This window comes from Erithacus rubecula (genome assembly GCF_903797595.1).
Source record: "Erithacus rubecula genome assembly, chromosome: 8".
Lineage (NCBI taxonomy): Eukaryota > Metazoa > Chordata > Aves > Passeriformes > Muscicapidae > Erithacus > Erithacus rubecula.
This window is the reverse complement of record NC_136659.1, coordinates 23,446,458-23,734,815: the sequence shown is the minus strand read 5'-3', so window position 1 is coordinate 23,734,815 and position 288,358 is coordinate 23,446,458. Positions and strand designations below refer to the sequence as shown.

The 288,358-nt window shown below is 41.1% G+C and overlaps 6 protein-coding genes and 1 long non-coding RNA gene across 25 annotated transcripts; 2 read left to right on the top strand and 5 right to left on the bottom strand.

The window, feature by feature from the left end:
- Nucleotides 1–50,272: 50,272 nt before the first annotated feature.
- On the bottom strand, nt 50,273–141,743 carry BIN1 (bridging integrator 1). Of its 14 annotated transcripts, none has more exons than XM_079311617.1 (19): nt 141,535–141,743; nt 103,054–103,134; nt 97,344–97,398; nt 96,797–96,891; nt 94,909–95,004; nt 90,178–90,285; nt 82,939–83,024; nt 81,552–81,627; nt 79,877–79,959; nt 77,144–77,194; nt 72,379–72,529; nt 69,129–69,257; nt 66,208–66,315; nt 64,569–64,592; nt 60,599–60,691; nt 59,722–59,832; nt 58,823–58,924; nt 57,540–57,590; nt 50,273–55,833 (listed from the first exon to the last, which is right to left on the bottom strand). In XM_079311617.1, the coding sequence occupies exons 1-19, from the start codon at nt 141,616–141,618 to the stop codon at nt 55,726–55,728; spliced, it is 1,692 nt and encodes a 563-aa protein (XP_079167743.1). In that variant the 5' UTR covers nt 141,619–141,743; the 3' UTR covers nt 50,273–55,725. The 14 variants fall into 14 exon arrangements, with proteins under 14 accessions (XP_079167743.1, XP_079167749.1, XP_079167744.1 ...); XM_079311623.1 differs by having other exon boundaries at nt 77,150–77,194; nt 141,535–141,740; XM_079311618.1 differs by lacking the exon at nt 141,535–141,743 and adding an exon at nt 135,769–135,910.
- Nucleotides 141,744–154,877: 13,134 nt separating this feature from the next.
- CYP27C1 (cytochrome P450 family 27 subfamily C member 1) lies at nt 154,878–174,865 on the bottom strand. Its single transcript, XM_079311305.1, has 9 exons — nt 173,788–174,865; nt 169,136–169,326; nt 167,300–167,499; nt 165,361–165,570; nt 163,938–164,101; nt 161,313–161,479; nt 160,462–160,540; nt 159,575–159,778; nt 154,878–157,207 (listed from the first exon to the last, which is right to left on the bottom strand). The coding sequence occupies exons 1-9, from the start codon at nt 174,112–174,114 to the stop codon at nt 157,091–157,093; spliced, it is 1,659 nt and encodes a 552-aa protein (XP_079167431.1). The 5' UTR covers nt 174,115–174,865; the 3' UTR covers nt 154,878–157,090.
- A 6,128-nt stretch (nt 174,866–180,993) lies between these two features.
- ERCC3 (ERCC excision repair 3, TFIIH core complex helicase subunit) lies at nt 180,994–200,664 on the bottom strand. 2 transcript variants are annotated; one of them, XM_079311009.1, is made up of 15 exons: nt 200,586–200,664; nt 200,295–200,500; nt 199,248–199,484; nt 198,578–198,627; nt 197,545–197,680; nt 197,174–197,338; nt 195,960–196,164; nt 194,661–194,975; nt 193,332–193,516; nt 190,720–190,922; nt 187,289–187,385; nt 186,998–187,115; nt 185,681–185,799; nt 182,302–182,454; nt 180,994–181,954 (listed from the first exon to the last, which is right to left on the bottom strand). In XM_079311009.1, the coding sequence occupies exons 1-15, from the start codon at nt 200,602–200,604 to the stop codon at nt 181,820–181,822; spliced, it is 2,343 nt and encodes a 780-aa protein (XP_079167135.1). In that variant the 5' UTR covers nt 200,605–200,664; the 3' UTR covers nt 180,994–181,819. The 2 variants fall into 2 exon arrangements, with proteins under 2 accessions (XP_079167135.1, XP_079167136.1); XM_079311010.1 differs by lacking the exon at nt 180,994–181,954 and having other exon boundaries at nt 182,316–182,454; nt 185,681–185,801; nt 186,999–187,115.
- A 949-nt stretch (nt 200,665–201,613) lies between these two features.
- Nucleotides 201,614–248,612, bottom strand: MAP3K2 (mitogen-activated protein kinase kinase kinase 2). 5 transcript variants are annotated; one of them, XM_079311614.1, is made up of 18 exons: nt 248,248–248,612; nt 237,170–237,316; nt 231,878–231,947; nt 229,466–229,584; nt 227,859–227,899; nt 225,267–225,366; nt 224,340–224,453; nt 223,633–223,732; nt 222,591–222,721; nt 220,461–220,540; nt 218,520–218,587; nt 217,052–217,147; nt 214,330–214,536; nt 213,474–213,622; nt 211,515–211,646; nt 210,243–210,372; nt 209,030–209,207; nt 201,614–207,681 (listed from the first exon to the last, which is right to left on the bottom strand). In XM_079311614.1, the coding sequence occupies exons 3-18, from the start codon at nt 231,879–231,881 to the stop codon at nt 207,456–207,458; spliced, it is 1,875 nt and encodes a 624-aa protein (XP_079167740.1). In that variant the 5' UTR covers nt 231,882–231,947; nt 237,170–237,316; nt 248,248–248,612; the 3' UTR covers nt 201,614–207,455. The 5 variants fall into 5 exon arrangements, with proteins under 5 accessions (XP_079167740.1, XP_079167739.1, XP_079167738.1 ...); XM_079311613.1 differs by having other exon boundaries at nt 237,174–237,316; XM_079311612.1 differs by lacking the exon at nt 237,170–237,316.
- A 540-nt stretch (nt 248,613–249,152) lies between these two features.
- On the top strand, nt 249,153–252,781 carry LOC306804692. Its single transcript, XR_013774967.1, has 2 exons — nt 249,153–249,236; nt 249,770–252,781. It is a non-coding gene; the product is annotated as an uncharacterized lncRNA (long non-coding RNA).
- Nucleotides 252,782–254,089: 1,308 nt separating this feature from the next.
- On the bottom strand, nt 254,090–271,276 carry PECR (peroxisomal trans-2-enoyl-CoA reductase). The gene is made up of 8 exons (XM_079311642.1): nt 271,123–271,276; nt 268,005–268,138; nt 260,625–260,790; nt 259,868–259,949; nt 258,260–258,356; nt 256,080–256,190; nt 255,370–255,481; nt 254,090–255,247 (listed from the first exon to the last, which is right to left on the bottom strand). Exons 1-8 carry the CDS (start codon nt 271,238–271,240, stop codon nt 255,159–255,161), a joined length of 909 nt encoding a protein of 302 aa, XP_079167768.1. The 5' UTR covers nt 271,241–271,276; the 3' UTR covers nt 254,090–255,158.
- Nucleotides 271,277–271,285: 9 nt separating this feature from the next.
- Nucleotides 271,286–286,517, top strand: TMEM169 (transmembrane protein 169). The gene is made up of 7 exons (XM_079311641.1): nt 271,286–271,384; nt 271,934–272,034; nt 277,384–277,604; nt 282,040–282,464; nt 283,932–284,501; nt 285,964–286,030; nt 286,181–286,517. The coding sequence occupies exons 4-7, from the start codon at nt 282,161–282,163 to the stop codon at nt 286,200–286,202; spliced, it is 963 nt and encodes a 320-aa protein (XP_079167767.1). The 5' UTR covers nt 271,286–271,384; nt 271,934–272,034; nt 277,384–277,604; nt 282,040–282,160; the 3' UTR covers nt 286,203–286,517.
- The last annotated feature ends 1,841 nt before the right edge of the window (nt 286,518–288,358 follow it).

The following is a 288,358-nucleotide window of genomic DNA, read 5'->3' as shown; positions in this document are numbered from 1 at the left end:
GATCACTTTCTAATAAGATGACAAGTAAAATAAAAGTAAAAATACCTGTCCAACAAGACATAACAATACTAGCCCACATACTATTGGCATTGTAACTGTGCATGTGTACATGTACATATGTCTGAGCTTTAACTGTGACAAATATAATCTTTACAAAGCAGCTACTAGAATCTGCTAAATTTAGGGCAGCTACTATACCTTCCTTCCTTGAGTCCTTCTTACAACAGTCCTGTGCATTGGAGCTCCTCAAAACTATGTAAACATAAGTAGCTTTCACTGCTTTGCAAGATTTATATCTTCATTGTATTAAGTTCACATGTATCATTCTATTATAATTTTTGTATGCTTAGTCTGTAATCACTGAACTCCCTTCTCTGTGTTTCTCCAGCCCTTGACACAATGAAGCCTGATCTGTATCTGGATTTCTTCCACACTACCAACATGCAAATGTTAAAATGATGTTATCTCCTTTAGAAGTAGTTGCATTGTGGGCCACGAGCTCAAACAGATAAGGTGACTCCTGGATAAATAAACCAGCACTGCAGTTCTTTGCACTTGCTTCTTTGTCCTGAGTTTTCAGAGCTATATTCAGACTGTGGGCCAATTCTCCTGTCCATCAAGATATCTGAACAACCAAGGATGCTGAAGAGCTGGGTGAGATAGCAGGTTAAAACCACACTGGTGGTCAAAGTCACAGCAATGCCAACCAGACAAGCCTCTCTGAAAAGAGACTTGTGAGATTCTTCCCTTCACCAGGGCCTGCTGAAATGGTTAAAACCAAGCACAGCTCTGTTGCCATATCAATAACTGTGCTGCATCTGTCATACCACAAGATACAATTGTTTGTAATGTCTGGATTTTGCCCTTAATGTTTCATTGCATTTCACATTGCACAACTCAGCCTGCTACTCCCAGCTCACAGAATTAAGTTCACTTTACTGAATCATTTTGCCAAGGAAAGACTTGTGATTGTCTTCATCTACTCATCAAAATTATCTGTCTATGGGTGCATGCACATATCTATGACAACACCCCTCAGACTCACAGTTGTGACTAATAACACAGAAAAGACCAGTAAACACAAACTAAGAAATGTGACCTATGAAGAATATTCAAACTGCTTAGAGGACAGGGGAGAAGATTTAGTAATGGTATTCAAATAAGTTAGCAGTTGTCACCCAGGGAGAGCAAGCCTCTTGCTTTGACTTTAGAACTAGCTTTGCTTTGAAAAGGAGACTGTTCACCCAGCAGCTGCCCAACACTGTGTTAAAACATCCCCTTGAACCCATTAGAGCAAAAACAGTGAGTGTAAACTGCAGCAACTGAGATTTAAATTAAGTATCAGGAGAATTAGGAACTAGGTAGCTCAGGCAAGTGTGATGACTCTTGCAGAAGGGTTTTATGAACCATGTGAAAAAAACATCATCCTGGAACAGCCTCTGGGGTGGAGGGAGAGGATGAGATGATCTATTGAGTCTCTGCTATACATCTGATATGTGTGATTTGGCACATTTCCTAACAAAAGCTGGACAAGTAAGATCTGCATGAAAAGAGTATGTTGCTTCACAGCAGAGCAGACTTCCCTTCCAATCAATGAGGCTCCCAGAGTGCAAAGTGCTGAAATAAACTCGAGATATTTTAATTGGCAACTTCCTTTGTTTAAACAATAAAGAAGTAATATGGGTCACTTCTGTTGTGGAGCAGCACAGACTGACTGTCAGGCACAGACAAGACTTGTATAACAATGAGATGGAAAATGCTGGCTTTGTGTTCTCTTCTACTGTACTGGTGACCTGGACTTCTCTCTATTCTTCATGTGTTTTTTTTTCTCTCTCCCTCTCTTGCTTTTTTCCTTCTAATGCCAAGCCCTGAAAACATCCCAACTTGCCAAGTTCTCTTCCTACAGACAGCTGAAGCTGCTAATTACAATCCCATCAGTAAAATGCAGACCTGCCCCTCATCTCTCCTGTACCATTCCTGTCTTTCCCTTGCAGTTAATGAAGTGTCTCACACTGTGGAGGGAGCAAGGAATTAGAGCCAAAGCTCTCTAAAAATCAAAGGAAGAAAGAGCTACCCACTGCTTTGTACCCTGGGCAGGCAGTGGGCTGCAAATACAAAGTGACTGGGGCTGGCTCTGTTGCATGGATTGCTTTGGACATACAGCAATGTGTCCCCTGAGACAGACTGTTTGTTTGCCTAGTCCCTGATGCAGCACAGCAAGTCCATGCTCCAAGATTCATCTCTTTGCTTTTTGTCAAAAGGTCAAGAACACTCTGTGGATACAGCATGGCTTTCACTTGAGAGGCAGAAGAAATGTGCTTCCTGGGAAGAGCAAAATGCTTCAGCATGGGAGTGTTGTTGAACGGGGAGCTGACCTGCCTTTCTGCTCTGTTGCTGGAGGCTGGGGACAGAAGCTGCTCTTGTGGCATCCAGCAAAGTGAGTGAGCTCCCTGACATGGCACAACAGTCTGATGCCACTCTTTGCTTCCCCAGAGTTCAAGGTCCTATAGTTTGGGGGTACAAATGTTATTTTTTTTCTCCAGGGTGTTAAGTTGGTTTAGAAGTCTATCCTTTCCTATTAAAATTGAAGTGAATTAATCTTAGAACAGTGACCTGAATTAAACTGACTTGGGGCAGTCTTTAAAATTCCCCTCAAAAGTGGTCATCAATATTTAAGGGGAACAGCTGCTCATAGCCTGTCTTGAAAATCCAGTGGTGATGGAGGATGGACATCTCACAGCAGCATTAGTTTTATCTACAAGGAACCAGAATTGCTTCCAGACTCTTTTGCCCACTCAGTGTCCAACAGAGAGTCACCTAGGAGAGGAGGAGGAGGGATAATCCCTAGGAATTAATAAATTTTGGATATGCCATGACAGCTCCCTATTTTTACACTCAGTACTGGCTCCCAGGATCCTTGACTGTCTCTGTTGATCCTGTCTGCCTCTGCACCTTCTACACAAGTTCAGACTTGGTACAATATTTGGGCTTCCCTCCAATCAGAGTATTTATTTAAATACATAACTGATTAAACTAAAAGAAACCAAATACTGAGGCCCCAGGTGCTCTGGAGATTAATACATAGCTATATTTATGTTAGCACCTGATTTCTCCAGAGATAGAAAACTGGCTCTCATTCCTATCACAGCTGCCTCTGATTTCTGTATGGAGGATTGAGAGGGCCAAACCTCAAACAGGATTTCTAGATCCAGGCTTACAAACAAAGAAAAACCAACAAACATTTAAGGGGTGAAAAATAAAATTAAAATAAAATAAAATAAAATAAAATAAAATAAAATAAAATAAAATAAAATAAAATAAAATAAAATAAAATAAAATAAAATAAAATAAAATAAAATAGCCATTTGCATGCTATTGTGAAGGGTTCATTTCTAAGTCTCATCTCCAGCTATGAAAGCTGAAAGTTATTCACAGTCACCTCAAAGTTCACAGTTTAGCTACTTCCTAAGCACCTGTGTAAAGAGGCAAAGTAAAAGGTCATGTGTGCTGTACAGTAACCACACATGCAGAATTTCTAAGCACCTCTTCAGTCTCCATGGGAAATGCTTAGAAGTCAACAAATTGCAACTGCTTGGAAATGCTTTTGCTTTATAAAGCTGTGAGCACCTAATCCATCCTTGTGTTCTTATATCCATCTATGTGCATGTTTCTGACAAACCCTTCTCAGGCTGAAAGTTTTAAAATCTAACTGAAGGTAACAGAACTTTTTGCCAAAAGTGGTCCCTGCCATGGAAAGAAAGAGGCAGAATTCTTAGATGCAGCCAGGTTGGTGGGGAAAGTATCAATGTTTGCCATGCTTGATCACCAGGTGCTAAATGCAGTATAAGAAAAGTGCTCCCAGACCCAAAAAAGCTTTTAATTCTCACTTACTTCTGTTGGTGTGAATGAGATGTGCACCTCACCTGCCTTAGGCTGGCCCTCAGTGCTAAATGTGGGCAGATATTTCCCCAGAATATTTCTGTTGATATCTCAGCCAGGGCTCATCTGCTGCCCATGTGGCTCAGCTGCATCTGCTGCTTCACACAGCTCTGTTCTCCAGAGGTGAACAACTGTTGATATATCCCATTGCTGCTAAAGATACTAATAACAACACACACATGCAAACAACTCAAGGAATTCGTCAAATTAATGGACAGCCCCTGAAGCACTGTAAATTCAAGCATATGAATTTCAACATCTTCAGGGGTTTTAATGACATTTTCCCCTTCTGGTATCTAACTGTTATAAAACTCTGGGCAAGTCAGTGACCCAGGGAATGAAACTGATTTGAAATAAAAGCAAAATGACTCAGGGGTTTAATTGTCCAGGCTGGGCAAAGTGAAAAAAAAGTAAATAAGTACTTTGTTATACATGATGGAAAACAAATTGGAGCAAGTTCAATGCTGCAAACTTTCTTCAGGCAAAATTTTCATCAGTTTCACTGGCAGAGGCAGGTATGAGTTCCCAGAGTGGGACTCAGTGGCTGGAAATCATCAAGAGTTTCCAGAGCCACAGGGCATTTCTGAACATCAAACTGGAAACAGCCAGAAGGTGGGTGGTTTTCAAAGTATTTCGCCTGTATAAATCTAGTTTTTTAAAAATATGTCCACCAGGACAATAAAAAGACTGATGTTGAAGTTGTGCTCTTTCAAATAACATGTAGGGTGATGTGAGATGTGAAGAATACTGAATTTACCACCCTACAGTAGGTTAAATTATTTTCATAAAGTACTTCCTTTATGAAAGAAAAGAGCCTGCTTTTTTCTTTTAATTACAGGTGATATTTTTCACAGGAAAACTTTGTTTCAACTTGATGATCTATTTTTTTAGTCAAGAAGAGTCAAATAAGAAGATTTTAGCTTTGCACTGACATTTCAAAAATGCCAAGAACATCAACATTTGTTTAGATCACAGGTGTCACCATTCATCAATCTGATAGTTCAGAACTGGGATTTTCCAGAGCAAAAGCATTCAACTAAACTGATTTTTTTATCACAGCCCAAAAACACCTTTTTAGAGACTTCTCCCACTCTCCAGATGAAATGACTGCATCCACCACTGTCCCTGTGTCTCAGAGGTGCCAGAGTGCCCGGGAGGGGGGCACACTGTGCCACAGCCCCACTGCCAGGCACCTGCCCAGGGCAGCACCCCCCAGTCACCCTGTCTGGAGCAGCACAGCACCTTCTCAAGGGCTCACCTCCCATCTAGGAGCTCTAGATCTACTGAGATCAAGAGACTCACTTTGAGGATCCAGAGATGTGCAACATCCCCTGCATCTCCTTACTGTAGATGGAAAGGATAGCACAGCCCAAGCCATGAGGTTCCCCAGCTGTCTCCTTCTCCCTGGCACCACCAGGCTGCCACCTCTGCTAGCTCACCATTCAGGTGAGCACTGCTGCCTGCTGCCCACCCACACTAAGGGAGAGAGCCAGGAAAAGGCTCCCTCCTTGCCTGGCAGTGCCCATCCACCTTTCCAAGCTGTGGGTGTGACAGCAGAGCAGGGACACTGTGCAACAGCCCATAGCACTCTGCCTGGCACAAAGCTCCCCAAAACCACAGGGAAACTGCAGGAAGAACAAGGAACCAATTCCCAGTGTTGAACTGGGCAGGCAGAGGAGCTGGAAACTCATCTGGTTTTCCCACCCAGCAGTTTCTTTCCCTTCTCTAGGTGAAGGCACTGAGGACCAGGTTCATGATTTCCCCCAAGCCCATTCAGGAGGTTTAAAGCTCCTCTGGAATTGGCAGCACTGCTAAAATCTAATCAGGTGCTTCTGTGCAACAGACCCAGAAGCAATTGCAATCAAGCCAATTGCTGCATCTGATTACACATGAAAACCCTTGTGCTGCTAAGTGTTTTGCAGTGCTTAATAAAATGTGCCGGTCTTGCCTCAAATTGCATCAGGCAGGGCTGGCTTGGGTTTTTTTTTAATATTAAAAGTTATGTGAAAGGAAAGAAAGAGGAAGAATAGGATGGAATTTGAAAAAGCAACTAGCGAAAACAAGGTAAAAGAGCCTGAAAATACATTCATTCCCTTATACACCTTCATCATAGTGAAATGAGATCTTCAGGGTCCCACCTGAAATCCCAGCAATGCCAGGAGAGAATTTGGCCAGGTGCCCATAGCTCCTTTGCAGATAGTCACACTAGTTAATCAAAGGCAGTGGTCTAATTCCCCAGAGAACAGTAGATTTTGGGTTTAACACACAGTGTGTTTGGGGACACACATAAAAATCCCCAAAGGCACTGCACAAAGCCAAAATAAACAAAACCCACATTGTTTGTACTGCTTCTGGCTGAGTTTCTGGTTTTCCTAATTTTCTAGCAGTTCTCACAAAGACAGGATGAAAAATCTTAACTCTGAATTTTCCTTATTAACCCCTCACTTGAAAGTCATGGATTTTGCAACTGGTACACCAGCAGAGCCCATACCATGTCCCTAAAGTCTTGATTTAAAGTGGGCCAACTGGAGAACAGAAACTGCATGCCTGTGATAACACAAGAAATCTTGCCTGCACTATGCTTAGTCTAAGCAGAAATTCACCTTTTCACAGGCCCTGTGAGTCACACATCCCCTCCTCCAGCCAGTCCCACCATGTCCCCATCTCCCACGTGTGCAGTGCAGCACCACCATCATCCCAGCCAGTATCCTCAGACCTGTTGTGACCATCACAGTGCCATCCCTTGGCTCTCTGGGCACCCACTTCCACATCTGTGCAGCTCAGACTTGCTGCCTGGGCCAAGCACCTCCAGCACTTAATGATTTCTCCTGAGCTCAGAGGAATGTATCTGCCAGACACACAGAGCTTCAGCCATTTTCAGAAAGTTCCAGAGTGAGGAAAGCCCCTAAAAGCTTATTTGAACATTTGAGAGAAACAAAGAGTGATGGAGAAGGGGGATTAATGAGCACAATGACAACCACATGCATTTTCTTTTATAAAATAAATTGTCCCACTGCCAATTAAGGTCTAGCCATGGCAGAAGAATTTATATTTCTACAATAATGAGTAAAAGCTCAAAGCTACTACAAATCCTGGAGCAAGAGGCCACTCATCCCTGCTGCAGTAATTTTCAGTTATGAAATCCAAAAGTGCATAAAGAAGAGATATTCCCACTCTGACAAAGGCAAAAAGGAGCGAGGAATTGCAGTGGGAGAAGAAAGCACCAGGTCAAGAGCGTTTCCCACACACACCCAACCTCTGCCAGTACAGCAGAGACTTGGTTCTGCTCCCTGGTTTTCAGTAAGGGGGCCTTGGAACAGATAAACTAAGAACCTCTGAAAGTCAAACTCATTTATTGGGATTGCTGGTCAGGGTTTGGCAGAAGTGCTGCAGAAATCTCTGTCTTGAAAGGAAACTGTAAATGCAAGCTGGGACTTAGAGACATCTTCCCTTGAGGAAAGACTGAGCTCAGCAGCCAAAAAACTTTCCAGGGCAGAAATTTGTATCCTAGTACAATTAAAGAAATTAAAGTCATAAAAAGTTTCATTATACAACAAAAATACTGACAACTGGGAATCATTAAAACCATTATTATTTTAACACAAGGCCAAGACAATCAATAGTCAGAAGCCCTATCTTCCCCTTAAAATAACTTGGCCTCCAGGAGTGTGAGGAAATCTGGATGCTCTTGCTCTTCCATGAAGTTCCACAGGTCCACCACCTCCAGCTTGTCCCTTTGGGTCCATTGGAAAGGTCCCTGTGTCCTCCTTCAAAGTTCACCAAGATAATGAAGGCTGTTTGGCCTTCATGGTTTTGGAGCTGCTATTAAGTCCATTCTGAACCCCACAGCAAAGGCACCAGGAGGGTTAATGCATCCTGAGTGCTGGAAAAAGCACTGTTTAAAGCATTCAGCAGATGGATGAGGCTGTGCAAGCCTGCTCAGAGACTCACATCAGGAATTAAGCCTGCAGTGCTCATTAATAATAATGGGAACTAAATGCTGTATTGCATGCGTCGTGATGGGAACAGACTCCTTCTGGTACAGCATGGGGCTGTCCTAAACAGATGATTTAATTAGTATGTTACAAGTATTGATTCTGGGAATAAACATGAATTCAACAAATATTGCTAATGAGCTTCTCAACCCAGCAGTATGTCCTCCACACAAACCAGAAGCAGTTGCTAATTTAATAAATGTCATATCCCAATCCTGACAGGAAATCTTAAAACCACTTTTAATGGCAAGACCAAAAATAATCTCTGCTTCCCTCAAATCTCTATTTCAAGTCAGCATTTACAACTGGCCTTTCCATATTCTCACTTTACTGTGTAGGTCTCTCTTTTAAAAGATGTTACTTTTTTTAGCAAGCAGAATATCCATATGAAGACTGGCAACAGGCTTCCAGAGAGGGGTCCAAGAGGTGTGTCTCTGCTAATCATTGGACTAAAACAAATACCTACATAACATTGGTTTTGGTCTGGTCTTTTCCTGCATAGAGATGCTGTGAACTTGCACAGACTCCTCTGCTAGATATGAGGACCAGTTCAGACCCTACATTAAAATAATGTGTTCAGAGAAGTCCTTCTGCAGCTCCTCCATTTCATGCTTATAATTTCCTTTCTTTCTGTGCATTCTGCTTCTCATTTAAAGTCTTTGGGGGGCTGAACTCTACTTTTGCTGATGCAGCACTAGAGGGATCAGCAATATTTTAGCCATCTTTTTCCAAAATCTGGCAATGAACCTAACTGAATTAACCTAATCCCAATAGGATTCCCAGTTGGCCCACAGAATACAATCAGTACCAGGTCCAACTGCAAGTCATCCCCTGCAAATCATCACCAGGAAGCCAGACCTGCCTCAGATAACCCTACGTCTCTTGATTCACATTTCTTCCTTCTGATGACTCATTGCTCCACCAGATTTTTGCATCCATCATGACTCAGCTGTTTGAGCAGTTCCAAATTGGGAAGGGAAGGATTCTGTCCAATGAATTTAACCTTCACTTAATAGTTACTCATAAGTATATAGACAAAATTCTCACCTGAATTATTTGCATTTTTGCAAAAGAGAGAATCCCAAGCTGTATATGTGGTCATTAACTGATGCTTTCCCATATGCACTTTGCAGGGCATATGCAGGTTTGTTGATAATATTAGCTGTGGTAGTCAAGGGAAAAATCTCTGACTGTTGTGCATTAGCTCAGCTTTTCTCTGTTCTGGCAAGTTTGACTTATCATTAAACATCCCAGAAATGCCAGCTCTAAAAATCATTTCTACTTTGATGTTATTTTCCACCTCTGAGAAATTGCTGCTCTCTTTTGGGGATTTGATTTTTATTAGAAACTTTTTTAAAGGCCAAAAAAGCAAGAAATACATCAACAAAATCAAATGACTCCATCTCCAACTCAAGAAGAGAGCCAAAACCCTTCCACGTTTCGGACATTTTTTGGATGCACATTTTACAATCCATCTCACTCTCTCCCCTCTTTATTACACAAATGTGTGAAAGGAAATTAGAATTTTTTTCCTAGTCAAAGTTATTATCAGCTATGCTATATGAGAACCTAAGAACAGTCAGTCTAGGTGTTAAAAACTGTCCAGCCCAATATCCTTCCACAGCACAGGAGGTCAAGTGAGCTTACACAAACTTTCCCCCAGGCACTCCTTTCCTCCATGAGTCATTAGCAGTCATTAGCATTTTCTTTGTGTTCATTAACACTTGCATGCAATAACCAATTACATGTAGTTCATGAGGCTCCAATTCAGTGTTACTTTATTATTAGCACCAGTTGGTGCTAATCTATACTGGTGTTGAAAGAGCCAAGTGTCCTCTTCCCTGTTTCCATTTAACTAAATGCCAATCCATATGCACTTAAACAGAGATCCTGAGCAGATAACATTTCTCACCATTTCCAACCTCCCCAGAGAAGTGTTTTCACTGCAAATGTTCCCAGTCTTGTGTAACACTGAGTTGTTCTTGTCCAGTCATGTCTCCAGAGTGAGCTGCTCACTATCAGCTGTGTGCATCTGTAGGCCAGAATCACTCTCATGAATAAATAAGAAGGCATGATCAGTTATCAGGAGCATCAACATGCTGGAGAAGAAAGCACACTAGGGGAGGGAAAAAAAGCTTTTATTACTTTCAGATGCCCTTTCAGTCTTATTAGAATGGAAACAGTGGAACTAGAATGTGAAGGGAGATAAAGAAGGGCTGGCAATGGTGGATTTTATTTTAAAAAACAAATAAATAGATATATAGATAGATATAGATATAGATGTAGATATAGATTAGATATAGATATAGATACAGATATAGACACAGATATAGACACAGATATAAATACATTGTCAAGTGCCTGTTCCCACTGGGAAATCCTGTGTGCCCTTTAAGCCCTGCTCACAGCATGCAGGGGCAGTTCCAGGAGGGGCTCTTAGCACAGGAGGGTGCTCCCAGCTTGGTTTGTTGAGGACCTGGAGTACCTCCAAGCCTGGGTTTGGGTCCCAGGACTTCAGTCAGTTTGCTTCCCCATAGCCAGTCCATTACAGAACTGCTCTGTCCCTCCTGCCTAAGCAGTGACTGATTCCACTGCACTCAGCTGGACTCCAGACTGAGAACCTGCTAAATAAGAACCTGCAAAGGATGTAGAGCCTGTATTTGTTATTCCTACCCATAGGCTGGACAAGCCTTTAAATTTTCCTATTGATTCAGGTATTCCAATGCAAGGACTCCAGGTTTGGCTGTTCTCTGCAATCCTTTCCTATAGCCCTAAATAAAGAATTGAACTATACAGCAGTTATGGTGTGGAAACTCTGCAGAGACTAATCCTGGATCATTGCTAAGAGTGCTTAATGGTCCTTGGATTCATGAGGAAGAGGACCTCACTTCTCCCAAAAGTCCATTTTTGATCCATTTGGATCAGGTCCAAAGAAAAAGATGGCAATTTTCTTTCAGGGAAATTCTTGCAGGTTTGATTCTTCAGAAAAATACTGAGATAAAAGGTAGTTACATGAGTTGTTTGGTTGGCTTTCTCTTTGGCTGAATTTTCTGATGTCTAATAAGATTGTGAGTTCTGAAGTCTTTTCCCAAGTCTGGACAATAATAGCAGTGTACACTTACGTGGACTCTACTGTCTTGCAGAAGCTGTGATCATGCACTAACACAGAACAATTCTCCTTTGCCTCTTTTCTGTATCCTCTTTTTACAAAATACATAGAAACTGGTTATGTTTGAGATTTCAACCCCCTGCCAAATTTGGTGACAATTCAACCCTGTAAAATATTCATGCAGGTAAAAGATGAACACACATGCCTAAGTAGACACAGGAAACATCGTCACACGAAAGTCAAGGACAGCACAATAGAGGATTAGTTGATCCAAGATTTTCCTGCAATGCTGATCAATGCCAGCAATTTGAGGAAACAAAACATGGCAAGCATTCAATGATATTTCAAGTATTTTTCCAGCCTCCAGGAAATCCTGTTAAAGGTTTTCCCAAACCAAAGGGGATACCCATCAAAGGATTTCTTTTTTTTCCCAATGAATTTGTCCACTTATGTTTTATATGCATGGTAACTTCTTGCATCTACAGCAACTGCAGCAAGGAACTCCACAGCCTAAGGATACATTTTGTGAAGATGACTTCCTTTTGTTTTCTCTAAGACTGCACCATGACAGTTTCATGCCCCCATATTGAAAAAGGCATGGTGTTGTATTTCATTAGCTTAGAAAAAAAAAAATCAAACAAATAACCCCAGTCTGTACAAGAAAGTATCTGGCCTGCAGGCTGCTCCAGAGACCAACATCAGAATCTCACTAGTCACGTTAGATGTTCAAACACACACAAATCTGAAGGCTACTATATTTGGTTTACCCATCCCTCGTGTTTTTTCTGGAAAAAAACCCTGAAACTCAGAAAATAAAAAGTATAGGAATAAAAGTTCTCAGTCCGAGCTCTCTTTCTACAAGCTATCCATCACTCTGTGAAACATCAAAGATATTTGATTTTGGCTTTGGAGACTTTTGTAAGCTCTTTTCCTATATAAGTACATGGGCCATCTTCTCTATGTACAATATATTTAATATCCAGTGACTACTGCAATCAATGGAAGCCCTCCAGTTCAGCTCAAAATGGTTAATCAGGCTCCAAAAGCTGATCTTTGTTAATCTGCTTTGAAAACCTAAAAAATCAAGACCTATTTTCTCTTTTGAGGCCTCTCAATATCTTGAAAAACTACTCAATCAGACCCTCAGACTACATTATTTATTAATCTGCTCTGCAAACCTAAAATAGAGGAAAAAAATAAGATTATCAATGTCTCAAAGAATGATGAATGTTATTTTCACTGAATCTCTATGTAAGAAAACCTAGGGCTGCAAACACTGAATATAGGTCAATAAATCATCCTAGTAAGAGTGACCTAATTAACTCTCAAGCACTGATTTGAATGTATGAATCTCGTTATCTTCACTCAAAGTTCACTCTCATAATAAAGAAAGAAAATTAAAACTAAAAAACTCATGGAAAACTTTGTGGAAGCAAAGTTTCTGGACAAGATTAAAGGCAAATATTGCTTCTGGTTCCCAATCTTAGATTCCTCCAGAACAAGAGGAAACAATAGGAAACACTTTCAGTTAGTCTGGTGCAGCACAACTGATGATGACTCTGCTTGTAAAAGCCTTCATTGCCTGTTTGAAAGGACCCCCAGAGCTCAAAGGATATAAAAGCACAGAGTTTGTTGCAGTACCCAAACAGCAGCTCTGCAGAAACCTATCCCCATGGAGCACACAATGCAGGCAGCCCTGCAGCTCTCAGGGACTTTGTCTGGAGGAATCAAATCCATTGCTTGCCTACTCAGGGAAGATGAAGGCCAAACAAATTTGTATGATCACCCAGTACCTAAACCCCAAAATTCTTCCCTGATTTACTCTAATGTCCCAAGACTAAACCTACATAGTTTCCCCTTCCAGCCCCTTCCTCCCCATCTCCAATCAGCTGGAATCAGAATTTTCTCATTGCTTTTGTACTAAAAGCGGAACAGTGAACCAGGGAATATACTCTGGCAGATGAACAGAGTTTTTCTTAGTATCACATGTAAATTGAGAAAGATTTGGACCAGAAAGTGACCAAAGCCTGCTCTTTGACAGACACAGTGGATTCTCTCTGTGACACAAATGCTCACCACTGCATCCCCAACTCTGCATCAGACACAAATGAAGATAACCCAATCACAGACACTCTGCTTTTGGAAAGAACTGAATAATTCAGTATGAATTAAGTACAAGATAGTTCAGACACAGTTAATCTGAAAATCAGAAATTATTTCTAGTAAATGAAGGAGACAATTTCTAGATAGATGAACAAGACAAATAGGGATTACTGGTTTTGAAGCTGAATTTTGATGTATGACAGGGATTACACAGTATAAAAACTTAAGTTTCTGCAATGGACCAGAGCTCTTCTGTGACCTATAGTCCTGCCTTCACAATGTACAGCTGTGTATAAACACATGTACTCTTATTCAGTATTTGGGAAAGGTGTATGAAATTGGGAAATTGAATCCATTTATCTCATTAACTGGAAAAAACCCCCAAAGTGGAATCCTGTTCCATACATCTCACTTGACTTAGTTAATTAAAGTCTAAATCAGTGCTTGTTTCCAAATACTGTCATTCTAAATCAGGAGCCAGAACCAGCAATTGTTCCTTTTCTATTAGAGTAATTGAGGAGGGTGCCATTTGATTAGCCCATGGTTTCATTGATTAATTTATCATTTCTTTGTTTGGTATAGATTTTGATTGATCTTCTGTGCTCTTTGCAAATGAGTAGGTTGTCATGAATACCAAAGCACTACACACACAAGCACCACCACAGCTCACCCATCTGCTGTTTTCCTGGTGCTCTTGTCACTGAAACTGCCCATTTCTGCTGTCCACCAGTTCTCACTCACAACTGCTCCCTGAATTAGTGACTGCACCTGGGCTGCAACTTCCAAAAAGTATAGGGTCCTTACAGGACAGAAGAGCAGGCAGTCACAGTGCCACTTTAGCATGAGATTAAAGTCTATTTAGACCTAAATCTCATTGTAGCATGACACCAGATTGCTGCAGACCTATGACATTTTTAGAAATTTCTGCTGATAAGCAATAGTTAATATTTTAGGAAGAAAACAAAGATATTATGGTATTACAGGGCAAGACAATATCCATGTGGTTGCACTAGCTTGTCCTGTTTGATTTTGGAATGGTAGAAACTCACATTGGTTTGCAAAGTGAGGCTTGCCCCATGAGTGAATTACCTGAGATTGTGTTACACCCTCTCCATGCATTACTGTCTTCCTTCCCATCACCATCCATGGTCATGGACCCATTTGTAAGCTTCTTTAGGGCACAGCTAAATGTTTTAATAATCAACCAGCAGCATGGCTTGGAACTGTGCTGAGCTGGGGACTCACAGCCCTGTGCTGCAGATCAGCTGGGCAGTGACAGTGTTGAGCTGTGGTAGGTCTGGCACTGCTTTCACCTCCACCTGATTTCTTGCCTCGAGACCGAGAACACGTTCTTCATGCACTGTCACTTTGTCACAAAGAAAGTGGTGGAAAGAAGATGTCTTTCCAGAAAACCAGTATCAGAAATCTCAACATCTGTGAATGCTGGTAATTTGTAATATGAGAAGGAAAAGAAGTGGAAAGGGAAATGCTCCAGACAATCAGTTCACCACGGAGTTTGGGTTTGTTTGTTTTCTAGTAAGACAGTGATGAATTGCAGCTTGATGAAGGGCACATGGTCTTTGGGACCTGAAATCAGCACCCCTGAAAGCTTAGAGTTTTCAGTGAATGGAATAGCTTCAAATTTAAAGCAGTATAAAAACATTATCCAAACATCCATGTTCTGTATTCTGCTTGGAGACTGAGATTTGCAAGCAGAGCTGCTCACTTCTCCACTTTGTTTTTTAGATCTCTGGAAAATTGTTTCATGTCTTTTTGCCTTTTTCACATAAAATGGGTTGTCTTATTGTCTCACTCTAGCTGGGACTTGCAAGGAAGAAGCATCCATGTGTTCAGTGACTGGGCTTGAATGAGGGAAAGACTGAGGAGAGAGTAAAACAGAGTAGCAACAATCATACTGCATGACATTAGTTAGAATTTAATTAACACTTGTTATTTTAGTTAGGTTTGATTCTGCCAATTCCTTGTAGAAAGTCCCAGTCCCAAACTTATCAGGGCCATCTTAGTGGTCCTTTTTTTAAAAACAAATAATATTTTTTAAATAATTATCTGATAAAACAAAAAGCTTGCAAGCAGCTTATTAGTCTTTTCATATCAGGAGATTTCTTAGGTTAGGAGACAAGCTGCTGTTATTAATCTAATACTAAAGAAAACCCCAAAGAACCTCTTCTTACACATGCCCATTTTGAACTTAGACCAAGTAGTTCTCATAAAGCACTAGTTCATTGTATTTTTAGATGTATATGAAGGTTCTTCATGAACCCATTAAAAATTAATCTACATCAGCAGCAGATAATTTTAGTATCATTAAGGTCACAATGTTTTTTTAACTGTTTTCCCAAACTTTTTATAGCTCCTTGATCTATTCATATCTTACAGAGACCTTGACTGTCTAAACAACTATGCCTCAACTATCTCAACAAGGTCTTCTCATCCTATTGCCATCCTCTAAACATATTCCAATTGAGCAAATTAACAGAATGTGTAAGCCCAAAGCCTTGGACAAAAGATATAATTTGTATTTTGGGGGAAAAGCACTTGACTAAAAGTAGCTAATTCCTATTTCTGTAATGCCAAACAACAAAATTTCTAAACAGGTAGAACCTTTTGGAGTTGAGATTCCTTCTCTTTACTGATATCAAAAGATGTTACTCCAAAATTGTGGCCAGCAGAATCAGATGGACACACAAACAGAAATTAGAGGACCTGATAAATTTGAATATAGAATACATGAGCTATTACAGGAATACATGAAAGGAATTTAATCTTACTGATAAAGATTCAGCAGCTAGGGGACCTAGGTTTAGTTTGTGACTCTTCCTCCTGTGTCTTTAAGAAGTCAGTTAATCATTTGGTGCATACATTCATCAGCAAAAACAGGTATTGCACTCTCACCTCCTGGAAGACATTGTCTTGAAATAAACACCTTAATGCAGTTTAGGCACTGCATGGACCCATTGTCCAGGTCCTTTGTGTTTAATTTTCTAAATTAGCAAGTGTTGTTTAATTGCTGCTCTATCCAAAAGAAATCAAATCCCAACTGAGAAAAGCTACTCCTTTGTTATCTCCTGCTACACTACCAGAAAAATTAGAGGAGCTGTGCTAACAAAAAATGAAACTGACTGCTGACAAGAAACAAACTTGAATTACTACGACTAATTAGGAAACAAGAACCAAAAAAAAATTTAAAAATTAAAAAAAAATTAAAAAAAAATATAAAAAAAATTAAAATCAGGGCTATGGGTAAAACTGCAGAAATAACCACTGTGCTTCTAATTATTAGGAAGGAATTGAATTTGGGAATTAGGAATTGAAAATGGGAATTCTGATTTTGTATATACGTGCCTGTATGTACCTACATATATGTATTCATGTATTTATTCACATTTGTACATTAGTATCTCTTCAACTGACAGTCAGAAGTTCTTTATCTGTCTCTGAAACACTGTTCACTGAAACAGAACATACTATAAGACTATTTCTTACTAGTAATGGTTTGAAAATATGGAACAACAGACAGCTTGAATAGGACCCGATTAATCTGTGATGAAAAGCAGAACAAAGACAATATTTCCAGGGTGCATAGAGAGAAGGTATAAATGTAGTGCAGATCAAGTGTCTGAACCTTTTTCCTTTTACCCCCATAAAAGTTCCATATTAAATTGAAAGGGTCACATTGCATTTTAACAGCAGGGCATAGCCCTGTTCTATTGTTACTTCACTCAAACCTAATAGTAAGCAAACCACAGAGAAACACAGAGGCACAACTCAGGGTTTCTTCCCTGATTAAAAGACTTTGGAGTGTGATAGAAGGCACAAAAGGTACTGGGAAGTTGGGTATCCAGATACCATCTTCTAATGTTTGTCACCTGACAGATTTTGGATGTACCCAGGATGATCCTTAGAAGCCAGGTGAGTAACCCTTCTAGCCCTTTTCAATAAAAGACTATACAGCAATGAATGTAAGGTACTGGAGAAACAGAGAAAGTGGGATACTCTCCTTTTCACCCCATGAAATAAACTATAATGATAACAATCCTGAAACATCCATTTGTGCTGCCTTGCATTATAGAAACCTCATCAAAAACTAATTAAGAGCCAAATACCATGCTATCTACTTCTAGATATATTTCTAAAAGCATTTCATGCTCCTCTTGTGCTCATTCTGTGATCTCATGAAAATAAAGCACTCATCATTACTCCCAGACACACAAAGGCACAGGTAGGACCTAAGCAGCCCTTTTTGCCTGACTACTAAAATAGCACTTTGCTTCCAGGTTTAGATTCTGATTCACAACAGAAAAAGTCGGAAGGTCAACAAACACAATTAGATTCAAAGCACAGACAAGCAGATCTTCACTTCAGGCCACATCTCCAAGCAGCAGCCAGTTGGCAGAGGGAAGCTCAGCAGGTTAGCCTTGTCCTCTCTGCCCACTTGCCAGAACAAATGGTGCTATTTCAGTCTGCGTGGCTGCAGGCGAACGATTAACTCTCAGGCTGATGAATTGAGAGCAGGACTAAATGGAGCAACCCAATTTTTCCGTGGGGTTCTCTAATCACAATTCACCACCTAGTAAGAAGAAGTGTAATCTTAGATTTTTGCAGCCTTTCTGCTGGGTAACATGATTATATTGTAAAGCCATAATACAGTATAATGCTGTATACCTTTATGGAGCCTGAGATGGCTGCAGCATTTTAGCAGCATTGTAATACAAAACCCAACCCACATTACACAAAGTATATTTAGCCCCTGTTACAGAGAAGTGGAGAAGATAAGACTAAGCTGATCAATAAAGAGTCTACAAAACCAGAAAGATGAACTCAGGATGTGACAGAATCCAAAAGTGAAGGAGAGAAATCCTAAAATTAAAGAGAAATAAGGAGTCATCATCTGTGAGGTGAAAAAAACTATTTAGGTGGGCTTAAGGTTGATCAGGACACAGGCAAAGTGAAAAAGGATTTCCAACAGACCAAACTGAAACTAGAAAAGGGAAGTTTTGGGGATGAGAGGAGAAGGAAGGTATTCGAAGAAAGGGCAAGGGACAAGAATGGTTGAAGTGCAGAGTCAGTAGAGAAAGCCTGAGAAAGCCAATATGGGGCAAGAGAAGAAGGATTGAGGAATCTGAAAAGAGACAGAGGAAGTGAATTCCAGTAGAAAGACAGAGAAGAGCTGAAAGAAACAAAGGAATGGGTGCAAAGAAAATAAATTCCTTACATCCCAGGAGATGTGATCCTTTGGGAAAACTAAAGGAGCATGTTGAGGCATTCACACCTCAGATCGTTTTTGGTTCTGGCTTTCAACAAGAGATTCTGCCTTTGTTTGATCCATAACCATAGAGAAAAGTCAAAACTTTTTCTTGGACAGAGCTGGGACAGAAGCATTGCTCCTAGGATGGAGCCTCTGACTGCCCAAGTCCTCTTGACTCAGAGGTACCTCCTCCTTCCAAGAAGTCCAAACCCACAGCCCTGGCAGGATGTATGACAGGATGCACAGAGCTGGGTAAACCCACAACTCCTCAGATCTCCTGGTTTCATTCTCTGTGGTTATATCACTTTGCCTGGCTCAGAGCAGCTGTCAGGAACAAGCCTGGTGGATATGTTCACACTGCTCAACTTACACCTCACACCAAACCAAGCTCCTCGCACCCATCCATCAACACCCTGGCCTGGAGAGAGGGCAGAGATTCTTCTGTCTTGCTGTTTGGCTGTTAATAGCAAACAGCACTGGATGGGAAACCTGCAGATTCCCTGATGTTTAAAGGAAAGAATTCTCTCTGGCCTGTCTGGCCACCTTTCTGTAGGTTTGTTTTCCATCGACTTTTTGGCTGCCCTGCTGCACAGTGCTCACAGAATGGATAAGCCTGTTCTTGCACACAGGTCTTTCATCTCTGTCTGGGCAAGCTGGAAATTAAAGACTGGGTCACAGCATTCAATGAAGGTTTCTAAAGCAATTGGCTTCCCATTCCCCATGGATAGACTGAGATTACACATAGAAATAGTAATTGCCACGAGTTTGTTGTGATCAAGCCAAGGGATTACTGATACATATTCTCCAGCCTCAGCTATGTGTGCAGAATGTGTCTAAAGGCAAACTGCAACCAAATTTAAACTAAGGTCCCCAGACCACACAGCTAAAAGCCTTGTGTGGTTTTCTCATTTATATTTCATACAGAAGCTCCTGAGGGAACAGAGCTGGTTTAATCTCTCCCACCAGCAGCTCTCCCTAAAGCATGATTGACCCCTTGGAAGTACCTCTCTCTGTCTCACTGCTAAGGAAGGACAAACAGACAGGCTGATGTAGATAGCTGCAGTCTGCATGGCTAAATGAGCTCCAGTAACTGCAAAATGAGCAAGGAAAACAAACAAAACACCAGCAACTAAACCAACCAACCAAACAAACAAAAAACCTCCACAAACCTCTCTGGAATTGACTTTTACTATCATTATAGTGCTGATTCTACTGGTCTTTACTGCAAGACTTTATTACAAGCCATTTTGTAAAGAGGGGGTTGGAGTAAAAGGATTATTTTTGCTTTAATTTCCTCACCCAGGTGATCAGCTCTTTGAGGTAAATGTTGAAGGGAGGGAATGTATATACTCCAAAGGGAATCTTCCACCTTGAGGACTAATCAAACCTCTGTAGAAGTTCAGAAACTTTCCAAAAGCCTTTTCCAGATTTTTGATCACTCCAGAGATCTTGTTTGCAGAAATACACTGCAAGTCTGATCTTTAGAGTGGATTGTTATACAAGCTTTTCACTGCCTCTAAACAAAGAAAGATACAATCCTGTAGCAGTCTGCAATGTACTCATGTGAAATGTCTGAGCATTAGCAGAACTTGTTCTGCAAAGGCAGATCTTTTGGGAGCTCATGGGACCACCTGAACTGTCAGTAATCTGGAGCAGTCTGGCAAAACACATATTCACAATGCTACTAAGATGGTTTATCATTGTTTTCTATTGAAAGTTTTATAAGCTCAACATACCCATTAGTATGAAAATTGGACTCACTCACATCTGCTCAAAAGCAGGCTGAGGCCAAGTTGAAAAGGCATCCTGTGCATTACACCTCTGTTTAGAAACCAAGGCTTATTGGTAAAGTCAATTTTGCAATACTAAAGAAATAAAGAGAAAAATTCCCTCCTCAAAGTCCCTACACAGCCTCTGCCAGTTACACACACAGTAACCCCTTCAGAGAACAAAAAAGTTCATACCTTTTCCTAAGCTAATGCTCAAGAAATGTCAGCTTTAGTTCACATTTGCTTTTTCACCCACTTTTTTTTTACAGTTAACATATTAAAATCAGAACTGGAAGTGCAGCAAACATTTCTTATCAAACAGAGAAGAGATTTGAGAATATTGTCAGCCAGTTCATAAATTCAAACAAGTGCCTTAAACTTCACTAGGATTATTTGTGTGCATCTATATCATCACACTTGAGACACAGGGCCTCACACCTGATTGTAACACTTTTAACATGATTTGTCATTTGACCTGGCAGCAAAAAATTCTTAGTTATAATAATTTAAACATCCTTTCACCTGCAGTATTCCTTTATTCCTTACTTCCTACTAAACAGACAACATAGCACAGAGATGTTATTTTTATGCCAAGACATGGGAGCTTCCAATGCCTCTGAAGTGGCCACGGGAAACTGGGAAAGGACTCAAGAGAAAGCGGGCAGATATTCATTCTTCTCTGTTAAAAGTCTCAAGGCTTTGAGTCTCAGTCTCAAGGCCTGGCACACAGCATGCTCAGATCCTCTGAGATGGGATGCAGTGCTACCAGGGCTTTAGGGGAAGGGGAGGGCTTTGAAATACACAGGAAAGAAGCCCCCCTGCATTACCAGCGTCAAGAAGAGCACTGTTCTCAGCAGGCAGGTAATGAGATCAGACCACATTGAAAGTCAATGAAGACTTTGAAGTCCTGGCTTTAGAAAGACAAACTGATTCTTACATTTATCCCTTTCCCAAGCTAGCAGTTCTGGCAGACACCTTAAAAGAAATGGTAACTAGACGTAGAGTAAATATAAACAATTACTGTGTTTTACCCCTGTGTTATCCCAGTGGTACTTGGCATTTTAAGAGTTTAAAGTTTAATTACATTTTTGCTTTTGGTACATTGGATAACCATTCACCTATGAAGAAAAGCATCTGAGAGGGTTTCAAGCTCATTTAAAACACTCAGAAGCAAAAACTGCTGAAGCGTGTGAGGCTGGCTCCGTGTTTTGATGTGCTATAGAATAATGTATGGAATTATTTATACATTCCCTAAGTGGTGCATTTTCATTGTGCTTTCAGCTAACTTGTAAACTCCAGTGGTCCCATCTTGGGAAAGCTCTCTCTCCACACTTGTTAATTCTCCAAGTAATATGCTGAATTTTTCCTTGCCCCATAGCACTACCGTGTGAAAGGAGGTATTTGAAAATCTGCTCAGATTGCAGTGCTACAAGAAAGGGGGAAAGAGATGATAGAGAACATTTCAGTCACTTCATTGCTCACAGAATTTCTTATTTATTCAGACTGCCCACTCCCAGCTTCCTCTGATCACCCCAGTTTCTGATGCCTTTCATGCCCTTACCTCACGAGACAGGAGCTGGGCACCCTTCATCTTGAATATCCTTGATTGCATTCATCAGCAAGGAACCCCCCTAAGGACATTAGCTCCAAAGGCCATGTCCACAAGGCCATAATGTGCTCCCCACAAAAAGCCTGTCTGGGCAGGCTGTTCTGAGGGACAGAAATGGCCACGTAGAAGACAGTTTTTGATCTTCATCAGGTGGGCAAGGAGCCAGGGCCATGAATCACTGCAGAAGTTTCCTAGTTGCCTGGTCACACCCTGAGTTCACCACCCTCATGTGTTTGCCTCCTCCATCCCTCCCACACTGTCCTGAGCATCCGCCTGCAGCCGGGGGCAGGGAGCCCCTGCTGTGCTCACCAGCCTGGCTCTGGGCTGGGGAATTGATTCTGCTAACACACAGCTGAAAACACAGCTTCCTCTGCTGTGGAGAATCAACACAGCGCCACGGGATCCGCGCAATGAAACACGCAGCAAGCTGGGGGTCTGTTTCCTCTGCCTGAAGGGTGCTCCATCACACCAGCTGTGATCACTACAGCCCACACCAGCAATCTCCTCCATTGCTAGGTCCAGCCTCAGCAGTTTGGTATAGGAGTGCAGAGTTGTTTGTTTAATCTGATCATTACTTACTCTCAGTTATCCAGGAAAAGGAGAAAATCTTTCTCAATACACAAAGCCCTGTGTTTCTTTACCTTTGGCTCTGAGTGCTGGTTCCAGAAAGACAGGACACAGCCACACAGGCTCTGATTTGGGGAAAAGATGAAAAAGGTGTCAGTGGGCAACAAAAAGCATTAAAAACCAGCACAAAGAAGCACAGGGACATATATATGATCATAAAGAATCTGCCAAATAGATGGTCTAAAATTTTTTATACATGCATGTGTATATATATGACTTTATATATATAGTCGCTGTGTACTTAATAAAAAAATGCATGTATGTATAGAAAATGCCTCCCTCACCACATGTGGGCTTCACTGGATAACCCATTATTTTCATTCTAATCTGTGAGGGAAGTACATAGCCTGGTGTGATTTTTCAAAGAAGGGGGAGCATTTGATGATGCTGACTCATACCCTGCTTCCTGCCACTTTCAGTGAGGCTTTTTTCACCATTCGAAGCTGTCCAAAGGATTCACACATGCACACATACACATCTGCTTCTGTCTTTGCCCACATGCTTGAATGATTGTTCTGGCCAGCAGTTACCCTCTCAGTCACAGGGAAAGCTCGTCTTTCACCAGCAAGCTTTGTGAGAAGCCTCTGGATTTCCTCACTATTGTTTCAGGTTTTGTTACTTTTTCTTATTTAGCAGCAGAAAATTGTTAAAGAGAAGTCCAGCTCCCCACAGTGCCTTTCAAAACCATTTCAAATGTACCTTACTGGGCAGAAACAGCTGTTTTTCTCTCGTTAGGAAAAAAAAAAAAAAAAAAAAAAAGAGAGTCCCTTTGCTCCCTTTTTTTCCACCCTACAGACTCCCTTTTAAAAGGCACATGTGTTTCCACTTCTGACCAAGGTTTCACAGCAGGAAGACAACATCTGTCCTACCACCAGCAGCCTCCAAGCATCACTCTGCAGCTTTTCCCTTCCACATGGAAAGGCTGCAGAGCTTAAGGCCTTTCCTCTGTTTCCTTCTGCAGTAGCTGGTGACAAATCCCAGGGTGGCATCACACCATGCTGCTCCTTGTCACAGAAGAAGAGAGATTACAATGGCACTTTAATTTCAAGGCCACTAAGTCCAGTGCACCATGCACCAGGACCAGTTGTTGATTCTTTGGAAACCTCTCTGGGAAGTCATGGTGCCTGGGCTCCTAATCCATACATCCTAAACCATACCATGATTCCACATGCTCCTTCAGAACAGGGGAACACCCAGGTTAGGGGAGCACAGTGACTACCTGCACTCCTGAGATGGACAGTCCTACAGGTCCTGCCTCAGGGACCCATGAGGTACCAACAAAAAGTTTCTCACAGGTTTGCAGAAGGAATCAGGCTGTCTGCAGGATGGACTTGTGTGCACTGGACAGGGCTGGATTCAGGCTGCTGAACCCCTGAAAATATTTACAGAACCAGAAATCTACCACCTCACACAGGGCTACCAGGTCGATGGGTAAGCTATCTCCCTGCTGTCCAGCTTCCTTTTCTTTTCACTTAACACCAGTATAGGATGTCCCCAACTCACACCAGGGACAAGAAACTCAATAATTATGGTTTAGTCAATTAACCTTTTGGACTCCAGCTCTAATGGGGTTACTGATGACATCTAGGAAAGGGATAAGGGGTGTTATGGGACTGAAGCTTGCTAAACCAAGGACCAGATGAGCAGAATTTTAAGGCATTGGAAAATTATATAAAATATGATTTATAATCATAGCTGTTACAGAGCAGATCCAATGAAAAAACCCAAAACAATTCCTTTGACAAAAATAAAGGCAGCTACAAAATAGCCTTTCTGAGGCACCAGCATTCCCATGTAAGAGTCTGAAATCAAATCTATACTGCAATGAAATAGTTTTCTGCAAAACCATGCTGCAGTCCATTGGTTAGGTCATGCACATGAGCTGAACTGTGACTCTGGCATCTAAAGGCATCAGTCACTTCTGTCAGAGCAGTGTTAGTAGTTGTGAAGCAGGAACCAGGATCTGATCTCTGCAAAGGGACACAGACAAGTTCAGTCAATATATTATTTGCTATGTCTACAGTGACAGCTGGACTGGATCCAAGCCCCCTGGCCACCCTCTGATTTACTGGAGCCTCTTAGTAACTGCATTTCTGCTTTAGCTCAGTGGTGAGCCAGAATTAACATGTCCTGCTGAGATCCCCAGAGAAGGGTTGTGGTAGGTCAGAGCAGCTGTAGCCATAGGGAGAAAAAGGCAAGGTCCTGTCAGTGTCCAGTGTCCAGTCAGGGATTGTGGCAGCTCTGTGGGAACATTTTCCTAAGACAAACTAGGTAAACCTAGATAAAGAGTCATTAAGACCCTTTCCTCTTGACCATCAGTGAATACTCACTTTCTCATCCTCTCAGAGAAGCTCCTATACTGGATTGCCATAGGACCAACATCAAGTTCAGCTACATCATTCCTGCTGAGACCTGTCTTGGTTCATCTTGTCAAAGTCAGTGTGGCTCTCCTGTGGGCTCTCACATCCCAGTTTGGAAAAAGACAGCACAGAGTCAGGGCAGCAAGAAAACAGATATGTCTTAGAAAGTCCTTCCCAAGCTTAAGTAAAATACAGCACGCTGTGAACCCACCCAGGGGACACTCAGACTGAATCACACTCAAAGCTCAGGCTCAAAATCCAGCTGGAGCAGAACATCATGCTGATGATCAGTACATTATTACACAGCAGCTGGGCTACAATAATTGTACTCCCCCTTAGCCTTGGTAACATCCCAGATAATACAGTGTGGCTTATCCCCAGGAAAAAGAAAGGTTACACCATGTTGCTCCAGTCTCAGATTAAAACCATGTGAACAGAGGGGCAGTCAGCTATGCCCAGTTGCCTCCCAGTGACAGACTGAGCCACTTTAATTTGGAAAATTGTCTAAGCCCCATATTTCATGGTATTTCTTTTAATGTGAGTGCTGGAGGCTGTTTGTCATGTTAGGCTGTGTAGCTTAGGGCTGTTTTGTTGTCTCTAACAGAGCACAATTTGTTAAGGTTCCTGTGCAGGTGCTGGGGAAGATCACAAGCATTACCCTCCATGACAGGGACACATGCACCACTCCTCTCAGCCCATCTCACCAGCCTCTCCAATTGTACAGGAGTGATCCCTGTGCTGTTTTATACATTTTAAAGTCCATTAAGGCTGGCACTTATGCAAATGTAAGTGTCTCATCCTTATTAAAAGGGATGTTTAACTCTGAGCTCCTTTAAGAATACATGTGTGCTGTAGCCACCCAGGAGCCTCTCACACCTTCTGCCTATTGAGACAAATGGGTCATTTCAATCAGCCACCCATCTTCTTCCCTGGGAGACCATGAGCTCTTGGCACAAGGGACTGAGGAAAGCCAGAGCCATACTGACACCAACAGACTTGCTCTGTGCCTGCACCAAGGAAGGTCAGACAGACATTTCAATCTTCATTAGCACAAAGCCCTGCAACTGAAAAGGAAAAATCAAGCACAAGGAAAGGGCAGAAGAAGCCTGAAAAAATTAACACAGGGCCACCTTCTCACCCCTGTCTTTTCATATGAGGAAAGGATATTCTATCAGGACTGTAAATGGAGCCCCCAGTTGTGAGAGGTGCTGAGACGTGCAATTTTCCTTCATGCTCTGCTTCTCACAGATGCCACTAAATGATAGTCATGGAAAGCTAAGCTGTCATCCCTTTCCTGGAGTGATTTCCACTTACTGTGCCTACATGTGGCACTTAGGGAAATGGCCGTCAGTGTTAGGCTAATAACTGGAATTCCAACCTAAACTGTTCTATAAATGGATTTGGTCACATTGCACTGTTTGTGAAGTGATCTCAAAAACCTTTTTGAAAGGTGGCCCCTGGCACTGACATCCTTGCAGAGAGGGCAAATTGAAGTATTTCGTGGTGAGGGACCTTGCCTGTGGTCCCAGGTATTAGGAGTATTTGAGATGGTTTTAAAGCCTCAGATTCATTCAGGCTGCATAATCCAGGCTGGTACTAGGTAGCTGCTGGCACTATGGGCTCTTGTTCCTGCAAGAAAATAATTATTTGATCATGAGATTTCTCATACACATATATCTGGCATGTACACGTGGAATTAGTTATAACTGCCTCAATTCTAAGCCACATGAACTCATTAAAATTCATTCCAATTAATGGCAATGAGCTGAAAACAAACCCAACACCTGCAAGCCAGTGAGAAACCAGCAGTTACAATACTTTACATATGTCACCCTACCTTGGAAATTTTGCTGGAGCTTTAATGTGCAGGCTGTGAACTGAAAATTAGAATTTCTCTGCTTAGACAGATCTTTCCAGCTGAGAAGTTGAGAAGGGTAGGGAACACAGTGCACAACTGACCTTGTTGTGGAACTCTGCATGCAGCTGGTCCAGAACTACCTGCTTACACAGGTTTGGAAATCTTTCCCTCATCTTACAGCCAAGGAGAGTGAAGCACAGAAGGAAAGGAACAATGGCACTAGAATTGGTCTCTTCTTAGTCCAGCCTCTGAGAAGAACATGCACAGAGGTTTTCACCTGATCAGGGTTGAAGAGGCAGAGTCTGCATTTCCACTGGCCCATGCTGCTTCACCAGGGAGCTGGGAAGCAGGAGTGTCCTAGAAAGTTGTGTGCCAAAAGCAGGAACATGCTGGTGGTGAGAACAGCCTGACAAGATGCTGAGTCCAGCTGCAGCTGCCAGCCTCTGCCAGAGACCTCCATCAATTAATTACAGCCCTCTGGGTAGGGAAGAGAGCTTGAAAGCACAAGAGCTTTCAGGTTATTTTCAACAGCCCAAAACATCTCAACCTCTCTCAGCTCTGCCTCTAAGCTAGAGGAGATAGAGCTGAGTCTCCTCCTCAAAACCAAGGGTGCTCCACAGCTCTAGAAAGGTTTAGCCATGGGGACTTCATTTTAGTCCCATGCACAGGAATATGCAAATTGCAGTGATAGTGCCATTTCTTTGTGTTACACATAATCTGGGCTGATGAAGCCTCTAGGGCAAGAAACAAGAAAAAAAGAAGAAAATATAGGAGCTTCTGAAATTCATGTGAACTATTTTCTATGCTTTTGTAATGCAGCAGCACTTCAGAGACAGAGCACACATTGCATTTGTTCCTTCTCCTATCTGCAGTGTTGATATTTGCTTTAATGATTTTTTTTCCATTTCTTCTCTAGGTGTTCAGTGGGAATTGTTAGCATCTCATTTTCCCTACCAAGAGTGAATGAACCACAAGTGCATTTTGTATTCAGCTTAACAGACTGATTGACTTTAGACTAAGTTTCACTATTTCCCATCTGACTTTCATTACCTAGAATAAGATGGTAAGTCAACCTGAACTGAAAGTAATTAAGGGAGTTTTGGAAGAGGAGGGTAAAAAATAAAAGAAGAAAAAAAAATCATTCTCTCTTCAAACACATAATTGTACAAAAAAACCACCAAATGCAAATTACTTATAGATGTGCCTATCTGGCTCATTTATGGTCACTTTGAAGGCAGTAACTACAAAGGGCTAATATTTGTAATCTACTGACACAGTCCTCCTACTAAAGTGTGATATTTAGCATCTCCCAAAAACACCTCCTGGGTTTGTCTAAAAGTATCTGAAGGAAGCTTAGAAGTCACTTCTCATTCAGACATTCCCCAAAATACCAAATCAGACAGGATATGGGATAGACTCACGTGAGTTAACATTCCAGCTCTTGGATTTCACACAAAGTCAAGCACACCCCCCTTAGTGTCATGCAGCATGACTGGCTGCAAGCTCAAGGGTATATGGTTTTAAGAGTTCTGTTCAAGGCCAAAATATTTCAAAAGTATCTTGTCCAAACTTGGATCTGCACATGAAAGGCAGGGTTTCTTGTGTAGCCATGACCAGTATTAGGAGCTTTCAGCATTGGAAGATAAAAAGAGGTGAAATCCCAGAGAGCTATAAGGGACATCACAGAATCATGTTGGCAATTATCTAAATGTATTCCAATATGCTTTGGAAAAAAAACCAAACATAGTCATAGGGACAACCCGAATCTATTTGTAGTTCTAACTATTTCATCCAATAAAATTTGTCTCTTCAACAAGTGCCACTAAAACTCTGGTATTTGATGGCAAAACAGGAATTATTTTGGATCAGGAGCAGGGAGAGGGCAGACCAGCAGGGCATGGTACTTTTTGCCTCTAACCCAATATAAATTACATTCCTTCAAAAAAATCACTTAATGGTGATTTCAGCCTAGATCTTATGCTGCTTAAACCACAGGAAGAGATAACAGGCTCCATATCCAGCCCATCAGTCACATTAACAGTGAGAGGAAGCAGAAAAGACAAGTAGTAATGACAGCAAATCCCCAAGAATGAGGCAAGGACCAGCAGTGCAGGAGGAGGGATACACAGCACCAGCTGGTTTGAGTCCTTCCCCTAACAGCTGATAACACCTGCCATGGAATCACCTTTGGGTGATTCCCCTAAATAATGCTTCCCACAGAGCAGAAGTCCTCAGTGAAACAAGAACTAATCTCTGACATGGAAGACTTTCTTCACCTCAGTAGCACAACAAATGAATTAAAGACAAAAATTGGGCCAAGGCTTTAGTTTGAGGCAGGTCAAAAGCACAAAGCACAGAGGTTCTCCTGTCCCCAAAACTTATTGGATGAACAACAGCTGTGGCTGCTGTGAGATGTCCATGAAAGCAATTGTCTTCTGGCCACTGTTTTTTACTCATGGTGCATGGACTGGAACCACATTGGATATGTGGCCATAGCCTTTGGGAATTTTCAGATGAATGACCATGAAAAAATATTTTCTCTCATTTCCAGATAACTGCAGGGGATTTATCCTCTAAACAAGAGATTTATCCTCTGAATAAACTTCTATGTCACATTAAGAATAGTGAAACCTCTTGAATAAAGAAGAATACAGGTTTGAGTAGTGTGTTTAAGCATCTAACATCATGAAAGGGGATAATTTATGCATCAAATAAGGCACTGTCACTTTGTTATATGATGGTGAAAAGTGTGAAATTCATCACTGATGCTTCCTCCAGCAGGAAATGTAGGGAATATGGATAGTGAGTAGAGTGCCCTGGGGTAGCTGGAGTCTACAACTAGCATCCTCTACCAGTTTTCTGTCAGGCTGTGAGACTCCAGCATGTCACTTGGAAATTTACAACCAAGAATTTCCATTGATGAGAAACAGGCAGGGGATAGAGGTGCAGAGCTGTCTGCTCACCTGGCTTGTTTATAAGCTCTGAGTCTGTGTTTGCTGCTGCTACCCACATGCCTTCCTGTCAGGTGAGAAATAGCCTGAACCCCTCCCATGCTGGACCTTTCATCAGGGCTTAAGAAGGAAACTTATCCAATGTCTTGCTTCATCAGAAATGTGTTTTCTTCTGAGTTTTAGCAGAAGAGCAAGATCTGGTTTATCAAAGCTGCTGCAGTATGTTAAGAGCCTGTTATCCTCATAGCACATCTGGCCTCCAGTGATATCAAAATCATTTATTAAAATTTAATCTCCCACAATTATGTGGGGGCCATTATTCTTCAATTCTGAAAAACCAAATAGTAACAGTCTATCCTAAACCCTACCCACACATACCAAATATATCTATTTTTCTACCATCCATCATTAAAAGTCCTCCTGTCTTCAGATTCTTTCTAGGGCACAGCTAAAGTCCCAGCTCACATGACAAGCAGCCTTTGGACAGCAGGCCACAACACTGTGTGTCCTGTGTGCATTGGTAGTGGCCAGACAACCCTTTCCCACTATCTGCTAATTTCTAGTGATGCCAGGTCCAGCTGAGCCAAATAGGCATCAGCTGCTCATAGCAGTAATTCTGGAAGCAATGGGGGCATGGGTTGAAATTTTTAGCAGACTGTCCTTTCCTACCACCTCTACAGATGTCCTGTGACCTAAAGGAAAAAAAAAAGCTTAATTCTTTTTTCATTAATTGTTTTTTAATTCACTTGTTCTCTGATCCTGTTCCAGCACCTTTGCACAGACAGTGCTGTCTGTGCAGCAAAGGTAAGACCAGGAACAGCAAGAGGAAGGAAAGGTTTGAATGCCTGACTCAGTGTCATCATGAATGCTTGACTTGGGAAATCAAATCTAAATGTTCCCACCTGTTTCTGAGATTTTAGCAACCCTTTTTGCTCTAATTGTTTCACTGATTGCTATAATTAAATCAAAGTACAACAATTGTCCCCAGAATTTATTTACCTGGATGTTGGCTGCTTGTGCTTTAGGCCTAAAGAAAGGCTGTTTTGCCCACCAGTTCCTTCAGTTTTTAATTTTTTTTTCCTAGATATGGATCTTGATCTAATAAGAAAATATATTCTCCCCGTCTGCCAATTTTATCTCAAATATTTATGGTGATTATGTTACTAGGGGCTGTAGAGTTACTTATATGTCAATATGTGCTCACTAATTTATATGTTCATAATTTTTTTTTCGTTTACCTGCAAGGCTGATTTTTCCTTCTTCTTTTAAGATCTATTTAGCAATAGATCTTTTATGACAATGTTTCTAAGAACCAGAAACAAGAAAGAAAGCTCACATCATAAAAGCCGTGGTTTTTGGCTGCCTTCATGATGTAAGGGCAGAAGATGGGGGAAATATTTATTTTGCCTTTTCTGGTACAGTAGTTTTTGTGGGTCTGTGCCTCGCTTTCCCTTGCATCCCTGTTGTGTTCACTGACTGCTGCAACCACCCACATCTCTCACTGGGCACTCTCCTACGGAAAAATGTGATTTCCTCGGGATTTCAGCTTACAACACTTACCAGAGGCTGGATTAAACTTAATTAAATCTAGAGAAGCCAGATTTGGTGCAGAAGCAGAGATCCCTCCTCCTCCTCATATTCCCTCTAAACTATGTAAGTGTAAACACATAACAGCTGCAGAACCACATTTATACAGCTGGTTTTGTACACCAGTTGGTGGCTCCTACCTTCAGAGAGCTGACCCCAGGTCCAGTGGTGGGGAGAAACCCACTGCAGATCTGATCCTGCACTTCTGAGCAGGGCAGGCACAGCTGGCAACCACAGTGGTCTCCTCACAGAGAGTTATCATCACAAAAGACAGCTTCAAAGTTAAATTCCAGGCTAAATAATTAAAAAAAAAAAAAAAAAAAAAAAGTCAGGCTGAAAGCACAGCTGGGGTTAAAGGCAAGAAAATAATTCTATGATAATCTGGTAAGGATAAACATAAAGCCCTTGGGATAATAATGGAGGATCTTCTATCAAATCTACCAGGAATCACTTATTTGACATTATGCAAATATTATAAAGTAAAATCCAGAAAGATTAGGTTTATCAAGGTGTAGTCAAAGGGCTTTCCCTTTTTTTACCCTTTATTGCTGTTTCTGTTACACGAGCAACTCATGCAATCATAGGCCCTATAGAGGCTTGGGCAGAACCTCTAGTAGGAGTTTTACAGATTAGAAAATGTGTAAGGAAGAGGGAAATCACCTTTAAGGTTGCCTGAATTGTGCTCATGAAGGGGGACAGCTCTTGGCTTCTGAGAGTTTTATCTTCCCTTCACCTCCTTCATACTCCCGGGGTGCTGGTCACCCTTTTCCCCCTTGTTCTATTTCCCAGTCTGATGGCCAGTTTGGTCATTTGGGGGATGTTTCAGCATCCTTTAAGGTTTTTCCAGCTGAGGTAGAGAGAGACTTTTAGGGGAAAAAAATGCTCAACAAAACCACTGTCCTGTTTATTTTTGTAAACACAAAAGCTCCCCAAACCTTTGATTCGGATTTGCTTTTAGAGGACACTTGCATGTCTGCAAAGCACTGCTGGAACACCAGAGCTGAGCAGAGTGGACCCACATGCTGGGCAATTACCCAGCTGCTAATTCCCACAAACAGAGCAACCCCTGATCTGGAATGTGCTGGAAGGACAGGAGCTGCCAACCACTTTGGGCACTGTGGGGTCTCTGCTCCTGTAACTTCAGAGGAGCCATTTCATCTGGGCACCCCAGCAGCGAGCGACTGGGGGAGCCCTGTCAAATGCAAAATAGAAATGAGCAATGCCTATAAAAGAGAGATATCATGAGAACCTGCCACTTGGGAATAATGAAAGGCTCGGGCAGGTTGCTCTGATTGTGCAACCTACCCGGGGCTGTCAGCCCTGATAACAATGGAGCCATCAATTCCTGCAGAAATGGCAACAGCGTGAATTGGGAATCGTGAGGAACCATTTAGGGTCAAAATGAGATTTTCTTCAGAATGCATTTGTCAGTGTGCTCCCATTCACTTGAAAAGTTCTGGACAGATCAGAAGGAACGTGAAGTAGCCAGGGTTTGGAGCTTTTTTATTATTATTATTATTATTCCTCCTCCTCCATACAAAGCAGTTTTAAATGCCAAGAGCTTTCACAAAACAACAGTGGTTTCAAAGCTGCCAAAGGGCAATTTGAAAGTGAAAGGTATTCTCTTCAAATTACCTTGGAAAATGATACATGTTATGAAAGGGGTTTACTTTTTGGAGTGTTAAAGAGATACCAAAAATGCAATTTTATTGTCAGATTATGGAGGTAGGCAGTAGGGGACTGTGTAAAATTGCCAGAGCTCCTCTTTAGATTCCACAGATTCTATTTGCCTTTCACGGACACCTACAATGAGGTATCAGACAGGAATGAAAAGGGACAAAAGAGTTGTGATTGTTTGGAAAATCTGTTTTGTTAGAATATTAACAGAAATAGTCAAAGCTTACACAACTGTTACCTATTAATAGTGAGGAAAGCACAGCTTGAAACAATGCTGGTCAAACTCCCTGGAGAGACGGAAGCTACAAGAAATTTTTGTATTGGTTAAAGGAAGGTTCAGCCTGAAGAAGAAAATAAGTCTGTGACCCTCTGACAGCTTTAGATAACAGTATTTGGAATGCAGGATTTTAATAGGGTTTTCTCCCCACACCCTTTGGTGCATTGAAAGGGGTTTTTCTGCTTTTCATTTTTCCAAACAGCATGACATCTATTATTCCTCAAGGGAAAGAGCAAATCAAGTCAGCCTCTAAAATGTACGTTTTCTAACTGTAAGAATGGGTGGATGGAAAATAACAGCATAGGCCTTTGAAAAAGGAAAATTGAGTCTGAAATCTGAATAGGATGAACATAATCGCTGTGTTCAGTGCAGAGGAGAAGGCAAACCTCAAGATTGAATTTTGGCCCAAGATGAGCAGGGAAATGTAAACCTGAGGATGGGTTCAGTCCTGCTATACAATAGACTCCTTTTGCTTATAAGTCCTAGCTCTATTTTCCTTCTTTCTTGTTCTTGAATTGGTTTTTATCCTTTAGAGAAAGATGAATCAGTAAAAAAACCCCTACTTTTTGAAGAGCCTAGCACACCTAGTTTCTAAAGATATTTCTTGCTCTGAAATCACTGAAGATTTCATTTCTCTTCAGGTCCAGGCTGACCAGTGACAGCTTTGTCCCTGTGGGCAGAGATGATGCTCATCGATCCAAACCCAAACATGACAGTAATGGATGATCCCCTCTGAGAGTTTCTTGGAGACAAATTCTAACTCAGCTAAGTCAGAGCAGTCAAATCCAGCTCCCACTGGAGTCAGGTGCTCCACATTGTGGTTTAAGGCCCTCAACAAGCACCTAGCAGCCAGACACAGAGGTGAGACTGATGAGACCTGGGAAGCCTTTTCCATCTCTGTGTTTCTTGAAAACAGAAGGTGACAAGTTGCTTCCTCTTCCCAGAGAGTCTCCTTTAGCTGGAACCAAACCTGGTGGACCCTTCCCAAAGGATTGTCCTCCTAGTTCCCCCATCTGTGACCTTTTTCCTGTGGTAAATCACAAGCCCTATTGGGAGCTTTCTAAAGCTGGAGTCTGCGACTGCACTGAGTTTAAGATGCACCAATATTTGCATTGCATAACAGGCAAGGAGCCACAGCCTGGGTTGGTGCTTGCTGTGAATCCAGTGGAAGCAGGGCTGACAGCAAACTTATCTCTAACTTTCTGCTCCATGTGTGACCCTTAATGGCACATCTGCAATACAAGAGCAGAGCTGGATTTGTGATTTCTTTGAGCTCCAACACTCACCTTTGAAGGAGAAAGATTACAGTGTGAGCCTGTGAGAAACACACTGTGTTGATACAATCCAGGATACTGCAAAGAATCATCAGGAATAGAAATAAGCTTCCAATAGCAACTCACTGCATTACTTCTAACTTGTCATTTTCTTGCCAACTAAGCTTCTACAAATTCAAGAGCATTCACTGGAGAATTTCTTTATGAATCAGAAAGGCCAAATAGACTTAAGCAGAAAAATTGTTTCATATTTCCCATTGTTTGCTTTGTTATTCAGGATTCAAAGCAGGCATCCAAGCAGGTGGCAGACCTGTGTTTTCTGAGGCTGAAATGTACATGGGTGCACACACACATTCACAAAATATCAATCTCTATCTGTCAGCTCCAATGGGTTCTTTCCTCCTGTGTCTTCTAGAGAAGGCTGAAAACATGTTCTTCAGCCCATGCTGAAGTGCACTGTTATGCAGCTGAGATAACAGTCAGATTAAGGGGGATTGAAAGCTTTTTGGGAGAATTTGCTACCTTAGAAAGACTTGTTAAGTTTACAAAACCAAACACCCCAAAATCAGGAGCTAAGTCCTTTTGGAAAAGCCCTAATTCTTTTGTAAATAACATCTGTGCATATATGCATTCACATGGACATCCTCCCACCACAGAAGCTCTGATTGTACCTGTCTTTGAAAGCCAAAATTTGTTGCTTCATAATTGTTTCATGAAGTTTCTAAGGAGAAACACAGCTCGCTTTGGGAAAATAGGATTCATGATTCCCATTAGTGGCCAAATTATTGCAGCTTTAGGGGCTGGGGTATAGAGGGGCTATTTCTTTGGGTGGAGTACTAAAAAGCAAGGCAGTTATCATATGTGGCAAGCTTGGTTTGCCAGGGACTTTACCCAGAGAGAGCCTGAGAGCTGCTGTTCCTCTGGCTGGTTCTCAGCCTCCCTGACTACATGCTGTTCCCACTGGCAGCTGCAACTGCAGCAATTTTTCCCCTTCCTGTTTTATCCTCAGACACTGGTTTTTCAGTCTTACCATGTGTAGACAACAGATGCCTTGTTTTACAGTGAATAACATGTTTTGCAGGTAGAGAAGATGGCCTGGAAGAAAGAGCAGCTGCTTTTCCAACCAGAGCCTTTGTGGAGCGTTTGTTTGGAGTCGGGTACCCACCTCACAGGAAAGCCCAGACACTCCCACAGAAGAGCTGGATCTTGGTGACACCTGGGAGTGGCACTGGGCTGCCAGTGCAGCAGTTGTGGCAGGAGCCAGGGTCCCCTGCTCATGCCTCTCTGGTGGTACTTGCACACAGCAGCTCCCTTCCAAGACAAGCCTGGGTGTCCTGTGCCATTCTCTGGTTGTCCCCTCCAGGCCATGGAGTGATGCAAACTCTGCTTCCTTCCTCTACCAGGGGATTTCTGTTCATTTTCATCAATATCATAACCCATCTTTCAGTGATTCATCCAAAAGATTTAACCCTTCCTCCTGCCCTTGCTTCCCCATCTGTCACCTGGGGTGGTACAGTGATTAAGAATGCACTAGAGCCTGGGAGATGCTCACAAACTAGCAGGATGCAGAAAAGGCTGGCACATCTTATTTTGGCCAGCTGGAAAAGGAAAGCCTTAAAAACGGCTTGGGGCTTAGCATGAGCTTCCAGAAGAGCAAGAGCATATGCTACACTATTCACCCATCTTTGATATTCCACTTCAATTACCATCACAAAGAAGTAATCGATTAAAAATTAATATCCCAGCTCTGAGATAGCAGTATTATTTCCCAATAAGTTTCTTGCCGGCCACTGCAAGGCAATAAATCTGGTGTGGCATGGTCATAAGAGGAAACATATAATATTTCACCCTCTTTAAATATCGACTCAGAATTCATCTCCATGCCTGTAGAAGTTTCCAGGTATAGGGAACATTGTCCTTCCTTCTTAAGCAATGTAAGGAGCAGTAGTTAACAACAGTTAATTGTGATATTTGTCTTGATGAAACATTTGCAGTTTGACATCATCATCATTACAGACCTCTCTTCCCCCTAGGGTGTTTAAGCAGCACCATCTACTCACTGTCCAACAATTATTTTTGTGTCAACTCCTGGCAGTCTTAGAAGACTTGAGAGTGAGAAAGGTCTCAAACTTTGAGTTACTAGTAATAGAACCTCCATTCTACCACTTTTCTTTGAAATTTCTTGTCTGGAACATTCATAACCCATAACACAGAATTTCATGCCCTAATTTATCCTCTCTAAGGTCTTATCTTTGTCACAACAAAAAGATGCTGAGAGTTGATGCATTCCTGCCCCAAATCCTCATGCTAAGAGCTAGAGCAGGGTATTATCTCTCATTAACCCAATACCTTCCCAAATCTAACCTCTGCAGTGCTTAGACTGAGTCATGTGCCCCACAGACTCAATGCTCAGTGTTCTCAGGCCATTTGCTAAATACAAGCAGACTCTGTTCAAAGCAGGGTATTTCTAGGCAGAGAGGGTATTTAACAATCCCCCTCTTAAAGGAGGAAACAGCAGTAGTCAAAAGAAAAAATATTGACTTGTCCATTGTGAGCTGAAAAGTCTAATAATAACCAATAAAGTTCTTCTCCTTTCCTCTACTCCCCAGCCTAAAAAAAGTCTGCTTTTCAGATTAACTCATTGCTACTCAGGCTCCCTGCCTTCAATCCTTTAATGTTTAACACAATATATTAAAGCAGAAAACAATGCCCTCAGCTCCATTTCAGGAAGCACTATGAAGTAAAGTACATCATAATCTGCCTCTTGATCTTTTCTCCGAGGGAATCTTTGCTCTTCTTCCCTCATAAACTTTCCTGGTAAACTGGTACTGCTGATTATCTCCTGCTCTCTGTTGGACTGGCTCTGCCATTTTCTTCCATTTAATTTTTTTTTTTTCTTTGACCTTTTTGCTCTGAGGTTCAGCCCCCAAAGTCCCAATAACCAATAAATAAACACAGGAGCACTTGGGGTTTGGACTGGGCACACTGTGTGAAATCTCTGAAGACAAGTGCTGGAGACCTTCACTCACCTCCAGATTCTGGACAGAGACTGAGATGGGAGAGGAGGAACCACACATGGGAACAGACCTGTCCCTTGCACAATGTGTGCAATGGTGAAATCCTTCATCCAGCAGCATGGGCTCCTGCAGGTGTCTGACAGTCCCACGAGGAACTGGATTCCATTTGATACTGCAAAGAGGCAAAGCTGAAAGCAAAGATGGCCAAGGGCAGAGGATTGAGCCTCCCAGGTGATAGCCAGGCTGCAGCACAGCAGCACACAGAGCCCAGACCCCGTCTCTCAGCCCTCTGCCTAAACCACAGGGCTATTAAGCTAATAGGCATTAGTGTATGATTTTTCCCACAGGAGCATTTATTTCCTTGTGTGGTTAACTGCTTTGTCTTGTGTTTCTCACTGTCATTGCTGTGTTGGCATTCTGCAAACCTCCTTATTTGCTGTTCTTTTGTCCTTCTCTCTTGGGTTTCTGTCTGCACTGGAATTGAGGTAGACTGAGGCATATTTCATCTCAGCTGCTGAAGTAATGATGTTTGCCATGAGAGAAAGGGTTTGATCAGTAAGAAGGAGGGGAGGATTTAGAAGGAGAAGAAAAGGTGAAAGGAACACGAAGGAAAAGCAACTCAGGCAGAGAGAAGAGATTGAAAATGTTGATTTGACATCTGATGCTGTGGAAAAATTCTTGGCCATATGTACTAAGCAGGAGCCTTTGTGCTCCCTTTCTAGTAGCAGCAGGAGAGACACAGCAGCAGAGTCCTGTGCTGCACACAGTCAACAGAATATCTCATCCTCCAAGAAAGCAACTGCTGCCCCTGTTCTTAAGGATAAAATGCCCTGCCTGGATTTTGTGGGGTATGTAAATCCTGGAAACTTATTTGGCTCCATTTTACATATTGCTACCTATCTTTATTTTTTGTGCTTTGCCTTTTCCTAGTTCTAGCCAAAGAGTCTCTATAGCCTCAGTAAAATACCCCTGTTGTTTATGCTTAAGGGAAGTGAACATGGGAACAGAAAGCAAATCTTCTTTGTGATGGAGCTGTTTCCCCTTAGGCAACTCGGGATTTGGTTCCCCATAGCCACAGATACAGAACCCAGATCTGGGAACAAGTGGAAATGTCATTGTGCCTGCTCTGCCCAAGCACTGCTGACACTGAGCTGGTCCTGCTGATACAGCAGAGCTACTTCTTCACTGAAAAGGAGCAGAGCCAAAGCACAGCAAGGGAAAAGGAGCTGGTGAGGAAAGCCTCCAGCTGGATGAGGAGAGAAATCATGATTCAAAACCCAGCTAGCTGCCCTGGGCAATACCAAAGCTCAGGGGAAGCCCTGGTGCTGTCTAGAACAAGTGGAGATGCTTTGCTTCCCAAATCACCAAAGCTTCAAGGGTATTTCAGGCCTTAAATCTGCCACTTCACCAGGATGGGGTGTTACCTCTGAGGCTGGGATAACCCTGAGTGATGCATTACAGAGAAGAATCATGGAGATATACACACCTACTCACCTGTATGCTGTGCCACCCAGCAGGATGCCTGTGGCAGGACACCTCCCTGCCAGGGCTCCTGAAATTCTCCCCTGCAAAGCTGACAGAGACACAGAGAATAGCAGTGGGTGGATTTATGATTCATATATTGACACACAAATGTATTTCTGTATCTCTTTATACATCATGAGGGTTGCCTTATTTCTGTCTGGGAGCCCCTGGACAGATATACATGCTTTTAAGCACATGGGCCACAGGTTTCATGCGAAAAACACAGAGCATCCACACAGCAGATGTGTTGTCAGGGAGAAGGTAACAGTACAGCCTAGGTAACTTATGTCAGACTACACTGGAAATCCAGGAAAAACAAGGAAAATTCTTATGCCTAGGAGAAAAATTAATGTTCCGTTGCCTTTATATTTATTTATACAACTGTGTCTAATTAGCTAAGTACACAGGTTATATGGGATAAATAGATTTGACAGATAACAAATTGCACAGGAAAACACATGAAACCTATTTAGCAGGCAGATTTTACACCCATATATCAACTGCTTGAAGTTTCTCAAACCCATGAAATTCTGTCAGTCATCCCCAGGAGACAGGTCAGTGCTGAGAGCAGAAATGAAACAGCAACCAGCTCATCATGAGGCCGTGTCTGTTGCAGATTCATGTGCCACTGCTCCCTCTCAGCCAGATGATGTCGGGATGAAGAGCTGTCACTCAGAGGTGACACTTTCCTTTGGGACCAAACAGTGCTAGTGATCAGTGGTGTGGTACAGAGCCCCTTCTGGGGCCTCCTACACAGGTTACTGCCTTGCCTTTCTACCACCTACAGCAGAAATGTGTGCTTGGTATACATGGTCACTTGAAATGCAAAAAACCCCAGAGAAATTAGAAATAACCTTCCCTTTCTACATGGCAGTGATTTAATATTGCCAGATGTGAACCCAAACTCAGTCTTGCTATAAAGCCACTTGAATTCCAGCACAGTGTGACTGGAGAGAGAGAGAGATGTTACCAAACAGGGACTTTTCCAGAGTGCCCTTAATTAAACCCAGCATGGCAGGACACAGATTTCTGCAGTTTGCATCTGTGGACTATTTTGTACGAAACCCCCGATGCTCCCTCTGGGGATACAACTCCCCATGTGTCAGCAAGAAAATGGAATGAGCAGAGGGAACAGTGCAAATCACAGGGCAACACTGCCACCCTGAGCTGCTCCTGCAGAGCTGCACAACAGCAAGGCAGTGGAGGCTCAGCTGCATAAGGCAACAGGATCCTTGTGTTGCCTGGTTTAGGCAGGAGCTCCCATAGCCGTGAGGGAAACTCTCAAACTGCTTTTGGCTTCAACCAGACAAGTTACCAAAGTGGAATAGATGCATCTCACTCCTAAAGCCCGAGTAATGTGTTAAGCTGGCATGGCACTCGTGGATGTGCTGTCTGGCTAAAGGTCTGTAAAAGTCTGTCAGGTGTCAGCTGTGACACCAACCCATCAGTCCAGAACAGATTCCCTGAGACAGAGCCATTGCTCTCTCCCAGCCTTCCTCACTGGGAGAAATCCTGCAGTTAAAAAGAAAAGAAAATAAAAAAGGAACATGAAATGATTGAAGGACAGAAGGACAGAGACTTTGCTTGGCATCATGATATAAAGTCCCATACCTGGACATTTATCTGCAAATTGTGGCAGTGTTTCAACCCTGACTGTAGCATCTCCTCTCTCCACACAGTGTACCAATCCTGTTCTGCCAGGAACACCCTTCAAGCATCCTTCCTTGCTCACAACCTGCCTCCTGAAACTTCCCAGTGCCTGAGGGGTTGTCCTGCTCCCAGGGGACCTGGCCACCTCACAGGGACTCTTTTACTTCCTCACAGGAGCTGAGCCACCTTGAAGGAAGAAATGTGCCCTTGCACAAGCACCTCAGTAACACACAGAAGTGTTCATGGAGATACCCTGTCTACAACACTCAGTACACTGACTCCTTAACATTAGGCTGAATTTAGGAGCAAAAAAGTATGCTCTTTTTTATAATGCACAGGTCAGTGCTATAAATCTGGCTTTTATAAGTGCCTGGTGTGATCAGTGCTTTCACAATCTTTCAGTGTGGGTATAACCAGTCCTGTGGCTTTCACTCACCGCAGGGTGTTGCAAATGGAGCACTTTGGTCCAGCAGCCCAGGCACTTCTACATCACCAAAATTTGCTTTGTCACAGAGTCCATTAAGGGGAAATGGTGCTGTGCTGCAAAGCAACTCTTCTGTACCCTTGTAAAATCATATAAATCTACCAGTCTCACTGCTGGGAGTGACTGCAAACAGGCTTAGGGAGTTCTGCAGAGAGCCAGGGCTATTAACTGCTATTCACTGGACTTTAAAAAAACACAGGGAGTTGCTGGTTCTTTTAAAGTCCATGTTAATAACTATAATACACACCCCAGCTCCTCTTCAGAGAAGTTGGCATTGTCTTCTACTTGCTGCTGAAAAATCTGTCCAGCTGCCATTATGCTCTGCCCTTCTCCTGGGTGTGATCCATCCTCAGACAACAGAACTCTGCAGAGTGGGTGATACAACTTGCTCCCAGTAGTAAGAAAACAGAAAAGAAATAACAACTCTGGCAGCTGTAGGGCCTTATTCTAATTACAAAACTCTTTTCCCCAGCTGAGATGGGGCCTGTCAGCTTTCTTCCATCCCATCCCATGGACCAGTGACACCTGCAAGTCAATTTCCAGTCACAGCATGAGACAGAAAGCAAGGAGTGTGCCTCTTGCTGGGGCTCCATAGCCTCCATCCCACTCCAATTTTTTTCCCCTAAACTCAGAGTCAGACTGGAACACTGCAGGGCTGAGGTCTTTGTGAGCTGTTTCTGCTGAAGAAAAGCAATGCTTTTTTTCAGCAGAAACAGCTGCGTGGTGGCAGGATCATAGCAAAGCCCCAAAAGCCACAGCAGCAAGTCCTACAAGAGCTGTAAAGGAATGGTTTGCAAGCAAGGACTCACCCCTGTCAAAGCCAGCTCCTGAGCCAGCCAGGACCCTGCCTGTAGCAGGAAAGCAAGATCTGAATGTCCTAAGGAAGAATTGAGTCTGAAAGAAGCTATAAGAGGAGGGCATTACTTGTTCTGATATCAAACAGCTGATGGCCTGCTGCCATGTAGTCTTGAATCTGAAGAAGTAAAGTCATATAGTGCTGTCCCTAGTAACACTGGAAAACACTTTGTCCCTTCTGCAATGGCTGTTACAAGAGAGACATGTTCCTTCCAGGCCATCCCAAAAGGAAAATCAACCCTAGGACACATATCATGCTATCCTACCATGATACTGACTCTTGTGACAGGTTTCCTGCTGAGAAAACATAAATAATATGACTTCTGGAGATGATAAGTCCATCTCATTCCACAGAATGCCAAATATAGTAGTGATTTCTGACAGAAACTGGACACAGTGGCCATCAAAACCTGTTCAGAGACTAAACAGGATGTGGGGTCAGAGACCTATAAACCAGCCCCAGCTGCTGTGTTCTAAAGAGCCTGGAACTCCATGACATCCTGTGATTATGCAGCAAGTCTGGGGCAGGGCAAGGACTGAAGCCAGCCCTCCTGAAGCCTACTGCAGCTGAGCTTCCTTTCCTGACCCACCTACCCTTATTTAGAGATGATCTTCAATGTTTCAGAGGCAATCCTTTATCAATAGCAAGGACACAAAATTATACATTTATCTTGTTTACTCTGCCTTGGCATTGGGTATTTCTGTAGCTGCCAGCTCTCCATGACACATGACCAGCATTTTTTCTTGAAAACGGGACTTCTCAGAAGTGTCTTGGCAGCTCTGGCAGCAAAGCACCCATGATTTCAGTAGGATGTAGGCACGGACGCTTCTCAGTCAGTCCCCACAAGTATTTATCTGAATGCTCCAGCACCTAAACACTGTAGAAAATCCAGCCTAAACATCACACTGTAGCCTCCCACTAGGATGTCTGAATAGTTGCATAATTGACATGAAAACCCAGCAGCCTCTGTGCAATTTCCCAGCTGACAGCTGCTTCCACTACAGCAGTGCCTACGTTTGTGTGAGTGAGTATCAAAGGGGGACAGCTTTTGTACATCACCACATTTGGCCAGAAGATAACTAAGCAGCTATCAAAGCTGAGACATGTAACAACACAGATAACAGAAGATGGTTTCAAAGTACAACACAAATTACTCTTTCCCCCCTCATTTTCTTTGCTTTTTTTCCCTTTTTTTCCCCACTCAAGCAACTGCCTAGTGGGTACCTCACACCTGAAGACAGGTGAAGCAGAGGTGCTTTAGGAGTGCTGCTGCTGTGAGACATTCTGTGTGTCACAAAGGCTTGGCCTGGCTACCTGTCCTTCAGAGAAGGACTGCTGGAACACTGCTCTCTTTGCCACTGTTGTGCCAATGTGTCCCTCCACCTACAGCCATGGGAAGCCCAGTTCTGTTTTCTGGAAGGTTGACATGGTCTGTTGAAGCATCCATGTCCCCAAGACGTGCAAACTGCTTGGATGGACATTGCTGTGCACAGGGAGGGGAGGTGCAGGAATGACTTCAGTGCTGTGCACACACAGTCTGTTACACACACACTCACAGGCTGCAGCTCAATTGCTACAGACTCCCCAAAGAATGGTGCAGCCACAACAGCAAACACTTTAGGAGGTTAGGTCTTCTTCAAGCTACATTTAATCCCTTCAGTGGCAGCATCACTTGTAAACCTACACATTATAAAAAACGGGGTATTGGGAGAACCATTTATCTCCCAGTGCAAGTGTTTTAACAGAGCATAAATGAGGCCTTGCAGGAGTTAAAGAGCACCAGAACAGCAGAAAGTTCAAGTGGAAATGAAAAAAACTCATTACAGATTAAACCGGCTGTGTAAAACCCCCAAAGCTTAGAATTAAAAGCTTTTAAAGAGCTTTGCATGGACTCACTGACTCATCAAAATTTCAAGGCAGAATTATTCCAAAGGAGATGCTAACAGACCTTTAGCTGAATGATGGAGAAAGAAGTGGAGCAGGAAAGGATTTTTAAAAATAAAAAAAAAAATCCTTTAAAGCCCTGATAGACTTGAGCTGGTCAAGCTACTGATAGCAGCACTGCTGTAAATGTGGCTGTAAATCCCATCTTCTCTGTGGAGCAGGAGGCAAATGCTCAACTGGAAACTGCATGGAAGCTGCTGAAAAGGGTTGAGCACACTGGATCCCTCATGCTGCCTTCTTCCAGCAGCTCACCTCCCCAGGGCCTGCAGCCACAGTGCCTGAGGCAGAGGTCCCTGAAGGTCTTTCATCCAAAGGTGCTCGTGCTGTGCCCTGTTCTGGATCCACAGCTGCATCCAGGAGTCACAGCAACAGGACTGCTGCTGGTTATTACTCTGAACATTGGCTTTCATCAGTTTCCCTGTCTTTTCATGCTCTTTGGCCTCATAACTATAAGGACTGATGCATTTCAGGCCTGGATACATATTTCTTGGGATTCAGAAACAGACCTCAGAGGGAAACAGAGGTACAGACAACCCAACTTTAACACCTGAGAAACCTCTGTAGGAAATTTTCTTTTGGGCATCTTGATTCCTACTGAAAAGCTTGGGATTTAGCTCTTTATTTTTCTGGATATGTTAAGATCACAGCAGTTGCACTTTCTTTCCCCTTGAATTTCTTAACACACAATAAGATCTACAGGATTCCCTCCTGCTGCTGGAGATAAAAATGGTGAAAACCAAGGACTCTGCTTGGGAGCGCTCTCTATATGAAGCTAAACAAAGCTGTTCAACAGCTGGATCACCTTACATTAAAAAAAATTTAAAAAAAAAAGCTTAATTAACAAAATTGTAAAATTTGTAGAATAGTTGAAGTAGAAATATTATGTTCGAGTATTTTTGATTTTCTACTTTTCACTTCCACAATAGCATTGTGTAATTAAAAGCAGGGAATAGATGTTTATAATAAAAATGGAAAAGTTGAAATATGAAAATACAGAAAATAGGAGTTCTGTGTTTGGTAGACTGATGCTATGCATCAGCTCACTGAAACTGAGTTTTAACTTTTAATCTCAATTTGTTTTTAAGGTAGATTTGGAAGTCTCAGACTAGCCCAGAAACAGAAAATCAAATTTTTGTTTTAATTTCAATCCACATTCATTCCTGCACCACCTTCATCACACTCAGAACTTCTTCCCAGAGGAAGACCCCATTCTCAGCTTCTGCCCAAATTTCCAGAATTAACAGGCAGTTCTTGAGAAAGCTGCAATTTCTACAAAGGGTCTTAGAAAATACACAGCCCTTCAACACTGCTGCTATGGCACCTTCATGTCCAGGTCCTTTGAGTTGTACCTAACCCTGGTGCAGGTCCCACAAGATGCCCACATAAGATAATCTTGCTTACAAAGAGCTTGAGTATCAAAATGAACCACAATCAAGCAACAGGCCACAAGAATGACACCTGGAAGGAGGAAGTCAAAAACACAGTCTGATTTCAGGCAGAGAAGACTTTCCTATCTGTCTCATACACTCATCAGGAAGCCATTTGTTTGTTCATTATTATTATTATTTATGATAAATGAAGTGTGCTGTAAACCCAAGGCCAGAAGAAGCTGTGCAGCTGGAATAAGATGCTCCTCAGATGGCTGCTCTGGGGAGTCTGAAATGTTTTTGCAGAGCTAATTGCCTCATAAATTGGTTTTATTCTCCTGGCTGAGGCTAATGTCTTCTTTTAAAGTTAATAAAAAGAACTCAATTTGCTGATTGTTCTGGACTGGTACTAGCAAAAAGAGCTGCTCAGGGACTCTGGAAGGGCCCAGACAATTCCTCAAAGCCATTGCAGCTGGGATGCTAAGTGGTGACAAGCAAGCTGTTCCCTGTCTGCTATTTAATCTGTTTCCAGTGATGCTGTCACGTTGCATGCCTTGGGTATCCCCAAAAACGTCTGAGGGGGAGAGTTTATAATTGACAGCCTCCTGCAGCAGAATCCAGGGCATGGGGGTTGAGAGCACAGAGCAGGGTTTATGTTAGAGGAGGGTGTTATCAGCTGGCATGGTGTGAGCCCAGGTCCCAGCAGTGCTCCAGCACACAGCAGCCTCAGACAAACTCGTGCAGCATCACACCCACACATCTCATGGTCAGGGCCACAAACACACCACTCACAAGGGCAGATCAAAATCTAAGCAGTTCTGCAAAGGTCTGTCAAATGGGGTTACATCTAGGACTGGTGGGTGCACTGTGGCAAACCCCACTCACAGGCAGGCACTGTGTCCTGACCCACCATCCCAGAACCCGGGGCACGTGCAACAGCACCAGCAGGTACATTTTTGCCCTGGTCAGGTAAGAAATTAGCTATTCCTAGCTGCTGATCCTTACTTACCTCAGCATCCAGAGTGAAGTGTGAGCCCCTCACAACACAAACTCCCTGCCTTTCCAGTCAGGAAGCAAAGGAAACCCCCATCCATGACTGTGTCAGTGCAGTGCCTGGATGCTGCATGCAATCATTGCACACACACCACTGCAGCCACCACACCTACAGGATCTCTTTGATAATCTGAGATAACTGGGAAGGTCACAAACCTACAGCTTCTTGCACACACACAGATTTCTCAGGAGTTAAGCAGGGACTGACTCTGGGAAGAAAACTTTAGCAGATATCCAAGGAGGCTGCTTAAAACGTGGTGCCTCTCATGCATTGAAAGCATCAAATCCTCTACTAGTGCTGAGCACAGGGAATTCAGCTCTGATGCTGAGTTTAATTAAATAGAAATATGAACTAAGAAAGAAGGGCTAATTAGATAGAAATGCAGAGTTAGAGGATGTGAATACTGATTAACCTAATAATAGACAATAATGCTGATAAAGGGAGTTAAATTGATTGTTTAATGGATGGAATGATCTATAGTATATAATATATAAAGTACTTAACAGTAAACATTTAATTACCTCTTCAGTTGCATTTTTCTTTACTGTGTGCTAAAGTGCTTCATAAAAGAGTTATTGGATGGGAGTAATTTACAGTCCTGCAAAAACATCTGTATTTTACGGGAAAGAGCAACAATTTATCAGAGCCACAGCAGAAAGCCTGAGACACAGTGAGCAATGCTGGGAGCTGCCAGATAGGGCAGAGCAAGGCAAATTAAATACCTGTCCTCCTGGTATGGTACACCACAGCCTCTGTGGGGCAAGAGGCACAGCCTTCCCTGATGTGCTTCCCACAGGAAGGAGGGCTTAGGAAGCAGAAGATGGACATGACACTTCATGAGATGAAGGGAAACTTGTTGAGGATTTAGGGGGTCACTTGTCACAGAGGAGCAAAGCCAGCTTCTGCCATGTGTTATGGGGAAAGTTCTTAGAGGGCTGGAAGCATCTCTGGTTATTGTGATCATCAAGTGCAATGCCATGGCCCAGCCACTAAAACCCTGTGACTGCTCCCAGCGCAGATGCTCTCAGTTTGAGCTTTCCTCACATTTCCCCAGGGGAGCCAGCCAGAAGTCTGGCATACAGAAGGTGTTTTTCAGCCCCTCAGGATGTTTGGTACTGAGACAGGGAGCTCATGGATGGCACAAGTGCCTCCATGTGGCCAGCTCACTCCTACAGCAGCATCGCCCTCAGCAGCAAATGCAGCACTTTGTGCAAAATCAATAGTCAGGTCTCTCTTGGAGGCCTCTAATAGAGATGTACAGAGGCAATCCTGGACATTAAAAAGAGGAAGTCACTCCAGGAGGCTCTCACAAGTCCCGGATTTGGAGATAGGAGAAATTGCATCTGTGGCACAGGGCTTTCTGAACATGCCTCCCTTCTGCTGTAATAGGCATGATTGTGCCCATCACAGAACATGTCCTAAAGGGGCACATGATCATGTCCCTTTGGGACACAGAACAGGCTTGCACCCCTTACTGGCACAGTCACTCCTGACTGAGCAGCAGTCTCAGTCCTATCACATTCATTTCACACCTTGGGCTGTGTCACGTTGCTCAAACAATGAAAACATGTGCAATTTAATTTTTATACCTTGCACTCCTGCTAGAACTTTTCTTTCTCCTACTTCATTGCTAAGCAGCTGGGATAAAGGTGATCACTGGCACTTGATGGAGTTCAGCCTTCTCACTGGCAGGGTCACTGGTGGAGCGGATTTGCTTCCTCATCACTTGGATTTCAAACAACAGCCTTGCTTTCATGTCCTCGTTACTGCATGGCTCTGTCATCTCCCGTGCCTGTGCAGCATAGGTGGCAGCTGAATTTCTACATGTTAATTCATGAGGAAGTGCTGAGACAAGCAGAGCACCTGTGAAGAAGTCAGCTTCAGTAACAGGGAGCACAAGCAAGACATGAGATAACACCAGTGCCAGGAAAAGGAAAGCTGATACTAGATTGGGGCTGTGCCAGAGTTGCCTACCCAATTTTGATAACTAACAAGTTCCCTTACACATCTATTCATTCCCCCAGCATCCAAAGAAACAGTCTCACCAAAACCTCTCAGCAGCACATCAGAACAGCTCACAGAGTCCTGGCAGGGGCCTATGCCTCGTCCAGTGAGAAGTGATGCCTATTCCATTACCTGCACCACAGGGCCAAGGAGAGCAGCCTGGCCATTAACTGCCTGTGATGAGCTAATTAATCACAGGCACTTGCTGAATTCCTGTTCCCACACTGTTATTAATGGCTCGGTGGATTGGGCTGCACAGCAGAGGCTCCTGCACCTGCTGAAGCAGCAGCTCTGCTCTGCACAGGGCACAGCTTCACCCAGCCAGCAAACAGGAGAAACTGCTGACTGCTGGCCCAAACTCCCATCGTCTCCTCAGCACTGCAGACTGACTCCTAGCTCCACGCTGGGGCTCAAGCTTCCTGTCAGTGTATTCCCAGGTGGCATGGGCTCCTACTGAAGGGCAGCCCTGGTACCAACTTGTCCCTTCAGGTGGGCATGTCATGGATGACTGACACCAGTCACTGCCAGTCCACTGCAGCACAGAATGCCCTGGCTTTCACCCTGCCCACCACTCCAGCCTTACCTGTGCCACGTGTCTCCTCCATGTCAGAGGCTTCCTTGTCCAGCTGTGTTCCCAAAGGAAGCCCATCTTCCCTCAGTGTGATGAGGTCCACTGAGGTTGGACCAGGGCCCCTTGAGCCTGATCCTGCTCCAGATGTGCTGCCTGAGTTTATGTGCCCACAGCCTGCATGTGGCAAATGACACCAACCGTTTCTTGTTTGGATAACAGAACATCAGAACATCACTGGGAATGAATTACACAGATGAGAAGAGACTATGACAATGATTTACTGACTGTTCCCACTTGTCTGTCTTTGCCCCTTCCATTTCCTTTGTATTTTTTGATGATGGGAATGAAAGGGTGTGAGGCAGGACAAGCAGAAGTCTTGCACAGGGTGCCACTGGGTCTTGCTCCTGCCCTGTGAGCTTCCATCTGCTGCAGAGCTGGCCCAGCTCAGCCTCACAGGAGCCACCACACCAAGGCAGAGCCTGAGTCACCAACTGCAGCGATGGTTCCAGGGGCACAGCCTGACTCCTGCTCTCCCTCTACCCAAAGTGTGACTCAGGTCCATCCCAAAGCCATAGAGGTGAAAGGCTAAAAGGCACTAAACCCTCCAGGCTATCTGGAAGCCAAGGAATGGTGCCAGCACAGCCTAGCCAGCTCCCTGAGCTAGCTTTGGGGCCTGTGAAGCTGTAGCCTAGAGCAGTGGGCTCTGGCAGTCCATCCATCAAGGTGCTAACTGGCACCAATTTACATCAGACCCCAGCCTGGGTTTTGGCCAGAGCTCATTACTTACACATTGAATCCCACGTGTAGCTGTTCCAGGCCTGTCTGGGATCAGGCATCCAAGGGAATGGCCCCAAAAGCAGTCAGCTATGAACTGTGAATCCCTCTAATCCTGTCCCTCAACCCTTGTGGCTGATGGGCACAAACACCCCCTTCCTACCTACAACAAAAACATCCAATTTAAAGAGAAGAACCCAGAGCCAGCCTGGGAACTGAGCTCACACAGGTGTGGCAGCAGGCCAGAAGGAGCTGAGAAAAGCTTGGCCAGGAGCTGCAGAGTGCCCTTGTGGTGTCATAGTCCCACTAACAGACTTGCCTTAAGGAATGAAGGTCACATCACTTTGGGGTCAGTAGCCAATAAAAAGCACAAATCTCAAATCCTTCTTTAACTACATTAATTTGGCATCACCATGAACTGGAACAGAGATGGCTGCTCTAAGAGCTTACTCTGCTGCAGTAAGGACCAGCATCATCCTCTCCATCCCATGTGATTGTTAAAGGTGCCTGGACACCAAACATCTATGAAGCTACTCACCTCTGTGGGAAGAAAAATGTCCTGAACTGTTTCAACTTCTTTATATAAAGGTAGGAAAAAAAAAATACAGAGAGAAACTGACACAGGATTTAGGATGACACAAATTATATTTCTGAACATCACCAAGAAACAAGATGGAACAAATTCATCTAGTACTTGTGGAACTGGGCATCACAGCTCTAAATACAATGGGAATTGTTCAGCTTTGTTTAAACAAAACAAAAATTAATTAAAAAACCACTCAACCCCCAAACATGTTTCAGGTCATTGTGATTAAACTCAGAGACTGAATTAACAGAAGGAAAAGAGATTGCTAATACACTGCCAAAGTCGTTCCCACTTAATTCACCTAAAGAGAAGCAATAAGCCCAGGACTGCATCTGGCAAGTTTCAAGTAGGGACCTTCTACATGAAATGCAGACTAGGGTCACAATTAGCAGAATAAGCTGCAAAAGGAGGTGAAGGAATTACAGCCACAGGTCACATCAAAGTACAAGCTTATACAGACCAGTCTTCACAGCTGCAGTTTCTCCATTTAGTTTCATAAGCGAAATTTCCAAAAGAGCCTTTTAATTCTCAGCTCCCATGTGTCAACTAGACCCAATGCTTTGTGAGTGCTGGTGACACAATTCAGCTCTGGGCACCACCCAGGACTCCTTTCCACCAGGAGTTATGCAAAAAGGTGTAAACCAGAGTGTGCAAGCAGAGAGGTACCAGGTGTGATGGTATCTGTGTGGCAAGGAGTAGCTTCCCTTTGGCAGCCCAGACAACTGCTGTTGCTTGTTTTCCTGTTATCAGCACTATCAAGCTGCTTTGTGTAGGATTTGCTTTGTTTGTGCATCTGCTAGCTTTGCACTTTTTAGCTGGTGAGACATGCCCAATGCTGCCATCATCCTCAAAGAGCATGGAGAGGCTGGGGAGTGAGAGGAGCTGGAGAATGGGGACAGTGCTGAAAGACACACAGGCTACTGAAATCAGAGGTGACTGTGTTAGATACACACAGGCCTTGTCTGTGGGAAATCCACAGGTCTTCCTAGAAAGGGCTGAGAGACACCTCTGCATCCTTCAGACAAGGATTTTGGGGCACTGACTGCACAACATCCAAAAATATCTGTGGCAGAGCATTGCACCTGTCCTGCACAGAGCAGGAAACAGGCAGATCTGAACTCACTGGCAGGCAAGAAACACCTGTGACTGACTGAACATACACATCCTGCCATTCATATTTTGTTCTCAGCCCTACATAGTTTCTCCCTGGAACTTAGAGGTGAGGGAGTCAGTGCATCAATCCAGAATGAAAAAGATAATGGATAATCCCTCCATCCTCCCCCATCTCCTTGGCCTTGGGCCTTTTCCCTCCAAGAGGCCACTGCAAAGCCTCATTGAGCTGACATCCCAGCTCCAGGTAGAACAGGAAGCCCTCACTCCTGCTCCAGGTCCCCTTTGACTTGGGGCAGTCTGCCTTGGCCACGTTCTTAGGATAGCAGGACAGGAAAGGGTTCTGCAACAATGAACAAAGCTGCAAGGATTGTGGCACAATTCACACAAAGCAGCACCACCTTTGGGGAGCTGGAAATAAAACTGCACAACCCCATTTACTGTGTCAACCCAACAGCCAAGCAAAACAAAGATGATAAAAGCAGACAGCTGAGGAATGCCCATGGAAATGGTAGAGTATGTGGGAGTCTCACCTGGAACACCACACTCTTCTTCACCCTTGGACTTAATTCATTAATTCTATCACATAGATATTTTACTGACACAGCTAAGGTAGAAAAATAGGGGAAAGCAATGCCTTATTTCTTTCTTATCAGTTGGGTAAATATTTTTTCCCATTTCATACTATGATTAGGCTCAAACTGGAGTAGTTTCGTAAATCTGTAACCAAACTGAAGCCAACAGAGCAAGAATGTCTTTCTGCAGGACCAGTCAATGGCATGGGATGAGAGATGCTTTTATTTTTCACCCAGTAGAACAACCAAGTTTTTCTAGATTATTGTTCTTGAATATTATTGAATGGGGAAAACCGCAGCTTTGATGGGCCATATACCAAGTAATTCCTGAAATGTGTCCAGTGTATCTGTCAGTGGAGCAGAACTGGGCTTCTTTGGATTCTCTTCAGTGGATAATGTATTTGCAAAAAAATACAGTTTAGAGTTAACTGAAACCAGTCATCAGATTAAGAAAAAAGGCAAAGGCAAAAAGACTATTAAAACATTTTCTTTCAGCATTTTCAAAACAGAAGGTTTCACATTTTTGCTTCAATGCAAGTTGTTACAGCCCAAGACATAAGTTTGTTAAAAAGTTAAAATGCAACCCTAGAAATTAACATTTCATTTTGATATGAAAGGATTTGTTTGTTTCAATTTTTCCCTTTTTCATTTCACTGAGAAAATGGAAGAAAAAAATTGTCTCAGGTCACCCTTACATTTTTTCTCAGATTTTTCAGTTCAGCCTGCAAACTGAAAAACCAGGTGGGCACAGCCTACTTGGGAGCTTACTGTCTCTATTTGAATCAATCTAAACCAAAGAAAAGGGGGAAGTTCGTTTCACCAGGTAATACCAACCAGAATCAAGGTATTTAGGAGATGTAAAAACACTGAAAATGGGAGGAGCCATGGCTGTTTACAAGGGGCTGAATGACCCAGGAGACAGATCTCCTGGCTCTAAAGAACACTGCCATCTCTAAGTTTCCTGCTATGCCATCCTACTTTCACATAAGGCAATTTATAAACTGTGGGTCTGATCCTGCATTTTCAGAACCTGACTGAGATGTGCTGACACCACTTATCTGTGAGCAATGCAAGATGCAGGTAACCCACCCTAACCTGCTCTAAGCAAGGGGGCCTGGGGGTTTTGGGGTTGGGGGAGGCAAATGGAGAGAGACACAACACTCTCCCCACCAGCAACACTGGAGCATCACTCACGTGACCTGAAAACAACATCCCTATTTTGCAGAGTGCTGCCACTTCTGCAGGGACAATACAGTACTGGATAGTTGCTCTGCAAGCTCAATAAAATGAAAAGGCCTTACAAGGATCTTTGTTGGGACAGTCATCTGGTTCAAGCACAGCAGAGGACAACAACAGCAAAAAAAAAAAAAAAACCCACAATAAATTAGGTATCAGCACAGCTTTCTAAATGGTCTAGAACAGTTACTACAAGACAAAAATCACAGCTCTGGTAACTTAGAATCTTGTCCTTTTTTTAAAAAAACAAAGCTATTATCCACAGGTTTTGCATAAAAATAAACATTTTAAGCTGACTGCATTATGTTAATTGGATCAACCCGCTTTTTAATATATATATATTTCTATGTATATTTAAATGTATATTTTTATATGAATAATCTTTAAAGGAGTAATGGGAGTCACAAATGCATAAAAATAGATATTTTGAAAAACAAAAAAGAGTAATAATAAAGACAACCCTGATGAAAAAGGAAAAAAAAAGTCAAACAGGGCAGTATTCTAAAGCAACAGCTCACCATACTATAATTTGTGGAGTCCAGTCCTGTATTGTGAGCAGTTACTCCTAAATACTATTGGGGTTTCTAACAGTGATGCAAAATAAATTCCTGCACATTTTTTTTTCTTTTAAAAAGGAGAAGGGATTTGGATATATAGGACAGATTTAATGCCTGTTACATTGCTGTAAATAACTAGCATGGATCATCTCCCAAGCTGAAAGCAGGAGGAACTCCAACAATGCTTGCATCTATAAGAATATATTTTCTAACCAAAACCAGATCTATTCCTCCAAACTAAGTTGTTGGTTTTTTTAAAGAAAACACACATTTTTGCCCTACAGTGTTTTTCTTGTTTTCTACAAATAATCCAAACAGATTGGAAAAGGTGAGATCTTCAGTATTCTGTCAGCATTTTGTGCAGCTTTAACAAAAGCCAACTCCTACTAGTTTGGAAGATTATTTCAGAGTGATCCTGAGCACAGTGTAACCTCACTGTTAAAAATCCCTTCAGGGCAAAACAATCATGGGGGAGAAGGAGAAGCTGTAAAAAATTAAAATAGCCTGACTTGCTTGCCAGCTACATCAGTATTCAAGTAAAGTTTGTAAAGTACCTTTGTGGGACTTTAGAGTCTTGGAGAGCCAGACCGACTTATATTAACAAGTGTAATATGCACTTAGAAACAGCCTTGTCATCTGCTTGTCTAAACTAAAAAAAAACAAAATTCAAAAACAAACAGAAGCAAAGGAAAGGTAAAGGAAAGGACTCAGCATCAGTATTAGACTGCAGAGTGTCTTCTTGACACTGACTTTGATATTCTTGCCTTCCTTTCTAATACATTACAATAGCATGAAGTCACACAGCCATTTTAAACGAGCATTTCAAGAGTCCAGTTTTTGTAGAGGTTAACTTGATCGTCAGCACAGCACTGGAGAAAGCTGATCTAACCATATTTCACTTAAAAAACTCTTCAAAGGAAAATAAGAAATACAATTCCACAAAAAAACAATGCCAATGAAAAGCACAGAAAGTAGGTTTTTGTTTTTATATCAGTGTTTTCTCTTTGATATTCTTACAGAAAAAAAAAAAAAATTCTTCCCTTATCTCTGTCTTTAAAAGCAAATTTTCTAACCAGTAGATTTTATAGCTATTTTCCATCTACACGAATCTAAACTTTCCTGAAACCACCAATAGGTTTGGGTTTTTTGGGGGGATAGGGGATGGGGATGTGTGTGGTAGATGATTCCCTCTCCTAAATTTCAGAGACATCCAAATGGCATCTATTTGTTTTTGTCCTGTTTCTCCTCCTGAATTTGTCCATTCCCCTTAGGATTTCACAGGCCAACACTACTGTGAGAATTTAGGTGTCTGCATTTGAAAGAACTTTGGACTGAGCAGAGCTTCACACATTTCACCTTCTTCATGCCCTTTCCATGTAGTTTCTTCTATCTTTACATGTATAAAATCACAGTTTATGTAACATTGTTTTAAAGGAAGAAAATAAAATACACACACACACACACACACATACTTTGTAGTGGTGAACTCTATACACTAAATCTTTTTTTCAACAGCATAACAGAAAGTTTGGCCTATTGTAGGTTGAAGATGTAGGGGAGGCTGAATTTTAATGGTTGCCATGCAAGCCACCTTCAAGACAAAACAGATTAACCCACCCAAGAACAAATGCAGCTTCTACACTCAAGCCATTCAACAAATACTGCCTTTCCAGGAATCAGACTGACATATGACAATTCAGTCAATGCAGTACTTGAAGAACTTCACTGAGTTGCTTCTGCATCAGTCCTTTGAATCCAAATGCTGTTTAAACCATTGGGGAAGAGGGTATCTGAATTGCCTTATTATTATTAATATGTATATATTTCAATAACACTTTGAATTTCAATTAACTTCTGAAACCTTGCCCTTTGAGAAGAACACACCCTTTAGGTTGACTTTTTTTCAGGCTTCTATTCCTTCAAAATTCTCTCTTCTTTTCCTGTTGTTCTTTTTCAATTATCTACCAGAAAACTTGCTTTCTTCCAGCAGAAATGTAGCTGGTGGGCTTGGACTTTCACTGCACCCGTTCTGTGAAATTCTCAGGGAAAACCCCTCGGCATTGGTCCAGTTCCTTATGCTGGATCCAGTCAGACTCCTTCACACCCATCAGCCATCCTTCATCCTGGAGGAGAAGACAGATCAAATGAGGGAAAGATGTGAGAAGAGATTTTTCTTACACATTGCAGGCCAAGGAGGTGTCAAGGCATTACCAAAGCCATGCTCTTATTTGGTTTGGAGACAATCCATGAGGAGGAGAGGGGAGAAGGAAAAAAAAATGCTTTTGTTTATTTTTAAATAGAGAAAAGGCTACATCCCACCAGAGTTCATACCAAAGCTCCCATATGATCCAGACTGTACAGACACAGTACAAAATAAGCAAGTGTAACAGAAACATGTCATAATTTACACCCACTGAAGCAGGAGAAATTCTGCCAAAAGAGACTCCAGAGCTACAGGATGGGAATCACCTATCTCACCCTTCACAAGGCAAACATGAGGAGTCTAGCATTCTCCACAGCCATAAAAGAGAAAGGCACCTCCAGTGTAATTCACCCCATTCATTTCAGGTACAAGTCTTTGGAAAGGAGGAATCAGCCCCAGGAGGTGCTCAACCCTGCCCCAGTCAGAACACCAAGATGACTGGCATTTTAGAGGTGGTACAGGCAAAATGAGTCTTGTTTGCTATGCTGAAATCCTGACCTAGGGGAACTGGGAGCTGAGGAACCCAACCCATTTTCCCAAAACTCAGCAGTCTGTTTGGCATGATGCAAGGTGAGGTTAGCAAAACTCCCAAGTTTTGGCTACATGTGATTTGGGTCCCTCAATAAGGTCTTCCCTAGCCTCCAAACTATACATCTATGAACACAGAAGAATTTTCACTCAGGCAAAAGGAACCCTGCCTAGTAAAACCTGCTCATGAGCAGAACCAGACTTCCCACCCTCTACCTGCAGGCTGTCTGGCATTGAGATTTCTGCTCCATCCTAGGCACAAGAGGGAGAGATTTGAGGTATTCAGAATATTCAAGGTGGGAGGGCTGCACTGAGCTAGCAGCTTAGGTGTACAACCACTCTCTGCATGCCTTGGAGCTCCCCTTCAGCATGCACACACCCCACTCATCTGCAGTGGGAAGCCTATGGGTTTAGAGTGCAGCATGAGGCACGAGAGCTGCACAGCTGCCTGAGCCTGCAGGCTCACTCAGCCCTGACTGCTGCCTTAGACTGGAACATCCAGGAGATGTCGTGGGGAAGACACGAGATGGGAGCCCAGCTGCAGCAGCCAGCTGCAGGGGCTGTGGAAGGATTGACATGCCATAAATCAGAAGACAAACAACGAGGCAGAAGACACAGGGCTCAAATGTCTAGAAGGCAGCTTCCAGCTCACAGCACATCAGGCACAAAAGCTCATCCATTTGCACACAGGGTTGTGCCATACAGCATGCATGCATCACTCCCACCACATCCTGCTCTGAAGGGTCTCCTCAGCTGTAGGGATTAGACACAAGGACTCAGATGGGGCCCTGACAATTTTAAACCACATCATTTAAAGAGCCAGCTTAGAAGTGTTGCTGCCTTCAACTTTTTCTTCTATCAAGAGAGGTGAATCCAGGCCAACAAACTGACACCTAGCTGTAAGGTAGGGATGTGAATCAGTCCAGTATCCTAAGCTCCCTCCACTCACGTGCACTGTTCATGCACATGTTAACAGCCAGCAATTCCTGGCTGGGTATGGTTGAGGTTAGGAAAATGAGCTGTAGCACAGGATACACTGTAGAGGGGTTAGAGGGCTTCAGTGCAGCTACAGTCGTGTTAGCAACACTCAGAGCTCACCCTCTGCAGCTTGGAGAGTCTCGAGTTCATGGCTGCTGCACCCACATCCAGCTAAAGTGCAAACACAGCGCGTTGAAAAACTCTGGTCCAAAAACGCCACCTGCTCCACAAACGCCATCTCCTACCACTGAAACTGGGGCAGCTGACACTCACTTCCCATCCAGAAAGCTTGCTGAGAAAGAAATGCTCACAAATCCTTGTGCAGGGCAGTCCCACCCAGTGGGGAGTCTGAGTCTTAGCTTCAGAAGGAATCAGTTCCTGTTCCCCAAAAACCTTTTCTCCCCTAGCTGTGTGGGAACTGTTGGCATTTTATAGCTCCATTTCACAAGCATCACCATGATCCCTGATCTGCCTCCATAATTCACAAAGCCAACAGCTGGCCACAAAGAAGATCCACATTTTCTGAGTTAATGAACTATGTCACCTCTTTACCTGTTGTGGAATCTAGATTTTATCTGAAGTTGGCCAAACCCAAAGAGGTGATGACTGCTCAATCAATTTGGAGAATTCTCTTTCTTTTCCAAACAGAAACCTAGAGATGTGAGCACTACTTTTATAAACTCACCACCTCTCTCAGTCAAAGTAATAAAACTGCTGCAGATTGCCAGCTGGGTGCCCTCAAACACAGAAAGTGAAGAGGACTTACTCAAGGCTTCTAGAAATAGCTCAAATTAAAGACAAACATGACCAAGTAAACTCAGGTTAAAGATGAGCAGCAAGACTTATTCTCTGGAGCTGAGACCTGCTCTAGCCTTTGATTCTGCTGCCATCTCCTGACCAAACACAGTCATTTGGAAACAGCCACTGCTGAGCTGAAGTGCAAGATATCATCCACTACCAACTGCTTTCTCAGAGCTTCAGCATTTCTCAAAAGAGAAGAAAGCACCATAAGGTACGAGTCACTTTTTTCAATGCCACAGTCTGTGCAGTAGTGGTCAGAGGGAATGTCCATCAAGTTAAGGGGCAATGAGGAAGCTAAATATAGCTCTGTTGGGCTCCCTGATCACTGTATTGGCTCAAATGTTCTGACAGGAACAAGAATCCATGGCTACTCCACATGCTTTATGCAGCAGAACATCTCCACTGTCCAATAACAAGCAAAGTCCTCCCCTCTGTTGCAGGAAGCCAATCTCAAGCTCAAGGACAACCGGCTCTCTTGCCAGCTCCCAGCCACAAACTAATGGCTCAGCATCCAGCCAGCCAACTGTTAGTGAAGAAAGAAGCAGCTCAGGAAACCCCCTGGGCTCCACCTGGCCCAGGCTGACACTGCCTCCCCCACTCACCTGCTCCTCAGGGTTCTCAAATGGAATCACCAGCACCACGTCCCCAGCCTTCAGCTGCAGCTCGTCAGTGTCGGTGGCCGTGTAATCGTGCATGGCCTGGACCTGCAGGGACAGCACAGGAGCACTTTGAGCACCACAGCCTGTAATGCCACCTGAAACCAGACTTCATGTCATGAGCCTCCTGTAATTCCTCAGGGCTTTGCCATTCTTCCACTTTCAGAAGAACTCGCGGAAAAAAAATGGGAATGACTACAGCAATGTTCCTACAGTAAGATGCTGTCAATTCTCACTTTTAGGCCATGATACATTTGTGCTTTCTCCCTACCACACTCCCTTATGCACATTGAATCTGTGGCTTATCCTCACCCAAAATCACTCCTTCCTCCACATCATTGCTGCAAGTCATCTTTGGCACATTCAGAATACCCACCCAAATTCCCTGTCTAGTCCTATACCTTTCTCTGTTAATCCTGGCTTTCTAACTCTGTCAAACAGAGTCCTCCATTCCTGCTGGTGTTCTCAACTCTTCTCAATTTGCCACTTGCACTGAAGTTTAATTTTTCCTGTCAGGAGCACAAATTTTATCCACTATCCAGAGTCTGTGACTGACATCACCATACCACCAAGACAGAAACCACTGCAGCAGAGAGAACAGATTTGCTGCACAGTACAGCAAAGATACAATACCATTAGGTGCTGATGCTCTTACATAATCCTTTGAAACATCTGGAGCTGCATGAAGCTACACTGCTGGAGAGGAAAGTTTATCTCTCCTTCAATATCCATTCTGCCTTTCAATATGGACTAGCCCATGGCCATGCTGAGTGAAAGCTGTTAATGCTTTAGAGGGGAGAAAAAACCCTCACCAGGAACTCGATGTCACACAACCACACACTCACCTTGAACAGAAATCCTGGGGGCATGTCAGCTCTCTCAGATGAAGCAGCTCCTTCCACTGTGCCATTGATGGTTGCAGGGAAAGTTTCCACAACAACAGCAGGCAGAGAGCCCTGGTAGGCAGTGGCAGACAAGGAAGGGAAAAAAAAGCCATTGAGAAAAGAGAATCCAAAACTGAAGCTCCAAGTCTACCCTGGAGGATCCAGACCCCCAACCATCCAGTGGTTTACTGGGTTTTCCCAACACACCAGTCAGCAACAAAAACACCCCAAGGGATAGCAGAGGCAGCAGCAAGAAGGCAGGATTGGTGACTGCTGTCTTTCTCTGCCTAAGGCTGCAGAAAAGCAGGGATGAGTTAGAAGTTTCCTGAGACCATAATGCCTGGCATTTCCCAATGGCTGTGGTCACAATGCAATCTCACAGACTGGAACAGACAACTCAAATGTGAGCAAGCTGCCATGAGACAGGACCTACCCCTGTCCCCTAAAAGGACAGCAGTGTCACTAAAAGGAGGAAGCCTGGATATTCAGGAGACACAGCCAGAGCCCAGAGGACAGGGTAGGTAAAGTAAATGGCAAGCAAGGGGGAATCCAGCTGACAACACAGCTTAGGACACAGCACTGGCTGTGGCCTGACTTAATAACATGGGTGAAAGGACAATTCTTTTACTGAATTTTCCAGCAGAACTTCCTCCCTAAGCATTACAGAGATAAAATGCAACAACTAAGTCTGATCCATGAATAAGAGCATTGCAATTTCTCTGGTGGCAGGGATGTGTTTTTCCAAGCAGCTACACAGCTCTTTTCCCAGCCCAGCTCCCACATGTGCTGTATAACAAAGTGATGGAGAAAAGGGATTGCTGTCCCTTGAGGTGTTTACCGGTCCTGAGTCAGCTTCAGTTTTAGATGCTTCAGCTCCAGCTGCTGCTTCAGATCCAGCTGCTTCAGCTCCTGCACGAGCTGCTTCTGCAGGCTGCAATACAAAAGTCATCCCAGTGGGAAGTTATTCTCATTCCAGCTACACGTGTGTGCAAGTGCAGCCCAGCCTGCCCAAGTGCTCTGTGCCACTGCCTGAGCCATCTGCTGAGTAACAGGTGAGACACTGTAGGGTCTGCCTACATATGTCTCCCCCTTTTTCTGCAACTGGAAATCCCAGCAAAGCCAGAATACCTCAACCCCAGCCACAAGGTAGGCAAAAATTCAGAGGCAATCAATGAAACACCAAAAATCTGTGTGCCTCTTCATGATTTAAACTGCAGACCTACTTTACACACATAGTACTTCTTATTAGATCTAGACTGCCACTAGTAAGAGAATACAAGTTCTCTTGCATGCCAAAGAACAAGGATCTCACCATACTCTACTTCCAAGGATCAACAGTCACAGAATATTCAAGTACTCGCCCACTCCCAGAAAAAAAACAAACATGGTAATAATGTGTCCAGACATGGAATTTAGTCCAGGCCCATCATCATGCCATTAGCCCTGAATCAAACAGGACACTGTGCTACTTTCACTCCCTTCAATTTCAGACAGACCCAAAGAGTTGTGAATTTGGATTCTGTTGTGAATATTCTATTACTAAGAAGTTCCTATGGATATTCCAGATGGGGTGTGTAACACATTTGTGTTGATGGGAAGTTTTAACTGCACAAAACCTGCTACCACCAAGGAGATTCAGTATCACCCACAAATCACTGCCTGGCAAAGACTGCTCTAAAATGCCTGGAGACAGGAGTTTCTGTGCACAACAAAAGACCAACCAAACACCTATGGCTTCCAGCTGTTCAAGTTTTTATTCTCTTCTGTCTGGCGTCATGTTAACTCTTTTCACACAAAATACAGATGTTCATTTTCCCCTCCCAGAAATTGCAACAATGCAGGAAGTATGTTGGATCTGGTAACACCAACGCTGCAAATCAGCCCCTTGGGAGACTGGCTGGGAAGCATCTGGGAAAACTCCCAAGATTTGCCATTTTTAATACATGGGAATACCAGCTTTAGTATGCCTCATACATTTGATAAAACATATGTTGTCCTGCTTCAGCTGCTACAGGGCTGTGTTTAGGATTTAGGATGAGAATAATATTGCCAACACCGATGATCTAGGTGTTGTTCAGCAGTGCTTACACCAAGTCAAGGACTTTTCAGCTACTCATGCTACCCTGCCAGCAAGGAGGCTGGGGGTACAAGGAGCTGGAAGGGAACATAGCCAGGACAGCAGACCCCAAGTGACCACAGTGATATGCCAAATGTATAAACTAGGGGAAAATCTGAGCAGGCACCACTGCTCAGGAATGAGCTGGGGCATCAGTCAGCTGGTGTTGAGCAATTGTTTTTCATTTGCCTCACTTGGGTTTTTTTTGGGATTAATTTATCCTTGTTATTTTCCTTTACATTATGATTATTATTTTGTTTTAATTAAATTGGTCTCATCTCAATCCACAAGTTTTCTTACTTTTACCCTTCCAACTTTCTCCTCCATCCCACCAATAGGAGGGAAATTGAGTGAGTGGTTGTGTGGTGCTCAGCTGCCAGTTTAAGTTAAACCAAGTCACATGTACCCCTGAATACATATCCAAAACAAGGCCTTGTCCAGGTTCCTTAATGTTGTAGTTCTCATAGTCCTACCTTACAAAAGCCCAGAGCAAAGCAATCACCATGGCAAACCTCAAATGTACACCCATATGGATACCAGCCATGCACTAGCAAAATGCTCCAAGCAGCATTCTAATAACAGCAGCAATAACAAAGAAATAAATCCTTGATTTAATAAAAATCCATTACTTTACCTTCAGCTGCTCCAGTGGTGTCATCTAACACACGCTTTCCTCCCCTATCACATCCTTCCTCATGTCTCCCCATCACCATGTCCACAGGCCTTTACTGCCAGAAGATACTACAAAGAGCAGAGCTGTTCCCATCCTACAGGATTCCCTCAGCAGCTTTGGTAAATATATGCATATGAAATGCTACAAAGGATTCTCCTGTTTAATTGGATTCACTCCCAGGTTTTCATTTGGGTTCAGTGAAACTGGAACTGGGACAGATGCCAGGCCAGCTCTATCTGACCAAGCATGGGTTTTATAAGGACAAGTGCAAAGGAGCACAATATGAGGGTTTGGGTTTGGTTTTCTTTTTAAGCAGCTAATTTGCAAAAATAGTATTTAGTAATCAGAGAAACTGAATCTAAATTAATCTCCTGTATTTCAAAAAGGGCATTTTTATGTCAGCTACTAAGATTTTTATTTTATATACCTGTCAAACCTATAAAAGCATTTACAGTCATGGAAAGATAGTACAGGGAGAGGAAGAATTGCTCACTGCTGTTACCAGGTTTGAAAGCTTTGATTATTCCAATAACAGCATCATGCACATCAAATGCACATTTCCCAGTCTGCAGAACTAAGCCAGCACTGCTGCACTCAAGCTTCTATGCAGTTGCTAACCTTGTGGCCTTTGGGACTAAGGAACCACAAAAAAAGTCTCCTCTCATCAACAGCTAAGAACATTTGTAACAAAAACACTGCCGAAGACTTGCAGAGGAGGATTCCCCAGCTTTAGGAAGCTCTGCTCTTTGTGTCTGGTATACCAAGGTGAGAAATGGTACAGTGAGAACACCTTGACTAGTAGTATTTCCTGGTTAAACAAATTCTCCTTTGGGTAAAATCAGTTTGCAGGATGAGAGAAGTGGCCCAAGAAACTTTTCACAGCCAAGACTGTAAGCACAGCTCGATCAGATACAGTCATACCTCACCCCTGCCTATTCACCTGAAAAGAATGAGATTTTTCCTAGCTAAACCAGTCTCTTCTTCCCTACAAAGATGGATTGACAATGCACATACAGAGGAATGACAGATGTTAGACACTGGTGGCTGATAAAAGACACAGGGGAAATCTTCTTCCTTGACATCACCTAAGCTTATGCGAAGGAAAGCAGGGGCCACAGTGAGTCCTTAGGCCAGGGCTAAGGACTCAGTCTAGGGGGTGATCTGGCCCTCAGGAATGGAAAGGTTGGCAGGACTCAATTCCTCAGCATGAGCTTACACAGTGGATACACCCAGCTCCAGCCTGAGTACCCAGATCAAGCATTTTCTGTCCACACTGCTGGTTGTCAGCCCAGAGGGACTCAAAAGTAGTAGTGCTTGAAGAATCTCTCACAGGGCTAATGTGCAGCAACCTGAGACCTGTCCAGGCCAGATATACAGAGAGGGCATAAATGAGGGTCAGGTTTTTGTTCAGATGCTGGGCATGTGCAGGGTCTCCCTCTCAGCAGCTCCAAAGCTGAGGCTGAGACAGATGCCAGGCAGGTCCTGGGCCTGCAGTTAACTTCCAGTGTAGACACAGGGTGAACTAACTCACATCAGCCTGTCTGACAACAATGAACAGCAAACACCACAGACAATTCCACATGTGTGTACATCTAATGGTACAGGCAGCATAATGATGAGGGGCAGCTGAGATATTTATACATTGCACACAAGACCAACAGGATGTAGAGAGTTTAGGAAACACTGTGCTGTGGAGAGTGAGGATGATGCCACAGTGGTATTAAGTATGAAGTGAAAGTCACACCATTATGCCAAGGGAAAGATGAGTAGGTTAGCAGGGAAAGGCAACGGGCTTGTGCACCGGTTAAGTCTTAGAGTGCCAGACTGACTTGCAAATGTGGTTGGCTCTGAGGCTTCATTCAATATGCATAAGTGGGTCCAGCAGCATACAAAGCAACTTTGGTCTGGGGTGTGCAGGAAGGAGAAGCAGGGAAGGAAAGGAAACAGGTATGTGAACAGAGATGGCACTAGCATGTGAACAGCACATGATGAGAGACAAAAGCTGTATGAATTTCTTACCTCCCATAAATCCCAAGGTAAAGACTAAGCATGTCAAAGAGCAACAAAAATAAAACATGTTTATACATGATTATTTCAGTGAGTACAAACATTACAGAGACTGATCAGACTGAAGCAGACATACACATTCAACAGCACTTATCTCTGCATGTTTTAAAAATATATGTAAGTAAATGAATTTATACATCCCTGGGAATAAAAGATCCTTAAGGTCCCTTCCAACATTCTATGATTCTGTGGTGTCTTTGGATCAGTAGTAAAATACCTTAACCACTTTGCCACACTGCCCACCCCACAGGAAATAAATATGACTGTTTTGATAACTAGGTGGTTTTCACTATGTTTTGTACCTTGGTTACCAACAGAAATTATTGATCTTTGACTCTCTTTTAATGACTTCTGAAGCTAATAATAATTAGGTTAGAACACTAAATATGGTATTGCTGAGCACTTTTGAAATATCCACTTAGTGTAATATTTGTTGCTTCCTGGAAGGATAGCAATTCCATTTGAAGTCAAATTTACACTTGTGTCCTATGTCAGTATAACAATTATCTGAGTTCTAACTGGTGATTCAGGGGAAAAAAAAAAAAAAAAAAAAAAAAAGGAAAGTAGGTTGTTGTTTTGTTTTTTTTTAAAAAGCTTATCCTGATATGCAACTTGTCCTGGAAGGCAAGTAAACACAAAATGCCCTTGTGCCCACATAAAGTTCCAAAAAAGGACAGCTTTGTCATATTGGTGTGCATCAAATTGACAGTAACTAGTATCTTGCAGATACAGTATTTTATTTTAGAAGAATCAAATGCCTAATGTTTGATCTAACAAAGCAAGTCTTATTCCTACAAAAATCTGTGCCATACAGACCTACTTAACATGATACTGGAGATGCACTATAAATAACCCAATTATGTTTATTACAAATTTTAGTGGCATCCAGAGGCAAAAAATAACCAGTTCATGCATATAAAATGAAAAGTCTCAGTGAGGACAACAAGCATATTCAGGATGCACTTCAAAGCCTCCAGCCATTTAGACATAAAATGAGGCACAGTCCACCTGCCTCTGACAAAGGACAGGATCAGGTACAGGCCAGAAGAGAATTAGGCATCTTCCTTTTTGATACCACACTGTGATGGGCAGGAAGCTGCTTCTCAGCTGTGGATGCAGGCTGTGTCATACACAGAAAAAGAAGGGCTTCACATCACTTGAATATCCATTTACAGCCTTATTCACCCTAAGTAACTGAGGATTATCAAAGCGTCTGTTAATTCAGAATTCATTTGAGAGCAATTTATAGCAGGAGCACAGAGCTCAGGCTGAATGCTCATCCAAAGACTAACAAATGCATAGAGCATACAGGGGATGCTGCTCTAGGGAGGGACATACATTAAGTGTATCACCAGAGCAAAACTCAAGCACCCACAAACTCCTAGTGCCTGACTGGCCAGGCCAGCAGCCACCTGATTCTTCCTGGACTTGCACACCCCAGCAAGACCAAGGTCCCCATTCCTGGGCACCCACACCCAAGGCCCAGCCCACCCACAGCTCAGGTCCATGTGATCATTCAGGTGGGCTCAAGTCACACCACAGGTGGCAAAAAGTGAGTTATGAAGGAGAAGGAACGGCGATATGAACCAACCTGGGAGGCGGGTGTGGGGGTCTTCCCCACAGTGGCATCTGGTTTAATGGGATCAAAATCCAGATCCAACAGGCTGGCTCCCTCCTGGAAGGGCCCAGGGGCATCAAACTTGGCAGCAGTGAGGGAGAAAAGTAGTATGAGCATTAGACACACGCGCGTGCACGGTGGGGGGAGCGTGTGCGTATCCCGGAGCTGAGGCTGTAAGCGCAGGAGAAATGGTGGCAGTGCAAACACTGGAGCTGACCCCTGGCTGCCTGGGGCCCACAGCCACTGCCAGCTCATGTGGGGGCCCTGTAAACCACACCTGAGCCTTTTCCACAGCACTCCTTCACCTTCCCACCTGGCCAAATGAGCTGACAGGTGTGAGCTCCTGATCTGCTGTGGTCCAGAGGATCACTGCCACTGCAGCAGGGCTGCTCTTCTACAAGTATCTGCTCCCCACAGCTCATCCAGCTGCCTTTATACTGACAGACCAACTTCCTCAGATGCACATAAAAGAGCTGCCATCCATACAACCTATCTCAGGAGCACAAATCCAGGCAGAAAACAAACTACTGAAAGTGAAGTCTAAGAGACCTGAGAGCAAACTCCCAAAGCTTCTAATTTCCTCCTGCCTTCTGAGTCAGAAACACAAAATATGGCAGCTCACCCTTGCTAAGAGATTCTAATCCCTCCCCAGTTAAAAAAATGCTGTTTTCAATAATTTTCATTTCTGGGCATCCCAAGTGTAAGGCATCCCTTTCACATATAAGTCTTCTAAAAAGCATAAATTCGAGAAGCTTTGCTACTTTCTTCCAAGTCATTAGAGTAACTCCCTTTGAGTGATTAATGCTTAGGCTAAAGACAATGATCTCACATTTGCCAATTACCATTAATAAGAAATCACTGAAAAGGACACAGGTTATTAGCATTTAAAATTAAACTATTACTTTGGTGGTTTAGATTTAATCTAACCTCAAGATACTGCTTTCTACTCAGCTTCAGAGGAAGCTGCTGTCTCTGGGAAGTCAGGAAGATTTGCCCTGTTTCCTATGATCTCCCAGCTCTCCAGCCCTACTGCTTCAGCTACCTTTTCATAACACAAAATTTGGCAGGTTGGTCTCCACAGTTATATCAAAATCCCACAATGGAAAAGCTTCTGGAAAGTAGCAAGTGACACCATTTAAGGTAAGTCCTCTGAATACCACTGACATCACCATCATTTTCCCCTCTTCTAATTTTCCCCCACACCAATTTTCTTACAGATTTTTCTCTGCCTCATGAACATGTCTTTTTGAGATCCACAAGGATGAGGACAAGGAACTAAGCTCTATCATCTTACAATAATGAGCCTGAGCAGTATAGGCAAACCAACTGGTGTTCTAGTAACTCTAGTATGCTCTTCCAGCACATCCAGGCCACCCATCAGAGAAGTTACAACCCCAATCTTTAGATTTGTTTAGTAGTGAGGCATCAAAGACTGCAGCCATGGAATAGTCTTACCTGTCATTCAAGACTTGAATGCAAGGGCTAACACCCCTTGCCTTTACCTAAATCTCCCACAAGACAGCTCTCTGGAACTAAGGAATCTGATAGGAACAGCCCTGGGCAGCACACTTAGTGCCAAGGACTTTTGGGCCTTTCAGTGAAGATTGTTCTGGAAACCACACTCCTCCCTCAGAGCTCCCATTTGGTCAAAAGTCACAGCAGATCCCATCCTGGCTCAGAGCACTGATCAGGTGCAGAAGGATATGTCTAAGGGCTGGCATTCACATGGAAAGACATGATACAGACCATGGGGCAGACAGAGCTGTCCATTACAGTACAGGAGAAGGAAGCACAGATAATAAAGAGTTGCTCAGCTGCCTGCAGTCCCCGCCTTCCAACACTGATGTCAAATCCACTCTGCAAGTTTCATCTATTGCAATGCCAAATCTAACATGGACTTCCTTCCCTCCCCACTTCACCTCTGCCCCTCAGCAGCTGGGTGGAAGGTGGAAAACCAGAGGCAATGGAGCAGCGTGAAGCAAGGAGAAATAAGGGAATGAGTCACAGATGAGCACTGATAGAAATATGATTTGTGCTTTAACAAGCATTTAGGGAAAATATATATACACATGTATATGTATGTGCATACATATTTTTAAATAAAGTAGATGCAGGTATTTAATGATACAGCCAGAAATCTGGTCAGGCTCCTATACACATAAGGATTTCCATTCTCCAAGACTGAACTGAGAACTACCCACATGGACAGCCTTTCTGGCAGTGACATAAATGAAAGGTAAAGTGAAGATGAAAATCTAAAACTGTAAAATGTTTTTCCTTTTTCAGGGCTTCAGAAGGTGCCCCTTGACAATACTGACAGACTGTGCCAGCAGTCTTAACTGCAGGCACAGTTCTGCCCATCTAACTGCATCAGCTACTCTTTGCAAAGAGAACTCTGGCAATTCCATTTGGCCTTTTCTGTGCAGACCTAGGCTTTAAACCAAAAAGCCCACGGGTGAAGGCACAGGGAGCACAAAACTGTCTTCCCCCAGAACTGGCAGAGGTGCCAAGGTCAGCAGTTAGGGATGCTCATGAGCAGAAAAAAAAACATGTTTCATCCACACTCAGGATCAGTGTGGATAGGAAGAGAGTCATAATCCATGTGCACTGCTGCTCAACACATGCAGTGATTACTTTCTGGTATCTTAACCAGGTGCATTTCTCCTGTTTCTTCTATAAATTAAAGCTCTCTAAGGGGAACCTGTTACTGTCTTTTAGGTCCTCTCCCCTTTAAGTCATTGCCTAAATAATCCTTTGCCTTCTGAGGTCCAATGCTGAGCTTGCTTTCCTCCTTCACCTGACCAGGTTTCATGGCTTGACACCTCCAAAGAGAAGAAAGGTCTGAAGGAAGAGTTCAGAGGCAGAGAGAAATTAGGCAGGGCATAGCAGCTAACCTGCGAAGGGGTTGTCACACTTATCTCGGGGACAAAATTGTCATCAAACAGACTGATGATGTTCTCCTGCTTGATCTCCTTGGAGGGGGTGACTTTTGGAGGCGGAGGCACCGGAGGCCCTTTCCTCAACTGCATGCAAGTGAGCACATGGCCACAGCGCACACGGCGACACCCAAAAAAACCAAAGACAGGAAACAGGTTAGTCACAAAAACTGAAGGTGAGGGAAATCACAACCACTGGCACAGAGCAGGGTCCAACCAAGTTCATCTGAAGAGAGAGGGAAGGGGTGAAGGGCTGAACTGAAACAAAACAAATTAAATAACCACAAGCCTCCAGAGAAGGTTTGGCATCATTAGTTACACTTCAGCCATGGGCAAGTTTCCCTCTGCAGAGGAGAAGCGTAACACAATTAATATGCATTGACAGGACATGCATACATAATTAAAGCATGTGCAACCTTCAAAAGAACCACTGGGAAGGGAGCAGATCAATTACTGAGAACATGATCCAAGAGAACAGGCCAGCAGTGTCTCCCTTTGCCATACTTACCGTACCTAAGGGAATGAGAGAACAGACTCCATTTGTCCTACAATGGGCAGGTGGCCACAAGGACAGACTGACCTGCCCAGCACTGGCTCCCTGGTGCACTGGCTTTCAGTGTGCTGGAGGAAAGGTCTGCAGGAGCTCTTGTGGCATCTCAGCTTTAGGCAAGAACAACTCAAACTCCTGGAAGCCATGATTGCTGTGAGCCCAGCCCTGCTCTCAGTTTCACCAGTGAGTATTGACAGTAATGAAATCATGTTTCCTTTCCTGAAAACCCTCTGCCTGCCAGTTGCAAGATGGGACCAGAAATTTCAGGGAAGTGCTGTTCTCAGAACAGAACCACCCTCTGCAGAAATGGAAGGCTCCAATTACTAACTCTCGAGTCAAAAATATCACAACTCTTCTACTATTCATTTCTCTAATATAGTCAGTCTCCTTCATTTCAATGCAATAGTATCTTGGAAATCATCACTTCCACACTATCCAGCATGACTTCCAAGAGCAGTCTAAACATTTCAAAGACAAGATGATTGCATATTGTTATATATGGCTATACCCATAAATCCATCATGCATTAACAACTTTGTTGCCTAGAATAAAACAAAACCTCTATAACTCTTCTGCTGACTTGGATCTCACAGAGCTTTATCTGCCCAAATTTAGCACAGCTGCACTCATTTCAGAAGTCTCATTACAGAGTTTCAGTGGTGTAACTGAGAGCAGAGGTCTGACCTTTTAATTTTCACGGATCCTCTGAAGTCGTGTGTCATGATCAAATTATTCTGCAGAGAGCTGAGAGCATTCACTTCTTCCAAAAGACAGGAATAAACTGATTTTAAAAATTAAATGACAGCAAAAGAGTTTGGGGTTGCTTTGGGTTGCATAAGGAACAGTTCAAAATTTATTTAGCATTTATTTGATCACTCCTGGTCTTGTCTTTCTCTCCAAAGCCTTGGTTTACACTCTGTGTTGATATTTCAGATGCAAAGAGGCCAGAGAAAATTAAGAACTGTTCTTGCTTGTTCAGAGAATTGTTCTTGCTTGTTGCTTTATGCTCCATCCTCCCAAAGAGGGTGAGGCCCCTGAGCCTCCCTTGGAGGATCACTGAACAAATCACTTACCCATAGTTCAAAGTCATGACACCTGTGACGATTTCAGTGTTAGTCAGGCACTGTTGAGAGAGCAGACACTTGTGCTCCCAGCTGCCTGGCAAGCTGACACACTTGGGTTCTAGGTTTTATCCATACAGCCACCAGGTTTGACTCTGAGTGTGAAACTCCTGCCCCTGGAGGCAGCTCCATCTCTCAGCACTACTGTGAATAGGGAGTGGAGCTCCTGCTCTTCAGCAGATGCTGGAGGGATGAATTAAACACAGACTGGGCAGAGCTGCCAGGCGGTGGCAGCATTCACTGCAAGTGACATTTCAGCCTTGCCTGTGGCCCATCCAAGCCAGGGCTGTGCTGGAATATCCTGCTTGCTCCTCAAGGGGTGCCTCCAGCCCCATTCCTGCGGGCAGGCAGGCAGCAAGTGAAGGAGAAAACTGGCAAAAACAAGGGTTATGTGTGCTATTTAAAGGAAAGGAAAGAAACCAAAACTCAGCAAGACGAGTCCACAGACAGGGTGAGTGAAGTCTGTTGTGAACAGATTAATAAATTTCTATGATTTCTTGTTCCAAGTTTATTCAAGTTCTGGAAATCTCTGGGGGAAAAAAATAAAAACAAAAAACAAAGAAACCTGCAACAGAAGGGCAATTCTGGATATCCTATCTTCCCTCTCCCACACACACAGCCTACTCCAAAGGTCCTAACAAGGTTGGTGGTAAAGCTACTGTTAGGCTCTTAACTGCTGAGCTTTCAGAGACCCTGCAGAAGTCCTGAAAAGACACTGCCAGGCATCCACACATCTCACAGGGCTGGAAATGAAATTTTGCCATACCCCTACTTCCTGTGTTTCAATAATCCTCAAGTCAAACATGCAGTGGAGAGAAAAATATCACAAGAGTCTATCTAGAAAAACTATTCTACAGGCTTGGATTTGGAATCGCACTGCTATGCATGAGAACAGCAAGGAAGTTCTGGCTTGCAACCATCTCTTTTCAGAGCAGTGGGTTTTCTTACCAGTATGGCTAGAACCCCTCTTAGCTTTAATTTTTCCTGGAAGACTACTCCTAGTGTCCCACTTACTGAGGTAAGAACCCAACATAAATTTGGCCTGGTTACTACTTTTTCCTTTTTAGCATAATATTGCATCTTGATAGTAAAGTGAAACATCATCCAAAGTACAGATGTTCTCCATATAATATTAAGCTTTTTTATTTTAATCTTTCCCAACTACAGGAGTTCTTGAGAACAAACTGGACCACTGAAGTCCACAGGTTAAATTCAAATGTAAAGAACAAAATTCCTTATCTAGTTACAACTCCATCCTCCCTGGATTTTCTTGGCATCCTATCAGACAGCAAAATACATTACTGGCCTTCCCCCTGTGAAGTCATTCAAAGACACTCAGTCCTTACAATATTAAAATGGCAAATAAGCAAACATCATGCTTAGGAACTTTCTCAGGAACCAGTGGAAGAGAACAACCATCATGTCATATTCCATGTGCTCAGTAGCAGGATGAGGTCTAAAAAACAACTGATGGGTGTGTTTGAGTCACAGAGCTTGTGCCATCAGCAGAGACACGGTCAATGTCTGGGGACACTACCTGAGACGGTGACTTTGGGATGCTTGCCCCAGGTGCTTCCAAAGTGGATGGTTCCAGCTCATGGTTGACAGTCTTGGTCTCAGGGCTGGTGATGGGAGATCCATCTGGTGGAGGCGAGGGGCTTTTATTTGCTTTCGCTGGGGTGCTGTCACTGAAGGAAGTGGAGAGACAAAGGGGGAGACAGGGGGGGAGAGAGGGGAAGAAAAAGAGAGAGAAGTCTGAGCCAGGCCTAGGAGGAGTTGTGCTAACCAGCACAGATCAGTGGCCATTATCTCTTTGCCTCACTGCCCAGATACACAATAAAGACTTTGGAGCTTCTGAGAAGCATCTTTGCTGAGTCACTCATCGTCCAACACACTGCAGCAGCGTTACTTTGCAGCAGGCTACTCACTAAATGCCTACAGAGTTGATATACTTGCCTCAAACACACAAAAACAAAACAAGCAGGCATCCTTAATTTTCCTAGATTTTAATGTAAGTGCCTGACATTAAGTTACAGCCTTTAATACTGGGAAAGCAGATGGGGAAAGGAGCTCAGTGCTGCTCATTTAGTTTCAAATTCCACAAATTCAAATTTTTCTGCGGGGTGGTCTATGGACATCTGCATGGGTTATGACCAATAGATTCACAACACCTGAACTAAGGCTGTAATCACACAGTATCTTATTCTTTGATGTGGTATGAACTGGCAGCTAGTAGAGAGGCAGAGTAGCCAGAGGTTTCACAGATCATTCCAGACAGCAAAGGAACAGTGAGATTCTGGTTACTAATAGAGATTTCTCTATTATGAAAAGTCTCCGTAGTTGGTCTTTATTCCAAGACTGTTTCTGACAGACAGTCAAGAGGGATTCTTCCGGAAATTAAGATGCAAGAAACATATGCCAGTGGCATTTGTTGGTTCACAGCCTGGACAGTTTTGGGCAGATTTTTCAAAGGAATGGCAAGAGGCACATGCCCTTCTCTACAGGCGTGCCCTGGCTGGGTGTCAAGTCTCTGCTTCAAAATACAGAATCATGAGAGATTTAACAAAAAGTTGGTTACCAGAGAATTTCAACAGGAAAAATTCACTGCTGGGGGATATTTTAGCAGAAGTGGTTACAGTTTGGCAAAACCATACACAGATGAAAATATAGTATCACAGCATATTGCAAAAGGGCTGTGCAACTTCATCTACAGGGAGTGATATTTGACTCCACTTATAAAGCCACAGTCCTGTTAAAATGAAAGCCTTGAGAGAAGCTGAAAAAATCAGATCCTTTCCTATAACTTGAGACACTGAATCCTGGCATAGAGCCAGCACTAAAGCAAGGCAGAGCTGATTCTGCAGGGAGATCAAGTAATTTATTACTTTGCTCTGTCCCAAAAGAGCCCAGAGCCTCAGACATGTACATTCACTCACACTTGGATGCCTGAATTGTGGTGGTCACTGGCCAACATGCATGATGGCCTCATTCCTAAACATTTGTTTACAAGTGGGGAATAGCAAGAGAAAGAAGGGACAGCAAGGCATTTCAACAAACCTCCTCTTACAAGCAAGCATCTCACCCTGCTCAGCATTCCAGCTTTCAAGCTCCCCATCCCATTCCCTCCTCATTCACTTCACCCTCACCCATTCCCCCAACTTTCTCCCCCCATATCCACACCCCACACACACATTTCCCCACAAAGCACTTTTTCTCAGGTCCACATGCAGGTTGGATATTTCTATGATGCTGATGCCAACAGCACACCAACATGATGCAACAAACATAATGACATTCTCTGCCAGCAGCTCTCAACCAGGGGCACACACACCAAGGGAGAAAGAGGGACATGAGGAAGGAAAAGAGAGAAGGAGAGACTAAAGAACATGTATGCCAACCCCTGCAGCTCTTCAGTCTGACTGAACAGTATCCTTCCTCAGCAGTTCCCAGAAATCACTTCAATACATGGGTTCTGTAAAGAATTCTGCAAAATTTACAAAGCTGTGCTACAGATTAAAAACAGTAATGGCTGGAGGGTGAAGGTAAAGTCCTGATCTAAATAGAAGTCACCAGGAAATGTCAAAAAACATCCTCTGAAGTTAGAATTTGGAGACAGGAAAAAAAGGTACACATTACTTCCCCTGGAGTTGAAAGCAATTTGGAGAAGATGGGGAGGACAGTAATCTCCACATAGAATGCCAGGACTTCCCAAATGCCCAGACTGCACTGGGAATACTGGGACTACTGCCTTTCAGCTGGCCTACCAAAACAAGGGTAGACTTTTCCTTCTAGGGACTTGAAAACACCAGTTCTCCCAGTGAGAAAGGAGTTCAGGCTTATTTTCTAAAGGCCATGGACCAGTTTTGCAGTGACTTATTTTCAGTGCCTGGCAGTGACTTCATTTGGAGATATATTGGTAAAAGACTCCCAAGTGAGTCAGCCCTGTAGGATGAGGGGAAGAACTGGGCTCTGAGGGCCCCACACTAAAGCCTTCATTAAGTCACTACTATTTACAGCTTGTTTGATGTGTTGACCCATCCCCCTAGGAAAATGCCAGTGCTAATTTTGGCTGAGCCTTTTTCAGCCCCCTGAGTGGCACCTTCACTCCTGCACTTGTTGCTTTGTAACTTTGCTGAATTTAGCCAGTGCAACCAGCGTCAAGTGGGATGGTCACCAGGATCCTCTGTCCTTCACATGTCCCCAAGGGAGCACACACTGCCCACACAGAGCAAAGTCTTGCCTCCAGCTAACTGCCTGCTCCAGGAAACACAGGAAAAGCAAGAGTGCAGGGACTATACCCACTGACCAAGCACGAGCACCACAGTAAAAGCAAGGCAAAACAACAAGGTCACTGCTCTTTTTCCTTCCCACAAGCAAATGGGAAGTGATGCCAATTCCAGGAATATCAGACAAGGAAGGGAAAGGGGTGTCAACTTTCTTCTGCAAACAGAGCTGGAAAGAGAGCTGGGTCTAATACAGCTGAAGGGAAAGTCAAAAATCCCCCAACCTCTTTTAGTTCTGCTGAGCTCCCAGATACTCCATGGTGCTGCCTCATTTGTTCTGGAAATGCAGAGTAACATCTGCAGACGAGTTTCCCCTGCACTTGTAACAATCCTACATCAGACGATAAAACCTACTTTCCAATATGATAAAAACAGATCAGTTATGTCCTGCCAAGTTCTCAAGTTAAAAAAAGAAAAAAAGATAGGCATCTCATTTAAGGCTCACACTGGGCCTTTTAGCAAAGGTAATTAACTTTTTACCACCAGAGCATGCTGGAGTATTATTGAGAAATAAAAATAAAAATAAAAAAATTAAAGGAGTGTGTGGGAGCAAGAAGATGATGGCACAAATGTACATTTTTGCTGCAGATCAAAGACTGACCAAGTTCCAGATCCTCCTTTTCTGCACTAGGGATTGCACATTTCTCTGTGACCCCAGCAGCTGCTCTGACAGCAGAAACCTCAGCAGAGCCAGGTCAGGCACCTTAACTGCTGGGGCAGTTGGACTTTACCAGGGCAGAGCAGGAGCACACTGTGAGTAGAGCTCATCAAGGGGAGATTTACTGGCTCTCCTTCTGTTGTATAATCCATCCACTCTCAGTGACTGGAAATATTAGACCTCCTGCCTGGTATAGATACAACACTAGTCCAACCAAGACCAGAGACAGACATCCAGAGAAATACTCTGTAAATCCTCCTTTTCCTACAGCAGAAAATCTCAGAATAGTAACAACACAATATATTGCTTTCCTACTTGCATTTGAAAATATAAATACCTAAGTTGGCCCATCAGCTGCCTTATGAAATTACCACTCTTCACTCTCCAAACTCCCACTTTACAAAGTATGCGTAGCAAAACAAAGAGAAGGGCTGCATGAATTGCCCTAGTCAGTGGGAAACTAGATCAGAAAAAAAAGGATCCCAATCCACCAGCACTTTCTTTTATTGCTGGCAGGACACCATCTTGATGATTATAAATTTTTTTTCCTTCCTGTAAGGATTCCATGAAGGAAGTACCAACACAAAAAGTAAAAAAAAACTACAATAATTAGAGGAATTTTCCATGCCATTATGCAGCAGTTCCCACTTTGCTCCAGACCATGTTCTTGTCAGAGTCCTTGACCTACGGTAAATCCAGGCATTGTAACAATCCAGTTAAATCAATGCCATCACTGTTTTGAAGGCAAGATGCAGACATTAGTCTTTATACAAGATAAGAGGCTTCCTTTTCCTCCAGCCCTGCACAAAATTCTAAATGGATGGAGCAAGATAGTGAGAATCCTCAAAAACAGAACAAGTAAGGATTCTGATCATTCTCCCAGTTGCAATAGGTAGATAGGGTAGGACTTCTGAGTGTGAAGGACTTGCCTACTGGTATTCCCTGGCTAGGCAGGGGATGAGAATGCAGCATTTCAGACCTGTTCAAAAGGACAAACCCACTAGGTAAAACTAGAAGCTGTTATATACCAAAATTGGTTACATTACCCATGGAAAACCCAGCACCACATTTTCTATCACACAAAAACAACAGGGCAGACAGTCTCTGAGTTTTCACGCTGCCTTCTTAGATAGGAAAAGAAGCAAGGATTCAAACCAGGCACACAAGCAGTTAATGGGATTATCCAGACACAGAGAGATCTCAGCAGGACCCAGCAGGCCACAAACACATCCACATCATGTCATGCAAAGGACCCCTCTCCCACCACAGGGTTAACACGTGCCAGGCTGTTAGAGTCCAGCAACAGCCTCTCCAGTTTTAGGAACTAAATCAAACACGCATCGAAATGCTGCTCTCCATACCGGTACCTGCTCATCTTTTTCCTCAGCCTGGCGAACAGTTTAGTTTTCTTTCTGTTGAGGATGGCACGCAAATCATTTCAGTTACAGGATGGCACAGTCAAACCAGGGGGGAAAAGTTAAGTTTCCAAGTACCCATTTAGCTGGTGCCACAAAACTCGCTGCAATGAAGATGACAGGATCTCCCCTCTCTCTCACACATGTGAATACACACATACACAATTCCCTTCATTACCAGAAAGCTATGGCAAGGTTTGGAGAAAGTAGAAGAAGGTTCTTTATGCCTGTCAAAGATATATGACTAGAACTTTCCCTGCACGTTAGAATATGGGGCCAGGGTGCAAATGGAGAAGAAGAAAAAGGAAACTGCATAGACCACCAGAGTACTGTAAATGTCCTTTCACAGCTCCTCACTCTCCCCCGTGAATATTGCTGCAAAAGAAACAAGCTCCCCTTTCTTCCTTTTTTATGCAATCTGTGCAGTCCTATACATGGAACCTAACCAGCAGCTTTTCTACCATGTCTTTTTCCAGTTTGCCCAATCACACTAGAATAATTCCACAGATCTCCCCAGTCTTCCAGGCATCTGAGCCCTGAGCGTTCAAACTCTTTCAGCAGCAAATCCCAGACACACATTTGAGGTTCCCAGAAATACACCAGCTGCTCTGTGCTACTCTGCCAGCACCAGACACATCAGCCATAGCAGTATTTCTGTAGGGCCTCACATGAATGCATAATGATGTGCACAGATAATTGCCTCTCGTCTCACACCTCCTCATTCACTTCCTGCCATTGTATCAATCCCCAATCCCCTTCCCAGCAGAAAAGGTTAGGGAAGCATCTGCTCCTACTGCAGACCACAATGAGCCATTGATGAGTGAGGGCTATTTCCTCCTGCACACTGTCACCCCAGCCCTGCGCCGCAGTGAGGGGCCAGATGTGCAGCAGACACACAAGTGCCTCACAGCATTTCCTGGGCACTGCAAAACTACCCTGGCAAATCTTTGCTATACCCTCCTACAACACCCTGCTCCACTGTGCTCAGGAGGAAGAGTTGCTCTGGGACAGGTCTGGCACTCCAGCTGAGATGCAGCAAGTAGGTGATGAAGCAGCAGCACTCAGACTGCTGCCCACACACACAGACCCCTGTGCATGCACTCAGCTTTGGTTTTAGGGCCATGTGGTCTCCTAGATAGCCAAAGGGCACAGAACTGCAGCTGAGACACCTGTTACAGCCCCTGTGGAAGTTAGCAGTTTGGGGATGGGGGCAGAAATTGTGCAGAGATGGGGCAGGAATTGTAAAAATAGGTAATTTGCTCACTGAAAGCTCTCTAAGGCCAGAAACTTTCTGCCACAACAGCAATTAACATCTCTGAGCTAGGTTGTCACTACTGCCTATAATCAGTACCTTGAGGAATAGAGAGAGGAGCAAAAAGGACCTGAGCAAAGTAATAGCTATAGCCTTCACCTGTGCTATTACCTCATCCTCCTCCAAGGACCCTGGAGGATGCTGCTAACAGAGACAACACAGCCCATGGCAGCAAAAGGATGGGCACCACAGCCTCCTCACAAGGATTCAGCCTGGTTGGGCTGTGATGATCAACAGACACCACATGCTATCTTGGGAAGAAGATGTTATTTTCACAAGCAGCATTCCAACTAGCATCACTGATATCTGCTGTCAGCAGTCCAGAATTCAGGGGCCAAATTCAACTCAAACTTCCTCTTTCTTCAGAGCTGGCAAACACTACACTGGAAGAATTGCTGGGAGAAGACATGCAAGTCATCTATGTATGACTGCAACAGGTTAAACTGGGAGGAGACACAAGGGAGCAAAGAAGTCTCAACAGCTGATCTACCCCTTCTAAACCAATGCACTCAAACCACAGCTTGCCCTTACTTCATGCTGACTTCACCACCTCCCTCCATCAACACACCAGCTGAGGCTGTGCTCCTGCTCACCCAGCACGTGGGATTAGCAGCAGCTGGAAGCCAGAGCCCAACACTATTTCATCACTCGTGCACTTGGATGGGAGCCAGCCAGCCTAATCCAGAGCCCAACCTCTCCCTCCCTTCTCAGTCCTAGGGAATGTGCAGACTTGCACTTAAACATACAGGACAGGACCCAGCTGAGGAAAGAAAACTGAAGTCCCAGAGGTCATCAGTCCTTGCACACTTGGATTGAAAGTGCTCTGAGTTCAGGAGGCCTCGTATCAGTGATGCTACAACTACTTCCACAACACACAGGAACAAAAAACACACTTCAGCTGGGTACACAGGATGGGCACAAGGCTTTGACAAAATGGTGATTCCAAGTTTGGAGGGTCAAAGAAGAGGCTGGGGAAATGGGCTCTTGGTGCTCAAGCTGACAAGCTGCAGGTACATGGTGGGAGCTTCTCTAAGGGAAAGAACAGGACAGATGCTGGGCAGCTGGACCAAGAAGAAAGAGCAGCTCAGTAGCTGGAACTAGACTTTAAAAGCAGAGCTGAGAGTCAGTCACCTGAACACCAGCACCTAGTGAAAGTTTGGGCCTCCAGATGCTATCCTAGAAAGGTAAGAGGTGATTGCATCACCCACTGCCAAGTGCAATCTTGGGCATGGCTCTAGAAGTCTCAGGATGGTACTGCCAGCTGGGAAAAGCCCTTGCAACTGACAGCTTGGAGGTTTCAATGTGTGTAGAGATATCCCTGCCCCATCTCCCCTGCTGAGGGAAAGACACTACCCACAGTTACTGACCTGGGCTGTGCTTTGACAGGGAAGGCATTGCCTGAGTACTGCTTGTCTAGACCCAGCAGGACATCATGAAGATTTTGGTTCAACTGCAAAACACAAAAACAAAAGAAAAAGAATGAGAAAAGAGCTCAGATGCCAGAAAAGAGCCTGGGCTGGCCTGCCCAGACTGACCAAACACAGGCTTGTGGCAGGACAAGCCCATTTCCTCAGCTATCCCAAGAGAGGATAACCCTAAATCTGTTTCCACTTCTCTGTGGGGTATGCAGTGCTTGAGCCATTAAAGAGCTGCTGGCATCCCTGGGAATGCTCTGTCTTCCTTAAATATCATCCTCTTTCCTTCAAAATCACCTGTGTGCTGCCAGGTACCACTGCAGAAGCAGGCTGATTGTTTAGCTCAGATCTGTGTGCTACAGCTGGAGCTTCACCCTGGATTTGTAGCCAAAAGCTCTTTTCTCAGGCCTGTTACCAAAGCTTGGGATATTGCCATTTCAGCTGTGGAGGCAGCTGGCCTTCAGGTCAACAACCCTTAACTTCACCTGGGTCTGGGCCATCTAGGCTTGGGCAGAACCTGGATGTCTTTGCAGAAATGCAATTCCAGGGGTTAAACTCTCCCAAGGCTGCATGTCACTGCAGACACTCCTATTCTGGAACAGCCAATCCATAAACAAGACAAGACCCCGGATTTATCACTGGTGGGAGCAGGGATCCCATTAAATCAAGGTTGGAGGCACTGTGCAGGCAACACCAGCAATTAATTGGATGCTGTAGCAGTAATAAGAAACAGATGGTTCTTATGGAACAAAGCAAAAGCCCTGCCCTCATATGAAATTCCTCAAGAAAGAAAAAATCCTCGCAAGAAAAATCATCCAAAAAGAGAATTCCTGTCTAACAACCATCTTTCCCATGTTTTGTTGAATGCAAGTTAACAGCAACAAACTAGTAATTATAACAATCCTCCATATTCTTAACACTTAGTTCATCTCTCAGTGGAGAAGAGCAGGCTATCAACTGGAAAAGACCCCATAAAATGTCAGCAGGGTTCAAAATGGATGTGTTACACCAAGGCAGAGGGCCCCTGACTGCTGGGAATTACTGTAGGACTATAATGTTTCCTGTTGCTTAGTGGCGGTTTTGTTGTCAGGATGACATTAGGGAGCAGAGGGAATACAAGGCTTTTCCAGCTGGGCTTGAGTCCCACCTCAAGATTAGTGCAACATTTACATTTTCAAGCAGCACACAGACCCAAGGAATTCAGGATTTCTCTAGTTCTTAACTGAAAGAACAAGAACACATTTGTAAATGACAGTGGCAATGGGGGCCTGCCCACGGACTGGTCCTGAGGTCTCCTCTGGGTGCTGCCACACAGCAGGATCTGGCTTGCCAACAGTGCTTTTTGTAGTGATTCTGTGCTCTCTTCTCTGTGCTCCATCACTTTACATTACACTGTCAGACTGCCTTTGTCCCAAGTGGCTCAAGAAAAAAAAATAAGTGTTTGTATTATGCTCTAAGATAGGGCCATTTTCTCCAGCTGTTTTTGAGATTGAGGTTTTGAGCTGTTTTTGTTTGGGTTGTTTTGTTTGTTTTTTTGGGCTTTCTTTGTTTACTGGATCTTGGGATTTGTTTTTCTTTAATTAACAGTGAAGAGACAGTAAGTAGGATAAGCTGTTAGCTGCCTTACCTTGCTCATTTCTTTGTGGAAGTTCTCTTCTAGGCCAGCTATACTCTGGAATGTGTTGACATAGAAACCAACACGACTGCCAAATGAAAAACAAGACAGAAGAACTTAATGGACACAATACTCTCTCAAAACCTTTCAATCCTGCCCCTTCTCCTACCTCCCACCCACCATTCCCATGCAAACTCAACTCTGTCAGGAATGGTACATGTGAGAGAGAGGATGGCAAAGAAATGGAATGATGGAGCAAAGGCCAGGCACAAACATGTCCAAGGGGAAGAGGAGACCAAGTAAGATAGGATCTGAATTTATGCTGGCTAAAGGGAGAGGGAGGTGTAGAGTGGGGAGGGGGAAAAAAAATGAAAGAAAAATTACAAAATGTTTTAAAAAAAAAAGCACCAGCAGTAGGAGGATGGAAAGAAAAAGGTATAGAGGCTGTGATGCAGAAATGCTGGCAGAGCTGGGGGAATTAGCAGGGGGACAGATATTAATTCATCCAGAAGTCCCTTAGCACCAGGGAATCAAAAAAGCATGAACAGTTTGCTTCAGGGGCAGAAAGAATAAGAAAGCAAAGGATTGCACAGGGAGCAACAGAAAAGCAGAAGGATCAGCTGGATAGCAGGAGCCTGTGAAAAACCTGTGGCCCCTTAAAATCCCAGCAGCTGCCTGTCACCAGCCTGCCAGCTGCCAACAGAGAGTGCTCTACCAGCACCCAGCCAAACGAGCAGCAGCAGGAGGGAGAAGCTGCCCAAGCAGCAGTGTCATGGCTCTGCACAGAGCCTGTGTCCCTTCCAGCTCCTTCCTGCATGCTGCTGTGAGCAAGGAGTCCTGACTCTGGCTGAGTGGAAAGGGGAGTGAAGGCAGACATCAGCACTTTGCTTTCCCACCCTGCTGCTGCTCACTTTCTCAATCCTGACAGACCAGCACTGTCAACCTGGACACGACCACTGCATCTAAAAATAAGAAACTAGGACACTGCTAGGAAGATTTTGCCAGTTTTCCACTGTGTCATTCCCATAAATCAGCTTCTGCTGCCCTCCAGTTCATCCCCCAAGCTAAATGCTGGTCTTTGTTTCACCTCCCTTTTCATCACCACAATCATTGGTATGGCAAACCCACGGTTTCTCAAGTCTTTCAAGAAAGTTGAGCAGCATTGGTAGGGCAAAGGGATTAAGCAGACAAAGCAGAGAAATACAATTGCTCTTCATTTTTCAGGAAAATCATAAAGTAAAGCACAAGGCTGTAGGGAATCCTAGGACAGATGGAGACGACCCAGAAAAAAAAAAAAAAAAAGAGCAGACATCCAGTCCAAGCTAAGAAGAATTGTGATCCAGGAGCTTGGATATTCATTTCCTTCCAACCAACCCTTGGGAAAACTTCCAGCACTCACCTATTCCATAGCGAAGGCAGTTCCTCCTGCAGATCAACATTCATCTCTTCAAACACCTTCTGAGCCTTTACTAACTCTTCTTCAGCCTTAGTAACAGAGAAGGGAGATTGTCAGCTCCAGCACAGACAAGTACCCAGCAGGGCTGCAACAACTGTCACTCTTCTGATTTCTTTGGATGACCAGGCAAAATTCTGGCATGAGGTAACCAGCATCCCAAGTGAGTCTCCCAGGAACCAGGGTTGCACCACAGGTGACCCATCAGGTTGAATGTGTTCTCTTGATGGATTTCCCCATTTATACACTCAGCAAGTGATTCAAACAACCACTAATGTGTTTCAAGCCCTTTAAATTTCCCTGACTTCAAAAACTGAATGGAGTTGGCCAGGCAGTTCAGCCTCCAGCTGGGATAAAATGAAGGTTATAGGGGTCTCTGTCCCTTGTCAGAGCTCAGAAAATTTAAATCCATCACAAATTGCATTAGAGAAGAATCCTCCCTCTTGAGGACTCTGCTGAGGTAAGGTCATGCCAAAGCCCCATCTCTTATGAGGAAGAGAGGAGGCCTGCATCCTTGGTGGATACAGCTCTCCCACAAAGCTGACTGGAGAAGCAAGGAAGGGTATGCAAAGCATGATCTGTGCCAGCAGGAGGCCAGGCTGCAGGGCTTCAGCAGCACGTCTTGGTTTCAGTGCTCTCACACAAGTGCAACCCCCAGCTGGCTGTCGGCCCCAGCTCCTTCTCCCAGGTGAGAGTTCAAATTTGATCTGTTCATTGGACCTGGACACTGACAGATCCCAGCACTGATGGACAAACTCTGTCAGGTTTCAGTGACAAAATGGATGCTCCTGGTTTCTGCTGCTGACAGCAGACACCAGCAACAAGCACATGCCCTTTCCTAAACCTGTCCTAGGTGACCTCTTTCTCTTTCAGTGCACTGACCTAAAGTTCTCTAATTAATATGTCTCTATCCTGTAATCTATAGCAGCACAGCATTCCTCCTTGAAGTGGGATGCAGAATGGAAAAATCCCTGCATGAGGAACTTGGAAAGTCAGCACAAGTGCCTATATATGTAACACCAGCAGGAATTTCACAACAGCACAGGTTTCTGCAAAGAGCCCACAAGCTATGGAAGCTGGATCTCCCTACCAGCCTGCAGTCAGATTCCTACACCTTCTATGAAATCAAATTGTATCTTCTTTGTGTCAGCTTAATTAAAAAAGCCCAGCTTACTGCTCCTTAGTGAGTTATTTACAACGACAGGAATGATGGGAGAAAGGGCTTAAAAATACTTTGCAGTTCAGAATGCTGTTCCTCACAGGAATCACTCTCCATCATATGGGATAGGATCCTTTCACTCTCCATTACTCTCCTGACTCAAAAGCAAACCACAGGAGCTCCTACTTTACAGCTAGCTTCACCTGTCAAAGGGTTGCAAGGCTAAAGGCTCTGTACTCAAGACCAGAGGCTAAAAGTTTCCCCCTAAAGAAGACACATCTGGGAGGTATTCAGAAATTAAGATGACCTGGTGAGGAACAGGCAAGGGGAAAAGGGGTCATGATGCTTCCACCCAGAAACCCCTGTTTCGCTGCTACACTCACTGAAAAACTCAACATTTCAAGAGGGTTTGCACAAAACAAACAAAAAGTCTTTTAAACAGAGACACCGTTTATGCTGAATGAGAGACAATGATCACAAAGACTCACTCTGCCTAAAACACCTTTATGAATGAATGTTTCTAATGCAACCATTTTAAAGGGAGTAAAATAAACAAAACCCCCAACAAGTTCATCCTCTGGCTTTATCTTATTCTAACCTCCAAACTATACTATAACCAGAATCAACCCAGGAGATGTGAAAGCTGGGAGATGAGGCCTCATTGAATGCTGTTAGTTTTTCAGACGTGGTGAATATCATTAACATTCTTTCCCTCTCTCCTTTACCTGTTTATAAGGTCAAAGAACCTAGAAAGCAATGTGTGAATAGTGTGATATCCCGAGGCAAAGGCAAAATCAGCAACAGGCAACGTTCACTCTAGAGTAGTTGTAGGAATCAGGGATCCATCCAGAGCCTGTGGCTCAGCCAGTGCTCTCATCCCCAGGTAGAGCACTGAATTAATTCCTCAGTCCTTAGTCAGCCCAGGAATCTTCTCACCAGTGGGATTTATTTTGCTTGGAAGCCAGAATCCTGGCACTTGATAGCCCTGACTGCTTCCAGCCAGACATCAGCCTGGCCACAAGCCCTCCTAGAGAAAAAGCCAGCTCAGGGAGTGAGGTGGGGAAAGGCAGGGACAGGTTCCAGGGCAGAGCCCTGTGCATCTGTGCACTTTCTGTTTCAGCTGCCATCCTTGCCACCCTGAGGGGAGACAGAGGCAGAAGGACTTAATGCCTACACCCATGAAATGTGATCTCAGAAAATCTTTATTCCCTCTCCCAGCCTCAAAGGGGGAAGGTTTGAGAAGGAAATAGACAACAAATGCTTTCCTGACCTTCCACCTAGCCAAAGCTCAGGGTGCCAAGCACAACCAGTTCAGTTGTGGCCAGTTCAATTTTGCCTCACTGCTCCTGCTACTTCCACACATCTCAGCCCTCCTGAGTGTCTGGTTATGTCCAGCCTGGCGCTTTCAGGACTCTGGTGACCATTTCACTTCAAAGACTGTGTTGTGAACTGTGATAATTAGGCACTGCTCAGTAAATAGCTTGGATACTCAAGAGGCAGTGATAAGGAAGAGAGCAGGAAGACTCCCTCCAGTCCCAACCAGACCTGCCTCTCAGGACTCAGCCTGCTGATTTTCTCTTACAGACAGAGATATTGTTCTGTTATCACTGCAGCACCATGGATGTTGCTCTTTAGTCTGCATTAAACATGTCAGCAGAGCTTAGCCAAAAGGCAAGAATTTGCTGTTCTAAGCCATTTTCCTCTTTGTTTCAAAAAGCACAGTCACTGACATTTCTATCTGGGAGTGTGCAATAGCAACTCCCACAGCAGACTTCACAAAAAAAATCCCCACTGTATTGTTTTTGTTATTCTCTGCTAAAGGCCTAGAGAGCCAGCAGTTCAAGCATTGAAGGGAGGGACTTTGCTTTACTGCAGAAACACCGTATCTCACTGACCCCATTTTTGCATGAAGTTGTAAAATTATCAGGCAAGAAGAGACAGCAACACAGCTGCTGGTAAAAGGAGACTTTTTTTAGGCTTAACATTCTGAAGCTTCTCAATAAATCAAACATCATCAGAGGGAAAATGCCCAGGAGCTGATAGATTTATATATTTATTTGTGACTTGAGAAACTTCCCATACCTGTTTTCTAGTCCTCCAGAAATACCACCAGTCAAACAGACCAGTCAAGAACCACAACTGTGCAGGTAGTTCCCAGCTGGGCCAGCAGAGGCACAGGAAAAGCCCCAGGCAGCCTGTCATGAGTCCTTCTCCCTTCCATCAAGAATGAGTTTGTATTTTCTCCCTTTGCTCTGCACCTTCAGCAGGGCTGCTAGCAGCTGTTCTTTCCCCAAGCTTTACTGAATGGTAATGAGTCTTTTCCCTGATTCAAAGTCATGAAGTGACTGTGAAAAACCAGGGGCTTCATAAGGTGACAGGCATTTCTAAACTGCAATTCATTCGAGGGACAAAGAATGTGAAGACACAGGAGCATTTGAATGAGAACACATGAGCTCACCAGGAACTTGTGAGCAGGTAACTGGTGCTCTCCCAGTCTGGGTAAGGATTATCCCTTATTATCCCTTGCTCACTGAACGTATTTCCTTCTCACTGACTGTCTTCTGACAACTCCCTCTTACCCCTTAAGGTGTTCCAATGGAAACACTGATCGAGATTTCATCAGAAAGTCACACTGCTGTGCAAGTAAGATTGAAATTTTTATTCCTTGCAGTTCCTCTGAGCTGCTCATGTCCCTCAAGATGCTATAACCTAAATTCTGCCAGATGACACCACCTTGACCTCAGCTTGGAACTGTTCAAATACGTCACACAGGGTGCAAATTATCTGATCTGGGCCCATCTCTTCTGTGCAGATCGAAATTGTATCTAAAAAAAAACCATGACAGCCAGGAAAATGATCATTTGGGAAACGTGGACTTTACCACAGGAGAATGTTGCAAGCTAACTCAGCAGCCACAGAAATCACAATATGTTTTGTGGCTTGACTCAATGACATAAATCCATAGGTAAATTTTTCAGCATTTCTTTTTTTTCTTTTTTTCAAAACAGCATCAATAAAAATCGACTGCTTCTCTTAGAGCAAAATGGAAGCAGCAATCAGAGGAACTGTGTGCTACACCACCCTTTGCTTCAGAGTTATTCCACAGCCTTTCTTCATTTGCATTTTATTTCAGGGGAGAAAACAACAGTTTAATATTAACACACCTGACCAGAAATCAGTGGGGCAGGCACAGATTCATTCACTGCTTCACAGTGCCCACGGTGGCTAAGGAGTGTCAAGGACACACATATCAGAGGACTAGAGTGAACGTTGCCTTGAGATGACTGGCATGGTGCAGCCTAGAGCCCAGAAGAGCGCATGCAGGGTTAGAGGCAGGTAGATCAGAGTCACCTGATTTCGGAGCAGATTAGTTTGTGCAACGAGGTGAGCTTGTAGCTTCCCTTGACACCACTGAGGCGCAGCTTTCTCAAGCAGCGAAACAGGCTGGGGGAGGGAGCATGTTTGAGTGGAAAAAAAAAAAAAAAGAAAAGAAAAAAATAAACAGAGAACAAGAGAGACACAAACATTTATCTTTTAGGATAAAAAAATTAAAATCACAACAGAGAGTGTATTTAGAGGCTGGGCCAAACCAGTATCACCACGGCAAGAGAAAAAAACAAACATCCTGAGACTGATCAGTTATGAATTCTTTGAAGCATGCCAAGTTTAGCAGTAATTAATGTTCCCATGTGGGCTGGATACTGCAGACCAGCCAGGCAGCTGTAAGAGCAACAGATACAGTTGTTAGTGACCTAGCACACAGACAACCCTACTCCAAAGGATGGCTGTGAAGTTTGGAGCTCCTTAAAGAGAGGTCAGGATTAATTAACCACCATAATTATTTGCATGCAACAGCTGAAAGTCCACAGTGATTTATTTTAATAGTAAGATGTAAGTTTAGCAGTAAGTGGCAGGGGTCCTGGATGGGAAAAAACATCCATATATTAGAGAAGAATAAAAAAGACCATGTAGTGCCAAAAAGTATTTGCACTGCTGTTTCTGCTACTATACCATGAAACCTTAATCAAGCCAGTTCCCACTTGTATCCTGTGTCAGAAACATGATTTCTCTTTCCTAGGGGTCTGTCATCACATTCTAAAGTAACTTACACTAGAACAATCCTACCTCAAAGGTCACAGGAGCAAAATTCCAAGCACAAAACAGAGAGGTGAACTACCTACAGCAGCTGAGCCATGGCTGCTGCCCACAGCCCTGCAGGGCTGCACGACTGCACATGCCAGATCACAGGCTGGGCAGTGAAACCTGCCCTCTTGGAAAGGCCATAGGTACAGAACTCCCTGGGATTTGCTGCTCTCATCTCAGCAGGATCAGGACAGAGCAACGTGTCACGTATTATCCTGTGCATGAGCTCATGGCCTAAATTACAGAGGGAGAGATCTGGCCCGGTGTACATTTTGGTTAATGAGAAGAGTTTCATCAGGTACTGAGAGACCCTTTCACAGGCTAAATATATGTACAGCACCAATAGAGCATCAACTCCTGACTCTCAACATTTCACTCTCTGAACTGCACTTTTTCCCATACCTGTTGTATCACCTCAGCTGAGCACTTGGGGCAACAATGAGTGCAGCAGTGATAAAGGCAGCCAACCTCTGCTGCAGAGCACCAAACCTGAGCAAATCAATTCCTACAAAAAACATTTCCACTGCAGCAAAGATCCCACTGGCATGCACCAATAAAATAACATGCCCCAGGGAAATTCTGCTCTTACCCCAAACACAAAGAATTACTGCTCTGAACTGAAGGCACAACCAGCTGGGCCTCGTGCCTTGCATACAGAATCAAGACACAAGTGATGCAATGACACTTGGGCCATCAATCTCTCTCCCCTTTTGTCTGTCAAGGTTAATCACAGTCCATGCAGTGCAGTGAAGATGACTGATTACTTGCAGCTTAACAATAAAAGTACTGTGGCCACTAAAAACAATCTTTCACTCAGGGCAGAGATGAATCTTAATTTCTTCTATGCAGGAAAAACACCAGCATCTCTTACATAGCTCATATTCCCCCCTACCAGAAATAACCCTGAGCAAAGGATGACAACTCTTGTCAGCCTGGTTGAAAGACACAGATTCTGGGTCTTTCTTTCCTGTACTGCTTCTACCCTGAACAGTCACAATTCACCATGGCCCATGTTGAAGAGAATTAAAGATGTCTCCCCAGCCCTGGACTATTCTGCTGTGTCAAGAAGTGCCCTGTGAAGGGAAGCACATGGGTTCAAATACACTCAGGGTACAAGAGAAATCATACCTCATTTTAAAAGCAGTATTCAATCCATGCACCTACTCTAGAACAAAATTAGCACTATTATCCTTCTTCTCCTACATTAAAAAACCGCAAACTTTATTTTTAATTAAAATAAATCTTATTAAAAATGAAATCCTTCACTTGAATATTGGACAAGCTCTGGATCAAGCTATTCATAGGCAGGAAAGAAACCTAAACAAGAGAAAAATCTTATTTTTCTGCTTTCAGCCATATTTATTATCCAGTAACTGTGACCAAGAGACAAAAGAATACATTCATCAAGTGTGCATAAAGTGCATTTCCATGGATGTACTTGACATTTGGACTTCCCTAAGGGTCTCCCTCCTATCAGAAGACTTCACAAACACAACCAACCTCAAGTAACACTCAAACATTCTTACCACTGCTCTAGAATGGGGACACAGAGTCCCAAGAAGCAAACTAACATTTGTCTGGAGCACTGCAAAATCCATGCCCAAGCATTTGGCCACTGAGACTGCATGCAGACTGATGATGGTGGGTCTGAACCAACCCAGAGGCCATCCTGCCTTCCAGGAAAACTAAACGAATGAGAAGGAAACGCCTAGCAAAACCTCACCAGGTGACAACACCTCAATCATCTTAAAGGTCCTTTCCAATACAAATGAATTCTATGAAAACACAATGAAGAGGTACAGGTGAACTTAAAAGCTGCTCAGCAGGCAAATGCAGACCTTCCAAAAAGAAAGGAAGGCTGCATATCCTCCTGATTGCTTTACCTTTGCAATTTTGGTTTCATCCTTCTTCTTTGCAGTTTGCAGGGCTTCAAAGTGGTGTCTGGCACTGTCGTAATCCACGAGCTTCCTTCCTCGCTTTGCAATACGAGACTGGAAGGACAGAGAAAAGAGTCACACCAATCTTCCCCAGCAGCCAAACTGCAAAACCTCCCAGAAGAAAAACCCTCTTCACCCAGCTTCCAGAACACCCCACACTGCCCAGACAAGGGCTCTCCCTGGATCCTGCACAGGCTGCCCAGAGGAGGCCCAGGGAGCCACCTGTGCAAGCACCATTCTGAGGGACAGAGCCTCAGGAGGAGACAGGATCCACCAAGGGAAGGCAGTGGGGTCCAGACAACAGGCCCCACCTCGGGGTGACATGCATGTTTGCAGAACTGCAGCTCCACTGCTTCCTAAGCCCCACCATGTGCCTGCATCCTGCAGGTAATGCTTCATTATTGTCAGGGCTTCCTGAGGGCTGCAGCCAGCCTCTAACTAACTTTTGGAGCCTGTGACAGAAGATGCAGACAGTAGTGACTGCAGCCACAGACACAGGTCTGCTGTCACCAGCATTTAAGCAAGGGAAGAGCAAAGGAAAACCTGCAGCACTGGGTCACCAACACACAACACTGAAGCCAAAGCAAACACAAGGAGGGAGCTGACTGTGTACCAGACTTGGAGTCCTGACAAATCCATGGCTGAGAATCCAGGACAGACAGGCCTATGGCCTGATCCTGTGTTACCCTTCCTGAGCTGAGGAGCCTCAGGCTCTCTCCCAGCAGAGTTGCACTTTATTGAGGCTCTGGCCCACTGGGCCTTCCTGTTGTAGGAACTATCATCCCCTCAGCCCCCTGCCTCCCACACTGTTGCAAGCACCCCAGACTACCTGGGTTGGAGCACACATCTTCCCAGCCTGGCCACACACTGCCCCTCTAGATCAGAGAGCCTGGGCCAGCACCAGTAACCAGCAGTCCAGACACAGGCTGGATAAGAGAGTGAAAAGACATGGCAAGGAGCCAGGAGGATTTCTAATTAACCACAAAACCCAGGCACATACAAAGTGAAGAATGAGGAATCAGCGCTGGGATTTACTCGCAGAAGCAGAATCCCCTTCTCTCCTGTGCTTGGCAGGAGCTGTGGTTCCCTCTCCCCAGGCTCCTGCAGATATGCTGCAAAACCACACTAGGGGCTGATCTCCAGCAGAGCAGCTGGGAGCAGCTCACACATCTCCCACACGCTCCTCTGCACTTCCAGAAACGCTCCTCAGCAGGGGTGAGTCACAGCAATCTGCAGGATCTCAGCCTCATGCACACACCAACTCTTCTAAAAGCTCAGCTCACTCCAAGACAGGAGGCACGAAGAAGCTGAGCCACCCCACAGCCGAGGTCACTGGAAGGAAGGCACGTCCCAAACATCACACTGCCAGCCAGGAGACGAGGCACTGGAGGGGCACAGCAACCTGAGACCCAAGTTAATGCATCTTACAAACACAGCAGAGGAAATACGGCTCCATCTGGGATTTGAGAGATAACCTTTTGTCCCCAGGTCAGCCTGGTAGGGACAGCTGGCGTTTTCCCCACTTCTGACATCGTGAACAGCCACCAGGAAGTTTGATTCAATGTCACCCATCTTTCAAACAAACTAAATCCTCCATGTTTATGCATTCCCAAACTTCCATCACTCATCCCCACGTTTCTAGGAATCTAGGGAACTGCTGCAAGGTACAGACACACAGGGTGTGAGTATCCCTGATCACAGGGCTGCCTGTGCTGGCACTAACAGCATTTAGCCCAGTCCTGGAAGGCTGCAGGGCTCCCTTCTATGGCTCCAGGACAACCTCAGGTACCTCCACCACCCAAATGTAACAGCTGAACTCCAACAGACTTCACTACTTTGCAACAAATCCATCTTAATTTGAGCCTCCATAAAAAAAAACAAAAACAAACAAACAAAAAACAAAGCCAAGCCATCACAAAAAACTTCTGGCCTCCACACCTTTCTTTACTGATACTTGGTTTTACAGTTAGTTAAGTACCAATTTTTAGTGCAAGACAGAAAATCCCCAATTCCACAGCTATTCATCTTCTAATTTATCTTCTCTGGTCTCACTGCAGAGACCAGTACTCTTACTGCATATTGTGCAAAACCAACCAAAACTCACTCAAAAATATTAAAGAATTATGCAAGAAGAGTTCTACTCCAAGAAGTGCAGATGCTGACCTGCAAAGAAAGTTTAAAGCACTTTCTGCATTCCCATGAGTCAAGTTAGAGAAGATGGAGAGGCCTTGTTCAGGGGTGAACATCCAACACTGGATAAATTATTTTCTTTAACACACAGAAAATTCCTTACTAAAGCCATGCTCTGTTTTCACATTCCTGCTGTGGATCCCTTTTCAAGTCCAAAAATTCCAGTGGAATTTTTACAGCCACTCAAGTAGAGATGGATTCAGAACATAATTGAATGTAAGAAAAAAACAATGCATGCATGATCTAACTCATCATACATTTTAATTACTGGGCCATTAATAAAACCAGGTCTTTTCACAACTAATTAACATCTTATTCTCTTCATAAATCAACTTATTACCCAAGTAATGCCAGAATTCCAGCAAAAGCAGAAAATTTCATTTTGTGGAAAACAAAAACCAGAAAAGTATTACCACAACAACAAAAAACAACTCAAATATTCTGTAAATTACATAAGATTAGAGCTTTTTTTGCCTGCCAATCTCAAGAACTCTAATTTATGTGAGGCCTAACTATACTTCTGTACAGACATAATAACGTTCAACAACTGCATTTCTAGGAGTTTCTACCACTTGACAGAAACACTTGATTTGAGCACTTCTCACTGCTCTGGGTAAGGAGGATGATGCATCCAGCTGAATTACCCATAAAAACATTCTGACCTTTTAGGTTCATACAACTGAAAGTCCATTTTAAAGGAATAGCCAACTCTAGCAAAACACATCCATATCTTACTGCAAGAACCAACATAAAACCACTAGTTTTAGGAAGGGAAGCAGAAGTGAGTTGTGCTCTCTGAAACATTACTTGAATTGCACATGAAATTGCTTTTATGCAATAATATAAAATTTGCCTTTTCTAGGGTGTCATCTGACAACTGAAAAAGAACATTAGTAATAAACACTTTAGTGACCCATTCAGAGTCAGCTGCCTCTAGAAGTATTTTAGTATTTATTCATCTTTGCCTATTTGTTCCCATACTTTCCAGACCTATGGGTGAAATTCAAGCTACTGAGGCCAACTGTGGTGATGTCAACAGAGTACAACCATCAGTGTCAGAAAATGGTGTAGTAAGAATCTTAGTTTGCAGACATAATCACAACTTCAGTACAAAGATCATAACTTTTCCTTCTAATATAAACAAGCATTGTTTAATTCAGAGGGAAAAGGCCAGCATTTTCAGGCATGTGTGATGGTTTTCACTGCACACCTTTTAATTCATGCACAAAGGCTTTGTGATAGTAATGCCAACAGAAACCCATGATCCTTTCTTACTGCATTTAAAGATGCTCAGTACACTTTAAGTTTTGGTGGAATTTGGGTGCTCCCACTCTTGCGCTCCTTTTAAAATCCCACTGTAAAACCTCAGCAGGATTCCAGCAGAATTTAAAAATGCTAAAGATACTCAACTTAGAAAAAAGTGACACTCTGAGGTGACCCAGTGCACAGCCAGACTAGTAAAATGTGACTTGGACCAAAGCAATGCCAAAGCCTGTGTTCACTGCAAGCCCAAAGTAAGCTATCCTGCTGAGGAAGCAGCACAGGTTGCACTTCTGACTGAGGCACTTGGCATCACACCCCAGAGAGATCAGCCCTACAGCCTTCAGTGGCTGGAAAGCCACAGCCCTTCCCCACTCCAGACCTCCAGGGGCAGAAGAGGTTGGAAAAATGAAGCAAAACCAGGGAGTCCCAGGAGACAAGGACACTGCTGTTCAGGGCTCATTTTACAAGCCTGTGACCTGCCCCCATTTGATACAGCACAACCTTCCTGAAGCAATAAATATTGACAAACGTTTTAAGAGACATGTGGTGGGGAAAGGGTTGTTTGCACTGGAAAGGAGCCAAGCTGATACTTCCCACATGGTGATATCATTACTAGTGCTTCCATATGGTGAAGACATTTCCTGCACAACCTCAAAATGAATAGAGATAACTGTGGGGGAAGGGAAGGTCACAGGACACCATTCAAACCCAGTCCCTGGATACCATTTCTCCCAAGGAGACACCTATCCAGCATTGTCCCTTCCCTGAAAAAAGCTGGTTACACACACAGCAGGACTACAAGGACTCACAGAAATCTGCCTTCCACACCAGTCTCCACTTGTAATCTACATTTGCCACTAACTGCTTCCTCAATGTTTTCTGCTTACAAGGAAGTTAAAAGACAAAAGGACCAAAGAGATTGAGACCTTCTGAGCTCTTGCTGACACTGCCCCCCTGCACTCCAATGCAATAAGGATCCTCTTGTTTCACCCTTATATTTTCTCTCCAGCATCTTTCCACTGGATTCTTCACTTTTGTTTTAAGCAAAAAAAATAGAACAAAACATTTTCAATTAACTCAGAACTGCAGAGATCTTGGCCACTTTCAAAGACCTTGGAGCAGCACAGGACATATTTTCCTAAAGAGGATGGGGATGTAAGAAATGGATCTCCAGAGCTTTTATCTGCTGCAACTCTCTAGATTAGAGTTTAAAGAGAATCTCACTTTAATATCTGGAAATTGGCCAAGGTATGTATCCATGGTCAGAAGTGCTTGATCCACCAACTTCTGATGGAAATCTGTCCACAGGAGATCATTGTTCTGAAAAACAAAAATAAGAGTTAACCATTAAGAACATAGGGCTCCACATTTCTGTTTTTCTCTGTGAGTGGTACAGCCAACAATCCTGTGGCCTCAGAGCTCTTAAGAAACAGTAATTTCTTTGGAAAACTATTGATAAAAGGTATCTTGGCAAAAATTAGAAAACCTGATGCTGCTAATTCAGGTGACCTCTCCAAAGACAAAATGCCTTTGAAGCCCTGTCTTACAATGCAATGTTAAACTCCAGTCTGTACAATGGAAGATGACTGTCAGGCTGGTTTTGCCTCCTTCTCCCAGCAGCTACAAAAAAAAGGGATACCTGACACCCCAAGGCAGCATTTTCTGCTTTTCCTTACAATATGGCTTTCTGAAGAATCATTAATAACAGAAAGCTACATCAGCACTCTTCAGCCCTCACACCACCTGCCTCCATAGCCCAATGGGGGCCACAGCCAAGGCTTGAACTTGAGCTGTGCCCACTTTATCCTTGACCTTAGCTCAGGCACAGTAATTTCCTTGTATTAGCTGAAAATTACCCCTCTCTCCTGATTTTCTACTTGAACGAAGGGTTTTGTCTACAACATTCAGGAAAAATTCCCCCTTTATGCTTTTTGTTTTACAGGAATAACTCTTCTCTATCACCTGTCTCTTCACAAGCAAAATATAAACAAGGAATTAAAGGGGGAGGTGGAAAGCTGGAAATATTCTTGCAGATCCAAAGGGCAGCTACAATTATTTCTCAGGATTCATGTCCCCTTTGACCTCTCTGCCTCAGATTTTCTGAAGGGTCAGTCTCTCAGGAGGGATCACAGTGGTTCAGGAAAACAAGGCCAACAGAAACTGTGAAATACAGAAACAGCTGAAATACAGCTCCATTATTTACTGCAACAGCACTTCCTAATGCAAAGTTTCCATATTAATGAAAAAATTAACCTGGAAATTGTCAGGTTTTGTTTGAATCTGCTTTGAAGTCATTATTTCCTGGGCAAGACAAGATGTTATTTCAGGTGACATTTTCTGTAGGGGAAAAAAGGGGAAGGAAAGAATCCCCCTCCTGCCCTCTTGTCCACTCCTTCGCCACTTCTCCAATGCCACAACAGCTGCAGATAAGCCCAGTCCTGCAGCCTCATGGCAAATGAGTCCAGAGAGCTGAACTGCCACAGCTGCTGCTCAGCAGAACAGCTGAGAGAGAGCAGAGGGTGCTGCCTCCAGCTGGACCCACCACAGGCACATGCCAAGGGGGATCAACATGCCAAATGACAGGCTGTGCCCTAAACTCCAAGAAAGCATCGGGGCAAGTTGGACAGGAATCACCTCGCCAAGGGATGAGAACAGCAGCAGTTTGAGGTGACACATGGCTCAGCCAAACAAGGGAGCAGCTGAAACAAGGCAGCTGGTGGCACTGCCATGAGGGACTGTGGCAGCTACACAACTGCTCTGACTACTTCAGCCATAGTTTTATCTGTCCCTTTCTCTGACACAGAACATAAGCAGTGCACCCAGTTGACCCTATTGAGTTTCTTTTGGAATCCTCTCAAATTTGGCCACACTGGGGTGAACAAACAGCTTCTGGGCATAAGTGTGTGATTCTGTGCAGTGTACAAGCACGTGGCAAGAATCTAATACAAAAATACAGGCCACATCCTTTCAGCCTTCACAGTACTGAGTTTGTCTCCAATTCTTCTGCAAAGTCATATGCCTGAAGAAATGTGGTGCACAGACAGAGCTTCCATAACTGATCTCTGCTGACAGAGCAGGTCTGGACATCCCCACATCCTGGACAAAGTCTTACCTCTGCTATTTTATTTGTGTCATCTCTCCCAGGCCAATCTGGCTCATAAACTTCCTGCAAACACTCTGTCAGCTTCTTGGAGGCCTCGTGCATAGCTAGGAAAGAAGAGGGAACTGTTCAGACAAAGAAGAAAATAATGTGTTCCTCACAGTTTAACCCTTATTCTGAGGAATGGAGGCACAGGAGCATTACAGCAGATGCTGAACTCTTTCTTACTAAATATCTGACCCTTGATGACACAGAGATGGAAGGTTAGCAGAGGGAAAAAGGAACCAAGGGTGCAGTTGCATCAAGCCCTTTGCCTGCCCTCCCCTAGAAGAACATCTGCTAAGGTTCATCTGCTAAGACAGCACCACGTGTTTGGCATCAAAGCACGGCCCCATTCCATCCCAGCTGGTCCCTAAGGATCCTGAAGATTCCCCCCCAACAAAGCTGACCTGTCCTGCAGCTCATGCCTGGGCAAACACCAGGGAGGGGAAGGCTGCAGAAACCTCACTGCAGAGGGAGGCATTAGAGGGGAACAAACCTCTGCTCGTGCACACCTTACCTTTGACAGAAGCCAAGTAAGTTCGGAGGTCCTTCTGCAGCCTTGTGCCTTCAGACTGTGAACATAAGGAGATCATCAGTTATTCTCTCAGCTAAGCAGAATATAAGAAGCACTCAAGCATTTCTAATTAAAGAAAACTGGTCTTGCAGACAGGCTACACACCAGTCCTATGTTCACATAAAACATCAAGCTATCACATTTTTTGCATTTTTTTTTTCTCTGTGTTCTAGGAACTTCTAGGACTTTTGCAGCAAATGTAATCATAACTCCTCTCCTCTTGTACTCTCTTTGGGTCAGTTCCCAATGCTTCCCCAGGCTAGGAGACTTTGTAGAACTGGCCAGCTCTTTCCAATCCTTCATTTCCTTTGCCGATGGCAGCAGGAAAAGAACAAATGTGAACTCATCCAGAACTTTCGAGGCATGGAAAACAATTTGGGCCATGCTGTTGGAAGCAGATGGATTTCTCACAAAGCTATGCTATCACTGCCACTTCAACAGCTGGGCAGATTTAGCCTCTGCTTAGAGAGCACAGCTGCACTGGGAGCACAAAGGATCTCAGCATGAGCTCAGTTGAGACAAGAGGTGCCTGAGTGGTGGGGAGAGCTGATGGGAAACATCTGCTTTTGAAGGCAGTAGCTCTGAGGCAGCTGTTGAAAATGTCCTGTGAGCTCCCTGTCCCTGGAGCTGGCTTCAGCTGTTGAAATTGCTTATGCTGGGGTGCCCCCTCAATGGGGCACAAACTGGGAAGGAGGAAGAATGACAGCAGGCTGTGAGGTGCAGTGGTCTCTTTTCTGCATTCTTGTTTTGCAGAAGATATGCAAAGTCCCACAGTGGCTATATCATCATCCTGCAGTTTTATCAGTTTTAAGAATAACTACATTTGAACTCACAACTTGGAGCTTATCAGAAACAATCAGCAGGGAAGGTCCTGCAGAACTTGTCCACTACACACTTGGGCACTGCAATGTCTAGAGCAGTAACATACAAAACTGTAGCATCTAAAGTCAGAAGCCATCTCTAAAACTGTGTCCATGCTCACCCTAATCCTGCCACAGAAGCCAATGACAAGCCAAACTGAGAACTCCCCAAGTCTCAGTACCCATTTCCAAAGTGGGTACTGTCTCCAAAACTATGGAGACAAAAGTGTCCTCTGAATAGAAAACCAGCACCACAATTAAATCAATAATCAATATTTTTAGACAGATCACCTGAAAAACCTACAAGTCAGGGCTGAAAACTGGAACATGCAATTGCAGCAATGCAGAACCAGCCTTCAGTGTTCTCCAGGCACCCTCACCAGCATCTGGTGCTGCATCCTGCAGCTGGAGTGGTCTCAGTCACCTCTTGCTGATGTTTAAACTCAGTTACTCTCTGTCATTATGGAGTTACCTAAATCTCTTAAAAGTACTGAGCCTGACAGAGAGAGTGAAGCCTGTAAGTTCTGCAAGCAGATTTTTGATGAGAGACCCACGTCCAGAGTCTTTCCCTGAATTCTGTTTTCCCAGTTCCCCTGGGTATCTGTGGTTCCTGTCCAGTTCCCTCACTGGCATTTCTGTTGATTTTATCTTGTTCCACCAGTAAAGCAGCTCCCTTGCCACAAAGGCTTTTTTAAACTATTTTAAGCATTAATGCTTTCCCATAAAACTTCAGGGTAACTTTAAGACCATTGCTTTCTCTATATGCATGCAGCATCTGCTCTCTTTGAGCAGCCTATAGTGAGCTGGAAAGTACTGCCACAATTCTGCATAAACCATAGAATCATTAAGGCTGGAAAAGACCTCCAAGATCACAAAGTCCAAACTTCAAATATCACCATGCCCACTAAACCAATGCCACATCTATGTGTTTTCTGAACACTTCCAGGGATGGGTTCTCTGGGGAGCCTGTTCCATGCTTTCTTCAAAAGACCTCTCAAAATGCAGTTAGACACTGTCAAATACTATACAACACAGAAACTTTCAACACTCTTGAGTGCACATTTAAAAGAGTTTCTTAAACCAAACAGTAAATAAAGCAGGGAAGAGTCAAACTGGAATTACAGAAACAAATCCACTTCCCAGTTATCAAAGAGTTGAAGGTGTGCAGAGGGAATTTACAGAGGTATGGCTCAGTATGAATATGTTTAAACACACAAGGGTCATCTTGTTTGAGCAGATATTGCCATACTTGCAATCACAGTGTAATTCAAGCCCATGAGCCTATAACACAGCCAGGTATAACATGAAGGACAGTGTACAAATGGATATTTAAAAATAAAAGTGCTATGCTTGGAAGGCTGGAAGACCTTGCTCTCCTCCCAAAGACCTAACCAACCACCTATTACTTAACAGCTCTGTGAAAGAAAAACACAAAAATGGTTTGATATCTTTCTGTGCTTTCTTATCTTGAAACCAAGCCCTAGCTAAGCATGTGATTTTCTGTAGAGCTGCTTCTTGGTAGTAGACAGGTTTCCTAAAACCCTTTTTCCCCAATCTTAAAAAGGAATTATTTCATCCTAATATTAGACTGCAACCCCTTTACATAACCTCTCGGTTTTGCAATTCTGTGAAAAGGATTTTATTATCAGCAGGGATTTTCACCATCTGAGGGGGCAGGAGGTAATGTCCTGTTCCAGATTAGATTAATGTAGGGCTGCAAGAGCAGACTGTGTAATTAGAGGGAGGGGAAGCATTGAAACAACAGCTCCAGGTAAGCCCCCACTCAGCAAAACTTTACAACTGTTAAAACACACAGCATGAACAACTGGTGAGAAGCTCCACCCTGGGGTACCACAGGGAGGCTGTTAAGCTTGTTTTGCCACATAGGGCTGGAATGAAAACTGCTGGGTGTGAAGGGTTCTTGTCTGGGAAGAAACTCGCTGAGTTACTGACTGTAATGGAAAACCTCTCTGCAAGAGGGAAGATGCAGTCCCCACTGCCTGCCCTGCAGCAGGGGCTGTGCAGAGGTGGATACAGCCTGTACCAGCAGCAGCTACCCTCTCATGTGTTGGTGTGAAAGGCTGTAAACCAGCCCAGAGCTTCCAAACAAGTGGCAGCTCATGAAGGGTATCAAAACCCAGCTGCTCTGTCCCTCCAGTGAGTACTTAAGCACAGGGTAAGAGAAGCCAAAACATGGAACACCTCAGGCAGGGACTGAGTTGCACCTTTACAGCAGGACTCTTGCTCCCAGCTCAGCAAGGACAACATGTGGGACACATCCTTGTGCCAGTGACTGAACACAAGTGACACTGGAAAAGGGAAGGAGGAGGGATCCTTCAAATGGACATTTGGGTAGGGTAGTAGCCAAACAATCTCCATGAGGGAGTAATGAGGGGCAGTTCTGCAGCTTGTCAAGCCTTCAGAAGACACAGCCCTTCACCTGCATGGCTGTGTCCAGCTCCTTTATCACAAAACAAACCCCTCTGAGCTAAAAAGTTCCATTCAGGGACCGCAGAGTAATGGTATTATATGAACCTGATGGACAGAGAGTTAGGAAGTGCAATGCCCTCCCTTATGTCCATTCAACCACTATTTGAGGGACCCACAAATAGCTTGGTTGAAAATGATTGATTTTTAGACCTGCACTCCATTACTCAACAGACCACACACAGAAACGTGTCCAAGTGGTCCAACACAGTCATTAGAGTCAGAGCAGCCTCTAATCAGCCAGTGAACAAGGTCACTGCCTGCTCACCCCCCAGCCAGTTCCACAAGCGAGCAGCACTGTTCTGTCACCTGCCTGCAGCAAAAGGTCAGCTCTCCTCCACACCTCCAATCCCCACTGGAGCAGACTTTGTAATGAAAGGTCATGGAAATCTCAAAGATAACTATCCTACACACACCTCATTCATATAAAAACATAAACAAGTGGGTATATATGTACATATAGCTGATTTTTTTATTCCCCTAGTCTTCAGTTCTAGGTATCCTAAGAATCCAGCTAACTCACACTCATGGTCTGTCCTGTAAAACAGGAATTATCTGCATTTATTTTAGTAACAAGGAAACTCAGGGCCTGTGTAAAAGCAGCAGACCCCAAGAAGCAAATGCAGAGCAGCCTCCAGCTTCTTTGATTAATTATTTAGGGAATTTAGTTCATGGTCTGCTCTGCAAAACAGAAAAAAAAATCAGATGTAAGGGATAAAAGATGCAGGGCTACTTTAACCATTGGAACTCATGGCTTTGGAAATTGAAAAATCCATCCCAGACAGTCACATCTAGAAATGTGGATTTGAGCTTTTTGTATTTCTCCTTTAAAAAGATTATTTCTTAATTGCTTAAAAATTATACCAAAAAAGTCACATCTGGTAATGTCATGTTGTCAGAAAGCAGTTAAAATGTATTCTGCTGTGCACGAGAGAATATCATTGCTGGACATGCTACAGACATGCTGCATGAATTCTGGAGCAATAGCTACTATTGCTGCCAAGAGAACGAGCATTAGTGTCCAGGAATCTGCAATCAGCTCTGGTTACACGTAAGCCAAAGCCAGACTGGAGGATTTTCATTACATTCAGCTGTGGCAAATCCCTACTCAGCTGGTTTCGTGACACATAACCACATCTGCTGAGTCTCAACAGACATGATGCAGCTGCCACTAACAGCTCTAGAAAAAGGCCCTAAATGTGTCAGGCCACAACAGGGGAACAGATTTCTTCAGCACTACCTGAGCTACGCTGTGGCACACATTTCCTGGCACAAAACAGAAGCAATTCTTCCCCTAACAACAAGCACCAGCAAAACCCACAAGGTAACTGGTGTTTTCCTTTCTGGGAGGCTGAAGGCTCTATATAAAAAATAAAACACACCCAGTTGAAGATCTAAACCTGCTGCTGTGGAAGTAGGAGGGTGGGGAAAATTGCTACACCATTAAAATATTTCTGTGCACTAAAATACTGGGGATGAGGCAGACAGGCAGAAGAATAATGACTCAGGCCTGACACAGTGATTGTGCAAGCATGGGGAAGAAGTCAGATTTAGGTTTTAGCCATGGAAGGATGTTCCCTTTTCACTGTTTGCTTTCTTAGTCTCTTCTAAGAATGTGCTTAGGAAACTGAAACTTCTTTGTTCCATTTTATTTTTTTTATTTCTAATCTGTTTCCCATCCTATCCATCTTTCAGGGACACGATGTTGTTCTCATATCTCCATTTCCAGCAGAGCAGCAAAAATTCATTACAAAGCAGCTGCTAAATGAGGAAAGTGTTCTGGTTGAGCTATTTCTTTTTCTAAAATTGGGTCTAGAACAAGTATTATTTTATTGACCTCTTCACTCTCGTGACCAGTGACAGTACTGAGGAAACAGAATAAAGCTGAGGCAGGGGAGATTTAGGTTGGGTATCGAGTAAAATGTTCACCCAGAGGGTGGTTGGGCACTGGGACAGGCTCCCCAGGGCAGTGGTCACAGTACCAAGCCTGGAAGAGCTCAGGAAGCATCTGGACAATGCTCTTGGGAACAGGGTGTGACTATTGGGGTGTCCTGTACAGGGCCAGGACTTGGACCTATGATCCTGATGGGCCCCTTCCAACTCAGCATCCTCTTTGATTCTCTCACTGATTCCATGAAAGGGACCCTGGAAGTCACAATGTCATTTCTTGTAAGTTATGAGTTATGGGTTACTTCCATAGGCCTATGTCATTTTAAATTTAATGGCCTTTAATTACACATTGCAGCAGATGACTGGAAGCTAATACTGAAGCCCAGGGTACAATAACATATTACAAATTATCTTACCAGCTGTTTGTTGAAGTTCTGCACACACTGTTCAAACTGCTCATCTTTTGTTTCATCTGCTTTACCAAGCTTCTGAAGGACCTGCAGAGTGAGAGAAGAAAAGATACCTCAAACACAGATACAGCAAAGCAGAGACAAAGGAACAGCTGCATAGTTTAGGTCCTTAGGCTGAGAGAAGAAAAGTTGGAAAGTCATCCTTATTCTTGTCCTCAAAGTTTTCAGAATATTTTTCCACACAGTCATAGTTTGAAAACAGATTTACAGATGAGTCCAGAAGAACTCAGACCTCTTACATTCTGCTGTACTGAAGGGCATGACTGAGGCTTGTCTTTCACTGATCTAATCTGATCTTGTCTGCTTTTTGCAGACAAGGCAATAGCAATCCAGTTATCTCTGGAACCAGCAAGACACAAACCACATCCCTAATTTGCCTTGTGTTGTGCAGTTACACTTACCCTGATTTAACACTAGTCTCTAGTCCAGACAGGGTGGGGTTCTGGGATCAGAACAGCTGGATGGTCCTGAAACACAGCTGTGCAGAGATCTCAGGGAGTGAGGGTGGCTGCAGCAGTGAAAGTCCCACCTTCTTTCCACCTTCTCTCACTATGCACGTTCTTGGCAAGAGCTGGCTGCTGAGAGCCACTGGGGGCCTCACACCATTAATCTGTGTGACACTCAGTCCAAGTGTCACTTCTGAGAGTGTAAGCAGCCACCTCCCTGCACAGCACAGCTCCCCACAGCCTGTAAAAAAAATCCTTATCAGACTACTTCTCTTATCACCCTTCTCTCTTAGCTCCCTATCTCCATGCAGTTAAGTGGATTGCTCCCAGGCTTGGAACAAAACAGCATTTCATGTTCTGGGCTGGCAGGTACATTCATCACAAGAAGTCTGGGCAAACCTGTGGGGGAGGGCAGCAGCTGTTTGCTCTCTGAATCAAAACTGAAGCCTCACCATGCCAAAGAAAAAAAAAAAAAAAAAAGAAAAAAAAAAAAAGGGAAAGCCAGCCTTGTCTCACAGGAACAATGAAACCAGAGAAAAGCCCATCCAGCCCTCAGCCACAGAGGAGGTGGACAGGGAGCTGAGGGAGCACCTCAACAAGTGAGGCAGCTCTGTCTGGAAAGGGCATGACTGCCAAGGAGGCAGAAAGCTCTGGAAAGGTGGAGGAGTGTCCCTTGCTATGCTGAGCACAGCAGAACAGCCCTTCACCCACAGGCCCCAGCTATCATGTCCAGCCCCTTTTGGGGAGAAGGGGATTAAGGGGAAAAAAGCAGGTCCCTGCTTCTGACATCAGGTCTTCAAAGTAAACCATCAGTAACTGTTCCCAGATTCTAAAAAGTGTCAGGGAGCCATGACAGTCACCTAAACCAGTTTCCTCCAGCTGCCTTTGCTACCCATGGATCTTCTCAGAGAACATAAAGAGAATTTTTCCTGATCATGCAACAGGATGTAGAATAGAATATTTTTAATTGGAAGTGACCTACAACAATAATTTAGTCCAACTGGCCATGCACCTACTGGCCCAATCAGTTTTTTTTTTTTACACTGTTGAGGTGGAGGACACCTCTTATACCTGTTTGGCTAATCACAGTTCTTCTCTCCCCCATACATGAATGGATATTCCCATCTCATCCCTGACTACAGTAACTGGCTGAAGTGGAAGATGTGATAAATCAGTGCAGTCATTCAGCATCCAGCTCCTAAATCCCCTTATTTCAGCTGGGATTAAATGTCTAGGAGGGAATCACTTTTTCATTCTCCCTCTGTTCAACAGCTTCTCTTCACCTGCAGAAATTGCTGAGGTATTCCAGTGTCAGCAAAAGGAGGGGAAAGGGGACACAGACAAAGAGTGCCCTCTTTGTCACCAAGAGTTGAATCAAGAACTGCCAGAATTTTAATTACAGCCTTCTACAGCTCAAATACCAACAATAAACATTGCAGCTACAAATGCCTAATGTACTTGGTAAATCTGTCTATACAGCAGGACATAGACAGCATGAATATTCCCTTCTTCCTCACAAACCCTTGGCACATAAGACCTTGCTGGAGAGAGAAGAGGCAACGTTGTTTGTACTGGCAGAGTCCTGTATACCAGACACTGGTGTCTCCTGTGCCCACCCACCCTAGAAAAGGGGAGAACATCTCACAGTAACACTGCTGCCGAGGTTACACATTCCTCTGCCATGCCAGCAAGAGAGAAGGATACAGAATGGCCTCATTTTTCCCATCATTCGGTATGAGTAACCTCCTCCAGATATTGTTCAGCTGCACTCCCCCAGGCTGTCAGATCTATGGAGCAGGGATTTCCCATCTGCTCGGTGAATTTCATGGTGTTCAAAGAGCAGGCACACCAACAGCACCCATCACTGATAACAATAACAGTATGCAAGCTGTAAATTTCAAAGCAGAATTATGTTCTCAATGTGCAGATCAACAGAATTACTGCAGAAACAAAGGAGATTTTTACAGGACAATGCATCTGTGTGACTATTCAAAATATGTGATGCTTTCAGGCCTGGAGGGGAGGAGAGCATTTAACTGGGAGGAATCTGGAATATGTCACCAGGATCAAAGGTTTAGAGCAGCCTCAGTGCTTCCTGGTCTCAAACACTGAGCATCACTCACAGACTATTCATTACAGATCCCATTCCTGCTTCCATCATATCCAAGGAGTTAATTTCCTGCTCTACTGCCCCTTGGGGAAAATGCACACTTAGCCTGGGATGATATGGCCAGCTGGGAAAATCTTGTTCCACTGTGCTGAGGTGCTCTGCACAACTCCTGCAAAACACTGGGCACTGCAAAGGGCTCCAACTCCCAGCCTATCTCTAAGGAAAAAGCTCCTGCTAGAACAGGAGAGCTCAGATGAGAAGCAGCTCTGAATGAGGAGAGAGGGAGTAAGAGGATTCCACAGAGGTGACAAGGGGTAGGTGAAACAGATGACTTGGGGATGCCTCCAGAGAAATAAAGCAAGGAAAACAAAACCAGGTACAAGAGGGAGGCTGAGAGAAGTGAATCCCTGGCTTCACAAAAAAAACCTTACTTCCTACACTACTCCCCATGTGGTAGATGAAGGCTTGTGCCCCATGTCTTCTAGCCCTATAGGCAAGCCCCAGCCATACAATTATCCGCTTTTTTACCAGCTATGATGCAGCAGGGACAAGAGCCCTGGGCTGCAGCAGGATAGTGGTTATGCTCTCCCTCATATCCAGATCTGCCTCACATGAACAGCCCAGAGGTCAAACCCCAAGTCATCCAAGCAGCACAGGACAGCACCACAATGCTGGCCCTCCAGCCTGCTCCCAGCTCCTCCACCAGAGAGCTGGCAAGCTGTACTAGCAAATCCCTCTGGAGTCCCTGGTCAGGCAGGGATGGAGCAGCTGCCTGGGTGTGCTGCAGACATGTCTGTGTTCACTGCTAATAACCCGTGAGCTCACAGGACAACTCCCTCCCCAGGCTGGTACTGCCGTCATAGGTCAGGCTATTCCGGGGAGCCACGGCTGCTCCCTCCCTTCCCCTGCCACAGGTTTTAATCCTCCAGCTCACTGCAAAGCCAGATAAAGTTCGGATGGAAACTTCAGGCTCTTTGATAGCTATTAATGGAGCAGATTTACCAGGGCAGGAGACAGGACTCCACCGCAGCTCCCAGATCTCGGGGCAGATCAGAGATGGTGTGATGTGTCAGCTGCTGCCTGGCAGCAAACCACACCACAAGAGGGCATGGAGCTGGCATTTAAAAGATTTTGCAGCAGCCATGGTTAGGCTCCTTGGTCTGCCCTTGACCTCAGGAGTCCTGGCCCTGCATAAGGAGAGGGACCATCTCATGATGGTGGCAAGACAGGATGAAGGAGGGAATACTTTGTATGAATCCCACAAAACACCTTGTGAAACAGATTTCAGCTCTAGTGTGGCTGTGGGTTTCAGTCTTGATTTACTACGGCAGCAGTAAAATTATTTACTAGGATTTACTGATTTACAATGACAGGATGGGACTGTCATCCCAGCAAGTGTTTTAGGCCACAAGCACCAGGTATCTTTTCCAGTGTTTCCCAGAAACCAGGTCTCTTCTAATAACTGTAGCTAGACCTGCAAATGATCTACACTTAGACCAACAGGCACAGACCAGCTACTGTAGCATCTCCAAATTGCACCCACGGAGCCTCAGTTTTTCCTGCATTTAAATAAAAGCAACAAACAAAACAAGGAGACTCAGAGTTCGATTGAAATTTTAAAAGCACTTCAAGAACCTTGAAGGCAAGATGTTATTAACAAATCAGTAAATAACTCATTCCTCTCCTATCACAGATGTGTTTGTAATCTGCTGTTGTGAGAAGAACCATCTGCAGTAAACTTGGAATTGCTACATTTCGAGAAGTGAGGTCACACAGAAGAAGTGAAAGGGAAATACGAAAATCCTCATACCAGAGATGTGGCATTTGCTAGCAACGGTCAGAGAAGTAAAGATATCAAACAGCCTTTAAAACCAGCAGCTGTTCCTAGCAAATCTGAAAATTTGCTTTGGACTGTCCAAGTTGCAGGTCCTCCTCAAAGACCATTAGATTCACACAATGACCATGACATAAATACCACAACTTTGTACAACTCAAAAGCAATCACCTTACCTGGCTGCAGTTTACCCTTTCTTCCCAGGTTTGTACAGATGGAAACATTCCTGAAGGGCAAGCCCCCACACTGATTAGCATAGGGTCTCCAGTGCTCTGCTTCAAGAATTGGGCAGGAAAGGAATGGATATCTGGACATCAGCCCTGTGACCACCAAATTCTGACACAGAGCAGCAATCCCCAGTGAGGACAACACTTGCTGGCAGTGTAGCAGCTTGTCAGCATCAAGAAGTAGTATCAGACCAACAAAATGCAGTTCTGCTTTGCTCAAAAAAGCAACTGCAACCACATTTATGCTTTCTAATAAAGAAATATATGCCAGCTGCTTAACGCAGACACAGTTCTCAGTCAGCACCTTCCCTTGCTCCCTTTTGAAATATTAATGCCACAACACAACCAATGCCCTGAAACCCTGAATATTCTCAACAAACCCCACGTAAACTCATTATGTGAGCCAATAACCTAGTAAAACTCCACTTTCTATGGCATATGGATCACCCAGGCCAAAGATCAGTTTAGGGAATGCAAGTGATGAGCAGGAAGGCGATAAAATAAATGCATTTATTTTGTGGATCTCAAACAAAGCTAAATCTGGCTCTGAAACATCTGAATTTAGAGTGGTCCAGACCTGATGAAGGGGAAGTCATTAGCCCATAGCCAGGGAACTTCAGCCCTACAAATGCACATCTTACTCCCCACAGTATCAGAGGGGGGCTGCACTTGCATATTAGTGACATGGGCCCACTGACCCTAAATCTCTCCATCTCCTGACCTCTCCACCCTTTACCAACAACACCTCTGACTGTTGCAGTGCCTGCCAACTCCAGTGCATAACCTCCAAGTACCAAATGGGCACTGAGCCAGTAACTACTGTGACTAATTTTGAATTGCAATAAATTGGCATGTGTCAGTGGGTCAACTAGCAACAGAACAAACAGGTCTTTGATCTCAGCCTGCTGCCTGTTATTCCATGGAAGACATTCTACTCGGAAGAGGAGGAGAAGAAAATAGTGTCCAAGTCAGATGGAAAGCACAAAGCCATGTAACTTAATAAGGTACAAACAAAGGAAGTTTCATAAGCTTTTTTAAGCCTCATTTCTTCTGTGCCCAGATGCAATGTGACTTGTTCAATGAAGTAGATTTGTGCTCATGGAAAACTTTGGTTATTGCATTCAGATTTGGGGAGAAAAGCATGGGCAGCAGTGGGAATCTACTCCCCCTTCAGCCCTCCCCAGAAGAAGGGCACGTCCTCCTGCCCTCAATGCCTGGTTTTGGGGGCAGCCTGGCTTTCCTCATGCAAGCCTGACACAATTAAGTCTTTCTTTCAAACAACTGGACAAAGGAAGATGGGGGTGGAGAGGAAGAAACTCCAAACACATTAATGCTTCATTTTAAACTGAGGAAATTATTCCCATAGCTGAGCAATCACCAAGACCCCTGGATCACCGGAAGATGGGAAAGGGCAATGTCAAACTTGGCACAGACAGAGCAGCTCTTGTTTGCTTCTTACTTGCTAACAAGGTTCAATAGACCCCACAAAGGCAGGGCATTGCCTCTGCTACAGAACTAAGTGCTGGGAAATGAGGGTCCAATGCTGCATTTTTTTAGAGACTTCCTGAATGACCTGGAAAAGCCATGTCTAATGTCACATCCATCCAGCTGTAAGGAGGAGTGTTTGGTCAGCATGTCACAGTCACCAAATTTATCCCTGGCATTTCCAGCTGGCAAATGGGAAAGAGGAACAGAAAGATGAGATGACCAGTTTTCAGTGCTCAGCTCAAGGCACACTGAGTTTGATTTTCACAGGTGTCCCCAGAGTTAGAGTTAAACTGTGTGAGAATTTGCATGCTTAGAACCACATTCTAAAACACAAACAACTAAATAGACAATCTTCTGTACACATCCCCAAAAGAAATATGTTAGTGGTGAGGAATTTAAACAATTACAATAGATTGCATGAAAGTCCTTTGCTAATGAAAGATTTTAAGACAAGCATCTCAAGTGTAATTTAAGCCAGATTTATCCCACTCTACAAAGGGGTCAGCCCTTCCAAAGCTATTCTTTACCAAATCCAGAAGATGACAGCTTCAATGAAAGTCAATCTCTTCATCTGCGAACAAATATCCTACTCAAAAAGATGTCATTCCTTCCTCCATACAACACAAACCCAAGTGTGACTCAATAGTAACAGTGTGCACAGCCAAAGAAACAGCATGTATGTGTCAAAGAACCATCACCTTCCCTAAATAGTACTACATCAAAACATTTTTAGGAGCCAGTCATGCTGCATTGCCTTGAAGGCTCATCTCTGACAGCTGTTGAACATCAGCCTCACCATCACCTGCACCTTCAGGACACACCTCTCAGGTTTAACACAACTCACTGTGGTCATATTGTGATGCCTTTCATGCTTCATCATTCTCTCTCACTCTGTAGTCAATACAAAAAAAATAACGTTCTAGTTTTCTCACTCAGAATTATTTCCTGGAAATCCTGCTTCCCCATAACAAGGTCAAGAGAGAGTTCATGGCAATGAGTTTCACCAGGCTGAAGTCAGAATCTTAAAATACACAGGACATTGAGTGTCCTAAGACCATAGGTGACCACAATGAGAAGAATCAGATATAACCCCAGTTTTTAGACATTCCTCCCACAACTACCTCCATGTGTTTAGGGGATCTCAGGCTGTTCCTGCACCTGGAGCTCAAGACAATGTTGTTCCATGCTGTTGTTGGAGAACTCCTGTCCTGCCTGGCTGGTAAAAATTGCTTTACCCATAGGTAGGACCCTATGCCCAAGATAAAAAGCCCTCTTGGATGTGGGGCCAGAAACCCAGTCAATCTTCTGCCCTAGGAAAAAGGCCAGGATGATTTTAATTTCCCTGATCACCTTTTCTTCTCTTTCTATTGCTCTCATAATCTGCAATATCACCTGTTGACCCTGCTCTCTGTCTCAGCAAAACCAATGTCCCTGAGGACCCACATTAAAAGCATCTTTGTTTTTGGAGTAGAACTTGGACAGTTTCTCCCCAGTCCATTCCCACCCTACTGACAATACCCAATTCTTCCTGAAGAAAGTAGCAAACACTTTGCCTTCAGCTTCCACACTGTGATCAAAACACTTATCTAAAATGGGCTTTGACATTTCCCTGCCTTAATGCCACTTCCACTCTGGGAAGCCTTCACTATCTGCTAACACTGTCTCTAACTGCAGTATATTGCCACCAAGTAATGCTTTAAAAAAGGGTTCAAAGTCCTATACATTATTGTAAAGCTCACTGCTACTTCCCACAGAGCTGGGCCACAGTATCTAAATGGGATGGGTTTATTCTTGGCTTCCTAGAACACAGCAGTGGGACTGGCTGTGCAGGTCAAATTCTAAACCAAAAGGCACAGTAAGTACTGTGCAGCTAATCTGTGCTGATTCTAGTCTCATACAGACTCATTAAGGAAAAAGATAAAGATGACATTCAAGTGTACACAAAGCCCAGGGGCTCAGTTAATTTTTTGTGGCATCAGCTTTGGCAAAAAGCCTATAAATAACAAGTTCTTTGAAGAAATGGGCAAGTTCTATATGCATTCCATTACTTTAACTACAGATAAGCACCTTCACTTGGAAAAAAATTGTTCATATTACTCATGAATGGCTCCAGTTGAATTCTAAAGAAAAAAAACAACAATAAAACAAACACAAAAAAAAATACAAACTTAAAACCAAAACCTCAGACTCAAGAGCTCTACAATATCACTGGGATATATTTAAAAGCCACACCCCAAACTCATTGTTCCATCTAAAATATTACTTGAAGTAATAAAAAAAAAAAAAGAAAAGAAAAAAGTCACAAATAGAATTGCTCCCTTAACAACAGTACATACAGTATTTTTATTAGCTGTCCTAGGAAAAGCTTAGAACATGCTTGCAAGGATTTTTAAAACTGACAGTGTAAGACCCTTTTATTCAAGATCCTAAAGTAACACTGTCTCGGTGTCAAGAGTGAAAAGACATTTCTGAACAAATCAGCAGGTTTTTTAAGCCTTATGACCAGCCCCCAGATTTTCTTACATCTAAGAACAGGTTGCCAAGCACAAGCTCTCTCCTTCCAACGAGAACTCCTGTGAAAATATCTGCATCAAGCAGATTTGCTCTGTTAGAGACCAGCAAGATGGACCCTGAACTGGGGGATTTTTAGCAGGAAGATGCCATGAAGAGACTAAGTCAAGACCACCTGGTTACCTGGCAGCAAAGGCTTTCACCTCTGCAAAGGTGAGATCCAGAATGCTTCACTGTTTTCTCCCAAAAGAACAAATCAATGTGAAGGATGCTCACCACACCTGTATCAGGTACATCACAAATGACTTTTCTTGATGGCACCATTTGGGGAGAAGAGAGCCCTCCCACATTTCACTGCCTGCATCAGGCAGGGATTTCCCAGCAGTGTGAAAGGAGATGCTGTCCCCATGCTGCCAGTCACGTATGTTCCAAGGCAATGACATGGAGTTCAGCTGCCCCTCTTCCCAAAGGATCACAACTATATCCTCAACACAGAGCTGTGCAGACTTCTCAAGTGTCTTTTTCTGTCGTGGAAGAAGATGCCAAGAGCTGCTGAGAGAGCCCAGCTCAGCTGACATTAGCACAGGGCAGCAAGGGTGCTGTGCCCTGTCTGAGGCTCTGCCACACCTGCACCAGACTGCAGGGACTGCTGAGTGTCTGCATCCTGTCAGATGAAGCCAGAGTGGGAGAGGCACCTCAGGGTGCTTTTGCTGGTTTTGTTTTGCTATTTTAAAGAAAGAGAGCTCCTTCATATGCTAAAGCAGCAGCAATTGTTTGCTAAATCCCTAAACATGGTACATGGCAAAGCATGTCATGCTCTGAGTTATCAACTCAGTCACTTCTGTCCTTCACAGTTTCCAGTTCTCAGATATCCAGATCTGGTTCAAGCTCAGCAGCTTTTATTTTTGACAGCAGTCTCAGAGCTCAGTTACCAGCCACAGTTACCAAGATGGCTCTGCTCAGCTTCATGCTGGAAGGGTGTCGACAGATACTGAATATATGACAAACAAGTGGACATGAGCTGTCACTCCCTAAGGAGAAGAAAAAGGCACAATGAGGAAATGTGGTCACTATAAATCAGTTGGAAGGGGGTCTGTTAAAAAATCTTTAGATTGTTTTTATTCCTGCTGTGCACCATACATTCATCAACATTAAAACAGGTCCATGAAACAACACAAGAACAAGTTAAAACTGCTGCAAAGTATTTCCAGGAGAGCATTATGCAGTTAGAAATGGCTCAAAGCATTTCTTCATTTGATGAAGCAACAAAGGCAGTATCAATCATAGATATTTTTATAGAGAGATATCGTAGATACCTGTACCTATAGATATCTTTGCACTCCTATCTTTTTAGATGCCACATGGAATGCCTAGGGATGTTGGTACTGTCCCATACATAGTTACTGAAATAGCAAGATTCCTCAATCAGCAGAACTCAGTACCGTTCATTCACAGGAGTGCTGATGGACCAACTCTTCTCTCTCATCCTGGTACTCCATGCCTCAGAAAATCCCAAATCCAGGCACCCAGGATTGCTGATTACAGCATCAGTGCAGCTGCAAAAGCCTGGTCTGCTTAGTATCATCATTCATCATATGTGACCTCAAGGCAAAAGGCCTTTCTTGCACCAGATTTGTTTCCGTGGGATCCCAACCCTGGAGTTTTACTTTTCAGAAGTCCTGCAGTACTAAAGCACTATTACACTAACAAGAATGAAATTGGACCCTGCAAAGCACACATAACTGAAAATCCTTGTCTCCTACAGACAAAAGATGCAGCTCATTCCACAAATATCAAGTGACAATGGGTAACACTGCTAGCACTGCTTATGTAAGTGTAGTTTTGCAAACTTGAAGAGCAAGAAAGAAGTGGAAACAGAGGGGAAAAGGAATTATAAGAAACCCTTTCCAGCAAATTTCTCCCACCTGTCATAAGCACCCAGATGTTTCTGACCAGGAATACAGAAGCAACTTAAGGTAGATACAAAGATGTGGACTGTTAACATGACAGAGCAGTTCTGAGGGGGTTGATGCAACCCAGTCCCCTACCCTGATTGTATATTTGCATCTTCATTTTAAACAAAAAAGAGCCAAAAGAGCTTCACTGTCTTATAAAGAATGGACTAAACCATTTCTCTAGATGCTGGTGCTGTTCTCAGTCCATGTGGTTTATACATACAGCTTCTCTGGACACCACTTGAAGCCACACCTTTCTGCCCAGGTGTGACTGCTAGAACTGTCTGAAGTGACAGGTCAGCTCTCCAGAAACATCAGTGCAGTAAGTTGTTCATGATGTTCACAAAGAGTTGAGGAGTTCCACCAGCTTTTATAATGCATTTTTCACCACAATGTCAGGTGAAGTTGGTGCAAATCCTTCAGGCATCTAGTGGAAGATATGGAGCCTAGTTGAAGAGACAGATATTTCTATTTGGGTCAAACATCTGCTACCACACCAGGCCTTGGAGAAGACAGCATCAGAAGAAAGTCATGTTCCTGAAAGAATGAAAGCTTACCAAAGGTCTGTAATAGAAACAAAACCACTCCTCTTTGGGTCATTCATCTGACACAGCCTTCTAAGTGATAGTGAATAAAGGGTGCTCTCACTCAAGCACCATTTAACAGTGTCAAGTTATGCATAAACTCAGGACATTTCTGGCTCAGCCATCATCTGCTCCTCTCTCACTGTGCTTCAGCATCATTTGCTTGAAGATTCAAATAGAACAGGCTTCCCCTAATAGTCCTGATTACTTCAGGGCTAGCTCTGTTCTTTTGGTCTAGCCTGCCGTGGGAGGCAGGAGAATTTTTGTTTTGCAACAAGTTCATTAACAGGAGACTCTTCTGAAAGAGTAACAGGGATGCAAGGCAAGAAATGAAATCTCAGCAGCCAGATAAGACCACATGCTATTTCCAGATGGCTTATGGACATACACCCACAAAACATGTCATTAGCTGTGCACATGTGGGGCTAAGGCTACCAGCCAATTCTAATTCAGCTTGCCCAGAAAACCCAAAACCACCCAGTCATACTGACAGCCCCACAGCTACGAGATTTACCACACATTTAATGAGAGCAAACCCAAAGTGCCAAAATAGGTAATAACCTTTCAACACTCTAAATCTTAAATGAGAATCTACGGCAACTAGTCCATGAAAATCCATGAAGGTTTAACACCTCCCTCTTTCACATTCAGCCATGGTTTGAAATTCCTGTTACATTTTCATTTGCAGAAAGCCTCCCCTGTTTTTGTATCTTATTAAGCACACACATGCAGACAGACACAAAATCACCATCTAAACTTAGACCAGAGAAGTTAACTCTGCTGTAAATGTCACCAGGTTTAAGCCATGGCTGGGAGGAGAAAACTTTGTGTTACTGTCAATCAAAAGCCAGGCAGAGGCACATTGCTGTGTCAAACACCGTTGTCAGCTGTCTCCCCCAAAGCAAACGCAGGCTCTGTTCTCAGAATCTGAGAGCCCTGGCTGTGGCCATTAATAACCAGGGAACTGTCAACAACCTGCAGCTCTCCCAAAGCCCAGCTCCACATGCCACCAATTGATGACACAGCCTCGCTTGGAAAGGCCTGAAATTTCAGCTGGATTCATAGAATACAGGAATGTTTAATACATGAATCAATGCAGCTGGCCCTGGTGGGCAGAGCAGCACACACGAGTGGACTGAGCCAAGCAGGGGCTCCCATCACCTGCATCATCACCCAGGGTGTCACAAAGAACCAGCATGGGCTCTGCACCATCCCAGTCACACCCTACTGCAGAGTGACACACAGGCAGCCTGGCACTTGCAATCTCTCATCTCCCAAAAAGGGCTCACTCACAATGATTCTATGGGAAACTGGTGGATACCCAGCAATCTGGGAGCAAACCCCCTTGTTTTTGTTTGATTCCAGCTTTGTGGCAGTGCTTATGGACAAAAACAGATCCACTCATTTTGTTTTGCATCTAGGATATGGAAGGCTGTAAAGAAGGGGATGTCTTGTTATACACTATAGACTTTAAATTTCCAATACAGACCTTTTAAAGTAGAGACAGTACCTATAGAAAAAGCAGAGTAACCAGAAGGAAGATATTATTTGTGCCTTTTTGCGTGGAGCAAGGCTGGGCAGTACCTAAAGGAGGGGAGTTACACCCCTCACCTTGGTCCCTAGGCATGTATATCACTGGAACTACATCCACCAGTGCCTGAGCACTCCCTGCCCACCACATTACTTATCTTTCTGTTTATCCACTAAAAAGCACCTGTATGTCTACAAACATCATCACCATTCCTTCAATCCTCTGCCATAATTAAAATAATATTAATAATTGTATATTATATTGTAATATAATATAATAGTTTATCTAATATATATTATAATAATTAATATTATATATTAATAGTCAGAATCATAGAAGTTTCTAAGACACCCATGTGCACAGTGACACCTCCCTGACACTCTGTCCTTGCCTCCCTCTTGCTTGTGTTCTCCTGTCATTTTCACATGCTTTTAGCATATATCTGGTACATCTGGAGCCACAGATGTACACCAACTCCTGTACACCAACACAGATCTACACCAACTCCTGTAAGAAGAGTCAAGAACACAGCTCCCAGCCTTGCTGCACAGCTGAGTTCACCCTCAGCACACTTTCAAAAGGTATTTAAGGGGCCTCTGGAAATTCAGGGATCAGAGTCTGGGTTTCTCTGTTTACTCCCACAAAAGTTGTGCAAGTCCAAGTCCTTTGTAAACCTCTCGAGCTGTTACAATGAAGAACATAAAGTTACCGTGCCCAGATAATAAGGAAAAGGGGAAACACTTAAAGTTACAAGGAGGAAAGTTACATTGCCAGAAATTATTAACTCCAACTGTATTTTCACTATCAACCCAGGATCTCAGTTTTCAGAATACAACTCTCTTTCCCATCACAGATTTGATGTGATAAGCAAAAGCCACCCAGTATTTACACAGGTTAATGTTTCTCATCTTAAAAAGATGGAATTAGCTTCACTTCAACAAAAGGAAAACCCAAAAACAGTTTCAACGTGATATATAAACTGATATTTTCAGGGTGTTTCTAATTTTTTCCTTTGACTTTGTCAATTGTGTTGTTGACAGGAAGCTTGAAATGGAGACAAAATAAAGATATTCTAGTCTGGATCTGAGCTCACAGCTGCATGGGGGCAAACCACTGCACCCTGTGGTCTTGCAGCATAAAGGTCAGCCACAATCACAGGAGCAGTTAATAGAAAGGGGAATATCTGGGTTGTTAAAGCACAAATTTTATTTAGCATAGACTTCATTTATAATGAAGATTCACCTACTTTTTAATACCATTACATCTTCATGCTGGAGCAATCACTAGGAGATTGCAATCTGTAGGTACACAAATGAAAGCATCCCAGCAATCAGAAAGGAACCTGCACTCCAGAAGGAAATATCAAATAATTTGTAGCTTCAGCTGTGATAACCACTGCCCCCTCAGCCAGGAAGTTCAGCACCACCTCTGGATTCACCACAGAGATTTCTCTCCCACCAAAAATTTCAAAAACTTCATGGGTTCCCTGTGAGAATTTTCATCTTTAAATAAATAAATAAATAAATAAATAAATAAATACATAAATCCAAGCAAACAAACAGAAACAATAACCAAAAAAACCCCACCACCTTTTCAATGTTTTATGTTTATTAAAGTTGGGAGTTCCCACAGAAAACACTTGTCACTGAAGACCTGGTTTTGTCAGTTTTCAGCCACAACATTTGTCATGATAATGAAAATGTCTTCATACCAACCCAGATACAGAAGATTAAAGAGCACCTGGCTTGTTCTGTGAGTCATTTGGTGCTAATCTTGTAATACAGGCTAACAATAAAATCATGATGTCTGGAGCCCGAAGGCCTCGCTGACCTTCTGTGGTTAAAGCACACTTATTCCATTGCAGCACTCACAAAAGGAAGGATGGAACTGCATCTAGTTGCTTTTATCTCCTCTTGCCCAAGAGTTTGTAAAGGGTTACCAGGAGCCAGCAAGTCCAGATACAATTTTGGATCACACCAAGCCTCTTTATCCACATCACTCCTCTTTAGATCTCAAACATATTCATTGCTGCCTACCTTTGGTTATGTCACCATTAACTGCACAGCTTTGTAAAGTCCCCTCTAACATTCAACATGGGCTGCAAGAACACCATCAGGACATCTTTATACCCAAAGTCACTAAATCTTCTATGCCAAGATTTCTGTTTTTCACAAACTTTTCTGGATTCCCTTTGCAGTACCAAGAGCCAGTCCCTTGAAAACCCACCCTGTGTGTGACACTTCAAGTCACACACACACAACAGAGAAGCCTCTGCTGGTATCTAAGAGCATTCACATCCTCTTACATTAGATTCCATATTCAATATTCTGAATTGACATGCAATAGACAGCCTTGCACTGGATGACTAGGAGGGATTCAAGAGCACAATCTACTTAAGAAGTTGGACCAAAAGACCTCCTAACACATCTCTAGTCCTGGACTCACTCTGCAGCAGTACAGACACGTGTGTCCCAGCCAGACTCATTCTCTGTTCAGTGCTGGCTGTGCAATGCTGCTGCAAGACTCAATGGCATTGTAAAAAAGACACAAAGAGCTGACTGCACACACTGCAACAAGAGCAAACTCGGCTTAGCATACTTTCTAACTCACACTTTGATGCATTACAACCCTGTGCAGTAACCAGTCAGGCTGTGCTCTGAGTTTCATTGTCAGTACAGGTCACCACCACAATGACAAAAGCACTAAGCTGTGACCTTCAAGTAGTTTCACCACAGGTAGAAGCACTTAAATGCCAGTACTCCATTCAACTCAGTCCCCTGCACAAAATTTACCATGAAAGACAAATAAAAAGAAGGGACCAAACAAGCTTTTGTACTCTGACCCCCAGGATACATTTAAATGCTTTGTTTCAACAAACAGGTCAAGTCATCTATTCTAAAACCTGCCTCATTTAAACATTAATTGTCTCCAGACAGGCATGTACAATTTTGTGTAATGATCAGTCTCTCAAACAGCTTTTTGAAAAGCTTGTCTCTGGAACAGAGCCATGCTTGAATCTTTACTATAAAGTCAACACCTAAAGCATTTTTATTCCAGATAATTACATGCAAGCAATTTTGCCCTTCTTCATCCCCTACGTGAAGTGTAACAGAGGCCTTTTCCATTTGCCTAGATCCTTGCAGTGGATTTTTTCCATAGGTAACTTAATCTTAAGTTCTGTTTTGATGCAGACTCTGTTATCCAGGTGATTCCTGAGCCTGCTTCTGTTCTTGCTGCTGCTGAAGTCAGGGAAGAGCAAGAACCAGCAAAAGAAGGGAGCTAAGATTTCAGTGACTAGAGTGATTGAAGTTTTTGTTCACTTACTCAGAAAATGAAATTCCCAGAGAACAAACCTTGCAGAATCTAGATCTATGCTCAGTGGGAACAGGAAGGGCAAGGGTTCAATACATGAAATAAGGCAGAAACCACAACAGATGAACTGACACTGCAAGAAGCGTCAGAAAGCAGCCACAGATGACACATGGGAGCTGCTGTAGAAGTTATTACCTCTGATTATCCATGAAAGCAATTGTCAGTCATGACGTGAGATGAACAGTGACAGCCAGGCAAACACAGGGATTAGCCAAACAACCTCCACCATGTATTACCAAAATCATCCTGCTCAGAAAAGACAATGGAATCAATGAGGAAGGCACTCAGTGCAAAGCCATCCCACCACTCTGGGAACCAGTTCTGAGCAGGTAGTTTTGCTTTGCTCATGTTTTGATGGGAGTGTCCAGCTCTAACCAACATACTGTGCTTCTAATGGTTCAACACAGATTGGTGGGCATTGCCAGGGTTTACTCAAAAAGTACCCCAAGAATACAAAGGACACATGAAAGACACACTGTCATTCATCCAGCTTTTTCAGAATGGGAAGAAAACCCCACTGAGTTTTCAGACCACTGCCCAAACAAATCTGTTACATTAGCAAAGGATTCCAGATACAGGAGACCATGTTAGGAAAAAAATTAATGTTTGAGCTCACTCTGCAGCAGTCACACTGGATTGTGGGATGGTGGTTCAACTTTTTTTTTCCCAACTGTAAACAGCACAGGGAGTTAGACAGCAAGGCCAGAAGATACTGGGTTGAAATTACAGATCTGGCAATAAACACAAAAGAATGTCGCGTGATTTTCAGCATGTGGTCTGCAGACTTCAAGGCCAATGAAGAACAACTATGGGAAGCAAGCTGTATATCTGCATTTACAGAGAAGGCCAAATCCCTGGAAAAGAAAATTAAGGCCCCATGACCCAAGAAAATGTCTAAAGCCCTGCTCTAGTTCTTCTAGAACACGGATGAGACTTGTTTTCATGATGTACATTCCTCTTCATTTAAAGGTTTTAAGGGAACCTCCTTCAACACCACTGACACATTCATATACATCTCAGCTTTAGGAATGGAAAAAACTTTCTTCACCTTAGACACAACTAACAGTCTTCCAGGTCTAACCCTTCCAACAGGAGGCAGTATCTGGTGCTTCTGACAAAAGAACAAGCACCTCATTAAGACTAACACAACACCATCTGGAGTGAGTGGGGTATGAAACAAAAGAACCATAGTGATAAAATTTCTTGCTGAAAACCTTATAAAGGTTTCTCTGTTTTCTGTAACTCCCCAGCAGAAGTAAGGGGAACCAAGTAATATCTCTTTCTTGGTCTTTAAACACAGAGCCATGCCAGGCCTGCCAGTACAGCTGTCTGAAGTTAGAAATGCAGTAAGGCTCCCACCTCAGCCACACTCAGCTGCACCAGTGTCATCCATGGCTGTGGTCACTGCATCTCAGCCCTTGGTGCTGCAGGCACAGCATGAGCCATGTGCTGGCTCACATGGGTGTCCTTCCAGCACAGTCACACCAGCCTCCTGGGCACTCTTGCACACTCATTTTGGCTCAGCGTGGCTTTAATAAAAATGAGTTATGACAGCAACCAGCCAGCATTTCATGGCTGCAGCTATCCCACAGGTAACTCAGGAAAACAAAACCAGCATGTGCACACATCCCTGTGCCTTTGCTCCCATGAGGCAAGTGCCATTACCTGCTATCACCTGCAAGAATGAGGGTAGGCATTGAGGCTGCTGTCAGCTGCTGCTCAATCCCTGACACACTGGACAATGCTGCAGATATCTGATGGGCACAGGACACTGTTTAAAGATTATAAATGAGCTTTTGAGTTCTCACTGGCAAGAGAGGTGCTCTGCTGCCTCTCTTCCTCATCAGTCACAGGCACAGAGCAAAATCTCCCTGCTGGATCCTATCCTGCCACAGGTTTCACTTCCTGCTCCCTAAACAGCTCTGTGTGATCACAGCCAAGCAAGGACAGGAACTGGAGTGCTCCCATGGAGGGGAACAGAAACCTGAGAAGGGAGGAGATCTTGTCTTAACAGGTGGGTGTTTCCCAGCTCATTCCCCAAGTGCTAACCTGTTCCTCCAACACCTCTCCCCACAACCACCACTCTTTAGTTTCAGTGATGTGCAGCCTGCAGAGTTATAATGCCATTAAAAGCTAGTACTGACCAAAGACAGGGTTTAGGAAACACAAAACGAAACCCCCAAACAAACACACAGCTGAGATTAGCTGCATAAAGTACCTCTAGAGTGAAGGTAGAACAGGAACAATGTCTGTTTGTGGCAGTCGATTCATCTTTGTTACCTGCACCTGGCCACAAAGGGTCACATTCACCCAATATTTAGCTTCCTCCTGTGCAAACCTCGACCTCACTCATGCCTCTTCTCCTCTCCCAGAACAGGACAATAGGAAACACTGTCTGGGCAGTGTGGCAACTCCAAGCTGAGCCACACGAGCATCCCAGGCGGCTCTGAAATCCCGCTGGGATCGCTGCGTGATGCCCCAGCAAGAGGCAAGTGCTGAGAAGCACGTCCATGCCCCGGGCTGCAGCTCCCAACAAAAGGAGCCTTTGTCCCCTGGTGGCTTTTGCACACTGTGCCAGAATCAACAGGGATCGATTCCAGCAGCGATTCCAGCAGTGCTAGGAAACAGGATGGGGCAGGAAAGAATAGGCTGGGCTGTTCCCACCTTCTGTGCACCTCAGACTTGCTCTGGAGGGGGGCTGCATATCAAAGGAACCTGAATTTTAAGAAGAGTATCATCCTAAAAACCTTCAGGCACTAGACATCGGACCCATCTTCTGTAGACAGCTTAAATATACAAATTATTCAAAAGTACTAATCACTTCCAGGAGAGACCTGATGGCAGCAGTTTCCAGAGTCAAAGTTCTGCTTTAATTCATCTCCTGCAAGAAACAATAGGACCTTCCTTTGAAGTACACTCTCCAGCACAGATGGATACAGCATCCCCTCCACCCTCATTTCCAGATGGAACTATCCTGCTCAGGAGATGCAGAGAAAATCTGCTTTGAACTGGAGAAATTCCCAAAGCACAGGAGTCTTTGCAGAGGCCACAGTTTCATGAATACTTAAAAGCTTTCCCAAGAAGGCCACTGAAAAAGCCTCATTTCCCACCCTCCCACCTCTATATCACTGTCCCGTGTGCTAACCCAAGAATGCAAGGGCTAAATGCTGAAGCAGGACTGAGAAACAAATCTCAATTAAAAATAGCAATAAAGTTGGGTTGAAAGTAATCAATGGTTTCTGATGCCCCAGCCTGGCTCACAACGGGTGGAATTGATTTTCCAAGCAGCACTGCTGCACTTCTTGCAAATTGTTGGACCATTGTTTTCACAAAGTCACACCAGTGAGTGTGGATTTTGGGCTACAGGACTAGAAAGGCTGGGCTATTTCAGCATAATGTCTCCTGCTTCTATCAGTCTAGAAAACCCCAAGCTTTTGACTTGCTAAACTTGTACAAACTCGTATTTCAACACTAAAAAATTCCCACCCATTCCTAAAGAGGGAGAATCACTGCCAAGCCTTTTTCTTTTTCAAGATAAGATGTTGAATTCCAGTCTCAGCATTTCAATTTTTTTTTTTAACTCTTAATTATACAAGGAAGATGCAGATAAATCAGCCCAAATCTGAGACAAACCCATTCAAATTCAGTGGTTTAGGAACTAGTCTATTGACTGAAAACTTTGGTTTTGTTTACCAAGAGTAATTTCCAAACCTCAATATTTACAACACCTTTTTAACACCTGAAGTTCTCTCTGAAATTCAAGTGTTTAAAAGAAAAGTGCAAGTCTACTGTTCTAGGCCACACAGAGTACAATCCAATATGGAGATAAAACTGTAATGGCAAAGCTCCAAACCAACTCTGCCACGTATCTTCACAGTTCATGTAATTTCTGGGGTAGGTTTTGCTCTCTACTCAGGAAAAAACTTCCAAAAAACTGAGCACTGGGTTTCTGAGACTTCATAACAATCAGATTTTAAAGATATATCATATAAACTATTGCCAAATTATTTTTATATCTGAACTATTTTTAAAATTATGTAGCTTTTTGCGACAGTTTCTTGGGCTGATGAGACCATTCTGCAATTGTGGTAGCTACTCTCAGGATGAATTTCAGGAAGCAGTTAAGAGCTTAAAACAACCATATATTGCCCAAATCACTAACTAAGAAGAGCCAATGCACCTTGTAATATTATTTCTTCAGTAAGAACCAGAGCCCTATTATTAAATGCAGGCTAGGATCAAAGAGGCAGGCTCATCTGGATTCTGGTCTGGTTGCACAGCTGCCACAGGCAAAGGTTAAAGAGATAGGAAGAGAAAGAAAAAATAGAACAAACAGTATCTAGAACAATAACTAAATAGGTATTACTTTGGAATACCATAGATCCTGAGAATGAAGACTTGGAAGAGGAAGGGTCACCTGTGCTCTGGCTGGTGCATGATCAGAGGACAGAAAGCTCTGAAGAGTTTTTTTGATATGACAGCTTCAGGTTTTCCAAGAGCAGGAAAACACATTGAGAGCAGGGGCATTCTTTCTGACACCACCAAGGAGCTGGGAGCACAGAGAGGTTCCCAAGGCTTCCCTGGGATGTCTCTGGGAAAAGCCCTGCTCAGCTGTCTGCCAGGCATGGAGCTGCCTGGGGATCACCCTGTGGACTGAAAGGAAGGTGGGACTGGAAGTAGGAACTTTAACAATACACAGCTGATGCTATCTAGGCCTTAGGTGCTTTGCTAAGCAGATGAAAGGAAGAAATAAATGCAGAATCAGAGCTGATATCCAGCTGCAGCTATTTTTTCCACACGCACCTGCGGGTGAGCGTAAAATGCCTGGACATCTTCCTCTGAAACAAACACACAACATTCTTGTGTATCAAAAGAAACAAGCACATCACACAACAGCACTGGTACTGCCCCAGTGCAAGCACAAAACACTTTCTTTCTCATCTCTGACTTCAGAGCAGGGACACAAATAAACCAAAGACACTCACTGAATGCAGGCAGTCTGTCTCTGCCAACCTTCACCAGCACAGACAACACAAACCAGGACATTTCTGCTACACAGAGCAGGGCAGTGTCACCCACACCACAGCAGCACTGCCAGCAGCAGAGCAGGCTACGTGCAAAGGCTTGGCACACACGTGTGTTCAAAGATTTTTTTTCACCCCAACACAGAACCACTTCCTCTTCATTATTTGTAGATGTCAGAATGAGACCTCTACAGAACAAGTAACTTGGCCACAGCTGTACAAGGAGTATGCAACAGTGGTACAAAACAACCCTAAATACACATAGGTCAATAACAAGCATTAATTACAGAAGGAATGCAGAAACTGTCACAGCTCCCTTCAAACCCAGGAAAAGCTGCACTGATAAACTGCCTCCATCCCAGATGCACTGTTTAGTTTTGTACAAACTATGATGCCCTTCTGTATCCCTACCTTTCCTATCACAGTGGGTTGAGTATAACCAGCCTCTGAGGAAGTACATAATATAAAAAATCAGGTGCTTAATTTAACAGCTCTGAGCCTTTTCCCTCACCACTGCTGGGGCCACTGTGTATAGCAGCACCATGCTCTTGCAAGGTAAGATTTCTTACAGGTAGGCAAGTCCAGCTGGCTTCTTCAGCTACTGCTGAAGGAGATGAAGATGTTGATTATGTTCCTGGCTCTCTTTCAGCCTTCTGGGCTTTAAACAATAGGTAATGGTGAGGGCGGGACAAAAACTGTTTACTTCTGCATCCTTGAGTCACCTTTGCATAGGCTACATCTCAGCCACATGAGGTTTTTTCCTTCTAAAATGAAAGGACATCAAGTAGGAAAAAAAAAAGTGAAAACCAGTCTAAGGAGTTCAAAAGAACATTTCCAAATGGTCATTCTCAAAGTGTGGTTTACTGCTTGGGCAAGACAGGATTGAAGCTTCCAAGATGCATAGACATTGATCCCGTGGATACTAACAGAGGTAAATAAACACAGATACTCCAACCCTTCTTTTTTTTTTCCTGCATCCACATGTTACCAGCAAGAACTAGTTCTGAAGCCCTAAGAGATGAGTTGCACTGGTGCAACATGCCCCAAGGACGAATCACAAGGACAGGGGAACTGAGTGACCTCACATCATCTCCTCCTCTTCTCACCCCTGTAGGGCCCTTCCAGAGCAGTCACAGGTGATTGAAGAGAGGATATCCTGACTTGTATCTTCTTTTTTCTTTACAAAAATGGCAAAATCAATCCAAGCACTGACAGCTAGAAGCAACATTAGAGATAATGGCAGCACAAACAGAAAGCAGATCAATGGGTTTTAGTAAGGAAGCCATAGAGCCAGACAGCAAAGGCAGCAGAAAGCACTATACATGAATTTTCATCTCTCAACCTGTCACCATGAAAACAGATTCTGTTTTCATACATTTTTCATACATTTTCGTCATGTTTCCAACCACTTGTTAACATCCCTTCTTATGCTGGCCACAGTTTCAGGATAACACACTAAAAATCTGTCTGGTCTGAGACATGAATATGGGGTTAGAACAGTGGGGCTACTGTGTTTTCTGGAGACAACATCCCGTGAGTAAAAATATCATCAGAAGGTTACTACAGTCAGAAAACTAAGGGAGGTGGCAGCAGGAGGAAGAAATTAAAGAAGAGTTTGTTGTTTGAGCACACATCTTCTTTTCCACATTTTAATCTCCCATCATCTGGATACTCCTTACAGGTGAGTGCTTTAAGCATGGCACAGGAGACTGCACATCTTTCAGACCCCAGGTTTCCTCTTTATGCATCCTCCTCAATAGCTTCACCACAGAAAACATCTTAGGGATATGAGGAAGGAACAGAGGGCACAGGAAGAACTGAGGATTTATGCACGACCCAGCACTGATAACCAACCATACAGTAACAGAAACAAATGAACAGTGCTCTCTGCTTGAACAGCCTTCCCTCCAACTCCAACCCTACTTTTTTTAAAAAGGAAAGGGATATCACTCAAGTCTTTTGATTTTCCACGTGGGAGGAAGCTGATGTTTATGTTGCAAAGACATGTCTTAGTGCCACAGACCCACCAACAGTTCAGGGAAGAAGAGAGGAGAAAGCTCTGAAGGCAGCAGGTTCCAAACATGACAAATCCACCTCCAAAAACAAGTACTTGTTTCATCTGATGAGGAAAAAAAATGCTTTTCTTTCTGTTCTCCATTCCACGAAACAAGGAATTAGTCATCCCTTAAAAAGGACACCTGGTTCCTCAGCAACAGAAGACTGAAAATGCAGCAACAGTTCATTTTTTTCCAGCCCCTTCAACCCTTGCCCCTACTTGTTCTGGCTAAAATTATCCATCAAGGCTCTGATACCCTTCCATAGCTACAGCTCAACTGGCTTTGGGCTCACGCCATCCTGGGCTGGAAGAATGTGCTGCAGGGACACAGAGCAGCCTCAGCAGAGCTCAGCTGTCCCTCTCCTTCCCACTGCCCATCCCTGCAGGCTGGCAGCACACACTGCAGGCTCCCAAGGAGGGCTTCATTCCCAAGGCCAGCCACTCCACTGTCCACCCTGGTTTTCATTCACAGCTCCATTCATGATGGTGAAACCCTAACTCACCCAGGCCACCAAGCTGTGTTGCTGCTCCTTGCAGGCTGTGGGGCCCAGGATCTGTGTCTGCAGGGCTGTGAGCACAGGCACAGGGCTCACTGCACAGGGAGCCTCTGCCAAGGGCAGCAGTGGTGCTAAGAACCTGTTCCAGAGCAGCACTCAGCCCCCACCAACACCTGCTGCAGACAAACAAGGCACACCATCACACTCTAGGGATTTCTCTGGCAATCCCTTTCTTTCCTGTCCTTCTAAAGCAGCACTTTTTTAGATAAGAGCTGGCACAAGTGCCATTTCCCCTAAAGAAAAAACCCTCATTTCCTCCCCTGGAAAGCCCCACTCCAGCCCTCACTCTCTCCTCATTACTCCTGGTGCAGTTGGACCCTGTTTTTCTATTCAGCTCCCTAAAACACATTTGTTCCTTTTACACAATCAGATCTTCTCGTGTGACAAGGAGAAGATTTCCACCCCCTCCTCAAGCAGCCTGTGCAACTCCCAACAAACACAGTGTGCTGCTCTCAGACACTGAACATCAAAGGTTTCTGATGGCCAGGTCACTCCTTCACCCCCTTGTGCCACAGGACCTCCTCTGCCCACCACAGCCACAGGCAGCTCCTCTCCAAGCCTGCCCACTCCTGGATGGCTGCAGCATCCAAGTGACTCACATTTGAGATCCTAGTGTCCCCCAGGTAGGACTCTGCTCCTTACACCATGGGAGAGGGCTGGAGCTAGGAAACATAGAGGTTATAGAGCAATTCCAGTTTAGCTTCCAGTATCTGGCAGGACAAAAAGATCTTTCTCTCTTGTTTTATTCCAGAACTAGGTGTCTCAATCATCACCACAAGTCACTGGTGACAGTTTTAATGACCCAACTTCCCACACCAGCACCTTTCTATTTGTCTCCTCAAGTTTTTCAGGGCAGAGCAGTTCCCCAGAGCTGCTTCTTTGGTTGCCTTTTTCCCAAGCAGACTGCACTGTTTTGCTAACTAGTCTGCCAGCTCAAATTTACCTCCTGAGCACCTCTCCCTTCCTTCCTTCCTCAAGTATCCATTAACTCCCATTAATCCATCCTCCTGGATAATCAGAGTAATGCTCTTTAAACACATAACACAGGGCAAAGCCACTCTGTCTGCAATTTGTGTTAGAGGGCATGGTAACCCTGCAGATCATTTGACTGGGAATATTATGCACCACAGCCTCCAAATAATCCATTTATGGAGAGGGGTCCCCAGAACAGGACATGAGTACTGCAGAAAAAGCACTTTTGCTGAGTCTCCTGGCACACTCAAATACACCTGGCTAGACAGCAACTTACTGCAGTCCTAAATCCAAGTGTTCCCTCCCCTCCTCCAACCACCCTGGACAAAATCTCACATAATTAAACAGTGACATTGGATGACTCATTTCTGTCTGTGTGAAAGAAAATCATCTTGAGAAGAGCTAACAGCACGATTTCCCCCTCCTTTTCTGGTAAATTGTCCAGGTCATTAGCATCCCAACTATACAGCAGTTGTCAAAAAGTCACTTCATTGGAACACGGGAGGAGAAGACACTGGGACTCTTCACCATCACAACAATCTGCTTTCCTGACTCCTGGTAGCACTGACCTTGCAGCAGGAATTGAAGAGGAGGCTTTGGCACCCATTGCAGGAGAAGCCAAACTGGTGCACCAAACTGGTGCACCATGAACCAGCAGAAATGGAAAGCTGCTGTTAGCACCTATCAAATACCTGAAAATTAAGGAATTAACATTGTTTAATTCTGTCTTTTGTCCCAGGAAAAGAGCCAGTTAGATTTCATTAACCAGTGCAGCTGCATCCTCATCTTTCATTCCCCTTCTGTGCAGTAAGTCACAGTCAGCTCACCACACTCACTACATGCATATGTGTATGGACAGGCTGGAAGGGGGGGCAGGTGTTTCACCCATTCCTGCCAGCCTGGGATCAGACTCAGTGAATTCAACAATCAAGGATAAAGACAAAGATTTTTCAACAGTAAAAATTGATTTTTGCTGCCACTTAACATTAAAAACAAACCAAAACGAATTAGGACACTCACATTAAGGATGTGGCTTCTCACATAAAAATCCCTCAAGCGACTTTCAGAAATGACCGAGATGTAGCACTAACCTCTGAAACTGCTCTAACAACAACAGAAAGACCAGTACAAGTGGGAGACTGGCCCAACAATACTGCAACAAAAAGGCAGGTGAACAGTAGTTGTTTGACCTAAACTGAAAATTGAGTAGAAGCAAAGATCTTAAAAGCCTGTATTCACTGTTGTAAGAGAAAATTAATGCATCTTCTATATGTCTAATATCAGCCTTTATAAGGTTCACTTTTCTCTAGAAAACAGTCATACTGGCAGTTTAGGAAAACACACGAACATATCTCCAGGATACAAGAGTCATTTTCCTCAAAGCAATCTACAGCATGTTTACAGAAAGGTACAAATAAATGCCCGGCTCTCCGGATGTTTTGCAAGCACTCTTTGCACGTGGCCAATCAGTTAAGATGAAAGGTTCTTTTACCTACATCACACAGGCTCAGACCAAGCATCTGCTCTCCCACAAAGGGCACCTAGAAACAGGACAAGTATCTGGATGGTGAGCTGGCTGGGGCCCTGGTGTGCATCTAGCACTGACAACAAATCCTGACATTCTGGGATTTCTTTTTTATATGAAGATTTTAGTCCCCTCACTACATTCAACATTTAAGGTTGTTTCTCCCTTCCTCTTCACCCACATTTTTTTGCAGTTTAGCTCCTAGCGTCAGTCAAGTCTAAATTAAGGGATGCTACAGCAGGAGTGGTGCTGTGACAGACAGCATGGAAAAGCAATTCCCTTCCTCCCTGGCAGGATGCTTGGTCTCTGCAGTCACACTGTGCCACACTCACACACTTGCAATGCAGCTCAGTGTCTGCCCACCCCGAGGCCATCCAAGCACCTTCAAAAGCAGGTTCCTCTTAAAGGCTCCTCCTACATTAGTTGATTCATCTTGTTACCTTACTCCTCTCTTTCTCTCTCATTTCTTTAGGTCATTTTGCATTATGCCTGCCCTGTAGGTACAGCCCAAGCACCGTGCTTGTACTGTAGCATGAATTCAAGGCTGGTTCTCAGTCATAACCAACATTACATAACAAACTGAAACAATAATTATTTCTTCTTTTTTTCTTTCTTAAATATATCTATGTTCCCACCCCCCACCCATCCCCAAATATTTGACTGATATGTCATCTTCCCTCCAGGTCTAACTCAGTGTTATTTAGTGGACTTTTTTTCTCCCTTCTATAAATGCACGAGTTTGCTTTGCTGAAAAAAAGCTTATTAGGAAAAAAATATTGGGCTTTACTTATCTTTTCCTTTTCTTTACAGGTTTTAGCAGTTAAAAAGAAAGCATAAGTATTTCCCTTTTCTACCCTTTACTCTTCACACCCCCCACCATTTATCTTTAACGACTTGAAAATGTTTTGCTTTTTCACCACCCAAGCTTTTGAGAATAAAAACAAATCCTGGCAAATGTGATTTAAACTTCACTTCTAATTTTTTTCCTCATCCATTTTATAGCCTTCAGTCAGAGGTTTCAGAGAGTTAAAATATAAGCTAAAGAGAACATAAAATTAAGAAGTTGGGTGCTAGCTACAGGTCTAGTTGAGCTGAGCTGGGACAGAGGGCCAGCTCAGGCACCATCCCACTGCTCTGTGGTCCTGTGGATCACTAATCTTTTCCCTGTTCCCACACTTCTGGCTGCCCTCTAGTCCCCTATCCAGAATTTACCATCAAATCTACCTATGAGAGGAGAGACTTGAAAGAAAACCAGGCAAAGCAGCACAACCAGAGGGTTGATAATAGAGCAGCAGAATGCAGAATAGAGGAGGAAAAGGTGCAGCTAGAGATGAAAATCTCAGCGGCAGAGGTGGTTTAAAAGTGATGTGAAACAGCTGCCCCAGCAGGAGTAGCTGGGTCAGTTTAAACTTCAGTCTGTAAAGACAAGATTTTATCTAAGGCAGGAGAATGGAGACACAAAGAAAGTGCTCCAGCAGCAGCTGCACAGAGCAGGGCAGCAAGATACCCATTCAAAAGTGTTCTCCCACCAGGACAAACCCAATGCCAGAAGCAGGCACCTGCCTCAAGAAGTGTGGGAGATTAAGAATCTTAAGAGCTTAAGCCAGAGTTTTCAGACTTTGAATGCTCTAATCTTGACACCTTAAGCAGATGGCCCAATTCCTAAGGTGCTGAAAACACATCCTCACCAGGAGACACAGGCTCTGTCAGGGTCAGCCTCAGTCTGTCAAGTCTGGGGTACACAAACTGCACACAGGTATCACCCCACCATCTCTCAGCCATGTAACTGCCCCAGGGACAGACCACTGAGCTCTCAGGTGTGCTGGTGACACCTGGCCATCTCACCAGATGCAGTTGTATGCCTAATTCATAACTCTGGGGACAATTTCGTTCTACTTGGTTTGCTCTTATTCAAAGTAGGCAGCTAAAAACACTGCATTTCCAAGTTCATGCTATTCAACAAAGCAGAAACTGGAGAGAATTTGTCTCTATCAATACCCTGAAAATAAAGGAGGAGGAAAGTTCAGTCTCGAGAAAGCAGGTAAATTTCCACCCTCCCTTCTGTCTGCCCCAGACACCAAACAGAGGCCAAAAAAAGTGGCACAACTGTGGAGCTAGACAGTCACCACATCATAGCTCTGTAGTTAATAAAGCCAAATGGCATCATTTAATTCAGCTGGCATCAATGTGACATTCCAGGCAACAGGACTTCAACAACATCAATGTCTATTACTTGGGCAGGCATTTAACATAGCTTAATTAAACCCTATCTATAGCCATCAGTAACACTAGCAAGAGGAATAGATAGTATAAATAGTGCTGTTTGCACAAATTCCCCTTCTCAATTCCTCTGCCTCCTCCTCTGCAACACTCATTTTAAATGCTGATACTTTTGCAAGAAGTATTTTTATTTTTACACAGGCCCTGATGAAGAATGAAGCAACCAAATCAGGAAAAAGCATAAAAGGCATTTGAGGCCATGACTGAGCTGGAGAAAGAGCTAATGGAGCAGGTGCATGCTAGGAGGGAGAGGGGCTGAAGAGCTCTTACAAGGCAAACCAATGCCAGAGGAGGACTCCAGACAGACAGGCTGGATGCAGAGCCCTTTAGAGGCCAGTAAAGCTCCTTCACAGGTTCACAGCCACCTTGCTGAACAAAGATGAGAGCTTCTCAAATGCAGGACAGATCTGGAACATGTGCCATGCAGAGTGGAGCAAAGGAAAGACACAGGCATTTGGATCAGCTATTGCAATTCCCTGAGCTGGAAGGCAATAGCTGCAAGGGATCAGCCATGGGGGATTTAGGAACAGTGCCCTCCAGGGCCAGGCTGAGTTACAGAATGTGGTTTGTCCCATCCAAGTGTGAACATATGGATCAACAGGTGATCAGCTCTTGGTTCTTCTCTAGCAGCTTTTGAACAGCTCTTCACCTTTTCACCCAAGAGGACTGCCTGCTTTTCCTTCAGCAGAGCTGAAGGGTGAGGAACAGCAAATTAGAGACCCAGGATTGATAAGGCAAGTCTTCCAGCTGGGAATGAGTGCTAAGTCCATCAGCTTCTTTGCCAGAGCACTTGTTAAGAATCTGGGCCACACTAGTTTTGGGGAGGGAAATCACCACAAAGTGCTCCCCAGAGACCCTCCTCAAAAATTAAGGCCTCAACTGGAGACTTGGATGCCAGCTCAGAAAACATCCCAGTTAAAACACTCCAGCTCTAAGTCACCTTCACCCAGCATGACAAAGCAGCTCTTTTAACCTACTGTATGCACAGCCTCGTGGTAAGGGCATCCAGCCCTGATAAGACACACTTCCTCCCTGAATTATTTATGGCCAACAAAGGTCATGGAATAAGGAGAGCAAAAGCCTCCAGCTTGGCAAAAAGTTCTAGTCTGGCAACTGACTCTGATATCCATTCAGAGAGAAGTCCCAGACCATGAGCAATTGGGTGCAGCACACTATCCCAGAGCTCTGTGATTGATGGATCACATCACCCCACTGACCTTCTGACTCCCACCACAGCCAGGCCTCCAAACCCTACCCTCCCAGCTCTTCTTCCTCTCCAAAGAAAGACAAACTGTTTTTTTTCATTTTCTTCAGCTATTTTCACAAAAAATCTTCCTGTTCAAAAACAGTCCTGAACCTTTGCCTACAAAACAATCCATATCAAACTTCTGCAAAAATATCTAAAAACTCTTTTAAGTCTCTTGGAGTACACTTTTACTAAAAAAAAACAGAATTCTCTTTATTAACTGAGCCTGTCCAATATTTATATTGGAATTTTTTCAGAATACGGAATGGCCTTTATTGGCAATACATAATGCAATCACACAGATACTAACAAATAATCATACTGCCTGATGTAGGAAACATCAGAGTGAGTACATCCTTGTAATAGCTCAAGTTTGTTAACACACAGTTAAGCTTGGTCTTTCACAATGGCTGTCCAGTTTAAACAGACAATAAAAAACAAAAATTCGTAGTATTCTTCTACTACAGAGGTTAGTTCAACACACTGAAAGAGCAATTTTACTCCTCTGCTGAGGAAACTGTACCTTAAGGAATGTTTCAGTACAGAACCCAAGTGTATTTCACCATCTGAATGATTTTACACTGCCCCTGAGCACTGTACCTCTTATGGAAGCTGCCATCACTCTCAACAGAATTTTTCCAAAAACATATTTTCAAGCAACCTTTGAAATATGCTGTCCCTCAGTACAATTACTCAAACCCCTTTTGTGCTTCATGTGTCAGACTCAACACTTGGACCAAGAGATCATGTTGCACCCACAATGAGGAAAGAGAGTAGCTCTCCAAGACAACACTTTACTGCCTGAAAATTCAAAATTAATGAGTTGAACGTTCAGATTCCAGGAAAGGAATTTCCTGCATTTTTTCAAACATAATCTTTTTTCCCCCCTCAAGGTTTTGCCCATTTTTTCCCCACAATGACTGAAGAAGCAGGAATGGAAATAAGGTTGGTCCTTCCACACACTCAAGACTCACAGAGCTGGCAGGATCAAGACTTAAGAAGTTATAACAACTGACAGGAATTGTTAACTTCACCTACAAGGGTACAGGAGAGCTACCAGCATGTCTCTTAAAAAGATGCAGAGATCTACATTTTCTTCAAATGCCTGTCTTTATACTTCCTCAGTATAAATTTACATCTGCTGCTGGCACCATTCCAAGTAAATCCAATGGGAAGAATCACTATTTCACTCTGCAAATACCATCCAAGTCAGTTCTGAGCTGGTTAAGACACACATTATTGCTTCTGGCCCAATAAAATCTGCAATCAAGCCAAGTGGTACAAAGGAAAAAAACAAAGAAAACCAAAAGCGTAAACACTTTTAGCTGTGTTTTCAAACACTGTAGTTTCTGTACCACTGAAGTTCCCTTTCCATCCCTGCTGGCAAACAAGCCTTCAGCTCCAATACAGTTCCAAAGCAGAGTATTAGCAATTGCCCAGTGAAAAATGCTTGCACTTCAGTTGTATCAACCTCAAATCTCCCTCCTGAAGAGCTAACTTCAAAAACAACTGGGAAACTAATGTGGATCTTAAATCAAGTTTAACAAAAAGTTGTAAACATATTTAAAATAAGCAAACCAAACATGATCAATGCAGAATTAAAAAAAAAAAAAAAAAAAAAAAAAAAAGCATTTCAGAACAGGTTACCAGATTTCTGAAACTCTGTCAAATCCTTGCAGAGAGGGCAACACTTCTGCATGTCAAGAGATTAAATACAGCCTATGGTTTTCACAGAGGGATTAGTTGCTGTTAAACTCTGCTGTCTCTGTATTGGTGAAGTTTGCACTCTCCATCCTGCCTGGCAGCCTATATTAAGAACACACTGCCACCCAGACTTCTCCTTTCTTATAAAGAATGGGACAAAAACAAAGGCAACACTGTCTGGCTTTCACGACTCACCCAACAGCACTTCTGTGGAAACACTGACTTTCAGAAACTTCAACCTCCCAGCCACAGGTCTGAGTAAAATTCACTCCTACCCAGCCTAAACAGCACAAAATCCTATATTGCACATGTGTACTAGCAGAGATCTGAGCAAACACAGTGTCTATTTCTCATTTCATAAAGCTGCTTCATAGGGATTCTGTGAGATCTCTAAGACTCTCCAAGTTTTCTCCAAAATGCAACTCCCTGCTCTGGTAAACCCTTCCTGAATGCAAGCTCCCAAAATAATAAAGGAGAAACCCAAGGTAAAAAAAAAAAAAAAAAAAAAAAAAAAAAAAAAAAAAAAAAAAAAAAGAGAGAAAAAGCAAGAAAAAAAAAAAAGAAATTAAACAACTGTAGAACTTTAGCAGATTGAAGAATTTCTCCTGTTCCTTCAGATCACAAAGCTAAAAATCTATAGAGAACTACAAATCTAAAGAGAGGTACTTTCTGAGTAGTAGATAAGAAACAAAACTATGCAAGTTGGCATGATGAAAATATAACCCCCGAGAATATATATATACTCATCAATCTTAATTTCTGCTAATAAATACATTTCAAGTTTTTTTCCAGGACCTGCCCTGCAGTACTTGCCAGCTTTGTGAAGATCAAATGGCTGCAGAGGCTAGGGAAATACCCAGGGAAACCTGAACTGTCTGAGGTCCACCAGCCACTTGGCTGCACCTGCTGAAAAGACACCTGACAAGATTTATTCACTCCTTGTGCCACTGCCAGTAGTTCAGGCAAATCTGCAGAGGTTCCTCTCTTCTGTTCTGACAGTATTACTACTCAACTAATACCATATTTAAATTTGATTTTGACTAGTGAGACAATGGAAATCACTTTCTTCTCTCTTCCAACCCCTTCCTGTGAGAGATGTCCCCTTTTAGCTCAGCAGTAGGAATGCCAAAATGGCATAGGTTTGCTGGCACTCAGGCATTCAATACTGCAGTTGCTGGAGAAACCCAAATATACAGTCCCTCAAGAGAAGGCTAAAAACAGCCTAAAGTCAGAACAGACCTTGTTGCACTATTCTACCTGCCAGCAGTGCTCCAAGGAGGCTTTACTCATATTTTAACATTTGTTCCCATCTCACTGCTCTGGGGTGTAGAACGCACAGCCACCTGGTCAACATTAATACAGAATAAGAAGCTGCTGGTCTGCACACCCTGAATGGTCCAGCCCACTTAGGGGCTGAGCTGTGGCCAGTTCAGGGTGACAGACCTGCCTGTCCTGCTTGGCAGATTGAGTCTGGCTTTGTGATCATGTCAAGTTGCCAGCACAGAACTTCACAGAAGACAGGCTGACCCCTCTGTGTAGAGGTAGACAGCCAGGACTGTAAGATGATCCATGAAAAGTTGCAGAACTCGCACAACGGGCAGCTCAGGTGTCTGGCCACCATCACAGCAGCAGAAAATTAACAGCCACTCTAATACCTGTTAACCTAAGGGACCCTCTTGTCATTTCAAATGTTTCTAGAACCAGAGCTTTATTATACACTTGATCCCAAGCAATAGGGTCTTGTGTCTCTTTCTAAAGTGTCATGAACAAAGGAAAATTTGTGTTATTCCCAAAGATCCTAGCCCAGTTAGATGCTGAACATCTCAGGCTGCATCCAGCTTTCCTCAGTGGCTTGGCTAGACCCATGTCATTTGCTAGTCATTTGCAAAGACCATTCATGATGTTAGAAACAAACATCTGTGCCTGAACTACAAACCTTGCCTAACAGCATGCAGGATGGAGGGAGAGGCCGGACAAGTTTTGATGTCACCCCCTGAGAGATGAGGTCTGTAACACTCTGTATGGCCTAGAGCTTCCTTAAAAGTCCACAGTGAAAAGAGATCTTCCAGATCCTGCTTTATAAACCTGATCTCACAAGAACTGCATTGAAGTTTTTGCAAGACTAGAACTTACAGAGAAGATAAAGTGACAAGGAATAGGATTGGGCCTTTTTCAATAAGAAAATTCATCCATCCATGAGATTCTGCTTCTTATAAGAAATGCGTAGCCCATAGCCAGACAGAAGGGCACCTTCAGCACAGCACTGTAAGTGCCCTGCCAATCAAACCATTCCATGGGCAAGGAGACATGTGGAGCCTGGTTTCCTATTTCACCTCCTCCCTGTACCATGCAGATTATCTGATACCAGTAATACAGACTGAGCTCATACTGGAATCATCTGAACGTTAGGGGCATTAATTCAGATCTTCCTCCTGTATCCACTGCCTGTTTTCCAGCAACCTTTAGGCACAAAGTACCTTTGAGACTCTACCCATCCCCTAAACCCTGCATTCTTGAGAAAGTAAGCTAACAGACATAAGGTAAAAAGCCCTGTCTTTGTCATCTGGGGAGTCCCCCCGAAAAAAAACAAACAAACAAAACATCCATTTTCCTGACAGATCAGTAGGCGAACAATACTTGTAGCTCTTCAAGCTATTTGTTCTTCACTGGCACAAGGCAGACTGCCACCAAATCATCCCATCCTATGAAAAGGCATGAAAAAAACCATAGAAGCTTTGAAGAGACAGAAGGATCCAGAAGGAAAACCAGCAAGGAGCTTCTCTCAATTAGGTAGATGTAGTACTTCTCAATAAGAGAGCTTTCTGCATCTGCCATTTTCATAGAAAGGCTCCCTCCCCATATGCAGTTTCTGCAGAGCAGGGAGCCTCTGATAGGTGAATCCTGTTTACAGCTGTATTTAAATTTGCTTTAAGGTTCTTGGGTACTGCTCATTAGTATGGACTCTCACCTGCTTCAACAGGGCTGAAATTTCATTCCAGGTTTTTTCTACACCTACTGGAGCTTGACTTAGAAGGAGGAAAAAGGTGTTATCAGGGCAAACTCAAAATGCAAACCATGCCTTCTGCAAACCCTGTTCCACCCAAACCACAACCTGTGAGACCAAGACTATACAGCCCAGCCTCCTTGGACTGTGCAGCCAGAGGAGACCAGAACTTGGCTCTGACAGAGGGTTTAACTAGGAAAACTTCAAACAGATGTGAGTAAACATCGGTGGAATTAACAAAGCCAAGAACAAAAAGCAGAAGTGACATTTCATGGCAACATGGCAAGTCAGAGTCTGTGACTATAAACAACAGTCTATGACCTAAATGTGACCCCCTAACACAAGGGGGTTTGGATGTCCAAACTAAACTTTGCCAGGTCCTGCGTGGAAAACAAAGCCTCCCCCTTTGGTTGGGGACAGAGAGGAAAAAAAAGGAATGCCCTGGTATTTTGGTACCTCAAGAAGAAACCTATTACAAAATACAACAGTCTGCTCACATCACAGAACACAGACTCCTCATTTTGCCCAGCTTTGTAACAAAAAGAGAGTGATAGAACACCACTACTATAGAACTTTCTACACTCACTAAGTAAAAATAAGTTCATTCCTTTCTACTCCTCTCCACACAAAAAAAAAACTCCCAAGTAAAAAAAAAAAAAAAAAAATCTTTATTTCTGATGTCTTTCTGTATGGTGCCCATACAGCCAATAACATCTTTCCATGCTGAACATGCTGAAGGAAAGCAAAGATCCTGTGACAAGGATCCTCACTGCCAGCCAAGCTACTGACCCCAACTCATTTGCTCCCTGAACTCAGCTCCATGCTGGAACTTCACAGAGGAGCAACCCTCACACCAAGATTGCATCAAGTCCCCAAGATGTTGTTTGAATTTGTTGAAAGCAGAAACGTGCATGTGCATAGACACATCCAGAAATGGGACAATATTAGCAGAGAATAGGAATTGTGGAAATTGGGGAGATTTTTTATTTTTTTAAAAGTGTTAAGATAAAAAATGATCACAAACCAGAAACACAGACTTTAACCAAGATGACTGATTACAGACATAAAGAATAAAAGAACTTCATAGCCTCACTGGAGAAGTTTAAAAAGAGCTGCAAACACTAGGATCCCTCTAAGACACCCTGACATTGGAGGCATTACATTTTTACTCATATTTAAGAAGTTTAGAATTATGAGAAGTCCAGAGCTCAACATCTCAGTCTGAAAATCCTTCAGCTAAATTTAGAATGAGTAGATCACAATTTCCAGCCTAAACATCCTAACTTTTCCTAATTAGTTGAAAAAGGTGATATGAGTTAGAAACAGTTGCATGAGTTCCTTCTGCAAGGCACGTTCCTCTGGATAGCAGCATCAACTTATTTGACACATTTCACTGGACAATTGGCAAATTATTGACAAGCATTTTACTTGAGGCTACCTCTGAGTAGAGATGGAGGTTAAACGGGTGTCCATCTCATTTGTAAAAAGCACAGTTGACTATTCCATCGTATATTTCCTGTGGAATTGCTCAAGTGTCTCCCAAAAATAGCCAACAGTTTTGCTGAAAGGCTCAAAACAAATAGCACTTCTGAAGGAATATCTAACATAGTTTACATAATAGGCATCTCAGAAGGGAAAAAAAGGATGTGTACAGTGTTTCAGTGTGAATTCTGCACTGAACAAAAAGACATCATTCTTTGCTTAACACAAGGCTGAATTTCACCATGAAGAAAACTGCTGATGTCAAAGCCTCAGGGCTCAAGTTGAGAGGGAGATATTCTCAAGGGAAGGACTTTTTTATCCTTGATTCAAATCAAAATACGATATGGAAAAGGAAGAGTCAGCTTGTTTAAGTCTCAAAAAAGGAAAAGTTCAACCCTAGCCAAAATATATTCACAAAAATCTAACACTTTTTAAAGTTGTTACCAGATCCACCTCTACACGCTTCTGCTGCCTTTTTTTTTTCCAAGTTATTTAACACCTGGTCCTTATCTCCTGACACACGGTTTACCCTTCCTGCTAAATACAGTATCTCAGTTTATAACTAAATACCACAAGTGTAGAGTGCCGTAACCACTGGTGCTTCCACATCACTTCATATTCTGCTGTATCTCTCCTCACGACCTGAAAGTTAACACTGACGTATATTCCTCAGTGAAAGTCCGTCCCTAATGGCTAAAATACTGAATGCTTTGCAAAAGGGGAATTGTTACAAACAATCCTGTAGCAGTATAAAGAGGCAAGTCAGAAGAAGAAGCAGGCAATACCATTTTTTTTCCTTTTTTTGAGAGCCCAAAGATTAAAGCTCTACTTTTTGCATCAGGATAACAACCTCGGAAGGGTCTAGAATTTGTGTTAACAAGTCTTTGGGGTTGTTTTCTTTTTCTCATTAGAGGAAAACAAGCTGTGCTTTCCTATTCCCAAAGAGACAAACAACTGTTTTCAGATCGTGCAAATCACCTTCAATACACATCTAACTCCTGGTAATTATTGTCATTCCCGCATCCCCAAACACCACCAGGGCGTTGAGCAAGGAAGTGAGCTAGATCAACAGTTGACAGAAGTTTGTGGAAATTCCTCCCTAGGAAAAGAACCTGTGCGTGTTCGATAAGAGACAGGGCAGGGCTTGGCAGGACACGCTTGGTTCCGAGCTGCACCACTAAATACAATAACTTCATCAGCAGGCCCAGGAGATCAGCCTTTACCACCTACTCTAGTATTAACTACAAATATGGTTGCCATCTGGTGGCTAACACAGAATGCACTTTGCACCTCTGATGAGTTCAAGGTGGACCAGACTCCCTGTCCTGTCCCCTCTGGAACAACAGCAGGGCGAAGAAAACCACAGATGTGGCCATGCTCACTCTCATGTACAGAGTGAAGCCAGGACCCTTATGCAGTTCCACACTGGATCTGGTAGGCACTGGGGCTTTTCCCAAGCAGTTGGAGAAGTTCAAGGGATGCTCCTAGTCTCAGTAAGTGAGCTAAAAGTAGTGGATGCAGCATCGGCAACATTAAATCCAAATGGTTTGGGCTGCCGTTCTGACCCAGCAGCGCTTTTGAGCAGCGCCAGAGATTGGTACGAGGCTCAGGCCAGCACTGCATTTAATCCCAACCCTCCTAGATTAAATCTAGCTGCTAAAGATAACTCCCAGGGAACACGAGCAGCAGTGGGCAGATCTGCTCGCCCGCCCTCCCTCTGAGATGCACCAGTCCATATTCAGTCAATGTCATCTCACAGCAAACCACCGAAAACCAAGACGAGTGTGCCCGCAATAAAAGCAGCTGATCAGTGCCCCTGCGTAAAACGCCCGATAATCCCTACACAGAGCAGGCATCTGGCATCAGATGCAGCATGCCAGAGAGATGAACAGGAAAAGTATCCATTGCATATTCCTGGCACCTTCTGCCGGCACAGGGGTGGGCGGAGAGGAGCGAAAGGGCTCCCGGGATTCAAGAATCCCCCCCTCTCACAGATCGGCACAATCTTTAAAGGCCGTATGGCTTTGGCTGCAGCACCATTCCAAAACGAGCTCAAGGTCAGTACAGCGAGTAGCGACTGTCACGCGATGCTGCTGGAAGATAAGGGCCGAGTGTCCATCTCCTCTCCCGCACCATCTTTGAGGTTACGCATTTAGCAAAACACAGAACCGCTCCCGAAAATGCTGCGCAAAGCACAACCTAAATGCCACAAGAGGAAGGTCTCCTCCTGTTGAGACAATGAGCATCTGCGGATCCACCGCAAGCGTGCGGCTTGCGCTGCGCGCTCCCCGCCGCTGCCGATGCCATGTTTCCGCGGGCGGGCGGTGAACCCTCGCCGCTCCAGCAGGGATCCTGGCACGCTCAGGATGCGAAGGGGCCCCGGTTCCGCAGGCGGGGAAGGCAGTGCCACCCGCCGCAAGCGCCCACTGCATCCCTGCTCCGGGCAGCGCTGTCATCCCCGGTACCCGCGTCCCCCGCTCCCAGCCCCGCATCCCGGGGATGCCGCCCTTCTCCCCTACCTTCTCCTGCGCCCGGGTCAGCTTCTTCTGCACGTTGCTGGCGATTTTCCCGGCCGTGACCCCCTTGCTGCCCAGCTCGGCCATCTTGCCTCCTGTTTTTAACGGGCTGCGAGCGGCGGAGCGGCAGGAAGGGGGGGAAAACCCGGCGGGCAGCGATGGCCCCGGCCGTCACCGCCGCTCCCGCCTCCGGCCGCCTTTTAAAGCGATACTGCTGCCTTACAGGGACAGCGCTGGGGGCCGGTTTTGGACCGATTCCCCCCACCCTGCCTGCCTGTCCCCCCCGCCGCCTGTCCCGGATGAAGGCAGCAGGGTGGGAAAGTCTGGGAAGCAGCGCAAGGGGTTTTTCTTAGGTGGTGGAATGAGTTTGCTGTCGCTTTTCATCACAGCAAAACGACGCTCTTGTTTTAAGAAATCTCTACCACTAATTCTTATCTCTGATTGTCCAAATTTATAGGGCAAAGATACTTCTCAAATTACTCCTCGATCTTCACAAAGGGGAAATTGAATTCCTTAAGAGAGGGTACGTGGAAATTAATCAAACCCCTGACTTTAAAAGGTAACGTGAAATTTCACTAGATTCCATCTTTTAATCATAAATTATTAAGGTTGGGAAAGACCTTCAGGTAGCTGAGTCCAACCATCACCCCAGCATCACTGTATTCACCACTAAACCACATCCCCAAGTGCCACATTCCCCCACCCTTTGAACACTTCCAGGAATGGTGATTTCACCATTTCCCTGGGCTGCATATTCCAACACCTGACCACTCTTTCAGTGAAGAAACTTTTCCCAATATCCAATCTAAACCTCCCACAGCACATCCCGAAGCCAGTTCTTCTAGTTCTGTCACTGGTTACCCGAGAAAGGAGAAGGACCCCACCTTGCTACAATCTCCTTTCAGGTCAGTACAGAGAGTGATGAGGTCTCCTCCTTTTCTCCAGGCTGAATCCTCCCAGCTCCCTCAGCTGTTCCTCATGAGACTCGTGCTCCAGACCTTTCACCATCCTTGCTACCCCTCTGTGGGCACACTACAGCACCTCAAGTGTAATTCCTGAACTGAGCAGCCACTGAACTGGACACAGGATTTGGGGTGTGGCCTCACCAGTGCCAGGTACAGGGAGGTGATCACTGCCCTGGTCTTGGTGGCCACACTGGTTCCATTTCTGATGCCATTAGCCACCATGCCATTGGCCCTCCTGGCCACCTGGCTCTGGTTTTGCTTTGCTGGATCTACTGGGCAAATACCTTTTGCGAAACTTTATTCCTTTACATGTCAGGACAAAGTTCTGCTTCCTGGCATACAGGAAACCACCTCAGCACTGTTATTCACATCCTAACACTCAGCCCCAAGCTTCCGTCAGCACCACACACCGGGGCTTGGGGCAGTGCTGGGGAAGCTTCCTTCCTTCCTATCCTGCTTCTGCATTCTATCTGCATCCCAGTTCTTTGTGGGAGCTTGGGACTATGTGCACTCAGTACCCACTTCAGTACCAACCAATCCAGTGCAGAAAACTGAGATATATAACAAACTGGTGTTTACCTTTGTTTAAGATGGAAACACCTGTTTTAGTTAAACAATGGTAGCAAAACCTTGCTGTGTCCCTGGGCCATTGCACAATCATTACTTTTCCAGATGAAGACTGTTATCTCCAGTTCCACACACACAGGGAATAGTGTAACACACACTACTGCAATGTAAAGCAGCAGATGAATGTTGAAGGTGATAACTTAAGAGAGCTAGGCTAGTCATATGTCATTTATTGTTTCCCACTTCTGCTTAAGTACTATTTCTGTTCATTCAGAATAGAAAATAAAAATAAAAACAATTAAACAATTATCTTCCCAGAACCTTTAGAAACTGTGGGCAGAGAACATGTCAACGCATCTTTGTAGGGATTCATGAGACAGTGCCTGTGCATTCTTTGCCTGTTTTGACGATGGTTTTTTTTAATGACAAAACCTTCATTCAGAATCCAGTTTAAATCCATGGTATACATCAATTATATTTGCAGACATAAAGTTCCCATTTAATAAAATACTAGGCCGTGTGTTTCAATTGTGTATGAGAAAAGTGCAGTGACACAGGACATACTCAGTATGTGAGTACCCATTATGCCAATCTGTATTGCAAACTTCAAATTTACTCTTTTCCTTCCTAGCTTTACATTTAGTATTCATCTATCTGTATGATTAGTATTTCATACTAATTAAGTATTTGTTTTCTGTAGTATTTGTCCTTTCAATGCATCTAATTTTTTTCCATAATTTCATCCTTACTAGTTACATTCATATTACCTTTCTTCTTGGGTATCATCTATAATTTTTCCCGTACTCCCACCTCCCCCACCTTTTAAGGTTGAAAGATCCACATGTGGTTAAACATTTGTAACATCAAATGTAAAAGAGCAGATGTTTCAGGGGCAGAACACATTCCTCTCCACCCTACCTCATATATTTGCTTCTCCTGCTTAGGTTTTTTCTTCAGTAGAACTGGTTTTGAGGGGATTTTTGTCTGATTACGTCCTTTCAAGTGAAAAGCAAATGATTGCAGCACATGAGCTGAGAAGAGAGTCCACAGCAAACATCAGACAATCTGAAACAAAAGCAGCCAGACACACATGTTCACCACAATGAAAAATGATGACAAACTGTGTACACTTTAAAAGCTGGGATTAACAGCAAGTATCCACCTCTCAGCATGAGTCATTTCCCAGTTATTTCTGTGCTTGATTGGATCAGCACCAAAGCTGCAAAGCATTTGCTGGGCTCCAGGTGTGTTGCAAAAGGTACTCCCCTGGTGTGACCCTGGTATTGAGAGTGGCCATGCAGCTGAATGACCATCTAAGCCATTTCAGACAGGTAATACAGGCAGGGTGTTGCTTTGTGAGCAAGAGAGGCTTCAGTCTCTCATCTATCCACCATTGTTCTGATCTTGAGCTTACTGTGTTTTACAAGGTTATAACTGTAAATAATTTCAGTTGGACTGCAGTGCAGTTATGTACATGCTACCAACTTAGTTCTTTTATATTTGTGTATGCATTGTGGCATCATGAGACAGAGATGTCAAGCCTTTTGGAAGTCATTAGTGATAGATTCTGCACATGAAATAAATCAAGCTTAATGCTTATGAGTGTGTCCTGCAATGAGATTAAGTTCAAAGTGTGCATATTTCTCTAGACTGTTCTAACACTGGACCCTAGAACACTTAATTTCACTCAACTGTAACCAGCTAAACATATTTAATTTAAGCTGAGTCACCTTGGCTCCTTTTATAGTCAAAAGAGAGAAATCCCTACCTCCAAAGCTGATAAAAGGTAAACCAGAAACAGCTCCCTTCCCCCCTTAGCTACAGAGGGAGATTAGCTGAATAGCTTAAATAGCTAAAGTTAAGAAAGCCAGATGGGTTATGAAACCCACCTGTAGTCCATCTCCCTGGTGACAGGATGACTCATTTCCACAGTTCAGAGGGAAGAAGCAAATCTGTCAAACACCCTAGCACAAACAGGCATATTTAATATGTCCATTCCCACCACTGCTTTTTATGGCTTTTTTAATTGATTAATACTCTAGTCAACAATAACTATGTTAGGGCTCAGCCCTGTAAGTGCATTTCAGTTCTCAGTTGTCTCATTAAAGGGAGATGAACTGTTCACCTGTTTACAATTAAACATATGCTTAAATGCTCACTGGCTTGGAGTCTATTATTTTGTAGCTTAGGTACAATTTATTCCCTTCATTGTACAAATTGTTGTTCCAGCTCTTTTTTTCATTATTATTAGTACTCCTGTTTTGCCAGTTTTGTCCATCTGGGAGCAGGATGTTTTCTTCATGATTAGTAATTTAAATTCGTATAAAAATTTATTTTTCAAAGCATGATTTCAGCAATATATCCATTAATTTATTATTTTTTCTGATTTTAGTCATAGTTTGTGTGTTTAAAATTACAAACTGTGCTAAGCAAAAACTTCCCTACTACTGATGGCAAAATCTTTCATAATGTAATTCATTTAAATAAGATTATTCTAAAATTACAGCAGTCGTAGTTACTACCATTCACAGAGCTAGAATTATGTTCCACTGACAAAGAAGATTAAAACCCAGTTGAATTGATTTTTGTTTCTTTTCAGCAAGGAGTTCTGATTTTAAGTGTATAATTACAGTTTTTAGAAAATAGTTAGTAGAGTTCAGTTAATTAAATGTTTGTGGAAAATACAAATATATCATTGTTTAATTCTCTAAATTCTTATATTTATACTAAACAGTATTTGCAGTAAACTATTTGAAGAACTCTAAAGCCCTTTACCCCAAGTACTCACATAATGCAAAATGGGTCTATTTCAATCACAATTCCTTGTAGCATTCAAAGCTGAAGTTCAGGTATTAAACACCCTGGTTGTTTGGATCTGTGGTTTTGTTCTAACTCTGGCTGTAACACTACAGGTCAGTTGGCTTCACTCCCTGCCAGCACCTCTCTCTTGCTTCAGTGATGTCAGCTGAAGGGCAAAACTTAATTCAGTAAATCCAACATCTTGAAAACAACAAATCGCACTAAATATATTGTGTAGCAAAATCTAATAATGTTCTAACTCCAACCTTGCCCACCTTTTTATTTCCATTGCAGATCATGCATTCTTCTGGCACAGCATTCCAGAAGAGCTTGAACCTGATAACATTGTCAAGGATAATTTGGTTATCAGTTTCTCCTTTATCTAGTTTGCCTTAGAATTCCTTTCTGATTGACTGTATTATCCTGCAAACTCTCCCTTTGTTCTCTCACAGAAAGGTGCAGGGAAGAATCAGGAAGTTTCTGCCATAAAAATAATAGACAAGAACTTGCTGATTACGTGTTCTGTTCCTTTAAAACATGAACAACCTGAAAGAACTTTGATTCTAAAAGTATCCAAAGGTGTTTTCTCTCACACCTCTCCTGAACGCTAATTTCCTGTTGAATCTCTCCATTGCCTTTTATGAGAAAAAAGATTATATCCAAATTACTTTTCTCATGCTCCAAACACACAAAAAACCCCACCAAAAAAACTAGTACTCTAGCACTGGGAAGGCTCCAAGGCTGAGAGCTTTTCCTACCTAGTCCAGACTCACCTGTTCAGAAACAGGGAGAGGCAGGAAGTTAAATGGCATTAAAACTTTGTCTCGTGTCTCACTGAAGACTGTCCCACAGCTGCCAGCTTGCTTCAATTCTAGGGAATTATGTGGTGTTCATGATGTGTCTTACTGGGACCTCCAAACTTTCGCAGATTTTTCACAAATTTGAAATTCAGATCATATTTCTTTTCCATCCACATACCTGTTTGGGTGCTTGATATACTCACATGTAGCTATTTTTTGCTCTGCCTGTGTGGATTTAGCCATCACAAAGTGATCTTTGGCCCTGAATTTGTGGCAGATTAGCTACCCTTCACTATTAAATGAAGTGAGTAAAGAATGGCAATGGTCTGTAAGCTTTGCACAAATATATTTCCAAGAATCTTATCAAAATTTCTGTGTATCCTATTGTGCAAGAAAAGAAGGGATTTGGCAAATATGAAGTAATTTTGTTTTTACTTTTTTCATTATCATCAATCAGCCAGGAACAGGCAAGTGAATCATGTGCATCCTTTGGAAAATATTCTGAGAATTCTGGAAGCCTTCAGCTATTTATTAAAATATCTAAAAGATCAGAAATAATCATATACTCAAATGGACAGGCCAGTTTATCTCCATCTATAGCTACAGTAGAACACATGGCTAGACTGGTGGAATCACACAAAGGACATTATATCACCAGGATACCATATCAACAGCACAAACTGGCACTGAAAGCAGGAGGTATTTGATATTTTCTATCAAACATACATCCAGCAAGGTTCCACACTTGTGACAGCCATGCCAGATGGATTATGTAATGGTAACAGTTGTCCCACTTGCAATGTCTTCCTCCTTGCTTCCCTTTACCAAGAGACTCATTTTATTTCCTTGGCAACGAAATAGAGTGACTTATTCACTGCACATTACTTACAAGAGCCATCTCTCCTTCAATTACTGTAAGTTGCTATCAATTCAGACCTTTTCAGTTTGCAAAATTACCCAACTCTTTACTTTTGAGGTTTGGAATTTGATTTTTCAGAAAGTAAGGATGGAAACTTTCCAGTCTGGGCAAATTCTGTTTTTCTGCACATACCTAATAAAACATTGGATATAATTTATTCATACAATATATTGTATTTAATAATTACTGAAATTTATAATAATATTTTCCTAGACATGGATCAGGACTGAAGAAAATACAACTCAGAAAACTGCAAAAAAAGTATTCTTACCTGTAACAACTCAGCCTTTTCCAGAGCTCTATCTACTCTTTAAAAAGCTTTCATAAAAATTCAACAAAAAACAGTGAAAGCCTCAAATAGTTAGAATTAGTTAGAATTGATATATTTCTCTTCCCAAATTATATGAGATTTTAGTGTATCATTCAGTGCTGTGATATGTTCAAGAATCCCTGCCAAATTTAGCAAAGAACATTCATGGTCCTAAAGCAAGCATTCTCTACAGTTAATGAGTCAAAGCCATGTGGGTAGAGATATCAGGGTCATCAGCATGGTAGAGGAATAAACATAAATTTCAAGCTGAATTTCTGCTTTGTTTCCAAACTGTATTTTGAAACAAGGCAACGCTACCAGATAAATGAATCAACTGTAGTAAATTGTGAAAATTTTTCTTAACATGTCACTGCACAAGTGATGGAAATACATGTTATTTGTACTAGTGTACTCTGAAAGCCAAAGCACAAGTCTGGAAATGTTGCAGCATCTGAGCATCTTTACTAGGAATTTTTCAATACAGGGTGTTCCCTCAAAACCCCACCTTTTGGAATCACATGAATAGGTGTCTAGACAGGGAAAAAAGTCAAAATCTGAATCACAAATAGTGAAAACCAGAGAAGGGCAGGGAAATAAGCCATCACTTCAACATTTTCATTTATTTTAAGGAATTCACAGCCTTGAGTCACAAGCTAAGGAAAAACAAAACATGACACTTTTCTCTTGGACATGGAGGTAAAGATAAATTTATTATATATATTGCAGAAATGTGCTGATTGTAAAACTTGTAAAGCTTCCAGAAACCAGTAGCAAATAGAAACCCAAAAGGCAACTATTAACAGAGAACAGTATTTTTGGTCTACACAACAGCAGTGAGCTACATCACAGCAAAACAAAGCAAACTGCCTGGATAAGAATAATCTTGCACAGCATTATCCTCTGGCTGTATGTGTCCTGTCAGATCTTCTGAGATTCTAGATTTAAAACAACCAACCAAATAAGCAAAAATATCCCTTCCTAGAAGGCCAACATGATTCAGATTTACTAAGACTTACATAGTAAACATCATAAAGGCAAGCAACCCTACATTCCCTAGGCAGAGCAACAATAGGTACAATCCACTTGCAAATCCTACCAATACCACACCAATTTATAGCCTCATAAAGGTGTGGTATTCCTAGAAACTACACAGTTCTTTCCTGCTGAAATTATACCTTTCCATTCTATTTAGAAATTATCTTGCCATTAATTAAATATTTCCTGGAGATATTTAATTATCTTATCCCATCCATTATCAAAGCAAACAAGTCTTCATTTTCTTATATAATATAAATGGAAATACACACAATTTGTGCTTTATACTGTATAGGACGAAACAGTGCCCTAGACATGTTTTGATAAAGTTGATCAGATCAGTTATGCTCTTTTTATAAAACAATATTTTACAGGTTCCTGGTTTTATGTAATGCTAGAGGCAGTTTTTTAGATACTAGTCCCACATTATCTTGCAATTAGAGGTTGCTATTTGTCCCACAGGAATGTCCAGCTGATCACAAAGAATTTATTGACTCACTGCTGTCTTTGATGCATTTCTCTTGGCCCCTTGGTTACAACCAGTAGTCAATAAAAACACCAATCACAATCACAAAAACCAATCAAAGAAAGTATCTTGTAGCTAGCAGTTCTTAACCTTTTACGAATTGCCATCCCCTTAAAAAATACTTCAAAGAACATTAAAGCATGACAAGCCTTCCTTGTTTTAGTCCTTCCTTATGGATTCTGGAGAAATAAATAATGGATTCTCATTGCTCCCTGGTGCTGACACTAAACATACCTCTTTTCAGTCAAATTGTTCAACATTAAACTTCCAAATTTTAGATGTCAAGTACGTGATGATATCAAAAAAAGAGAATGCTTCCATTTTTTGCCTAAAGACATCTAAAAATTATGAACTCTGTTCTCCTCTTTTTTTTCTTATTATTATGCAAATAAGTGATAGTCATAGAAATAAAGCAAAGGCCTAGGAAGATTTTCTCCTCTGGAAAGCAGCCAATCCAGTGGAAACACCTGAGGACCCTGACCTAACCCTGCATCTGGGAATTCACTGTATTTTTTTTTGTAATTTAATTAGTTTTAGTTTTACATGAATTGCACAATTGATACATCATCACTTATCATGGCAGAAACTCATTAGTAGCCCACTATTTTCTGTTCCAGTAGAAAAAGGACAATGTGCTATTTTTAATTATTTTCTAGCCAAATAACAGTGTAAATTTTTTTTGGTCTTGCCTATAGTATTGTGTGGTGAAATGCCAACATCAAAAATAATAATTAAAGTATTTAATACCAAATTATACATCAACACAATTGCAGTCATTGCAAGTAATACTCTTGTATTCCAGTGAGACCCAGAACTGTGACAGATCAAAACATTCATCTCTACCTCTGCATTGCCAATGAAACTTTGTCAATCAAGATGACCCAGACCCAGAAGATGCAGAAAGAGGAATTAAACACAATGAAGCTGTTCAGTGTGGGCCTAAAATTTACAGCCTTGAAAACATACAAACATTAGAGACATTTGCTCTGACAGAGCAGTGTGGCTGTATCAGATCTTTCCTGCCTCGATTTAATCTGACATAGCCAGTGGATGGGTAAGTGTAGATTCCCTGAAGAGGTGATGATTGATCTCTGCATCACAGGAGGAGTTAGAAAGCTTTGCCAATTGAGATTTGTGTCTCAGAAATCTGCAAAGTTGGGATGTTTTGTAACCATTTTTAAAATACAATGTAGGATAGAGATGAGACAAATGGCTGCCCACACTTTCTGGAGCTGATGTCTATTTATATTGCAAAACTAAGCTGACTAGCAACCAGTGAATGATTATTTCTTGGATGAATTTGGTGCCTTCATTCTCTATGAAAAGAAATGCATATTATTTCATACAACTTCATCTGAAAATAATGTTTGATAGAGTTATCATGATTACTAGGCATTAATTATTTATGAATTTGTGACCATAAAAGAAGAATCTATAAATGTGATAGTGAAATACTGATTACCTTTTCAGTGGTATCTTCTTAGATGAAGATTTTTAGTCAAGTCCTTCCAGATATGTGTAACTGATTTTCTGCATACTTTTCTGATTTTCTAATCAACTAGACTTGATGCTTCCTTTTTTTATATCTGGGATGAGACTGTCTCTGCATTACTTGGGAATCTTCAAGCAAATTCAAGTGTTCACCCCTATCTGCATAAAGAAGATGAAGAGCTTCACAAGTTGAGCTGCTGAAAGTAAGAAAGGCTTGTCTAAATGTTTCTTATCCTGTACTTAATTGTGGCAGCAAACACTCTCTTCCAGTAGTTTATCCCTTAAACCCTTCTTTCCAAAATCCCTGACTCCAGCCTTCCTTTTGTCTGAGTAAAGTTTACACTTCAATGTAATTGTTTCCCAACTAGATAAACATTTGGCAGTAAAACACCTGTGTTTCAAACATTGCCCAGTAAATGGTGTCAGGTCATCTCTTGTTTACTGCAATTTTTACTGCAATAGTGTCTGAAACACAAATAACGCCCTCAATTATTTCCTGTCTCCTTCACTCTTATCTCACCTAGACTGTGATCTCTTCAGAGTAAGAACTGGCTTTATTTTGAATTTTGCATAACAGAGTTTCAAAGCTCAATGATTAACAAACTGTTAAAAGATAAATCTCAGCAGGAGCCATGCAGGACTGCAAAGGCTGGATTTTCTCAAACAAAACTCTTCCCATATGAAACTTTGGACATACTGCACTTTTTAACACGTGCAAATTCCCATTTTGAGCAAGGATATGCAAAAGATGAAGACAAATTGAAAATGTTTACATGTACAGTCCTTGTCAAACAAGTGTAACCAAACTGCTCTATCTTTAACAAGCCATAATAATACATTGGTCTTAGCTATATATATATATTTCTCTATAGATACATAATCACAGAGTTTCACTTAGGAATACTATAAAGGCAGCACCACCTAGTGTACAGAAATCATAGTGTAGTATTTTCAGTGGTTTCCAGAAGAAAATCCTATTGGAAACATAGGAGAAACTCAGATGAAATTATTTTTTAAATACCCACATGACATTTACATGTTTTGGGATTTTTTTTTGGTTTTTTTTCCAGCAAGAACATAAATAAATATTTGCAAGCTCTTAGCATATATAAATATATATACTTATTTTCTGTTGTAAGTACATTTGAAAGAGGAAAAGGGAAGTGAACATGTGCATTAATGACACCAGATAAAATATTTTTATTTTTATTGTAAATATATATATATTATATACTTTTTAAATATTAGGTACCAAAATAATTACTTCTCACACCTTTCCATCAAACTTTATTATTTACTACTGCATGGGTAAGGTTTAAATTAAAACCTACACAGGAATAAGAAATAATTAGCAACTTTGGACTGCTTCCCAAATATTCTCCTATCATAGACAGGCAGAGAAATTATGAAAGAAAAGCCTCATAAAATCAGGCCTGCTATGGTAAATTAAAGTTAGCCTGTCACTTCTGAGTGCAATTTGCAAGTTCCCATGTGAAAACAATCTGGGTATGAAAGGTTCATTAACACAACAGCCTATTCCTGGGTGCAAAAGAAGTGCATTTATGTAAACAATAAGGTTTGTCCCATGAGAACCCACAAAAGAAAAACGTAATACTTGAACCTTAGCACACACAAAATCACCTTCTGACCAATAAATGAAGTAGTAAGAGAGCTAATAGCCAATTAGAGTCAAACATGAGGTCTGTAAAAATTGTATAAAAATGCTTTATGTGAATAAAGAAGGGACTTTTCCTGCAGGAAGAAAATGGAGTCTCAGCTGATTTGTTACAACATTTTCCAACACATATTTACTTCATTTATCTTACTTCAATGAAAATAGTGCATTTCAGAGGTGCTCTCTTCACAAAAATCAGAAGGGTCCAATGTGTAAGACCAGTTGTCCTCCCCAGTGATGGTATTGGCATATGTGCTTACATCTGTGCTCAGTAGCTGTACAGCTCTGGGACTATCACTTGGTAGCATTTAAAATCAACCTACCATCTGCTTTTCACCCGCCCCTGTAAATCCTCTATTGACACTTCAGGAGGTGAAAAACCCTCCAATGTATCTGCCACTGTGGGAGCCTGCCAGTGCAAGCTAACATTGGTCTGAGCACTGTGAATCAGTGGTTTGTTACTGCCCTTCCAAGTCTTGCACTGGCTAAGTTTGGCATTACCAAAGATATAAATCTCTAGTAATTATACAAAATTATATGATAGCATGTGTTAAAGTTATAAACACTATGGGACAACATAGCACAGGAAGGAAAAACCTCAGGGATCAAACTGAGTGGCCTTTTTTTTTATATATACAGTGCAAATAGTACACATCAGGCACCCAAACTACTCCTGCCTCATCCCTTTTCCCTCAGCCTGCCCATCCTCTGTGCAGTCCTCAGCTCACCTCTCCAGTTCCTGAGCTTGCACCCCATGTGACATTTGGTGTAGCCACAAAGAATCCCCTCGGTGTGGCTTTCCCCTCCTCGCTTCCCAGTCCTGAGTACCAGCACTGCTCTCCTGTTCCTAGTTCCAAACAAACCCCCAGTGCCTCCTTCTCTCATGTTCACAGCTGCCAGGCATCCTACTCTCCTTATCACAGCCACCTCACTGCTGGGGGATTCAAGAATCTTCTAAATTTCATTCACCACTGGCATACAATGTTGCTGGCGTTGAGACTAATTTCACCACTGACCTCATTGATTCCTGCCTACAAGAGAGTGGAAGAACAGAGAACAAACTGAGTAATTGTAGTTAAACACTGTATGGAATTCTTGTTAACATGCTTTATCACCTCATGGTTGGGGATTTTTTTTTTCCAGTCTTTCCCATGTCTCACAGTGACTTTTTTTCTAAACTTATTCTCCTGATAGTTTGAAACTTCCCACACCAGCTTATTTATTCATTGTTACAGGTGATACTTGTTTTAAACAGGCATTGTCCTTTACCTTAAGGAGGAAAGAGCTTAACCTGAAAGTATTTGAAGAGGAGATTTATTTCCTCTTACAATATTTACTTTTCTAAACTAATTACTTGAACTTTTTGAGGATAAATTTGGTCTCTTGCAGACATGCCTATCTCCCCTATCTATTACCTAATCCAATTGGAAGGAGCAAAATCAACTCAGCAGTTTTGTGTCCAACAAACCAAGTTCTCCTCAGCCCATGGTCACACAGCTTCCAGATGTGCCAGGGCTTGATCTGCCAGCAAACCACAGGGAGGCAGAGCAAAAACCATTATATATAACCCTTTCTCTACTCACAGAAACTATCAAACTGATAATCTTAGTGTGTCCTCATCTGTCCAAACTCCACCTTTCTTGAACACTTAAGCACACTGTACATAGTACTTAAGAAGAAGTATCTCTGATAGAAATTGGGGAAGAATAGGTCAGATTGCATCTCATTTACTTTTTCATTATTTTTCATTGTTCTGAAATACTTTCTAGTCACCTATTATTACGTAGGCCTTCCTCTACATATTAAATTTTCAAATGGTGAGCTACTCAAATAAATTATTATTTCCTACATATGTATATTTTGTTATTAAATTCCAGCCCATTTTTATTACATTCTGGGTTATGTTTTTGTCATTGTTTTGGTTTGATTTTCACACTTTATGCCTTTTTTCTTTATATCTTTAATATTCTTCTATGTATTAAGTAATTAATCAAAACATTGACATTAGAGTCACTTCTTGGATAACTTTGCCAGTACCTTTCCTCCAGAATAACAGTACTCTTAACATAATGTTATCTCCCCTTTCACTAAGTCATTACACACCTTAAATTCTTGAAAGAATCCCCCTCTTTTCTAGCTGAACTCTTTATTTCCCATGGAGTAGTGAATCGTTGAGTTCTACACAAGTTAAATCGTTTAAGCTGCTAAAGAAAAATGCAAATATAAAAAGTAATCAAAATAAGAACAAAGACTTGTAAATTCTGTATAAATATTTTATTATGTATAAAAGACAACTTACATGGATAGGTGCTCTATTAGAACAAAACACTGGCTGTTTTCATTAAAAGATTCAAATGCTATAAAAAGCATTAAAAATGTCTTTTCCATCTCCTACACTGATGTATTACTTAGGGATTCATACCAAGCAGCAAATGTACTGCAACATAGCAGTGGCTGGTGTTTCTAATGATGCTATGACAAAGCAAAAGGAAGGCACCATATGGCATCCAAATCTGGATTCAAGGCAGGAGTTCTTTGTCTCCAATTCAACAAAACCAGGCATAGTTATGGAGTCAAATACTCAGTCCATAGACTTTCAAACAGATTTTCCAAAACATCTCATTTGGGATGTTAGCTGGCTCTAGAAAATACAAATCTCTTAATTTGATTTAAGGTGGAGACAATTGAAAATAACAATGGAAAAGAAAAAGGAAAAGGAAAAAAAAAAGAAAGATGGAATACTTGGAAGCCCTGGAAAAATCAGAATGCAAGCTTGTTCAAGGAAAATACTCCCAACAGAATACCTGGTTTTCTTACAGTACATATATGTTCAATACAAGAATAACATTTTGAAGTCCTTATGTAAGCATTTAATCCTCTCATAGATCAGATATTTAGTATTATTATTTTGTATATGAGATCCATACAAAGGAGATTTTGTTTTTCTTTTGCCTAAACCTTGAAAAGACACCACAAAAAGGAATCAAAATACTGTAACAGTGCAACTGCAGTAGCTAGCTAGCTAGCCATGTGAAATTTCATGTACACCATTAAACCTACAGTTCTATTTAATTTCTAACCTGTCTTTGACTTCCAAAGGCTAGATAATCAAAGAAAAATTGTCATTTAAAAAACAAAGTTGCAAAACTTTTGCTAAGTTTATTTAGCTGAAATATTTATGATTGTCAGTATGTAAACTAATTCCCAAAAACAGTCAGAGCCTGACATGTAAACAGTTAACTATATATAATTACATATGTATTATATTAGGATATGCAGGTTTGAACACTGTTCAAGGCATGGTCCATGGATACAGGGTACAAGGTTTCTCTCAAGAATGGGAATGTAAGGTTAGTGCAGTGATACTAAAGTTATCCAAAGTATTGTGAAAGAGAGAGTTTTCTGTTGGCTGTCATAGGAAAAGTAATAATAATAAAAAAACAAGCAACCAAAGAAAACTACTCCAAAAAGACCAAGGTGTCCACTCTTTCTGTTAGGCATCAGATAGTAAAAAAACCTCTCTGAACACTTCAGTAGTCACATTTCCATCCTACAGAACTCTGTATTTGCTTATTGATTCAGCAAGTTAAAATGAGAAGTTTCCAGTTCTTGCTGCTGAAGAACTGTGAATAAAGTTAAAAGTAGTATTTTAATTAAATGATAAAAATGTAACAACTACTTCCTTTTAATATTTACATTTGGGTTTGGCATATTAGCTAGAAACTATGAAAGTGGCTTGTGCTTTGGTGATGAGAACAGTGCCTGGCTTCAAACTATCCAATGTGATATTTAAACTTTAATTTTTAAGACTTTTATTTTTTTGAAACTATATAGTAACATTTTATGGAGATTAAGTTTAGATAAATTTGTATATGTTCTGTATTTCAAGTCTAAACAATGTGACATAAGTTGTGTTTTTTCTATCTTTACTTTTCATATTACTGGATTTATTTTTTTTTTAATACATGCAGAGTAAATGTTTTTACATATTAAAAAATTATCTCAATTTCATTGTTACATGGAAACTTTTAAAAAACACTGGAGGACAACAAACATGAAAATACAAACTAATACATGCAGCTAATTTCCACATATTATATAATAATCCCCTTGCTCTCAAATACACTCACCGAGTAGCAGCGTAACAAAATCACTGAATGATATTGACATGTCTGAATTAACTTTTGGTTGGCTTTTTTCAATGCTTGTGTTGTTATTACTAGGAATTCTCCCAGATAAAAGCAGATTCCCAGTGCAAGAAGGATTTTTTTTTGGTATATATTTCCATATGTGTAATTAACTGTTACAGGAGAGGTAATTGCTCTTATGTACTGCTAGAACTAAGGCAGAACATAATACTTCATGATATTGTCAAATACCTACAAACCAGAGAACAAGCATAGTCTAAACTTGCACAAAATGCAAACCTGTTTCCATGAAAATTGTGTAAGTACTTCCAAAACATTTGAGCTTCACTTCCTGTCAGAAAATCTGACGTTGATGGAGTTTCCAGGAGTCAAAAGTCCATGAGTTTTGGCATGAACTGGTTCAGTTTTGGGAGAAATTTTGATTTCAAAATTCTGAAGTAACTGTGAACATAAACAGGAGAAGTATTAGAAAACCTGCAAATTTGCCAGTGAAGAGTAGCCTTTAAACATAGAATATAACAGACTGCCAGAAGCAAAATTTGTGTTGCCAGTTTGGCAGAGTTTAAGTGCTATGATTCCTGTCCAGGAAAAAAAAGGGTGTTACAAGGTAAAAATTATAACTCAAAATCTTCCTCCTCTGATGGAGGGAGGACTGAGCAAGTCCTTACTGAAGAGTTTCCACATAATCAGATTAAACAGTCTGAATTATCAAAGAAACTAAGGCCTCTTCCAAACTGTGAGCTTCCTCTCAATGTGTTTTTGATTTCTCTTCCTTTATTATCAATAAATCTGTGAAATTATTAAGAAAGCTATAGGAATCCCAATCCCATCAAACACTTCTTTGTAAATGAAGAATACCTCAGCTATTCACTTTTACACTTTCAAGAGGGGAATGCTGCAACATCCTCCACTTTTCCTAATAATAAATCTCAAACACTTCTTTCTATAAATTAATTATCTCTTATCTTTCTTCTTATATGACTGATGCCCAATGCATTATTTTCCTATAAATAACTACATTTTTCAGTGTCAAATTTTTGACTAAACTTTTATCTAATTCTTCCCTTTTTAAAGTCCCTCTTGTTATTATCTTTGTCTTCCAAATTTCCTTGAATTTGGCTATATCATCCTTAAAATGCAGTGCATGAGGATGGATGTTTATTGTTACTTAATGAGGATTCATTAATGTTTGGCAAGACTGAGTAATTTAGCTCCTCTTTCTGACACACAAAATGCTTGCTAATATTATCTAGAATAACATTGCCTTGTCAGAATTGACCAATTTTTTACTGTATCACTTCAGTCTGCTCCTATTGTACTAATATTACCCAGACAGTTGTTCATAAATTTGTATTTATGATTTATTTCTTCTCAAGGGCACTAAATAGCAACTGTCATTAGTGAATAATTTTGTGTTGCTTCTGGAAAATGTCTTCTTTTTCAAAATTCTATATTCACATCCTCTGATTTTAACTTAATCAGCTTGGTATCCCATGCAAACTGTAAAAGTATTCTCTAATCCATCACTTAGATTGTTAGTGAAAATAACTACCTAAATCAAATGCAGCACAGACTTATATAGAATTTTAATCAAATGCTTTTCCAGTTCAACAGCAATATTTGATAGCTACTGCCTCTAGCTATTTTCTTTTTCCAACCAGTTGTGCATGCATTTTATGGGCACTTCCATCTGGAACAAATTTTATTAATTTAATTGAGGAAAAAACATACAGAATGTGTGAAAATACTTCCTGAAGTCAAAGTACATGACTGACTTTATACCCCCAAATGAGGCAAGTGATCACAAATCAAAGAAAGAAATCAGATTGGTCTGAAACAATTTCTCTATGATGAGTTCCATGTGTTTCAAATTTTAACTCACTTAAATATCATCTCTATGTTTGTAAATTGGTTGTGTGCTCTTTTGTTCTATTTTTTTCCAGAAAAAAATAGGTTCTTCATTGCTTCCTTGAGCCTCCTTTTCAAAAAGATTGAAGTGTGTTTGTTTTACCAAGGCCCCTGGGAGCTCTCACTCTCAGTTCCAAAAGACAGGCAGTAATTGTTCAGAAACTGCTCCAGAAGTTTGCTGAGGGAAATTCATAGACAAATTTAATCAAGCTTTCCTTTGAATCTATAAAATGGATATAAATATTTTTATAGTCGAGTAACTATAAATAGTTACCAAATCTTTGTGATTTGATTGCACAATCTGCATTCATTATTTGAGCTATAGGCTGTCTTGTAAATGATAAAAATATAGCAGCTGTTGGGAGTGTTTTCTTTATTATATGAACCAATCAAAAAACAGTATATCTCAATATGTACTATTTATATAACTATTAATTATGTATCTCTAACATTATAATGAGTTAGAAGAAAGAAAAAAAAGAAAAAGTCCAGAACACAGAAAAATTCTGCTGTTTGCCATCACACCGTGATCAGTATCACTAGGATATAAAAATCTATTTTACATCTTCGTAAGTATTGAATTCTAACTAAAACACAGAAACTGGGCAGGTAACCATTCTAATATGAATTAAGAAAGATTTCTTATTTGCTTACAAAAGCCTTCTATACCAAATCTATATAATTCTTTAATAAACTTACCTTTAGTTTTACATCATGTGTACCATACCATCTGCAATGTAGTTCAAAAAAATTTGCAATTTTTTCAGCCTTTGCAGCAAGAGTACATTAGACAACACTCCAAATCAAAGGTTTTGAACACTGTAGGATACCCAGAAATGGCATACATAAAAAAAATACTAATTCACTTTTCTTCTTGTAATGCTGTCACATGGTTCTAACCTGGATCAGTGCAAGATGGATTTCCAGCTCTGCAATTCTTTTCCCTATACAACTTCGAATGCCATAACCAAAGGGGATGGAGCCAAAGTTGTCAACTCTGTCCAAATTATCTTTCCTCAGCCAGCGCTCAGGTCGGAACTCATTTGCCACTGAGAAATTTTCTTCACTGTATGAAGTTGCATAGTGACAAAGTGCCAGCTGAGTCTGAGGAAATGAATGATATTTATATTTAGCTAGTTCCAATGTACATAACAAAATTTTAAAACATTTGCAATTAATTTAATTTCTGCAAAAAGAGGTGATAAAAATTAAGCAACTTTGAGTAATGCTGAAGACAAAAGAATACCTCGAAAATCAAATCCCTTTCTCAATTGGTCAAAGGAAATAATCTTCAAATTGCTTTCAGTGTTGCTCAATGTATTAGAGAAGATGCAGTGGGGAAGGAGATGGGAACAAGTCACAATTATTGGGAATTGTTTCATGAAGTTGCTAAGAGAAAAAGGGAGAAACTTTCTACAAAGGGAATTAACAGACAAAGAATTAGAAAACTGCAAGAGTAATGAAATTCATGCTTTTATAATTTAATTGTACAATTACATAGATATGTAATTAATAGACTCCACCCTAAAGAATATTAAGAAGAAGTCATGATGATAAATTTCATTTGCAGGTGAGGACCCAAATAAAAAAATATCAAAACAACAGCAACAAGTCAATCATAAAATCTATTTGTGGCATATAAATGGGTATTACTGAAATACTTTCTTCTTAATGTTCTAGTGTGGTGAAATATTTTAAAATCAATTAAGTGTATATATGTTGTAGCAGGTCATATTTCATTTGCAAAAATTCAACTGTTCTCTGCAGAGGACTGCAACAGAACCTACCCCTTTAGGTATCAAGTATCCTCCAATGATCAAGTCTTTTTGGGTCACTCTTCCATTTCCTGGCAATACTGGATATAACCTAGTGAGAAATATTTGTCTGAAGTTCAACAGTAATAACTAACATAATTTTAAAAATGTTTAGATTTCAATTTGCATTCACAAATATGCAGCATGAATGCCATATTCATTCACACCAAAAATGTTTTTCAGGAGTACAGAACACCTTGGAGCTTCAAAAACCTTGAATCATCTGTGAGAATATGATCATCATCTGAGAAAAGTTATTTATTAGTAACTGAAGGTTGAGCTATTTGGTCTATGCATTTATTTGCTTTACACATGTACAAGTATGAAAGTATGTGGTTAAGCTGCAGACATTTCAGCACTACTGCTAAAGCTGAAAAAGCCTGATTGATGCCTTCTCTAAAATCCTCTTGCTCCCCTCACCTCATTATGAACATTTAGTATAAACATATTTTTTAAAGTATGTCACATGCCTTTAATTTACATCAAAAAGCTTAAATTTTTGAAGTGGCACTGCAAAGTACCAGTGTGGGAAGCAGGTTGTTACATTTTATCAGACAGACTAAAGGGAAAAATCAAGCTTTCAATTCCCTACCTTAACAGACATGTCCTACATAAATGATACCACTTCTACCATACTTAGAAACATTAAACATTATGCAATCTATCTTATTCATTGCTTGAGCATCTTTGGACACAATACTGCTGAAATAAATGAAAGTAGAAGCAACAAAGTGCAGTAGCAACAATGAACTACAAATGCTAAAATGGATTCAAAATTCATTAGAATAACATGGAATTCAATCTTTTAGTTGTCTGCCACTTACCTCAAGGTTTCTTTCAGGACAGCTCTAATCAAAGGCAATTTTGGGACATCATGAGCAACTGGAACTTGATCTTTCCTCAGTTTATTGGCTATTTCCTCATAAACACGTTGCTGCACCTCTGGGTGCTTTGCCAACAAGTATATTGCCCAGGACAGAGTAAAAGAAGTCTAAAGAAGAAACCACAATCATCAAGCCTAACATTAAAAATAATTTCAAGCCAAGAAAAGCAATCAGCTTTCAACTATGTGTTTTATATGTTTAAAGTTATGAAACAGGCTGGCAATGATTCACATCTGGATTCCATGGGAGGTTGCCAGACTTTGCCATCCCCTCCTTCATCCCTTTTCCATCTAAAAGTCCACCACATATCAAAACAATCCATGTTGATATTTTCCTAGTGAAATATAAAAAGCAACAGACAAACCAAATGCAAACCCAACTATGTAAACAATATTGAAACATAAATACTCTAAACAGAAATGGATTAAGTTTGCTCTCAGTTTTCAATATGCATTTCACCTTTCCTTCCAATAAAAACACTTCACAGGAAACAAGATAATAAAATACTACTCAGAACATTTCCAATCCCTTTTAAGCATATAGTGGTCCCCTAATAGCATCCACACAACAGAATTAATATCATCACTGCTAAGATTATATTTAATCCTTTTGGTAAGCAATGCTACTCCATTATCATTTTAAAATATTTTGTGTAAAGAAGAAACAGAACACGAGGCAGGACACAGTTCAACTTTGAGCACAACAGGATTTAAAGAAACCCATCATCTAATCTTTTTTCACCACAGCTGGAAAAAAAATCAGTTTGTGGAAATGTTTAATTTCGGTCTTAAGACCAATTTAGAATGCAAATTCATCATGATGGTGACCTTTTATGTCTTGTCCTTTCATATTTTGTCTTAAAACTGGGGTATAATGCTAGAAGTAGCATTGTCATAACTTTTCTTGTTTTTCTTTCAATATTGAATGATTGTGCCTTCTACCATGCAACCCAGTTCTGTTCCACTCAGAGAGGCTGGCAATTGTGCCAGCTGTGTACAGAACTTTTCTGATATAAACTGTTCCTTCCCAGCTCCTTCATAACTTCTAAAAATTAGGACTGTTCCAGCAACAGGCACAGTTGCTTTGTAGCCAACAACTGCCTCTCTTGAAAGCTTTTACAACCCTGCAAACCTCTTTCAGTTTTTATGATAAAATGAGATCTGAATTGACAGCAGTAGAGAAAAAAAAATTTGTTTTGTACTTGAAATTTCAGTTTTTGTTTTGTACTTGAAAATGAGGAAGTCAGAAGGTATCCTCTCAGAAAAGGACTGTTGCCAACTGAGAAAGCTGAGTCAAATGGAAAGGGAAATTCTTGTTGGCATTAACACTGTGCTTTTATTTTAATGAAAAACGTCACACACTAAAAATGGAAAATTGATGGTCTAAAAGATTAGAAAATGAATGGGATGAATAACCATGTTTTACTTAAGAATCAAACATCAAAACGTTCTGCAAACTCATAAGCCTTTGGGACATTTAACCAATGGAGTAATATTCAACACATAAAGAACTTTTACATATGCTCCTTATTTTGGAATTCAAAAGTGATTGCTGTTGGGGTTTTTTTGTTTTCTTTAGAAACCTTACAAATTTTCTTAAGCCAAAAGAAATCTGAATTCAATTATCCAGGGAGTTTTTCTTTTCTTTAAGACCATTTTACTTTTTAAACTTATTTTAAACTTTTCTACTGTAAGACTATTTAAGACCTACACTGATTCTTTATAAAATTAATAAAATTTATTTTTACAATTTGTTTGGTAACAATCATTTATAGTAGCAGTGTTCATTGATAGTCTAAAAAGCTCATCTTTCTTTTTGCTTATTCTTCCAATTGTTGTGCTGCAGTCAGTACTGAGCTACACTGATTTCATATTATCAGAATGAGAGGGGAAGATACACACATAACATTAATGTTTCTTCAAATGGCAAAGCAGAAGAATAAAGAATGAGAGACACTTGAAACACATTCCTAGGTGTTAACATATTGGATACACCAGCCCCATTAATCCTGAGCCTTTACCTGAGCTATTTGTCTCAGATTGACTGTTGCCAGCACAAGCAGGGGTAGAGTGAACTTATCCACATCAGTGCTGTCCTAATATCCTCCTCCTAATGGATTCCAGCAGAAAGCAGGTGTCTGATTCATAATGTGTATCCCAGCTGATTTAATTAGCCATACATGAAAATCCTTTGCCAAACTCTACACATGAGTTTATTGATCAATTTTTTTCACACTAACTTTCAGCTAACTTTTCTATTGTGGTCTACCTAAAGAGCACAAGCACCAACATGATAAGCAAACTAATAAAAGAAAATATGTGAAATACAAGCTGAATGAAAAGACAATTGCTATTTTATCTGTTTAATAAACTGTGGAACAGACTCACAAGTGATGGGTTTCTATAAACCACAGCTAGATCAGAACACTGATTTAATTCCAACGGCATCTTGGCTTAAATGTGTTAAAATTATATCCCTATAAACAATGCAACCCCCTGAAGAAAGCTGCCAGTGATACTGGGTCACAAAAACAACTATGCAAAAGAAAAATGATAACAAGCTTACTGTGTCCACTCCTGCCAGAAGCATTTCAGTCATGTTGGCATAGATCTCTTCCAAAGTAAGTTCCTTACTCACTAGGAGGTGTGTAAGTAGCCCACCATTCACTACCTCTCCTTGGTCCAGCTGAGACTGAATAGCCTTCAGTTTGTTGTCAACATGGATTTGACCTTTGGGATTCAAAAAAATTGTTAAGCCTCCATTTTTATTTTTCTGCTGGTTCCATTCAGAAATCACATTTCTCACGCTACACTGCACGTTCAGGGGGAAAAATATTGTTCTTCCTTAAGGAAAAATCCTAGAGTAATGGTGGAGATCCTTGGATACTCATGGCAAGGAAAAATTGAGCTTACAGGAACCTTGGTAGCTCACAGCATGAGAATGCTGAGCACAAAAAAGGGACACAAGAGACTTCAGTTCCCTTCCTCAAGGGAAGCTTGAGGCCAAGATTTTATGCCCACCTGGCTCATGATAACTCTGCAAGAAGTGGTGAACTATGCAGAGCATGCTGCAACTCAGCACAGAGAGGCTGCAACCAGAAGGTCAAAGCCACAGAACTTAATTACTCTGAAGACAAAGATGAGGAGCATCAAGTAATAACAAAAATTCAAAAACTCCAGTGAATGGCACACCAAGCAATTTCACCACACTTCCATGTATAGTCTAGTGACTGCAAACAGCATCTTTGGTCAAACAAGGCATTTAAGAAAAAACTCCTCAGAAAGTTAATGGCTCACAGAATGAGCCTACAAAAAAAAAAAAAAAAAAAAAAAAAAAAAAAAAAAAATGCATGCAGCTTTCTAATACTTGAGAGAGGAAAGGGTTCAAATTTTTTAACACTCAAAAACGTTAAAAAATAGAATTTCAAAGACAATTCATTCTTCCTACTTACATGAAAACTGATTCATAAAGTAGCCCAGAATGTTTCCTTTATCAAAAAACCCCATGTTGTAGAACATCAGTGTATTTTGATGCTGACTTACACTCTTGTTATATATATAACTCAACTTTATAAAGTGTTTAATTAATTGCCAGAGCCTATCTTATTTTCTTGCTAGTCAGTTTTGTTTGTCAAGATGCTTAATTAAAATTTTGCTGAAGTCAACAAAAGTACCCTCATTAAAATGGAAGTGGCTTAAGATAAAACCTTGGCAGAGCACTTGGACCTGGAGTGACAAGTGGGTGCTGAAATAGGTGAAGATAAAGAAAGAGCAGTATAAAATAGGGGAGTTTTGAAATGTACTGGTAAAGTTTGTTTTCAGTAGAATACTTTTTAAAACAGTTCCCCTGGCCAGTCTACATTTAATATGAAACTTACTTCTGCCACAATGTCTTCTTATAATTTTAGAAGAGAAATGCAGCTTGTCCCGTTCAAACGCACACAGAACCTGCAGAAATACAGCTGAACTTTTCTACTACTAAATCTTACTAAATTTGAAGAGTCCATCCCAGGATCTGCAGAACTCTCTCCAGGGTTTTGGAATAAGTGGACGAAGCCATTTGGGAATAGCACCTGCATACATAGTGGTCTTAAACATGCTAAACATCAATTCCAGAGCCTCAATATATTCAACAGTCTGCTGGGGAACGTTGTTTTCCAGGCAGCCCAACCGGCATTCGTAGAGAATAGTGGCCACACCTGCACATCAAAATAGGAAAGAATTGTCTATACACATGCATCAATACATATTAATAATTTAAGGAATCATCTAACAGAAAGTGGAACTACCTTACAATAAATTTATCATTTATTATTATTGTTATTATCATTATTATTATTATTATTATTACTTCAGTTGGGTAACAGATAAAACAGATATTCAAAACACAGTAAGATAACCCAGCTAAACATTGCAGCAAGAGAGTAGCTGCTGTTTCATTAATGCTCAGCATGAGAAGACAGGCAGGAATTCCAGCAGAAGCAGAGCAGCTTCCAGCCTGTTTGCTGGGTTTTGTATTGCTCTACAAATCCTGAGCCTGCCCTGTTGGCCTCTGACCACACAAAGACACACGAGTTCAAAGACATTTCTGATAACTGGTGACAACACAAGAGTTTCTACCAGTGGCTGTGTCTGTCATCAGCTGGTAGCAAATGAATACTGAGTCAGTGTAAAAGGATAAATATCTTGTACTCTAGTGTTTTTACTGCACACAGCATTCTCCACCCAGCCCTAAAAAACAGCAAGTGTGACACTGTTGCAAGTGACAAAGCTGACTGCCTCTTGTTCTGACTTGCTATAATTTTCACATATGTTTTTCTGCAGTTCTGCACACATCCTCACTAGAAATTATCTTTACTGACTAAAATAATGTAAAAATTGGGTTATTTTCAATTCACTCCTCCTTTCCTCATTTTCCTTCCCTGGGAAGAACTTTTTCTGTATCTTTCCTTTTTTTAGTACCTCTTTCAGAAACTGCTAGCTCTTATACATCCTCTTGTTGCTTACATGGTCCTTTCAAAGAAATCTTACATGCTGGTTCCCTGAACATTTACTGTGTAAGTTAAATAAACAGCAAGTCATATAGAAAATAAATGTGTGCCAGGCATAAATTATAAATGAAAAACTAAAAAAATGTGAAGAATTTAAACCAACTCATCATTTATAGTGAATCTGTAAGCTCACAGTTTGAAATTTCATAAACTGGTAGTTAAATGCCATTTTTAGACATTATTAATGTGAAACAGACCAAGCAGGCAGCCAGCAATTTGACACAACATCTTCATAAGTGAGCAATTTGGAAATTCTTCAAATCCCAGATTACTCAGCTGCCTGTCAGCAAAGAGTACCAATGAAATTTGTATCACCATGAGATTTCTGTAAGAACACAGGAAATGCCATACAGGCTCAGGCCAGGGTTTCATTCAGCATTCCCTCATTAATGGTAGCCAGCAGCAGATGATATCAAGGCAAGCATAACAGTCCCACACTTGGTATGTACAGGCAGGGAAAAGCAGTATCTTTTCCCACATTATGAACTGAACTTAAATACATCACATGGGGATCCCCCATTGGAATTTGGCTGGTACATTGTGAAGTTAACATGTATTATAAGTCAGCTGTTAGAAGGTCAGCATCCTTATTCTTGAAAAATTAATCCATAAATATAGAGTACTCAGACTGTTCAAGGCATTGATTGAACATTTTACCTGTACACCAGCATTTTCATGGGAATTGCTCCTTAATACAAGGACTCTGCAAAGGAATTCTACTGATACCCACTGCACTAACTAGGAAGAGACACAAATGCAGAATATCAAACACCCTTTCCAGATTAATCACATCAGGGCACAGTCATTTGACAGAAATGCCTAACCACAACCACATTGCTTTACATGCATTTTCTTTACAGACCCAGCCTGGGCTTACCTTCCATTGAATATTTGAAGAAAAGGTTGTTAACATTGGTCACTGTTTCCCCATCCTCCTCTTGACTTCTGAGGGTATGGATTCTTTTAATTAAATCTGTGATAACTTCATTGACTCCTTCAGAGTAAACAGCCACATCTTTGGGTTTCAGAATTTTTTGCCTCAGTACACTTCTCATTTTTAGCCACTGCTCCCCCTCCCTAAAAGAAATTATTAATAATGTCAATACATAGTTTTCCTTAACAATCATCAGCTGGGTAAGAGCTCTGCAACCAAACTGTTTGCAATTTTTCATGTCAAATGAAAAAAAAGGGTAAAATGAAAATGATGATAATGTATATTTTGTATTATGCTCCTACAACTTTATTCTGTATTTACTGCACATCCTCATTAAATTTCTGTGTTGCAACACATATGTTAAGGTGTAAATCAGTCTCAGGTTTTAGTGACAGAACTTGCCCACTCAGTGTTCTGAATTTGACAACTGTCCCTATGTAAATGTTAGTAGTGGGTAATGCAAGAAATTAGTAAAATATTCTATTAAAATTACTTTAAATAAATATTTGAATGGGTAGTCTGTAAAACTGCTTTTACACAGAACCAGTAGTTAATTACCAAATAAAGTATCACATTCAGATCTGACAAATCAACAACTTGAGCTGGTACCATAAATTCCATTATTGATACATCACTTTCAGCTACCCCAGTTTGAAACCTACAAAGTAATAAGAGAGCAGACCTATCTGTAGAGAAACAACCTACAGCTACAGATTCTTCTTTAGCTGAGCTATGCATGGAAACCTTTGTGCTGAAGACTAAAAACCTGAATTCTAGTGTTTACATGCTCCATATGAGTAGAGTCCTTGCAAACAGTAGTTCCAGGGATACCTTTCAATTCCTTATGAAAATGGGCAATTATCTTTTATGTGTTTATTTCAAATTGTTGTATTTCCCATTAGGTTGTTTTTGGTTTTTTTACTGGAGCAATGCCACTGCAAGGCACAGAAACTTATCAGACAGTAGAAGAACTTGATGTCTTTAACAGATATTTCCTGAGTCTCCTGATTTAAGATCTTTTCAGCAAGTGTCAAGGAACTGTTAGTTTGAGTCTCAAATACAGCTTAAGATTTGAGTCTGCGGTGCAATACATAAAGCCTTTTGCTACCATGAAAAAACAGACTTTCCATGACTCAGGAAATTAATTTCCCTCTAAATAAACATCCTATGTCAGTGGGGACTGTGAGTAGATCCCAGTGGCAATTAACCACACCCACAAGCCCTGCCAGGTTATGCAAGCTGTACAGATAGACAACTCCTCTGGAATCAGCCAGATTCAAAAATATCTGTGTGGGGATGCACTACAGTGTGAATTGACCATTCTTTGCATTAATCTTCTGAGGGGGCTCTTCAGTGACAAATAAAGCTAAAACCAACCTGAGCCAACAATTCCTCACAGGACACTTCCAACCAGATGGAAGAGTCTAGAACTGATGCAGTAAACCCACATTCATGCAGTGCAGTGCCAAAACTAGTAAGGTCTATTCTGTAAAACTGCTTGCAGGTGAGTCAGCTCAGACAACTCCAGTTGATACACATCCCCAAAGAATGCCTTTGTGCAAAGTAGCTCACTGCACATTCAATTACACATCATCACCATCCCTTTGAAACTTCACAGCAGAACAAATTCACAGCATTCATCACAAATACCTACTCCCTTCCCCCCACTAGACACATAAATTCCCCACACAGAAAAGCCTGATTTCCCAGTAGAGTCCTACAGAAAATCACTGAACTTACACAAGGGAACAAGGGAAGTGAAGGACTAACAACACTCACGCAGAAATGAGCCCCGTGGCTCTCCCCCGTAAATCTCTGTACTCCTGCCACGATTCCATGTTGGCTCTTTGTGGTGCTCTGCCTTCTGCTCGGAGGACTTGAGCAACCATGTCTCGATCTGCAATGGATACAACAAACTGGGGACCAAAGTGAGACTTGAAGATCTTTCCATATTCCTGAGTGTGTTTTTGCTACAGCGTCGCCAACAAAGAGAAACAGAAGTCAAGTATTACTAAGGAAAACTATCACAAAAGGAAACTGATGATTTGTCATGCACAATCTCTCACATCTAGAATTTGATCCCCAGCCTTCCAGTTGGAAATGTCAGGAGAAGCATCTAAGCATTACTGTGAAATATTCACAAGAAAAACAGAGAGGTCACACAGTTCAGGACCCTGACTGAAAAGACCCAAAGCTCTGAGGCACTGAGTGTGAGCGAAACCAAACACTGAGAAGATGAAAGGACCTGGTCCTCTTTAAAACACATCCCTCCAGATCAAACAGGTTAGAAAGAATGTCTGCAATAATGAAAAACATGGAAGCATATTAAAATTACCAGTATAACACAGAGATATAACTTAATATCTTTTGTAAATAGCTACTTACTCTACCATTTAATTGCTTATTTAAAAAAGCTATGTATAACCTAACCAAGAATAATGACAGCACAACAGCCTAGTGAAAAACGACATTTTGAAACAGATCTGTCAGCAATGAACTCAGAGACATATGCTAATTCTGCAAAAGAAAGGAAAAGATAGGGTCTTATTGCAGTGGAGTTTATTGAGTGGTTGATCCACAAATGTGGAGCAGGCTGGAGGCAAACAAGGGGATTGGAGATTAATAAAGAGGATTGGAAAACATTAAACTGTGTATATATATCAAAACAAACAAAGTCAAACCAAAAAGTTTTCCAGTAAGATTGCACTATCATTGTCCCATGAAATTGTACTGATTATTTCAAAAAAATTTCCTTCTGACATGGTCATTAACTGAAACTCTCACCTCTTACTAATTTGCTTGGAGTTGAGGTTGAGAGAGGAAAAAACCCACCAAAACTGCAAAGCAGTTATTAAAAAGATATTATTAAGACTTTGGAAATCAATGTTAAAGCCTTTATTTCTGGTTAAAGTAGTAAGACAATTTAAACCGACCAATTTGACATGTTACCTACATTCTAATCCAAAGACGTCTGCACACAGAATTATGCTGATTATAAACCAAAGACAGTTGACACTAACTACACTTGTGAAAGTCTAGTATTGACTCAAGATTACCTTATGTGAAATAGATTTTATTCAATCTTAGTTACAGAGATGAATTGTTTAATTGCCAACAATAAGTTTAAGACATATGAATCATTCTTCAGAAAATGATACCAAGTGCACATAAAAAATGTAATTCTTTTTGTCTAGTTTCCAAATAAAACATGAGTTGTGCAATTGTGGTCTCTGCCAGTCACTTCTTAACTACTTTTGGAACACAATGGCCAACTTCAGTTTAAGTTCTGAAAGTCTCCCACAACGACATTCTTACCATTTTCAAAAATCAGCATCTAGATTCACATGAGACACATGTATTAGTCATCCTGATGAGGGAAATGCTACAGCAGGAACTCAACTGTCCCTTCTGCTTGGTCTGCTCCTAACCAACACCACAGAACAATGTATGAACAAGCACTCCCAAAACCCACAGTATCTCTTGGCTTAGAAATACTTTAGGATATCAAACATGGAGATAACAACTTTGAGAGTGTGTGTCTTTAAAGGAAATCATGAATTGGGAAAGGAGTGAAGCAAGGAAAAATCAGTGGAGGGAGGGGAATACAGGCCACCAGTCACAGAAAAACAAGTTCAACAAATTTTGGTATTTATAGAGCAGTTTATTTTTTTCACTGATGGTGAGGTTTACATGAGACAGTGAACTTCAACAGAAAATATATCAAGTGACAAGCTACCTGATCAAAAAGGTTAAATATTAGTTTTAAACCAGAAATGGACAGGGACAAAGTATTTGGACATCCCTTTCTTTCAATCGACTGAACACCATTTTATCAATTTCATGTCTAAAAAAATGCCCAGAATTTCTATTCCCATATTTTCTATCACAACATGGGTTTTTCTTTCCCTTGTTCCAAACCCTGAAAATGTTCCATTAATGCCTCATATGCCACTCTCACACACCATAAATTCAAACTGCCAGCATCCACATCCCTCCCTCCTCACCTTTCTTTTCTTTATCCTTGCACAGCACTGATGATACAAAAGCGATCCAATCCCATCAAATTATAAATACTTTCCCTTTGTCATAATTGCTGTAGGCATTACTACTTTTGCCAGGCCTAGCTGGAATCATGTTACTGAGAACAGAACCTCCTTTGTGAAAAGGCTTCCCCACCCCTTCTGCATATAGCACACAAATATTTGTGTGCACCAAAGGACATCGTCTAAGTAGCTGAGCTGGTTACCAAAGGGTTTGGGATTAATTCATTCCTGATGTTCACTGTATTGTTAAATTTAACAGACTGTTAAATGCCTACTTGCATTTTATGTGTAGGCAAACAGGGCATCCTGTGATTCTTGAGACTCTAAGCAGAATCAAAACTAGTATTAAAGTGCAACTTCTCCTTGTCCTTCCTCAGACTTTCCTTTCTAGAAATAGTATTCATTAAAAAAGAAAATAACCATATCAGCTAGTGGTAGTGAATAGCATATACTATTTAGGATGTCTTGTATTCTTTATAATACTTTGAATGATTTTCACTGTTTTGACAGCGAAAGAACTTCAAACCAATGGTAGCATCTCTTTTGTGTTATGAAACTATGATGAGTACCTCTCAAATTCTGTACACCATCACAAAGATAGAGGAAAAAAAGAAACAGAATGAAACAAAGAGCTTTGGTTGTCTTCAAGTTTCATCTGCATATCGTAATTAGCAAGCAATCAAGCTGAGCAATTCATCATTAGCAATCTAGTTTGGCTGCCATGGAATACATCGCAACATTTTTTCTTAAAAATCTAAATGATAAATATAAAAAGCTGTACAAAACTAACCAACTTATGTGATTCTTTTTTTATGCCTCCTGCCTCTTTCTGATGTTTTTAGGTCTTTCGTCAACCCCAACTTTCAAGTTTTAATTCTCGAAACATTTAAAGTTCTGTTTTCTTTAGTTTCTCTTTTCTATTTCCCTTTCACGCTCTTCTTTCTCCCTGAAATTTCAGTAATTTTCGGGCAGTGAATTTCTTCGGGCTGAGTAAATTTCTTCCTAGCGATTTGGGAAAGGTCACTAAAAACAGCAAAATAATAAATGCCCCATTTGAGGTATTCCCAACGAGATCTTTGCCGGTGGAAATCTTATGGATCCAGAGCTGCAAAAGGGTGAAACACACAGCTTTGCTTCCTTGTAGACAAAGCGCTTCCTTTAGAATCTCTTGGACTACACGGGGAAAGGGCCCCAGGAGATGCACTGTGACTTTTTAGGAATGAAACCCACATGTTTGGCCAAGCAAGCGAAAGAATTCATGGGTGGATAGCGGCAGCCTTACGGTAGGAGCGCCGCCCGCGCCAGCATCCCCGAGGCGCTGCCCACGGAGGGATCCTGCAGCTCCCGCAGGGACAGCGCGCCTCTCCCTCCCTCGCCAGGTGCGGCCGCGGGGGGACCCGCTGCGGGGAGCTGCCCTGACCAGGGGACGCTCCTGGGGCCTCACCGGCTCTGCCTCACCCGACCGCCTGCCCCGCTGCAGCAGCGCCACACGCCAGGTGACAGGAGCCGCGCTCGGCCCGCCCTCGCCTCGCCTCGCCTTCCCTCCCCTCACGCCGCCATCCGGCCCCGCTTCCCGCCACCCGCTCCCCTCCCCCGCGCCAGTGTGGCGGCCGCGGAGGGGGCGGCAGGGCCGGCAGCGCCAGTCGCCGCCGCTCCCGGGGCTGCCCCTCGCCCCCCCGGCAAGGTTCGAACCGCCCGCCTCCCGCCCGAGGGATGGGGCGGCCGCCGGGGCCGGCCGGCGCTGACGGCAGCGGGGCCCGGCGCATCTACCGCCCCCACAGGGCACCGATGTAGGCAAAGTGTATTTATGTAAGGGGAGGCCGGGGTAGGAGAGACAAAATGGTCTCTGCTCACGGCGGAGCAGCGCCGGGCCGGGCTGAGGGAAGGGCAGCGGCCTCAGGCGCGGCGGGGCTGGGGCGGCCCCGGTGCCGCTGCTGCGGTCTGAGAGCCCGGGGAAGCCCACGCTTCCCAGCCGTGCCCGCCAAAAATAAGCCGTCTGCAAGCTTGTGAAACAGCCCAGTTTAAAATAAAACAGTTAAAAGTACTTTTTTTTTTTTCCTTTTCCTTGTTTTTTTTTTTTTTTTCCCCAGTTTGAGGCACCTCCCCAGCGGTTCAAAGCGCGCACAAAGATGCGCAGGGAGCGCTGGCGGGCGCCGGGGCACGGGGACCGGGATCGTGGGATCCCCTGCGAAACAAACCCGCCGGAGCCTCCGGTGCTGCGGGAATTGGAGCGGGGATCCCCCGAAACCCGGGATCCCCAGCGGGATGCCCAGCTGCGGTGCGGCTAACCCGGCCGTTCACCAGCGCCTTACGAGGGGACTAAAGCAAAGGTTTTACTAAAAGTAATCCTGGCGCGGTTAAAGCATGAAGTAGCCGAGGGAGCTGTACCTGGATTTCATGAATGCGGCCGAAGCCGTCCTTCCAGAAGAACTCGTAGAGGTTGTAGAGGGTGTTGGGTCCGGGCATTTCGTGCAGGCTCTTCACCCTGCCCAGGCGCTGCCGGGGGGGCTCCAGCAGCTCCGCTCCGCGCCCCTCGCCTTTGTTCGCCGCCGCCGCCCGCGGGCGGCTCCGCACCGCCAGCGCCTGGCTGCTGCACGGCCGCGGCTGCCCGGCGGACCTGCTGCCGCTGCCAAAAACCGCCTGGTAAAAGTAAGTCCTCTCACATTCAAGTGTCTGCTTGCATTTCATCGTCAAAACTCTGCTGAAGAAGGACATGTCTTTTAATTTCGGGAGGGTCCACTTTGCTCCTGAAGCTGCTTTTTATTTGGTTGCTCTTTCTTCAGTGCCTGCTTTAACTTGTACAAGCAGCACTTCTCCAAAGTCTTACTGCATGAGCATCAGTTTACACAGACCATTATTTAACGCTCCCTCCCCTAGGGCTGGAAAAGGGGGGTGGGTCTGGGATGAGACTTGAATAGAACGAACCTATTATTTTGTATAATTCAAATCAGATAAATTTACCCATTTTACATGCAGCCGAGGTCCAGCTTTTGCCTCTTTCACCCATTAGTTTGGTGAAAAGCTCACCCCAGCTTTCTTCTATTTTAAAAAAGCAGGATTAGGCCTATTTTTTTCTGTGGCATTAATTCATTCCTATGTTAGAAAATAGTGTATTTTCTGCAAGAAGTTCTCTTAGAACCCTTCATTATCCGGTAAGATGTATGAAATACACTTGTGCATCCACATGTAAGCAGCACTGGTCTTATACAGTAACCTTACCAAAAAACAATCCTGTAAATTACAGTATTGAGAGATGTTATTTGTATTGCAGAACCATTTATCTTTTGGACAGGATACACTTCATAGGTGGCTTGTGTCAACTTTTGTAGAAATCTGCAGAATTTAAAAAGTATTTGTGTTATTTTCATATGTATCTCTGTATAATTTCGAAGGCATTAATGATTATCTGTAAAATGTTGATTTGTTTCAGAAATTATGTGGAAGCCACTAACTTGGTTTTTAAGGGAATCAGATACTCAGATAAAATTTGAGGACAGAGGAAAATCTCAAGGAAGACCCACATTTCTAGAACAGAATTATGAATAAACTGATGGAAGAGTAAATCTAGTAATCCAGTGTCAAAATTGTTAGCTTTTGTTTTCCTTATTTGTCTTCACTTAGATTTTTTAGGCTGTACTCTTATTAATCTCTGTGTACATGCTTACTTTGGGCACTGATAACTCTGCTAAAACAACTCTGAAGTTAGGTACATCAGTCTTTATGGATACAGCAGTAAATATTACAGGAATAAGATCTATTAAAGTACGTGTTAGTTTAAGCTAAAATCAGGTCTTTGAAATTGACTTCATCATACTTGAAAGGGTCCAGAGAAGAGCAACAGGAAAAAAAAAAAAAGAGAATGTTTTTAAAAACTACTTGAAAAGGTTGATAGACTTACTTCATCTGGGAAATATGACTACCACAACCATGACAACAGTGTACATCTTTTGTTAAAATGTTAAAAAATAGGTGAATGTCAGAGAGAAGAAAGAAGATAATGGGCTTAGTTTGCAGGTACAGATTTCTTGATTACTTTTTCAGGTAGCCAAAGCATCACAGGACATTACATACTTGCTGTCACTGAGCTTTGCAAGAACAGGTTTGAGAATATCATCAGGGAACCTCTGAAGTTTTCCTTCCTACATTTCTGTGTAGTGTAGCTACATTATTTCTCTGGTATTTATCTAAAGATGCTTGAAGAGAGACTGTTACACCAACATTTAATATTAACATAGTCATTTCTAGATTGCTGGAGGGAATATGTGCACCCTTCCTAGAAACTCCTGCTCACAGCTATCAGTATGGTTGATTTTTTTTCTTTTTAGTTTGAAGTCATAAGTGGTTAAGGTAAAGCATCCACTGCTACTAATATGCTAGTGAGATAAACTTAGATACATAATGCTGTTACAGCTTTGCAACTGGCAAGTAGCTTTCTCTGGATGTATGTTTTTCCAATTCTCATTTTTGGAATTCTCTGTTGTTTTCTCCTGTTACCCCCTTTCCATGAAAATCATTGTAGGACACATTGTTTCTAGCCAGGATATTTGAAAAAGCTTCAGAACTTCACCAGAACAGTACCTGCTTTTCTTCTGGGGAATTTCTGGAGGTGGCAGTAGTCCCAGCATAGGAACTATGTTGTATAACCCCACCTGCACTCAGTTTCTTCTCAGTTTCCTTATTGTTAGATTTCTGTTTGTTTGCAATAAAATGGTCCGAAACACAGACCCCATATGAAAAACCAACATATAAAAACAGAGAACCTGCCATTTCAGTGAAACAGGGAGCTCACCTGGTGCAGCCTGTAAAACAGCTGCAGCCTTTCAGATCTCATTACTGCCAAACCTCAGCAAATTTTTAATACCAGTCAAACATTCTGTGATTACCAGCTTTATCAAGTTTATATGTGCATCAGCAATTATAGTAGAGCCAAATTCACAAAAAGATTGTAGCAATGCATTGTGCTACAGCTCCTGAGGAACTGGATGCATTCTCTGCTGTCTGCATAGACTGTTGCTGGTTTTTAGTATTATACTCAGCAGTGTGAGGTCTGAAAAAGTTTATTTCATTAGTCACGTGCAGATTTTATTACTGTAAAAAAAAAAAATCACTGAAAGAAAAATCCCAAACCCCCACCAAAAAACAACCCCAATGTATAAAATTAATTTTGAATAGGTATTTGTACTTGGTCTAGTTTTAAAGAGAGAGTGGAATGTGCCATTTTAGAAGAGTCCTGACCCAGGAGTGTCTGTGAGAAACTCCATTACTGCTTACCATCTTGTAATTTTATTACGAGGAAATATCAGTGTTTGATAAGCAAAGCCAAAACCACCATCCTGAAGAATTTCCAGAGTATATTATAGTCACTGGCAGAGTGTAACAGAAAAAATAAGTTAAGAAAGCACAAAGTGGCAATGCATTAATGATGAAAATTGCCAAATTTCTTAGATATAATAGAAGGACTTAAAGGGGTGTAAAGGTGCCATTATATAAATCTGTATAGAACACCTTCCTTGCACACAAAGAATTTAATGGATTGACATCCACAGAAACAATTTTTTTGTAATGCAGGTGAGTGGCCCAGAGGTAGGTCTGATGATCAGTGGGCCAAAAATATTTATAAATAATAGATATTTCTAGGCAGTTTGCCAGAGGGAGTAGAAATTCAGAGTCACTAATAGATGCAGCTGTGGTGCACCATTAAAACATTGTTCCACAATAATTATCAGTAATACCATAACAACCCATCAGTGCAGATACAAGTTTCTTTTTCCATGTAAACTGTACAAAAAGAATACTCCAGACAGCAAGAGCCAAATTGTAAGGTGGTTCAATAGCTGAATATAGGAAGGGAATATTTATGAATGTGAGTGAATACATGTGGGCTACCACAACATGAAATGTGTAATTAAACCATTCCCTTCTCTTTGCTGTGCCAGATCATAATGCAAGGTTCTGTTTGACTTTCAAATTAGAGTTTTAGTGTACATTTGTGCCATTAATTTTCCTGCTTTACTGACACACTTCACATCCTTACTACTGCACAATATGAGTTGGAGGTCAAACTTGCAAACTACAGAATGTTCAGTAGTCAACATTATCAGTAAACACCAAAATTTACATGTCAAGAGACAGATGAAAGTGAAATGAGTTCCCTAGAATAGACTTGAAAAAGAGAAAGGAAGAGTAAAGGAGAGGAGGCAACAAACATTTGAAAGATCAGCAGAGGGGCGAAGGTTTAGAAGGCAACCTAAAGTGGTGGAGAGGTTGGCATTGTCCAGTCCCATTTCCTTCCCAAATATGAGCACAGACTTGTTTCAGGTAACAGAAGCCCAGTAGGAGTGCCACAGAGTTCCCAGGAATAATGATGAGTATTGTAGCCATTATACAAAACCTCCTTCCAATCCACATAAAGCCACTAAGCCATAAAGAGGGGAGGAGTTATGCCATCAGCACAAGCCAACCAAAACACGTTTATGTGACTTAAAAGATAAATATTTTCTCCTACTTGTACAACCTACCAGTATATATATTTATCAAACATCTTAACATTGACTCGGAAACACACTCAGAGTTCTTTAAATTTAAACAATTATGTTTGTCCTAGCCTGTTGGTCCTTGGAGTCTGAAAATATGTTTTATGTAACAAGTCAGTTGGGACTTCTGTTATTTCAAACAAGTTGGAGCACATGCCCCTTCACAGCAGACATGCTTCAGTTTTAGTTAACTTTTGCTATGTAACAGGATCACAGTATAAACTAAACTTGGCTTATTGATAATTTAGATTATGTATTATTTTTGGATAATCTGTCTTCAAACCCACAGTCCTGCTGTTCTCTCAGTCTAGACCCCCCAATGGTCTGATTAATTGTACTTTGGTACCTTCATTTAGTTATTTCTAAATCCAATTTAAACTTGCCCTCCTCTTTGCATGAACTTTGTCAAAGTTCAATCCAAGCTCTTTGTGTCAATAACACTGATATTCAGAGTCAATGGTTACATTATCATCTTACCAGGAATTCTGTTTTCTTTCAATTATTCTCACCTTTCAACAGTCTTGGCTATATCTGGTTTGTAATTATTTGAACATAATTTTATGATATCCAGTATAATAAATATGGTACTGTATGTTGTACATAACTGGTGAAATAGCTACAAGTATAAATCTTTTATAATTTATGGACATAACAGAGATTTGATAGGAGGCATTTAATTTTGCCCAAGACTACACAGATATGTTTTTCAGAACATTTGCAAAGAAAAGCTGAAAAAAGGGCTGCAATGTCAGAAATGTAAACAAAAATTTTCGGTGTAGTTTAAAACTTTTTCACTAAAAAAGCCATACAGATAGTCATAATTTTTGCCTTTTCTGACTGTCCTCAAAGCCATCTTTTGAAAGATCCTTTCAAGTTGTGAAGTTACTTCTTTGGAATTTTAAATGCTTTTTAAATTCCTGTCTTTTCCTGAAAACAGGACAAATTTGTACTTCACAGGCTAAATACTATTTGAAAATTGTACAAAAAGAAGGTATTTAAAGCAGAACAAGCAAGCCAATGCCGCTGTGACTTACTGTTCAGCCTTTAATAAAAACCCCATGAATCAACTGTAAAGAATTTAGCTCTACTTGCAAACTTCTTTTAGATTTAGATCCTTGCCCTCTGCCTCCTAGGGCATACAAAACTAAGTTATACTGAGAACTACTTGCCTTGAAGTCTAGAGTTTTTGAACACATAGAGGAGAATATGGCATTACAAAAAATTACCATCAGGAGGGCATAAAGGAGACAGGGAAACAGAAGCTGGGTGTTTTGGTGAGCTGCAACACTGAAATTGCCACCCCATGATCACTGTGCCCTTTTAGTCTAGAATGCCATTTTAATGAGTAACAGCAGCACCCTTCAAGCATTAACATCTTCATATGGACACTTGGTTTGCCACAAGAAGGAAGGACACATAAACAGAAGCTTCAGTATTGTATCCTATCAGACACACAAGCAGCAAATATTAAAAAACACAATTCCTGAAGAAGATTAAGTCTCCTCAGTATGGAATCTGGAGCAAGGATGGGGCCAAGGAGCAGAGAAAAAGCTTTTCTTCCAGCAAGGAAATCTGAATGACATCCAAGAAAATCACACCTCCTCTATCCACAGACTTCCAAGAAATAATTTACTTACCCCTGAGTTCACCTGCCTCTGGCATCACTCATAATCTGAATCACAGTTCTGCCACACTATCTGTTCTTCTGTGGACAATTTAGTTTCCTAGAGGGCTGGGATTACAGATCTGGAGCTGTCTGTGACCCTCGGGTGCATTGCCAGAGTGCAGTTCCTCAGTGACCCACCTGCCCAACGCTGTTATGGTACAGCTGCTGCAGCAGCTCAGCTGTAGTGAGTAAATGCACCAGTCTGACACTTGCTGCTACAGCCTGGAGTAACAGCAGGCAGTAATTACCACACTTAATCTTATCAACATAATGAATTCTAAAGTTGGAATACCAAGATGCTATCACTGATGCATGGAGTCATTCATACCTCATAAAATTATTGTGCTTTACTTGATGCACAATGTACTACATCCCACACAGACATTACTTAGAGGAGTGAGATCATTAGTCATAATTTACTACACATGAACTGCAGCAGTCCTAAATCCAGCTACTACTAGTGATTTCCACAATTACAGCAATCAGTATTAAGCCATTTGCATTTGGTATGTTGTTGTGGGTTTTTTTTAAGTTTATGAAGGGCGAAGAGTAGTTTAGTTTCAAAGGAATTCATAAAGCTTTTAAAGAGAGAATTATGCAGAAGGACACTGCCTGACTTGCTCTAAACCTCTGTCACAGGTCCTTCCCATTACACTAAATTACCAGTTTGCTACTGTTGCCATTAGAGCTGGTCCAAACTACTATTAGAAGTAAATAGCACTTCAAACTGGAGAGAGGAAATCAGCACCAGAATACTGAACAATTATCTTTTCTGTATAAGCCACTCAAGCACTGCCATGGCTGGTTCCAGGTCGTGAGGCAGAAGACACAGCACAAGAGAAAGAATCAAGTGTTACAGGGTAGGGCTCAGAGCCTAAACAAAGTTTAAACTGAAGCAGATCAGTTTCCTTTTTAAAAATTACCTGATTCTGATAGAGACCAAAACCAAGCATCATCTGTTCTCAATTATTAAATGTTTCCATTATTTTGTGAATTCATGCTAGTAAGAAACAGAATTCAGCATTCTTCTGAAGCACATTTGTCATACCAGAATAGCTGTACCATGCATGCTCCTTCCAGTAAGGTAAACCTTTATACCAACCTATTTTCAACCAACAGATATTGTTCCTAAAGCTCTATAAACAATCAGCAAAATAACACCTCTTAATACAACAAAAGTAGCGTGTTACATTATTAAGCAGATGTTAATTAAAAAGCATTCTTCTGCCACAAACCACTGCCATTTCTCCTGTCATTTTCTAGAATTACAATGCAGTCTTTGTTTAAAAAAAACAAACTCAGGAATCTTTCTTGCACACATTCTTCCAACTCACCTTGTGAGAAGTCAAAATGCTTTTTTGATTCAGTAATAACTTATGTGGTGACAGTGCACTGTTTAGCAGTTATGAAGGTTTTATTGCATGGTTAATAAATATAATATAAATAATGAGAAACAGCTTTTATTTGAGCAACTTCTCAACAGTAGCAAGCAAAAATAGAAGAACGATCACAGAATTCATTTGTATTTATTACTAATGCTTTCCTTGAGTTTACTTTGGAGACAGTTCTTTTTTCTTCTTGTCTTTAAACTTTAAAGTATTTCTGACCGATTTTAATATAGGTAAAGAATTTTAATATAGGTAAAGTCACAAGTATAAATTAGCTCTCAGTTAAAAAATATAATGTAAAGTGCTCCTCCCAGGATTTGTTCAGTTCACTGAATGATTTTATTTAAGCATTTTGAAGAACAGTATATTGTTGAGCAGACACAAGAATCAGATAAATAATATTTCAAACATCAGTACAAACTTTATTTACAAAACCTTTTCAGGTCTCTTCTGAAAAAGCATCTTCAGCTGATAAAAATAAAATCTATTAATTACCCTGAAAACCAGACAAGTACTTCTCTTGAACGAAGTGGCCAATAGGCTTCTGCCTTCTGGCCATGAGGAAATGAGGGCACAAGACTAGGAGCACAGTGCCACACAAGAAAGTATGTGCTGTGACATATTTGTATCTTAAAGTTCCTAAAAATATTTTCATGGTGAGATTTAGGTCCTTCTTTGCTTTCCCATTCACCTATGAGAGCACATAATCAGTAAGTAAATATGTGGCTATACAGATACATAGAAAAGGGTCTTTTAAAGGTCCTGTGATAAATTTCCACTGCAGGAACAAGCACTTGGATGCACAGTTTGAGCAGGAGGCCCCTGTGAAGGAGTCACTTGCGGAAGCGTTTGAACAGGGGGTGGATGTGCTTGTTTGCAGACGCCTTGCTCCGTGAGGAGTGGTATTCCATGTAAACGGTGTCATCTGCTCCAGACATGGAGCTCATGGTGCCTGCACGACGGGACACCTGCAGGTACAAGGAGCACAGTGCTTACTGTGGGATCAGAGGCTGAAAAATACCTTCATTCCATGGGATTTAGAAGATTTACTTCAAAATCTGTAACAATAGATCTGTTACCTTCTCCTTCAAATATGACGGAGAAGGACATAAATTCCATGTCTAATTTCTTCTGAGTGCCCAACAAAGGAATTATTCCAATAGCTAAAGGCTAATGCAGATTAAAAAAATAAATCTATTCTCTAACATTTCACAAAGATACCAGGCCATCAATAACATCACATTTAGAACTGGATGGAAATAAAATGGTCCAGTTCTGTCCCTGTGGTCATTCTTTTCAAATAATTCTTCATTACCTGAGCTGACTTTGAACCATATTCTCCAGCAACTACTTCTTCCTCAGCATCCAGGTCAGATGCTTGCAGGACTTTCTGGAGAAGCTGCTGCTGTTCTTCTTTGGTAGAAAATGAAAGTTCTTCTTCTTCCATGCCTGCCAGCTTTGTGATCACCTAAGAAACAGAGCACATTACAAGGTGAGGGCTCTTCCTCCTCACTGTTAGCTAATCAAAACCAAGACAAGTATTTGATTCCATATCCTGTTGGAATTGCCTTCAACTTTCATTAATAACTGGAACAACCTCACACTACAGATAGCACAGATACATACAAAATATTGCTAAGTGATGTACATGCACATGCACACATCTCTTTTATATTCTAGCTGGAAATGCATAAGACAAATCTTTGTGGGGGAAAAAAATTGAAAAGAAGAAAGAAAAGCTCTGGACAGAGCATGTAAACTAAACACTGTTTATACCAGCTTGACCAAGAACCTGACCAAAGCACATATAATTTAGATATATATTCAACTTACTGCAACATTAGTGTCATGCTGTACACTCTAGATTTGCCTAGTTTAAGAACCAGTATTTTATATTTAACAAAAAGAATCCACTACCCCTGCAGAGACTTTGAATTTTAGCAAGAAGCACTTAGGACAATGGAAAAAAACCTAACTAACTGAGATATACAGCTGTTGTGAGACAGTGCAGCAACCTGCAACAGAGCATCAGCCACAAAGCAAAGGACTCTTCCAGACTTTGAGTACTTAAACACTGGATAACTTCAGGTTTGTTCTCCTTGGAGTTCTCAGTAACTCCTCTGGTAACTGTGGGTGCAGGGCATGTGTGCCAGCCCTACTGGCAATGCAGTGCCATGGGCTCCATCAGCTGACAAACCTCCTCTTCTGAAGAACTGAAAAGATCTCAAGCTTCTGTTATAAAGTTTTGCAACAGGCAGCTTACTTTCTCAACCAGAGGTATTTTCAAAATTTCACAAGATTTTGCCTGTAGTTAAATGCTTTTTGCAAGCCTGTGCTTATACATTACAATCAGTTTTCCCACTGTTGCAAACTTGACAAGACTTTGAGAAAGACATTTTAATTCAACCACTGATAATACAATGTTGTTCCTCCTCATCTTTTCTGCTTACCACTTGAGTCAATACAATTAGAAACTAATTACCTCAGCAGTCTGTGATGGAGCAGATCACAGAAACACTGTAAATAAAGTTTAAGGTAAAAGAAATCCATATCAGCTGCCAGGTACAGTTTTAAAAAATGGGATAGGGAAACACTGGAATGAATAATCAATGCTGTGTGCTCTTATTTGTGGGAATTTCCAGTTTGAAAAAGGATGTTTTCCTGAGAAAATATCCAAGCCTGAAAATCTATTCATGGAAGGAATCAGTCCTACATGGCTAAAGGAACATTATGATACTCCTTGTTTATTTAGGAGGGTATGTGCTATGGTCATCTCAAAAATGAAGAAAAAGGAGTCACAAAAATCCATTTTAAATTGAATTTGCCTGTTTCCAGCTCTGTCTGCAAAACATTGCTAGCATGATTCATAGAATGGAAAGAATTCCCACTGCATCATCTTTTAAGCTGTTCAACTGATGTTCTGTTTAAAAGTTACCCCCAATTCTTTAATATACAGAATTCTCCTGCTACTGGTTTAAAATTTAGTATGTCTACGTTTGGTCTCTAAATAAAAATACAATTCAGTAGCAAGGGCAACTGGTTAGCTAACAAAAAAAAAAAAACAACTAAACAACAAACAAACCAGCTAGTAGTATACTCCAAACAGTGAATTGTATGTAATAAGGCTGATATTTAAGAAGCAAAGACAAGATAAGTGGATTTAGCAAAAACCTATTACTCCATTTCTCTTTTTGATGAAAGGCAGAGAATGAAGCTGTTGAGAGATGGCAAGAAGAAAAAAGTAAGTCCTAGACAAAAAGTGAAAACTGTTACTCTTTTAAACTAGTAATGAATTTTTAGTTATTTAGGAGCACAAATTCTGAAGGACAGGACATTACCACTGAAATAATTACCAAAAGAAGAGGTAGAATCTCCATATTTGGAATACTAAGAAAGCAGCTATCTACTGGGAATGGCATACACATAGTTCATCCTTGCTTGGAATGAAGAAACACAATAGATGTTTTTTTTGAAATTTCTTTCAGCCCTATTATTCTTTGATGCCAGCTATGACTAAGTCTGGCAAACAGAAGAAAATAGATATTCTAATGTTTTGTTTCTAATCTGCAAATAAAGAACATTCCAGTACTGGTCAGCAAAAATGTTGCTCCAGATACTCAGCTGGCCACTTGCACTGCTTTTGTCCCACATTACACCAAAGCTCCTAGGACTAAGAGCTCCTTCCTTGCAAAATGAAATCCCTCTATTTTAACCTCTTTCTTAGTTCTAGAATCCAGGGCATTCAAATATAAGTAAAGGGATTGCTCTAATCTTGTGGCTTGCTATAGCCACACAGATGCATTTGCTGTAATTAACTGCAGCTTAGTACTGATCTACAAGTTTGTTGAAACACATTCACTACAAAGGGAAACAAAGCTTTCACCTAAAAAGACCATGACAGGTCTGTTTCTAAAGAGCTCTTTAATGGGTTGCTCTTTCCAGAGCAGTGATTTGCTCCAGCCCAGCAGTTCAAGGGGATGTCCCATACTGGTGCCTCACACAGACAAGCTCTTGAACAGCCAGATGTGGGAATCTTATTTTTAATTCTCCTTAGCACTGCTTCTCATTGGGAAGGCTTCTAATCAGAGCAGTAAGATCCAGTTTTTCAAAGGAATAATTTACCTAAACCCAAGAGCTACAATGATACTCTGCTGCCTTTACAGTTTAACAGATGAGCCTACAGGGCAATCCATGCATTTAAAGAAAAATAAACGAGATACACCATGAAATCTATAATACAGAGGACCTTTGGTTATGTTTGGAAGATGACATAGTGAAATATTGGTCTAAGACTGGAGCTCTTTGGAAATTGTCACTTCTTAAGCTTTGCAAGTTGTCTGAATTGCTGCTGCCCACTCTGACAAGACCCAACACTGCTTTATGCAGTGCCAGATGGACAAGTGAACAGCACAAACATAAACCAGCCGTGAAGGGACATGCACTGCACTCTGCAGGGTGCCTGGTTTGAAGTTACAACACTTCCCTTTCTCAAAGCTGTACAAAGCTACTTGTATCTGCCCTCACAATAATATAGATGATAAAACAATACTGGAGCAGCTCTCACTTGCAAGAAAAACATTCATTAATGCATTCCACAATTGGAATTTTCAAGTACTGGACCAAATACTAACATTAAACAATATGAAAATTACATTATTGGGCCTCAAGCAAAATAAATAGAAAGGAGAAATTACCTTGAAGCTATAACCTTGATCTACAAGAAACCGTTGCCGTTTTGTTGAATATGCCATTTCCTGAGTGTCTTGGGATACAAGGGAATAAAAAAAGGCATTGTATTCCTCTGCAACCATGCCTAGGAGACAAAAAGCACTCAGTGATCAGTTTCATTTGGAACACTGCAACAAAGACCAACCAAGGAATAAGTACTGAAAACAAGTGCTTAAGTAACTTGTCCCCATAAAAATTATTTACATTGCTTAGCTGCACCCAGAGCTTGCATAAATTGATTGACACAGCATGGAAATTCCTACTTTTGTTCTTAATAGCTTGAGGATAGGAGAAAAGATAAAAACAGAAAAGGAAACATAGACTAACTCAATCACACAGGTGAGAAGAATCTGCTGCTTTATTCTGCTAGGCAAGGTGAAAGTTTTTTTTTTTAAAGTCTATTATGTCAAGAAGTGAAATGTCAAGAACAAGGACTGCACATGCATGTCAAAAAAGTTAAACAGAAAAAGACAAAGGAAAAGTTTTATCCATGTGAGCTAGAGTTTGCAGTGTTTTTTGATTTAAAAAGATTTAAGATACTTAGCTAAGAATTCAAAGTACTGTCTGAAGACTAGTGTATGCCAGGCTGTATATAAATTTTTTTGACACTTACAGTCCTTAAGGTGTGATACCCTGGTAATAAGGTTCATTTTGTAAACCCACAGTTTCAATAAGACTTTGTCAATTCACTAACATGGGTTTTGTTTGCAATTTCAAACAAAGCCTTACCTGTAACAAGCACAAACTGCACATAAAATAAGTGTATGCAGAGCTTAAGTCTGAGTAGAAAGTATTTTAAGAGTAAAATACTTTGTTCTAAATATTTTTAGAATATAAAAAAAAAAATAAGTATTTAAATATCTAAATAAAATATTTTGTTCTAAACAAAAATAATTCCTTTGGCCATGTTTTACAAAAGCACACTAGTCAAAACCCAAATCCAGTTTTTAAAAGCAAGTGATCCACAGTATCAAAAATGTGATTTCTAGAGGCTTGCTTCTTAGAATAATAGTATGATTCTTCATAAGAATCAAAAAAATGAAGAAAATATCAAGGAATGAAAAGTGAAAGAACTTCCAAAGAACAGAAAGTCAATTTCCTTTCAGACTTTTTTGCCCTTTAGAAGTTCTCATCAGACCTATTTTTATTCACAGGTATATAGGTATATTCTCTGACTAAAACATAATGCAAGGACAGTATAAAGAAACCTCATGAGCATGCAGTTTCTCCTGCTCTAAGCTGCCAGGATGCAAGGCCCAGAGCCCAACCACCACCTCCTTTACCTTTTTTGGCTCTCAGCACTCGTCCCAGCCTTTGAGCCTCCTGCCTTCGTGACCCACCATGGGATGAGATCTGAATGAGGACATTGGCTTCTGGCAGATCAAAGGATGTGTCCCCTACCTGCAACAGAGCAGAATCCTCTGGGCAATCTCTCATTTCCACATTTCCCCAGCCAACACTAAACACAAAGCACAGCTGTCTTTGTGAGCTGTCTTTGCACACCATGCACATGCAACTGGCTCTCAAGGTTCACTCCAAAGATAGGCACAAGAACAGCAAATGTACCCCCTCACCTTGGAAATGAAAATAGTGTTGATTTTTGGATTGTGCTTGAAGTTTTGTAGAATTTGCATTCTTTCTCCTTGTGCAGTAGGACCATAGATATAGGGTCTGAAAAGAACATAACATATACAAATGAAATAAATTCAAGATTTCTCTCTCATTTCTTGTGAGGCACCATGGCAGGGAGTACAGGACACATTTGAGCAGATAAGAAAACAAACGAGGTTTTGGTACAGATTTCAGTTTACTTTTAGCTTGTTTGGCTCTTCATGCCAGCTGCCCAGGGGTTTGTGGAACCCTCTGCAGCAACCCAGTCAGCCAGAAAGAAATTCTGACAGTTACAAATGTTTTGCAATTACGTGCACCAATGAAGCTGTATATCAACAGACTGAATACATTTGCTAAGCCTACATGAAAGACTGAAGGCAGCTGTTAAAGAGATTTTTTTCCTCAAATGTACTGAGTTAGCACATTTACAGCTGCAACCTTTGCTTTCTATTTAAACATTTGAAAATACAGGCTTCTTTATCAAGGATACACTGGGTGTCACAAAGGGGCTGCTGGGTATTGTTATGGGAAAATTATTTTTGCTTTTAAAGCTAACCTCTTGCTCCTTCTAATACCTTCTGGGACTACTGAAATGAGGAAAAAAAAAGCCTCAAACATTTCATGAGCAGCTCACAGTGGCATTTCACCTATGGTTTCTAATGTTTGCCAATGAATTACACAGAACGTTTAATGCCTCAAACCTGAAGGCTCACACAAACTCTCAGCCACTCACAGACTCATGAGTAACTTGGACTGCTATGAATTTTCCAGGGTCTGGCTGTTTTATTTCTGCCTAAGCATAGTTAAAAACCAAAAAGCTATAAAGAGAAAAGCCCATGCAAAAACAGTGAACTGCATGCAGGATAGCACTGCCACAGCTTTGTCATCTGTTGCATTACTTTTCCAAACGCTGGTTACCAAGCATCTCCAAACAATAGGAGTTAAGTTTCCCAATTACTGCTTTGTACACATTTCCATAAATTGTTTCTAACACAGGGAACCAAGCTCCAATTTTCCATTTAATATTGCATATACATGAGTGGCAGCTGAACATAATCATGGCAGTGCTTAAGACTAAGGTGTTCTGTTCTTATCTACTAATCCCTGTGCACCAGCTCGTCTTGCTTTCTGTACTACAAACTTTATTCCAGGGTTTCCTACCAAACAGTCCTAGTCATCTCTAATCTAATTCTTCTATTTAGTGTATTTAAACAGACTTTTAGAAAAAAAACAGTTAAAAAATGAAAGTGACAAATGAGTCAACTCTGAAAAAATACCTTCATTATTCAATTAATAGCATTCAGTAATATCTTATTTTAAATTTCATATAGTATTTAAATTGCGAAGTTAAATGGCAGATTTAAACTCAAACTAAAGCATTTTTGAGCCTTCCTTTTCTAAAGACCACTAAGAAGGCATTCAAACACATTTTGTATTAAGAACAGAATAATCCTGAACTCCTGGCTATCAATCCTTCATTTTAACTTGCCCAGATCCTACTTGACAGTGATTCACTGGCATTCCTAAGTACTTTTCTAAATCTAAAACATTAAGTACTAAATGGATTCTTTTTTTAATGACTCATTTTCATCACTTCAAAAAGACATCTGCAAAGACAGACTCCTCTCCCATTAACTGACATAAATGACAAAACCACAGAGGCACAGTCCTTGAGAAACAGTGATTTAAACATATTCCTAACACCAGTAAAACCCATCAGTACATGAGCTATGCTAACTGGATGACAGACTCATGACAGAGGGAAAGTCAGCCAAGCAAATTTGGATTTTCTGGCCCCAAAAATTGCAGCCAAAATATTTGCTGTCATGTGCATGGTCTTTCCCAGATGGTTCCCCACCAGCAAGGGCAAGGGGGTTAAGGGAGGAGCCAGCAGAGGGGCCGGGCCGTGGCCACCTCCCCCCGTGTGGGAGCCCACCCAGCCTGCCAGGCATGAGAAGGGCAGGGGAGCTGAGCCCCTGCTGGGCACACAGCCACAGCCTCCTGCTGCACCCAGGGCTGCTCTGGCTGCACACATGGGATTCCTGCCCTGCACCAACTGACAGGTTTAGCCAGCTCACAGCAAACTGACACAAAACTCTCTGCTTAAAGCAAAGGCTCCCTCACCTTTGTCAGGCACTGCAAGCCTCCTTTCTTTCCAAGAACTGGATAACCTGGAGCTCCATAAATGATGTGAGAAACACAGAAGTCAGTCCAGAATATAAAAAGAGGCCACCTACTATTTTGTCAGCTCTTTTTCCTGCCATGCTTCCACAGCACCTACCCCACTTAGAACTGCAGTGCTCTGTAGCATCCCCCACCTCCCAGCTAAAGGCTTTGTGGTGCACTGAACACTGCTAGAGACATTCCAGAGGCATCATTACAGCTAATCTCTGTCCAGACAGATTAGAAAAATGATGAAAGAGACCACGGGTGTTAGAATTCATCCAGCACCATTAGCTCTGCTTGCTATTTGACCTGCCAGCATAACACAGCCCCTTAAACTGCAGTCAGAACTGATCATGAAATTTGGAAAGTGTAAGGCTTGTTTGTGGTTTTGCTAAGGAGTACTGCTGACATTCCTAGACATTAAATCATACACCATCAAAATGCCCCACAGCTTCCAGCAAGCAAGGCATTATTTGGGTTTGTCAAAGAGAGGATGAGGCCAGTTTACATGGTTATGTTTTGTAGTAATTCTATGCTCGATCCTGACAAACTCTCTCTGAGAATCTCCCCAAATCCTACCAACAGACTGATGCTGACTCCTCATTAAACCCTGTTTGCACAACCTCCTGTAACTGTACTCACGTTACAGTCACTAAAGGTAACCAAGGAGCTCTGGGGAGAAACACCTCTCAGTTTATTAAACAATTATTGCAGTCCTAGGAAGTGCACTAGTACAGCACAGATCCCAAAATAATTGTCTTACTTTTTTTAGACAAGGGTAAGACCTTTTGAGAACCTGGAGAGGAAGGCCCTGCATCTTAGAACATCTTGAAAGATCCACAGAGTATATATTTGAAAACCTTTGTCTCAGAGAGACAGGGGAAGGTACCATCCACCAAAGAAATAGTTCTAGTGATATTTCTAACAGCCCCTCATTTTTCCACTGGCTTTTACTAATTAAAATAAAATAAACATACTAAATCTTTCACAAAATTCTGGATGTAAACTTTTCTGAAACAAATGCTAAACAGAGACTCTTCAAACCCTGAAATCATGCTGCAGTGCCAGTAAGGTCCATCCAAAAATACCCTCCTGAGCTTTTTATGCAGGAGGACTGGTGTTACATCATTACAAAAAATATTCAAGACTACTGAAAGCTGTGAGATTGCAAGGAAATGGTCATGGAAGGAGGAAAGTGACAGTGCCATCACAAGCTGTGAACACTTACTTCCCAAGTCTGACTGCATATTCCTTCAGTGCAAACACGTTGTCAGCAAAGACGATGATTTTATCATTCCGTCGCTCATGAAACTTAATCAGGAACTGACAGGCTCTGAATTTATTTGGGTTCATGGTGTACAGCAGGATCCTTTTCTTTGTTTTAATAGCTACATATTCTCTGTAAAATTCAGGTGACATCGGGCACCAGACCTACAATTAGAAAACACACACATAAAGTAGCATTCCATCATTTACTTATTTAATCCCAGTGGGAATTGAAAAGATATTAGGGGATGGTAATGCATTAGGACTTTCTGTATAGTGCAGGTTACAGATTTTAACAGTCATTTCTGTACTAAAATGAAAGGCACCAGTCAGTGATGTCTCCTGCACTGCTAAAATCTGTTTTTTCCAAAATGCTTTGGCATTGAGATCCATGACAGAAATTGGGACTGAACAAGACTGAAAGATAGTTACTTTATGCTCATACTTAGATAATTTACTGAATGCTACGACTTCTTACAAAGCAGTAATTAAGGGAATGAACTCTCTGTGTAGTCTCCCTTTCACAGCAGTCAAAGCTTTTTCCCAAAAAGAGTAATTTTCATCCATATTCTGAAAGCTGTGACACATTTAGTCTTCATTACAGAACAAATTCACCCATCTTTCTTCATATATCCACAAAGGAGTGACCTTTATTTTAACAGCTATTGAGTCTAGAACTTGCACAACACCAGGATTGATTAGAAGTTTTCAACAGACAATAACATCAGCCCAGGATACCTAAGCAATTCTATTATGTAAATAAGAACCACAGTACTTCAATAAGTCTAGGCTTATTTTTTCTATTTTTTCCTAGCATGAAAAAAGAAAAAATTGTGAAGTTTAAGCCAATGAAGTGACACTATTGATAATATCTGACACTATCCACAGGGCACATAATTTAGGAAACATTCACTCTGTTGTACATGGGTTATTCCCCCATATCCACTGCACAACAGAAATTAACAAACTACCACAGAGAAAAAAGCCTCTTTCATAACCACCATTCATCTTAATGACAATTTACAGGAGTTTATTTAAATGACATGAATTGTTCTGTACTGATAAGACCTAATTTTCTGTTTCAAAGTATTTTCTCCAGTGAGTTAAATGCCAGGTGATGCTTTTATTACCCTTTGAGTACATTAAAAATAACTTCATGCACTGAATAGTCTCTGTTGTTATTGTGGGTTGTCTACATGAAAGACTTGGAACTCTTGAACCAGAAGACAATTACATCAAAGTGACAATGAAATACAAATACTGAATATTTGACTGCAGTAAAAAATTTTGTCTATTGCTCAATGCTTCTGACTGCATGGCATACACATGTATTTTGTATTTGCACTCTCTTCTGGATTAAGAAATAGGTAATATCTGCTTCTCACCTCCATGATATTTTCATTGTTATATTTTCCAAGACAGGCACTCCAATCCAAAGACTTACTATGGCTGCTCAGAAAGAGGTTATTTGTAAATTACAAAACTCTGAAAGAACAGGTAAAGAATAGGTTTGTTGTCTTTTTTTAAACTTTGCATAACTTTTTTAACTGTGCTGCTTATTCTCTTTTAGAGCAGAGAAAGAGCAACACCTACAACAACCATGACCTGCCCTATGAGACAGCAGCACTGCCCTTTCCAGCCACCTGGGAAGATCTGCACTTAAAGGGTGAACCAGACACCTTTCCTGGCTGAGGGGAATAAACCAAGTTGATTCATGATGCTACTCCTTAAAGAAATCCAAACAAATATGCAAAGCAGTTGTGCACATACTGGACTCAACACTGGGCTTTTTCATTCTTTGCTTTTGGTAGAGTCATCAAATGTTAGTTCAAAGCATTGGCCTAAGGAATATAAACTTGCAGAATTTTCCCATCATTCAGAACAAAACATAGCCCATGCTTCATTTGTCAACGACTAAATGGCAGGTCAGGGAATGAGAATTTTGCTTGCACAGCAGAGCTAACCTAAGTGCCTAAATGCAAATCTGAATATGAGGACTGGTCACTCTCCCTTCAACAGTTATTTTCTAGGTGCCTTTCACTTGCATTCTATGAGTTCAAAACAGTGAGGTTTTTTCTTTCTACAACGTCCAGTCTGCATAGTGTTCAAAAGGAGAACAGCTGACCTGCATCTCTTATTCCAGTACCAGAGCTAGGGAGAACTGCATGAAATTAGCAAGACAGTCTTAAAATAAACCACCACAACAGTAACAACAAAAAGACAAAAAAAAAAAATCCCCAAACCAGCAAACAAAGACAGAAAATCCCCACAACCAAGAGACAAAAAAATAAAGAAAACAAAAAAAAAGATTTTCACTTCTTTTGATACCACATTTACCTCTCACCCATATGCTGAGCAGAGAGGTCACAGCATTATACTGGAAAAACCTAGGTGAGATCCAGTCCTAGGTTTTCAAGTTTCACCCTCTTATGTCCAGGCTTAAAATAAATAGGTGTTTTCTTATATGTTTTAAAATTTCTACCACCCTTCTTTGTTATAAGAGACACAAGAATCTTTCTCAACTTGACAAGCATACTAAATAAATACTAATAGTACCAAAAAACAGAGCATCACCTCAGCACACTGGACTTTAGCAATGTAGCCACTGTTCTGCAGCTCCATCCAGTTGGCTTCATAGAGCTTTGGTCCAATCAGGAAGTTCAGGTCCACGATTTTATCATCTTCTCTGACCAGGGTAGCAGTCAGCCCCAGCTTACAGTGAGCTTGTACAATAGTGAGCACACGTCTGAACATTTTTGCTAAGAAATCCAAGACAAATTTTTTGTTAACCTTCCTGAATGGTTTTAGAAGATAAAAACTGCAATTTTAAAAGAACATTTTCATCAATTCCTGAACATAAGGCAAGCACAGCATTGGGAAATTGTACCCCATTGCACACACACTCCTAACAAATCTGTGTTACAGCAAAACTTCACGTGACTGCACTTTACTTTGCATTGCCAACTGTACTCTGAAAATCCCAGTAAACCTTCTGGCATCTTTATTATTTCCCATTCCCCAAGAGAAAGTTAATATATTCAGAGGTTACATGTCATGGTTTGGATCTCCATTATTTCCTAGCAAGAACTATGACACAAGGATTCTTGGCTGACTGCCACATCCAGGACTTGCAGGATATGGCAGAATTACTCATCTTTAGTATTGCTAGAGATCATAGAGAAGTTGCTACAGCTTCATTTCTAGAAAACTAAGCAAGAGCAAAAGTGACAGAACAGTGCCAGCACTATGCTACTTTGATAAAATGGCAATTCATCACCAAGGTCTACTTCTGAAATCCATTACTTCTGCAGACCCCAAAATATATTCAAATAAGAATAAGAAAGAACAGCTAATAGAATTGTGGGTGGGTTTTTTTAGCCAGGATTATTCCACAGACACTTGAATAGTACATTATTGCTTTCCAGTAGTACAGATCTCAATTACATAGCAATTTCAAAGACAACAGTTATTTCTGGATGTTAATCACTATGGTAACTCTCAGATATCAATAGCTGGCCTGCAGTGCCACTGCATTTAAGAGGAGAAGGCAGATTAAGTCCTCTCCTGTATAAATAATTCTACAGCAAAATCATGCAAATGGAATTCAGGTATTTTAAGAGCACTTTATCAACCTATATGGAGGAACTTTTACTTTTCACTGCTATTACAGAAAACACAGTGTCTAATTTGAAGGATTTCAGAAAACCAGTGATCAGGTAAACAATAGAGTATCAGGGGAAAAAAAAAAGGTAGAACAAGGCAGTTTACATGTCTCAAAACCCTGAGCCCATGGGTTTACTCACTACATTAATAATAAGAACAGTGAAAAAACACCATTTCTACAAGAACAGAAGGACATGAACAACGTGTGCAACACGGAAGGTTTGCACACCTTCTCCTTACCAGGAATGGTATGGACTTCATCCAGTATCATAAGGCCCCACTCTTGACTTTTAAGCCACTCCATGACTCTTTCAGCTTCCCAAGACCGTTTTGTGGTGTGCCCTAACATGGAATACGTGCTGATGGCAACAGAACAGCCAATGGGCTTGTCTTTGGCATCAGAGGTGAAGCGGCAGATCTGGCTGTCGTCGATGGTGGACCACATCTTGAACTGGGCCTTCCACTGCTCCACAGACACGGCGGAATTGCCCAGCACCAGGCAGCGCTTGCGCACGGTGCACGCGGCCGTCACTCCCACCAGCGACTTGCCAGCACCTGCAGGAGGAGTGACACCCATTAGTCATCTCTCAGACACTCTGGAGTAGGAGGAAAACAAAACAAAAGTGCAAAGGAAAACTGTGAGAGGACACGGGATCATGCAAAGGTAGATTTCTTTGTTGTTCCTTTGCTACAATAGTCTTAAAGAGATCAAGTGTTCTCTTCTTAAAAATACAGCTGGATTGTCTACAGGACGCAACTGCATTTCCTCAAGAACATTGTAAATGATGGCTTTGACAATTAGGAGCAATCATTTTAATGCTTTTTAATTTCAAAAGAATGTTAAATTACAGGTGACTACAGGAAGCTTCCCTAAGGGTGCTTTGTTCCTCTGTGTCTGCCAGTTTCACATTCCCCCACAAAGCAAGGCTTTAAACCTTCCCATCCTTCACACTTCTCCCAGTACCCCTTACACACTCTTAGGCCCTACGACATGTCCCATGTGCATGCTCTTCTCCCAGTATTGAGGGCACTGGCACACAATATCCTGTTTGCTCCTTTTTCCCGTTTTCTGTAGGCTGTCTTAGTCACAATGTTTCTCATTTCTTCCTCAAACTCCCCTGCCCAGCACTTGGACACATAAGCTCTTTTCTTCCTTGGACACCCCTTTATGCCACCTTTGTATTCCCAGCTCCCCCCAGTTTCCCTAATTGCAGCCAAGGAACCAATTCCAATGCCAACAGCTTGACATGTCACGGGAACATGAGCAGAGGTGGCAGAGGGCACAGTGAAAGCACCAGTGGCAGTGTGATGGTCCCACAGCTGCTTCCCAACCCCTGCCAGGACACCAACAGCTCTGTGACCCAGCTCTCTCTCAGCACAGCCTCACCACCAGCTCAATAAAAACCACCAGGACTCTGCACACTGGGACCAGAACAGTCCCTGCTGCTGTCTGAAATCCAGGCAGCTGTCATCTTTGGAATTCTCTTTACTACAGGCAAATAAAGAACAAACTGTCTAAGTACCAACACAGAAACTTACCACATGGCAAGACAATAACACCAGACCTGGCTCGTCCATTCCCAAACATCTTCCTCAGGCTTTTCTCTTGATAGGGCCTGAGGACTGCAGTAGGTTTCAGATCTATATTGATATCAGGATTCACAGAATCATTTCTGAAATCATATTCTGCCAGCAAAGGGTACTCCAAATGGATACAACGCTTCTGAAGTTCTTCAATCATCTCCTGAAGAGGAAACAAAGCTTCAGTTGACAAATTCTCCACATCCAAATTAATTTTTTCCCCCTAAAAGCAACTAGGTTACATAGGGAACGGAAGGTGCATTTATTTTTTATGCTTCTGAAGTCTGCAAGAGCTAAGGCTTATTCCAGAAACCTTAGCTCTGATTACCCCACCCCTCTAAACATTTTGAAGGACAGTTAATATTAGAGAGGGCTCTCTAGGCAGATGGAAGAAAATTACATATTCAGTTCAGATTGCTGCTTACCTGGCAATGACTAAACAAGATCCTAAAATCCTGCAACAAAGAGTTCAGTAATAGACACAAAAAAACCCCAAACCTCTTCATGTTACACAAAATTGCACATCTGTTACCCTGAAAACCTCCATACCCTGTATGGAAGTTATTCCAAGACAATGACATGCTGAATCAGTCACCAAGAGGCTGCTGATTTGGGTTGGCTTTTTTCAAATAAACAAAATGATTACTAAGTTATTCTTTTAAAAATTCCTTTTCCCTCCATTAAGGCATCATTAGAATCACCAAGTCCAAAATCAACTTGAGAAGTTCTACAGAAGCACTCTGAAAGTCAAGGAAGGACTGTGCTCCAACCTCCAGCTCCCCTTCTCAAGTGATGAAACTGGAACCACCAAGAAAGAGTTTCTTCTGCAACCACGAATTACAATACAAAAGGAGGAGGGAAAAAAAAAAAAAAAAAAAAAAAAAGGTCTCTGAAAGCAGCCTTCCACTGAATTCTCATCTAACACTAAGTAATACTGAGCTACACGTGATGGGAACCTCCCTGAGTCCCTGGAGCCTCTCTGGCCTGTGGGCACTGTGCTCTGCAGGCTGGGAAGGAACAACACCCAGACTGCCATCCTCTAACATTCTAAACTTTGGAAGGTAAAAGGAAAGAAATGTTAATGACTTCCAGTGATCTCAGCTACCAAACAAAGAGCTGCAGTACTTCCTAGTAAGTTCTCATGCTTATGTGCCTCTGTGCAATATTCATACCTGCTTGACTTCAAAAGACACTGTCTGCGTTTCCTCCTCCTCCTCCTCATCTTTGTCCATCTGTTCATAAAACTCAAATAAGTCAGCTGGGACATCTGGCTTATTCTGAGCATCTGTTCCCTGTGAAGTTGATGGACCAAGGCCACCTTCACTGGATTTGGAAATCTGAAATGAGAAACATGAATTTTGACCAAAGCTTTCATTAGAGACACACTCTGGCTCTCCTCTTCCCCCCAAATTTGGGTTCATTAAAGAGGCAGTTTGTTGCTGGCAGAATGAAGCTGATACAACAAACAAACAATAGCAACTCTAAACTACTCAAGAGTTTACCTCCAGTCACTGCAGTAATTTTAGAATATGGCTGGACATACCGCTGATTTACTTGTGAATGTCTCTGTGATGAGCTCTGTCTCTTCACCTTCAGCATTTCTCAGGCGACATTCTTTAATTACATGGTCCTGCAGAAGCTGCTGGATGACATCAGGGTGGGTACTTTCCACAAAATACCTACAATTAAAGAATAAAGGAAAACATTTTTATGAACTCATCAACTGAATACCTCACAGGAAGAGTGGTATAGATGATTAAATGCATAGCTGTCCCACATGCACTCTCAAGCACCCAACCTTTGGGGTGCTAATAAAGACATTATGACAATAAAAACTTTTAAAAGATGCCTCACACCAAAAGCATCATGTATCCCCTCATCTTAGTCAAATGTTCTCTAACCTAGCACAAGTGGCAAACTCCAGCAGAAATGCCCAGACATACTTCTCACATACAAGTCTTATTTGTCACACATAAGTGAAGTAAATTGTTTTGTGACTGAAGTGAGTTTGTGAAAATGCCACATATGGTCTTTTCAAGTCCTGTCCATAGCACCAGAAAAGACCAAAAGACAAGACACCAAACCTCCAATACACAAACACCTAAAAATTTAAAATCAACGCATCCTGAAGATTCATCAACGATGCTGCTGGTTGGAGATCACAGTTAAAATATGTGCTGACTTCTCCAGGCCCCTTCCAGCATTATCCTCTAGCTTTAAAACAAATCAGATTCAACATAGACACAAGCACCCACCTCTTGCCACTGATCTTTCCCAGATAATCTGAAAACCTCTAAGACATATTGCAAATCCAAGCAATAAAGAAACAACCTACAATATCAAATTTGCAGCCTACTTTTAAAAATGTGACAACAATCAGTGCTAGCTCAGGTTTCACTCAAACACAATTCAACACCTAACACATTAAATACTTCCAAAAGCTGTAAAAGTGATACCTGAGAGCTGTTACACTCAGCTGGCATCTGTGAGACTCCAAAGCTCCTGAGTGCACCCCTCACTCACAGGTGTATATTGGAGGGTTTCCAGCCACAAGGGCTGAGGAAGAAGCCACTTACCTGTTATGTTTCAGAACCAGCTTCACCTTCCCATAGCTGACAGTGCACAGCTACAAAGAGAGAAGTCATTAGGAACATGCAAAAGAGAGATTCCATGAGACCAAACACTGCAATGGCTTTAGGTCTTTGTGGGGAAGCACCTCACCACAAAACATTTATTTTCACTACTGTTATGCTCACAGAACAAAGCTGAAAAGGTATTTTCAGAAGATGTTCATCTCATGCAGGAGATCAGGGACAGATACTTATGTTTTATATTAAATTTCAAACTGTTTCCAAGACTGTGAGAACACACTTGCAGGATAAGTGTTCTAGTCTTACAGTGCCCCACTATTACAGATTGCTTCCCACACTCTCAGTTTTCCTTCAGAGTGAATATGAGGAAACCTTCCCCATGTACAAGTTGTACTGGCTGAAATTATCTACACAGATACTTAAATTAACCTTTTATAAATCCCACAAAAGATATATTATGAAAATAGCATGTGCACAGCAATATTATATGCAAAAAGACAGAAAAAGAATAATGTTCTCTTGAAGGAATGACAGAAGAATAAGAGAGTTAAAAGTGATGAATGATTTAAAAAAAAAATCAGTTAGGCAGAGGGAGCAGAAAAGGAATTCCTTAGTAGAAACAGATGTATTTCCAGTGTCAGTAAAATAGCCTTACCTTGATAAACTGAATTATCCCATCTGGGACACCAGTCTTGCTGAGTTTCTGCAAATACTCGGTGATGTCACTTGTCTGTAAGCCCACACTCACAGCAGCGTACAGGGAGTAAGCAGTCAGCTTGTACTCGTGAATATGGGTGGGTCTGCACACAGGCTCAGCAATGGCAACCAGAAAGTCCTGTGCATATTTGTAAACTGGAGAAAAGGCTTCCAAAAATATATGGCCATCAGGAGCCTACAGAAATAAAAACAAATGCTGAAGGCACAATAGTGTTAGTGGAACTGAATCTCATAACGAAGTTACAAGACAACATATCTTTTGTCTTCTGAAAATGATCAAGGCATCGATTTGTCCATGTTCCTTCCAAAGCACTATGAACAAACCACACCCAGATCGATAAAGTTTTTCCATACTGACATGCTGGGGTATTCCTTCTCTTTTAATACTAAAGAAATTGCTTGAATAGAGGCAAGCTTCCAGCCCCATTCTTCTGGAACAAGAAAACTCCTTGCTGATTTTACATTGAATGAATGAATGAATGAATGAATGACAGCCCTTGGGTGTCACAGCACTAGGTGCCTGTACAGCACTCGGTGACAGGCACCTGCAGACTCTGGCTGGAAAACCAGCCCAGATGTTGCACCACTGGCCAGACCTTGGGCAAGTTTACCGACGTCCCTTTCAAAGAGCAGAGAAAACAAACGGCACCAGCACAGATTAGTCCAGCCTGTCCCAAAGCCGTTTCACTCCCACACACAAGCCCTGCTGCTGTGTGGCTGCAGCGAGTGATCCCTCCCGTGTCACCAGCCGCCGCGCTGCTCTGCAGCTGCTCCCGTTCTACAGCCCGCCCGCGACCGCGCCCGGAGGCTGCGGGGGCCGGAGCGATCCCTGCGCGCCGCCGGGGCTCCGGGCGCTGCAGGGACGCGCCAAACGCCGCAGCGGGCGAGCCCCGGGCTGCCGCCCGCACCCTCCGGCCCGCCCCGGGCCCGGCCCCGCAGCCATCCCGCCCGCCCGGACACAGCGGCCCCGCCGCCCCGCACGCACCACCCAGAGGGGCCGCGAGCTGTGGTCGCCCTTCAGCGGCATCTGCAGCCGGTAGTCCTTGGCGCCGTACTCGTCCACCTTGGTGCCGCTCTCCTCCACCTGCTTCCCCGCCGCCGACGGCACCGCCTCCTGCGGCTCCTTCCCGGCCCCTTCGTCCTCATCGTCCTCGTCGTCATCGTAATGGCGCTTCTTGGACTTCTTCTTCTCTGGGAGCAGAGCAGGAGCTGTGAGGAGCCCTCCCGGGGTCGCCCCTCCCCGGCCCGGCCCGCGCCGCTCCCCGGCCCCGCTCACCGCGCTCCTTCCTGCCCATGGCCGCCGCGCCGCGCGCGCCCGCCCGCGCGTCACTTCCGCACGGAAGGAGCGGGAGGAGGCGCCGCGCTCCGGCCGGGCCGCCCCCGCCGCGGGGACACGCGGGGAGACGCAGCCACACCCCGGGCCACGCCCGGAGCAGCGGGAAAAGAATTAAAAATTAATCAAAGACATTGAACTTCCGGAAAGCGCACCGTAAATAACGGGGAAAAAAGCCAACTCGGAATTGAGATACGAGAGTGACATTGCGCAGTGTTCTGCAGTACAGAATCCTTAAAAGAGAAATCACACTGTTGTCCCTACAGAGTGTTTTAATATATTTCTAAGTACAATTCGTGTCTGATTTTGGAAATACAAATACATTTCGAATGGTTAAAAACAAAAATTAAAAAAATATTTTGAACATCAGCCAGCTGAAAATATATTTATCTAGTAAATCATCTCTCAAAGCTTTTATATATTTAATTATTCTAACTAAACATAGTACCCTTAAAAAACAAGTTCATAAAAATGTAGAAATGAAATTGTGGAATAAGATTACTGGGATATACACACACACGTTCTATGCATACACAGAATTACAAGGCGGGGTTGGTTGATAGTTTTTAAGTTTGCAAGGTTGTCAGACAACGGAACTAGCAAGCAATACCCAACTCCTGAGTTCCTCAACCATGATAACCATAAGCTGATTTTTAAATTGTTTTTATCTTTTTTTTTTTTTATACACAAGATATTCCATGTAAAGCAGCAACAGCAGTGCAGTTACTGGTAGCAACGTCTCAAAGTAATAAAAAACCCCATACATCCAGACAGTAGTACATTGCACACACACGTGATTCTCATACACCCATCGACAATTGGTCAGAGTATTAAATCAGTGTACAAATTAAATATTTCCAAAAATGTGCAAAAAAGTCAACGTTGATAGAAAAAAACACCTTTGTGTACATACATTACAAACTGTGCCCAGCATTCAACTGAGAGTAAAAACATTTACAGTGAGAAACTGATAGATTAAATAGAGAATTTAATGGCTACATAAAAATGTACATTAGATCAAGAGTAAATTTACAAATTTTTATTCATAGCTTCATGAAAACTAAAAGCCTACGTTCCAATTAATCTAAGTTTCCTCCACATATTTACAGTGATACTCCATTATACGACTCCTGTGAGGTCTGAGATGGCAGACACTATGCTTTAATAAACCATTCCAATTTTAGGGTGACACCACCTTTTTTACTGGTATTAACAAGAAACAAACACTAGGGAACTGACAATCTAATGGCTGTTCAGAAAAGAAAATGCAATCCTTGTTTTTATACCCACATTATATAGCCCTCTAGGGAAAAAGGACCATCTAGTTTATAGGTAAAAAGCAGAAAAAGCTCTGATATATTTCCTATGACTCATGAGCTGGAGTATCCTTTTCCTTATCTCTCAACAGAAGACCCTGACCTCCAATCCTTGCTGTGGGCTCAACGTAAGGGCTGAACCATGAGATTCAATTTTAATGCTGTTTAATCCAGGTCCTCTCCATTTAAAACAATTTTCTGAAAAATAAGGCCTAGCCAAGGTGTGACTGCTCTGAAACATGAGAAAGATAATTTCCTCCATCCCACTTACCCCCCAACTCTGTACACTATGTATTGCTAGAGGAAACCCAAGGATTGCACCAGCAAACCGGGAGCTGCAGCGTCCTGGGTTCAGTGATGGGCTCCCTGTCCAAAGCTGGACACACACCTTAGTCAGGAGCTATCAGGGGCCACCACCTATGCAGGACTTAAGCTTTGCCAGCTAGAAAGGAAAGTAAAAGGTGTGGGCCAAGTGGGGGGATATCAAATGAGAAAGGAGCTCCTTTGTTTCTGATCGCAGGTTTTGATTCAGAAACCCTGGGTTAATAGAAAACCTGTCTGACCCCCTCAGTGCACTCGAGTGGCCACTGCTGAAGGCAGCACCCACATCCAGGTAACTGTGGGTGACATCTGGCTGTCTCTAAGAGGACTGGCCACTTCCCAGAGCTTGGAACATTCTCACTATAGCAAACAAAACCTATCAAGTCAAAATTTTATCTTCATGGTGTTCCTGAAATGTCCCAAGGCTCAAACCCAGCTACAGAAGTCACCAGGTTTTAGTCACCAAGCTTATGCAGTAACTTTAGAATGACAACAGTAAGATTAAATTAGAAAGAGCTTTTAAAAAGAAAACTCTTCATTTTAATACAAGCATGATTTTTTCATATGGGAACAGCAACTATAAACACCCATATGTCTGAAATATGGGCAGTGTCTATCACTTTTTACTAATACCTGCTTTACTCAGTCAGCAACAGCTTACTGGTGAATATACACTATTTATAAGAGACATGAAACATCACTTTTGGCTATATGTATATGGGATAGAAAAGCTTTGGTAATTGAATGTGATTCTACACTGCAGACTTGTCATTGCCACAAGACAGCAAGTTACCAGCAAGAAGAAATGACACTGGCGGCAATACTTTTGCTTTTCCAGAAACACCATAGGGACTTACATTCAAGCACACACATTATACTTTTCTATATGCGTGACACAGTCTTCAAGATTAGAAAAGTAAGAAATTGGTTATAAATAACTGTAGAACTGACCAATTTTCTCAAGTCTCTGAAGCTGCAGTTAGACATTGCTCTATGCTGTCCAAAAGAATGGCTTGCTGTACTGCACTGTACCTATGGGTGCTACAAGGCTTTCAGTCAAGACAAGGGCAGGATTAGGATTATCCAAAAGGCACAGGAAAGAAATCTGTTGGTTTGCTTGGACAGATCATATTCCTCTGCACTGAAAGTAAACAATTTTTACAGTACCATGCTTACAAATGTACCAGCTTTGCTTTCAAGCCCAGTAAGAAGCTCTGCTGCAGAGCCTGGTACCCAGAGCCAGGAAGCCAAATCCTGACAATCCAGTTACTTCTGTGCACGCAGACAAATCCTCCTTCTGGAATGTGCATTGGTACACAATCTCCAGAATGCAAATGCAAAACGTGTATTAGCACAGGTAACCAAAAATCCCTTTAAAATTCTGAATTTAAATGTCTGCTGCAGATTATAACTCAAGCACACTCTTTAATGCAGTTAGGCAAACTCTGCTTTGGGCACTTTGAAAAAACCCATTCTCTAAGACTGCTTTGGTGACATGGAATTGTATGACATATTTCAATATGGTGTTCTAACATGAACAAAAGTAAGGCATACAGAGAAAAAGGCACTAGCTAAAAAAACCCCACTTTTATTTTACTGAAAGGACTGTTTAGCTACAAATCAAACTGGACATCAAGTTAGAAGTTTTAGACTGTATTTAAACTGTCAAGAAAAGAAGACTGTAGATTTAACTATGCAATTATTAGATCCATACCTTTTTAGGTTCTTCCATGGATATTTCTATTACCCAAATAAAAAAATAAACTTTCTCTAACACAACACAACTGAAACCTTGAGTCTTAACAAGACTGTTAGTTACACCATTAAAACCATACCACAGAAGTAGCTTTTGTCACTTAATACGTGCAACAGACAGAATACTAAAAATCATTAGGTAAGTAAAACTTTTGAAAATACACATACTCACCATGAATTTCAACCCTCATTTTTTGAGAGTACAGCTTCATCATGGCATTTACAGAAAAGCAAACCAACCCTGCAGCAGTATTGCTTTCACTGGCATTTTTTTTTAAATTGGATTCAACAATTAGGACCAATTTGTGATTCTAAAATGCTGTTGGCTTTTTAAGTGAGATACAGGAAGTTGTGAGCAAGTATATTGTCTCTGCAACCCTCAAATTCCATGCACCCTCACAAATTCTAGAATGGGGGTCATTCACCATCAGCCCAGGAGTCCCTGTAAATGTTTAACAAATGTGTATACAGCTCATTTTACATTACCCCACTAGGGATAAGTAATAAACAACCTTTTGGTAAAAGTCTGATTTGGCTTCTTAATTATTTCTAGCTCAAAATATTTGTGTTCATAACCAACTAATTTACTGTAATTTATTTAAATCATTAGAGAAATTTTTCTTAGGGTAAAAAAAAACAAACTAACTCAAGCCTAACTTTGGTTAAATTTGTAAAATTTTACTAACTAGAATTACTCAAACTGGAAAATGTCAACTTCATTTATGAAGTGCAATCTTTACACTGGCAGCTTTCTGACATGCCAGAGACATGATGAAAAATGTACTCTGAAAGTTGCTTTTTTCCTGGCTCCAAAATGCTGACTGTTGTCATGACTGAATGCCATTTTTCTTAGAAAAGGCACAAAAGCAGCAAACTTGATTGTTCAGTAATTAAAAATCACAAGGAAGTGATATTGCAATATACATGATCCAGCACTGTCTCACAGAAAGGTCACATTATAAGAAAACTAGATTCTGAAAATTTTCAAGCTTCAGAGAGTGCAGTTTCTCTTTAGAATAGTATATTTAAATGTTATGAATGCTACAGATAAACCTGGTTCCCTTTAATGTCCTTTTTTGGTAATATAAAATTTCCTTACCTTTTCAGCTATCACTGATCACTACTGATTTTTATATACATTTTCACCTCGGTTTTGGTACTTTCTTAGTCTGTAATTCAATCATTTCAATTACATGGTCTTGAAAATTACCTACATAAACTATTAGGTTCTACATTAAACTTCCCATCCCTACTGTCACTATATTTTGCTTATAAAGCAAAGGTACCTTACAGCAGAGTACATACCAATTCTTCTTAAAGGCTGCTTCATAGCTTTTATCTAATGACAGAGAAATGAAAAAGTCAGTACAAGCTGCCTTTCCTTTTAGCCTTTTACATTTTTCTGGTCTGACTACTTCTTCCTGTGCTCAGGAAACCTTGCACAGTTGTGTACCCTGACTGAGGAAATTATAAATTGAGTAGAATACTCACATAAGCTGAAGAAGTCACCACTCTCAGTTTCTGGAGAGATGGCCACAAAAAAGACATTCTTACTCCACTACAGGTAAAGTGATTAGGATAGATCCATACTCCTGCTTATGCTCTGGTAAAACATGGAATTCAGCAGAATAAATTCAGAGATCTCATATGTGAGTGACTGTGGGAATGGGTAAGCTTATTGTTCTGTGTCCATGGATTTTGTAAACCTGATATTACTCTAAAGATGCAGAACAGGTAGAGCCTTGTCAGACTAGACAAGGGTCACAGTACCAGCCTGCTCTGCCTTTTAGAAACAACAAAAGCAAGCAATAAATCATCCAAAACAGTAAACATAATTTCAGTTCTCTTGTCCAATAGTTTATTTCCAAATGCCCCTTTAAATTATTTATGTCCTGTTATTCTACAAAAATATGAGAGTTTGACTTTTCTGTTGTGAAAAGTCAGTTATTCACTACACCTGATCAGTACCTGGGCTTCTCAACTGAGAAGCAATATTTCAGATTTTCACTTTTTATTATGCTCTTTCAGAAATAGAAAAAGTAATTAACATACACTTTATGACAGTTGGAAATCTGACAAACACCAATCTGGATTATCAGGCTGGAATAATCACACTTATATTATTTAATTGCTGGCTCTCTCTGCACTTTTGGCCTGTTTTTCGTACCATTTTCTGTGCTGTGCCTTCTTCTTCATAGGATTCATCAGTGCAACCTTATTAAAAATATAACTGGAGTCTCAGCTTTCTCAGTGACTCATTCCCAATGTTAAGTGATACTTGATTTTATTTCAGGAATTTTCAATACATCCTAGATGACTGACCTGCTTTACTAAATCAATTTTTTTAGTGCAGAATGGGAAGAATTTGATATTAATCAGGCACTTGATGTTGACATACATTCCATCCTAGCGCCTCTCAACAGCTTAGAAAACATTTCTTATAGCTCATTCTGAATCCAGTAACTCATATACTGCACAAGGATTAGTCACTCCCTTTCCCCTGCAGCCATTCATGGGACTGTGGAGGAGAATTGACCCTCAACATCAGTATTTTTTATCAGCTAAGATAACTGTCTCCCTCGAAGCTTATGCAACAGAGGTTCTCTTTGGCAGATAGAGCAGGAGCTGTTCTCCTAACTGTTTACATCCAATAGCTGACCCTTGTCTAGCATGGAAAATTTTCCCTTTGCAGTATAGTAGTTTCTAGGAGTCTGGGCCCATAATCTGTTTACCTGTAATTATTTTCCTATTAAGATAATACAATAATTCTACACCAAAACCTCTAACTAGCACATGAGTTTTGAGCTCGTTTTTGTTGTTTTCTTTTGGTCACATAGAAGTACCAGCTAGACATGCTGCTGTACAAAGAGTTCCAAGTTCTTCCAGCTTCATCAATTAACTCTCAGAACCGCATGTTCCTGCTTTAATTGTAAATTCCAGAAACTGATTAAATGCTAAAATATAATAAGAACTTAGAACTCTCTGCTGCAAGTACCTACAATATAGATAAGAATTACATAGAAGAAACCTTCTTGTCCTTTAGCTGCATGTCTATTTTTCCCTGCACCCTGAGTCAGTCAGCGGTGTCAGAAAAAGTCACACAGTTCCTGACTGTCCAAGCATTTGTAATTTTTTTTCCTCTTTAAATAAGGAACAAATATGTACTAAAGTGCTTTATCTACATCAACCACATCAGTACATTATAGAAACAAAAAGTTCTAGTCCTGGTGGGAGCGGGGGGAGAAAAGAGTCTCATTTTAGATACAAAATTTAGATTGTTTACAATCTAAGTGAAACAAAGATTCAAGAGAATGTTCTCTCTCTTGTCTTTTTTCTCCATTTTCTTTGTAAAAAATAAAAAATAAAAGTGCAGTCAAATAGAAAATAAATGCAGTAGATGTAAGCCGAGTTGAGGCAGGTGTTAGTGATAGTGTGCAAACGTGTGTCTTAGCAGTTCATCTGCAAACGGTCGCAGCTTGGCCTCGATAAAAATCCGTTTCAAGAAATCCCGAGCGTGGTCGGAGACGTGAGGAGGGAGCTGGGGGTTGGTTGGCTGAGTGGCAATTTTAAAGATGGCAGCCATGGCTTCAAACTCTGCCCATGGGGGCTTCTCAGTGAGCATTTCTACCACTGTGCAACCTACGCTCCTGAAACAGAGGCAGAAGTGAAACAACAGGTTACAACAGAGTCATGCCCTTCCAAGAAAACAAGAAATAGCAGAGAGGAACTAAAATAAGGAGTGTCCACTTAACACTATAGAGTAACTTCAGCACGAAACAGGAATTGGGAAAAAATGGCATGTACTGCTATACCTTTATCTCATGTTACACAAATCATTACCTGTGTCTCCACTTCATTACTTCCCTGGGTCAAAAGCTACTACCTCAGTGAAGGGATAATTACATATTTATTCAGGCAATACCAGCTGTGGAAGGGCACTGCCAGCAGCCAGTGCTCAGCAGGCTGACAAAAGCCATGCACTCAGCACTGCTCTTGGAAGCCTTCCTGTTCCTTGAGGCCAAATGGAATTGCAAAGCATCAGGAATGCTCCATGCATGCCATGTGTGTTGCCAGCTCATTAGAAATGCACAAGTTATCACCAGTGAATAGTGTGCAAACATAATATGGCAGCTGAAAAACAAAAGCCCTACTTCATGGTATCTTCTCTTTTAGTTAAGGATATTTAGAATATACTTAGATTGACCAAAAAAAATTTTAAGTTCCTCAATAACCTTTGTATACAAAATTTATGTTTAAAAAATTTAGCAAGGCAGAAGGGCATACATATGGCCAGATAAACTTTGTTCCAGAAGTTCTGAAAGATCAGTATCTTCCAATAACAAGTGAATGATATTGCAAAATGGATTTTTGGATGGAATTATTTCCCACTTAGAAAGTCTGAATGTTTTTTCAAGATGCTTGCAAGAGGTTTTGTTGTTAAACAGAGGTACATTGCTTTACACAATAAGGATTTACTGACCGACAGCAACCCAACTCCAGTATTTTTTCTTAAGTTTCCACCACAAAAAACACACAATAACTTTGGTACCAATCCTTCAAATTTAAACAAGTCAACTGCTTGATATTATAAGGTTGATCTACTGTTTATGTATATCAGAGAAATTACTAAGTAATTTGAAGTAGCCTAAATTAATTTCCCTGAGCTTAAAAGTATTGCCATTTGTTGGATATAATGCAGTCCTTTTTTAAACACACAGTGTTACTACTCCTGCCTGTCTGCTGCTGTCTGCCCATTAGTGCATATTCACAGATCAACTGCAGTGCAAGGGGTCTCAACTGATGGCTGAGAAATTGCCACATGAAAAATTAAATCTCAGTGTTAAGACTCTCCAAATATGACTGCCAGTGTTCACATTTGCCCCTTGCTTCAGCTTAAATCCCAGGATGAAACACTGCAGCTCCAGATAACAAAAACCTACTCTCTGTTGAAAATGAAATGACATTTTTCAGTAGAGAAGTGTTTTTTTAACATACCAGATGTCTGCTTTTCTGCCATACCCTTCTCCACTAATAACTTCAGGGCTCATCCAGTAGGGAGTTCCTGTGACAGACTTCATTCCTGTACCAGACAGACAGATTGTCTGCAGTCGTTTGCTGGCACCAAAGTCACCGAGTTTCACATTGCCTGCTGAATCCCGCAGAATGTTTGCTCCTGGAAGGAAGGGAACACAGCATTACCTTCATTAAAGACTCAAGGTTTTGGGGTGGGAAACAGTGATACAATTCAACATCAGCCTAAGATTTCAAGCCAGAGAATTTACTTTCTCTGTTCATACCTACAACTCTATTCTGGACTGCAGAAAATAATGAATTGCACACTGGTTTGCATCCTAGGCCTTTTCCAGGAAGGGGCAGACCCTTTGTAAAGTCCTGACAAAATAAGGAATGTGCCATACATTGGAAATGATAAGAAACAGGAAAGGAGTTTCCACACAACTGAAAATACCTGCATAATATTTTAAAGTAAAACCTCAAACTGTGTTAGAGATTTAGTCAAAACAGTTATCTGCACAAGATGTACAAATTGACTATGATATCTCAATTGGCTTAGGAACAAAACACCACTGATACAAAGAAACAGAAAAATGGTGAAAATATTAGGGAATACAACAGCATTGTGTTCAATACACCTATCCTGCACATCACCATCTTTCTACACATTCACATCATACTTTTGCAACACTTGCAAAAAGTGCAAAAAGTAAATGTTTCACTAGGCTTCCTAGCAGCAAAATGCAAGAAGTCTGATCAGGCAAGTCACCTCTGCTGGTCACCTCTTGTACCAGTGAAGTACTAGGTAATTTCTGTATATCTGATAAAACAAAACTCTATAAATTAAAACTTTGGAGTCATGGTGCTTTCCTCTGCACATTCTATTTCTAATGATATCATCCTCCAATATATTTAAAACTATTAATAGTAAAATAAAATTGAAGGAATTTGTCCTGATTGTTTTGCAGATGAAGACTGAAGAAACATTCCCAGAACTCAGCTAGAACATCCCAAAGTTCTTATTTTTCCCTCCCCAGGTTACAACAGTGACAAGACTAAAAGATGGAAAGTGATCACTTTCTGATACCAATCAGTATTTTGGTATTTGATACTTAATTTCATTTTAGTGCTTCACAGAAGATGGGAAAAGGATCAGTAACAAAGAGCACTGAACTGTGCACAGAACTATCATTACCTTTAATATCTCGATGGACAATCATATTACTGTGCAAATAGTGAACTCCTTCCAAAATCTGCCGTGTGTATTTACGAGTCACATTCTCTGTGAGTGCTCCATACGATTTCAATTGGTCTTTGATGGAACCCTATGGAACAGAAGTATAAAGCACTAATACTTCTATAATTCAACTGAAATTCAATTAAATTTATGCCTTAAATGCAGACATTTAAAATTCCAATTCTTCTTGATTTAACCTTAAATCTCGCAAGCAGATGAATAGTTCCAGTCCAATGTACAGAAAGAGAACAGCACCCTCAAACCTTTTGATGGGTAAGTGGTGATACTCAGAATGGACATAACACATGCCTCTTGTGTTAGCTTATACTCAGGAAAAAAAACATTCTCAAGAAAAAACCACCATGTGTTATAGGGTGGTGCTTTAGGTAAAAAAAATAAGAGGTAAGCAAGTCCGAGCTTAAGATTAAATCAAAACTTCTTGGGTTTTTCACAACTATTTTTTGTATAACCTGTCTTTGCCACACAGAGTTACAAACTCCCAAGATGACTTCTGTCACACTGCCCTCCAAATCTCAGAAAAATGCAAGAAGTCCCACAAAACAAGATCCAAAACTCAAAAAAATGAAGAAGCAAACAAAAAACCCACCACCACCAAGAGAACAATGCCCAGACATTGCTTTTCCCCTCTGGACCCTCATAGTAAGAAGACTGCTTTAACTATTCAGAAATACAGAGCCTCTGTATTTATAGGAGCACATTTTATTTAGCTCTGCTGACCCCACTTGGTGAGAAAATGAAAATCTACAGTCTTTTGACCTTATAATATTTCCTAACAAAGAAGAAGAGTAGTTCAGCATACACTAGGTGCCACACAAGAAGCAAGCACCAAGATTATTTTCTGTACACATTTATTCCCACCGCCATCTCAGCTACTTTTTGTTTTCCAGAAATACTTGAAGTGTGGCAAAACCAAACAGTAAAATTCAGGGAGATTTAAGAGTTTACTAATGATAATATTGTCTTTTCAAAGACATTGCCAGGCACCACTTATGCCAAAGTCAAACACAAAGAGCTTTTGTACAAACCACTGTAATTCTGACAACACAAGCAAGCAATGGAGAATACAGAAGCACTTGTCAGCACCCATCTTTGGAGTTTTTAATTTGGACAGTTTAAAATATCTGTGTGCACTTATGCAAAGCTGAATGCATTGGTTCTTGTCACACTGCACACAATCCATGGCTGAAGTGGATGAGCTCTCTTGCTTACCCCAGGCATGTACTCCATGAATATTGAGAGTGTCCTTTCAGGTGGATCTCTCAAGAAGCCATAATACTGAACAATTCTTTCATGCAGCAGATTTTTAAGCAACTGAATCTCACACTCAAGTGCATTTACTTCCTGAAATGACAAAACAGGACAGATTTACCAAACTTGATGTAGTAAAAGTAAGGTTTTGGATTTGAATTTTTTCAAGCAGAGCAGTGTGTACATATTGAAGTGTTATGGAAACTAAGTAGCAAAATACTCCTACTGCTAATGTAAACTTTTTGCACTTTGTAACAATAAAATATCAATGTTAAATTGAAGTAATTAAAAACAGCCCAAAATATGTCTTTTCTGTACATTACCTTTGGGATGATTTGACGGTTTTTTTATGGTTTCTCTTCTCTTGAAGTTATGTTTATTTCAGAGCACAGCAGATAGCAATATGTGCATGAGGTCTGTGACCATTATGCAACATGCCATAAGCCTCCAGTTGGATAAAAAACTACTAACAAAACACAGACCCCTCCCCCCACCATTTTAATTTTTGGAGTGGAATAACTAGCATTAATTTTTAACTTTTCCAGGATTATAGACTATACTTGAAAAATGCCTTTGAGTACCAGTTGATATTGCAATAATGAAATACAACAAAGGAAAGCACTAACAGCTGGTGCTCTCTTGAGCCATCCAAAATACAACACATTTTGCAAACAGGAAGTAAGATATTTTGAAATGGACTGTACAATTAGATGCTGGAAAAATACTAACCCACAAATTCAAACTCAACTAGATCCCAAATTTCACATAGAAGTTTTTCATCAAAACCTGAATTTTTATCTGTCATAGCCTATTAAGGATACCCTCACACTTCTGAGACTAGATAGAAAATAGATTTTTTCTTCTGTACACGGAGGCACATAGTACTACAAAATGCTATGATAAGTGAGCTCACAAAACTGTTGCTTCAGGAGAGATACTACCATATTTTAACATTTCCAAAACATAATGAGTTGTTCTGTTACACATTTTAAAGAAGTAGCAACAACAACTACACTAGGAATCTACAGCACAAATGATTCTTGACTTTTTCTTTGATCCTACACCACAAACATCAGCAACTATAACTGGCAGCCACTCAATTCTTCAATCATGCTTACACCCATTTTTCCCTGGCCTTGCTCCCCACAGTGCAGAATGCAGTCATAATGTAGGGAAAGTAATAATTCTCTTCCCATCCTGTAAAAAGCAGCAAGTATGGTTTGAAAAAATAAGAAATAGTGGATTTGTGCTACTTTTAAACTGTTTATTCTTTTAGCATCCCGTATTTAAAGATGAACAATTTAATTTTACAGAGAGAATAAACTAACAAGGAAACTTCTGCTCTTTAGGGAGAAACACAATGTGTAACAGGAGCTAGTCTTGAGGCACTAAGTTTAAAAGAAAAAAAAACAAAAAATCCCCCTAAACATAGAAATATCCTCCTAAAAAGATGAAAAAATAGGTAAGAATATCAAACTGTCTTCAGAGCAAAACCAATTTGTTTTCAAGAATTTGTTTTCAGGAACACTTATATTAGTACAGCTTTTTCTGCTTATAAATGTAACTTCTTCCAATTCTGGTTAGTATAACTAAATATCTATTTCAGAGCACACTTTGTAACAGATTGTTTAATTTTAGAGACTGAGACTGCACCAAGCAAATTATGCATAAGGATCACAGCATAAGGATCTGTCTGAAAATTAAAAAATCTGATGTAATATTAAAATCAGGTAAGCAGACTAATTATCTATGATACTAACAAAATACAATTCCTAACAAGGACATGGCTTCCTAACACAACATGGTTTAAAACACGTTCAAAACATGCTCATCCTGTTCAAGGAAAGGAATGTGAGTCTGGTCTAGAACACACTAATTCAACAAAAGCCTTCTCCAAGGTTTTTCTTTGGTATCACTTACCTTGCTGGTTTCTGGACTATCAGGATCAAACTGAACTTGTTTAACAGCCAGTTCTCTTCCAGTATCAGCATCGTAACACAGATATACTCTGCCAAATGCACCTTGGCCCAGCAGTTTACCAAGTCTCCAGTTAGTTGGAGCTCGTGGTGCTGAAAATACAAGTATGTTTTGGTTTTCAAATGAGTTTGTTATTCAGCTGATCGAGAAAAACTGGAATACACAGAAAATAATTTTTTAAAAAACTGCTTTTTCAACAACAGAGACTGTGCGTCCTAAACCTCACCATATAAATTATAAAGATTAATAAAACTCCTTATAAGATGGAAAACATGAGCTACTTAAATTTATGCCCAAAATACGTTGTGGTAGAACTTGACATACTTAAAACAACTAGTAATAACCAATCTGAAAAACAGAAAAAGCACATTAAACAAACAACTTTTCTTTAAAAACAAAATAGAGGCATAATTACAAGGTATGAGCTACTGAAGTCATCACAAAATATATTTGCTCCTGAAATCCCACCACAATTATGAAGCAGTACCACTAAAAATGTACAGTTTAAATTAAAACATGACCAACATCTGCAAAAATAAACAGTAACTACAATCTACAAAACCCTTCTCCTAAAGAGTCCAAGAAATCACTTTTACAATGTTTTGTTATCACAGATGTAAATTCCAATTGAAAGTCTACGTAAAGGTTGGCAAGGTAAGCAATGAAAACACTGATGAGAAGTCTTGACCTTTGCCTACTAGAGAGATAAAAACATTTAATGGCATGTGTTTGGATGAGATGCTAGGTTCTGAGTTGAAGAGTAAGTTTGACAGCGGGGCTCACAAAGTGCCACACTCACAGCGGCTGGGTGGGCTGATGTCCATGACTGACAGGGTGGGGTTGTCGATGTCACTGCCCCTCCTCCTCATCCGGCTGTCCTCGTACTCGGGCGTGAAGACGCTGCTCCCGCTGCTGGTGCTCAGCGAGTGCTCGGTGGGACTGAAGCTCACCGGCGATCGGAAGCTGTTCCCCTGAGTCCTTCTGGCTCGTGGAAAAGTTTTTCGACCTTCAATGATATACACAGAATAATGTTACAGATAAAGGAAAAGATACTGCAATGCAATGTAAGCATGCAAATACTTTTTGAATTCTACATCATGCCACAGCAAAGGATAGGACACAATCATCGTGAAATTTACTGGTTTAACTCTCCACCTAGAAAAAAAATAATATTCATCACAGATGTATATAAGGACTAAACAGAATCAAAAACCTGTGTTTGAGAGATGAAAATTGGGACCAAATTCTGGAATTATTCTAAAATATAATCAACATGCTTGAAAAACTTGGAGACCTGTAAGAGGAGAAAAGAAAATGCCCTGCCTCTGCTTTTATTACTCTAATAATGTGCAAATACCAACTTTCTGATATTTAGGAGAACAAAATACACATTTACAATCCTGCAGTGCCCAAGTCAGCTTCTTCCTTCAGTAAACTAGAAATAATTGAATGCAGAGAAAGACTGGCACATGGAATCAATGGGAAAACCACAAAAGTATTTTAGAAATCAAAACACAAGCAATGCAAAATTTGGAGATGGCTACGGAATCAGAATAAAAAAAGAGAGCACCAATCTTCAACATGTTAAATACAACCAGATGACTAACACAATTTATGTTAATCTATTTAGGTAACACAACTATTTTTAGGATAGCATTTCTTAATTAAGTTTCATCCTACAGAACTCAGCAATAACTGAAGGAGTCTCTGATTCCTCTGATTAGGTACTACACTGGAGGAGGAGTTCCCAGAGGACTTAAGAATAACAGATAAAATATCTTTGAAATAGTAGACTTGGACTTATATACTAGTCTGGACAATTTAAATTCCAAGAAAGATATGCAAACAAGTTATTAAGCAGTTTTATTCACCATTGAGAAGATAAAAACATGATAAACCAGTCATAATTGGTTTGTCTCATGTAGCTAATCCAATTTTCCCATTTCAGTGGGACATTCTCACAAGCCAACTCATGAAGTGTTGCAGACCAGCTTACTATGCAGATTATACCCAAGACAGATTCAGAGCAGTTATCAGTTATTTCTCATCAAAGGGAAGATAATTTAAATGAACATGCCCAGCAGTTTATCTTCAGTCCATTTCCATACACTATTTTAATTAATAGTGTACATATAATGGAACTTAACACACTGAAATATTGCAGATGACATTATGTTAAGTGTGGCTGAAAGTCCATTCAAAGATGAAAATGAAAATTCACAGTGGTATTGGAAGTTAGAGATGATTTAAAATCAACAAGATGAAATTCAGTAAGGAAGTACAATATACATACTTAAAGAGAAATCTAATGCAGAAACTACAAAATGAAAAGCAATTGATTGGCCTGAAGTAATGAAGGAAATTATATAGAAAATGTAACTGAAGACTGAAGAGCAGTCAGAATGGTGACCAGAAAGTAAGGTCATTCTACAATATATTAATGTGACTGCTGCACACCAAGATCTGCTTATATCCTGTGTTACACATAAAGTGGCCATGAGAAAAGCCTCAGCTCAGGCAGGAGAAGAAAACCAAGGTGAGAAAACAGGTATGTGTGTGATGTAGTGATAAATAAGGGCAATGACCAATTCTTCACTGTGTTAAAATAGAGTAACTAGTTAGTATTTTCATTTGCAGGAAAATCGTTTTGGGAGACAGAAAGTTAAATTATAAAATAAGCTCTCTTGGAAATTGGCAACATAAAGAGAGTATGTCTTCTGTTGAAGCCAATTTAGACTTTACTTGAAAGTCAGTGTGACAGATATTTGCCTCTTTAAATCTTGCCTTAGAGCGAGGGACTGGACTTTGCAGTGCCTCAGTTTTATATTTATGTGATTTCTGTAACATAATTCCATTTATTGCTGTGCTCATTCCACACTGCAAGTGAAGCCATCTGGTCTTGGGAGACATTTCTTCTTAACACTTCTCAGCTAGCACTTGACACACCCTGAAGTATGAAAATCCTTCAGCTGCTACTCTCTACTTCCTTTAGAAATTTAACACATGTTAAATTTATATTAATGGTCCAAACCAGTTTTATGGACACATTAGCAGGTCCTGCTAGCATTCCAACAATTTCTTTCATCAGCTAATTCTCAGTTTATATCACTGCTCTTAAATTTTATTTACTCTTTTAATCTACAAAACTGTTAACAGGAACTCCACCGCACTTGGGATTTCTTAAAGGAAAACAAGACATGACAAACCGATGCACCCACTTTAGCTAAAAAAGGGTCACAAAGGTCAAAAACTGTATGACTTGTGTGTGGCCAAAGACAGCAAACATTTCTACAGTTGTGCATATGAGTCAGGAATTCTGTAATCCATAACTTTATCAGAGATAAAACTGCTCAGAGGTTCTATCAGTCATTAGAAGCATTAGAAACAGGTGAGTTTGGGGAAAGAATTTAAGCTTTCAACTTCTTCATTATTTCAATTTCTTCAATATTTTCATTTAATTTCATTGAGATCTTACAATTTTACAAAGGTATTAATAAAATTGCAGCAGTGTTCATACTTACCATCATTGTAGTCTTGTTGATGATACGAAATATGATATCTTCTGGGATAAGTCCCCCCCTTTCCAAATTTCTCAAATATTGGGATATCATACTCTACTAGAAAATAAAAGGATTCATTTCAAAATTTAAAATGTGACAATCTGTTAAGCACTCTAGAATTCTAAAAAGAAAAACTCACCATCATACATTTACCTGGATAAAGCTTCAAAATCAAAATATGTAATAGACTGAAAAAACACAAAACTCTCGATTTACTGTAAACTAATTACTGCTCAACAGCAAAGTTTTGTAGTGAGATATGACTGAGAAGACATTTCAGAACACTTTTAAGGTTACCCACTGCACTTTGTAACCTGAACCCTGCACAACAGTTTGGACTTGTGCCAGAGTATTGTATGAAAACACATTACTGGTGATGACTAATTTATAGGCACAGCACACAGCTCTCCATCCTTTCACTTTGCAGTGCTTTCAATCACAGAAGTCATGAGCACTTCAAAGTGATTCTTATTTCATATAGAAAAAAACAAAGGCTCTCCATGTACTGGTTTTGACTGGAATAGAGTTAATTATCTCCATAGTAGCTCTTATGGTGCTACATTATGGATCTTTGGTCAGAACATTGTTGATAACATATTTTAGTTATTGCTGAAGCACATTTACACAGAATCAAGGAGGTTTTTTGCTTCACACACTGCCTGCCAGCTGGTAGAGTGGGCTGGGAGGCACAAGAAGTTGGGAAGGAAAACACCTGGGACAACTGGCCCCAACTGACTCAAGGGATGTCCCATACTATCTGAGATTTTGCTCTGAAACAACAGCTGGGAGAAAGACAGAGGAAGGGAGGACAGTCATAGTGATGGCATTGTTCCCAGGTCACCACTAGGAGTGATGAAGCCCTGCTTCCCTGAAATGGCTCACCACCTGCCTGCTGATGGGAAGGGATAAATGAAATCATTGTTTTGTTTCACTTGTATGTGCAGCTTTCACTGTACTAATAAACTGCCTTTATTTTCACTCATGAGTTTTCTTACTTTTCCCCTTGGATTCTCTCCCCAGTCTCACATTGGAGAATGAGTGAGCAGTGTGGGGCTTAGCTGCCTATTGGAATTAAACCACACCACCTTCAAATTAAGTAAATTAACCACAGTTACACACCAACTTAGACACAGATAATACAGTCCAATTCAACTAAGTGTTGCATGCTCCTATGCACTGCAACATTTGTTATTTTTACAGACACTTATACTGCACCCACTAGGAGTGGTGTCACACACAATAATCTGGAAGAAATGTGAAATTTCTTGCATTTCCATGGTATCTTTCACTGTGTGCATTTGGTGTTGCTTTGCTTTTTCCTAACATATTGTTTGTGTAATACAATACTTCTCCAATGCAAACAACTCTTCTAAGTCCTATTATTTGCAAGGGGAGCTAGTTCTGGAAAGCTCCAGTAATTTTTGCCTACCTGAGAATTCCTGATGATTATCTGGGTAGCTCTGTGCTCTTGGCATCCGAGACTTGGGATAGTTGTCCCTGGAATTGTAAAAATACACAGAATCTAAAAACTACTGTTAATCTAGACTTAAGCTTACTGTCCTCTTACTGATGAAAAACCACTGCTATACCGGTTGCTGCACTGGTTTACAAACGTGGAACTCAATTCTGAAACCCAATTCTAGTAGGTAACTGTAACAATTGAGGATCAGTAACAATGAAAAAGCTTGCTTATTGAGTTTAATGTAGGTAAGAAAGCAACAGATTCTGTTAATGAGCAATGATATTAGTAAAAACATGAATTATCACAAGTAGAGCCACAAAGGAACACTGTTATGTTTAACACCTTTATGGCTAAACACAAAGGTTTACAGACTGGCAAAATCGGTTATACAGACTACAAAAACTCATGAGGAAATTTAACCAAAGAAATGTACAACCTTTTAATGAGGAAAAAACATTTCCAGTTCTCTCCATGAAAGTCATAGGATTAAGAGAGTGATTTTATTGAGTTATAGAATGATGAAGAATTTTTTGGTTCTTACATGATCACATTGTTTCTTACCTACAGTTGGTATGTAACTCCCAGCCACCAAAAGGAATGGATGGGATTGCCAGTCAGAGCAATCGATAACAGTTTATTTCCATAAACATACCAAAACAGTGTCCTCCTTTTTCTGGTAAGAATTTCTCTAATGGGTAACAGAAGCTAAATGGAGACACAAAACCTACATCTTTGTAGGAAATATTTAAATGAAAAAAAAAAAAAAAAAAGGAAAACAAACTAAGTAGAGGTGACAAATTAAGTAAATAAAAACAACAAAAAGAAGTTTTGACAAAGAAATATGAGTTGTATTAAATTTGCTTTGTTTCTGTTTCTTCCACTCACACTCCTATCCCACAAAAACTCCTAAATTTGGCAATTAGGCAAAATTTCTCTTCTATGGAGCTACATCAAACACTGTGTATGTATAACCTACTACACTAAAATCACAAAATACTTTTCACTTCTATTGTCTTCTTTCTTGTGAAATGCAGGCTTATTAAACTCAAAACTGTATTTGTTAGACCAAATCTATTTGTGTCCTCAAACCACATATTCTCAAATGAAATAGTACTGTTGAATAATACAGCTCCAATTGCCACAGGCAGTAACCTCTAGCTCTTCAAATAAATAAAATATTTTATTAGCAGTTTTATTTGTTCCGCAGTTTGAAAAGAACAAAGAGCAAATCTGCACATTAAACCCAAGGTTATTTGCCTGACCACCATAAACCAAACAGGAATATGTTCTGCTTGACTTGGCTGGTGGACAGTGAGCCCCCAAAACATAGGAGCCTCCTCAGAGGAGGATCCAAAAAGACCTCCCACAGCACACACTGCCTCTTGCTGAGTGGTGGGCTTTAACAAAGAAAAATAAATTGAAAGTTTGCAACAGGAACAAGGGGAGAGGAACAGACAGTAATAGCAAAGGAAAGGATGGCATTGCCTGTTGAAGCCTGTAAATGATTCTACCCTCCTTCTTGAATTGCTTTGGCAAAGCAAAGCCTACTTCACATGGCAGTGCCTAAGAACTGTAAATTTGCTGGAGTGGCTCACTCCCAGGGAATATACACCACAACCACATATATGAAAGATCTAGCAACATTTAGTACAAACCTTCAGTACATTTTTGTAGGACCTTAAATCTGAATTTTTGTGTTTAAATACAAATTATTTTTAAAAAAGCGCTACAGTATTTTCCATGTATTAATAAGCAATTAAGGTACAATATGCTTTTACAAACATTCTATAATTTACAAAGGAATTTCCGGAAGTACTGTCACTTGAGAGGAGTTGCATTTTACAACTGAGACATTATGCAATTTAATAAAGATAAACAATTAAAGTAATGGATGTAAATAATTTTTACCCATCTAACGGGCTGTCAAGCGAGGGACAGCTTCCTGAGCCAGAGTTTTCAGGACTGCTCAAAGACAGTGGATCCAGCATCTAATAAATAACAAACAGAGGAAGATCAACAAGTTCAAGGAGGTTTCCCTCATTCTTTTTTCAAAACAGTTAAGGATTTTGCTATAAAACAGTTAATAAGAAACAAATCCAAATCAGATAAGAACTGGTAAAAACAGACTGGAAAGCTCTTCTGTTGCCTTAAAATGAGCTCCTTCCTAAAATGAAGTTTGTTTTGGTATATTGCGTAACGTCAATTATTTTATATGAATGGGACACCAGTATTTTGCTGTAAATTAAGCAGTTACCTTTCCAATTTTTATGGTCTGTGCTGCATCTTAAAGGTCCTGGGCACCTACTTTGCCATATATCAATCAAGGACTTATTAAAGAAATAGTGTCCAGAAAGTGAGTTCGCCCTCTGCAAACTCAAACATTTACATTAAAACTGTATTAGGGAGGACAACATTTACCACAGGTTCAGCATTTTTATTCCCCTTGTCTCATGCTGAACCACATTGATTACCTCTCTAACCCAATGCAATATGGCCCTGCTGGCAGCCCATGGGCTTTATCCAACCCCTCATCTCTTACAGAAAGTGTGGGGGCTGCTGTCAGAGTGCAAAGAGCTGTGCTCAGGCAGATCAACAGCAAAGCAGAGCAAAACCCTCCACTTCCAAATCCCCTTCTTGTCATTGTTGGGCAGGCTGTGACACATAAAGGCAGCATGGCCAACACTTGCCAAGGTGACGTGGCAATGGGGGGGGGGTGGGGGGAGCAAACAGGATTTGTGAGCCCACCACCTCAAACTGGCCCTTGAGGCTGCTTTGGTTGAACTAACCTGGCTTCTTATGAAAGTAAAATTCATTAATTTATACCTGCTGACAGCTCACACAGCGATGCATGCACAACAGGTTATATATTTCTGGAATACTTAGGAGTGAAGGGACATCCCAGGCTTCATGGATCATCTGTCTGTCTGACCAGTCAGTGACCAGAATTACTTTGCCCAGGCCAAAAGTAACTATTTCACTGGAATGAAACCAGAGCTGGGCTGGATCTGACCACATGGCTATGATAATGAATAGCCCTGGTCTGGAAAGTAGGAGATTCAGTCTCTATTCTCAGCTCAGTCATTAAAATTGTGCAATAAATTGCCCTATCCCTTTGCCTTTATTTTATCATCTGTCTCTCATTTAGTCAGCTCATAAAAACCGTTGCCTCTTGCCATTTGTAAATACACTGCCAATGTCAACAACAACTTGAACTGATTTGTGTATGCAGCGTTATTTTTCTTTCCTCCTTGAAACATCTCTTTTTCCATTGCCAATTCTGTGAACAGTTACATTCCTCCTTCTTTCCTGGTGTTTTGAAGGGCAATTTTTATATTCAGAGAGCTGGATTTTTATTTTTGCTAAGTGTGCTGATATCCTGCACAAATGCAGGTGAATAATAAGAAAATAAAAACAACATACATTTGTGATCTTTACACACAAAAAAAAGTGAATTTGGGAAGTGTTTCAGAGCTTATTTATGTCAGGCCTACAGCCATCCCTTTGCCTCTGCCCCAAGACAGTATCTACCACAGAGAATCACAGAATATTCTGAGTTGGAAAGAACCCCACAGGGATCATTGAGTCCAACCCTTAAACATCAACTGAGTCCAAATAATTCTGTCAGATCCAAAATCTTTCTTAAAATCTCCTTTTAATTACCTGGAAAAGTTGTAAACCTGGTCTTGCATACATATCATTCTGAGTAAAATAAAGGGGATTGTGCTTTCTAATGTTGACATCTCTGCTGTTATTTCTATCTATCAATCACTATCTTACTCAACTATCATGGCAATTAAGAATATAATCTTTCTCTTTGTAACAGCATATTTAAAAAATTGAAGAGACAGAGGAAAAAAACCCAACCAGGTTCTGCAAGACTGAACAGCACAATTATTTCAATGTTATGTCACCAACTAAGTTTTATAGTTATCATCAATTTTTTTGCTGTTCTTTCTAATAATTCCAGACCCTTCTTGAACAGCAGTATTTAATAAAGAAACTTAACAAAACCTTTCATTTCAATAATCACAGACATACCTGATCCATACTTTCTGGAATGAATTCACCCTCACTGTTGATACTGGTGAAGGACCCATTTCGAGCCACCTGATGCAGCTCATCTGGAATGTATCCTGGGGGAGGTGAACTCCTATCACGAGTATTAGAACCTTTTGAAAGAAAAGGGTCAGTCAGAGTCTCTCCACTAACTCAGAATTCAAGGGCTTCATTCAAAGGTTTCACAGGCACTGAGCCTGCCTGGATCAACTTCTTGCTTTAGGAAACCCCCAAATGCAATACAAGATTTAAGTATAGCACTTAAAATCTGCAATTCAGAAATTACAAAAAATTTGGGGCAGAGTTGTTTCAATGACATTAAAGAGAATTTTCATTATACAGGAACAGAAATATAATTTGCCCACACATCTAAATGGGTAAATTCCTTCTTTTGAACAAAATCAAAATCCAAACCCTTCTACCCATGTCAACTAATCCTTTCCAACTCTGGAGAATTTCAGCTTTTCTAAGTTGAATACTAAGTCTGTAAGAACATAAACACATATAGTCATAATAAATGCATAATAATTTAATTAAATTGTCTGGGAAATTATTCATTATGCTCTCTAGCTTCATAATTAAATTTGGAAGTTAACATCATCCAACTTAAAAACATGAATAAGCAAAAAGGTTACATCAATCCCAACACCAGCATCTTAAACAGATGATCACACAGAAAAAAAATATGGGGGTCCTAAACTGAGCAAGAAAACACATTGCATAAGCAGATTTTCCAGTAGCTAATTCCTGTATCAGAAAATAGAGTACTAACATCAGCTTTTCAGGTTACCCTGAAATAACTCTACATACATTTATTTACTTGTGGGGTTTTTTGACAATTTTCTGTGTTACATATATTTAAAACACTTTAGTCGTAATATTCAAAATCCACACCCCCAAATGCAAATTCTATAGTAATCATTTATGAGTAAAAGAGACAGTCTGTGTTGAGAGCAACATTTTCATGAAGAGACTACAACAAAAGACATTTTTGCAAATAAAGCTATTGAAATGTGCAACTTACCTATTACAGACAGTCGCCTTTTTCTGTCTGTCACACCAAACACTGTATTATCTAAATCTTCCAGTGAGGGCAAGGGTTCCACGTTATTTACACTGGGTGACTGAAAATGCATAAGTATTACAACCTGCAGTAATTACTTTACATTCCTGACACTGAAAATACTTTGTAAACTTTATAGGCTTTGTGCAGGACATTCCATTTTTTAAGCAGTCAAAAAAGCAGCTTGCCAATTTACATCCCAATTCATCTATATTAGTAGCTCACTCATAGTCTTTAAAATTAATTTTCAATATGCACCAGTATACAAATCCTGTGAGTATCAATGCCATGATTTGTTAAATAATACTAAAATATCTCAGCATTTAGTCTATAGACCACTAGTTTTTGCTACAACAAATACTGAACTTTCCACACATGACTTAAAGAACAGTTTCAAGTAACTACCATTACTTAAATTCTGTATGCTTTTTTTATCTCATTCTACTAAGGCTCACTTTTCTACCACTGTAGGAAAGACAAACAAAAAGACAGGAACAGGATCTAGGAAAGAGTTAAAACTGAGCACAAAAGGCTAATGGATGCTTAAAGTGAAAAGAAGATGCAATCAGTATTATATTCAATTGGGAAAATGCCATCTTTAACAAAAGATACAAATTTTACTTCATTATGAAAACTGAGGATAAAGACATTTAGCTGTCTACTCATACCTGTGTATTTCCATGTATTACAAGCAGTATCTTGAGACTCTTCATATGTACACTACGATCAAGTAGTTCAACAGCTTTGTCCAGGTCATCTTGTGTGGTTAGTGGAATTACAAGCTACAAAAAAAGGGGCAGAGGGAAAAAGAGTCTTAAACAGGACACAAGAAAGAAATGAGGAATTCAAGTGCACAGGAACAAAGAGAACCTTTCCTTTTATAGCAAACAACTTAAAAACAAACCTTGTTAAATGATTCCTTAAGTACGTACTAAAAAGTCTGGTGCTCAATCTTAACTCTTCCTTCAGATTTCTCTACTAAGTGGAATAAGTCTTCACAAGAAGCAACCATTTTGCATATATAGAACTTAAATATCTGAAAGTTTCAGCAAAATTGGTACAATTGGGTTAATGTCTAAATTAATACGAGTCTATAAGATAAAAATAAGTCCAATTTCATAAAGTATAAAGCAGATTTTTCCATCTCAAATATTACAAATATACTTGTTTAAAGTTTCATCACTAACAATTTCTCCACTGAAAAACAGCATTTGTTAAGGAGGATGTGAATAATGTGCAACAACTCTAGGCCTCACTAGAATCTTATTTGGATCTAATTAACTAGAATTAACTTGGCATACATGTATCTTCAAAAAAGAAAACAGCACTGTGGCATATCAGGAAGACAATTTATCCATTCCTCAACAAGTCAGAGGCATCATTATGATATAACTCTACTCATGAAGCATCCTGCCTATCCTAATTTGCAAAAGACTTACATTTTTGAGAAAACATATTAGAACATATTAGAAACCTGGGGTTTTGCCACAGGAGTAAGTTTGTCACAGAAGTGTTTCCTACTCCTTACAAGAGCAAATTTCAGCCTTAAAACGATCAATGTCCAAGGCAAGAACTTAGAGGACACAGAATATTACCTCATTATTGCTGTAATGTAAATCCATAGTCTGTCCAAAAGCAACTTTAGCTTTAGCTGCAAGATCTTCAAGTTTAACAGGCCTTGGTAATTGCAGGATTCTGAAACACAATTTAAGTTATAAAGAATTTCTGTCCATTACTTATGAAAATCTGGCAGCTCACTACTTAAGAACTACCTCAAAACTAAATTTACTACTAAAAAGATGGTAAGAGGCTATAATTTATTCCCTGTCCTTCATATTTTGAGACTTTGAAAAAAGAAAGAAAAGCAGTGAAAAATCTAAAAGGGATAACCAGATACAGAATTAGATTTCATTGTAACTGTTTTACTTGCTTAATGCTTTGCAAGCCTCCATTTCAGAGGAAAATTCTTACAAACTTCTACATTTTTCCACTTTAGAAAACTAAGACAATGGAGTACCATAGGCTGACAAGCATAAGCATCAGAAAGAAATTACTCCTGTAGTCCCCATTTTTTGGAAATCCAAAAAACTATCTTACCTGAGGAAGGTAACTAAATGTCACCATCTTTACCATAATGAACTACACACTCAAACTGCCCAGTCCATCACTAACTGTGCTTCAAGTGTGCTCCTGTAAGAATGGTGCAGTTGTAGGTCAACAACTTAGATTTTCTTTTAACTCTATGTCCTATCAAACCAATTAGCCCAAACTACCTATAACTAACCTTTTACTATAGAAAACCATTTTGAGATACCATACCATTAAACAAAAAAGAGTTTTTATTATTAATAGCTTTAGCAATTAAGCTATTAAGGTACATTCAATTCACACTCAACAAAGAAAGAGCACTGAAATTCTGTGAAATAGAAAAGTTAGCAAAGGGTACCTGTCCCTTTCATGAGTAGTTCAGTTAGTAGTATAGTGGTTTGGGCAAAAATTTCTCTCACTGAGGTTAGGCTAGAAACCACACCACTTCCAATTAAGAATTATTTTTTAAAAAATAAAATCAAATATATATATATATATATATATATATATACATACATATATATATATATATATATATAAAACCAAACAAACTAGCCCCCCAAAAAAACAACAAACACCAGCTCTCACTGTAGTTTACAATTTGGGCAGCAAGCCTGCAACTCTACCCATCACACTACAGACTCCTTGGAACACAGTGCCACATTCACCACTGAAAACGAGTCTGGAATCACTTCTCTTTTTCACTTCCCTTTTTAAAAACCAGTGAGAAAGCAATTGCATAATTTTTTTTCTACATGATTTCTTGTCTTGATCATTAGAGCTACATTCTCAGGCAAAGAAGTATTATAACTCATGCTGAATAATGGGGACACTTGGTACAGTTCATAACAGAGCTAGGCCATGAGCATAAAAACTTGGAAAGGTATCTTTCCACACACTTACTTTATGCTCATATTAATATTGAGCTTGTTAACATAGTCCACTGTGAAAGTCAAATACAATGAACTGCAAAATGCACCATCTGTGCAGACTGGCAGCTAGTAAACATTTCTGTTTTAAATTCACGCCTCCTCTTATTTCATAAGAAATTGTTAGGTGGATGAGACCTCGATTCTCAAAACCTTCGAAAAGCCTTATTCCCTCAAATTACTTAGAGAACTCAACCATTACTGATGCACTTTGACATGTGATGTTCAGAGAAGTGATAGGAAGAAGCTGAAGAATTCTGATACTCAGGGAACACTGTTTTTTTACAGTTCCATGTGAAGAGAGGGTACATACTATAATCAGCGTGGATACACACTCAACTGTTGCACGCCACACTAAGGGCTGCCCAGAACTAGTACAGGTTTTAATGCAGCTAATTTTACTTAGAGAATTTACTATATCTCTTGAGAAATAGCACACTCAGGATATTACTTCCTTTTTCTGTAAGTATTTTCAAAGACCTTATTCTATAATACTTTCTCTGTAGAATGAAATTTGATATTTTGCAAAAGGCAAAATGAATTGTCAATAGAACAGTTCTGCATGGAATTACACATGAAATTCTGTAAAAGCTTTTGAGCAGCCACCAGAAAAGAGATTATACAGAGACAGATGTTTGTATACTTTAAGCAGGTGCATCACCCACCTCTCATAAACAAAATGTAAATTAATTTTAACTGATTCAGTGGAAACAATCTGAGTCTAATAAATTTGCCAGTTGTCAGACTGGCACCCCTGAAGTACAATCCAACCTCTTCCTCTGGGTACTACAGTAACAATAAATTATCACACATTTATTACACAACACAATGAAGGACAAAAATTTATTTTCTGGTCTATTCAAACTTGAGATCTATTTTAATGACTTAAGTAACTATTCAAGGCTACAAACATCTATCTGAGGGTAACTAAATAAAGGACACCACATAGTACATAGTAACAGTATGACATTTAGGTGCTTATGCATATTCAGAACCCATATTTTAAACAGTTAATTCTCTCTAAATTGTGCTAATATAAAAATTAAGTTTAAACTCAAAACAAAAAAAAAAAAAACTTAGAGATCTGAACACTTCAAACCATTAATTTGAAACTCTATTACAGGAGCACTACAAAATTCTATAAACAAAGAGACAAGAATATTTCCTTACCTTTTTTCACCTCGATGTTCAAATTTGACTCTAACATCGTTCTGTAAGAAAAGAGATAAAGGAAGCACTATAAGTTTGTTATTACCTCTTTTGATGAAGCCTATGAACTCCCATTCAATACTCCAACACTAGAACCGAATTCCATATTAATTATCTGTCCTTCCCAATATATCAAGTATTTTAACAAGCTACTTCTGCTGAGGTACATGATAGAGGCTTAAAGAGTTAAGGAACAAAAAGTGTTAAAAATTACTTGAAGTGCTAAAATACAAAAACTTATTCTGAATTACAGTGAATGCTTCTGTAAATAAACATATTCTTTTCTATCAATACATGTTAAAATTGTAACAGATTTATGAGTTCAAATTTAATGTGGAACTGGTTACCAAAGAATTCTCTATCCTGAATAGGCAGATAGATTTATCAGTAACATATTTGTAAGTACACTTTGCAGCTGAGTGTTCCAGCCAAAGAAACATATCTTGTTTCACAAGCATTACCATAGAAACCCACACATGTAATTAAACCAGCAGTCACACGACACATTACCCAATAATCATCTCTGTATATATTTGCAGTTACATGGAAATACCACTGCTTTACAAAATCATAATTTTATGAATCAAATTGTATTAGCACAATTGCAGGAAAAACAATAATGCATTCAACTACAAAGTTTATCCAAGTAACAGTGTTTCATTTTCCAAAAGAACTGATTCTGAAGTTATTTCTTTCAAAATCCACAAATTGAAAGAGTGATAAACATAATTTCTTCTAACTTTCTAAACACAGACTATACTCAAATAATTTTGGATTATATGTGATATTACCACATTGTCTGAAGTCACAGCTCAGATGTGAGTTTCATGACAGTAGAAAAGCACCACTGTATTACACACTGAACTCTCACAACTTTTAAAGCACATAATGAAAATTATGTAGACATTCAGTTTTGACAGTTTAAGACCCAAATATATCCAAATATTTTGATTTTTAAAAGGTTAAAATAAGCACAAACTGAAGTTTATTGAACTGTAAATTAAAGACCAAATCAAATAAACATACAGTTAACTCAATTTGGGTAGAAATCCACATCCTCTCCTAATCTGTCCATATAGCAGTTCAAACCCATTAACTAAGATGTACTACTTTTCTATTTGTGTTCAATAAAAAATGCAATTGGAAAGAATTCTTATTTCCAGCACATGAACAAGAAATTGAGACCAAAGATGCAGTGAAAGAGTTTAAACATATTTCTGCCATTGTACTGAAGTTCTTTGGTATGATATAGGTGATAACTGGGTAATCTACTAAACCTATAAAATTATTCTTTGGTATTTTAAAATAGTATAGTTCCAATATAATAATAATGCTAATAACAAATATAAAATCACTTTACATATGGTGCAAATACACTACAATCTGCTCTGAAATGCCACCATTTCATTTTGCTGCTAATGTAAAAATATGAACAAAGAAAATGGCAGCAGACGTGGGAGTCTAATAGCTCATTCTGGTATGCTCACTGGTCTGGCAAGAAAAATAATTACAGAAGTCACAGCAGGATATGTCATGTTCAGTACATTAGTGAGGATATTGAAGATTACCTGTTTTTTAGGTGAAGATGACTTTGGTTTTCCTGTTTCTTGCTGGGGCAATACAGGACGACTGGCCTTATGAAGCACAGCCAAATCCTGCATGATTGAATTCAAAGCTTGCTGCTCATCTGCTCAGAGAAAAAGACCAGACAAATGTTACTTTTGAAGGGCATTGCTGTGTCATTTCACAATTATGCAGGCATTAGTCTAATCTAAGAGTCTGCATTACATTTCTATACATAATTGCCAAATTTAAAAAAATCATTGCCACATTGTAAACATCTTTATTTTATTTATCATTAATTACTTAAGGAAATAAACAGCTTAATCAGTAACCCAAATTCACTAATAGGTTTAAAAAACTGAAGTCATAACAAAGATTAAACTTTATTCAACTGCAGGATGTATTAATAAGAGAAAGGAGATGCAGGGGAAAGCCTTGTCTACTTCAATTCAGACAATACTCATAAATCAGATGTTCATTAGAGATCATACTTCCCACTCCTTTGCATAAAATTAAGAACAAAAAGCAAGTTCTTTTGAACTACTTTTCCTCTGTCCTGAACAGGTATGATCATGCCCATGAGAGGCATGCACAAACTCCCACATGAACACCTCAACTGCCTGAGCATCTGCTGATAGCCCATGGAGCATTGTAAAAATTCAAAACAAAAACCCCTCCACAACAAAAAAAACAATAAACCAAAAATAAAACACCTCAGACCTTTTCCAGGACTGAAAATACAGAGGACTTTAGAACTTAAAGGAAGAATTCACAAGGAGAATCAGAAGCATTCAACCAGGACAATTTAGGGGCAGAAATGCTACATAACTTAGGTTTCAAGTTGGCAAACATTCCTAAATCCTGACAATCTGCTGCAGCTGTAATGTCTTTATATCATGATAGACAAGATTTGCCCTAGAACTGGGATGCTCCTTTACACAGGAAAGCACTTGGGAGCTCAAAAGCCTGTACATCCATCACCAAGAGTAATTTATTTCTAATATTTTATATTAATTCTTTGCCTCAGCAATACAACTGCACTCAGAAGGCATCTAGAACACTGGATAACAAAATGTATTTCCAGAGGTGTTGACTGTGTGTCTTCATGCTCCTTCACAATGGATACGCTTGTTGAAGAATTCATTGTTAAATGCTGTGCTTTACAAAGAACCATATTTCTCAAACACGGACCTGAGAAAAGCTCAGCATTAAAAGCAGCAAGCAAACATCCCATGCATTCAGCAATAATGAGAACTCCTTCACATTCTACTAAAATATAACCAAATATATTCATCATATAAGGAAATTGTGGTATTTAAGTGTTCTAATTTAACAGATTCCTTATAGAACAGAAAGCTGGTCTGAAAATTAGTAACTTTGATCATCACTCATGTTGTCAATATTCATAATTCTACTAAGTTATGCAAATCTATAAAAGCAAGTTTTACCAGCAATATTTAACAGCAGAACTAAAGGTGTTCTTGCAGCTCAGTTAATTTCTCATACTAAAACACACTTCAAAATTTACCACAATTAAAATAGTGGAATTATTTTATTGTGTTATGGCCTATTCTAGTGCTAAGCAAAGCAAAAAATAAAGCAATCTGTAGCAGATGGTTGGAGTTTCCAGTGGTTACTAGATTGCATAATTTATACAAAAGAAACCAAAGTACTGTGGCAAAACATCTAAAGTTACTAAATATCCAATATGACTCAACAATAATTTCTCTCACACAAAATGTAGGAGAATATCAGAAACCTGAAGAGTCCTGTTTTCCTAGATTGAGTAAATTGATTATTAAGCATAAGGTTAGAAAAAATCAGCAAAACATTAAAAGATAAACAAAAGCAATACAAAAATGTGTGTGGTGTGGTAGGGTGGTTTGCTGGGATTTTTTGGAGAGGAGCACTGAGAAATTATTACAGTAACAACATGGTCAACTCACAAACAACATACAACTTGAAAAACTGACATACAATTTAAAGTAATACGAATGTGCCACATAACTAGAACAAGTCCAGCCATCCGCACAGAAGTGGCTTCGCACTGTAAAACTCTCATATGTAGATTTTGTGGTTTGAGTTTAATTCTTTCTAACATCCATTACCATTTAGAGCACAGTAAGTATTGCTCAGTACCCTAATACCATGAATCTCAATTTCCTAAAATTGAACCTGTAAGTCACCACATAATGAGGGAAATGTACTACAATATGAGGAAGGGAAAAAAAAACCCAACAAAACAAAACAAACAAATAAACCCCAAAACACCCCAAAAGGAATATTTTCAATACTAGAAATACATGAAGCTGCTGAACACTGTCTTTCATATACAGATGGTACATTGTGTTATATAGCCAAAGCACTTTTCCAAGGAATTGTAGTAAATTTTTATTTAGGTTACACAGAACACTTACCCATTATGGCAGTGAGTCTGAAAACTCAAACTTCAGGGAAATGGTTGCTTCATTAGCATTATTTTATCTCCTAAAACACAAAAACCAAAAACCCCAGAATTACTAAAGCTGTTAAAGCCATGTAAAACAGCCAATTTTTCATTGTTTATGGGCAGTTTTTCTAAGATTCTACATAGTAACACACATACCAACTACAAATAAGCTTGCATAAGACACATACGATGTGTAGACAAAACAGATACTGTCCCCAAAGTCTCACCAGCCTTTGAGTAACATATATAATCTCTCAAGACACCAAGTCTGAACTGAATATTCTTCTAGACTAAATCTGATTTTAATCTCTATATCCCCAAATGTAGTTTAACAGTAACACTCTACTACATGGGCTAACTACAACTCCAGATTATTAACAACCAATTCTTTTTCTACAGGTCCCTGTATCTTGTTCTCATCTTCATTCAGAACTACATACATAGTTCATATCTATAAATACATATGAAACTCACAGCACAAATCAAGAGTCATCAATATCTACTGATTAGATAAACTAAAAAGACTGTCTTTTACCTATAGATAGTTGAGTCACCTACTACCATCTATTACAAGTTCCACAATAACCAAGAGCTTCAGCTTTTAAGGCAGACCCAGAGCTCCCACTACATAATCAGAAACCAGTTCAGCTAAAGAACACACAGAAAAGGGCATGAGAACTAAAAGCTGAAAATCTAATTGGTGTGTATTCTGTGTTACATACTCCCAAGTCTATTGACAGCCTCACAACAGTATCTGAAACAGCTTCCAAGTGTTGGGGGGATGAAACTTCTACCAAATGCTTTGTAAATTATTAAAACCTCTATGAGTGTAAAAAGTAAACCTGGCCTGGGCTGCCCACAGCCTCAAGGCACAACTCCAGACTTTTACTACTACTCCTGATGCCACCACAGCAGGAGACAAAAAAATATTTTTCAAGAAAACCCCACCCAAAACAAACCAATCAACCAACCAAATGGTTCTGCTGATCTGTAACAGAAAAGGAAACTCATGAAGACAAAAAAGCAGGGGATTTGTACTAACCCTCAGAGAGGAAAATGGGCTGAATTTTAACTTATTTTCTGAATGACAGTGGTCAAAATAAGGACCAGGAGATCTGATTTGCTTATTGAATTAGGATTATCTTTATGGCCTTAAATATAAGAACTAATATTTCTTCCCCATGAGCAATTCTTTGCATCTTTTGCATCCCTGAGAATCCAAAAAAGCAGAACATAGACTAAATTATTTCCTATGCTCTGCATTTTGCATCAACAGTTTTCTTAGGGAATCTTCCAAAAAATTATTCACTAAAGTGCTTATAAAACATATTTTTTAATTCCGTATTTGATCCAAATGTCGTAAAATGAGAGCTAGTGTCATTTTCATAAAATGTCTGTTTTAATTAGCTATCTTAATACATTAAATGGAACAATTTATTTCATGACTTTGGATGAAGTACTTCTGTCATATTTCTTTGTAAGCATTTCAAAGAAATACAATAGTTCTGTGAGGCATTTTAAATCTTCTACCACAGGTGAAGAAAACAAAAGCAACTTACATCTCCAAACAAAAACACCCCAGATGTTCTTCCTCAGCCTAGCTGAAAAAACATCAAACTTGGAAGCTGAAGATATTTGAGTTTAAGGGCTCACATAGGTTTGAAAAGAAAAACATCTCCTCCAAGTTCATCCAGCTACAACTCATTCTTTAGTATTAATCTGTGACATGTCTAACCGGAACATAAGCTAATAAGTGAACATCCATTTATTTTCCCTTCCACTTCCTTCTTATTCTTTAAAAGATAAAGATCCAACTTAAGAAAATTAAATTTCTCCAGTAACTTTATTCTTATTTTATCTTCCCTTTTAACCAAAATTCTCTGTTCAAATATGAAGTACAATAGCCAACTTAACAACACCTTTGTGTTAGCATTTAATGCTACTTTAAAAATAAGCTAACAACATTAACATTTCGATTAAAAACATGACTCAGAACAAATTTTATTAAGATGTTTATGAATTCACCTTGTGTAAAAAAAACTTTTTGTTTTTAACCAATCAGTTTCACAATGGATTACAACAGGGTGGTTATGGAGAGTAAAAATAAGATAACAAAAACCAACATTTTTCAAACAAGTATATATAAATTCAGCAGAAATCTAAAAAAACATACCCTAATCCCTGGATCCCTGGCTGCAAAGCAGTCTTAGTATAGCACATACACAAGAGTAGATTACAATTCAAGACAAAAAAAAAAAAGGAAGCAAAACAAAAATTTGAAACTATGAGAAAGAGAGAAAGAAGCAAAGGCTGCAAACACAAAGAGCAGATGCAAAGGGAGAATAAAATTATGTCAAGGTCTTGCAGAGAGACACAAGCAGCCTGAATTTGAATGTAATTAAAGAAGGGATGACAGTGAATTTCAAAAAGGTGTTTGCTACACTCTTATCACATCATCAAAGAAGTATATCCTAGCAACAGCATTTTGGATATAAGGGTGGAGAGATGCTGATTTATATTCATTATTCACTTCCCACCAGCCACCTTCCAGAGTCTGGAAGTCTTTCAGAACCTGAGAAAGCTAAAAACAATTTCCAAGAATCACCTGGATATTTTCTTTCTTAGGTGGCTTTGTCAAGGCAAATGAAAAAAGCCTGAGGACAAGAAAGCCATGCAGACAATGTAGCTATTTCAGACACCCTTGAGCTAATTGCTCATTCTCACACACTTCTATAATAACCACAACACGGTGCCTCTCAAAAAAAACTAAATCAAAAATAAAATAAAGCCAGTGAAGCAAGCAATCTAGCTTAGCCTGATTTAGTAAGGAAATAGGAATCCTTTACCTACATAGAAAAGTGCTTTTCACTTTCAGAGTCCAAACCCGTTGTAACAGAGGGACAAGAATCTCAAGCATACCAATCCCTCTGCTACATTTTCACTAAAATAAATGATTGCAAGGAAAAATGGTTTCCAATCCTTACACCAAAGCAAAATGACAACGTGGACTTGAAATAAGAAAGATGCACTGTAATTATTTCAATCACAGGTAAAGAGTTAATCAGACTTACACTGTATTAGACACAGCATGTTAAACCAAGGCAACGTGAAAACACTATCTGCTTGCAATGCTATTCAGAAACATACTTGTCTAAATAGATGAAGCAAAAAGAGCCAAGTAAAAATGAAGAGTGAGCATTCACAGCTGATTTTTCACAGTAGAATGGACAATCAGAACATAAAATAAGACTATAAAATTTTATTTCATAGTAAGAAGAATGAGACAGATAAAATGGTTTTATTCTAAAAACGTTATTCTTAATCAAATGCTTGGTCTCACACAACCAAGCTCCTATAAATCACAGCAAGCAAGGCTGACAAAATCTCAAATGATCACCTAGTCAAACATATCTACTTAACCTTTAACCAAAATAATGTGCAGCACTGCCTGTTAAGGTTTTTATTTAAAAAAAAACAAACCATAGTATCTGTGAACAAGACAAAGAGTAATACCTAAATCTGAACTTCTGTAGCATTTTTCATAACTCAAAGCAACTGTTGGCATAAAAGGCAATAATGACACTACATGGTGTGACAAGCACAGAAGTCAGTATTGTTACAAGACATTAGAAGATAGCTAAAAGAGGGTAATTCCATAGAAATGAACATAAAGAAGAGGATTGTATATGGACATACACACAAATCAACAGTGGACAAAAAACCATCCTTTTCAAAGAATATGAAAGCAGCAGCAGTAGCACAAAATCACAAATGACAGAAAAAAAGAGAATCGAAGAACAGTAATGAGAAAAATCCTAACAGTAACACAATGAGATCATCTTTAGAAAAACTTGATTCCTTAACATACTGTAATAATACATAAAAAAAGTATTCCCAGGGAAAGTGGAAAAGGGAGAAAAAGACTAAACTAATCCAAATCAAGAGGCAAAGATACATTGCTAAAATAAGGTAACATTAGGAAAACAAAACAAAAAATAGGACTCAGTGGGTCAGATTTGGAACCTTATGAATTATGTTTAACAGGGTGAATTAAATAAAAGAAATATTACTCCTGTCATAGTACTACAGGATCTTTTACAATATACGGCAAGGGAATGAATGGATAAATGCTTCTTAGGAAACTTCTGTTGAAATGTTTGATTCCAGCCTTTTTTGTACACCTTGAGGAATCTTCAGGTCTGAAAGCCACCAAGGAGGAATTCTGTCTATAAACAGCACACCAGTAAGGGCATGATCCACACAGCAATAATACTCTCCTCAGCTCCTCCTCTCTCATGTGCCCTCCTTGTTCTGAAGCACTTCCTTTCCCCCTTAATTTATCCCAATGGTGAGGTTAACTGCACTGACAGGACACACTGAGAGTGCCCACCCAGCTGTGCTGTGCTAGGAGAGACTGGCAAAACAGCAGAACCAACCAAGCCCTGCCAGCTGACAGACACCTCAGAGTAAGGAAGACAATCTAGTGCAGCATTTCTCACACCAGGGAAGTAATTCAGGAATGATTAAGTCCTGCCCTGGACTTATTGGCTAAACATCACATGATATTCTAGTTATTTGCTTTCAAACCTCCACTAAATAAGAGGAAATTCAGCTGATGGGCTAAAATAAAAGAAATCCATATTCCTATTTAGTAGAAAACACCAATGAACATGTTTCCTACTGCAGGTCCCTGGAGACCAACAATGATCAGGCAGGCAAAATGAGATAGACAAGTTATGGCTTAAGGAAATTACCTGAATCATGTCTGAAAACAGTTGCAGTCCACCAAAATGTATTTAAATACCATCAAGTATTTTAAATACATATAATAATCTACTGTGGTTACTCTCCATTTATTATTAATTAAAAATAATACTAAACACTTCAAAAATGAGACGAACTGCATTTATGGTATTTAACTGGCAGGACTGCTTTCTGAACTTCTATACTCCCTGCAATCAGGAGGGCACCACCCACAATTAGAAGCTATATTTCATGCAAGTCTAAATATTGTGGTTTATTATATTTACTCGGTAATGTTCATGCACTGAATGCATTTTGACATAAAGACAAGCATTTAGGAAATTGGAAAAAAGTTTCAGCCACAAGATTGGACAAGCAAGAAACAACTGAGGAGAATTATTAATCACAATGTGTAAATATCTAACATAGGTGCAATACACATTAAAGAGGCATAGTGAAATCCCTGAGTGTATAAAAATGCAGAGCATGCAGAAGCCATCTTGCTTCTGTACACAACCTACAGGCACAGTGCTCTGTGCAGACTGCAGACTGCAACTGTGGGATGGCTGAAGCATCAGAATCTTTGTGGCTGGTACACAGGTATCAGGTATCTTTACAATGGGCAGACTTGTGATTTCTTACACTGAAGGCTTTTAAAATCTTCCTGGCAAGCAAAAAAAAAGAATTTATGTCTCACTGAGCCCACAGGAACATGCAGACTTACATCATCATCTATACAGCTACAGACATGATTTGGTATTTGTTTATTTTATGAAAAGAATGGTTACTAGCTGCACTCCTTCCAGAGTTCAATTTAATTCACAGACAAACAAAAAAGTAACAAAAATCCCCAAACCAATAAAACAGACCAGACTTGCATAAAAAACAATATCTATGGATGGTGCCCACCCAATTCCAGGAAGAATAAAACCTCAAAAATCAGTGCTGTCAGTTCTAGCACCTTAAATGCAGCTCTCACTCAAGTTACCTTGGGAACCAGATTTCAGAATTAACTGAAGGATCCAATGTGCCCAGTGACAATAGCAAAATTTCATTCAGAGGAAATCTTTAGCTCCTGCTGTTCTGTAAACTGTAATTTGACACGTAACATTTATCAGCTTGATGAACTATGATCTTGACTTGAAAAACTTACAGTGCTGGAAGGTTTGAGAGTGTAAGAACAGAGTTTTTAAAGACTGTTCTCATAAAAATGCAAAGCAGTTCAAGATCAGTTTATAGCAAAATTAGGCTTTTGAGATAAATATCTTAACACTTACAGCAATATTCACAAAGAGTAACCATAGTCTACGAAAGCTAATCTCTCTACATTTCCTTTACAGTTGACAGGGAGAGATAAGCATATTTAGAGAGTTTCAAGACACTTATATGTGAGTTTCCTGCTTTGAATGAACCTCTTCTTTCTAAGCAGTATCAAGAGCCTCTATTAGCTAACCCTTTATAGGCCCACTCCATTTCAAGTACCCCAAAAAGATAAGATTGTAATTGACCTCAAAGAGAAAAACATCAGCTTTCCTCAACAAGATCTCTTTCCTCACCTAATTCAAGTTTTACAGAACTTCTCGATTTCCTGTATCTGTCACTGCCTTGGCAGCAGCCAAAGCACTTGACAGCTCATTTCTCAACCTAACTGAAAAATTATTTTGCTGATATATCAAGCAAATCTTTCTTGAAAGTCATGATGCTTTCTTAAGATCTGTTTATGATTTTTAAACTTAAAATTTTTAAATTGAGGAAGGGTCACAGCAGCTGAAACTTGCAGACATGCACCACAGCGACACCTTGCAAAATATGTTACTGCTGCCCATTTTTGCCCATTTTTCATACAAGCTGCAAATTGACTGTTCATCCTCCTCTCTTATCCAGGACCAGATTTTCTCACAAAGCTATGTCAAAAAGTAACAGACACAGTTCACTGGGCTACACATAACTGCATCACTGTTTCCAGAGCAGTTGGGCATCTTGGAAATCCATCACCACCATCGTGGTGGAAAGCCCCAGAGCACCACAACATGAACATTCCTTACCATTAGCTGGGCTATATGCTAAACAAACTGCTTAGTGCTATTCACATCATAAAAATGTTTAAGGCTAACTCAATATATTAAGATAACATTGAAATATCAACAAACACACACAGTAGAACACTTCTGTGATGCTTGTAACTTGATCCTAATTTTGTATCTTACATGAACTGAATAGATGCATAGAAGGTGTCACAAACAAAATAGGTGTATGAAATTTTTATACTCTAGAATCCCATGAAACATGCACTACAGTGAGTGTCATAATGAGGTCTAGGTGCTTCAGTGTCTCCTTCCAAAAATCTCAAGTGGTGCTCTTGGCTCAGCACTTGTTGCTGTCATTTGGAGCCTTTATGCTGAAGCTGTCATGAGTGACACCAATGCTAGTTTCACTCCAAACTTAAGACTAACAAGTCAAAATACTTGTGAAGAAGGGTTAAAGGTGCTACAGTGAAAACCATTCCTGACTACAAATGTAACTGCCTGTGCTCTATCCAAGGTCCTACAAGAAGAAAACTGGAGAGGGTTTTGTCCAACAGACAGTTCACAGCATAAACCCTAAAAGAATGCAGTTTTAGCTCTCATCCTTGTGACAGCATTCAAGATCACCAGTTCAGCCAAAGAACTAATTTTACACAGTATAGATTTAATCCTACCAGCACTACCAGTACTGATGATTCCTGAAACCTTCACTACTCTAAGAATGGAAGACCATGCTACAACCAGCAACAAATAAATGGATTCTAAGAGTAACCACTCACTAAAAGAGTAAACCTAACACGAACCACTTCTACAATATGCTATGAACATAAAAACCAAAAAAAAAGTTAGAAAAAATGCAGTTTTCCAGCAGCTCCTGAGTATTGCCAACAGCTGGAGCATTTCAATTACTGTACAAGAGCGATTGCGTGCAAACCATCAATCACATAAGGCTTTTGAGGACACACAGCAGCAAGCATCTCCTTTAACTCCAGTAACTGGTTCTATCCTTTCCATTTGACCTTTTCCTTTTTGTGACTGTGATGAGTTAAAATACAAGCGTTTTGGGAAATAAGCAAGATGAGTAAAACCACTCTCCATTTCTACATCAAGTTTTAATATCTACCTTCAGTTACTGAAACTACAAAGCTTTGTTTTTCTTCAGCATAACAGTTACATTTGAGATAATCTTCCATTCAGAGAAAAACTCAACTATTTTGAATTTGCAGCAGTTGTGAGTTTTAACCATGGCTGCAAATCACATCACCATTTCAAATCAAGTACCAAAAATTTAACATAAGGGTACATATGAGCCTTTTTGATTAATATGATCCACTTGACATTTTGCTGTGACACCAGTAAGAACAGAATCTAAGTCTCCAAGGACATGTTTTCTCTTCACCATGAAGACAGCTCAGTCTCAATTACTCTCCATCTTCCAAATTTTTCAAGACATAAAGGAGAAATTGTCCTCAGTTATAACATTCCTTGTTATTCCTCAAAGCACAATTCTTCCTGCACACTACTCAAGGCAGTGATACATTGAATAAATCCAGAGTACAGCAATACAACTATGATTTTTCTCATCTTCTGCTGCCTTGCTATGTTTTTCTACTCTAATGATGCACCAGCACCTGGAGCTTTTGCCTAAAATGCATTTCCTGGCTCACACTCAATTCTTCCTTATTAAGTTCCCCACGTGCTCTTCTCATCGTAATTCAAATTAGCTTTGTATATTCAGACAGTTCTTTCATTTTTTCTATCCTCAAAACAGATATAAAATGCAAAAAAAAAAAAAATTCTCATAGTACACCAACATGGAATATTTAAGTAGATAAGACATTCATGAACCATACAGATTTCCAACATATCATAGAAAAAACACTCCTGAGTCCATCTCCAAACCAAGAATAAAACAACAAATAGCAATGAATTGAACCAGGGAGCCCCAGGTATGGAGAGACTCAGATCTCACACTTGGAACTGTACAGAGAGCTCAATAACACCACCAAGAAGTCAGGTAAGAGTGTAATTAATATACACTAATGGAAACTGAAAAAACCATGTGTATATGCACAGGTAACACACAGTACACAAAATCCAAATATTTTTTTACATGATTGTGCAGCATTTCTGTAGCAAGCAGATCTCACTGTGCAGGTCTAAATGGACAAATTTGTAAGTTTTTATCCATATGCAGTAGGCACTGTGTTTTAAACTGGATGACTCACAGAGGCTAAAACACTAAGACATTGCTAAGCTACCTAGTACACAAACTCTTTGTCACTTTACATTTTGGTAATAATCTTTAAATCCCTGTGAATAAAAAAAAAAAAAAAAAAAAAAAAATCATAATTCAACCCAAACCCTCATAACAACATTGAAACCAAAATGTAAAAGCAGAAATCTAGGTTTGTCAAAACACTCCAGAATCAAATGCAAAGACACAAAGACAATGCATTGTCATAAGTTTTCCTTCTTGCACCTGCACTAGCACAGCCCTTAGCAGTGGGTACCAAATTATGAGGACATCTATGATGCTTCCCTATTATATTTTTCTCCTCGAGTGATAAAAAGGTAAGAACCCTCATGAATACAGCAAATAAAAAACTAACTACAGACTCAAAAGTTCCAGAGAAAGGATTACTATGTCTGTGCCCACTTCTAACCATCAACTTTTAGACAACTGTTCCACTGCTATGGTTGCATTTGTATCAAGAGAGCAATCCTGCTTGTCTACAGTAACTGCTGCTGTCCAGCTGAACCTTGATGACAAGCAGAGATCTGGAGCCAACAAATTTTACATTTTAATTAATAAGCAACCTATCTAACTGGTCTCACATCTCTGCAGTATCAATGCCAACACAAAGAAAGGAGCAAGAACTCATGCTGGAACCAACTCTTTCAACCACTGCACAGATCCAGGCCTTTTAAAAAAGGTGACATGCATAATGCAGAGATTTCAGGAAATTACACAATATTAAGTGTGACATACAACAAATAAATTACAAACAATAAACATATGTATAATTGTGATGGAGCAGGGAAAAGCAGATATGGCTCTCCAAAAAGAGATCCTCACTTTCAAATCCTGGTGCACTCTGTGTATTTATATAAAGAACTGCTCTCACTCAGTATCATGCTCTACTTGGATTTCTGGTGCTGGAGAAGTCTCACCGAAGACCTTCTTGCAGTCACAACATAAGAAAGATCTACCCTTGCATGAAAAAACTGCTTGACATAAATAAGACATAGTAGAGACATAGTTGTTTTCACAAGGAAGGAAGACACCAGTGGGCCTCCACAACAGTGTGGGTTGTTCAATATATCATAAATTATCCAAGAAACAGCACCTTTCTGAAACTCCTATTATCTGAGAAAACAAGGAGAGAACTGACTAGAGTAGAGGTGGTGGTCAGTCAAAGTCATAGAATTGGTTCTATAGGGGAAAAGAAATAGGTAAGTTAGGACTTGTTTCAATAACATTTGGGTGTGGGGAGAAAGTGACAAAGGCCTACAAAATTGTACAAGGAATAGAAAAATGTATTGTTATAATACATAGAGAATATCCACTCTCCTCCAAAAGAAAGGTGACACCAAAGGAATGCAGTACAAATATTTATAAGTTAAAAAAAAAAAAAAGGTCATTTTTACTGGAAGCACTAACATTCCTATAGAATTTCTTACAAAAGGATATTTGGATGCCAGACATTTATTTAGCTGCATGCAAAAAAGATCTGAGAAAAAATATATAAACATTATTAGCTACACAAAAACTATACCAGATTTAGAATCAACCTTACTAAAAATAAGTAGGGATTGAAAGAATATTCAAGCTAAGAATGCTTACACTGTTCTCACTCTTCCATAAGGATTCATTCAAGCTCATCATTGAGGGAAGAATACTGGATTATCTTTTGTTTGATTCTGTCACAGATTAAGGTTTCAGGTAAAACTTGCCAGACAATTCACCAATAACAGACAAATTTTCTTTTGAAAGTCTCACTCAGTATTCATGATAGTACCAGTATCACAGACACAGAAACATAACAGATATTCCATGAAGGAACTTGCTGCAGCAAGGCATTTGTTAAGGCAGTCATTAAGAAGTCATTAAATTATCCACCTCATCCTTGTCTGAAGTTACTGTGCTCACTGCTATCAGTAGTGTATAAAATGCTTTTCTAAATTCAACTTTACACCAAGACAGTTATCATCAAGCCATTATGGAAAAAAACCCCACAACTCCCATGAGGGTTTGCTATTCAAATTGATTTTTATTTTTAAAACAAAGTCTTATGCTGGAGTTAGAAAAATTGTGGCACTGTTAAAAACACAGAATCAGTGTGACAAAACAAAAGTTAAATACAGTTGAATTTTACTAGTTTTCAGCCACTGCATTAATAAAATATTTAGGGTGACAAATCTCATGGTCTTCAATAGAATGTTGTAAATTTTTTTTATTTTTCTTTAGAAGTTTAATTTCTGCTTGTGTCAGTATTTTAGCTCTCTCCTTTTTATTATTATAATAAACTCAAACAGCTTGATCCAGATTTTTCTGGTTTTCAAAAGTTTGTTCAAAGATAAAACTATAGCTACTTCTGGTAACACAGCATTTAAACTGTTTACAGATCTCTTGTCTAAATTATTTTTAAATCACTTCAAGTACAGGTGAAATGTAATCAACACTGATTGCTTGAATACTTCTTCCTGCAAGAAACTAAAAAAGGTCTTCATTAGTAATTACTGGTGTCTGTTTAAATTTTTGTGAAGAACACACTGCTGAAAGAATGGCAAAATTTGTCCCATCTGTGATCTAGACTCAAAAATTATAGATAAAATAATTTACATAATTCTGATAAAATAGAGTAAAATCAGGGAACATGCTTAACACATAGCTGACTCTGCAATTCTTCCAATAAAGCATGCCTATGGGATTAAAATTTCTTTTGCTACATCACTGGACCATATGACATCTTGAAATAGCAAAAGGCTTGCTCAGGTACAGATACACTGACAGGCATTACCTCAGCAATGTAATTTACTTCAAAAGGCAGCACATGTATAAAACAGAGCACTAAGGACACCCTTGTGCCAATAGAAGCTGCATCTAACCCTAGGAGAACTTGTCCTCAATCAAATTTCCTGCTGTAAAGCAGGCTTGTGTCCAAAAGCCACAGGGATTGCACGTGCTGGGAAAGAGATATGGGACAGCAGCAAGTGCATACTCTGCTAAGTCTAAAAAGGCTTAATAGAAGAAAACTAACCCAAAATAAAGATTTAATTCTATACAGTATATGGTTATATTCCTTGGAAAGATAATTCCAACTCATATATATGAATAAAGAGATAGCAGATACAACAACACTAGTATGAGCTTCTGTGTTACCAAATGCAGGAGCCAGGAACCTGATGCTGTTGGCAAGAAAAGAAAAAAGGCCCAACAACAAAACAAAAACAAAACCCAGCCATACCTGCATGCACACACCCTAGAATGACATTTTAATAAGGCCGTCATGTTCCTTCTGCTACTTGCAGAGTAACTTAATTACTCTGTTGCTCAAAAACTGTCTGTAGAATTTTGAAAAAGATACAGACAAATCAGTGCACAGGGAGACTGAAAAGGAGAAATCCTGTTTGCACAGTTTATTAAAGAGAAGTCCAAAATAAAAGGAGACAGAGGAAGAGCCTTCATGTATGCAAACACTTGGTGAAAAGAGCACAGAAAACATGATCCTGCATGAGTAATAAAAGTTGGATGAGAATTAACTGGCTTAACCAGCACCAAGACAGAGTTAAATGTTAAGAAAAGCCTCCTAACAACAATAACAGTCATGTACCAGCTATAAATAGACCAGTGAAGAGGTGTGGTATTCCCCTCTTCTGAGTTTTTTAAGAGAAGATCAGACAAGTGTCTGTCACACATGATTTTGGCATATTTCATTCTGCCCCTGGTGGGGGCTGACTTCATGAAATCCTTTCCCTTCTTACATATCTGTCATTTCTTCCTTCATCCAAATGAGAAATTTTCATACCTGAGCTTCAAAAATAGTCTTTCCCATATAAACATCTGAAGCATATGAAATTTATTAAATTACTGCTGTCAGATTATTAGTGTACTTGGCACAAACCATCTCAGGAAAACAAAAAGCAGCATCATTTATTACTGCAGACAATACACAAAAATGGAGAAATGATAGTTGGAAATATAGAAAGAGAAGCAAGTGAGAAAGATATTGTGAAGGATTCAAAGAAAAAAAAGTGGCTGAAAACAAAGTTACAGCATAGAAAAATACTTAACCCTAGAGAAAACTGTTTTCCTCTCACATGAAAAACTGAGTTAAAGTTTGCTGATATATCTTAAAATATATGCAATAATTTGAGATACAGAAGTTCACATAAGTAAGACTTCACAAACAGATGGGACAAAGACATGTCTTTACAGGCCTCCCTGCATTACCAATTCCCAACTGCTGGTTTTTAATGGACAATGCAGACACTTCTGCCTTGGCCTTGCTCAACTAAGTCTTATTTAAATAACCTCATCAAGCTGGGCCCTAAAGCATGCCACATGTGTATTTGTGGGTCAAGTATCTCTTGAGCAGTGGTTCCCATTTCCATGGGGAATCTCTGCAGTATCAGAATACAGAACTCCATCTTTCTTTTTCTTATTGTCACCAGTCTTCCTGCTGCTTCCAAAAGATCATATTTAAGATGAATACATTAAAACATCCCAGAAAACCCTGCAAATAAGCATGATTAGTCTAAAAAAATGGGTTTACATGGAATCATAAGCTTCATTTGTCATATTATTAAATCAAGATGTCATGCAAAGATACAGAAATGAGAAGTGAATCACAAATAACACGCTGAATTCTGAACATGTTCCCATGTTTCCAATGTTATTCTGCAAGCTGTGTGCAATTATAGCATGCATGATCTATTTTGACCTTAGCACTACAAAATACCAAAATATTAAAATAGCAAAAGAAGTACTTCTTCCTAAAGAGATTTTTCTTTCTTCTCACAGAAGAATCAGTGTGTTAGTGTGTTTAATAGAATTCACAGGTTTTTGTTGTTGTTGTTTGTTTTGCTTAGTTTAATACTGTGTCGGTTTTACCTCAGAATTTTAAAAGCTTACATGTAGAAATAAACTTTCAGGAGAGCAAATCTAATAGTTTGCCTAATTAGATAAACCTAGAGTCACCAGGCAAGATACATATTTACATTAGCTTGCCATGTATATGAAAACACATGACATTTTCTGCAAATGTATTTAAGATGTACTTAACTACGCCAATCAGTCACATTTTCACCATTCATTTCTTTTTCTCCAAAAAGTCTAAACAAAGGATAATGTTAGTAGTACAAAACATCTAAGAAGATATTGCTGGATAATATGTCCATTACTCCAAACTAAATGGGTACCTCTCCATAGAGCAGAACAGCATTGGCTGTGTGTTGTGGAAGAGAGGGAACAAATGAAGGAAAACAATCTATTATCACACTCAGGTTGCATTTTGTAAGAAAACATTACTTTTAAGTTCAGAGGATGCCCAGCTAGAGACCCACTAAAGAACTTGTCACAAAAACAGATTACTCATTACTTTGACTTAGTTTGTTGAGGTATGAAACCTACAGCTAATACGAAGGAAAAAACTATAAAACTTTAGATTATCAAAATTTCAAAGCTTTCTTTCTCCATAGTTCTCAACAAATACTTATTACAATGAATTATTATTAATGAGTAATTCCGATTTCTACCTAGATATGAACAACTTCTTCTAGGAAATGATCAGGAAAAAACGCGAAGTAAAAACTGTAACTGTGGACAAAGTTACAGCTTGAACAACATGCTCACTTTCTCCAGAGAAAACTTTATAACAAAACAATCTCTCCTGCATTTAACATCACTAGGCTTTAAATTCCACAAGCCTGTGCACTGACTAGTTTTCCCAACATTCATAGCAAATAACCACTGACACATCTATGACCAAAATTGAAAGGTTATTCAATTTTACAATAAATTAGTTTTATCAATGTAAAACAAAAACAAAACAAAAAAGCTTGCCTACTGATATTAAACAATAACAGAATGCTCATGTCACTACATTAATAAATTCTGTCACAGCTCTTTACATAATAAATTTGCTATAAAACTCCTAAGATTACCAAGTTATTTTGAAAAAAAAAAAAAATTCCTCTGACAGTTCAGAAATCTCAGCAAGCCAATGCAAGCAATGCAAAAACTTGTGTTTTCTTCACCTTAATCTTCTATTAGTGCTAGGTAAACCACCTGTTCAAACACCTTTTTCAAACACATTTTTCTTCTCAAGCAACAAGTCAATCTGACAAATGTTACCTTCCTATTCTGCTTTATCAACATACACTAAAACCTTGGGGGGCAAAAGCAAATTAATAAAATACATCTTTGCTACCTGAATCAAATCTGGGTTCAATACATATTGGTGGCAGTCATGATAGAACACACGGTGTGAAGGAAACAGAAATTATAGCATGTTCTGATTTTTAAACAGATTCCTGCGGAAATCACAACTACAAAGTCACTGCAAGGAAAGGTAGAGGTGAAAGCATGAAAAAATAGCAACAAAAAAGAATTATTCTAAGGTTTTTTCAGTGTGGCATAAATACTAGCTCATCAATATCCCTTCCCTTAAAAATATCCACAGGGAATTGACAGGAAAGAACACTTTCTAGGGTATTTCGTTAGTAAGTGCTTTGCCACGAGAGAGCCCAAGACGTTGTGCAAGACAAGCCTGTAGCCATTCCCTCTGCTAACGCGTCTCTGCCATGTACACAGCAATACAATTCCGAAGGCCTCCAACGCTCCGCAACGCGCTGCATTGTTTCAAGAAAAGAAACGTTGTAGTTGAAAAACGTTTTCTGCCCGGACTAGAAATTCCCCTTATTGCAAGGCAGGCTTCTATTATCTTTTACCACCCTCTTAGAGGACACTGCACGATACAATACAGCTTAGAAGCGCTCAGCTAATTTAGCGCTTTGATCTTCAGTAATGCCACAGCCAAAAACTAAAAGCAGATTTATGAAGCAAGAGAAACCAATGAGGAAAAAAAAAAAAAAAAAAAAAAAAAAAAAAAAAAGGCAAAAAAGCCCCCTAGCCTCGTGGGTGCTGCAATGCACTTCAAAAGCAACACGGGAATAAATAATCCAACATTCACTTTTTCCCCTGACAAAAACATCTCGCAGAATCTGACCTACATACCCAATTCACAGCACCACCACTGCAGAGCAATTCAAAGAGGCGAAACCACAGCATCAGCGAGCAATCACGGGAAGGTTTAGGATAACATAGAAATACTCGTCAGGCACGTAAAGCACTTAAGATACTGCAGCGGTAATGCAAGTAAGCAACATCATCGCGTGTCCCCCGGCACCGCAAACAACCACACCGCCGCGCAGCTCCACCTGCACCGGGCCGGGCTCCTGCTGCCCCCGGCCCCGGCACCTCCGGGACCGCCCGGGGCCCCCCGGGCAAACCCGCCCCGGGGCTCCCGGGCCGCCCCCCGCCCGCCCTCTCTCCCCGCGCACCGACCTAAGTCACGGCGGAGGCCGGGCGGCCGCCGGGGACCCCCCGCGCTTCCCGGCGGCGGCGGCCGCAGCCCCGGCTGGGCGGGCGGCGCGGAGGGAGCGGCCAGGATTCCGGAGCGGAGCCCACCCCCCCGGGGGAGGGGGGGAAGGGGCCTGGGGCCTGCCCGCGCCGGGGCACGGCGGGGACGGTGACAGGCGGCGCCGAGGGCGGCGCGGAAGGAACGACGCGACTCGACAGGCGGAGGGGAGCGGGCAGGTGCCTCGGGGCGCTGCGGCCGCGGCGGCGGGGCCGGGCCGGGCCGGGCCGGGGGTCCCGTCGGGCGTGAAGCGCCTCGGCTGCCGCTGCTGCCGCCCGCGAGCTCCGCCCCGCGCGCGCCGGGCCCCGTGACGGGAGGGAGCGCGAGGCGTCACCGCGCGGCGGCGTCACGGCGACGGGGCGGCGCGCGCCCGGGGGCTGCGGGGGCGCGTGCGCGCCGGGCCCCTCACCCAGATTCGAGTGGCGCCGCGGGTTCGAGTCCGCCCGGACCCTCCGCAGCACCGCCCGCGCCGAGGGCCCTGCGGCTCCTGCCGCTGCCGCAGCGCCGTGCGGAGCGGCTGCCGGTCCCGCACAGCCGAGCCTAAGAGAAGCCCGGCCTAGCGCCGTTCCGCGGCGCGCCATCGGCGCCGTGCGAGGGCGGGACGGGAAGGTGCACGGCGGTACGAGCATTGCCATTGCTCACTGCAATGAAAACAAATCCTCTGCCAGGCCCCGACCGCAGGACGCGCTGCCTCGACTTGCCTTTCACAGGGCTGTGCACGCTTTTAGACAACTCAGAAGGGCGCTCTGCCGCCTCCAGCTCGCCCATTGCTCCCGGCACAGAGTGACCGCTCTCGGCAGGAGCCACCTGCTTCCCGCGGGAAGTTAATGCTCAATTAATCAGCGAGGAAGCAGTCCCTGATACATAGCAGGACAGCTATTACACCTACCCTTGCAGTCTTAAGTAGCCGATGACGGTAAATAATAGCACGTCTCTGTAATTAGTTTTGTACAGATGTAACAGTAACCCTACAGGCATGAGCCGTGGTGTGTGAGATGCACAATGACCTGTGCGTGTTTAGCGGATGCCCTTTGAGGCAGTGCCAGGCACGGCGTGCTCACACAGGGCTGTGCAGAGACAGCAGTGACCTGTGCTGCAGCACCTGATCCACAGCTCGGTAATTCCCGCTGAGCTGCTGCTCACATGCTGCTTGCTGGGCGTGTGGGAAGAAGGATTTAACGTGTAAGACATCGAGAGGTTTGCAAATCATGGACAACCCCTCAAAAACTATCCAAAACAAGGGTTGAGGGGCTATTTTGGTCACCCTTAACAAACCTGTGAAATAATACTTGAGCAGAAGTTTAAGATTTACGTGTCAATTTCCAGTGGGAACCACATATGAAATTAAGTAATTGCCCATCAAGGTCCATAACTTGATTATTTTGAGATCTTCAACCAAAATAGGCTACAGAGAATGATAAAAGCAAATGTCATAATGTTTTTTTAAAGGCACTGAAGAAGACAGTGCTAAAGACCAACTGATAAAGCACATCCAAGAAAGGCACAAGGCACTGAATCACTGATTCCAGAACCATCGTGCAGGAGACAGTCATCTCAAAGCTAAGACACTTTGCTCCAGACTTGGGAAAATTGTCAGTGGTGTTCACAAGACACTTGTCATGACCAAGAGTCTTTAATTAGGAAGTTAAAAAGACCTTTTCTGCCAAACAGTAAGGAAACAACCAAGAAAATGCTGACTTGTGATGCTCCTGCCCCATCAAGCAAAATCAATGAGCCACAGCTGCTTACACAGCTTTGAAAACACATCCAGTGATTCCCTAGCCTTAATGTTCCATTTCATGGCCATTTGTCAGCTTGAGCATCTTGTAACTGAATTTAACTGATGGAGGAGGCGTTAGTAGGTTTTGAAGTCAAAGTTCTTTCACTACAGAAGAAGCCAGCAAGGACCGTGGAAAATCATCCCACTTCCTCTGTCATGTGATGCTTTGTACTGGTGCACAAAGCCTGCCCAGCACAGAGCACCATCCCAAGAGAGCCTGCAGAGGTGATGTACATTCTGACAGATATCAGTGCCATCGTGCCATAATCCTGAAATCAGAGCATCTTCACTACCAGGAGCAGGATGAACAGCAAAATACTGACTTTGAGATAAAAAAATACCTATCAACACAAAGGACCAGCACTTATGACATTGAGCTCAGCCCAAACCCAGGGGCATGGTTCTGGGATCATGTGTCATGCTACTAGAGCTAAGTAAATCTTACAGGAACAGTGCAATTGCTGATATGGAAAATAACAGTAAAAAATAGCTGACAGAAGTTGAAAAAAGTATATCAGCTATTTATCCATTCTGTTCAAACCCTGTACAGGTGACAGAAGTTGGGAGATGTGGGAGTGGAAATTATAGAGTAAGCACATCTCAGGATAGTGTACTCAAGCAATTGACTGAAATCTGGCATAATGGCTCCCCCTGAATTCCAGAATCAATACCTCATTGCAATGAGAGGTTCTCACCTCCTACATGTATTGCTCCAGGCTAATAAGTGCCTGCATTAGTTAACACTAGAGCCACAGCTTCTAAACACTTTAAAAAGGAACAAACCAGCTCCTTTTCAGAGGCATGCCATCATTCTCCCTTTTTCCCCGTTTCTTTGCCTCCCCACCACTCCTTCCTATAGATGGCACCGTATTACCATGTTTTGAATGACGTCCAGAAAAGGGTAAGTTAGTGATTAATTTAATGTATATTTAATCAAATGAGGGGTTAACTGACAATGGAACAAGCTGCTGGCAACAGAGCAGATAACAGAAATTAAAATGGCTTCTTCTGGGAACTGCAGTAGGATAAAGCTTGTGATGCCAGGATGCTATAACATGACCCAGTCTTTCCTCACCAGCAGGAGGGCCAACAGTCTGTTTATAAACTTAAATCCAGCTTACATGAATTGAGCAAACAGCAGTATTATTTCAAACCTTTGCTAGTTGTGTCTGCTATGTTCCTCTGCCTTCCCATGACAGAAGGGAACAAGAGCCTGCATCTCAGTACTTCCACTTCCACCCAATACAAGTGCACCATCACTGTAAGGCTGATGCAAAAAGAAAGGAAAAGAAGGTATCTTGGGGAGGACAGTCCTAAACCACTGCTGGAAGACTCAAAAATTTAATATACACTAAGTGATCTTGGGCAGTAGTACTGATAGGTTTGTCTGCTCCAACGCCATCACTGAAGTTTATGAAGAAATTCATTTACCTTTAGGACTCAGCCATATTCAGTAACCCAGAATACAGACACTGTTGACTTTACTAATAAGACAATTCCCCTAACATCTGCAGCATTCAGCCATTTAACACAAGGCTTCTATTTGAGATGGCAGGGGGAAACTGGGAGATGCTGATTAAAAATATATGAAATTACACTACCTTGCAAAGAGCACACTTTCTTTAAGATTATAGGGGGTATTCTGTGTGACTGTTCAGAAGGCTAAACACAGCCAGAAATGCTTGTAATAAGCAAGGGTAGCCTCATATTTGTTCATTTATATCTTAAAGCACACAAGGCACCTTACTGCAGAATGACACTATTCTCCCTTTAGCAAACATGACAACTGCTAATCTGTAAAGAATGAAGATATTTACAACACAGACTTCATTTTACACTAAGTAGACCCACAGAATAATCAGACTTCACTTTATGCTAAAGAAATACCCTGAATGAACAATATTCTGCTTAACACAAGGAGTACCAGTAAAATGCAAGGCAAGTGCAGTTGACAGAAATTGACAGAAGTTCATTGAATTACACTGCTGTCACAAATGTAAAGTTCTATTCAGGCACATATTTAGATATAACACCAGACAGTGGGGTAAAGTAGCAGTTGGTAAGCACCTATTCATCCATCAAACGAGTATCTGATAAGACATAGGCAGAATAGGCACAGGCTTAGCCAGAAGTAAATACTAAAGCAACCAAAAAAGAGATTTCTAACAGAATGTTAAAGCTGTCACTCTAACATTCTTTTCTTTGCTTATTACAATTATACAGTGCAGCAAATGTTTAAATTTCAGAGTTTGGTCAGTAAATCTCCTTGATTCTTCCTGAGGTTCCTTAGTCCTTTTCTCACAGTTACTTTTGCTTCCCTTGTAAAATAAATCAAATAAAATAAAGCCCTGTTCTCTGAACTCCAGATACCCCAATCTGAAGGTCAAGGATGTTTTTGCTACCACACCCATTTCTTTTAACCTCTCAATGCCCTTTGATCTAGGGCTGTTGGCATAGGAAGAGCTTTGCTACAGTTGATATTATCTTCAGCACTACAGCAGAAACCTGAAACATTCTTGCTCCCAGCTGACACAAAACTGGGTTCCTGCAAGGTGCTGCAAAACTTTTAAAATAATTTTCATCTACATAAAAATGGACCAAAGAGGCAAGACCAAAATAAAGCCTCTCTGCTGAGAATTAAACATTTCATGTAATCCATGGCACATGATGAAAAACACAAAGTAACCCCCTCAAAAATACAAATAAAAAAAAAAAAAAAAAACCCCCATAAAAAAATAAAAGGATGTGATTACTGCAAAACCATTACAGCAAGGGAGTTACTATCCTAATATCTAAAAAATTGTGATAAACCTTTTAATATTATGCACAGTAAGCCTCATCTCATGGGGGAACCTTGGTATTATTACTGGGGAACACAAAAGAAAAAACAGAAAAGCAAACATACTAATGTGTCCCCTTCCCAGGATGTATTTTCTATATTTTTAAACCAGATTTACCCTTAGAGTATTCTGAGTATATTCTCCCATTGCACTAAGCTGAGCACATTAGGGGTCCACAAATGCTGCCTGTTTCAACTTCCTGCCAGTTGAAAAAAAAACAACACACACAGACTCATCTAAATAACTAACTTGCATCTTCTTAGTACATGCATTGCTTTGCTGAAGGTTGGAGAAGGCAAAGTCAAATTGTATTCAGCATAAGCAGAAAAGTTTGTTACAGTTTTACTTGTGAAGGAATTTATTAATAGCAGACTGAACATGGCTCCCACACAGAAGAATGCTCACCTTTCTAATGTTCTCATGATTTCCTGAGGTAAATGATTAATTTCACCATCATTACATATAAACTTCCCCTCTTTATGAATATTCACACTATAGCATAGTTAAAGGGGAAATTTGCAAGATTAAAAATTTATGATTTCCAAGTTTGTACCCAAATCTTTCAGTGAACATTTCTGGGATATAATAAAAGTAATCAATTCATTTCCATTTCACTTTGAATCCACAGTGCACATGTACCATAGAAACTCACAGTCAAAAACATAAAGAGAAAGTAAATTCCACAAGTCTCAAGCTTATTCATGTTTAACTGTCTTTTCCAGAAAGATGTTAAGAATGTTGAAATAATGTGTTAATAAACTAAATAATTTCACTTGAATGCAATGGGCTAGACTTCTAGAGTTAGTTATCTATAAGGTGCATTTGCTTCCAGGAATCCTCTTGCTGAGTACCCTGAACTAATAGTTACAACAAACAAAATATACCCTGCACAAGAGGTTTGAAAAAAGTTGGCTTTATCTCTGTACCAATTTCTCACAGCCACATAAATGACTGTCCAGTTACAAAGGAAAGAGAATAAAGCAGAAGGAACACACACGATGGCTCAAACTCCTCCTCCCCTCAAAAACTGACATTAAATTAATTTTCATGAAAAAGCAATCTACATGTACCTTTATAAGAATACATAATTTACTGAAAGACACAAATGTCAAAAATCTGCAGAGAACAAACAACTATCAGACTCTTACATTCAGTCCAAAATGAAGTATTTAAAGTTCTCTTTTATAGCAGCAACTTGATTCCAGGAAATTCAGTTTTTACAGCAAACAGACACAGCCATTAGATATTTGTTATATTTTCACTAAAGCTAGCAGACATGGGAACATTTGCCCTAAAGTGAATAAAAAATTTACAAATATAGCCTCTTCAAGTGATATATTACAAGATTCCCAGTTTTTAAATGGCATCTCTGCATTGATCAAAAAAAAACACACCTAAAGACAGTAAAGAAAAGAATTCTCTTAACATTGTAAGACAACACAGTATGGATAAAAGATATTTTAGCTGGCAAATGAAGAACTCCAAATTTCTCCTTTCCTAGTGTAGCATACTGCAGAGAGCAGTGCAATATACACAGATTTTGCATGTTAAGTTGGTGAATCTGTACTGTTTTCCATCATTGTATTTATTATCTGCTTATTCTGTTATTAATTTTAAGTTGCAGCCAGCTTAACTCCATTATGTCATGATATCTGCAAGTATTCCAAATATGATATGTCATATTAGTTTGAAACATTAATAACAGTATTCCATCTTATTTTTATTTATTTTCAGAGAAGTACTTACTCTACTTGGTCTTTAAAACCATTGTTGAACACTCAGTATGTGGCTGAACAGAAACAGTGTAGAGCTAACACTTACCCAAGGGTTACTGATGCAACTAATAGTAAAAGATTTAAATTACCTTTTTCATAAATTCATCGTGAACAGAAGGATTCCTAAACATTCCCTCTTGGCTACCTTCACTGCAAAATAAGCATTGTTTTTATTCACTTCTGGTTGGGATTTTTCATTACTTAATGCCTGTGCAAATGGATTTGTCTTTTGTATCTTCTCCCAAAAGACTGAATGTTTTCAGGGTGAATGTTTTCTGAGCCTGTCAAAAGTTTTAAATATAAACCAACAAAATCAAGGCACTTAACATAGTTACATATGAGCAAAAAAAAAAAAATTATTACTGAGAGCAGTAAGGCCAAATCACAAAGTGAGATTATCAGCAACAGGGTGCAACAGAGAACAAGATAGAAATTTCTTTCTTTTACAGCTTTGGTTTGAACTCGCCAGAAAGAAGCTTTTTCAACATTTCAGAATTTTTTCCTTCTGGTGGCGAGGGCCATCTGTTATGATCTGAGGAAAACAAATAGAAGAATTTAGTTAGTTGACTGAGAAACCAGACATTTTAGTTTTGTGTACTCCCACTGCACAACTTTAGTCACTTGAAGGGCATTATTTTGTAGCCCATTTCTTACCAGGTATTTCTAGGGCATGTCCGTACAAACTCTGGCCACCATCCACAACCATGGTTATTCCAGTTATGAATGATGCAGCAGGAGACAGCAGGAAACATACTGCAGGAGAGATCTAGGAAAAGAACGACAATTTTAATCTTTCTTAAACTGCTGGAAACTGCTCATGTCAAAGAGGTTGTGAAAACTTTTACAGGCAAGATATAGTAACACTTTTACTTAGTAATGAAAACTGTAACAGCCTTAAAGCTGTCCTTCCAGCCACAAACCTCAAGCATGAAGAAAACAGTAAGCAAGAGGAAAAACAGTAAGCTGTCCCAAAGCTGCATCAGGTACCCAAGAACCAACAGAAAAAGTTTGATCAGTTTATCAAAGATGCACATTCTTGGTGGAAGAGAGCTAAGTGCCTTTAAGATACACTTCTTTTCTCCTTAATATTCATTCTTTCATTCCTTCCTGCTGCAGGCAACTTCTTCAAGAAATAATGTCTACTTATTAAACACTTCAAGAGTTAGCTGAATTAAATTTTCTGTAAAACAGTGACTACTGGTTAAGTCTCTCACTTGGCACAACCACACATTGCTACAACCTTTCTTCTTTTTAAATATTCCATCACAGTGCAAAATTAAATCTTTTTGTTCTCCATATAATAAAGTGGCTTCAAAATAGAGACATAGAAGTAGATGTCTCAGAGGCATTCTAAAATACATTACCTCCTCAGGAACAGCTGACCTCTTGGCAGGAACCTTTGGTATGCTCTTTAACCACATCATTACACCTTGTTCTCCATAGTTTGCAACAGCAGTTTCTGAAAATACCAGTCCCTATTTAAAAACAGTACAGTGAAATTTAAGTTCTCTTGCATATGTTTAAACTGATCATTCTAAAATTGTGAAGTTGTCATTACTGATTTTTGTGGGAATGAACTATCTAAAAAGCACTTGAATACAAATTTTTGAATGTAATGGCATAGTATAATTTATACAAGAAGGTAATTTGGCTGCTAGCCACATCTCTATTCAAGCACAATAATTCTGATTATTTCAATTCTCTGCTGTCACTTCAATAACAAAAAAGAGGAGTACAAAAATCTCAGAGGCTGCTTTGCAATTACAAGCATTTCATGTTAAATTACAGAAGGAAAGTACAAAGCTCAAGAACAAGCTCTCAAAAGTTTCTTGTCATCTGTAGGAGCACTAGACCAATTCATTGTGAATTACAGAAGCAGACAAATTTCAGTCAGAATTCAGACTCTCCCTACTTAGCTGCTGTAGAAGCAGAAAAAGATGACTGTGTTTGCTCTGGTGACCACACAGTCTGGGACTCAAGTTTAAGTAAAATAGCAAAATTTGAATTCATCCATGAAAATTATACTAAGATTTTTAAGATACCTGTATAACTTATGTGAAACTATTTTTTTCAGAATGCACACTTCCCCCTCTATATATCCATTCCCAACAGGTTACTCTCCTCCAATAAAAGAAACAGTAACAATTTTGTATTGCTACAACAGACCTAATGGATCCACAACAGTAACAAAAGTATTATAGTAACAAAAATGTGGACTTTTGTTATCAACATAGTAACAAAGCCAGCAAATACTCCTGAAACAGCCAAAGCCCTGAAGTGCTTGCTTGTCAAAAACTTCAGACGTGTGCTATAATATCTAATCAGCATGATTCATTAGGTAATTAACATGCCTGAAAAGTATATTCACATAATAATGCTGTCTTAATTACTTACTTCCCCAAGACTTGATAAATCAGAAAAAGCAGATAAACAGGAAATACAAGTCAGTAGATCTTAATATTTAATATGTCTCCAGATGAATTTGGTCTCACAAAGGTTACATAAAAGCCTTTACCCGAATGATTAACACACATCTGCCTTTAGGCATTCTATACTATGCCAAACAAAGCAAGCCAGATGTTTTAGGACAAGAGGCACAACAGAATATACAAACATTCTACAAAAATAGTAGCAAGATCTTCCTAGGGATCACTTAAACAAATATGACACTTCACCTATGACTCACTGTAAGACAAGCTAAATTCTGTAGAAGTAGCTGGACAAAGTTTATGTTTCCTCTTTTAATTTTGATGGAGTAAATGTACAAAATAAATGTGGATAAAATGACAACAGATCACACATTCTCAAATGTCAACGCTAGAGCTTCTATGTAACTTCTGCACTACAAAACATAACTGATCTTTTTAAACAGTTATTTAAAACAACTCTACCTGCTGTCTACTTCCTTAGAAATGTGGCAGGCATGTTTTAGCTGACCTGTGCAGTGGTTTCCTGTCTGCATGAATTTGATAATAAAAAATCAAAACACACATTTATACATATGATTTCTCTGAGAGAAGGTACACTCCAACTACAGTCTATATGCCTAAAGCTAAACTAACTTAACATGTAGGAGACAAAGTAAAAGGACATTCAGAGATTTTCAAAACAAGTTTGTAAACATAGGTGGAAACCATTAGCATACCTGAACCTCAATCAGAAAATGTTTCCTGAACTCAGAAGTAATGTATCCATTACTGAAACACAGAGTATTCTGTAATTTTATGTCAAGGCTTTGTAAAACAGGTCACCAACTCCTACCAGTATCATTTCATTTAGCTATAAAAAAACTAAAACCCAAGTGAACCAAGTCAAGGCAAAAAGCAGAAGCAATTTTATCCCACATCCTCTGACTCATCATCCAAAAGTACAAAACACTGTCAAATGGTCCAAAGAGCACAGTAAGGAAATTATAAATAAACAAATACATAAATAATCCACACACAGTTACTGGTAATAAATTTAAATATCCATTTTGGACCAAAAGCTCTAACTATGAACATGTGTAACAGCAATTTTAATTGGATCTTTCACCATTACTTACAGGAGCAACACTGTTGATTCTCACTCCACTGTGAGCCCATTCTAAAGCTAAAGTCTTGGTTAGGTTATCCACTGCAGCTCTTGCAGCTCCTGAGTGCCTATGGAGAAAAGAAAGCAAAGGAAGCATCTGTTCCCTTAGCTAAGTGTCTGATATTAATTCTATTGCAGTCTCAGAGTATTCAGAGTGGCTTTCTCTGGCTGGACCAAGTATCTGGAAGAGAGAGACTCGAGTTTCCAAGTTTGACCATGGCTGTTTAAATAAGCTATGCTGTGATTTCCTGTCATTGCTAGAAATACTTAAAATCTCTTTCCAATGCAAAATGGGGTCAGTTACACTCCACTGCAGGAGAAGGTATATAAAAAGAGAAAAAAACTGAAGTTCAAACTGTGTAAAACTCCCTGTAGCCTGCACAGGTAAAGCAACACTTGGAAGAACAGTGGTCTGAAAGATTGCTTAAATCTTCTGACAAACATAATTAAAATAAGTTATTATTCAGAAATTACTGTTGGTGGATGGAGACAGACATTAGAGTCAGAGTGAATGCCTACACCTTGCTGCTGTAGATAACTAGTCTGGAATGATTAGAAGCTTGAACAAATGAAAACAAAATTACTGCAGTAGTGAATTGTAGATAGTTGTAGTCAGAGAAAATGAATAAATTTAGCTGCTTTAGCCTAGCAAAACAGAGAGATAGATAATAAGAGGAAGCTGTAAAATAGCTTCTCAAATACAGCAAAATAATAAGAAAAGCTTAAGAAAAATGTAAAATAACATAACTTATTCATAGGTCTAGGCCAGAAATACATAATCTCCAAGCACACTCTGAGGAAATGTGACAACTTTTATCTTCAAAATCAATACTTATAAAAAACTCAGATCAGATTACTTTTGGCATGAGTGGTGGCTGGACTTGTAAAGACATATTTTTTTTAACAGTACATTTCTGTAAGAAGTTTCAATTCAATTTAATTTGGAACTAGTTATTCATCTACATGCAACGGTTACTTAGGGAAGAAAAATCACCGTTATTCAGAATTAGTTTGTTTTTCCTCTTAGTTCAACTCAAATTGAAACATCTTCAGCCTATTTGCCATGACAGTTGAACCAGCTACCACAGTGGATATACTCAAATAACTTCAGCACCACCGTGTGGATCTCTATATTTAGTCTGTACTGTGAAGAACAAGTCAGTGAGAAAATATTCTGCTGTTCCTTAAAAATATTGGTTTTGAAACCACTCAACCCTGAATGAGGACAAAGAGAGCAATACTTGCTCAAAATATATTTTGTATTTCTTCAACAGAAACTCAATTTCAAAGTTAAAAAAAAAAAAAATAGAAAAGGGAACCATTTCCAATTAAAGCTTCACTGGCAAGTCTTGCTACATACTTTCTTACAAACAAGTGGAGACCAGAGATGCCATCTACTGGATTAATAAGAGATCCCCACACATACAGTCAGGTGATACTCTTGCTCTCTCATGACCTAACTACTATATTTCTATACTCTGCTGCTCACCTTTCTGTACACACCTTTCTGAAGTGTTTAGGAACAGTTAGTATTTATGGGGGAAAAATATAGGAAAATGTAAAAAGAAAATATTATTACGACATTCCAGGAAAGCCATTTCTCACAGCAGCAGTAATGTTGACAATGGCTCCTCCATGTTCCTGCATCCAGGCATTGTACACTGTATGAAGGAGGAAGATAACCTATAAATATCAGAAGAAATGCATACAAATGAACTTGTCAACTGGAAACCAAATTTGGAGTCTTAACTGCAATCACACTACACATTCGTTATACTGGTTTAGGAAAACAATCTGTTGTCTGTACCACAGCCTTGCCAATCCAGAGGTGAGGCCATGAGGCAACAGGCAAGGTCCAGGTAAGGCTCAGTGATTGTAAAGAAGCATTTGATGGAAATCAAGATTTCAGGTTTCCATGTAAATTACTATAATTTCCACATTCCAAAGCTATCGGAGAATGACATATCATACTTAAATTTAAGCCTAAATTTATATCCCTGAAGAAAGTATTTTCCTATGTTATACACATTGATTACAGGCTACAAAAGTTAAGTGATTTTCCTATAGTCTTTTAAATGAGTATCCAAGTCAACTGACTTCCCAAACCTGGCCTTAACCAGAAGATCATGCTTGCCTAAATGTATGTTTGTATTGATGAACAAATGCAATATACCATTTAATGCAAAGTTTTGGATGAGATTCAGGAAAACAAGTATCCACTGTCAGAGAAGTTCATGAAAAGAAGAAGCTAGGGAAACTCTACATTTCTTATCTTCTGGTATTTCTGTAAAAAACAAAACCAAATAAACATAAAAACCTTACTGTTCAGCTCTTACCTGCTTTGCAACAATAGAAAGTCCCTGTCAGATTTGTGTCTATCACAGCATTCCAGCCTTTTGCCCGGATGGCTTCAGAAGGACTTGTAAACTGACCCCCTCCATTATTCACCAGGAAGTCAATCTTCCCATGCAGACTCAGTGTAGACTTCACCAAAGCTTCCACCTGAAACAGTGTTTGTTAGTGTGGCATGATGATCACAGTCTACACACGATTTTGTTCTTATACAGTATTTTCTCCCTCATGCCCTTTTCACAGAAAAAGAGGAGGTCCAGCCTTCAGAAAGGCTGTGAGATCAGTATGACAGGTTTAGCCAGCCAAGAAGGGCTGGGCTGTATCCATGTTTCCTTAGGAAATTTTGCTGGTATAATGCAGGTGCTGTATAAAATAGCAGCACCCAAAGAAGAAGGGGATTTAAGCTGCTGAAGATTTGTAAAATCAAACAGACACCATGCCCACTATAAACGACCTATTAAGAATGTCCTGATGTTTTTCAGAAAAGTGGGGGCATTCACATGAGATCTACAAAGAATTCCAATAAAGTAGCTACTGTTATTTTCATCTCACTATATAAACCTGACCATTTTAAATAGAAAACATAACTCATCTTGTGTTGTTTTATCATCCTTACCTAGAATTTTAGTACATTCACTACAGCTCTGACGTAAGAGTTGGCAATAGCCAGTCTTCTTACCCAGAGCAAAAAGGTTAATTACCCTACAAAGCATGAAGTCTAAAAAATGCTGCAAATCCAAGTTATTTTCTTTAGCAAAACTATTATTGCAAGATAGTAATAAGAACCCTATATCAAGAACTTAATATTTTAATATTTATCTCAAGAAACAAGAAATGGGACAACATGACTGTTTCCTGCTTACATCATCAATGATAAGTAGATACCATGCATCAGATATTCCTACTCAAGCATATATAAAAAGAATCTAGCATCTGTGGTTAGAGTAAAACAGAAATAAAAAACCCAAAAAACCAAACAGGTGTAGCAATGATGCCACTCAAACAGATTGGGCTAGGGGAAGGAGGATATCAATCAGCCTTTCTCTGTATTGAGCTAGCAGTGGAAAACACCAGAAACAAACAAAAATGCAAGCAATGCACTATCTGTATTTCACAATGAGTGCTACCAAGCCAGTCCCATAAAAATAGCTGCTTACATCTTCTATTGCTAACAGCACAGGATGGTTTAACAGGATAGTATGGATCCTGTAAGGATGCATCTCTTCAAAGGCAAAAACCCTAAACAAACATATAATGGCTGAAAACCTAGAGCCTGCTGAGAAAAAAATGCCTTAAGAAAATAATTTTAATACCTAAACCTAATCTTCAAATTCTGAATGTAAATCTTATTGCTCACTTACTAGTCACTGCTGGTTGTGGGATGTGAGGAAAAAACCCAGAAAACCACAACAGCTGTGACAACAGTCCCAAACTCATAGCTTGCTACAACAGCCATGCCACAAGGACATTCTGGCTTTTACTTTTCTCTTGTTGTAAGCAAAGGAAAGTCATGTCTGGCTAGGCAGCAAAAGCTATGCTTTCCTCAGCAATATCAAACTCTTCCCCCTGTCAGTCTGAGAATTTTACTTTGAATAGTATTCTCTGTAAGTCACTGAAATATGGGGACCTTTGTGGAGCAGAAATGGTTTCAGTATAAAGAAGATTTGAACAGACTAAGGCTATTCAAACTGTGGAAAGATGAGAGAGACAGAGAGAAGAAAAAATTATAAGAATGATTTTTAAAAAAGATAGGAAAAAATTAACAAGAAAAATCCACTGAGAAGAGGCACTAAAGCAAGTTTTCAACAGCTGGACAAAATGTATGTTATACGCTATAGTATATCAATTCAAAATGGTTCATAAGTTGCACTTAAGGAATAGCTTCTGTTCCTACATGCTGCACCATATTCTCAGGAAAAAAAAAATTAATAACCCAACAACAACAAACACATATCAATTCTGCTTTCTGAAAGCCAGGAAAGGCCAGAAGGAACTCCAGTGACAGCTCAGATGGCTCCAACTGTAGCAATCTTCAAATAGTCTTCAGAGCTGTGGAAAAAGCATCACTGCAGTGCTTCTCCCAGTCACAGTAAACATGGTGACAGCAGCCAGCAGCAGAGAGAGAAGGAAGGTCTGGTAGAACACATTTAAATCACAGCAACTACTAAAGAAGATTCTTTCCTATTGCTATAATTAAGATATCCATTTGGAAAGAACTTAGAAAAGCTATCAAAGACTCTATTTTGAAGAAAAGCAAAGCTCCATGAGGTAAAGCTAATAGTTTAGGACATTCTTCTGAAAAAAAAACAGAAAAGAACAAAATCAGGCACTTCAGACATAACCAGAAGATTGGAGCTCTGCGAGGAGGAACTCCTGTGTGTGACTGCAACTCAGATGTGTTATGCAATAGCACATATTCAAAGACAACTGAGATGACAGTAGTCACTGACTCAGGGAAAAGGGACAAATGTCCACGTGCATTCACAGGTCACCTTGAATCAGTAAAACACACAGGCAAACAACCCACTACAGAGTGTTAGAGATTTGTGATTTGGTGGCTAGAACTAATAGGCATTCTGGCACAGTGGTAACAGGTATTTTTACTGTGTTATTGCTGTGTTATTTAAAAGCACAACAACAGGAATCTCTTATTCACAACTCCCCACCAAGCCACAGTTTTTCACTACAGGCTTCACACAGACAGGCATTAAGTATTTATAAACCAACTGAGCCTATGCTAAGCTATAAAGTTTATTGGAAAAGAAAAGCTACTAGTGAAGTCTGACACAAGGTGTGTGCTAAGTACCTTACTAAGCACCATACTGAGTCTGTCTGAAGTTGTCTTTTTGATGTCCAAGTGTCAGATTTTACCCTCAGGGTCTGGTCCAGCAGCAGGTTCTGTTGCTGGAGTTCAAGTATGGAAAGGAGACACCGTGAACAGAATTCTGAATTGCTGATTTCAAGAACAGCTGCGGCCTACCAGAAGTACAAGGTTTTATCTTCCACTTACCTAGAGACATACAAGCTTCTACTTATCTAGGAGCCAGTTAAAGAAATGTTTGTCCACAGAGTATAACAAAAAGACTTTAGGTGTAAAGATTTAAAGAGTACAGCTGCCTGTCTCAAAACACTGTAAAGGCCACAGAAGAAACTCACCACAAGATGAAAAGCCACCAAAGCAGGAACTTGAGAGAAACATAGAGGAGAGGAATTTGCAATAGGAAAGCATTAATTCCAGGCCTAGCAGAGGCAAGGTGGGGTTAGCACATCTTGGTTAATGCATCCGGACAAAAGTGCAACTGCTCATACACATCACCCCAAGTTATGAGAATGGCACCTGTGACCACCCCATGGATATTCAAAACTTGGCCTGTATGAAGGTGGTACCCCCAGAAGACAGACAGGACACTTCTGCATCCATGACTCATGACCATCATCTGCTTGGTCTCTGTCTCTCTGTGTCTCTCCCTCCCTTCCTCCCCTTAATTCAGGCATTCATTCCTAATGTCTTGTCCCTGTCAACAGATTTTGCTCTAGCTCAAAATTTAAGACACAAAAAGAGATAAAGATACACATGTACACAGAGCTGTCTGGTTTTCATCTCAGCAGAACAAACTGATCTGCTCTCAACACCTTATGAGGGCAGTGCCAGGAAATCTCAGGTTCTCTTATCCCAGAACCCTCTACTCTGCCATTTTTAAAAATAAAGCAGGTTTTTATCTTTTACAGAACACTCAATGGAAAACTAGTCAAAAGCAGCAGCAAATTTATGACAAAAATAAGCCTGACAGGTTATGCAGTGGTTGAAAATCCTCCATCAAGCAGGATTATTTCTTGCACATTAAACAAAAGGTAAGCTTTGCTAGAAAGCAAAAGGGCTTCTAAGGATGAAGATTTAGAGACTTAAAAATGTGAATTCATTAAGCTATTCCCATGATATTTGCCATCAAGTTTCTGCAGCAATTATTTCACTGCATCTTTTTTGCCTTTTCATAGGCCAGAAAGAGCTCTAAGAAACATCCTGAACTACATGAAGAGCGATGAACCTTCTAATGCTTGAATTTCACAGATCCAGACTAGAGGCATGAACTGTGTCATCTTCAAAGCAGGTTGGTTAATTTAAGATTTGCAATAGGAAGCAAAAAAATAATCTTCTGGCAATTTGAAAGCACCTTCATCTTTCTTAAATTTTTCCCTATTCAAGGTCCTTCCCTCCACTTTATACAATTCAAACAAGGACAAAATTTATAGCGGCCTTTAGAGATATGCAGAAGGAGGAGATGGAGAAGGAGGATTAAAAAATGGCATTCTATAGTAAGAAAAAATGGCTTGTTCCTACAGGTGATCAGGATGGCTTCCTTCAAAACAAAGGTTTACTCTTAGAAAGACTTCAGTGAGATGTCAGATAGAATGACATCTTAAATGAATTATGTAGTTCTTCAGGAAACTTCCTGGGCTTTGAAGCTTGTGATAGATCACTTCTGACATCTAAGGGAGCTTGAACACCCAAATTGGTTTTTTTTTCCCTGTTGAAACATTTATAATGTTTTTCTCCTGCACATGTTCTTTGGTACCTGGTATAAGGGCTAAGAAGGAGGATGAGTGATTCACATGGAATTCTTGCAGAGGCTATTCCTCTCTACCCAACAATGTGCTCTCATGATATCTGAGGTAAATATTCTTCACTCATACTAAACTGAAAGCAAAGAATTAGTTGTAATTTTACTAATGAGTAGCACACAGAGCCAACAGTAGTCTAATTTCTTTCATGAAGGAACCCAAAAGTTTACATGCCCTCTCATCCCCTCTTCCACTGTAACAGGAAACTTTTCCTGTACTTGTGAAAATACTGTACCTCTACTCAATATTTGCCTCCTAAATCCTTAACAACATCTTTTACTGATTCCTGTTCTTATGACTCCAAGACCCAGGCACTAAACTTTAAGTTAAGAATGGAGTAGGTTTTGAAAGTGGATGTACTCTTTGAATTGAAGTAAAAGCCCAAGGGTACTTTTCCTCTAATTCCCACAAGGCAACCAAGTGCAAATTAGGAAAAAAATACTTTCCACCATTGCTGCTCTAGGAAGCATAATAAATAAGTAATAGTAAGCTGTGGGATGTGGAAAACCTGCCATACGCTTCAGTTCTGATAGTTTTTAGCAGTGTAAGTTAACAATTGTTAATTTGAGTTTATCTAGTTTCAACATACAAACCAAAGCAGAGAAGTATATGGAAGCACTACCCTTGCTACAAATTTAAGAGTTGAAAACACAGATTTCTCATCCAACAGTCAATTTAGAAATTAAGTAACACATGGGCAGGATTTAGCAACCTTTAAGTATCTCAGTATTAACACAAGAGAAGAGACCCATAAAGGCACAAGCTAAAGAACAAAAATCACAGGATGTCTCTACCTAATAAAAAATCTGTTCTTGGAGATGGGCATCTGGAATGGAGAAATGCTTAACAGTTAAGTTAAGCTTAAGTTCTTACGTTAATATGCAACAGAAATTGCATTCTTAATTCAGATTGTCAGCAAGAGGTGTATGAAATTTTCATAGCATTTTTTTTTTCTAAATAGGACTTCAACAGAAATAAGTAAGAGCAAGTGAAGAACTGAAGTGAGTCAAACCATAAGACTAAATCAATGACTGAAAAGTTCAAGACTACAGTTTAATGTACCTTTTTCCTCCAAAGCCTCTCTTCAATAGAAACAGACATGAAAGAACAATGGTTGAAGAGAACTTCTACTGACAGGAGGCATCCAATAGAAGCTTCACTAATATCTTATGAAAAGTTCTAGGAAAGTTCTGATGTGTCTGTAAATGGCTAGAGTTTAAAACTAAACTGGAAATAGGATAATTCTATGATAAAACTGCAAGGTAATAGCAAAGACACAAGTTTCTTCAAGTATCAGTATGGCTACCCATAACACAGAAAAATGCCTAAACATTTTACACAGCATTATAAAGAAGGATTGAAAAGCACCTTCAAAAATGTCCAAAGCCACTTAAGCCTATTTTGTCAGATAGGTGTTTACCCACAGTTAAAAAGGAAACAAAGAAGGAATGGCAGTTTAGTGGAGATTACCTAATTTTACCACCCAAGCAAACCCTTTACCTTCTCACAGAACTCTGCAGCTCCCACTAATCAATTTCAGATTGATACAGAAATAAGATTCACCTCCAGAAGGTCATTATTAAGCATGTCAGGGTACTTTGTGCAAGAAATAGACCTGAAAAAAAGCTTAAACCTTTTTTCCTCTTTACCTCTTTTCTTTCCTGTAGCTTTAATCATGCAGGTTGCCCTCTGACATCTGCCATAACCTATTATGTTGCACTGCTGATGCCAGTAAATACACACCTAAAATTCACTGGTAGTTGAAGTGACATACTGCACAGCCCCAGGGTTCATCTCCTTCAGGAAAGTCTGAGTAGATCACTATAAATATTTTATGGCACAAATTGTTCCACAACGGAAGAATTTAATTTTTTTTATGGCCATATATTAGGATATTTCCAGAATCTTCATAGCTACTAGCTACATAGCTACTAGGATCATTAATATTTAGGTTAAAAGAGACTTTGATAGGTTTAAGAAAAATATAGCAATCAGTGGTTACTGGAAGCTGTCTTCAAAAAGTTAAAAATCCAACCTGAACCTGGACTTTTAAATATTTAATAACAGAGATAAAAAAATTTAGGAAGTGCATGCAGACTTCTGAAGAGCCTGGATTACATACTTTTGCTCTTGATCTTCCATTTTTGTAATATGAAGACAAAATTTAAAAATCAACTTGAATAGTAACAGAGTTTGCAAGGAGGCACGCCTCAAACTGTAACCAAAATTTCTGATATGGCTAAAATATTATATATCTGTGGGATTTTTTGGCTTTATTACAAGCCACATTGACAATGCAAGGCACTTGAGTCAAGTCACAAGCATTCAGATTCCATGCTATGCCTTCCTGTTTGAAGGAACTATTCTGAGGTCTCCATCTTCACAGGTTTACACCCCCTCACTTCTGTCACAGCAATGTGACAAAGAATCATGCTAAGTGGGCTCTAGCTCACTGCAGAACATGCCAGTTACAAGGCCTGTGTCTCCCAGAAATATCTGAAATACGCAAGCATGGTCAGAAAAATATTTGCCAATATTTACAAATGCTTTTTTGCTTAAGTGGTTAACAAATGTCTTTCCTTGGGAAGCACATCTATCCAGATAAATTTAATCGAGCTTTGCTTCACCTTTCCCCTGATCTAAGCTACCTTTGAGAAGGCCAGAAATCTTTAGAGATCTGAGAATTTCTATACTCAATATGCTTTTGACATATTAAGCCCCAGAACAAGCTGACTGATCTTTACCTCCTCTTCTTTGCGGATATTGCACTCTATGGGAGTCACTTGGGCAGGACTCATGGAAGCAAATCTGTTATTCAGTTCTTCTGCAGCAGCTTTTAATCGGTCAAATTTACGAGAGGCAATAACAACACTGCAACCTGTAGAGACAAAATGAACCATCCTTCAGCTAACACAATTAGGCTATTTCTTTTAGTAACATCATGGAGATATCTTGTAGGATGTGCATTTATTAGTCACTGACTAGAAAACACAATGTTGAAGTTCTTGCAAGAGAGAGAAATGACTGATGTCAGGTGCTTCTTAGCAACAAGATCCCTCTGCCAGGAAAAGAGCAATTAAAATAAAGTCCACAAGGTTTGCCCTCCTTCCTGCAGAAGGGAAGATAGTCTGTGAGTTGCAGAGTCAGCAAAGCAGCTTTCAGACATCACTTCTGCTGCTTCTGCTCACAGCTGCCTCATTTATCAATTAAGTGATTTAAAGATGTTTCAGCAGGTCTTGATTACAAAAAATGCTTGCTCTTAAAACCGCAAAAATCATCTTCCTGTACAACTGGCTGTAATTTTGACTAGTATTGAGTAACTGTAATAGTTTGCTTTTAACTCTACAGAGACTGAAGGAAAGGATAATAGCCTCATAAGATTAATCCCTATCTGCAGTCTACAGACAGTGGGAACAGAGCCCTCCCTGTGGCACTGCAGAATCCTAGCTGCAGAAACGAGAGAAAAAAAATAAGGCAGGAGCTCAAGTACTCTTTTTTTCAGCATTTGGAGGCAGAAGGACTCATTCTATGGAGAAAAAACAATGCATGGGCCAAATTTAAGTCAAGCACACTACAACCAGTCTAATTTCTTCTGTCACACCAGTGGACTCAGGACAGCTTTAAGGCTTCAGGAATTGCTACTACATAGACTAAGCCAAAGGATACCAAATTAATTCCTAGTGTAAATCCAGCAGGCATGCAATTTCATGTAATGGATAAGCAAATTACTAGCCAAGAAGGCAAGGGGTCTTACTTGCAGTTTACTCCTTCCACAATCTTAGCATTTCAGCAGAGGTAACCCTTTCTTCATATCAGGATTGCTGCACATCTGCTTTAATATAAACCATCCTCAACCAGCCAAAAAAAAAAGGGAAAAAGTTAATATCTTGCCAGGTGTGGGGTTTTCTCTGCCCCCCTCTGTTGCAGAGTGGAATTTGGCCTCTCATGTGATCAAGCAAACACCAGAATCGACTCAAAATAACTAGTGGGAGGAAAAAGCAGCATGCTGTTCATTTGATTCAGGCTGTCTTGTGAAACTATATATTTAAAAAAAATATTAAAAATAGAGGAGTTTAGTTCTTCCAGAGGAAAGCATTACAACTACATATCCTTAGGAGCTTCCCCCTTTAATCAGTGGCCATCTTAAAACAACACATATAAAGACAGTAGTCCCTCAGGTCTCCTGATTTTTTTTTTAAAGAACTCCAGTGACTTGCACAACCACTTAACTAAAACAAACTTCATAAAATGCCACACACAATTACCAATTAACACAAATACTGAATCACAGGAGCCCCGATGCATTTACCAACTTAAGCCCTTATTAATACACACTGATATAGAATAAGGTCCAGTAGAATACTACACTTTTGCTAAACAGACTAAACGAGAGAGGGCAAGATTCTAATCACTGAAGAACACTTAGTACATACTGTGCAAGTTGACACTGCATCACTTAATTTTCTTCACAAAGATGACCAGACCATTTCCTGACTAAGTCAGGGAAAAGGGCACAAGTTTCCAGACAAAAGGTTTAAATTTGCCCAGAAAGCCTCAAAGGAGACTGGTTATATAAACAGTGTATATAATGACTAGGATTATCTGACACTGCTCCTATGCCTGTAAAAACCAGCCTCCCTTACCTGAAGTGCAGGGTATACATGCAAATAGTTCCTGATTATCATCTTGTGAGGAGTAACAAGCAAGTCTACAGATAAGGAAGGTTATTCCATTAAGCCCTGTACAGCTCTTTCTTAATTTTTTCTCATGTGCTTTGTATTGATTTGTTTTCTATTGTGTTCTATTTAGGCTGTTATCGACACCCTTTTGTTACTGTATTTTGCTTGAGAAAAGCAGCATAGATCAAATTAAGCACAATTTTAAGGTAACTGGGTAACATCACCAACAACAGTGTGTTGATGCTTAAAAAACACCTCTTTAACGCAGCATGTAAGGACACCTGAAAAAAAAAAATTACTTTGTTCCCCAGTAATACAATGATAACAGAACTAATCCTCCATTCAGCTTCACAAAGCACGTGGAAAGCTGCAGCACAAAGAGCAGGAGAGGCAGAGATATCTCCCAGCACAGCCTTAACAAAGAAAGCTCTTTACTATGCAGTGCAGTGGTGCATATTCCAACAACAATGCAAACCACGGGAGTGTGACACCGAGAGGTGTAACACTAGCGCTGGTACTCTTAAGGTGCTGAATCCGACAAACTATCCAAACCCAGACTAATGCCGATGATGTTGAAATCTGCAGAAAAGGTGTTGCAAGGTGGTGTAGGAGTCATTTCTACCTCTCCTGGTCTCACAACAGAAAGCCGGGAGAATGCCTTTTACTCTAGGTTTTAACACTTCCCTGTATTTAGCGTGGAAACAAAACCTACGCCGTGCATCATGAAGATATTCTTCAATCTCAGGATGTTCCTGAAATCGCAGACACTGGGAGAAGCACCGTGTCTCTAAGATGTTACTGCTCAAGGATAACACTCTGTTCAAGGTTCAACAACCTCGTCAATCCTCCAGTTAAAGTAAGATGAGAACTCACTGAAGGGGGAGTCTGAGAGAAAGGGTCCTGGTTTAACATAACCTCTCTGACCTCTGTGTTTGAAACAGGGAGTGCTTTGCGGGCCAAAAGACACAGCCCCACATCAACCTCACCTCGTAGCCCTTCTATTCAGCGGTCCTGTCACAATGTCCCACCCACGGGCTCCTCGCACCCCATCCCCGAGCGCCGTGAGCCCGCAGAACGCAGCACAGCCCGCGGGCACTGCCCCTCCAACTCCATCGGCCCTCCCGACACCCGCCTCGCCCCGCGGCCCCACCGGGGCGTCCTGCGGAGCCCACCCCGCGCCCACCTAGCGCCAGCAGGTCGGCGGCGATGGCCTTGCCGATGCCGGTGCCGCCGCCGGTGACGATGGCGACCCGCCCGCGGAGCAGCCCCGCCGCCAGCAGCCCGCGCCCCGCCGCCGCCATCTTCCCCTCCCCGCCCGCCTCAGCCGCGCCGCCCCCGCGGTGACGCGCGGCCCCGCCCGCCCGCGGCTCGGCGCCGGGGACGGCGCAGCGGGGCCGGGCTCCTGGGCTCCTGTGGCACGGCACAGCGCGGCACCGGGGCGGCAGGTAAGGCAAGGGGGGCGGCTGACCGCTGTCGGTATCGCCCGGCTCCGGCCCCGCTGGGCAGAGACCGCCCAGCGCCCGCCAGGGGCCGGTGCCTCCGCTGGCGCCGCGGGGTCGCTGCCGCCGCAGCCCCGCGGTGAGCGCCCACCTGCCGCAGCCGCGGGCTCGTCTGCGTGCGGGTCCCCTTGGCTTTCCCTTCCGCTTCGGGTCACCTTCCCCGTGGGCGCGGGCGGGCACCTGAGGAGGGGCAGAGCCCGCAGGGTGTCACGGACACGGGAAGATGCTGGTGACCCCTGCGGGCGGGCACTCCTCTCTCCGGGCACGCACTTTGTTTGAAGAAGCCGTGAAGACTGAGGTTTACCATGTCCTCAATAGAGTCATTTTGGGATAAAATGCCTTTGTGGTGGTGGTGGTGTCTGTTCCCCCTCTCCGGCCCCCTTAAAATGTCCCTAACTAAGCTCAGTATTAATTGTTCAGCTGGCACAGAGGACAGGCAGCTTTATTTTCTTTACTATCCCACAGTGAGTGATAGCGCATCTTTGTCCATTGCAGGTGATTGTAACCAGCGCTGATGTGCCCAGAAGCATGTGTGTGCATGGTCAGTGTCTTTCCGGCATCTCCTCTGTCCTTTTCAATAGAAGAGATGTTTGAAAGTATGTCTCAATTTTATCTTGTTATTTTTGCCTTAGGAGAGTTGGCTAATGTGAGAAGAGAGTGAGGGTTTGGTTTTTTTTTTAAAGACATACAAGTGGGAGAATCATTGGATCTGTTTGGGGATTCTCATTTGTGAAACGAATTTATTTACTTTTCCAAAAGCATATTTTAAGGTTTAATACTTTAAATTTGGGACAATTTTAGGATAACCTCTTTATCCTGAAATTCATTGTGCTTTGATGGAAGCTCCTTTTTTAGTGTATGGGAGGGAAGTCATGGAGAAGTTAACACTGTGTTCAGATTCATTCGCCAGAGGGGGACAAGACAGGGGTGGATTTCTGCATGGTGACTTAGGCCGGTAAGGCAACTGTAATACAAAATTACCCTTTTTGAGTGGGTCAATGTTTGCAGAATAATTCAGTTTTTAAAGCATTCCACTTTCTGGAGGCAAAACGTGAAGCACTTCACAGCGAGGTGTCCCAGTGAGTGACACTGCAAAAAAAAAAACTTTCCCTCCCTTTAATTATCTTTCACAATCTGAGACTTCACAGATCCCCATTAACTGTCTCTGGCTGTCCTACATCTCTTAGGCAGGCCATATCAGAGCAATCATTAATTAATCCCAGGGAGAAGCACTCATCTGTGCTAGTGAATTAGATCTTCATATTCCAGGCTGTCTGCCATCCCAACTGAGCTGCATGGCTCCAAGGAAAATCCAGTGGGTCTTTCTACTCATGTGACTTTCTTGACTTCAGTGTTCTTTCTGGATAGCACCATCAAATAACTTTTCTTCCCTATCAGGATATATTGCTTGGTTTCTGGAATATCCTAATAGCAACAGAAATGCCATAAATAAGGGGCTGAATGTGTGAGTTAAGGTTCTGTGAGTGATGGGTGGGAGGAGAAAGGGGAAAGGCATAAAGACTGTACAGGAAGGAGGAGGAAAAATGAGACATCCTTTCCTTGGCATTCAGTGGAGGGTAGCCCCTTCTGGTACAAAACATATCCACAAAAAATAGATGTGGGATAACCAATGCTAACAGACATTTTCAGCAAAGCAATGGCTTCTGTGCCCTGTTGTTTGTGTTGCCTTTGAACCAAGAATTCAAACTGTACCTTTGTGTGAATCAATTGGATCCCAGTTGATGAAATTCAAAATTATTTAAGCTGAAAGGAAGAAAATCTTATTAACTAAAATCAATTTTAATCTCCTCATATGCTTGTACTTTCTTAATCACAAAGGAATGTTACTTTTCTTTCATTGATAGCATTGAAACGTGTTGGTCTGTCAGTCCACGCAGACAGTGGTAAATTCAGTAAGCATAAGGCTTTTGCATATTGATGTCACTCTATAAACAATGTTAAGATTATGAATTTTTATATGTTAGAAAATAGTGTCTGATTAGACACCTTATTTTTAATTTAATTTTTGCAGTATATGTCAGCTTGCATTTGGAAGAAAATAAATCTCTGTTTAAAGCCTCGAAGTCTAAATTTTTGTTTTTTGAAGTTAACCATCTGACTTTTTTTGCCTTAAGATAATTATCACTTAAAACATCAACCATTCAGAAGTCAAAATGACAAAAAAAGAATTCAGTAGTTTTTTCTACTTGTCAGCTCCTTTGGAGTTGTAGGATTAGCATATGTCATTCTTGAACATCTACTTTTTTATTTACATATTGAAGAGGAAAAACTAGATTTCCTGTTTTTACAGCTCCCAGATTGCATCTTGGCTTTGAATGAAGTAGTTCAATTTATTGAGATGAATAGGAAACTCTGAGTTTTCAGAAAAAGCTACTTTTGTCCACAGCTGACGTTGTGCTTTGCCAGCCTATGGCTCAGCTATTCAGCTGATGACACCTGCCAGTCCAGTATGCTGCCATGCTTTAAAAATCCTGGCACTGATATGTACTGCCTTGAGAATTCCTTATGGCATGCTGTCCTTCAGGGTGTCTGTGCCCCCCTATAGCTCAGAATCCACATTGGCAAGGGGGAAGGTCTCAAGAGTAGTTAAGTACCAACCTGATGTGAGAGAAGAGGTAGCTCCAAACAGGAGAGAAACCTTCACAGGACCCAAACCTTGTGACAGGTATCCCTGGGGTCAGCAGTCTCACAAGGAGGTAAGGGTAAAGGAGATTTAATGAAAAGCATCTTAGTGCCAGAAATAAAATTTTAAGGTGAGAGACAGCTTCTCGTAGAGGATTTCTGCTAGTTACCTTCAGAAAAATGCAGGCTTGCACTCCAGTAGCCTCTGCTTTCCCATTCTTACAGGTGCTCCAGGTTCATATTTTTGTTCTCCTGGGATACCAAAAACCACACAAAGTGTAGCAATAATACTTTCTTCCCTTCCCATACCTGTTCCAAGAAATGCTTTGCTTGAGCCAAAATCAAATGAAAGCTGGTTTGAGTTTGTGTCCTTACCTCTCTGTACCTTTCCATGGAATTATGCAACACGCCTCTTTGGAAATCCCTGCTACTTTCACCTCCTGTCTGTACATTCTCTCCTGAGGCTGCTTTTCCTTTCATCATCTCTCAACAGTGAGAGCCTTTCTGTTTTGTTGCTTCTGGTCAGCCCTAGCTAATGTTCAGGCTTTCTGGTCCATTCATCTTTTTAAGGACTTCCTCTCTGGAAAGGCACTTTATTCTCAGCTGTGTCTTGGAGGATTTCAGTCTCATTAGAAGATAATCAGGATTTTATAATCTTTTATCATTATCCCTAGGAATTTCATTCCAGTAATTGAAAAAAAAAAAAAAAAAGGGAGGGATACCAAGACAGACATCCCACTCAAAGAAGCAGAGTTTGAAGTGGTGCAAGATTCAGAATATCAGCATCAAACAGTTTGAAACTGCTAGGTAAGTAGGTAGTTTCTAAACAATCACACACCCTGCTAATACCATACTAATGATACTGAAGCATCCACTGGTCTGCAATTCAAAGTGCTGCATTTTTAATATCCTGGCATCACAGGTCTCTATCTGCTCTTGTATCCAATCAAAATTCCCCTGAGCCAAGTAATTCCTGCTGCTGGAGATACTGTCTAAATATCCTAGATTGTATTTACTGTGCAATGCATTAAACAATCCTGAATCACTCCCAGGAGAATATTCCAGTTCTCTCTCTGTGTAGTTGTGCTCTCCAGCAACTCATGGGCTGCAGCCAGGTGTTACTCAGAGAAAGCTCTGATTTGAAGCCCCCAAGTATCTTGCCTAAAGAAGAACCACAGGATATATGTAGCTTGTTGGTATTTTTCAGATATTTTCCAGACTGGATTTATACTTGACTGTATTTTCCATTAGGCTGTATGGCTGCAACTGCTTCCTCTGTAATTGCAGGTATTTCAATGTGTGGTTTCTCCTCATTTTGTCAGAGTAAAGCACTGGGTGCTTGATCTTGCCAGCACAAAACAGGGCAGGAAAGGAGATTGAGAATGATATAGGGATTTTCTGAGTAGGAAGGAAGGAAAAAGAGTCTGAGGTGTTAACCAGGGTCCTTGCTTCTAGTTATTGTAGAGGTCAGAAAAGACCAGCATGTATTTAAACCTTTTCTTGAGAGCACTGTGTATGTGTTGTGTAGAAGGTGTTTTCTCTGCACTGTGGTGTGGGAGATGAGGGGCTCAAAGCTCTGTTTTACTTGCTTTTTTACTGCTTTCTAGGCATGTGCTTGGATGCCTGGGGGGAGGAGACACAACTCTGATTTTTGTATGCAGCAAGTTCCTAGTGCATCTTCCAATCCCAACCAAGGACTAGTCGGGTCTTATACCAATAAAAATAGATGCTACACTTGATCCCAGCCTAAAGGCACTACTATGGGGGCAGGAAGTTTAACAGGATGTCCTGTTTTGGCAAATCCAGAAGTGAGGGGTAGAGCAGGGGAACAGAAAAAGCATGCCTCTACAGTTGAATCTAATTTTTCCTGCAAAATTTAGGGACTTTGGTTGAGTTTATTCAAGACTCATATCTAAATGCTTAGTTTGCTTTGAAGATTTCAAACCTTCCATTTCCAAATCAGGCTCCTTTTAAAGCCTTGGTTCTCTTCAAAGGCTAATGTGCCCATTCCATTCATTGACATTTTTAGATAATATAATAAAAATAAAGAAACAGATACCGTCCGTGTGGAGGCAGTGGGAAGCTTTGTGTCTTTTATCTCAATTTCTCTTTCTTCTAGCAGTCTGTTCAAATAGGTGGGAAGACAGGGCAAGATAGTATTTCAGGCTTTTGCTCCAAAAAAGGTAGACTAGTACACTTAGTGGATTTTTTTAAAAGTTGGTATGCAAGATTGACTGAACATTCCATTTAATATAAAATAAAAAACTCAGCTACTCTTGTATGCTGTCTTCCAGTCTTCAGTAATAAGTGGTCTAGACAGCAGTTATTGTTCTGTGACATTTGGAAAAGTTATGGAACAGCAAAGGAAAATTATCTGATTCATAAAACAGATACTCTGCAAAATGTCCTTGACTTTAAAAATGTCCTTGGAAAATGTCATTTAGAAGCAGTATAGTGATACTGTGGAATGCATCTCTCCACTACTTTTTTTTTTTTGGTGTTTTGTCTGTATGTGTAGAATGCTGTCAGCGAGTGTTTGGTGTCTCGTGGAATGGAAGGGAGAGCAAGGGGTCCTGAGCCACCCACCATGGCCATGGGAGCCAGGAAGCCTTTAATCCACACCCAAGCAAGTCCAGTCTTGCTGCAGCTCCAGTGATGGTCAGCAGCTGAGCTGGCCACAGCAGGTTTGGCTCATGGTGTGGTGCAGGGCAGCTACAGGATCTGTGTGCCTGTGATAAACTAGAGAGATTGAGCAAACTTGGGTCTGTCAGTGCTTGCCCACAGAAATCATGTTGCTTGCCCATGCCTCCCTTTGCTTTTAGCTTGAGCTTTTAGCACCCTCTGCTCCCGAGGGGAAGGCATGGAGCGTGGGGGGCTCCACTAGGAAACACCTGTACAGCTTTTGGTGACTTGGGTCATCTTACTGTGTTATCCCCTCTGCTCAGGTGCTCAGTGCTGTCCTCTGCTTTTTGAAGTCTGCTCCTGCTTGGAAGCACACCCAGCACACGGTCATTCTTCTTGTTTCTCTTTCCAAGAAATGAAAGTGCTTGGAAGCCTATGGATTAGGCAGGGAGGGAAGGATGGATGTGGACTTTGAACTTTGGTATTTGCTTTCTTTTACCTGACTGAGGTGGCAGAGGTAGATGTTTTCCTTTGTTGCTCTACAGAGACTTAATATAGTTTGAAATCAGCCACTGCCAGGAGGGATAGTTTTTCCCTCCTCCTTTAGACATTTCTTCCTGTGGAAGGAGCTGCTTGGTGAAGAATCTATATGGCTAAAAATAACATTTTATTTTTTTCAGTGAGATAAATCCCCCTGTCAAGCTCACCACAAGCTGCACAGACCCTGTGCAGGGAGGAGCTGATAGGAAGGAGCTGTTCTTGCCTCACCATCTAATATGCCATTCATCAAAGCCTTGAGTATTTGCTAGTTTCAAGTAACCATGCAATCTAGTTTGAGCTATTTCACCATGAAATAAAGAGGAAACAGACATCCTCTGATTTAGCAGGTGAGGATGCATATGTGAAAGATAATGTGGAATCATTTAGGTATTTAAAACAGATCCAAAGCTGTGGAGGGAGCCCTACCATTTGGGCTTTTTCCTACATAATGTGTGAATTAAATGTGATTTCCTATATATGTCTTGTCACATGTTTTTCTAGGGCCTGGAGGCTGCATGTTCTGTGTTAGACCAATGCATTTTATCATAACATGATTGGTTGGAGACAGGCAGATCTGTCCTGAACAGCTGGATGCATCTAATAGCACCTATTTTTCCTGTGTACAGTTTGTCAGCAGATAACCCCTTTAAAAATAATAGGGGTTGGAAAAGATCCTTTGGGTAACATGCATACTCAAAACCATGCACATGCACAAAATCAGAGGTGGGGGTTTGAGTGGACATGGGGTTGGGGATGCAGAGATTATGGAGTAAAAGCAGCAAGAAAAAGAAGATCTGTAGCTGGGAAGCTCTCTCAAGGTGTGTCTCTGGGGTAGATTTCCCTTTATCTCTTCCCCATCCTGCATAAATCACAGTGTTTCTAAAGCACAGGTTGTTTTTTTGTTTCTGCAGACAACCCCTGCATGATGTGAGTGAAGAAGCCGTGCCAGTTCCTCTTATGTGTTGTACATTTTATGTGACTATAAAAATAAAAATTTATGCTACTTGCTTCTTACCGTCTACATTTTTTCCTCTCGTGTCTGCTCTGAGCAATCATAAAAAGGTTACTTGTGCTGTAACAGAGATTTAAGATCAAGGATTTTATTAGCTTGCAGGAAGGCTCTTCCTTCCAGTCTGCATTCATACCAGATAATTTCTCTTCTGTTAGCAGCAGGATCAAACCCTGAAAACCAATGGAAGAAGCTTTCTTTGACCTAAATGGTGCAAGGCCAAGCTTTTAGGCTCCTGTTTTGTGTGTCAAAGACTATTACTGTCACAGGAAGCATAAGCAGCTGTAACTTTCCGGCATAGTAACAGAAGACTGTGCTGCTAAAAATTACAAAGTGTTTTTGCAGAGCAGCCTCCCCAGGGTTCTCCATCTGTTTTCATATGGAGATTAATAACAAATTGTTTGGCTAATAAACTGCTCCTTGCTATCTCTGAAACATGACCATTTCTTTTCCTTCCCTCCCATGGACAGTTATTAGATTCCTGTCTGCCCCCGTGCTCCCATGTGGGAGGCATCACTAGTATGAGATGCACAGCAATTGTTAATGTTTCAGCTCCACAGCAAAGCTTTCAGAGTGAAGATTTTGGTGTGTGGCTGAAGAAACTGATGGTGTGGACAGCTATGTAGTGCTGAGAGCTGGCCTTATTCTTAGAAGTTGTAAAGAAAAAGAAGAGAGGAAAATTAAGCTCTTTGTACACTACTGTGATTTCTGTAAGAGCCCATTTCTTGTTTGCAGCTATAGATAAAATATTCCTAGGAAAAATAGGACTGAGGCTTGAACCTGTTCAACTCAGCAGCACTGCTGTGGGATGTAGGGCTGATGGTGATATTTTGAAGTGCTGTGTTCAGAAGTCTGGACCAGCTGGCAGGGGATATTCTAGCTACTGCATTGGGAAGCCAATGAGAGAAAAATAAACATGTACTGTGAGAATAGGCAAAAGATCAGGAGGGATCTTTGTGATATTCAATCTGACTGCTCCCTAATTCAAACTAGAGGACTTCCCCTCTTCTGGTCAAGTACAGGTGACCACAATTTTGCCAAGATAGCCAGTCCAGATTTGCAAGTTTCCCATGATAGTTTATCACCCAGTGATATATACCAAGGGACACCTACCCACTTTGTTAAAACACCTACCTAACGTCTGCCCTGTATTTGCATCTTTCAGATTTTTATCTCACTACATCCTCCTCTGCTGGGTCACAAGCATCTCCTACATGCTTATGGTTTTGATGTAGACAGACTGACATCAGATTTTACCTTCTTGTGCCTTAAACAGAATAATGTGAGTTCCTTCTCTTCCTTACCCTAAGGGCTTTGACTCAGCCACAGCAACAGTGCTTCTTAGGGGCTTGTCCCCCATTGCCCATTCCCTCTCCTTTTTTCAGCCAGAGGAGAAACTGAGCTTCCACTCTCAGATTACCCTGCTGTGAAGGTGTTTCTAGTCCTGGTGGTAACTCACAAAGGCAGTAGCTGCTATAGTGGGGTGGGAACATCAGACATAGCAAAATAACTTGGGGATCATAGGCATCTTCTGGTCATTACTCAGCATTCTGCCTGCATGATGAGAAAGGAACAGGACACAGATTGCCAGTGCCTATCTGTGGGAGATTGAAAAGGGATGTCACCTTGCACAGTCAAAGCTGACATAGTCCTTTGAGCTTTGGCATCACACTGAGAACTGACATTAAGTTTAAGCAAGACCCCAACTGGATCAACTTTGAGAAAACAAAAAAGCTCAACTACAAATATTTGCCTGTAGCTTTGTGTTATTTTTAAATGTTACTTGTAAGTCATCCCCTTCTCAATTCAGTAGGGACTGGACATGGAACTACAGCCAGGAACTTTGGGAATCCAATAAACTTTTGTGTCTCCAGACTTTTAGTAGATTATTCCAAAAGTGATGCTTTTGATTTCTCTGTTTCCAGGCCTATTTTCTTCTCTTTTGGAAGCAGAATCTCACTGGTGTCTCAAGGGCTCATTAGGCTCAATCAGGTAATTTCAGGGGTTTTAAAGATGCAAGACATGAAGCTTTACAGCTGATTTTCAGAGAAAAATATTGGTGCCTATTGTACTTTCTAAATTAATTTACTACAAAGAGCAAGTTTATTCCATAGCATAAACTCCTTCCACTTACCCCTAAAGGCATTTATTAAAAAAAAAAAACAAAAAAAAAAACACAAAAGCTTATGTGAATTTCTGTTTTCCAGTACGTCTGTTAATTTAGGCATACATATTTTTTGGCAGGTATGATGGCAATCTAAACAGACTCTTTCCAGCCATGCTGCAGAGCTAAAAGTATTGTCTGCCCAGTGATTTAGAAGTAGTCTGGCTTCTGGGGTATGCTGAATCTTGAGGGGTTTTAAAGTCCATTTTATGTGTCTTCTGATCACCAAGGAAGATTTATTTTCTCAAATGCACAAAAATAATCTGAATTGTTGAATTCTTCAAGGCTCCATAGAGCCAAATGGGCACAGTTTTAGGCGTTAAAGTGATACAATTACAAGTTTTGTGTGGGTGTGGTGTGTGTAAGTGTGAGTTTATGAGACATAAATAGTTGATCTAAAGTTCTGCACAAAATTTCAAAACAGACCAGCAAAATATTACATCTGTGGGAAGACCAGGATCGTACTGCCAAATTTAAAAATGCTCAACTTTTTTCTGTAATTCATTCAAATATAACTATTTCCTCAGCATTATGTAGGCTATAAACTATGACACCTGTGTTTCTTAATTTCCTGTTAAAGGAAAGACTCACTTATAGGTAGAAGTAACTGGTCAAATCCATTCCTTTAAATACAAATGTTCAACCCAGCTCTTCAAAATTGTTAAAATGTATTGTACTCAGATTTGTACCTAAGTACTTCATGAATACTTGGCATAGTTAGTTTCCTTAAATGTTATGAAATCTGAGAATCATTAATCCTTTTTCCATATTCATGGAGCAGGATTTGTCTGCCTTGATGCATGTTTAATTATGTGGCAGCTTTCCCATGGATGACAGTTTCACTTGATATCACTGTTAACTTTGCTTGAATAAGGAGCAAAAAATTATTCTTGTTAGAAAGATTTGTGAAGACTTGTGTAGTTTTCTCTGTGGAATCAGAAAAATTTGCTGTAGTTCCCAATTCCCTCTCCAGGAAAGTCATCTAAATAATAATTTTGCTTTAAATCCACTGTATATTCTGTATTTCTTAAGTATGGCAGCACTACATATTGCTGAATTGCTAAAGTTTGAAACTTCATTCATTTTGACATAATTTGATTGGGTTTTGTAATATCCTTGCAAAGGGGAGTAAATCCTTAGATGGTCAAAATGAGAAAGGCTGGCACAAATACAGCTTTGTAATGCTGGACAAGCACAGTGTTCCAGTTGCATTTGTCTCTAGGCCAGTCCCTTAAATTGTAAACTTCTTTTTCATCTATGGTTTCAATACTTTATTCTGATGCATTTGGGCCAAAACCATTGTCTTCTGTTTGTTTGCAGAGGAATGCTAAATTCATCCAGTAAGCTGGCTATGTTTAATCCCTTCTTATAAATGTTAATGCTCTTTCCAGTAGCTTTGCTTTGTTATAGTGAAAACTGGACCCTTAGAATCAAGATAGATGAGATACCACAAAGCATGTATCCATGTAAGAGAACTGGTGATCAGGACAGTAAAAGAGAGCTTCAGGTGACATTTAAACCAGTTGGAAGTAATCCCTTTTTGGGAAAATTCTTGCAATCTTTTCTGCTTTTTCAGAAAGACACTTTTTGAGCCTTCTCTCTCATTCTAGGCTGGGAATGGAGCTCATAGTTGGATACCAGCAGCAGGACATCTTACCAGAACAAATCATCCATGGGACCATTGTTAATCAATGACTTCTAAGTGCAGGATTGGTGCTGTTGGATTGGAAACAGGTGCTACAAGATGCCAGGTGAGGTGACTGAGAGCAGCAGCAGGATGGAGGAGACTGTGCACAAGGACAGCAAGTCTGGAGGCCAGAGCCCTCGCTGTGGCACCATGAGAAGGGCTATGGCAACCACTGTCACCTTTGATGGGGAAGCCACTATGGACCGGAGGAAAAAGAAGAAGAAAGAGTCCCGGCCCGAGTCAATCATAGTGTATCGGTCCGAGAATGACAATAAGGTGGAAGAAGAACAGGTGGATGAAGAAGGAGGGGAGAGGAGCGCTGAGGAAGGCTCCAAGTTCCTGGGTCAGTCTATGACAGATGGTATGTAGTCCTGAGAACACTCACTTCACATAAGCTTTTTGATGCCATCATGCTCTAAGGTCAAATGGAAGTGACTGTGGGACCAACCCTCTCCAAGACTGCAGGCAAGGAGAGCTTGAGTTCATATATGAACATGCTCTGAAACAGAAAGCATTACAGGCTGACTTGGGATGTCTCCTGCAGTTCTTTGCAAAGTTTGGTTGTACTCCAGTCTTAGTTTTAAATGTATGTGCTGGTTGGGGTTGATGTGCTGGTTGCAGTGCTAAGCATGCATTAAGCCAGTGATGTCATTCTAAGCTGTCATCAAGCCACTGTCCATGCCTGAACAACAGCCTGTTAAGTGAAAGGATGGAAGCAGATGGAGATAGTGGCTCTACCTTTGATAGGGAATTTAACTCATTATCTAGGATTTACTGTAGCCTTCTGTTTGCATACACTCAGCACAGCTTCCTCTTGAAGGGTGATTATTTGGCAAGGTCATCATGGGGCATCTTTGAGTCACTTTCACTTCTGCTATCTATCCTGGGTATCCTTGCAGGGAAGAAGGGTAGAAGGCAGGTCCTGTGGCTGTGAGACAGCAGTGCAGGCTGAGAGGGGCTTAAATGCTCCTGGTCCACCAGTGCACCAAATTCTCCCATGATTCCAGACCCTATCATCATTACTTGCCTGCTGCCTTCCTATTTCTGTGGAGCACTTCAAGCTGCTCAGCCTCTCTTTAAGAGTTTCTGAAGACCGAGCTAGTCAGAATTAAGACCAGGAGGAAATATACTGTAGCCCCAAATAGGAGTTTAGGGTCATTACCATTGCAAGGCCAATCCTATACCAATGTCACTTGAAAGCTAAGGCATTGCCTTTATAACTTTAACACATATGCCATCACTGTCCAGTTTGGCACCTCTACTGATTTCTTAAAATGCAAATATAATTTTATGACACTTTGTTAAGTTTTTCTAAACTTCAAAAATTAATTTGGATTGAGATGCAATGCAAATGTAAAGTGAAATATTAGCTATTCAGGTATAATTCCATGTGTGGATGTGCTTATTCCGAAGCAAGAGTCTCAGTAGTATTTATCTAATTAATCCCAAGTGTCCATGCTGTTCAGGAATAAATCCATGAAGTAAACAGAGAAAACAGGCGTGCCATTTTCATTTGAGTTACTCTGTCTCATCTCATTCTCCTATACTCTTGCAGCATTTTCCATTCACATATTATCCTTAGTGGAGATACTGGAATTTTTTCCCTTGTGATTTCTGTCATCTGGAATTCCTGTCATTAGATCTTCTTCCATTTTCTTCTGTGGTAATTTTCTTCATACTGCATTGCTTCTTGCCTTCCATCTTTTAAAATTTGCTTTTAACTGTAACTTCATATGCACTATCTAATTTCTTTGGGTCTTTGAGGATTTACACAAAATACTTTGTACAGAAAATAAATCTGATGTAGATGAGTTTATCTGTGTTGTAGGTGTCTGGAACATGCCTTTAGACAGCCGATATGTCACCTTGACTGGAACAATCACCAGGGGAAAGAAGAAAGGTCAGATGGTGGACATCCACGTCACACTGACAGATAAAGAGCTGCAGGAACTGGCTAAGTCAAAGGAACCTCCTAAAGAAGATGTACCTGAGCAGAAGAAGAAATGTGATGTTGGATTAGACAGAGGACCCCACATAGTCCTCTGGACCATCATCTGCCTCCCCATCATTTTTGTAGTGTCCTTCGTGGTTTCATTCTACTATGGAACCATTACATGGTACAACATCTTCTTGGTGTACAATGAAGAGAGGACCTTCTGGCACAAAATCACCTTTTGTCCCTTTTTGATTATCTTCTACCCAATTATAATTATGGTTGTTTCTTTCTCCCTAGGCCTGTATTCAGCTGTAGCCCAGGTAGCATGGTCCTTTGGGTACTGGTGGCGTGCTGTCAGGGATATGGAGAAAGGATTCTGTGGCTGGCTCTGCAGCAAGCTGGGCTTGGAAGATTGTTCTCCATACAGCATTGTTGAGCTGCTTGATTCTGACAATATCTCAGGTAGTCTCTCTGGCAAGAGCTCTGCACAGGGGGTTGAGACCTCAGCAGTCTGAGCTTTTGTCCTGGGTGACTATTTTGGTCACATGCGAGTGTTCTCATCTAGAAAATAATACACTGATTTTTTTTTATATTCATATATATTTAAACACAAACTTAATGAATAAAATATTGGGCTGAGAGTCCTCTTTAAATGTCACAGAGGGCAAGAATGCTAGCTTCACATGCTCTGGGTGGGGAGGTGCATGGCTTTCCAAGGATTTACCATGTGTTGTAGCTAATTACAGCTTCTGGGAATCATAAGAAAATCCAGGTCTGTATGGGTCTGGCTGTTTGTGGAGTAGCAGAGATATATTATGAAAAGTCCACTTCTGTCAAGGTAGACTTTAGTTTTCGGCAACAGGACATAGTAGTGACCTATGACACAGTGAAAAGACTCTGCTCGGGGGATGAATTCAGGAGATAAGAACCCATTCAGAGGTGAAGGCTAAATTGCACAATGGGTGATGTTCTGCAGTTTTCTTAGAAAGGGTCCTTTCCCAGTCCTTAGCAGGCTGACTGCTTAGACACTGTCAGAGTCCAGTGTCACAGATCACTAGAATAGTGGGAGAGGACAGCATAGCTGCCAACAAAGGCAAGTGAGTTCTGCACTGACCTGAAACAGCCCCATCACATGAAGAGCAGGGCTTGCTTTGTAATGTGGTGTGGGGGGCCTGATGGAGCTGTTACCAAGAACCCTCAAGTGACTGCAGGTGCTCAGGTAGGAGCACACCTGAAGGATCTCTAGATATGTGCACTGCTAGGGAGGAATGGTCTACAAGAGTCATACACAGTGTGCAGTGTGTATGTATGTAGGGATATGTATAGGGAAGAATATAGGGAGGAAACACCTGCTCTAAGGAGATGCCTGCCCCTAAGGAAGGGGAAATCCATTTACATCTCACTGCAATGCAGGTGTGGATTTGCAGCACCTGGATTTAGGGAGCTGGAGTTGAAGGTGCGTGGGATGTGAAGGGCTCTGAAACAAGTTATTCTGGTTTTCAAGTTGCTCTTATGGAAGAGTTGTTGGACCTCCCCTTTCAGAATGGGGGAGTTCAGGAGTTCATGTCTATCTGTGCCTCAGCTCTGGAAATGTGTGTTGCCTTCCCCACCTCATCTCTCTTCCCAGTTAATTATGTGGAAGAACAATGGATCATACATCCTCCTTCCCTCGTGTCTCATTTTCATAATGATTTCTGGATTTTTCATGGCATCATAGTGGGCTTCTTGACCAGGCTGAGTTGGCCACAATAGCCTGGAGAAATTTTAATTGTCTCTTTAAAAAATGACTAGCAGAAAAGTTCTTTTTTTCTCCATCGACTGTTGGGGTTTTGGCCTAAGAAGGAGATGAGCAAAATAAAAGAGAGGTATAGCAGATTCTAATGGGGGCTGAGTAACATATCTGAAACATGGTTAATTCTCTTAGTGCTCCAGTTCAGCTGGTGCTGCTGGAAAGTCTATGAGCCCCAAGCCCACCATTTGCATGCATGTAGGTAGGAAAGTTCTAGCATGCAGTCTGTCAGCTGCAGTTACTCCTGTCTCTGTAGGTGTCTCACTTCCCCAGTCTTCCTATTTAGGATGGTAAAAAGAAGAATTCAGAAGCTGGATTTCACAGAAACTGATGCTTTGTGTTGTATTTTAAGGTTGAGCTCAAGACTACACTGACTGTCCTGGTTAGAACATCTGGGAGCTGGTGATGTATAAACAAGTCCATGTGATCCTCTAGTCCTGACACTGAGAAATAAGTAGTTCCTGCTGCATCCTTGGTCCCTGGGAGGTGAAAGGAGCCCCTTAGCATTGGCTGAAGGCTTAACAGTGAATAATGCTCAAACCAAATATCAAGAGCAGTCTTGGCCCCACACTTAACTGAGAAAGCAGTGGTGCTCCCTGGGCACAGCTAGAGACAGGCTGTGTTTATTGTTTCCTACTATCATTTTTTACTGTTGAAATCTTTCCAAGCAATTACCACCTTCCAGGGAAGCACCAATCTGTGAGGCAATGCCAGGTAGTTCAGTGGGATTCAAAGAGGCTGATATATGCCTGGGACTGGTTCAAGCAGTGGAATGCCTTTCACAGGCCTGTTCCAATCAGGCAGGCTGATATGCCTCTGAATTAATGGAGATGCTGAGGATAAACCATGCCAATGCTGGCAGTCTGTAGTGACCCAATGCAGCCACTCTGCTTAATACTGCTCCACATGGAAATTGCAGGCTCCCACATGGCTGGAGGGTTGGAATAAATGATACTTAACAAGCATTAAGGAAAAGGAAGGTCCACTGGCAAGTGTTCTCACGCTTTCCCTAAAGGGATACTGCTGGCATGAAAGGGTTGAATTGTGTATCTTGGCCCCAACATGCAGCAGACCAGTTTGGGGAAAGGATGGCTGGCAAGTGTGCATTGCTGCAGAGGGAGAAAACCCAATTCAGCTGTCACTGCCAAACAGCAGCTGTTCAAGGCTAGACGAAAGGCTGGGGTCAGTAGCACAAAGAGCCTTCAGCTTACAGAGGGCTTGAATGATAAATACCAGCTCATTACAGAATACATCCATGTGAAATGTCTGCTGAGCTGCAGGATTTGCTTTCAGGATTGCTAACAGCCCGCTGGAGTGGAGACAAAACCAAATCTGTGCCTCTTACTGCTAAGTAGACACAAAGGAGCATCAGAGGAGTCATAGTACCCTCCTTCTGCAGTGGCAGCTGTGCTTCTGGGTGTGGAGGTCACATTTTGGGGGACATCCTGGGAAAATCCATCATGTGTTTTCTACTTCTTTACACTTACCTAAGCTTGCATTGGCTCCTGCTAAATTCAAGGCACTCTGTCATTGATTTTGGTGGGGGCTATTTTAAGCTTGGGGTTAGTTCTGGTGCTTGGGGTTAGTTCTGGTGCTATTTGTAAAAGTTTAATTCAGACTTTTCTCTAAATAACTGGATAGCTTTCTCTCTTGCCTACTATCCTCTGTAGCAGTTTGCCTGTTGCAAAATATATAATAATTATCAATTGTTGTAATAGAAAAAAAGCACAAGTTTTTGTCTTGTTCTACCCCACTTCCAGAAACTCACAAGTAATTTCTGCTTAGGTGCCAGTGTCAGACTGCAGGGAATTCCAGTTATTCTGATTGTTGAGTGTGTTTCTGGCTGCTCTAGTCTGGATTTTTTTAAGTAAAGATACTCTTTGCTGACTATTAATTTTAATTGCATTCCCTTTTCCCATCCTTGCTGGCCTGGATGGAGAATAAAGATATCTGTGGCTTCAAATGGATGTTACTTTCATGCTTCTGTTTGATTTTGTGTTAAAATTGTGTTAAATTCTATGCTGATAATTGATTAGAATTCATTGTATTTGAATATCCACTTTAAAGTGTGTTTGAAATGGGTATAAGTCCTATCCCTTGTTAAACAGTGCCTATCCAAAATTGTTATTTATCTCTGGAGCCTGAGCTCTTTGTTTTCATTCATAACTCACAAATGAAAACTTTTGATTTAATTTTATTCATTGGGTATCAGTTTAGCTTTAGCCATAAGGATCTACGGGGAGGACACACTTCCATACCAAAACAGGAAATACTTTTAACTCCACAAACATGGTTTGTGTGTCTGTGACTTGGAGGTGCTATTTTCAGCTGTGCTGCAATTTCTTACAACCCCTGGGTACTTCAGGCATGCCTCTGATAAGTCAAAAGAGACTCCACCAGTACAGTTCTTCAAGGTATCTAAATATTAAATGACCACTTATCTTCCACATAGTCTTATAACAGCCCTAGCCTCCTGCTGGCACAGGGAAGACACTTACTTGAAATCTTCTTTCTTCTGAGAAGGAGAGAT

Excerpts from the sequence above, each read along its gene's own strand:
- BIN1 (XM_079311617.1), bottom strand. The coding sequence starts at position 141,618 with ATGGCCGAGCTGGGCAGCAAGGGGGTCACGGCCGGGAAAATCGCCAGC. Across the intron at positions 103,135-141,534 it reads TGACCCGGGCGCAGGAGAAG|GTCCTTCAGAAGCTTGGTAA; the intron begins GTAGGGGAGAAG and ends CTCACTCTGCAG. Across the intron at positions 97,399-103,053 it reads AGAACTTCAACAAACAGCTG|TCTGAAGGCACAAGGCTGCA; the intron begins GTAAGATAATTT and ends TTATGTTCACAG.
- CYP27C1 (XM_079311305.1), bottom strand. The coding sequence starts at position 174,114 with ATGTCCTTCTTCAGCAGAGTTTTGACGATGAAATGCAAGCAGACACTT. Across the intron at positions 160,541-161,312 it reads GTCCTGAAAGAAACCTTGAG|GTTATATCCAGTATTGCCAG; the intron begins GTAAGTGGCAGA and ends ATTTCTCACTAG. Across the intron at positions 159,779-160,461 it reads GATACTTGATACCTAAAGGG|ACTCAGCTGGCACTTTGTCA; the intron begins GTAGGTTCTGTT and ends TCATTTCCTCAG.
- ERCC3 (XM_079311009.1), bottom strand. Across the intron at positions 198,628-199,247 it reads GGATAATTCAGTTTATCAAG|CTGTGCACTGTCAGCTATGG; the intron begins GTAAGGCTATTT and ends CTCTCTTTGTAG. Across the intron at positions 187,386-190,719 it reads TATGCAGTCAGACTTGGGAA|ACCCTATATCTATGGTCCTA; the intron begins GTAAGTGTTCAC and ends TGTTCTTTTCAG.
- MAP3K2 (XM_079311614.1), bottom strand. Across the intron at positions 225,367-227,858 it reads GAACATCGAGGTGAAAAAAG|AATCCTGCAATTACCAAGGC; the intron begins GTAAGGAAATAT and ends ATTGTGTTTCAG. Across the intron at positions 213,623-214,329 it reads CATCAGCCCACCCAGCCGCT|CACCACGAGCTCCAACTAAC; the intron begins GTGAGTGTGGCA and ends TTGTATTTTCAG.
- PECR (XM_079311642.1), bottom strand. The coding sequence starts at position 271,240 with ATGGCGGCGGCGGGGCGCGGGCTGCTGGCGGCGGGGCTGCTCCGCGGG. Across the intron at positions 260,791-268,004 it reads ATATCCGCAAAGAAGAGGAG|GTGGAAGCTTTGGTGAAGTC; the intron begins GTAAAGATCAGT and ends ACACTGTTTCAG. Across the intron at positions 255,482-256,079 it reads GGTCAGCTGTTCCTGAGGAG|ATCTCTCCTGCAGTATGTTT; the intron begins GTAATGTATTTT and ends TTCTTTTCCTAG.
- TMEM169 (XM_079311641.1), top strand. The coding sequence starts at position 282,161 with ATGCCAGGTGAGGTGACTGAGAGCAGCAGCAGGATGGAGGAGACTGTG. Across the intron at positions 282,465-283,931 it reads GGGTCAGTCTATGACAGATG|GTGTCTGGAACATGCCTTTA; the intron begins GTATGTAGTCCT and ends TCTGTGTTGTAG. Across the intron at positions 284,502-285,963 it reads TGATTCTGACAATATCTCAG|TGCTCCAGTTCAGCTGGTGC; the intron begins GTAGTCTCTCTG and ends TAATTCTCTTAG.